The sequence below is a fragment of the Hypanus sabinus genome (assembly GCF_030144855.1).
Source record: "Hypanus sabinus isolate sHypSab1 chromosome 24 unlocalized genomic scaffold, sHypSab1.hap1 SUPER_24_unloc_2, whole genome shotgun sequence".
Taxonomy (NCBI): Eukaryota; Metazoa; Chordata; class Chondrichthyes; order Myliobatiformes; family Dasyatidae; genus Hypanus; species Hypanus sabinus.
In genome coordinates this window covers 1,037,653-1,281,445 of record NW_026778933.1, presented here as the reverse complement: position 1 = coordinate 1,281,445, position 243,793 = coordinate 1,037,653, and the positions used below count along the sequence as shown (strand labels likewise).

The 243,793-nt window shown below is 45.8% G+C and overlaps 5 protein-coding genes across 6 annotated transcripts; 3 read left to right on the top strand and 2 right to left on the bottom strand.

Annotated features, from left to right (window-relative positions):
* Window positions 1-2,172: 2,172 nt before the first annotated feature.
* Window positions 2,173-9,348, bottom strand: rps9 (ribosomal protein S9). The gene is made up of 5 exons (XM_059957571.1): window positions 9,306-9,348; window positions 5,628-5,737; window positions 5,265-5,387; window positions 4,307-4,493; window positions 2,173-2,410 (listed from the first exon to the last, which is right to left on the bottom strand). The coding sequence occupies exons 2-5, from the start codon at window positions 5,722-5,724 to the stop codon at window positions 2,233-2,235; spliced, it is 585 nt and encodes a 194-aa protein (XP_059813554.1). The 5' UTR covers window positions 5,725-5,737; window positions 9,306-9,348; the 3' UTR covers window positions 2,173-2,232.
* A 14,347-nt stretch (window positions 9,349-23,695) lies between these two features.
* mboat7 (membrane bound O-acyltransferase domain containing 7) lies at window positions 23,696-81,661 on the top strand. The gene is made up of 8 exons (XM_059957569.1): window positions 23,696-23,763; window positions 46,142-46,231; window positions 59,961-60,090; window positions 69,448-69,574; window positions 70,462-70,612; window positions 71,598-71,955; window positions 76,289-76,453; window positions 79,234-81,661. The coding sequence occupies exons 2-8, from the start codon at window positions 46,156-46,158 to the stop codon at window positions 79,694-79,696; spliced, it is 1,470 nt and encodes a 489-aa protein (XP_059813552.1). The 5' UTR covers window positions 23,696-23,763; window positions 46,142-46,155; the 3' UTR covers window positions 79,697-81,661.
* An 8,026-nt stretch (window positions 81,662-89,687) lies between these two features.
* tmc4 (transmembrane channel-like 4) lies at window positions 89,688-122,265 on the top strand. Its single transcript, XM_059957565.1, has 16 exons — window positions 89,688-89,882; window positions 93,168-93,369; window positions 93,498-93,646; window positions 99,818-99,961; window positions 103,020-103,117; window positions 104,569-104,714; window positions 105,118-105,265; window positions 107,373-107,540; window positions 108,082-108,227; window positions 108,432-108,561; window positions 114,814-114,911; window positions 115,935-116,118; window positions 116,699-116,829; window positions 117,809-117,964; window positions 118,935-119,013; window positions 119,596-122,265. Exons 1-16 carry the CDS (start codon window positions 89,840-89,842, stop codon window positions 119,656-119,658), a joined length of 2,085 nt encoding a protein of 694 aa, XP_059813548.1. The 5' UTR covers window positions 89,688-89,839; the 3' UTR covers window positions 119,659-122,265.
* A 1,357-nt stretch (window positions 122,266-123,622) lies between these two features.
* leng1 (leukocyte receptor cluster (LRC) member 1) lies at window positions 123,623-126,711 on the top strand. Its single transcript, XM_059957570.1, has 3 exons — window positions 123,623-123,895; window positions 125,291-125,458; window positions 126,209-126,711. The coding sequence occupies exons 1-3, from the start codon at window positions 123,764-123,766 to the stop codon at window positions 126,623-126,625; spliced, it is 717 nt and encodes a 238-aa protein (XP_059813553.1). The 5' UTR covers window positions 123,623-123,763; the 3' UTR covers window positions 126,626-126,711.
* Window positions 126,656-153,807, bottom strand: prpf31 (PRP31 pre-mRNA processing factor 31 homolog (yeast)). Of its 2 annotated transcripts, none has more exons than XM_059957566.1 (14): window positions 153,648-153,807; window positions 152,874-153,057; window positions 143,912-143,969; window positions 142,352-142,435; window positions 141,459-141,556; window positions 139,744-139,850; window positions 138,796-138,965; window positions 137,236-137,393; window positions 136,315-136,404; window positions 129,793-129,920; window positions 129,263-129,335; window positions 128,110-128,238; window positions 127,892-127,990; window positions 126,656-127,145 (listed from the first exon to the last, which is right to left on the bottom strand). In XM_059957566.1, exons 2-14 carry the CDS (start codon window positions 153,048-153,050, stop codon window positions 127,002-127,004), a joined length of 1,515 nt encoding a protein of 504 aa, XP_059813549.1. In that variant the 5' UTR covers window positions 153,051-153,057; window positions 153,648-153,807; the 3' UTR covers window positions 126,656-127,001. The 2 variants fall into 2 exon arrangements, with proteins under 2 accessions (XP_059813549.1, XP_059813550.1); XM_059957567.1 differs by having other exon boundaries at window positions 153,609-153,724.
* Between the last annotated feature and the right edge of the window lie 89,986 nt (window positions 153,808-243,793).

Genomic DNA, 243,793 nt, shown 5'->3' with positions numbered 1-243,793 from the left:
TCAACATCTGCCCTGCTCTGCTGGGTGAGAAGCTGACAGTGATGCAGGTGGATGTCATGAATTATTGATTACCTGACCAGCAGACACAGTACGTGCACTTGCAACACTGTGTGTCAGAGTGGTCAGCAGCACTGGGGCTCCACAGGGGACTGTCCTGTCTCCCTTTCTCTTCACCATCTACACCTCAAACTTCAACTACAGCAGAGTCTTGCCATCTTAAGTTTTCTGATGACTCTGCCAATAATTGGATGCATCAGCAAGGGAGATGAGGCGGAGTACAGGGCTACAGGAAACTTTGTCATATGGTGCAAGCAGAATCATCTACAGCTTAATGTGAAAAAGACTAAGGAGCTGGTGGTGGACCTGAGGGCTAAGGCACCGGTGACCAGTTTCCATCCAAGGGGGTCAGTGTGGACATGGTGAAGGTTTACAAATACCTGGTGATGCAAATTGACAATAAACTGGACTGGTCAAAGAGCACGGAGGCTGTCTACAAGGGTCAGAGCCATCTCTACATCTGCCAGACGATGCTGAGGATATTCTACAAGTCTGTGGTGGCCAGTGCTACCATGTTTGCTGTTGTGTGCTGGGACAGCAGGCTGAGGGTAGCAGACACCAGCAGAATCAACAAACTCATTTGTCAGGCCAGTGATGTTGTGGGGGTGGAACTAGACTCTCTGGAGGTGGTGTCTGAAAAGAGGATGCTGTCCAAGTTGCATGCCATCTTGGACAATGTCTCCAATCCACTCCATAATGTACTGGTTAGGCACAGGAGTACATTCAGCCAGAGACTCATTCCACCTAGATGCACCACTGAGCATCATAGTCTGTAGCCATCAAACTTTACAACTCCTCCCTCAGAGTGTCACACCGAGCCAATAGGCTGGTCCTGCACTTATTTCCACTGGGCACTTTCCCTAGTTATTTATGGTTTAATATTGCTATATTTCTACACTATTCTTGGTTGGTGCAAGTGTATCAAAACTCAATTTCCCTTGGGATCAATAAAGTATGTCTGACCCCCGGAGCATGTGATAGAATAGTGTGGACGGAACTTCACTGTGTCTGACATTGGACTGTGTGATGTAAGTGTGGAGGGAGATTAACACTTACTCTGGGAGCGTGTAGGAAGTTTCACTGTTTTATGTAATGCAAAGGCTCAGGAATGTTTCATAGAACACAACCCCAGGAGTGAGTCACTGACCAGGACCCAAACTAGGGGGTCAGATGGTTTATAGAAAGAGTAACAGCTCCCCAGAGTGTCACAGTTTGGAAATGAATCCAGGAGCTGAGTCCCTGAACTGGAGAGCTATGTTGGCTGGAGTCAGGTCACCTATGCCAAACACATCAAAGTGGTTGACTGGTCCTCCAGGTTCAAGGCTGACAACCCTGCCTAGTCAAACAAAATTGTTACAAATTGTTCTGCATCCGAGTGCAACAGTATTCCTGAATCTCCACCCTGAGATGTGCTGAGCTGTGTCCACAACTCTGCAGTTTCCAGCAGTCCCAGGTGGAGCAGTTGTCATATCGAACTGTGATGCATTCAGATCAGATGGTTTCTGTGGTGCAATGGTAAAAATCAGTGTGGACATGCCGAATCTATTTACCTTCCTCAGAGACTGGTGCTCAGCAAATATTGGCACACAATTGTTAACCCCACCCATGCCAGTCCAGTCCCCATCAATTAAACTATAGGTCCCTTGAAAATTCACAAGTTAGACAGTACTTCACTACGACAGAAACCATGCAACCTTCTACCAGTATGGATCTGACATGGAAACCTAGACAGGAACTGCCTGTGGCTTTCCCGGTGTGGTTCAATACAGGGGGTACAGCTTTCCTGCTGTGGGTCTGATACAGGGGAAACGGATATGGGAAATTTGCATTTCTCACAATGGGTTAAAACGGGATGGGAGTATGAAGACAGGAACCGTGCACAGTACTCCCAGGTGTGGGTCTGACCAGAGGGAATTCAATTGATGAACTGTAACATTACCACTGTGAGTCTGGCCCAGGGATATAAAAATGGGAGATGTGCAGTGCCCACCACTTGTATTATCTCAACTCACCCCACCATTCACCGCCTGCATGGGTACCCTGCTCCTCGACACTCCCAACTGTCCAGTGTGTTCTGCCCTTGTAAACCAGTTGAGTGGAGGGACCAGACATTGGTGATAATTAACAGACTTTTATTGGTGCCACTGGAAGTTTGGGGAACAGAGAGTGAGATGCTCAATCCTCCTCCTCGTCATCCGCGGCTCCACCACCTCCTTGCGCCTTCTTGGCATTCTTGCGCTTCACACGGCCGGGTCTGCCCCCTCCGTAGGGCGAGCGTAGGGAGAAGTCGATGTGCTTCTGGGAGTCCAGACGGACAATGTAGGAGGGGATGTTCACCACCTGCTTACGGACCCTGGTGGAAGGATTAGAGAAGGGATGAGCACTTCCCCAATACTCCAAACACAAGACACAAACCCCCCCTTCCCATTACCTCTGCCCACCACTGGCTCCTGACTTTCCCCAGCATAACCTCCTGCCCATTGCCAGCTCCTGGCTTCCCCCACAGCGTAAACTCCTGCTCGCTGCCAGCTCCTGACTTTCCCCACAGCGTCACACCTGCCTGCTGCCAGCTCCCGACTTTCCCCCACAGCGTCACACCTGCCTGCTGCCAGCTCCCAACTTTCCCCCACAGCGTCACACCTGCCTGCTGCCAGCTCCCAACTTTCCCCCACAGCGTCACACCTGCCTGCTGCCAGCTCCCAACTTTCCCCAGTATAAACTCCTGCCCGCTCCAGCCTTTCCCCACAGCATTACCTCTGCCCGCTGCTGGCTCCTGACTTTCCCCACAGTATAAACTCCTGCCTGCTCCAGCCTTTCCACACAGCATTACTTCTGCCTGCTGCCAGCTCCCGACTTTCAACAGTATTACCTCTGCCTGCTGCTGGCTCCTGCCTTTTCCTACAATATAAACTCCAGCCTTTCCCCACAGCATTACCTCTGCCCACTGCTGGCTCCTGGCTTTCCCCACAGTATAAACTCCTGCCCGCTCCAGCCTTTCCACACAGCATTACTTCTGCCTGCTGCCAGCTCCCGACTTTCAACAGTATTACCTCTGCCTGCTGCTGGCTCCTGCCTTTTCCTACAGTATAAACTCCTGCCTTTCCACACAGGATTACCTCTGCCCGCTGCCAGCTCCTGCCTCTTTCCCCGAGGCGAGGTATACGGCCACAGCCGAATTGACCTCGCTGAATTAAGCCACCCCAGTTGTAAGGGGGCTCGTTTTTACCTCACTGGGCTGAGGTTCTGTACAGACAGAAAAAGAGGGGCGTATGAATACAAAATAGTGCGGAGGGAACTTAAATATCAGAGAGCACACAATCAGAGTGGACAGCTAATACCAGAGGGAATGAGCTATGGTAGGACAGGGTGAACAAATGCTGCGGCAGTGGAGGCTGAGGGGAGATGTATGGGGCAATTTTTCTTCTGGGACCTGGAATGTGCAGGGAGGAATGGCCACTGCACAGGGAGACTGCCACTGTGAAGACAGAAAGAACTAGTTATTTAATGACTAGATCTAGGCACACTGGGATCAAAGACTTGTTATATGAATTGCTGGCCACTTTGTTGTAAGAAAGCCGCAGCCATTGTAGAGAGGATGCTGTCACGACCACAGTGCACACCTTACAGGGAGAAGTTGGGGGGGGGGGGGGGGGGGGGTGATCTGTATTCCTTGGAAAGTAGGAGAACGAAGGGCGATCTTACAGAACTGTTTAAATTGAGAGGAACAAGACGAGCAATGACAAGTCTTTTACCAGGGAGGGGAAATCAGAACAAGGCAGCAGAAATTGAGGTTCAGAGAGGAAAGATTTAAGAGACACAAGTGGTACTCCCCCCCCCCCCCCCCGACTGGTTTGTATAAGAGCTTCCAGTGGACATAGTTGAGGCAAGTACAATATTTAAGAGGCAGTGGAATAGTAAACAGGAGTAGGTTTTAACGTAGGAAACTGGGGCTGCATGGGGTCAGCAAGAATGGGGTGGGTGAAGGGCCCCTGTCCCCTATCTGCTCTGCATCATCCTAACCAGCAGCTTTTTGTGGAATGTTCATTGCTTCCTATTAATAAAACTACAAGCCATTACCATTGAAAAGTACTTTCTTAGCAAACCTGAGCTTTTAGAATGACAGCTTAAAGCCAGGTACTGGTGGGGGATGAGACTGGGTGTCCGTGGGGGCTGGAAGGGGGACAGATACAGTCAGCCATCCTGACATGTCACTGGTAGATCAGCACCCACGGGGATGGGGGGGACCTACCTGATGTGCCGCTGACGGATCAGCACCCGTGCGTGATGGATGGACTTGGCCAGACCCAGTTTGAAGACCTGAGTTTGCAGCCGACGCTCCAAAAAATCCTCGATCTTCAGGCCGAGAATATAATCCAGCTTCATCTTGCTCTCATCCAGGACCCCGATTCGCACTAGCCGGCGCAGGAGGGCATTACCTGGGTGTATGAGGGGAGGCATTAAGAGCTGTGAGACAACGATAAAACGAACAGCAGAGGTCTCAGCAATAAGGAGGGGTTAAAGTCAATAGATTCCCAAAGTTGTCACAGCAGTTTGATAGGGTTAAGGTGCATGGTGTGTTGGCCTTCTTTAGTTGGGGCTGGGGGTCTATCTGCAGCCAGCTCTATATAACCCTGGTTCAACCATGTAATGGCAATATTGTGTGCACTACATGGGATACCAAGTCCAGTTCGAAAATAAGTGGAGGCTCTAGAGGGTGCAGAGGTTCACCAGGATGCTGAGAGAGCTGGGGCTTTCTTCTTGCGGTGAAGGAGCGGTGATATGTGACTTGATATAAAGGCAGAGATTGAGCAGGCAGCCAGAGACACGTGGACATAATTTTAAGGTGATTGGAGGGAAGTCTGGGAGAGTGGGTGACAGAGGCAGACGTTTTGAGAGTGGAGGATGCGTGGAACACCGATACACATTTAGGTATGGACATTTAGAGAGGCACATGAATGATAGAAATAAATGGACAGCTATGTGGGAGGGAAGGGTTAAATTGATGCTGAATTTAAAAGGTCAGTCTCTTCTATATTCACACTGCCCACGCAAGGACACGCTGGCAACTGGAAACTCACCAAAGTGCGCACACAAGTCTCAGGATGTAAAGTGCTTCACCACACCAGTGTCTGACAGGGATAACAGGGTCATCATCGACTTGATGCAGGCCTGAACAAACGGGGTCAAAGAGAGGGAGCCACACTCACCCTCGAACAGGCGCTTAGGATCCTTCTCGTCAAGGGTCAGCAGTTCACGGGCAGCTTTGCGGATCTTGGCAAGGGTAAACTTCACCCTCCACACCTCCCGCTTGTTCCGAAGACCATATTCACCTGGGAGTTGGAAGACCAAACTGTCAGCACAAGATAAAATGCCACACACCTCCCACACCAACTCCCCCAACCCAAACCAACCTCCCAAAAAACTGAACATCACCTCATCTGCCTCCCAACCCCACCAAAGGTGGTTGGGGACCTGTGACCTTGTTTCCCAGCGGGACAGCCCCCGGGCTTTAGAAATTTTTTCCCCTCAAGTTGCTAAGACACCTTCCCCCATTGCCAGGCACCACTCACCAATTAGCTTGAGCTCCTGGTCAAGGCGGGACTTCTCAAAGGGACGCCGCGGAGCAACGTAGGTCTTGCTGCACACCCACGACCGAGCGACGGGCATGGCTGCTCACTGCCTGGGGGGGGGGGGGGGGGGGGGGAGAGAGAAGAAACAGATCAGACACGGACCAAACAAGAGACAAGAGGGAAGAATTGAGGGCAAACAGGGACAGGCTAGCAAGCAAATAGAGTGGGGAATAGATCAGCGATTTATTGAGCAGGGTCCAACATCCCCTCGCTGCAGTAGAGAGCAAACAAATAAGTGACGGACCAGAAGTTAGCCCAGTGGAGAGATCAGCCTGTGCGAGGTCCTGGAGGCCAGCCAGCGACAGGACACAGCTGACTGGTACTATGGACTCAACTGTTACTCTGCGCCCTGGATTTGGTGTGTTGGAGGCCCTGCGGGTGCCGCACTGGACTGTAGAACACAGACCCTGTGCCGCACAGGACGTGGATGGTGAACCACGTGCATGCCCCCGCCCAAGGCCACACTCCACAAAAATTGCACAGGACATGGGAGCAGAATAAGGCCATTCAGCCCAAAGTTCACATCCCCACTCTCACCCATTCTCCCTATAACCCCCTTGCTGTTTTAAATACACCCAACTCCCTCTTCCCTCTCACCCCCATACTCCCTATAACCCTCAAACTCTTCTTTTAATACACCTGACTACCTTCACAGTCATCACCACCCACCCTCAGGCTAAAGAAATTGCTCATTTGCTCTTTATACCACTCAGATTGTTACATGGTGCACAAAGGTAGAACAAAAAATGTAGAATAAAGAATCACATTAGAGACAGGTGCAAAGCCTTGATAGATTTGAGGTCAGGTGTGTTGTGATCCATGGAGGGGAGACGTGTCAACGAGCAAAGCTGTTGCTGTCCTTCGTTCTGATCCCCACCATGTTTCAATGAGATCTCCCGCCCTAACCCCATCCTCCCAAACTGCATCATGCAGCATGACTTGGCACAGCAACTGTGACTGCAGGTAGCTCAGCACATGACACCCTCCCCTCCATGGACCAGATCTGTCTATACTTCCCACTGACTCAGTAAAGCAGCCAGCATAAATCAAAGGCACCACATTCTCTCTTCTCCCCTCTCCCATCAGGCAGAAGAGACGGAAAAATACAGGACACACACAAAATGCTGGTGGAACGCAGGTCAGGCAGCATCTAGTCATGGTCACCAACCTTTTTAAGCCCAAGATCCCCTACCTCGCTCGGCCTTAGTGAAAGGCAAGATCGACCAACAAAATCCGTTAGTCACACACATGCGCACCAGGCAGAAAAGACAAAGTAAAACCCCACAAACCGGAAGTAGAAATAATGTATGTATGTACACCAGGGGTCACCACCCTTGCACCATGGCTTACATTTTTTACACTGAAAAAAACTCAACGCGTTTGTTTTTAAGTGCAGGGTGCTTGGACTCAGGGTACCGAAGTAGTTTTGAGGGCTTCATCGCCTCATTATACAGCCTCCCGTCCGTCTACCGCCAGATGCCTTGGCCAGGTGCGGCTGGTCGTGGATGGGGTGAGAGAACAAGGTAAGGGCCGGAGGTCCACGGCTGGGGCTACAGCGGTGTCAGTCCAGAGAGCGACCAACTGAGCGAGGAGTGCGACAGGGCGCGTGCCCACCCCCTTGTAGGATCTATTGGCTGACAAAAGTTTGGCTCAAGAGATGAATTTCAGTAGATCGCAGCGAGGTAGCTGCTCAGCTACTTATGAAACCCTGAGCCCAAATTAGGTTGTCTGCGAACATTTTAGCCTGGGTTTCACACAAATTCGGCGTGCTAAACAGGTTTAGAGGCAGCACCCATCTGTCCACACTCCAGGCCAGTAGCAATGGCACTTTTCACCAGCCACATGAAGACAGCCGGTTACCCGAGGACAACCAGTAATCCCTGGCACGAGGGTATCACTGCGTTTAGGCGACTGATGACCTCGCATGGGTTCAACAGTGGGCATGACAGGGAATGAGGAAAAGTGCAGCTGACTCATATCACTTCTGGTGGTTGGGGACCACTTAAGTACACTGTGTAGTGCACAGTGGAACTAGACACATGCACACTGGGCAGAAAGAAAGGAACTAAAACCCCGCAACCCAGAAACAATCTCAACAGTATTTGTGTATTTACCTTTTCATTTTTTTTTCAGGATCTACTGGGAAAGTCTTGCAAATCGACTAGTCGATCACAATCGACGGGTTGTCGACGACGTTTTGGGCCGAGACCCTTCGTTTGTCCTGACTAAGGGTCTCGGCCCGAAACGTCCACTGTACTTCTTCCTATAGATGCTGCCTGGCCTGCTGCGTTCCACCAGCATTTTGTGTGTGTTGCTTGACTTCCCAGCATCTGCAGATTTCCTCATGTTTTAAAGATACAAGAGCTGAATTAGACTATTTAACTTAAGTCTGCTCTGTAATTTAATAATAGCTGATCCACTTTCCCTCTCAGCCCCAATTTCCTGCCTTCTCCCTGTATCCCTTCATGCCCTAGAGATTATCTATCAACTTCAGTTTTAAATAAGAAGGTTTGCCCTCCACAGCCTCCTGTGGCAACAAATTCCAATATTCATCACCCTTTGATTAAAGAAGATCTCCATTCGGAATAGATGTCATTCTATTCTGAGACAGTGTCCTCTGAAGAGAAGCCTGAAAGCACATACCACCAGGACATGCTTAAGTTTCTATCCCAATCTCATCAGACTACTGAATGATTTCGTAGTATACAAGACAGACTACCTGGTCATAGGCCTTGCACCTTATTGACTGCCTGCATTGTGCTTTCTCTGTAACTGTCACACTTTATTCCACGTTAAGTTTTCCCTTGTTCTACCTTGATGCACCACGTAATAATCTGATCTGAATGAACAGTGGATGCGAAACAATGGAAAACCGATCAATAATGAAGGGTCCTGTCCTTAGAAAGCCTGCCGGGTGTCTGGAACAGGAATCCCAGTTTAATAACATACTAGAGATTTAGCAGAAGGTCTGAGCCAGGGACCCAATCTGAAAGCGAGTGCAGGCACACGGAAGGAGACTGGATTCCTGTTACACGCTTTCAGCACCTGTTTCTCAAGCCTTCCACGTTTGCTTCCCCCCTTCCCCCAGGACTGAGGGACACTGATCATCCATCCCTCCACGCGCACATCCCTCCCGCCCAACACACAAGCTCTCCTTCCGCCATCGCAGTTGAACCCCCTTCATTCCTCCCTTGAGTTAACGCACCACCCAGAAGCAGCCTTAAAGATTGAGCAAATATTTAAGTACATAATATACAACTCTCTGATATATTACTGGCATTAGCAGCAAATACAGAAGAAACAAAGATGTCAGGGGTGCGTGGAATGGGCTGCCGGCGACGGTGGTGGAGGTTGAGGGTCTTTTCAGAGACTCCTGGATGGGTACACGGAGCTTAGAGAGCTACGGGAAACTCAGAGCAATTTCTAAATTAATTCGTGGGCCGAAGGGCCTGTATGGTGCTGTAGGGGCTCGCCGCCACTCCTTTTCCCCTCGGACTCCGAAACCCCACGTGTTCCCCCACACCGTTGGCCCGGGCCACTCCGAGCTCCAGAGGCCTCTCTACACCGCCTCCCCGTAGCCCCAAGCCAACCAAACACGCGAGATAGAAAACTCCTCACCTGCGGCAACTTCCTCCTCAAGAAAGAGAGAACTTCCGGCCGCGCCGCCTTATATAGAGCGCTCGCGCCTCACTTCCGGCCGGCGCGACGAGCCACGTGTGTCGGTCACGTGCCCCTCGCCCATTCGCCGGACTCGCTCCGCCCTACGTCACTGGTGCGCACAGGACAAGTTCTGGAGTTTGTCAGTTCGTTGTGAGACCGTGAGATACAGGCCCCATCGTGGCTGATCTAATCCTCCTCCTTACCCTGACCAGTCAAGAATCTATCAACTTCTGACTTAAATATACTTTGGCTTCCACGGCCACCTGTGGCAAAAATTCTACAGATTCACCACTAAAATTCCTCATCTCCATTCTAAAAGGACGGCCCTCTTTTCTGCGTCCTCTGGTCTTAGACTCACCATATCCACTCTATTGAGGCCTTTAAACATTTAATGGATTTCAATTAGTTACCCCTCATTCTTCTGAATACAGCCCCGGAGTCATAAAGCGCTCTTTAATCCGGGATGGTTTCTGTGAACCTCCTTTGAACTCTCAAGTTTCAGCATATCCTTTCTAAGATATGGGGCCCAACACTGCTTACAATACTCCCAGGTGAGGCCTCACTAATGCCTTATAAAGACTCAACATTATAACACTATCACATGGCATTTGGCTTCTTCAACACACTCAACTTACAAATGAACTTTTAAGGAATCCTGCACAAGGACTCGCAAGACCCTTTGCATATCAGTTTTTTGTATTTTCACTCCATTTAGAAAATAGTCAACCCTTTTATTTCTTCTACCAAAGTATATGACCGTACACTTCCCAACACTCTATTTCATCTGCCACTTCTTTGCCCAATCTCCAAATTTATAAACTCACTCAATGTTCCACATTGACAAGTACAGTACTGTGTAAAAGTCTTAGGCACCCTAGCTCTATATATGCACCTAAGACTTTTGCACAGTACCATAGCTTCACCTCTCACCTCCCAGCTATCCTTCTTCCCCTACCCTCACCTTTTCTTTTCTGGCATCTTCCCCCTTCCTTTCCAGTCCTGAAGAAGGGTGTTGGCCTGAAACATCACTTCCATAGATGCTGCCTAACCTGCTGAGTTCCCCAGCATTTTGTGTGTGTTCCTCAAAATGCAAAGTTCAAAGTAAATTTATTATCAAAGTACATATATATCACCATACAACCCTGAGATTCATTTTCTTGTGGCATACTCAATAAATCCATGGAATAATAACCATAACAGAATCAATGGAAGACAACACCAACCTGAGCCTTCAACCATTGTGCAAAAGACAACAAATTGCAAATACAAAAAGTAATAAGTAATAATAATAAGTGAATAAGCAATAAATATGGAAAATATGTGATGAAGAGTCCATAGGTTGTGCAAACATTTCAGTGATGGGGCAAGTGAATTTGACTGGTTAACCCCTTTGGTTCAAAAGCCTGATTGTTGAGGGGTAATAACTGTTCGTGGAGCTGGTGGTGTGAGTCCTGAGGCTCCTGTACATTCTTCCTGATGGCTGCAGCAAGAAGAGAGCATGTTCTGGGAGGTGGGGGTCCCTGACAATGGATGCTGCTTTCCTGCGACAATGTTTCATGTGCAGTAGATGTGTTCACGTGATGGAGTGGGCCAAGTCCATCACTTTTTTAAGGAAGTCAAAGCTCGGCTGCATGTTCTTCATAATTGCACTTACATGTTGGGTCCAGAACAGATCCTCCAAAACAATAATACTGAGGGTTTTCAACTTGTTGACCCTCTCCGCCTCTGATTCTCTGACAAGAACTGGTTCATGGACCTCTGGTTTCCTTCTGGAGTCAATAATAAGCTCCTTGGTTTTGCTGACATTGAGTAAGAGATTGTTGTTATAGCACCACTCAGCCAGATTTTCAATCTCTCTCCTGTTTTCTGATTGGCCACCACCTTTGATTCGGCCTACGATGATGGTGTCATCAGCAAACTCGGACATGTAGCCTCACAGTCACAAGTGTAAAGTGTAAAATGTAAATGCACGCTTTGAAAGGGAGAACACAACTACAGCTGTGAAGATCCCTGCTAGACCTGATAACCCTGTGATCTCTGCCTCAGAGGCCGATGAATTCAGAAAGAATTCATAAAAATTGCACTGGCAGTAGCCAAAAAGGCTATTGCAGTTACTTGGAAATCGGATACATACTTAAGTATAGAATGTTGGAAGAAGGAAATTTATGGCTGTATTCCACTTGAAAAAATTACTTAAAATTTAAGAGATAAATATGAAACATTTTTGAAAATTTGGCACCCTTATTTACAAAAGACAGGATTAAATACATAGGTGCTCCGAAGATGAAATAATTGGTTATTTGGGGAAATAAATAAATATATATACTTAAGTTGTTATGAACTCCATGGAGCATGTGGGGATCTTCTGATATCCAGGCACTCTTTCTTTTTTTTTCCTTTCTTTCTTTTTTTTTATATAGGGATGTTGGGGGGGAGGGGTATATATATTTTTTCATATATTTTCTTTTATTTCTGTAATTACTTGAAAACTCAATAAAAAAAGTTTATAAAAAAAAAGAGGCCGATGTTAGACTGTCTTTAAAGAGAGTGAACTCTCGCAAGGCAGAAGGTCCCGATTGAGTACCTGGTAAGGCTCTGAAAACCTGTGCCAACCAACTAGCGGGACTATTCAAGGACATTTTCAACCTCTCACTGTAACGAGCAGAAGTTCCTACTTGTCTTAAAAGCAACAATGAAACCAGTGCCTAAGAAGAATAATATAGGCTGCCTTCATGACTATTACCTGGTAGCACTCACATCAACAGTGATGAAATGCTTTGAGATGTTAGTTATGACTAGACTGAACTCCTGCCTCAGCAAGGACCTGGACCCATTGCAAATTGCCTTTCGCCACTATAGCAGATGCAGTGGCAATGGCTCTCCACCTGGACAACACAAGCACCTACGTCAGGATGCTGTTCATCGACTATAGCTCAGCATTTAGTACCATCATTCCCATACTCCTGACTGAGAAGTTGCAGAACCTGGGCCTTTGTACCTCCCTCTGTAATTGGATCCTCAACTTCCTAACCTAACCGGAAGACTACAGTCTGTGCGGATTGGTGATAACCTATCCTCCTCGCTGATGATCAACACCGGTACACCTCAGGGGTGTGTGCTTAGTCCACTGCTCTACTCTCTGTATACACGTGACTGTGGCTAGGCATAGCTCAAATGCCATCTATAAATTTGCTGACAATACAACCATTATTGGTAGAATCTCAGATGGTGACAAGAGGGTGTACAGGAGTGAGATATGCCAACTAGTGGAATGGTGCCACATCAACAACCTGGCACTCAACGTCAGTAAGACGAAAGAGCTGATTGTGGACTTCAGGAAGGACAAGACAAAGGAACACGTACTAATCCTCATAGAGGGATCAGAAGTGGAGAGAGTGAGCAGCTTCAGGTTCCTGGGTGTCAAGATCTCTGACGATCTAACCTGGTCCCAACATATTGGTGTAGTCATGAAGAAGGCAAGACAGTGGCTATACTTTATTAGGAGTTTGAAGAGATTTGGCATGTCAACAAATACACACAAAAACCTCTATAGTTGGACCGTGGAGAGCATTCTGACAGGCTGCATCACTGCCTGGTATGGAGGGGCTACTGCACAGGACCAAAAAAGCTGCAGTGGGTTGTAAATCTAGTCAGCTCCATCTTGGGCACTAGCCTACAAAGTACCCAGGACATCTTTAGGGAGCAGTATCTCAGAAAGGCAGCGTCCATTATTAAGCACATCCAGCACCCAGCACATGCCCTTTTCTCACTGTTACCATCAGGTAGGAGATTCAGAAGCTTGAAGGCACACACTCAGCAATTCAGGAACAGCTTCTTCTCTTCTGCCATCCAATTCCTAAATGCACATTGAAGCTTTGGACACTACTGTGGTGAACTACATATACCTGTCTGGACTCGCCCCCAGCTGACTGCTCCTGTGGCTCCTCCCATAGACCCCTGTATAAAGGCGATCAAGGCCTGAGCCCGGCCTTTCAGTCTCCAGGATGTAGTATGGTGGTCACTCACTGCTTGTTCCTTCTTCCAGCCAATAAAAGCCGATATCTCGCCTTACATCTCAGAGTGAGTTATTGATGGTGCATCAACTACCTCACAGTATTTATGTTTTTGCACATTTTTAAAAATCTATTCAATACATGTAGTTGATTTACTTGTTTATTTATTATTATTATTTTCTCTCTCTCTCTCTGTGCCAGATTATCTATTGCCTTGAACTGCTATTGCCTTGCTGCTAAGTTAACAGATTTCACGTCACATGCCGGTGATAATAAACCTGATTCTGATTCTGAGTAGAGCAGAGGAGTCAGATGTACCTTGTGGTACATCTCTGCCGATGGAGATCGTGGAGGAGATATTGTTGCCAAATCTGAACTAACCGGCATCCGCAAGTGAAGAAATTGAGGATCCAATTGCACAAGGCCAAGGTCTTAAAGCTTATTGATTAGTTTTGAGGGGATGATGGTACTGAATGCTGAGTTGCAGTTGATAAAGAGCATCCTGATGTTTGCATTTTTGCTGACTAGATGTTCCAAGATTGAGTGAAGAGGCAGCGAAATGGCATCTGCTGTGGACCCGTTGCTCTGCTAGGCAAAGTGGAGCAAGGCAAGTTGCTTCTCAGGCAGGAATTGATAAGTTTCATGGAAACATATAGAAAGCCTACAGCACAATACAGGCCCTTCGGCCCACAAAGTTGTGCCGAACATGTCCCTGCCATAGAAATTACTAGGGTTATCCATAGCCCTCTATTTTTCTAAGCTCTATGTACCTAGGTAAAAGTCTCTTAAAAGACCCTATCATATCCGGCTCCACCACCACTGCCGGCAGGCCATTCTACGCACTCACCACTCTCTGAGTAAAAAACTTACCCCTGACATCTCCTCTGTACCTACTCCCAAGCACCTTAAACCTGTGCCCTCTCGTGCTATTTCAGCCCTGGGAAAAAGCCTCTGACTATCCACACGATCAATGCCTCTCATCATCTTATACACCTCTATCAGGTCACCTCTCATCGTCCAAGGAGAAAAGGCGGAGTTCACTCAACCTGTCTTCATAAGGTATGCTCCCAATCCAGGCAACATCCTTGTAAATCTCCTCTGCACCCCTTCTATGGTTTCCACATCCTTCCTGTAGTGAGGCGACCAGAACTGAGCACAGTACTCCAAGTGGGGTCTGACCAGGGTCCTACATAGCTGAAACTTTACCTCTCAGCTCCTAAACTCAATCCCATGATTCATGAAGGCCAATACACCGTATGCCTTCTTAACCACAGTCAACTTGTGCAGCTGCTTTGAGTGTCCTATGGACTCAGACCCCATGATCCCTCTGATCCTCCACACTGCCAAGAATCTTACCATTAATACTATATTCTGCCATCATATTTGACTTACCAAAATGAACCACTTCACACATAACATAGAACACAGAATTGTACAGCACAGTACAGGCCCTTTGGCCCACAATGTTGTGTCGATCCTTAAATCGTATCCCCCCACCTTAAACTCCTCCATATACCTGTCTACTAGTCTCTTAAATTTCACTAGTGTATCTGCCTCCACCACTGACTCAGGCAGTGCATTCCTTGCACCAACCACTCTCTGAGTAAAAACACTTCCTCTAATATCCCCCTTGAACTTCCCACCCCTTACCTTAAAGCCATGTCCTCTTGTATTGAGCAGTGGTGCCCTGGGGAAGAGGTGCTGGCTGTCCACTCTATCTATTCCTCTTAACATCTTGTATACCTCTATCATGTCTCCTCTCATTCTCCTTCTCTCCAGAGAGTAAACCCCTAGCTCCCTTAATCTCTGATCATAATCTATACTCTCTAAACCAGGCAGCATCCTGGTAAATCTCCTCTGTACCCTTTCCAATGCTTCCACATCCTTCCTATAGTGAGGCAACCAGAACTGGACGCAGTACTCCAAGTGTGGCCTAACCAGAGTTTTATAGAGCTGCATCATTACCTCGTGACTCTTAAACTCTATCCCTCAACTTATGAAAGCTAACATCCCATAAACTTTCTTAACTACCCTATCTACCTGTGAGGCAACTTTCAGAGATCTGTGGACATGTACCCCCAGATCCCTCTGCTCCTCCACACTACCAAGTATCCTACCATTTACTTTGTATTCTGCCTTGGAGTTTGTCCTTCCAAAGTGTACCACCTCACACTTCTCCGGGTTGAACGCCATCTGCCAATTCTCAGCCCACTCCTGCATCCTATCTATGTCTCTCTGCAATCTTTGACAATCCTCTACACTATCTACAACTCTACCAACCTTTATGACGTCTGCAAATTTGCCAACATTTCTACCCCCACGTCCAGGTCGTTAATAAAAATCACAAAAAGTAAAAGTCCAAGAACCAATCCTTGTGGGACACCACTAGTCACAACCCTCCAATCGGAATGTACTCCCTCCACCACGACCCTCTGCTTTCTGCAGGCAAGCCAATTCTGAATCAACCTGGCCAAACTTCCCTGGATCCCATGCCTTCTGACTTTCGGAATAAGCCTATTGGAACCTTAGGTGTTGAACCTTATTAAATGCCTTACTAAAATCCATATAGATCACATCCACTGCACTACCCTCATTTATATGCCTGGTCACCTCCTCAAAGAACTCTAACAGGCTTGTTAGACACGATCTTCCCTTCACAAAGCCATGCTGACTGTCCCTGATCAGACCATGATTCTCTAAATGCCCATAGATCCTATCTCTAAGAATCTTTTCCAACAGCTTTCCCACCACAGACGTAAGGCTCACTGGTCTATAATTACCTGGACTATCCCTACTACCTTTTTTGAACAAGGGAACAATATTCGCCTCCCTCCAATCCACTGGTACCATTCCCGTGGACAACAAGGACATAAAGATCCTAGCCAGAGGCTCAGTAATCTCTTCCCTCGCCTCGTGGAGCAGCCTGGGGAATATTCCGTCAGGCCCCGGGGACTTTTCCATCCTAATGTATTTTAACAACTCCAACACCTCTTCTCCCTTAATATCAACATGCTCCAGAACTTCAACCTCACTCATATTGTCCTCACCGTCATCAACTTCCCTGACTAGATTTTCTACTTCACTTGTTCCTTCACCCTACCATTCTTTATCTTCCTCACTGGGACAAATATATCCCTAACATCCCGCAAGAGATCCCTAAACATTGACCACATGTCCATACGACATTTCCTTGCAAAAGCATCATCCCGATTCACACTCGCAAGTTCTAGCCTTATAGCCTCATTAATTTGCCCTTCCCCAATTAAAAGTTTTCCTAAGGCCTGGGAGCGGTGGTCACTGTCCCCCAGATACTCACCCACTGAGAGATCTGTGACCTGACCTAGTTTGTTACCTAATACTAGATCCGGTAGTATTACCCATCTAAACCATTGGAACTAATCAGGTGCTAATCAATATTAGGGAAGTTAAAGTCATCCATGATAACAACCCTGTTATTTTTGCACCTTTCCAAAATCTGCTTCCCAATCTGCTCCTCGATATCTCTGCTGCTACCAGGAGGTCTATCGAATACTCCCAATAGAGAAAACTGCTCCCTTCCTGTTCCTGACTTCTACCCATATTGACTCAAAAGAGTCCTGCTGCATTACCCACCCTTTCTGCAGCTGTAATAGTATCCCTGACCAGTAATGCCACCCTTTCCCCCCCTCTATCCCTTTTAAAGCACTGAAATCCAGGAATATTGAGAAACCATTCCTGCCCTGGTGCCAGCCAAGTCTCTGTAATGACCACTACATCACAATTCCATGTACGTATCCAAGCTCTCAGTTCATCATCCTTGTTCCTGATGCTTCTTGTATTGAAGTACACGCACTTTAGCCCTTCTACCTTACTACTTTTACACCCTTTATTCTGCTTCTCTTTCCCCAAAGACTCTTTATATGTTAGATCTAGCTTTATTCCATGCTCTATACTTGCAGCTCTTGCATGTCCTTTATCCTCCTCCACCTCACTATCTGCTCTAACACTCTGGTTCCCCTCCCCCTGCAAATCTTGTTTAAACCCGCCCCCCCCCCACCACCACCCGGAGCAGCACTAGCAAACCTTCCCACAAGGATATTAATCCCCCTGCAGTTCAGGTGCAACCTGTCCTGTCGGAACAGGTCCCACCTTCCCTGGAACAAGGCCCAATTGTCCAGAAACATGAAGCCCTCCCTTCTGCACCAACTCCTTAGCCACATATTTAGCTGCATTATCTTCCTATTTCTAGCCTCACTAGCACGTGGCACAGGTAGCAATCCTGAGATTGCAACCCTGGAGGTCCTATCCATCAACTTTGCACCTAAAACCCTAAATTCTCTTTGCAGGACCTCCTCCTTCTTCCTATCCACGTCACTAGTCCCTACATGGACCCCGACATCTGGCTGCTCACCCTCCCTTTTGAGAATACTGAGAACTCGATCCGAGATATTGCAGACCCTGGCACCAGGGAGGCAACAGACCATTCGGGATTCTTGATCTGTCCCTCAGAACCTATCCCCCTAACTATCAAATCCCCTATCACTACTGCTCTCCTCTTTTCCCTCCTTCCCTTCTGAGCTGAGGGTCCAGTCTTGGTGTCAGAGATGTGAGCACTGAATCTTGTCCCTGGTAGTTCGTCCCCACCAATAGTATCCAAAACGGTACACTTATTTTTGATAGGATTGGCCACAGGGATGCTCCGCTCTTCCTGTCTATTCCCCTTCCCTATCCTGACAGTCACCCAGCATCCTGTCTCCTGACTTTTAGGGGTGACTATCTCCCTGAAACTCCTGCCTATTTCTGCCTTTGCCTCATAAATGATCCGAAGTTCATCCAGCTCTGGCTCCAGTTCCCTAACACGTTTTGTCAGGAGCTGCAGCTGGATGCACCTTTTGCAGGTGTAGTCATCAGGGACAATTGTGCTCACCCTGACTTCCCACATACTGCAAACGGAGCACTCAACTGCCCTAACTGCTACCTCCATTACCTACTCCTAAGCTAATTAGATTAATTAAAGGAGCTTACCCGGCCTTACCTGACTGGGAGCAAGCTTGTCCTCAGCCTCTGCTCACCAAAGCCTCTTGAGCCAAATCCTTCCTACTCTGACTCCCACTACTCTGTCGCCTGCTCCGTTAACCTGCTCACTTTTTAAGCTCTCCTGCTGTCTCACAGGCTGACCTTCACGTGCTTGTGCTGTCATACCCCGTTCAAACTGCCGAAGAAATGATCTTATCTGGGTTGACATTTATCTGGGTTGAACTCCATCTGCCACTTCTCAGCCCAGTTTTGCTCCTATCAATGTCCCGTTGTCACCTCTGACAGCCCTCCACATGATCCACAACACTCCCAACCTTTGTGTCCTCAGCAAATTTACTAACCAATCCGTCCACTTCCTCATCCAAGTCATTTATAAAAATCATGAAGAGTAAGGATCCCAGAACAGATCCCTGAGGCACACCACTGGTCACCGACCTCCATTCAGAATATGATCCATCTACAACCACTCTTTGCCTTCTGTGGGCAAGCCAGTTCTGGATCCACAGAGCATTGTCCCCTTGGATCCCATGCCTCCTTACTTTCTCAATAAGCCTTGCATGGGGTACCTTGTCAAATGCCTTGCTGAAATCCATATACACTACATCCACTGCTCTTCCTTCATCAATGTGTTTAGTCACATCCTCAAAAAATTCAATCAGGCTCGCAAGGAACGACCTGCCCTTGACAAAGCCATGCTGACTATTCCTAATCATATTATACCTCTCCAAATGTTCATAAATCCTGCTTCTCAGGATCTTCTCCATCAATTTACCAACCACTGAAGTAAGACTAACTGGTCTATAACTATCTCTACTCCCTTTATTGAATAATGGAACAACATCTGCAACCCTCCAATCCTCTGGAACCTCTCCCATCCCCATTGGTGATGCAAAGATCATCGCCAGAGGCTCAGCAATCACCTCCCTCACCTCCCATAGTAGCCTGGGGTACATCTCATCCAGTCCTGGCAACTGATTCAACTTGATGCTTTCCAAAAGCTCCAGCACATACTCTTTCTTAATATCTACATGCTCAAGCTTTTCAGTCTGCTACAAGTCATCACTACAATCACCAAGATCCTTTTGCACAGTGAACACTGAAGTAAAGTATTCATTAAGTACTTCTGCTATTTCCTCTGGCTCCATACACACTTTCCCACTGCCACACTTGATAGTTCCTATTCTTTCATGTCTCATCCTCTTGCTCGTCACATAGTTTTAGAATGCCTTGGGGTTTTCTTTAATCCTGCCTGCTAAAGCCTTCTCATGGCCCTTCTGGCTCTCCTAATTTCCTTTTTAAGCTCCTTCCTGTTAGCCATAAAATCTTCTAGATCTCTAACATTACCTAGCTCTGAACATTTTGTATGTTTTTCTTTTCTTCTTGACTAGATTTATACACCTTTGTACACCACGGTTCCTGTACCCTATCATCCTTTCCCTGTCTCATTGGAAAGTACCTGCGCAGAACTCCACACAAATATCCCCTGAACATTTGCCACGTTTCTTCTGTGCCTTTCCCTGATAACATCTGTTCTCAATTTAAGCTTCCAAGTTCCTCACTGACCTCTCAAAGCACTTCATCAGAGGGGAGGGAATATTCATTATTCATTGAAGCAGATCTCTGCATTCTTCTTAGGCACCCGTACAGTTGAAACCTGCATGAAGCAGGTGGGTACCTCAGATTGCCAAAGCGAGATGTTAAAGACCTCAGTGAACACTCCAGCCAGTTGCTGAGCTCAGCCCAGTCCACCGTCTGGGCCAGGTGCTTCCCTTGGGTTCACCCTTCCAAGAGCAGCTTCAGAGACTGAAATCATAGGATCATGGGAGTTTGTCATGGCTCCTCCATGTTTTGATGATCAAGGCGAACATAGAAGCCATTGAGCTCCTCTGGAAGTGAACCTATGTTGCTTGATTTAATGTTATAAGAACTGATCACATTCAAGCCCTGCCACAGCTGTCCAGCATCCTTCATTGAATCAAGTTTAGTCTGGAATTGCCACCACGCCCATGAGATAGCTTTCCGGAGGTCGTACTCGGTCCTCTTGTAACTTTCTTGGTCACCAGACTTGAACGACTCTCATCCGGCAGATCATCTAGGGTTGGTTGGGAAAGTCTCTGGTTGACTTTGAGGGGACCGTCAGTGACAACCAAGGTGTATTAATTCAGATCCACAGAACATTGCCCAGTATATCGACTTGATTCACAGCTGCTCCTCTGCCTCCTGTGAGGTATTGTGTTTCAGGAAGACAAACCTGAGTCAGATTTTCACAGGGAACAACAGGGACCCTGGGGAGTGTTGTAGACTCTGGGGTACGGGGGGCATGGTTCCCTGAAAGTGGAGTCACAGGTAGACAGGGACCCTAGGGAGTGTCATAGAACAGTGTGACCCAGGGGTACAGGGATATGGTTCCCTGAAAGTGGAGTTACAGATAGACAGGGCAGTGAAAAAGGCATTTGCCACGCTGACCTTCATCAGTCAGGGCAATGAGTACAGGAGTTGGGACGTCATGTTGCAGTTGTACAAGACGTTGGAGGCCGCAGTTGGAGCATTGTGTTCAGTTCTGATCGCCCCGCTGTCGGAAAGATGCCATTGAGCAGTGTTGGGCACAAAGAAGATTTATGAGGATGTTACTGGGACTTGAGGGATTGAGTTATGGAGAGGTTGGACAGGTTGGGACTCTATTCCTTGGGGCGTAGGAGACTGAGGGGTGACCTTACAGAGGCGTATAAAACCACGAGGGGCACAGGTAGGGTGACTGAGTGGTCTTTTCCCGCATGGCTGAATAATCAAGAACCAGAGATCATGGGTCTAAGGTGAGAAGGGAGGGAGATTTAATAGGGACCCGAGCGGCAACTTTTTCACCCAGTGGTCCATCTATAGAAGGAGTTGGCAGAGTAAGTGGTTGAGGCAGGAACATTAACAACATTTAAAAGGTCCTTGAACAGATACATGGATTGGAAAGGTTTAGAGTGACACGTGCAGTACCTTCGATGAGAATCTATAGCAGGATAGTCCAGTTGGACTGAAGGGACTGTTTCATTGCTGTGAGATTCTGGGTCCAATTCTTGCTTAATTAGATGTAAGTATTATGTTTCCCAGAGAGCTGGAGAAGGGAAGCAGAGGGCAACTTAAAGAGCTTTTTGGCATGTTGAAAATTGCTTCCTGTACCATCCCCTTATCTGCATCTTTGTACATTGTTTCTCTCTCACAGTGGTATACTCTGCGTGGCAGATTCTGATCAAATTTAACAGGTGTTGAGCCACAGAGAAAATTTACAAGACTTGCCAAGACTTGAGGACCTGAGTTACAGGGAAAGGTTAACTTTATTCCCTGGAGAATGAAGGGAGATCTTATAGAATTGTATGAAATGATGAGGGTGAATGCATGCAGGCTTTTTCCTCTCACATAGGATGAGAATACAGCCAGAGGGCAAAGCTCATTGTCAGCAAAACCAAGGAAATGATTGTGAAATTTAGGGAAGGGAACACAACACAAAAGATTCTGCAAATACTGAAAATCCAGAACAATACACAGAAAATGCTGGAGGAACTCAGTAGGTCAGGAAGATGTATGGAAATGAATAAACAGCTATGGACTGAATGCTGAGAATTGAATACACATCCACCACTATCTCTGGCAGTTCATCAATAAGGGCTCATCCAGTATTTGAACCTGGGACCTCTCACACTTGAAGCAAGAATCATACCCCTTGACCAACAAGCCAATTTAGGATTAATTAAGGATCTTGACCTGGAACATCAACTACTTATCAATTTCTCTGATGCTGCTTGACTTGCTGAGTTCCTCCAACATTTTGTGAGTGTTACTTCAGAAAGGAGAAGTCAGGAATGCACACACCAGTCCTCATTGAGCTACCAGTGGTGCAAAGAGTGACCAGTTTCATGTTCACCATCTCCTGGGCCCAACTCTCTGTGGTTTCCTGCGGTCCCGGGCGGAGCAGTTGCCGTACCGAGCTGTGATGCATCCGGATCAAATGCTTTCTGTTGGGCATCGGTGAGGGTCGATGGGGATATGCTGAATTTCTTTCGCCTCCTGAGGAAGTTGAGGCATTAGTGAGGTTTTTGGACATGGCATTTACATGGTTTGCCCGTTGGTGATGTTAATACCTGGAGGTCAAGGCTCTCATCTTGCTGTTTGGAAGCAAGAATGAGGCCATTCTTCAGGAACTAGGGTAAGCTCCTTGACGCTCATATCAGATGTACAAAACAGCACCGGTTTATCTTTGCAAAATGCGTCATTCACACTTATCAGTTTTGAAGTGCTTGCCACTCCTCAGCCCACTTCCCGAACTGATCAATGATAAACTTTTTCATCATTAACAGCACTTCAGCTCATCTCATCTGCAGAATCACTGAGCAAGCCTTGTACATTCATATTTAAATCTTTCTGCAGTGTCCTGTCACAGACTCCTGAGGTAAATTCACATCGAAATCCTCCTGCAGCATCCTGTCACAGACTCCTGGGGTCAGACAGAGTGAATCTCCCTCCACACCATCCCATCACACACTCCTGGGGTCAGACACAGAATTAAACTCTACTCAGGGATGCCAGTAGGCAGCCATTTTGTCATTAACCTCTGCGACAAAGGAGGACAAACACCATCTCATTGGTGCCAACCGTTGGCATAGCTAGACTCAAGACCGTCTGGTACACTGTGGTGAACTACATATACCTGTCTGGACTCGCCCCCTGCCGACTGCTCCTGTGGCTCGTCCCACAGACCCCTGTGTAAAGGCGATCAAGGCCTGAGCCCGGCCTCTCAGTCTCCAGGATGTAGTATGGTGGTCACTCACTGCTTGTACCTTCTTCCAGTCAATAAAAGCTGATATCTCGCCTTACATCTCAGTGTGAGTTATTGATGGTGCATCATACACAATTCTGGCTGTGACTCGTATCTTGAGACAGTGATCAAATTGGCAGGGGGCAAAGGTCAACACAAAATTTGCTCCCTTAGCCCTGCTACTGTGGCAAATCATCACCCCAGTACATTAAATCCCAACAATATGAAGGATTTGACCCCTTCCAGGGCCCAGAAGGGGAAAGCACGTTGTTACCTGCTTCGTCCTCTCCACCACCAACCCCACAACACCCCCTTCCTCCATTTTCAAATCTAACCGTCACCATTTTTCCTCCCGCTCCCGCCCACTCCCCCTCCCACTCCCGCTGCTTAACGGAAGGCGCCGACTGGCCAATAGACGAGGATGAAGGCGCTGACCGACGTTGAGCGCAGGACCAATAGATGGCCTACTGGGGTCGGGAGGCGGACCTTCCGGGAGAGGGCTGATAAGGGTTTGGGATAGGGGCCACTTCCTGTGCGGCTCGGGCTGCCGCCGAGAACGGAGCTCCGCTTTGGTTATTACGTTCCGGTAAGCTCTCCATCCAGCCGGTCAGGGCGCGGGGGGAAACGGGGCTGACGTGAAAGAATTCATGGCGAAATCGTTTGGGGAAGTTGGATTAACATAGCCAGGATCTGCGATTCAATGGGAGGTTAACGTTACTACTTCCTGGTTACAGAAACATATATAATGTAGAGGGAGTGTCACCCCGGGAGTGAATGGGACAGTGTGAGGGGAGTCTCTCCCCGGGAGTGAATGGGACAGTGTGAGGGGAGTGTCACCCCGGGAGTGAATGGGACAGTGTGAGGGGAGTCTCTCCCCGGGAGTGAATGGGACAGTGTGTGGGGACTCTCTCCCCGGGAGTGAATGGGACAGTGTGAGGGGAGTGTCACCCCGGGAGTGAATGGGACATTGTGTGGGGAGTGTCACCCCGGGAGTGAATGGGACATTGTGTGGGGAGTGTCACCCCGGGAGTGAATGGGACATTGTGTGGGGAGTGTCACCCCGGGAGTGAATGGGACAGTGTGAGGGGAGTCTCTCCCCGGGAGTGAATGGGACATTGTGTGGGGAGTGTCACCCCGGGAGTGAATGGGACAGTGTGAGGGGAGTCTCTCCCCGGGAGTGAATGGGACAGTGTGAGGGGAGTCTCTCCCCGGGAGTGAATGGGACATTGTGTGGGGAGTGTCACCCCGGGAGTGAATGAGACAGTGTGTGGGGAGTCTCTCCCCGGGAGTGAATGGTACAGTGTGAGGGGACTGTCACCCCGGGAGTGAATGGGACAGTGTGAGGGGAGACTCTCCCCGGGAGTGAATGGGACAGTGTGTGGGGAGTCTCTCCCCGAGAGTGAATGGGACAGTGTGAGGGGAGACTCTCCCCGGGAGTGAATGGGACAGTGTGAGGGGAGTGTCACCCCGGGAGTGAATGGGACAGTGTGCGGGGAGTCTCTCCCCGGGAGTGAATGGGACAGTGTGTGGGGAGTGTCACCCCGGGAGTGAATGGGACTGTGTGAGGGTAGTGTCACCCCGGGAGTGAATGGGACTGTGTGAGGGGAGTGTCACCCCGGGAGTGAATGGGACAGTGTGTGGGGAGTCTCTCCCCGGGAGTGAATGGGACAGTGTGAGGGGTGTGTCACCCCGGGAGTGAATGGGACAGTGTGAGTGGAGTCTCTCCCCGGGAGTGAATTGGACAGTGTGAGGGGAGTGTCACCCCGGGAGTGAATGGGACAGTGTGTGGGGGGTGTCACCCCGGGAGTGAATGGGACATTGTGTGGGGAGTATCTCTCCGGGAGTGAATGGGACAGTGTGAGGGGAGTGTCACCCCGGGAGTGAATGGGACTGTGTGAGGGGAGTGTCACCCCGGGAGTGAATGGGACAGTGTGTGGGGAGTCTCTCCCCGGGAGTGAATGGGACAGTGTGTGCGGTGTGTGACCCCGGGAGTGAATGGGACAGTGTGAGGGGAGTCTCTCCCCGGGAGTGAATGGGACAGTGTGTGGGGGAGTGTCACCCCGGGAGTGAATGGGACAGTGTGTGGGGAGTCTGTCCCCGGGAGTGAATGGGAAAGTGTGTGGGGAGTCTCTCCCCGGGAGTGAATGGGACAGTGTGCGGGGAGTCTCTCCCCGGGAGTGAATGGGACAGTGTGTGGGGAGTCTCTACCCGTGAGTGAATGGGACAGATAGTGGGGAGTCTCTCCCCGGGAGTCAATGGGACAGTGTGAGGGGTGTGTCACCCCGGGAGTGAACGGGACAGTGTGAGGGGAGTGTCACCCCGGGAGTGAATGGGACAGTGTGAGGGGAGTCTCTCCCCGGGAGTGAATGGGACAGTGTGAGGGGTGTGTCACCCCGGGAGTGAATGGGACAGTGTGAGGGGAGTCTCGCCCCGGGAGTGAATGGGACAGTGTGAGGGGACTGTCACCCCGGGAGTGAATGGGACAGTGTGAGGGGAGTCTCTCCCCGGGAGTGAATGGGACAGTGTGTGGGGACTCTCTCCCCGGGAGTGAATGGGACAGTGTGAGGGGAGTGTCACCCCGGGAGTGAATGGGACAGTGTGTGGGGAGACTCTCCCCGGGAGTGAATGGGACAGTGTGAGGGGAGTGTCACCCCGGGAGTGAATGGGACATTGTGTGGGGAGTGTCACCCCGGGAGTGAATGGGACAGTGTGTGGGGAGTCTCTCCCCGGGAGTGAATTGGACAGCGTCGGGGAGTCTCTCCCCGGGAGTGAATGGGACAGTGTGAGGGGAGTCTCTCCCCGGGAGTGAATGGGACATTGTGTGGGGAGTCTCTCCCCGGGAGGGAATGGGACAGTGTGTGGGGAGTCTCTCCCTGGGTGTGAATCTGTCAGCGTCGGGGAGTCTCTCCCCGGGAGTGAATGGGACAGTGTGAGGGGGGTGTCACCCCAGGAGTGAATGGGACATTGTGTGGGGAGTATCTCTCCGGGAGTGAATGGGACAGTGTGAGGGGAGTGTCACCCCGGGAGTGAATGGGACTGTGTGAGGGGAGTGTCACCCCGGGAGTGAATGGGACAGTGTGTGGGGAGTCTCTCCCCGGGAGTAAATGGGACAGTGTGTGCGGTGTGTGACCCCGGGAGTGAATGGGACAGTGTGAGGGGTGTGTCACCCCGAGAGTGAATGGGACAGTGTGTGGGGAGTCTGTCCCCGGGAGTGAATGGGAAAGTGTGTGGGGAGTCTCTCCCCGGGAGTGAATGGGACAGTGTGCGGGGAGTCTCTCCCCGGGAGTGAATGGGACAGTGTGTGGGGAGTCTCTACCCGTGAGTGAATGGGACAGATAGTGGGGAGTCTCTCCCCGGGAGTCAATGGGACAGTGTGAGGGGTGTGTCACCCCGGGAGTGAACGGGACAGTGTGAGGGGAGTGTCACCCCGGGAGTGAATGGGACAGTGTGAGGGGAGTCTCTCCCCGGGAGTGAATGGGACAGTGTGAGGGGTGTGTCACCCCGGGAGTGAATGGGACAGTGTGAGGGGAGTCTCGCCCCGGGAGTGAATGGGACAGTGTGAGGGGACTGTCACCCCGGGAGTGAATGGGACAGTGTGAGGGGAGTCTCTCCCCGGGAGTGAATGGGACAGTGTGTGGGGACTCTCTCCCCGGGAGTGAATGGGACTGTGTGAGGGGAGTGTCACCCCGGGAGTGAATGGGACAGTGTGAGGGGAGTGTCACCCCGGGAGTGAATGGGACAGTGTGAGGGGAGTGTCACCCCGGGAGTGAATGGGACATTGTGTGGGGAGAGTCACCCCGGGAGTGAATGGGACAGTGTGTGGGGAGTCTCTCCCCGGGAGTGAATGGGACAGTGTGAGGGCAGTGTCACCCCAGGAGTGAATGGGACAGTGTGTGGGGAGTCTCTCCCCGGGAGTGAATGGTACAGTGTGAGGGGACTGTCACCCCGGGAGTGAATGGGACAGTGTGAGGGGAGTCTCTCCCCGGGAGTGAATGGGACAGTGTGAGGGGAGTCTCTCCCCGGGAGTGAATGGGACAGTGTGTGGGGACTCTCTCCCCGGGAGTGAATGGGACAGTGTGAGGGGAGTGTCACCCCGGGAGTGAATGGGACAGTGTGTGGAGAGACTCTCCCCGGGAGTGAATGGGACAGTGTGAGGGGAGTGTCACCCCGGGAGAGAATGGGACATTGTGTGGGGAGTGTCACCCCGGGAGTGAATGGGACAGTGTGTGGGGAGTCTCTCCCCGGGAGTGAATGGGACAGTGTGAGGGGAGTGTCACCCCGGGAGGGAATGGGACAGTGTGAGGGGTGTGTCACCCCGGGAGGGAATGGGACAGTGTGTGGGGATTCTCTCCCCGGGAGTGAATCGGACAGCGTCGGGGAGTCTCTCCCCGGGAGTGAATTGGACAGCGTCGGGGAGTCTCTCCCCGGGAGTGAATGGGACAGTGTGAGGGGAGTATCTCTCCGGGAGTGAATGGGACATTGTGTGGGGAGTCTCTCCCCGGGAGGGAATGGGACAGTGTGTGGGGAGTCTCTCCCTGGGTGTGAATCTGTCAGCGTCGGGGAGTCTCTCCCCGGGAGTGAATGGGACAGTGTGAGGGGGGTGTCACCCCGGGAGTGAATGGGACAGTGTGAGGGGTGTGTCACCCTGGGAGTGAATGGGACAGTGTGAGTGGAGTCTCTCCCCGGGAGTGAATTGGACAGTGTGAGGGGAGTGTCACCCCGGGAGTGAATGGGACAGTGTGTGGGGAGTGTCACCCCGGGAGTGAATGGGACAGTGTGTGGGGAGTCTCTCCCCGGGAGTGATTCGGACAGTGTGAGGGGAGTGTCACCCCGGGAATGAATGGGACAGTGTGAGGGCAGTCTCTCCCCGGGAGTGAATGGGACAGTGTGTGGGGAGTCTCTCCCCGGGAGTGAATGGGACAGTGTGTGCGGTGTGTGACCCCGGGAGTGAATGGGACAGTGTGAGGGGTGTGTCACCCCGGGAGTGAATGGGACAGTGTGTGGGGAGACTCTCCCCGGGAGTGAATGGGACAGTGTGCGGGGAGTCTCTCCCCGGGAGTGAATGGGACAGTGTGTGGGGAGTCTCTACCCGTGAGTGAATGGGACAGATAGTGGGGAGTCTCTCCCCGGGAGTCAATGGGACAGTGTGAGGGGTGTGTCACCCCGGGAGTGAACGGGACAGTGTGAGGGGAGTGTCACCCCGGGAGTGAATGGGACAGTGTGAGGGGAGTCTCTCCCCGGGAGTGAATGGGACAGTGTGAGGGGAGTCTCTCCCCGGGAGTGAATGGGACAGTGTGAGGGGAGTCTCGCCCCGGGAGTGAATGGGACAGTGTGAGGGGACTGTCACCCCGGGAGTGAATGGGACAGTGTGAGGGGAGTCTCTCCCCGGGAGTGAATGGGACAGTGTGTGGGGACTCTCTCCCCGGGAGTGAATGGGACAGTGTGAGGGGAGTGTCACCCCGGGAGTGAATGGGACAGTGTGTGGGGAGACTCTCCCCGGGAGTGAATGGGACAGTGTGAGGGGAGTGTCACCCCGGGAGTGAATGGGACATTGTGTGGGGAGTGTCACCCCGGGAGTGAATGGGACAGTGTGTGGGGAGTCTCTCCCCGGGAGTGATTGGGACAGTGTGAGGGCAGTGTCACCCCAGGAGTGAATGGGACAGTGTGTGGGGAGTCTCTCCCCGGGAGTGAATGGTACAGTGTGAGGGGACTGTCACCCCGGGAGTGAATGGGACAGTGTGAGGGGACTGTCACCCCGGGTGTGAATGGGACAGTGTGAGGGGAGTCTCTCCCCGTGAGTGAATGGGACAGTGTGTGGGGACTCTCTCCCCGAGAGTGAATGGGACAGTGTGAGGGGAGTGTCACCCCGGGAGTGAATGGGACAGTGTGTGGGGAGACTCTCCCCGGGAGTGAATGGGACAGTGTGAGGGGAGTGTCACCCCGGGAGTGAATGGGACATTGTGTGGGGACTGTCACCCCGGGAGTGAATGGGACAGTGTGTGGGGAGTCTCTCCCCGGGAGTGAATGGGACAGTGTGAGGGGAGTGTCACCCCGGGAGTGAATGGGACAGTGTGAGGGGAGTGTCACCCCGGGAGTGAATGGGACTGTGTGAGGGGAGTGTCACCCCGGGAGTGAATGGGACTGTGTGAGGGGAGTGTCACCCCGGGAGTGAATGGGACAGTGTGTGGGGAGTCTCTCCCCGGGAGTGAATGGGACAGTGTGAGGGGTGTGTCACCCCGGGAGTGAATGGGACAGTGTGAGTGGAGTCTCTCCCCGGGAGTGAATTGGACAGTGTGAGGGGAGTGTCACCCCGGGAGTGAATGGGACAGTGTGTGGGGAGTGTCACCCCGGGAGTGAATGGGACAGTGTGTGGGGAGTCTCTCCCCGGGAGTGAATCGGACAGTCTGAGGGGAGTGTCACCCCGGGAATGAATGGGACAGTGTGAGGGCAGTCTCTCCCCGGGAGTGAATGGGACAGTGTGTGCGGTGTGTGACCCCGGGAGTGAATGGAACAGTGTGAGGGGTGTGTCACCCCGGGAGTGAATGGGACAGTGTGTGGTGAGTCTGGGACAGTGTGAGGGCACTGTCACCGCGGGAGTGAATGGGACAGTGTGTGGGGAGTCTGGGACAGTGTGAGGGGAGTCTCTCCCCGGGAGTGAATGGGACAGTCTGAGGGGAGTGTCACCCCGGGAGTGAATGGGACAGTGTGTGGGGAGTCTCTCCCCGGGAGTGAATGGGACAGTGTGTGCGGTGTGTGACCCCGGGAGTGAATGGGACAGTGTGAGGGGTGTGTCACCCCGGGAGTGAATGGGACAGTGTGTGGGGAGTCTGTCCCCGGGAGTGAATGGGAAAGTGTGTGGGGAGTCTCTCCCCGGGAGTGAATGGGACAGTGTGCGGGGAGTCTCTCCCCGGGAGTGAATGGGACAGTGTATGGGGAGTCTCTACCCGTGAGTGAATGGGACAGTTTGTGGGGAGTCTCTCCCCGGGATTCAATGGGACAGTGTGAGGGGACTGTCACCCCGGGAGTGAATGGGACAGTGTGAGGGGAGTCTCTCCCCGGGAGTGAATGGGACAGTGTGTGGGGAGTGTCACCCCGGGAGTGAATGGGACAGTGTGTGGGGAGTGTCACCCCGGGAGTGAATGGGACAGTGTGTGGGGAGTCTCTCCCCGGGAGTGAATCGGACAGTGTGAGGGGAGTGTCACCCCGGGAATGAATGGGACAGTGTGAGGGCAGTCTCTCCCCGGGAGTGAATGGGACAGTGTGTGGGGAGTCTCTCCCCGGGAGTGAATGGGACAGTGTGTGCGGTGTGTGACCCCGGGAGTGAATGGGACAGTGTGAGGGGAGTATCTCTCCGGGAGTGAATGGGACATTGTGTGGGGAGTCTCTCCCCGGGAGGGAATGGGACAGTGTGTGGGGAGTCTCTCCCTGGGTGTGAATCTGTCAGCGTCGGAGAGTCTCTCCCCGGGAGTGAATGGGACAGTGTGAGGGGGGTGTCACCCTGGGAGTGAATGGGACATTGTGTGGGGAGTATCTGTCCGGGAGTGAATGGGACAGTGTGAGGGGAGTGTCACCCCGGGAGTGAATGGGACTGTGTGAGGGGAGTGTCACCCCGGGAGTGAATGGGACAGTGTGTGGGGAGTCTCTCCCCGGGTGTGAATGGGACAGTGTGTGCGGTGTGTGACCCCGGGAGTGAATGGGACAGTGTGTGCGGTGTGTGACCCCGGGAGTGAATGGGACAGTGTGAGGGGTGTGTCACCCCGGGAGTGAATGGGACAGTGTGTGGGGAGTCTGTCCCCAGGAGTGAATGGGAAAGTGTGTGGGGAGTCTCTCCCCGGGAGTGAATGGGACAGTGTGCGGGGAGTCTCTCCCCGGGAGTGAATGGGACAGTGTGTGGGGAGTCTCTACCCGTGAGTGAATGGGACAGATAGTGGGCAGTCTCTCCCCGGGAGTCAATGGGACAGTGTGAGGGGTGTGTCACCCCGGGAGTGAACGGGACAGTGTGAGGAGAGTGTCACCCCGGGAGTGAATGGGACAGTGTGAGGGGAGTCTCTCCCCGGGAGTGAATGGGACAGTGTGAGGGGTGTGTCACCCCGGGAGTGAATGGGACAGTGTGAGGGGACTCTCTACCCGTGAGTGAATGGGACTGTGTGAGGGGAGTCTCGCCCCGGGAGTGAATGGGACAGTGTGAGGGGACTGTCACCCCGGGAGTGAATGGGACAGTGTGAGGGGAGTCTCTCCCCGGGAGTGAATGGGACAGTGTGAGGGGAGTCTCTCCCCGGGAGCGAATGGGACAGTGTGAGGGGAGTCTCTCCCCGGGAGTGAATGGGACAGTGTGTGGGGACTCTCTCCCCGGGAGTGAATGGGACAGTGTGTGCGGTGTGTGACCCCGGGAGTGAATGGGAAAGTGTGTGGGGAGTCTCTCCCCGGGAGTGAATGGGACAGTGTGCGGGGAGTCTCTCCCCGGGAGTGAATGGGACAGTGTGTGGGGAGTCTCTACCCGTGAGTGAATGGGACAGATAGTGGGGAGTCTCTCCCCGGGAGTCAATGGGACAGTGTGAGGGGTGTGTCACCCCGGGAGTGAACGGGACAGTGTGAGGGGAGTGTCACCCCGGGAGTGAATGGGACAGTGTGAGGGGAGTCTCTCCCCGGGAGTGAATGGGACAGTGTGAGGGGTGTGTCACCCCGGGAGTGAATGGGACAGTGTGAGGGGAGTCTCGCCCCGGGAGTGAATGGGACAGTGTGAGGGGACTGTCACCCCGGGAGTGAATGGGACAGTGTGAGGGGAGTCTCTCCCCGGGAGTGAATGGGACAGTGTGTGGGGACTCTCTCCCCGGGAGTGAATGGGACAGTGTGAGGGGAGTGTCACCCCGGGAGTGAATGGGACAGTGTGTGGGGAGACTCTCCCCGGGAGTGAATGGGACAGTGTGAGGGGAGTGTCACCCCGGGAGTGAATGGGACATTGTGTGGGGAGTGTCACCCCGGGAGTGAATGGGACAGTGTGTGGGGAGTCTCTCCCCGGGAGTGAATTGGACAGCGTCGGGGAGTCTCTCCCCGGGAGTGAATGGGACAGTGTGAGGGGAGTCTCTCCCCGGGAGTGAATGGGACATTGTGTGGGGAGTCTCTCCCCGGGAGGGAATGGGACAGTGTGTGGGGAGTCTCTCCCTGGGTGTGAATCTGTCAGCGTCGGGGAGTCTCTCCCCGGGAGTGAATGGGACAGTGTGAGGGGGGTGTCACCCCAGGAGTGAATGGGACATTGTGTGGGGAGTATCTCTCCGGGAGTGAATGGGACAGTGTGAGGGGAGTGTCACCCCGGGAGTGAATGGGACTGTGTGAGGGGAGTGTCACCCCGGGAGTGAATGGGACAGTGTGTGGGGAGTCTCTCCCCGGGAGTAAATGGGACAGTGTGTGCGGTGTGTGACCCCGGGAGTGAATGGGACAGTGTGAGGGGTGTGTCACCCCGAGAGTGAATGGGACAGTGTGTGGGGAGTCTGTCCCCGGGAGTGAATGGGAAAGTGTGTGGGGAGTCTCTCCCCGGGAGTGAATGGGACAGTGTGCGGGGAGTCTCTCCCCGGGAGTGAATGGGACAGTGTGTGGGGAGTCTCTACCCGTGAGTGAATGGGACAGATAGTGGGGAGTCTCTCCCCGGGAGTCAATGGGACAGTGTGAGGGGTGTGTCACCCCGGGAGTGAACGGGACAGTGTGAGGGGAGTGTCACCCCGGGAGTGAATGGGACAGTGTGAGGGGAGTCTCTCCCCGGGAGTGAATGGGACAGTGTGAGGGGTGTGTCACCCCGGGAGTGAATGGGACAGTGTGTGGGGAGACTCTCCCCGGGAGTGAATGGGACAGTGTGAGGGGAGTGTCACCCCGGGAGTGAATGGGACATTGTGTGGGGAGTGTCACCCCGGGAGTGAATGGGACAGTGTGTGGGGAGTCTCTCCCCGGGAGTGAATTGGACAGCGTCGGGGAGTCTCTCCCCGGGAGTGAATGGGACAGTGTGAGGGGAGTATCTCTCCGGGAGTGAATGGGACATTGTGTGGGGAGTCTCTCCCCGGGAGGGAATGGGACAGTGTGTGGGGAGTCTCTCCCTGGCTGTGAATCTGTCAGCGTCGGGGAGTCTCTCCCCGGGAGTGAATGGGACAGTGTGAGGGGGGTGTCACCCCGGGAGTGAATGGGACATTGTGTGGGGAGTATCTGTCCGGGAGTGAATGGGACAGTGTGAGGGGAGTGTCACCCCGGGAGTGAATGGGACTGTGTGAGGGGAGTGTCACCCCGGGAGTGAATGGGACAGTGTGTGGGGAGTCTCTCCCCGGGTGTGAATGGGACAGTGTGTGCGGTGTGTGACCCCGGGAGTGAATGGGACAGTGTGAGGGGTGTGTCACCCCGGGAGTGAATGGGACAGTGTGTGGGGAGTCTGTCCCCGGTAGTGAATGGGAAAGTGTGTGGGGAGTCTCTCCCCGGGAGTGAATGGGACAGTGTGCGGGGAGTCTCTCCCCGGGAGTGAATGGGACAGTGTGTGGGGAGTCTCTACCCGTGAGTGAATGGGACAGATAGTGGGGAGTCTCTCCCCGGGAGTCAATGGGACAGTGTGAGGGGTGTGTCACCCCGGGAGTGAACGGGACAGTGTGAGGGGAGTGTCACCCCGGGAGTGAATGGGACAGTGTGAGGGGAGTCTCTCCCCGGGAGTGAATGGGACAGTGTGAGGGGTGTGTCACCCCGGGAGTGAATGGGACAGTGTGAGGGGAGTCTCGCCCCGGGAGTGAATGGGACAGTGTGAGGGGACTGTCACCCCGGGAGTGAATGGGACAGTGTGAGGGGAGTCTCTCCCCGGGAGTGAATGGGACAGTGTGTGGGGACTCTCTCCCCGGGAGTGAATGGGACAGTGTGAGGGGAGTGTCACCCCGGGAGTGAATGGGACAGTGTGTGGGGAGACTCTCCCCGGGAGTGAATGGAACAGTGTGAGGGGAGTGTCACCCCGGGAGTGAATGGGACATTGTGTGGGGAGTGTCACCCCGGGAGTGAATGGGACAGTGTGTGGGGAGTCTCTCCCCGGGAGTGAATGGGACAGTGTGAGGGCAGTGTCACCCCAGGAGTGAATGGGACAGTGTGTGGGGAGTCTCTCCCCGGGAGTGAATGGTACAGTGTGAGGGGACTGTCACCCCGGGAGTGAATGGGACAGTGTGAGGGGAGTCTCTCCCCGGGAGTGAATGGGACAGTGTGAGGGGAGTCTCTCCCCGGGAGTGAATGGGACAGTGTGTGGGGACTCTCTCCCCGGGAGTGAATGGGACAGTGTGAGGGGAGTGTCACCCCGGGAGTGAATGGGACAGTGTGTGGAGAGACTCTCCCCGGGAGTGAATGGGACAGTGTGAGGGGAGTGTCACCCCGGGAGAGAATGGGACATTGTGTGGGGAGTGTCACCCCGGGAGTGAATGGGACAGTGTGTGGGGAGTCTCTCCCCGGGAGTGAATGGGACAGTGTGAGGGGAGTGTCACCCCGGGAGGGAATGGGACAGTGTGAGGGGTGTGTCACCCCGGGAGGGAATGGGACAGTGTGTGGGGATTCTCTCCCCGGGAGTGAATCGGACAGCGTCGGGGAGTCTCTCCCCGGGAGTGAATTGGACAGCGTCGGGGAGTCTCTCCCCGGGAGTGAATGGGACAGTGTGAGGGGAGTATCTCTCCGGGAGTGAATGGGACATTGTGTGGGGAGTCTCTCCCCGGGAGGGAATGGGACAGTGTGTGGGGAGTCTCTCCCTGGGTGTGAATCTGTCAGCGTCGGGGAGTCTCTCCCCGGGAGTGAATGGGACAGTGTGAGGGGGGTGTCACCCCGGGAGTGAATGGGACAGTGTGAGGGGTGTGTCACCCTGGGAGTGAATGGGACAGTGTGAGTGGAGTCTCTCCCCGGGAGTGAATTGGACAGTGTGAGGGGAGTGTCACCCCGGGAGTGAATGGGACAGTGTGTGGGGAGTGTCACCCCGGGAGTGAATGGGACAGTGTGTGGGGAGTCTCTCCCCGGGAGTGATTCGGACAGTGTGAGGGGAGTGTCACCCCGGGAATGAATGGGACAGTGTGAGGGCAGTCTCTCCCCGGGAGTGAATGGGACAGTGTGTGGGGAGTCTCTCCCCGGGAGTGAATGGGACAGTGTGTGCGGTGTGTGACCCCGGGAGTGAATGGGACAGTGTGAGGGGTGTGTCACCCCGGGAGTGAATGGGACAGTGTGTGGGGAGACTCTCCCCGGGAGTGAATGGGACAGTGTGAGGGGAGTGTCACCCCGGGAGTGAATGGGACATTGTGTGGGGAGTGTCACCCCGGGAGTGAATGGGACAGTGTGTGGGGAGTCTCTCCCCGGGAGTGAATGGGACAGTGTGCGGGGAGTCTCTCCCCGGGAGTGAATGGGACAGTGTGTGGGGAGTCTCTACCCGTGAGTGAATGGGACAGATAGTGGGGAGTCTCTCCCCGGGAGTCAATGGGACAGTGTGAGGGGTGTGTCACCCCGGGAGTGAACGGGACAGTGTGAGGGGAGTGTCACCCCGGGAGTGAATGGGACAGTGTGAGGGGAGTCTCTCCCCGGGAGTGAATGGGACAGTGTGAGGGGAGTCTCTCCCCGGGAGTGAATGGGACAGTGTGAGGGGAGTCTCGCCCCGGGAGTGAATGGGACAGTGTGAGGGGACTGTCACCCCGGGAGTGAATGGGACAGTGTGAGGGGAGTCTCTCCCCGGGAGTGAATGGGACAGTGTGTGGGGACTCTCTCCCCGGGAGTGAATGGGACAGTGTGAGGGGAGTGTCACCCCGGGAGTGAATGGGACAGTGTGTGGGGAGACTCTCCCCGGGAGTGAATGGGACAGTGTGAGGGGAGTGTCACCCCGGGAGTGAATGGGACATTGTGTGGGGAGTGTCACCCCGGGAGTGAATGGGACAGTGTGTGGGGAGTCTCTCCCCGGGAGTGAATGGGACAGTGTGAGGGCAGTGTCACCCCAGGAGTGAATGGGACAGTGTGTGGGGAGTCTCTCCCCGGGAGTGAATGGTACAGTGTGAGGGGACTGTCACCCCGGGAGTGAATGGGACAGTGTGAGGGGACTGTCACCCCGGGTGTGAATGGGACAGTGTGAGGGGAGTCTCTCCCCGTGAGTGAATGGGACAGTGTGTGGGGACTCTCTCCCCGAGAGTGAATGGGACAGTGTGAGGGGAGTGTCACCCCGGGAGTGAATGGGACAGTGTGTGGGGAGACTCTCCCCGGGAGTGAATGGGACAGTGTGAGGGGAGTGTCACCCCGGGAGTGAATGGGACATTGTGTGGGGACTGTCACCCCGGGAGTGAATGGGACAGTGTGTGGGGAGTCTCTCCCCGGGAGTGAATGGGACAGTGTGAGGGGAGTGTCACCCCGGGAGTGAATGGGACAGTGTGAGGGGAGTGTCACCCCGGGAGTGAATGGGACTGTGTGAGGGGAGTGTCACCCCGGGAGTGAATGGGACTGTGTGAGGGGAGTGTCACCCCGGGAGTGAATGGGACAGTGTGTGGGGAGTCTCTCCCCGGGAGTGAATGGGACAGTGTGAGGGGTGTGTCACCCCGGGAGTGAATGGGACAGTGTGAGTGGAGTCTCTCCCCGGGAGTGAATTGGACAGTGTGAGGGGAGTGTCACCCCGGGAGTGAATGGGACAGTGTGAGTGGTGTGTCACCCCGGGAGTGAATGGGACAGTGTGTGGTGAGTCTGGGACAGTGTGAGGGCACTGTCACCGCGGGAGTGAATGGGACAGTGTGTGGGGAGTCTGGGACAGTGTGAGGGGAGTCTCTCCCCGGGAGTGAATGGGACAGTCTGAGGGGAGTGTCACCCCGGGAGTGAATGGGACAGTGTGTGGGGAGTCTCTCCCCGGGAGTGAATGGGACAGTGTGTGCGGTGTGTGACCCCGGGAGTGAATGGGACAGTGTGAGGGGTGTGTCACCCCGGGAGTGAATGGGACAGTGTGTGGGGAGTCTGTCCCCGGGAGTGAATGGGAAAGTGTGTGGGGAGTCTCTCCCCGGGAGTGAATGGGACAGTGTGCGGGGAGTCTCTCCCCGGGAGTGAATGGGACAGTGTATGGGGAGTCTCTACCCGTGAGTGAATGGGACAGTTTGTGGGGAGTCTCTCCCCGGGATTCAATGGGACAGTGTGAGGGGACTGTCACCCCGGGAGTGAATGGGACAGTGTGAGGGGAGTCTCTCCCCGGGAGTGAATGGGACAGTGTGTGGGGAGTGTCACCCCGGGAGTGAATGGGACAGTGTGTGGGGAGTGTCACCCCGGGAGTGAATGGGACAGTGTGTGGGGAGTCTCTCCCCGGGAGTGAATCGGACAGTGTGAGGGGAGTGTCACCCCGGGAATGAATGGGACAGTGTGAGGGCAGTCTCTCCCCGGGAGTGAATGGGACAGTGTGTGGGGAGTCTCTCCCCGGGAGTGAATGGGACAGTGTGTGCGGTGTGTGACCCCGGGAGTGAATGGGACAGTGTGAGGGGAGTATCTCTCCGGGAGTGAATGGGACATTGTGTGGGGAGTCTCTCCCCGGGAGGGAATGGGACAGTGTGTGGGGAGTCTCTCCCTGGGTGTGAATCTGTCAGCGTCGGAGAGTCTCTCCCCGGGAGTGAATGGGACAGTGTGAGGGGGGTGTCACCCTGGGAGTGAATGGGACATTGTGTGGGGAGTATCTGTCCGGGAGTGAATGGGACAGTGTGAGGGGAGTGTCACCCCGGGAGTGAATGGGACTGTGTGAGGGGAGTGTCACCCCGGGAGTGAATGGGACAGTGTGTGGGGAGTCTCTCCCCGGGTGTGAATGGGACAGTGTGTGCGGTGTGTGACCCCGGGAGTGAATGGGACAGTGTGTGCGGTGTGTGACCCCGGGAGTGAATGGGACAGTGTGAGGGGTGTGTCACCCCGGGAGTGAATGGGACAGTGTGTGGGGAGTCTGTCCCCAGGAGTGAATGGGAAAGTGTGTGGGGAGTCTCTCCCCGGGAGTGAATGGGACAGTGTGCGGGGAGTCTCTCCCCGGGAGTGAATGGGACAGTGTGTGGGGAGTCTCTACCCGTGAGTGAATGGGACAGATAGTGGGCAGTCTCTCCCCGGGAGTCAATGGGACAGTGTGAGGGGTGTGTCACCCCGGGAGTGAACGGGACAGTGTGAGGAGAGTGTCACCCCGGGAGTGAATGGGACAGTGTGAGGGGAGTCTCTCCCCGGGAGTGAATGGGACAGTGTGAGGGGTGTGTCACCCCGGGAGTGAATGGGACAGTGTGAGGGGACTCTCTACCCGTGAGTGAATGGGACTGTGTGAGGGGAGTCTCGCCCCGGGAGTGAATGGGACAGTGTGAGGGGACTGTCACCCCGGGAGTGAATGGGACAGTGTGAGGGGAGTCTCTCCCCGGGAGTGAATGGGACAGTGTGAGGGGAGTCTCTCCCCGGGAGCGAATGGGACAGTGTGAGGGGAGTCTCTCCCCGGGAGTGAATGGGACAGTGTGTGGGGACTCTCTCCCCGGGAGTGAATGGGACAGTGTGAGGGGAGTGTCACCCCGGGAGTGAATGGGACAGTGTGTGGGGAGACTCTCCCCGGGAGTGAATGGGACAGTGTGAGGGGTGTGTCACCCCGGGAGTGAATGGGACAGTGTGTGGGGAGTCTGTCCCCGGGAGTGAATGGGAAAGTGTGTGGGGAGTCTCTCCCCGGGAGTGAATGGGACAGTGTGCGGGGAGTCTCTCCCCGGGAGTGAATGGGACAGTGTGTGGGGAGTCTCTACCCGTGAGTGAATGGGACAGATAGTGGGGAGTCTCTCCCCGGGAGTCAATGGGACAGTGTGAGGGGTGTGTCACCCCGGGAGTGAACGGGACAGTGTGAGGGGAGTGTCACCCCGGGAGTGAATGGGACAGTGTGAGGGGAGTCTCTCCCCGGGAGTGAATGGGACAGTGTGAGGTGTGTGTCACCCCGGGAGTGAATGGGACATTGTGTGGGGAGTGTCACCCCAGGAGTGAATGGGACAGTGTGTGGGGAGTCTCTCCCCGGCAGTGAATGGTACAGTGTGAGGGCAGTGTCACCCCAGGAGTGAATGGGACAGTGTGTGGGGAGACTCTCCCCGGGAGTGAATGGTACAGTGTGAGGGGACTGTCACCCCGGGAGTGAATGGGACAGTGTGAGGGAATCTCTCCCCGTGAGTGAATGGGACAGTGTGTGGGGACTCTCTCCCCGAGAGTGAATGGGAAAGTGTGAGGGGAGTGTCACCCCGGGAGTGAATGGGACAGTGTGTGGGGAGACTCTCCCCGGGAGTGAATGGGACAGTGTGAGGGGAGTGTCACCGCGGGAGTGAATGGGACATTGTGTGGGGAGTGTCACCCCGGGAGTGAATGGGACAGTGTGTGGGGAGTCTCTCCCCGGGAGTGAATGGGACAGTGTGAGGGGAGTGTCACCCCGGGAGTGAATGGGACAGTGTGAGGGGAGTGTCACCCCGGGAGTGAATGGGACTGTGTGAGGGGAGTGTCACCCTGGGAGTGAATGGGACTGTGTGAGGGGAGTGTCACCCCGGGAGTGAATGGGACAGTGTGTGGGGAGTCTCTCCCCGGGAGTGAATGGGACAGTGTGAGGGGGGTGTCACCCCGGGAGTGAATGGGACAGTGTGAGTGGAGTCTCTCCCCGGGAGTGAATTGGACAGTGTGAGGGGAGTGTCACCCCGGGAGTGAATGGGACAGTGTGTGGGGAGTGTCACCCCGGGAGTGAATGGGACAGTGTGTGGGGAGTCTCTCCCCGGGAGTGATTCGGACAGTGTGAGGGGAGTGTCACCCCGGGAATGAATGGGACAGTGTGAGGGCAGTCTCTCCCCGGGAGTGAATGGGACAGTGTGTGGGGAGTCTCTCCCCGGGAATGAATGGGACAGTGTGTGCGGTGTGTGACCCCGGGAGTGAATGGGACAGTGTGAGGGGTGTGTCACCCCGGGAGTGAATGGGACAGTGTGTGGGGAGACTCTCCCCGGGAGTGAATGGGACAGTGTGAGGGGAGTGTCACCCCGGGAGTGAATGGGACATTGTGTGGGGAGTGTCACCCCGGGAGTGAATGGGACAGTGTGTGGGGAGTCTCTCCCCGGGAGTGAATTGGACAGCGTCGGGGAGTCTCTCCCCGGGAGTGAATGGGACAGTGTGAGGGGAGTATCTCTCCGGGAGTGAATGGGACATTGTGTGGGGAGTCTCTCCCCGGGAGGGAATGGGACAGTGTGTGGGGAGTCTCTCCCTGGCTGTGAATCTGTCAGCGTCGGGGAGTCTCTCCCCGGGAGTGAATGGGACAGTGTGAGGGGGGTGTCACCCCGGGAGTGAATGGGACATTGTGTGGGGAGTATCTGTCCGGGAGTGAATGGGACAGTGTGAGGGGAGTGTCACCCCGGGAGTGAATGGGACTGTGTGAGGGGAGTGTCACCCCGGGAGTGAATGGGACAGTGTGTGGGGAGTCTCTCCCCGGGTGTGAATGGGACAGTGTGTGCGGTGTGTGACCCCGGGAGTGAATGGGACAGTGTGAGGGGTGTGTCACCCCGGGAGTGAATGGGACAGTGTGTGGGGAGTCTGTCCCCGGTAGTGAATGGGAAAGTGTGTGGGGAGTCTCTCCCCGGGAGTGAATGGGACAGTGTGCGGGGAGTCTCTCCCCGGGAGTGAATGGGACAGTGTGTGGGGAGTCTCTACCCGTGAGTGAATGGGACAGATAGTGGGGAGTCTCTCCCCGGGAGTCAATGGGACAGTGTGAGGGGTGTGTCACCCCGGGAGTGAACGGGACAGTGTGAGGGGAGTGTCACCCCGGGAGTGAATGGGACAGTGTGAGGGGAGTCTCTCCCCGGGAGTGAATGGGACAGTGTGAGGGGTGTGTCACCCCGGGAGTGAATGGGACAGTGTGAGGGGAGTCTCGCCCCGGGAGTGAATGGGACAGTGTGAGGGGACTGTCACCCCGGGAGTGAATGGGACAGTGTGAGGGGAGTCTCTCCCCGGGAGTGAATGGGACAGTGTGTGGGGACTCTCTCCCCGGGAGTGAATGGGACAGTGTGAGGGGAGTGTCACCCCGGGAGTGAATGGGACAGTGTGTGGGGAGACTCTCCCCGGGAGTGAATGGGACAGTGTGAGGGGAGTCTCTCCCCGGGAGTGAATGGGACAGTGTGAGGGGAGTCTCTCCCCGGGAGTGAATGGGACAGTGTGTGGGGACTCTCTCCCCGGGAGTGAATGGGACAGTGTGAGGGGAGTGTCACCCCGGGAGTGAATGGGACAGTGTGTGGAGAGACTCTCCCCGGGAGTGAATGGGACAGTGTGAGGGGAGTGTCACCCCGGGAGAGAATGGGACATTGTGTGGGGAGTGTCACCCCGGGAGTGAATGGGACAGTGTGTGGGGAGTCTCTCCCCGGGAGTGAATGGGACAGTGTGAGGGGAGTGTCACCCCGGGAGGGAATGGGACAGTGTGAGGGGTGTGTCACCCCGGGAGGGAATGGGACAGTGTGTGGGGATTCTCTCCCCGGGAGTGAATCGGACAGCGTCGGGGAGTCTCTCCCCGGGAGTGAATTGGACAGCGTCGGGGAGTCTCTCCCCGGGAGTGAATGGGACAGTGTGAGGGGAGTATCTCTCCGGGAGTGAATGGGACATTGTGTGGGGAGTCTCTCCCCGGGAGGGAATGGGACAGTGTGTGGGGAGTCTCTCCCTGGGTGTGAATCTGTCAGCGTCGGGGAGTCTCTCCCCGGGAGTGAATGGGACAGTGTGAGGGGGGTGTCACCCCGGGAGTGAATGGGACAGTGTGAGGGGTGTGTCACCCTGGGAGTGAATGGGACAGTGTGAGTGGAGTCTCTCCCCGGGAGTGAATTGGACAGTGTGAGGGGAGTGTCACCCCGGGAGTGAATGGGACAGTGTGTGGGGAGTGTCACCCCGGGAGTGAATGGGACAGTGTGTGGGGAGTCTCTCCCCGGGAGTGATTCGGACAGTGTGAGGGGAGTGTCACCCCGGGAATGAATGGGACAGTGTGAGGGCAGTCTCTCCCCGGGAGTGAATGGGACAGTGTGTGGGGAGTCTCTCCCCGGGAGTGAATGGGACAGTGTGTGCGGTGTGTGACCCCGGGAGTGAATGGGACAGTGTGAGGGGTGTGTCACCCCGGGAGTGAATGGGACAGTGTGTGGGGAGACTCTCCCCGGGAGTGAATGGGACAGTGTGAGGGGAGTGTCACCCCGGGAGTGAATGGGACATTGTGTGGGGAGTGTCACCCCGGGAGTGAATGGGACAGTGTGTGGGGAGTCTCTCCCCGGGAGTGAATTGGACAGCGTCGGGGAGTCTCTCCCCGGGAGTGAATGGGACAGTGTGAGGGGAGTATCTCTCCGGGAGTGAATGGGACATTGTGTGGGGAGTCTCTCCCCGGGAGGGAATGGGACAGTGTGTGGGGAGTCTCTCCCTGGCTGTGAATCTGTCAGCGTCGGGGAGTCTCTCCCCGGGAGTGAATGGGACAGTGTGAGGGGGGTGTCACCCCGGGAGTGAATGGGACATTGTGTGGGGAGTATCTGTCCGGGAGTGAATGGGACAGTGTGAGGGGAGTGTCACCCCGGGAGTGAATGGGACTGTGTGAGGGGAGTGTCACCCCGGGAGTGAATGGGACAGTGTGTGGGGAGTCTCTCCCCGGGTGTGAATGGGACAGTGTGTGCGGTGTGTGACCCCGGGAGTGAATGGGACAGTGTGAGGGGTGTGTCACCCCGGGAGTGAATGGGACAGTGTGTGGGGAGTCTGTCCCCGGTAGTGAATGGGAAAGTGTGTGGGGAGTCTCTCCCCGGGAGTGAATGGGACAGTGTGCGGGGAGTCTCTCCCCGGGAGTGAATGGGACAGTGTGTGGGGAGTCTCTACCCGTGAGTGAATGGGACAGATAGTGGGGAGTCTCTCCCCGGGAGTCAATGGGACAGTGTGAGGGGTGTGTCACCCCGGGAGTGAACGGGACAGTGTGAGGGGAGTGTCACCCCGGGAGTGAATGGGACAGTGTGAGGGGAGTCTCTCCCCGGGAGTGAATGGGACAGTGTGAGGGGTGTGTCACCCCGGGAGTGAATGGGACAGTGTGAGGGGAGTCTCGCCCCGGGAGTGAATGGGACAGTGTGAGGGGACTGTCACCCCGGGAGTGAATGGGACAGTGTGAGGGGAGTCTCTCCCCGGGAGTGAATGGGACAGTGTGTGGGGACTCTCTCCCCGGGAGTGAATGGGACAGTGTGAGGGGAGTGTCACCCCGGGAGTGAATGGGACAGTGTGTGGGGAGACTCTCCCCGGGAGTGAATGGGACAGTGTGAGGGGAGTGTCACCCCGGGAGTGAATGGGACATTGTGTGGGGAGTGTCACCCCGGGAGTGAATGGGACAGTGTGTGGGGAGTCTCTCCCCGGGAGTGAATGGGACAGTGTGAGGGCAGTGTCACCCCAGGAGTGAATGGGACAGTGTGTGGGGAGTCTCTCCCCGGGAGTGAATGGTACAGTGTGAGGGGACTGTCACCCCGGGAGTGAATGGGACAGTGTGAGGGGAGTCTCTCCCCGGGAGTGAATGGGACAGTGTGAGGGGAGTCTCTCCCCGGGAGTGAATGGGACAGTGTGTGGGGACTCTCTCCCCGGGAGTGAATGGGACAGTGTGAGGGGAGTGTCACCCCGGGAGTGAATGGGACAGTGTGTGGAGAGACTCTCCCCGGGAGTGAATGGGACAGTGTGAGGGGAGTGTCACCCCGGGAGAGAATGGGACATTGTGTGGGGAGTGTCACCCCGGGAGTGAATGGGACAGTGTGTGGGGAGTCTCTCCCCGGGAGTGAATGGGACAGTGTGAGGGGAGTGTCACCCCGGGAGGGAATGGGACAGTGTGAGGGGTGTGTCACCCCGGGAGGGAATGGGACAGTGTGTGGGGATTCTCTCCCCGGGAGTGAATCGGACAGCGTCGGGGAGTCTCTCCCCGGGAGTGAATTGGACAGCGTCGGGGAGTCTCTCCCCGGGAGTGAATGGGACAGTGTGAGGGGAGTATCTCTCCGGGAGTGAATGGGACATTGTGTGGGGAGTCTCTCCCCGGGAGGGAATGGGACAGTGTGTGGGGAGTCTCTCCCTGGGTGTGAATCTGTCAGCGTCGGGGAGTCTCTCCCCGGGAGTGAATGGGACAGTGTGAGGGGGGTGTCACCCCGGGAGTGAATGGGACATTGTGTGGGGAGTATCTCTCCGGGAGTGAATGGGACAGTGTGAGGGTAGTGTCACCCCGGTAGTGAATGGGACAGTGTGTGGGGAGTCTCTCCCCGGGAGTGAATGGGACAGTGTGTGCGGTGTGTGACCCCGGGATTGAATGGGACAGTGTGAGGGGTGTGTCACCCCGGGAGTGAATGGGACAGTTTGTGGTGAGTCTCTCCCCGGGATTCAATGGGACAGTGTGAGGGGACTGTCACCCCGGGAGTGAATGGGACAGTGTGAGGGGAGTCTCTCCCCGGGAGTGAATGGGACAGTGTGTGGGGACTCTCTCCCCGGGAGCGAATGGGACAGTGTGAGGGGAGTGTCACCCCGGGAGTGAATGGGACAGTGTGTGGGGAGACTCTCCCCGGGAGTGAATGGGACTGTGTGAGGGGAGTGTCACCCCGGGAGTGAATGGGACATTGTGTGGGGAGTGTCACCCCGGGAGTGAATGGGACAGTGTGTGGGGAGTCTCTCCCCGGGAGTGAATGGGACAGTGTGAGGGCAGTGTCACCCCAGGAGTGAATGGGACAGTGTGTGGGGAGTCTCTCCCCGGGAGTGAATGGTACAGTGTGAGGGGACTGTCACCCCGGGAGTGAATGGGACAGTGTGAGGGGAGTCTCTCCCCGGGAGTGAATGGGACAGTGTGTGGGGACTCTCTCCCCGGGAGTGAATGGGACAGTGTGAGGGGAGTGTCACCCCGGGAGTGAATGGGACATTGTGTGGGGAGTGTCACCCCGGGAGTGAATGGGACAGTGTGTGGGGAGTCTCTCCCCGGGAGGGAATGGGACAGTGTGAGGGGTGTGTCACCCCAGGAGGGAATGGGACAGTGTGTGGGGAGTCTCTCCCCGGGAGTGAATCGGACAGCGTCGGGGAGTCTCTCCCCGGGAGTGAATGGGACAGTGTGAGGGGAGTGTCACCCCGGGAGTGAATGGGACATTGTGTGGGGAGTATCTCTCCGGGAGTGAATGGGACAGTGTGAGGGGAGTGTCACCCTGGGAGTGAATGGGACAGTGTGAGGGGAGTGTCACCCCGGGAGTGAATGCGACAGTGTGTGGGGAGTCTCTGTCCGGGAGTGAATGGGACAGTGTGAGGGCAGTGTCACCCGGGAGTGAATGCGACAGTGTGTGGGGAGTCTCTGTCCGGGAGTGAATGGGACATTGTGTGGGGAGTATCTCTCCGGGAGTGAATGGGACAGTGTGAGGGGAGTGTCACCCCGGGAGTGAATGGGACTGTGTGTGGGGAGACTCTCCCCGGGAGTGAATGGGACAGTGTGAGGGGAGTGTCACCCCGGGAGTGAATGGGACAGTGTGAGGGGAGTCTCTGTCCGGGAGTGAATGGGACAGTGTGAGGGGAGTGTCACCCCGGGAGTGAATGGGACAGTGTGAGGGCAGTGTCACCCCGGGAGTGAATGGGACAGTGTGAGGGGAGTATCTCCCTGGGAATGAATGGGACAGTGTGAGGGGAGTGTCACCTTGGGAGTGAGTGGGACAGTGTGAGGGGAGTCTCTGTCCGGGAGTGAATGGGACAGTGTGAGGGGAGTGTCACCCCGGGAGTGAATGGGACAGTGTGAAGGGGAGTCTCTCCCCGGGTGTGAATGGGACAGTGTGAGGGGAGTGTCACCCCGGGAGTGTGTGATAGGACGGTATGGATGGAGTTTCACATTGAGTGTGTGACTCTGTGTTGTGGAAGGAGCTTCACTCACTGACTGAAGAGTGTGTAATGGATTGGTGGGGAGGATATTGCATAATTTTCGACATGTTACAATAACTTCTGTGTTTGTGCAGGTCTAAGGCCCAACATGTCTCTGGAGGAGCTGAAGTATGTTGCCATCCTCACTGGCTCAATCCCTGTTGGATTCTGCTTGAAGCAGACTGGTATGGTCCACACTCTTGCCTGCTGCTACTGGGGGAAAGCTGTATTGGTTTGCAGACATAATTTTCGGGGTTACCAGAGGGATCTCGACCAGCTGGGAAAATGGGCCGCGGAGTGAAGAATGCAATTTAATGCATCAGTGTGAGGTTTTGTCTCCTGGAAAGACAAACTAGGCTACGAGTGGCAGGGACCCCTGGGAGTCTTTAGAACTGAGGTATCCATGGGTGGACCATAAGTCAAAGTGTAGAATAGGGCCATTCAGCCCATCAGGTCTGATCCTGGATCCCACTCAACTCCGTACACCTGCCTTCTCACCATATCCTTTGAGGCCCTGACTGGTCAGGAAACTTAACTTCTGCCTTAAAAGTACTCATGGACTTGGCCTCCACCACAGTCTGTAGCAGTGCATTCCACAGATTCACTATTCTCTGACTAAAAAAATTCCTCTTTACCTCTGTTCTAAGGGTCACCCTTGAATTTTGAGACTGTACCTTCTAGTTCTGGATACCCCCGCCTTTGGAAGTATCTTCTCCACATCCACTCTATCTGGTCCTTTCAACATTCAGTAGGTTTCAATGTTCACATTCTTCTAAAGTCCAGTGAGTACGCATCCAGCAGGCGGTGAGTGATAGGGCTTTGGATCAACGGCCTTAGGCGGTAATGAAGTGAGGTAGGTCTACCTGTGTTAATTGTGGAAAGGAAGTATTGTGTGTGAGGCTGGTTTTCCATGCTCAGTGTCAGATGTGGGAGGTCCTGGAGTCTCCCAGCCTCTCGGACGGTCATATCTGCATCTGGTGTGTCGAGCTGCAGCTCCTTAAGGGATCAAGTTGGGCTTCGTCTGGTTAGGGAGAGCGAGGAGGTGATAGAAAAGAGTCACACCGGGGCCACAGGAGATAGTCAAGTGGGTCACAGTCAGAAGAGGGAAGGGGAAGAGTCAGGTACTAGAGAGTACCCCTGTGGCTGTACCCTTTGACAATAAAGTACTCCTGTTTTAGTACTGTTGAGGAGGGATAGCCTACCTGGGGGAAGCAACAGTGGCCGTGCCTGTGGCATAGAGTCCGGCCCTGTGGCTCAGAAAGGTAGGGAAAGGAAGAGGAAGGCAGTAGTGATAGGGGACTCTATAGTCAGGGGTGTCAGACTGGCGATTCTGTGGACGCAGGAAAGAAACTCGGATGGTAGTTTGCCTCCCACGTGCCAGGGTCCGGGATGGTTCAGATTGCGACCTGCATTGGGAGGAAGAACAGCCAGAGGTCGTGGTACATATTGGTACCAATGACATAGGTAGGAAAAGGGAAGAGGTCCTTAAAAAAAACTACAGGGAGTTAGGAAGGAAGTTGAGAAGTAGGACCGCAAAATTAGTAATCTCGGGATTACTGCCTGTGCCACGCAACAGTGAGAATAGGAATAGAATGAGGTGGAAGGTAAATGCGTCGCTGAGGGATTGGAGCAGGGGGCAGGGATTCAGATTTCTGGATCATTGGGACCTGTTTTGGGGCAGGTGTGACCTGTACAAAAATAACGAGTTGCACTTGAATCCCAGGGGAACCAATATCCATGCAGGGCGGTTTGCTAAGGCTACGGGGAAGAGTTTAAACTAGAATTGTTGGGGGGTGGCAACCGGACTGAAGAGACAGGAAGAGGCAGGTGATGGAGAAGGGACGTGCTCAGATGGACGGGTTAAGATGAGTCTATTTTAATGCAAGGAGTATTGTGAACAAAGCGTGGAGCAGTACTTGGAGCTATGATGTAGTGGCCATTACAGAGACTTGGATGGCTCAGGGACAGGAGTGGTTACTTCAAGTGCTGCGTTTTAGATGTTTCAGGAAGGACAGGGAGGGAGGCAAAAGAGGTGGGGCGTGGCACTGTTGATCAGAGATAGTGTCACAGCTGCAGAACAGGTGGGCGTCATGGAGCAATTGTCTACGGAGTCTCTGTGGGTGGAGATTAGGAACAGGAAGGGGTCAATAACTTTACCGGGTGATTTTTTATAGGCCACCTAGTAGTAACAGGGATATTGAGGAGCAGATAGGGAAACAGATCTTGGAAAGGTGTAATAATAACAGAGTTGTCGTGATGGGAGATTTTAATTTCCCAGGTATCGATTGGCATCTCCCGAGAGCAAGGGTTTAGATGGGGTGGAGTTTGTTAGGTGTATTCAGGAAGGTTTCTTGACACAATAGGTAGATAAGCCTACAAGAGAGGAGACTGTACTTGATTTGGTTTTGGAAAATGAACCTGGTCAGGTGTCAGATCTCTCACTGGGAGAATGTTTTGGAGATAGTGATCATAATTCTATCTCCTTTACCATAGCATTGGAGAGAGATAGGAACAGACAAGTTAGAAAAGTGTTTAATTGGAGTAAGGGGAATTATGAGGCTATCAGGCAGGAGATTGGAAGCTTAAATTGGGAACAGATGTTCTCAGGGAAAAGTATGGAAGAAATGTGGCAAATGTTCAGGGCATATTTGTTTGGAGTTATGCACAGTTCCAATGAGACAGGGAAGTTATGGTAGGGTATAGGAACTGTGGTGTACAAAGGCTGCAATAAATCTAGTCAAGAAGAAAAGAAAAGCTTACAAAAGGTTCAAAGAGTTAGGTAATGTTACGGATCTGGAAGATTATAACGCTAACAGGAAGGAGCTTAAAAAGGAAATTAGGAGAGCCAGAAGGGGCCATGACAAGGCCTTGGAAGGTAGGATTAAAGAAAACTCCAAGGCACTCTGCAAGTATGTAAAGAGCAAGAGGACAGGTCGTGAAAGAATAGGACCTATCAACTGTGGAAATAACAGGGGTACTGAATGAATACTTTAGTATTCACTATGGAAAAGGATCTTGGTGATTGTAGTGCTGACTTGCAGCAGACTGAAAAGCTTGAGCATGTAGATATTAAGAAAGAGGAAGTGCTGGAGCTTTTGGAAAGCATCAAGTTGGATAAGTCGCCGGGGCCAGATGAAATGTACCCCAGGCTACTATTCCTTTATTCAAGAAAGGGAGTAGAGATAGCCCGGGAAATTATAGACCAGTGAGTCTTACTTCAATGGTTGGTAAGCTGATGAAAAAGATCCTGAGAGGCAGGATTTGTGAACATTTGGAGAGGCATAATATGATTAGGAGTAGTCAACATGGCTTTGTCAAAGGCAGATTGTGCCTTACAAGCCTGATTGAATTTTTTGAGGATGTGTCTAAACACATTGATGAAGGAAGAGCAGTAGATGTAGTGTATATGGATTTTAGCAAGGCATTTGATAAGGTACCCCATGCAAGGCTTATTGAGAAAGTAAGGAGGCGTGGGATCCAAGGGGACATTGCTTTGTGGATCCAGAACTGGCAAAGAGTGGTTGTAGAGGGGTCATATTCTGCACAGAAGTTGGTCACCAGTGGAGTGCCTCAGGGATCTGTTCTGGGACCCTTACTCTTCGTGATTTTTATAAATGACTTGAATGAGGAAGTGGGGGGATGTGTTAGTAAGTTTGCTGATGACACAAATGTTGGAAGTGTTGTGGATTTTGTGGAGGGCTGTCAGAGGTTACAGGGGGACATTGATAGGATGCAAAACTGGGCTGAGAAGTGGCAGATGGAGTTCAACCCAGATAAGTGTGAAGTGGTTCATCTTGGTAGATTAAATATGATGGCATAGTATAGTATTAGTGGTAAGACTCCTGGCAGTGTGGAGGATCAGAGGGATCTTGGGGTCATAGTCCATAGGATGCTCAAAGCATCTGTGCAGGTTGATGCTGTGGTTAGAAAGGCATAGGGTGTATTGGCCTTCATTAATCATGGAATTGAATTTAGGAGCCGAGAGGTAATGTTGCAGCTCTATAGGACCATGGTCAGACCCCACTTGGAGTACTGTGCTCAGTTCTGGTCGTCTCACTACAGGAATGATGAGGAAGCCATAGAAAGGGTGCAGAGGAGTGCTCCCCGATCCAGGTCCAAGGATGTTGCCTGGATTGGGGAGCATGCCTCATGAAACAGGTTGAGTGAACTCAGTCTTTTCTCCTTGGAGCAACGGAGGATGAGAGGTGACCTGATAAAGGTGTAGAAGATGATGAGGGACAATGATTGTGTGGATAGTCGGAGGCTTTTTCCCAGGGCTGAAATGGTTGCCACAAGTGGATACGGGTTTAAGGTGTTGGGAAGTAGGTACAGAGGAGATGTCAGGGATAAGTTTTTTACTCAGAGAGTGATGAGTGAGGGCTGCTGGCAACAGTGGTGGAGGCGGATACGATAGGGTCTTTTGAGAGACTTTTAGAATGGAGCTTAGAATGGTACATGGAGCTTGGAAAAATAGAGGGCTATGGGGATGTCTAGTAATTTCTAAGGTAGGGATATGTTCTGCACAACTTTGTGGGCCGAAGGGCCTGTATTGTGCTGTAGGTTTTTTATGTGTCTATGTTTCTACGTACAGGCCCAAAGCTGCCAAATACTCCTGATATGTTAACCTCTTCATTCCCAGAATCATCATCATGAACCTCCTTTGGGCTCTCCAATGACAACACAGCCTTTCTGAGATATGGGGCCCAAAACTGATGACAATACTCCAACTGCAGCCTGACTAGTGTCTTATAAAGCCTCAGCATTATCTCTTTGTTTTTATATTCTATTCCCCTTTGAAATAAATGCCAACATTGCATTTGCCTTCTTTACCACAGACTTGTAAATTAAACTTCGGGGAGTCTAGCACAAGGACTCCTGAGTCCCTCTGCACCCCTAATGTTTTAACCTTCTCCCCCATTTAGATAATAGTCTGTGCTATTGTTCTTTACCAAAATGCATTATCATACATTTTCCAATACTGTATTCCATCTGCCACTTTTTGCCCTTTCTTCCAATTTGTCGAAGTCCTGCTGTAATCGCAATGCTTCTTCAGCACTACCTTCCCCTCCACCTATCTTCGTATCATCTGCAAACTTTGCCACACAAGCATTAATTTCATTACCCTAACATTGACAAACAAATGAAAAGCATCGGGCCCAATACTGACCCCTGATGAACACCACTAGTCACAGAGAGCCAAACAAAAAAGCCCCTTTTTATTCCATTGAGCAGGTTGAAGATGTCACACAGATAAGTGAGTTTTGCTAACCACTCTTCGTCACTGAAGTGTGCTGCCAGTGGTGACTTTTTTCCTGAAAGAAATCTCTGTAGCGGCTCTCTTAACTCAAAAATCCTGGCCAGGGCTCTCCCCCTTGATAGCCACCTGACTTCAGTGTGTAAGAGAAGGCGTTTGTGCTCTGCATCCTCGCAAAGCTGCTCAAACAGACGTGAGACGTGACTCCAACAACGTCACTCAATACACTGTTAAGATCAGGTGACATTTTTCGGCCAGCCAGCATTTCCCTGTCTATGACACAGTGTATAGACTGGCATTCAGGAGCAACCTCTGACTTGGGTAGTGAAACCAGACAGCCGTCCAGTAATAGCTGCAGCCCCATCTATGCATATTCCAACACAGAATGACCAGTCCAGTTTGCCTGACATGTAGACATTCAAAGACTTGAATAGTTCTGCCCTAGTTGTGTTAGTTGGCAGCAGCAGTGCACACAACATATCTCCTCGTGCACATCGTCTTGAAATATATATCCCACATAAACCAGCAGTATTGCCTTGTTGTTGACATCAGTAAAGTCGTTGACCTGGATAGCATACCATGGTGACTTGTTAACCCGTTCCAACAGCTGTGCTTCGATGTCCTCCGCTATGTCATCGATTCTCCTTGAAACTGTGTCAATCTTGTTAGCTGCAGCTTCTCCCAACAGTTCACAGCACATGTCCTTGGCAGCAGGCAGAATCAATTCTTCACCAACAGTGAAAAAGGCTTCTTCGCCTTAGCAACACGGCCAGCCACTAAGTACGATGCTCTCGGAGCAGCAGCATTTGTGGAGGTGGTGGCTCTCAGCACTTGCTTCTGTCCCGCTTGCTCACGTTTTTTCCACTCAAAAAACTTAACGGGTTTGTCTTTAAGTGCAGGGTGCTTGGACTCAAGGTGCTGAAGCAATTTTGAGGGCTTCATTGCCTCATTAGACAGCTTGTCTCCACATATCACACACAGGCGGTTTGGAGCGTGCGAGTCACTGGTCGCATTAAAGCCATATTTTAAGTACGACTCGTATTTTCTGTTGAAGCTTTTTTTTTGCAGTCTCGGCCTCAGCTGTCTCTGCGTTATCATCATCGTTAGACCTTTTATGTCCTCTACCACCTCTTCCAAAGAAACTCTCAAGTGACTTTTTAACCGACTGATGACCTCGTATGTGTTCAAGTTCAAAAGTGACAGGAAATGAGGAAAGGTGGAGCTGACTCATATCGTTTCATACCGCCTAATCATATCATTTCCTCTTGACCGGTAGCATATACTTTGCGGCCTGGTTGGGGACCACTGTCGTAGGCATTCAACAAACTCCCCCTCTTGTGACCTGACGCCAACCTGATTTCCCCTTGCATGTTGAAGACTCCTATTACAATTGTGACATTACTCTTATTACACGCCTTTTCCATCTCCCTTTGCAGCATCAACTCTATATCTTGGCAAGTGTTTGGAGGCCTATATTGTTGAGATGTTATGTTGCTGTTGTACAAGATGTGAGATTTACAAGGATGTTGCCTGGACTTGAGGGACTTAGTTATGGAGAGAGGTTGAGACCTTATTCCTGAAGTCACAGAAAGATACAGCTCAGAAACAAGCCTTTTGGCCCATCTAGTCCACACTGAGCAGTTTAAACTGCCTGCTCTCATCGACCTGCACCAGGCCCTTAACCCTCCATATCCCTCCCATCCATGTATCTATCCAAACTTCGACATGTTGAAATTGAGCATGCACCATGTGCTGGAAGTTCATTCTGCACTCTCACAACCCTCTGACTGAAGAAGTTTTTCTTCATGTTTCCCTCAAACTTCTCACCTTTCACCCTCAACCCATAACCTCTAGTTGTAGTCCCACCCAACCTCAGTGGAAAAAGCTTGCTTGCATTTACCCTATTTGTACTCCTCATAATTTTTATACTTCTATCAAATCTCCTCAATCTTCTCTGTTCCAAGGAATACAAATTCAGAATCAGGTTTCTTACCAGTGGCATGTGACATGAAATTTCTTAACTTAGCAGCAGCAATTCAATACAATACATAATCTAGCAGAAAGAGAAAAATAATAATACATAAAATAAAACATAATAAGTAAACAAGTAAATTAATTATGTATATTGAGAAGATTTTTTAAAATGTGCAAAAAAAAGTAATGCTGTGTATTAAAAAAAGTGAGGTAGCTTTTATTAAAAAAAGCTTCAACGTCCATTCAGGAATCAGTTGGCAGAGGGGAAGAAGCTGTTCCTGAATCGCTGAGTGTGTGCCTTCAGGCTTCTGTACCTTCTACCTGATGGTAAATGTGATAAAGTCCTAACTTATTCAATCTTTCCTTATAACCTGGGTTCTCCAGACCTGGCAACATCTTAGTAAATTTTCTCTGTGCTCTTTCAACCTTATTTGCATCTTTCTTGTGGGTAGGTGACCAAAACTGCACACAATACTCAAATTAGGCCTCACCAACATCTTATACAACTTCAATGTAACATCCCATCTCCTATGCTCTCTACTTTGATTTATGAAGGACAATGTGCCAAAAGCTTTTTTAATGACCCTATGTTACACCACTTTCAATGAATTATGGGCCTGCATTCCCAGATCCCTTTGTTCTACTGCACGGCTCAGTGCCCTGCCGTTTACTGTGTAAGACCTACCCTGGTTGGTCCTACTGAAGCACCCTACTGTTCGCTGTGTAAGACCTGCCCTGGTTGGTCCTATTGAAGCACCCTACCATTCGCTGTGTAAGACCTGTCCTGGTTGGTCCTATTGAAGCACTCTACTGTTCACTGTGTAAGACCTGCCCTGGTTGGTCCTATTGAAGCACACTACTGTTCACTGTGTAAGACCTGCCCTGGTTGGTCCTGTTGAAGCATCCTACCATTCACTGTGTAAGACCTGCCCTGGTTGGTCCTGTTGAAGCACCATGCCGTTCGCTGTGTAAGACCTGCCCTGGTTGGTTCCTACCGAAGTGCAACACCGCACACTTGCCCCTATGTTGAGTGACTGAACCTTCTTGACCAACCTCCCATGTGGGACCTCGTCAGATGCCTTGTAGATAATATCCACTGTCTTGTCTTCGTCAACTTTTGTTAACTGCCTTGAAAAGTCTAATTGGTTAGATATGATCTACCACACGCAAAGCCATGCTGACTATCCTTAATCAATCCATGCCTATCCATTTACTCATATTTCCAGTCCCTTAGAATACCTTCCAAAAGTATTCTCACTATTGATGTCAGGCTCACTGGCCTATAACTTCATGGTTAATTTTTAGAGCCTTTCTTTAACAACAGAACAACATTGGCTATCCTCCAAACCTTTGGTACCTCTCCGGTCGCAAAGGATGATTTAAATATGTCTGCCAGTGATTATGCAGGAAGTTTGAATTTAGTAACTCGTTTCCTTCTATCTTAGACCACATACTTATCAATCACCCCGATGAGTTACTCAGAGTTGAACTGCATGTGCACTTAATGAGAGCTGTACAACTCATCTCCTTCTACCGTAGGCCATGAACTTATCAATCACTCCTGCTGTGGACACTTTCTGGAGGTCCAAGATCTGTATGCTCCACGATTGCTGGACTAAGTGTGTAAATGTACAAGGGGGCTATGTTGAAAAATAAATGTGCTAGATTTCCCTTTAGATTCTCCTTCACCTTGTCTGTTAGGGCAACTTCATGCCTTCTTTTAACCCTCCTGATTTCTTTCATAACTGTTCTCTTACATTTCTGAGTACTTGATTTATTCCTATCTGCCTATATCTGCTATGCACCTCCTTTTAACCAGAGCCTCAATATCTCTGAAAAACCAAGGTTGACAGACACATATAAGCTTTGTACTCTCAACATCTCACTTTTGAAGGCCTCCCACTTACCAAGTACAACTTTGCCAGAGAACAGTCTGTCCCAATCCACACTTGTCAGATCCTTTCTGATGCCACCAAAACTGGTCTTCCTCTAATTTAGAATCTCAACCCGAGGACCAGATTTTCTTTTCCATATTTACTTTGAAACTAATGGGATTGGGTCACTGGATGCAAAGTGTTTCCCTACACAAACTTCTGTCATCTGCCCTGTCTCATTCCTTAATAGATAAAGTATTGCACTCTCTAGTTGGGAGTTCTATATATTGATTTAAGAAACTTTCCCAAACACATTTGATAAACTCTATTCTATCTAGCGCTTTTACAATATGGGAGTCCCAGTCAAAGTGTGGAAAGTTAAAATTACCTACTATCATAACCTTATGTTTCTTGTAACAGCCTGCGATCTCTTTACAAATTTGTTCCTCTAGATCCCAAGGACTGTTGGGTGGTCTGTAATATAGCCCCATTAACATGGTCATACCTTTCTTATTTCTCAGTTCCACTTGTTCGCTAGACAAGTTCTCCAGTCTGTCCTGATGGAGCACCGTCATGATTTTTTCCCTGACTAGTATCGCCACCCTTCCTTTAATCTCTCCTGGTCTGTCGGGACCCCAGAATATTGAGTCTTGCCCCCCTCCAACCTAATCTCACTCATTGCTACAACATCATAATTCCAGGTGTTGATCCATGCCCTGACCCCATCCGCCTTTCCACGATACGTCTTGCATTGAAATATACGCAGCTCAGGACACTAGTCACTCCATGCTCAACCTTTCATTCCTGACTTTGTCTGTGGTCTTAACAAAATCTGTCTGTATTATCCACTAACTGTTCTGGCAGTTTGGTTCCTAATCCCCTTGACTTCTAGTTTAAACCCTGCCCACCCCATGCAGCATGAACAACTTTCTTGCTCGGATATTAGTCCCTTTCCAGTTCAGGTGCAAACTGTCCCTTCTGTACAGGTTTCACCTTTCCTGGAAGAGATGCCAGTTGTCCAAAAATCATATGCCCTCCCTCCTATACCGATTCCTTAGCCACGTATTCATCTGTAATCTTCCTATTTCTGGCTTCACTAGCATGTGGCAAAGGTAGCAATTCTGAGATCACAACCCTGAAGGTCCTGCCCTTTAACTTAGCAGCGAACTTCCTGAACTCATTCTTCCTACCCATGTCATTGGTACCTACATGGACCACAACTTCTGGCTGTTCACCCTCCTACTTAAGAATGCTGAGGACTTAGTATGAGATATCCCGGACCGCAGCACCAGAGCTGTGTCAGACATGGCTATAAGTAGCACTGGGGCCTCACTGGGGACTATATTGTCTTCTTTCCTGTTTACCCTGTGTACTTCAGACTTTAGATACAACACTGATTCTTGTCATTTGCAGAAATTCTCTGATGACTCAGCAATAGTTGGGTGTATTAAGGGAGGGCAGGAGGACGAATGCAGGGTCTTGGTAGACCTTGTCAAACAGTGCAAGCTGAATCATCTGCAGATCAGCATCAGTAGGACAAAGGAGATGGTGGTGGACTTTAGGAAGATTAAGTCTGCACTGCTCCCTGTTACTACTGATGGTGAGGACGTGGGTGTGTTGAAGACCTACCAGCACCTGGATGACAGACCTGAGTGCAGCACCAATACAGAGGCTGTGTACAAGAAGGGCCAGAGTTGCCTCTACTTCCTGAGGAGACGGAAGTCCCTTGGAGTATGCAGGCCTCTCCTTCACATATTTGACCAGTTTTTTGTTACCAGAAAGATCTTCTACGAGCTGGGGCAATGGCATCAACAAGGGAGCCATCAGGCTCAATAAACTGATTAGAAAGACTGGCTCTGTTATAGGAGTCAAACTGGACACACTGGAGGCTGTGCTAGAACAAGGGACCTTATAGAAAACCCTGGCAGGTCTGGACAATGTTTCTGACCCTCTGCATGCCACCTTGGCTGAACAGAGGAGCATATTTTAGTAATAGACTGAGACAACTATGCTGTACTATACGAAGTCATTCTTATCTTTGGCCATTAGAATCTATAATGAGTCAACCTATAATGGGCAAGGAGTGATTGTGAGAGGGACAGAAAGAGAGAAAAAAGGGGGAATAATAAATAAGGATGGGGTAAGAAGGGGAGGAGGGGCATTAATGGAAGTTAGAGAAACCAAAGGTGTAGCCAAGGGGACCCATATGGGTCCCAGCTATGCCTGCCTTTTTGTTGGCTTTGTGTAACAGTCCATGTTCCAAGCCTATACAGGTATCCGTCCCCCACTTTTCCTTAGCTACATCGATGACTGCATTGGCGCTGCCTCCTGCATGCATACTGAGCTCGTTGACTTCATTAACTTTGCTTTCAACTTTCACCTTGCCCTCAAATTGACCTGGTCCATTAACGACACTTCCCTCCCCTTTCTTGATCTTTCCGTCTCCATCTCTGGAGACAACTTATCTACTGATATCTACTATAAGCCTACGAACTCTCACAGCTACCTGGACTATTCCTCTTCCTACCCTGTCTCTTGCAAAAATGCCATCCCCTTCTCACAATTCCTCCATCTCTGCTGCATCTGCTCTCAGGATGAGGCTTTTCATTCCAGGATGTCTTCCTTTTTTAAAGAAAGGGGCTTCCCTTCCTCCACCATCAACTGCTCTCAAATGCATCTCTCCCATTTCCGGCACATCTGCCCTCACCCCATCCGCCCGCCACCCCACTTGGGATAGGGTTCCCCTTTTCCTCACCTACCACCCCACCAGCCTCTGGGTCCAACATATAATTCTCCATAACTTCTGCCACCTCCAGTGGGATCCCACTACCAAGCACGTTTCCCACTCCCCCCCCCCCCCCTTTCTGCTTTCCACAGGGATCGCTCCCTAAGCAACTCCCTTGTTCATTCATCCTCCCCGTCCCTTCCCTCCGATCTCCCTCCTGGCACTTATCCTTGTAAGTGGAACAAGAGCTACACCTGCCCTTACACTTCCTCCCTCACCACCATTCAGGGCCCCAGACAGTCCTTTCAGGTGAGGCGACACTTCACCTGCGAGTCGGCCAGTGTGGTATACTGTGTCTGGTGCTCCCGGTGTGGTCTTGTATATATTGGTGAGACCTGACGCAGACTGGGAGACCATTTCACTGAACGCCTATGCTCTGTCTGCCAGAGAAAGCAGGATCTCCCAGTGGCCACACATTTTAATTCTGCGTCCCATTCTGATATGTCTATCCATGGCCGCCTCTACTGTCAAGATGAAGCCACACTCAGGTTGGAGGAACAACACCTTATGAGTAGCCTCCAACCTGATGGCATGAACATCATAAGGGATTTCTCTAACTTCCGTTAATGCTCCTCCTCCCCTTCTAACCCCATCCCTTGTTTATTTATCCATCAATTAATTAATTAATTAATTATTCTTTTCTCTCTCTCCCCCCCCCCCCGCCCTTTTTCTCTCTCCGCCCATCACTCCTTGCCTGTTCTCCATCTCCCTCTGGTGCTCCCTAGGCCTCCTGTTCCATGATCCTTTCCCTTCTCCAACTCTTTTTGCCTTTTGCCAATCACCTTTCCAGCTCTTATCTTTATCCCTGCCCCTCCTGTCTTCTATCTCCCCCACTTTCAGATCTCTTACTATCTTTTCTTTCAGTTTGTCCTGACGAAGGGTCTTGGCCCGATGTGCTTCCACCAGCATTTTGTGTGTGTTGCTTGAATTTCCAGCATCTGCAGATTTCCTCGTGTTTGCGTTTATATTTGTGCACTTGGGATACTACCATGACACTATGATTTCCATTGGGATCAATAAAGTATCATCATCAAACCATTCTCATCCACAGTTCCCCTAACCCTGTCACCACAGTTTGCTTCTTCTCCTCCTCCCCTTCCCTTTTGAGTCAGTTCCAGAGATCTGACCTCTGTGACTTTCCTCTGCTAGGTCATCCCCCCACAAGAATCCAAATTAGTATACCTGTTGTTGAGGGTGATGGCCACAGGGGTACTCTGTACTGACTGTTTAATCCCTTTCCCCTTGCCCCTTCCTGACTGTCATCCCATGTCCTGCATCTTTCTTTATGTCCTATCTCCCCCTCAGCCTCCCAATTGGTCCAGATTTCATCCAGTTCCAGATCCAACTCCTTAATGCAGAGCGCTAGAAGCTGCAGCAGGATACGCTTCTCACAAATGTAGTTGTCAAGGAGACGGGGGTCTCCCTTCCTTTCCGCATCCTGCAAGAGAAACACGCCACTATCCTGCCAGGTATCTCTACTATCCTAACTGAGCAGATAGAAAGAAGGAAAAACGAGGAACTGTAGGGGAGAAAGAATAGTCAACCTTCATATTTTTCTTTTGCTTTCTCTTACTTAAGCCTTGAAGAGCTGAAGGCTCAAAATCTTCACTCTAATTCTTGCCTCTCCAACGATGGGAACTTCAAAAATGGCCCAGGGAGTGTAGGAGACTGAGAGGTGTGTAAAACCACGAGGGTGAATGAGCACTGTCTTTTTCCCAGGGTTGGGCAATCAAGTACCAGAGGGCACAGGTTCAAGGTGAGAGGGGAAAGAGATTTAATAGGGACCCAAGGGGCAGCTTTTTCCACCCAGAGGGTGGTCTGTCTATGGAACAAGCTTCCAGAAGAAGTAATTGAGGCAGGAACTTTAACAACATTTAAAAAGGCAGGTGCATGGATAGGAAAGGTATAGAAGGACAACTGGACCTGGCTTAGATGAGAATCTGGTTTGGCATTGATGAATGGTCTGTCTCCAGGCTGGATGTGGTGGGGATCCTACCAGTGACCCTCTCTCTCTCGCCACCCCACAGGGAAGCTGGGGAGACAGTACGGCGCCACACTGATTGGGTTCACTATTGTTGCGGCAACCTGTGGCATTCACACCTTCCATTCGCTCTTGTGTATCTTCATCACCTGGGCAATCATCAGGTTCTGCAGCAGGTATGTGTCCATTATGTCCCTTGACCCCTCACCCCTCACTGAGACCTACTGCTTTATTCTCTACACCCACAACTGTGTGGCTAGGCACAGCATAAATGCCATTAATAAATTTGCCAGCAACACAACCGTTGGCAGAGTTTCAAGTGGTGACAAGGAGGAGCACAGGAGCAAGATAGATCGGCTGGTTGAGTGGTGTTGCAACGACAGCCTTGCACTCAACATCATTAAAACAAAGGAATTGATTGTGGATTCAGGAAGGGGAAGCCAAGGGAACATACACCAGTCCTCATCAAGGGATCAGCAGTGGAAAGGGTGATTAACAGAACATAGAACAGAACAGGAACAGACCTTTTGGCCCACAGTGCTGTGGCAAAAAGTGAATCAAAAAACCCTCAAACTAATCTCTCCTACCTCTACAATATCCACAACCCTCCATCTTCCTCACATCCATCTGCCTATCCAAACGTCTTTTAAAAGCCTCAAATGGATTTGCCAGTACCACCATATCAGGCAGAACATTCCAGGCATCCACCTCTGAGTGAAAAAAAAACTTAACCCTCACATCCCCTCTCACCTTCAATGCGTGTCCTCTGATATTCGACATTTCACTGTGGAAGGCAATAGCAGTTCCAGGTGTCAGGGGTATGAAACGTATGAAGCTACCAGAACTAGATAAAAGGTTCTTGGGAAGCTGAAAAGTCTGAAGGTAGATAAGTCACCTGCACAAGATTGTATATACCCCAGAGTTTTGATTCCGACTCTTTGTCCTGTTGGCATTGAGGAAGAGGTTACTTGTCTGGACCAGGCCCTGACTCTTCTACCTCCTCTCTAAAGGCCATCTCATCATTGTTAGTGATGAATCAAGAAGAACGAGCCCATGTGAACAAGAGTGCAATGAAAAACTTTCTTGCAGCAACATCAAAAGCACACAGCATCACTCGCAAAGAAACACAGAAATTAAAGATAAATCAGACACAATTTTCCACAGAAGGAACACGATTAAACTAAGTGGTCATGGTGTTACTGTGATTAGGGGTGTGCTAATTGGTTGAAGGGAAGAAGTCGATCCTGAACCTGGTGAAGTGGGGCTTCAGGCTTCTGTACCTCCTGCCCAATGGGAGACACGAGAAGATGACACGGCCCGGATGATGGCGATCTTTGATGGTGACCTTGCCTTCTCGAGGCAGCACTTTGTGTAGCTACTCCTGACGGTGGGGAGGGATGTGCCCGTGTACTGGGCTGAGTGCAATGCTTCCTACCTTCCTGAGCAAACCAGGAATTGCCGTACCAGACCGTGATGTAATTAGTCAGCATTTTCCCATCTTCAATCGTTTAATTGGAGAAGGGCAAATGACACAAACCAAAAGGAGTTGGTGGGGGGTGTGGGCAGCCCGTTGTCTGTGTCTGACCTGTGTAAGCGCCAAGATCTGATGTGGACCAGTGCATGCCTACCCCCCCCCCCCCCCCCCCACAAAGTCAATTAGTTGCTTTACCGAGGCAGTGGGAAGTGTAGACAAACTTAGCTGTAGGCAAAAGAACTGGGGGTAGAGTTTTTTTTCTCTCCCACAATTTATTGTTTTTCCTCCTTTATATCTGCTCAGTTAAAACAGTAGGGATGCCAGGCAGGATAGTGGAATGCTCCTCTTGTAGGATGTGGGGAGGCAGGCAGACCTCCAGTATCCACTACACCTGCTAGAAGTGCAACCATTTGCAGCTTCTAACACTCTGCATTAAGGAACTGGATGAAATCTGGATCAATTGGGAGGCTGAGGGGGTGATAGTGCAGGACTCAGGAAACCAGGTGACAGTCAGAAGGGAGAAAGGGGTTATACAGTGTAGAGTACCCCAGTGGCCATCCCCCTCAACAACAGGTATAAAACTGCTGAGTGGGAAATGATCCAGCAGAGGAAAGTCACAGCGGTTTCTGGCTCTGTGACTCAGAAGGGAAGTGGAGGGAGAAGAGTTGAGCTGTGGTGAAACTTTTTGGCAGGAGGGGCAGGACTGGCAGCTCAGTAACCCAGGGTTACGTTGTGTTAGACACGACAGAGTGGGAGAGATTAAAGGAGAAGGCGTGGCGTTACTAGTCAAGGAAAATGTCACGGCAATGCTCAGTCAGGACAGATTGGAGAACTTGCCTAGTGAGGCATTTTTGGGTAGAACTGATAAATAAGAAATGTGTGACCTTGTTGATAGGTCTGTATTACAGACCACTCACCCAAATTCAGGGAAGACGTTTGTAGAGAGATTACAGAATGTTACAAGAAACATAAGGTTGGTATAGCAGGTGGTTTTAACTTTCCACATATTGACTGGGACTCCATACTGTAAAAGGACTCGATAGTATTTGTCAATTATGTTCAGGAACATTTTCTTGATCAGTATGTAGAAGTCCCGACGAGAGAGAGTGTGAAACTTTATCTACTATTAGGGAATGAGACAGGGCAGGTGACAGAAGTTTGTGTAGGAAACATTTTGCATCTCGTGATCACAATGTCATTTGTTTCAAAGTAAATAGGGAAAAAGGGAGGTCTGGTGTGCGGACAGATTCTAAATTGAAGAAAGGATGATTTTGGTATCAAAAAGGATTTGGCAAGTGTGGATTGGGACAGGCTGTTTTCTGACAGAGGTGTACTTGGTAAGTGGAAGGCCTCAAATGTGAGATTTTGAGAGAGCAAAGCTGGTATGTGCCTGTCAGAATAAAAGGTAAAATAAACCAGGAGATAATAGGCCAGTGAGTGTGTCACCAGTTGTGGGAAAATTATTAGAAGGGATTCTAAGGGATTCTGGATATACAAGTATTTGGTTAGATGTGTATTGATTAAGGATAGTCAGCATGGCTGGTCATGCCTAACCAATCTTACAGTTTTAAAAGGAAGTTTCCAGTTAAAGTTGATGAAGGCAAGGCAGAGCATCTTGTCGACATGGACTTTCAGTAAGGCATTTGACTAAGTTCCACATGGGAAGCTGGTCAAGAAGGTTCAGTCACTTGGCATTCAGAATGAGCCAGTAAATTGAATTAAAAATTGGCTTTGTGGGAAAAGCCAGAGAATTGTAGTAGATGGTTGCCTCCCTGACTGAAGGCCTGTGACGAGCAGCTGCATGGTCCTTTGCTGTTTGTCATCTATCTCAACAGTCTGGATGATAATGTGGTTAAACAGAACAGCAAATGACAAGAAGATTAGGGGTGCAGTTGTCAGTGAGGAAGGCTATCATGGCTTGCAGAGGTATCTGGACCAGCTGTAAAATGGAATTTAATGCAGATAAGTGCAAGACGTTGCATTTTAGTGTGGTAGGTCTGACAGTGAATGGTAGGGCATTGCGTGTGGTACAACAGGGGGATAGGGGTGTGGCAATACAGGTCCATCACTCATTGAGTGCGGTACACGGGGATAGGGGTCTGGCAATACAGGTCCATCACTCAGTGAGTGCGGTACAACACGGGGATAGGGGTCAAAGTATGTAGTTTGACTACCAGGAACATATTGGAGTTGACAATGCCATTTTTTATCTGCTGAACAGAGCCTACTCCCATTTGGATAAGCAGGGCAGCACGGTGAGGATCCTGTTCTTTGATTTCTCAGTGCATTCAATATCATACAGCTCTCATTGCTGGGGGAAAAGCTCTGTTCAATGCAGTTTGGCACCACCTTTGTATCCTGGATAATGGACAGGTCTATCACTCATTGAGTGCGGTACAACAGGGGGATAGGGGTCTGGCAATACAGGTCCATCACTCATTGAGTGCGGTACAACAGGGGGATAGGGGTGTGGCAATACAGGTCCAATACTCATTGAGTGCGGTACAACAGGGGGATAGGGGTCTGGCAATACAGGTCCAATACTCATTGAGTGCGGTACAACACGGGGATAGGGGTCTGGCAATACAGCTCCATCACTCATTGAATGTGGTACAACAGGGGGGATAGGGGTCTGGCAATACAGCTCCATCACTCATTGAGTGCGGTACAACACGGGGATAGGGGTCTGGCAATACAGCTCCATCACTCATTGAATGCGGTACAACAGGGGGATAGGGGTCTGGCAATACAGGTCCATCACTCATTGAGTGCGGTACAACACGGGGATAGGGGTCTGGCAATACAGCTCCATCACTCATTGAATGCGGTACAACAGGGGGATAGGGGTCTGGCAATACAGGTCCATCACTCATTGAGTGCGGTACAACAGGGGGATAGGGGTCTGGCAATACAGGTCCATCACTCAGTGAGTGCGGTACAACACGGGGATAGGGGTCTGGCAATACAGGTCCATCACTCAGTGAGTGCGGTTCAACACGGTGGATAGGGGTCTGGCAATACAGGTCCATCACTCAGTGAGTGCGGTACAACACGGGGATAGGGGTCTGTCAATACAGGTCCATCACTCATTGAGTGCGGTACAACAGGGGGATAGGGGTCTGGCAATACAGGTCCATCACTCATTGAATGTGGTACAACAGGGGGGATAGGGGTCTGGCAATACAGCTCCATCACTCATTGAGTGCGGTACAACACGGGGATAGGGGTCTGGCAATACAGCTCCATCACTCATTGAATGCGGTACAACAGGGGGATAGGGGTCTGGCAATACAGGTCCATCACTCAGTGAGTGCGGTACAACACGGGGATAGGGGTCTGTCAATACAGGTCCATCACTCATTGAGTGCGGTACAACACAGGGATAAGGGTCTGGCAATACAGGTCCATCACTCAGTGAGTGCGGTACAACACGGGGATAGGGGTCTGTCAATACAGGTCCATCACTCATTGAATGTGGTACAACATGGGGATAGGGGTCTGGCAATACAGGTCCATCACTCATTGAGTGCGGTACAATAAAGCTTTCTTAGCTATGTGAAGAGAAAGAAGATAGTTAAGAACAATGTTGGCCCCTTGAAGAATGAATTGGGAGAAGTTGTTATGGGAAACAGGGAAATGGCAACAGAATTTAATGCGTACTTTAGATCTGTCTTCACCAGGGAGGACACAAGCAATCTCCCAGATGTATGGATGGGCCAGGGTCATAAGATATCAGAGGAATTGAGACAGATTGACATTAGGAAAGAATCTGTGATGAGTAGACTGGTAGGACTGAAGGCTAATAAATCCCCGGGTCCAGATGGTCTGCATCCGAGGGTTCTAAAAGAGGTGGCTCAGGAAATTGCGGATGCATTGGTACTCATTTTCCAATGTTCCTTAGATTCAAGATCAGTTCCTGAAGATTGGAGAGTGGCTAATGTTATCCCACTTTTCAAGAAGGGAGGGAAGGAGAAAACGGAGAACTATTAGCCTAACGTCAGTCGTGGGGAAGATGCTTGAGTCCATTATTAAGGACGAAATAGTGGCACATCTTGATGGCAATAATAGGATTAGGCCGAGCCAGCATGGTTTTACCAAGGGCAAATCATGCTTGACTAATCTGTTGGAGTTTTTTGAGGGTGTAACAAGGATGTTAGACGAGGGTAAGCCAGTGGATGTTGTATACCTAGATTTTCAGAAAGCATTCGATAAGGTGCCACATAGGAGATTGGTGAGTAAAATCAGAGCTCATGGCATTGGGGGCAGGGTTTCAACATGGATAGAAAACTGGTTGGCAGATAGAAAGCAAAGGGTAGCAGTGAATGGGTGTTTCTTGGGCTGGCTGGAGGTGACTAGTGGGGTACCACAGGGCTCTGTATTGGGACCACTGCTCTTTACGATTTATGTCAACGATTTAGATGAGGGCATTGAAAACTATATCAGCAAGTTTGCTGACGATACTAAACTGGGTGGCAGTGTGACATGCGAAGAGGACGTTAGGAGAATACAGGGAGACTTGGATAGGCTGGGTGGGTGGGCAGATACTTGGCAGATGTCATTCAATGTAAATAAATGTGAAGTTATCCACTTTGGAAGCAGGAACAAGAGGGCAGGGTATTGTCTGAACGGTGTAGAGTTAGGTAAGGGAGAAATGCAAAGAGACCTAGGAGTCCTAGTTCATCAGTCAATGAAGGTGAATGAGCAAGTGCAACAGGCAGTGAAGAGGGCAAATGGAATGTTGACCTTTATTACAAGGGGAATTGAATACAAGAGCAAGGATGTCCTTTTGCATTTGTACAGGGCCCTGGTGAGACCACACCTGGAATATTGTGTACAGTTTTGGTCTCCAGGTTTAAGGAAGGACATTCTGGCAATTGAGGAAGTGCAGCGTAGATGCACTAGGTTGATTCCTGGGATGGCAGGGCTGTCTTACGCAGAGAGATTGGAGAGATTGGGCTTGTACACGCTGGAATTGAGAAGATTGAGAGGGGATCTGATTGAAACGTTTAAGATAATTAAAGGATTTGATAGGATTGAGACAGGAAATATGTTCCAGATGTTGGGAGAATCCAGTACCAGAGGGCATGGATTGAGAATAAGAGGTCAATTATTTAAAACAGAGTTGAGGAAGAGCCTCTTCTCCCAGAGAGTTGTGGAGGTGTGGAATGCACTGCCTCGGAAGACGGTGGAGGCCAATTCTCTGGATGCTTTCAAGAAGGAGTTAGATAGATATTTGATGGATAGGGGAATCAAGGGATATGGGGACAAGGCAGGGTCTGGGTATTGATAGTGAATGATCAGCCATGATCTCAGAATGGCGGTGCAGACTCGAGGGGCCGAATGGTCTACTTCTGCACCTATTGTCTATTGTCTATAACACGGGGATAGGGGTCTGGCAATACAGGTCCATCACTCATTGAATGCGGTACAACAGGGGGATAGGGGTCTGGCAATACAGGTCCATCACTCATTGAATGCGGTACAACAGGGGGATAGGGGTCTGGCAATACAGGTCCATCACTCATTGAATGCGGTACAACACGGGGATAGGGGTCTGGCAATACAGGTCCATCACTCATTGAGTGCGGTACAACAGGGGGATAGGGGTCTGGCAATACAGGTCCATCACTCATTGAATGCGGTACAACAGGGGGATAGGGGTCTGGCAATACAGGTCCATCACTCATTGAATGCGGTACAACACGGGGATAGGGGTCTGGCAATACAGGTCCATCACTCATTGAGTGCGGTTCAACAGGGGGATAGGGGTCTGGCAATACAGGTCCATCACTCATTGAGTGCGGTACAACACGGGGATAGGGGTCTGGCAATACAGGTCCATCACTCATTGAGTGCGGTACAACACGGGGATAGGGGTCTGGCAATATAGGTCCATCACTCATTGAGTGCGGTACAACACGGTGGATAGGGGTCTGGCAATACAGGTCCATCACTCATTGAATGCGGTACAACACGGTGGATAGGGGTCTGGCAATACAGGTCCATCACTCATTGAGTGCGGTACAACAGGGGGATAGGGGTCTGGCAATACAGGTCCATCACTCATTGAGTGCGGTACAACACGGTGGATAGGGGTCTGGCAATACAGGTCCATCACTCATTGAGTGCGGTACAACACGGTGGATAGGGGTCTGGCAATACATGTCCATCACTCATTGAGTGCGGTTCAACAGGGGGATAGGGGTCTGGCAATACAGGTCCATCACTCATTGAGTGCGGTTCAACAGGGGGATAGGGGTCTGGCAATACAGGTCCAATACTCATTGAGTGAGGTACAACACGGGGATAGGGGTCTGGCAATACAGGTCCATCACTCATTGAATGTGGTACAACACGGGGATAGGGGTCTGGCAATACAGGTCCATCACTCATTGAATGCGGTACAACACGGGGATAGGGTTCTGGCAATACAGGTCCATCACTCATTGAATGCGGTACAACACGGGGATAGGGGTCTGGCAATACAGGTCCATCACTCATTGAGTGCGGTACAACACAGGGATAAGGGTCTGGCAATACAGGTCCATCACTCATTGAATGCTGTACAACAGGGGGATAGGGGTCTGGCAATACAGGTTCATCACTCATTGAGTGCGGTACAACACTTGGATAGAGGTTGTGGCAATACAGAACCATCAGTCATTGAAAGTGGTGTTACAGGTAGATAAGGTTATAAAGAAAGGTTTTGGCACATTGATTTCCAGCATTCAATGCATTGAGTACAGGAAATGGGATATTATGTTAACGGTTGTATGAGATGTTGGTGAGGCCTAATTTGGAGTGTTGCATGCAGTTTTGGTCACCTACCTACAGGAAAGATGTAAATAGTTAGAAAGAGTACAGAGGGCCTGAGTTATAAAGAAAGGTTGAATAGGTTAGGACTATATTCCTTTGCATGTAGGAAACTTGATAGAGGAATACAAAACCTGGGCTGTATTTTTTTTAAGACTATGATTAAATGACTCTAGCTCTTTATTTTTTTACTGACGTTGAGTGCAAGGTTGTTGTTCGGTCTCCACTTCACCAAGATGTCCAATCTCACTCCAGTGTGGAATTTGGAGTATTGTGTTCAGTTCTGGAAAGAGTGCAGAGGAGATTTCTGAGGATGTTGCCAGGACTCGAGCGACTTGAGTTATATTGAGAAGTCAGTCAGGTTAGGAGGTGTGTCAGAGATCGAAGGGCACAGGCTTGGGCAATCCATCTCCACAGCGCTGGGCGATCAAGAACCAGAGGGCACAGGTTTAAGGTGAGGGGAGGGAGATTTAATAGGGACCTGAGGGGCAACTTTTTCACTCAGAGGGTGGTCTGTCTGGAACGAGCTGCCAGAGGAAGTGGTTGAGGCTGGAGCTTTGACAACATTAAAAAGAGATTTGGACAGGTATATGGATAGGAACGGTTACGGTGAAGGGCAGGCAGATGGAGTTTAGTCAGCAGGAGCTGCTTGGGGGAAGGGAGGGAGTTAATGTCATCAATGTGTCAAAGGTATTGGGACAACTATATTGATTGGAAAGGCTGAGAGTAGGGGTTCCCAGCCTGGGGTCCACAGACCCCTCAGTTAATGACATTAAAAAAGTTCGGTACCTGTGGTTTACATGGATGAGATCCGAACACAGGTAGAAGAGAGTATATCAGCATGGACCATTTGCGCCGAAGGACATATTTCTATCCCTTCAGTCAATAACTAGTTGTTTATTTGGAGAAACGGCACCATAACAGGCTGATGCCTCTCTGCCACCCAATTACACCCATGTGACACCAATTCAACTACCAACCGGTACGGCTTTGGACTGTGGGAGGACTGACAGAGGAAACCCACGCAGTCGCCGTGAGGACCTACAAATGCCCTACAGGCAGCAGTGGGTATTGAACCCGGAATGCTGGCGCTGTACCCTGCCGCACACTGTAGTCACTCCAGCTTTTTGCGCAATTGTTCGAGATACTGGTGACCTTCCTGAGCCAGTCACAGTGGGAGAGCCATTCATCTGCAATTGTTGTGGGGCAATTGGACAAAACCAAGAGCTTTCACTCTCTCCCGCAGATACTGCTACCAGCTGACACTGGCTTGGATGTTCTCGTATCTTCTCCTCTTCCGCATGCTAGGCTACCTGAGGCTGCCAGCTCCCAATCCCTTTGCCAATGCCGTCCAGCTCCTGCTGACGCTCAAGGTGAGTGCAAACCAGGCGGTGGGGGTTGACCAGGGGCGGGAGGGCCAGTTGCTGACCACGCACTCTCCCTCTAACACACACCCTCTGTCCCCCACCTGTTCTCCCCACTCTGCCCCTCATTACCCTCCACTCCCCCTCCCTAGCCCCTTTCCCACTCCCTCCCCAGCCCTTTTTCCTATCCCTTCCCCTTTCCCCACCCCACCCACTCTTCCTATTCCCCCACCCTCACCCTCTTCTCAGGTTCACCCCTGCTCTACACCCTCTTCCCTTTCCCTTCTCATTCCCTAGACCCTCTTACACCCTCCCACCTCTGCCCCATCTCCACACCCAACCCTCCCCACTCTATCCGCACCCCTCCCCACTCTATCCCCACCCCTCCCCTCTTTCCCCACCCCTTCCCTCTCTTTCCACTCTTACCCCACCCACTGTCCCTGCCCCTCACCCTCTCCACTCCCACTCTCTACCCTCTTCCCTTTCCCCTCTCATATCTTACACCCTCTTATACCCTCCCATCTCCTCCCACACCCTCCCACCCCCATCTCTACACTCACCCCTCCCCACTCTACTCCCCCCTACGTCTCCTTGCTCCCCTACCTCTCAACCCCTCTCTCTCCCTTTCTCCCACTCTTCTGCACCCTCTCCCCTCTCCCCTTCTCTCTCCCTCTTCCCTCCCTTCCCTCCTCTCTCCCTCTTCCCCTCTCTTCCTCTCTTCCCCTCCCTCTCTTCCCCCCTCCCTCTCTTCCCCCTCCCTCTTCCCCTCCCTCTCTTCCCCCCTCCCTCTCTTCCTCCCTCCCTCTCTTCCTCCCTCTCTTCCCCCTCCCTCCTCTCCCCGCCTCCTCTTCTATCACCCTCACAGTCTCTTGTTCTCTGTCTCTCTCACTCACCAGATGGTGAGCCTGGCGGCAGAGTTGAACCCGGTGTACCTGGAGGCGTTGAGCCGGGGACGGACTGTCCCTGGTCGTCATCCGCTGGACGGGGTGATGCCTGGACTACGGGAGGTTCTGTGTTACAGCTACTGTTACCTGGGCATTCTGACCGGTGAGAGATCCCTTCGTCCAAACCCTGGCACCTACTCCCTACCTCAACGCCATCTTCTTTCTCCATTGCCACCCAACCACTCATCCCCCTCCTCACTCCCACCCATCCTCTCATCTGTCCCCATCACATCCCCTCACCCCCATCCACTCTCTCATCCCCCCTCAACTCCCCTCCACCCAAAACCACCCTCTCATCCCATCACACCCCCTCACCTGCTCTCCACTCCCACCCACCCTCTCATCACCCATCAAACCCCCTTCTCCACTATCACGCACACCCTCATCCCCCATCACACCCCTCACCACCCCTACCCACCCTCTCATCCCCTATCACAACCCTTTTCACACCACCTCACCCATTCTCCACACCCACCTACCCTATCCACCCCCATGCACCCCCCAACAACCCCATGCACTCTCTCATCCTTACACCCACCCTCATGCACCCTCTCCACCCCCAACCACCCTCTCATTCCCCTCACACCCTTCGCTCCTTCACCTTCATCAGCCCTCTACACGCCCATCCAAACCACCCTCCTACATCACCCCTCACCCTGCTCTCCTCCCCTCTGTCTCCCCTCAGTCCCCTTATAACCATATAACAATTACAGCACGGAAACAGGTCATCTCGGCCCTGTAGTCCATGCCGACGCTTACACTCACCTAGTCCCACTGGCCCACACTCAGCACATAACCGTCCATTCCTTTCCTGTCCATAATAGTATCCAATTTTACTTTAAATGACAATACCAAACCTGCCTCTACACTTCTACTGGAAGCTCATTCCACACAGCTACCACTCTCTGAGTAAAGAAATTCCCCCTTGTGTTACCCTTAAACTTTTGCCCCCTAATTCTCACCTTCCCTCCTTTTCCCTCTCCCCCTTTCTCTTTCCCCTCTTTTCTGCACTCCCCCTCCTTTCTGTCTCCTCCCCTTTCTCATTCTCTCCCCCCCCCAGCTAACGGTCTTCCTTTCCCCCCCCACAGGGCCGTTCTACCGCTATCGGACATACCGTGACTGGGTGCAGAATTCCCGCCTGCCCCAAGTGCCGAGCTGGGATCCTCTGCTCCGTCGCCTGTCACTGGCACCACTCTATGGGCTGGCATTCCTGCTTTTCTCCCACCTTTTCCCATTGGACTTCGTACGCACGGCCGACTTTGCCCGCCACGGCTTCGCCTACACTCTGCTCTACACGGCCGCCCTCTTCCTGACGTTCCGTCTACGCTTCTATGTGGCCTGGACCTTCGCCGAGGGAGCGTGTATTGCCTCTGGGCTTGGGGCGTACCCGGTGTCTGCCCGCTCCCGTCCGGGGAACGGTCCCACCAATCCCAGCTACACTGACAGGTCAGGATGTGCTGTCAGGGTCAGGGGTCAGTGGTCTCACCCCATTTGAGTCGCACACCGTTGGGGTCTGGCGCCTTGCTTCATTGAAAGCATGATTCTCACCCTGTTGGGGAGGTGATTCTCGCCCCGTTAGGCTGGTAATGATTCTCGCCTCGTTGGGTTTGGATTCGTGATTTGCATTCCGTTGCGCAAGAGTGTTGCGCTCTGTTTGGTTTGGGCATCACACTCCCTCCATTCCCCGTACACAATGTCCATCTCCCTCCATTCCCCGTACACAATGTCCATCTCCCACCATTTCCCCGTACACAATGCCCATCTCCCTCCGTTCCCCGTACACAGTCTATCTCCCTCCGTTCCCTGCACACAATGTCCATATCCCTCTGTTTCCCCGTACACAATGTCCATCTCCCTCCGTTCCCCATACACAATGTCCATATCCCTCCGTTTCCCCGTACACAATGTCCATCTCCCTCCGTTCCCCATACACAATGTCCATATCCCTCCGTTTCCCCGTACACAATGCCCATCTCTCTCCGTTCTCCGTACACAATGCCCATCTCTCTCCGTTCTCCGTACACAATGCCCATCTCCCTCCGTTCCCCGTACACAATGTCCATCTCCCTCCGTTCACCGTACACAATGTCCATCTCCCCCCGTTCCCCGTACACAATGTCCATCTCCCTCTGCTCCCCATACACAATGTCCATCTCCCTCCGTTCCTTGTACACAATGCCCATCCCTGTATGGAGTGACCATCTCCCTCCATTCTTTGCACGTCCATGTGAGTGCCTCAGAGCCTCTTATAACACCCCTATTGTATCTGCCTTTCCCACCAACCTGGGCGTCGCATTCCAGACCCCCACTCATCTCTGTGTAAGAAAAAACATGCCCCTCACATGTCCTTTGAACTTTTCCCTTCTCACCTGAAATGTCTGCCCTCTGGTATCAGACATTTCCATTCTGGGGATCAGATACTGTCTGTCTACTCTATAATCTCATAATCTTATAAACCTCTATCACGTTTCCCTTCAGCCACTGTCACTCCAGAGAAAACAACCCAAGTTTATCCAGCCTCTCCTTGTAGCTCAGGTCTTGTAATCCAGGCAGCATCCTGGTGAACCTCTTCAAAGACTCCATATCCTTCTTGTGAGTCCAGCAGCCCAGATGTGGCCTATATCCCTCAAAACCTTTACTATTCATGTACCTGTCCTTGTCTTTTAAATGTCATTGATGTTCCTGCCTCAACCACTTCCTCTGGCAGCTCGTTCCATAGACGGACCATCCTCTGGGTGAGAAAATTGCCCCTCGGGTCCCTACTACATCTCCCTCCCCTCTCACCTTAAACCTGTGCCCTCGGGTTCTTGATTGCCCAACCCTGGTGAAAAAGACTGCACATTCACCCTACCCGTGCCCCTCGTGGTTTTATACGCCTCTGTAAGGTCACCCCTCAGTCTCCTACACTCCAAGGAATAAAGTCCCATCCTCTCTCCATAACTCAATCCCCAAGCCCCAGTAACATCCTCATAAATCTCCTCTGCACTCTTTCAGCTCAATGGCATCTTACCTACAGCAGGGTGACCAGAACTGAACACAATACTCCAAGTGTGGCCTCACCAACGTCTTGTACAACTGCAACATAACGTCCCAACTCCTGTACCCAGTGCCCCGACTGATGAAGGCATGCCATGTCCCTATACCCCTGGGTCCCTCTGATCTATAACACTACCCAGTGTCATTGTCAACCTGTGACTCCACTTTCAGGAAACCATGTCCCAGTAGCCCTGGGTCCCTCTGTTCTATAGCACTCCCCAAGGTCCCTGTCTACCTGTGAATCAGGGAAACATGTCCCCGCACCTCTGGATCACATTGCTCTACAACACTCCCCAGGGTCCCTGTCTACCTGTGACTCCATTTTCATATAACCATATAACAATCACAGCACGGAAACAGGCCATCTCGGCCCTCCTAGCCCGTGCCGAACTCTTAATCTCACCTAGTCCCACCTACCCGCACTCAGCCCATAACCCTCCACTCCTTTCCTGTCCATATACCTATCCAATTTTACCTTAAATGACACAACTGAACTGGCCTCTACTACTTCTACAGGAAGCTCATTCCACACAGCTATCACTCTCTGAGTAAAGAAATACCCCCTCATGTTTCCCTTAAACTTCTGCCCCCAACTCTCAAATCATGTCCTCTCGTTTGAATCTCCCCTACTCTCAATGGAAACAGCCTATTCACGTCAACTCTATCTATCCCTCTCAAAATTTTAAATACCTCGATCAAATCCCCCCTCAACCTTCTACGCTCCAATGTATAGAGACCTAACTTGTTCAACCTTTCTCTGTAACGTAAGTGCTGAAACCCAGGTAACATCCTAGTAAATCGTCTCTGCACTCTCTCTAATTTATTGATATCTTTCCTATAATTCGGTGACCAGAACTGTACACAATATTCCAAATTTGGCCTTACCAATGCCTTGTACAATTTTAACATTACATCCCAACAATTTTAACATTACATCCCAATGCTTTGATTTATAAAGGCCAGCGTTCCAAAAGCCTTCTTCACCACCCTATCTACATGTGACTCTACCTTCAGGGAACTATGCACTGTTATTCCTAGGTCTCTCTGTTCCTCTGCATTCCTCAATGCCCTACCATTTACCCTGTATGTTCTATTTGGATTATTCCTGCCAAAATGTAGAACCTCACACTTCTCAGCATTAAACTCCTTCTGCCAACATTCAGCCCATTCTTCTAACCGGCATAAATCTCCCTGCAAGCTTTGAAAACCCACCTCATTATCCAAAACACCTACCTTAGTATCATCAGCATACTTACTAATCCAATTTACCACCCCATCATCCAGATCATTTATGTATATTACAAACAGCATTGGGCCCAAAACAGATCCCTGAGGCACCCCGCTAGTCACCGGCCTCCATCCCGATAAACAGTTATCCACCACTAATCTCTGGCATCTCCCATCTAGCCACTGTTGAATCCATTTTATTACTCCAGCATTAATACCTAACGACTGAACCTTCTTAACTAACCTTCCATGTGGAACTTTGTCAAAGGCTTTGCTGAAGTCCATATAGACTACATCCACTGCCTTACCCTCGTCAACATTCCTCGTAACTTCTTCAAAAAATTCAGTAAGGTTTGACAAACATGACCTTCCACGCACAAATCCATGCTGGCTACTCCTAATCAGATCCTGTCTATCTAGATAATTATTAATACTATCTCTAAGAATACTTTCCATTAATTTACCCACCACTGATGTCAAACTGACAGGTCTATAATTGCTAGGCTTACTTCTAGAAACCTTTTTAAACAATGGAACCACATGAGCAATACGCCAATCCTCCGGTACAATCCCCGTTTCTAATGACATCCGTCAGAGCTCCTGCTATTTCTACACAAACTTCCCTCAAGGTCCTGGGGAATATCCTGTCAGGATCTGGAGATTTATCCACTTTTAAATTTCTTAAAAGCGCCAGTACTTCCACCTCTTTAATTGTCATAGGTTCCATAACTTCCTTACTTGTTTCCCACACCTTACACAATTCAATATCCTTCTCCTTAGTGAATACCGAAGAGAAGAAATATAGAATGGTCAGCATGTTGAAGAGCCAAGAGGACCCCGGTCAGACCCCACTTGGAGTACTGTGCACTTTTCTGATCACCTCACTACAGGAAGGATTTGGAAACTATAGAAAGGGTGCAGAGGAGATTTACAAGGATATTGCCTGGATTGGGGAGTATGCCTTATGAGAATAGTTTGAGTGAACCCAGCCTTTTCTCCTTGGAGTGACGGAGGATGAAAGGTGATTGAGAGATTGCGGTGTATAAGAGGATGAGAGGCATTGATCATGTGGATAGTCAGAGGCTTTTTCCCGGGGCTGAAATAACATAAGAGGGCACAGTTTTAAGGAGCTTGGAACAGGTACAGAGGAGATGTCAGGGGCAAGTTTTTTACACAGAGTGGTGAGTGTGTAGAATGAGCTGCTGCCAATGGTGGTGGAGGTGGATACGATAGGGTCTTTTAAGAGACTCCTAGATAGGTACATGGAGCTTAGAAAAATAGAGGGCTATAGGTAAACCTAGGTTATTTCTAAAGTAAGTACATGTTCAGCACAGCTTTGTGGGCCGAAGGGCCTGTATTGTGCTGTAGATTTTCTATGTTTCTGTGTTTCAGGGAACTACTGGGTCCTTCTGTTCCACAAGACTCCCCAGGTCCTTATCTGATGGAATAGTGTCAAACAAACACCCCCCACCCACTGCTTGCTCACGCCCTGTCTGGCCTCTCTCCCTCCGTGTAGCGAACCACAGGATTACGACTACGAGACAATCCGTAACATCGACCCATACAACACGGACTTCTGCAGCAGCGTCAAGGATGGGATGAAATACTGGAACATGACGGTACAGTGGTGGTTGGCCACATACATCTATCACCGTGCTCCCGTCAAGGCCAAGCTACTGAGGTGAGTGTCCACTGCCCAATTGACAATGGTGCTGGCTGGAGATCTCTCTCCCTCTCCCTCCCTCTCCCCCTCCTTCTGACCTTCAACTCTCTGAGGCAGAGCGCTCTGTCCTCAGTAAGGGCCTCAGCTTTGTCCCCCTTCGCCCACACAGCGAGTTCCACGTACGCCATGACACTGAACTCTTCTTCCGTCGTCTCCGAGCTCACTTCTTTGACAAGGACTCTCCTACTCCCACCGATGACCCCTTCTCCCGTCTTCAACCCCCCCTCCTCTTCAAGGACACCCCGCTCTGGTCTTCTGTCTGCTCTGGATCTCTTTATTGCTAATTGCTGACGGGACATCAACCGTCTCGACATCACCACACCCTGTTCCAATTCCAACCTCACTCCTTCCGTACGCTCTGCTCTTCACTCCCTCCACACCAATCCCACCCTCACTATAAAACCTGCTGATAAGGGGGGAGCTGTTGTTGTCTGGCGTACTGACCTCTACCTGGCCAAGGCACAGCGACAATTCTGATACCTCCTCTTATTTACCCCTTGATCATGACCCCACTAAGGAGCACCAGGCCATTGTCTCCTATACCATCACCAATCTTATCAGCTCTGGGGATCTCCCATCCACTGCCACCAACCTCATAGTTACCGCACCCCACACTTCCCGTTTCTACCTCCTACCCAAGATCCACAAACCTGCCTGTCCAGGTAGACCTATTGTCTCAGCTTGCTCCTGCCCCACTGAACTCATTTCTGCATACCTTGACACTGTCTTATCCCCCCTTGTTCAATCTCTTCCCACCTATGTTCATGACACTTCTCATGCTTTGAATTTTTTCAATGATTTTAAGTTCCCTGGCCCCCACCATCTTTATTTTCACCAAGGACGTCCAGTCCCTATATACCTCCATCCCCCACTGAGATGGTCTCGAAGCTCTTCGCTTTTTTTTGGATTCCAGACCTAACCAATTCCCCTCTACCACCACTCTCCTCCGTCTAGCGGAATTAGTTCTTACTCTCAATAATTTCTCCTTTGGCTCCTCCCACTTCCTCCAAACCAAGGGTGTAGCCATGGGCACCCGCATGGGTCGCAGTTATGCCTGCCATTCTGTTGGCTTTGTGGAACAGTCCATGTTCCAAGTCTATATGGGTATCCATCCCCCTCTTTTCCTTCGCTACATCGACAACTGCATTGGCGCTGCCTCCTGCACGCGTGCTGAGCTCGTCGACTTCATTAACTTTGCCTCCAACTTTCACCCTGCCCTCAAATTTACCTGGTCCATTTCTGACACCTCCCTTCCCTTTCTTGATCTTTCTGTCTCCATCTCTGGAGATGGCTTATCTACTGATATCTACTATAAGCCTACAGACTCTCACAGCTACCAGGACTATTCCTCTTCCCACCCTGTCTCTTGCAAAAATGCTATCCCCTTCTCACAATTCCTCCGTCTCCGCCGCATCTGCTCTCAGGATGAGGCTTTTCATTCCAGGACGAAGGAGATGTCTTCCTTTTTTAAACAAAGGGGCTTCCCTTTGTCCACCATCAACTCTGCTCTCAAACGCATCTCTCCCATTTCCCGCACATCTGCCCTCACCCCATCCACCTGCCACCCCAGTCGGGATAGGGTTCCCCTTGTCCTTACCTACCACCCCACCAGCCTCCAGGTCCAACGTACAACTCTCCGTATCTTCCGCCACCTCCAACGGGATCCCACTACCAAGCACAAGCTTTTTGCAGGGATCCTACGCGATTCCCTTGTCCACTTGTTCCCCCCCCCCCCATTCCTTCCCACCGATCTCCCTCCTGGCACTTATCCTTGTAAGCGGACCAAGTACTACACCTGCCCTTACACTTCCTCCCTCACGACCATTCAGGGCCCCGGACAGTCCTTCCAGGTGAGGTGACACTCCACCTGTGAGTCGGCTGGTGTGGTATACTGCGTCCGGTGCTCCTGGTGTGGCCTTTTATATATTGGTGAGACCCGACGCAGACTGGGAGACCGTTTTGCTGAACACCTACGCTCGGTCCACCAGAAAAAGCAGGATCTCCCAGTGGCCACACATTTTAATTCCACGTCCCATTCCCATTCTGATATGTCTATCCATGGCCTCCACTACTGTCAAAATGAATCCAAACTCAGGTTGGAGGAACAACACCTTATATACCGGCTGGGTAGCCTCTAACCTGATGGCATGAACATTGATTTCTCTAACTTCAGATAATGCCCCTCCTCCCCTTCTTACCCCATCCCTGACATATTTAGTTGTTTGCTTGTTTGCTTGTTCTCCATCTCCCTCTGGTGCTTCCCCCCCCCCTCTTTCTTTCTCCTGAGGCCTCCCGTCCCATGATCCTTTCCCTTCTCCAGCTCTGTATCCTTTTTGCCAATCACCTTTCCAGCTCTTAGCTTCATCCCACCCCCTCCGGGCTTCTCCTATCATTTCGCATTTCCCCCTCCCCCCACTACTTTCAAATCTCTTACTATCTTTCCTTTCAGTTAGTCCTGACGAAGGGTCTCAGCCCGAAACGTCGACAGTGCTTCTCCCTATAGATGCTGCCTGGCCTGCTGTGTTCCACCAGCATTTTGTGTGTGTTGTTTGAATTTCCAGCATCTGCAGATTTCCTCGTGTCTGCACTCTAAATGTTCATCGTTTTAAAACTTTGTTTTTACCTCCCATACCTACTCTTCCCCCACACACTTACCCTCTCCCCTGCATCCTACTCTCTTTCCTCTCACCTCTGCCCCCACTATCTCTCCCTTTTCTCTGCCCTCCCCACCCCCCCAGGATTGGTTGGACGATGCTTGTCAGTGCTTTCTGGCACGGCCTCCACCCTGGATACTACCTGAGTTTCCTGACCATCCCGGTGTGCCTGGCAGCGGAGGGGGCGATGGAGCGAGGAGTGCAAGCACGTCTGGGGGCTGGTTACCCCCTCCGTGTCTACAGCTGGCTGCAGTGGTTCTGGAAGATGCGTGCCTACGACTACATGGCGGCTGGCTTCGTCCTGCTGACACTGCACGACACGCTGGCTCACTGGCACCTGCTCTACTTCTACCAGCATCTCCTCTCCCTGGCTTTCTTCACGGTGGGCTACGCCCTCACACCCCGGTCCAGGTCCGGGGGAATCCGACCCCCGCCAGCCCTGTCTGCTACCCCCGTCCCCTTCACCTCTCCACCTTCCGCCTCTTCCAGACCTGAAGCTCAAGAGCAAGGTGGGGTTCGCCGGCGGGGGTCCCAGAGAGATGAGTGAGAACAATTTATGTGGTCAGTGGGGTGGGGAACTAAAATTCAGGGCAGTGGTTCTCTTGGGAAGGGCAAATGGTGACGGGGTCCACACTGTTGTGCCCCCCAACCCCACCCTACGTCCTGTTGGTGAGGCTCTATCCATTCAGTACAGGCTCTGCCGTAAAACTAAAGCCTCTATTGCCAGTAACTCTGCCCCTCCATCCCTGTCCCACCCCTCTATCTAGCCCCTCTTTCCCAGAGAAACACCACCCCCCGACACCTAGCTCCACTCCCCCAGAATCAAAGCCCTTTACCACCAGCCCCTCCTCTCTCCTCAAAACCTTGCCCACTTATCCCTGGTGTTTTCTGTACCCCAACCTCCATTTCATGGTAAATCTGCCCCTTGTTCTTATAATCCCACCCCTTTAGCTTTACCACACCCACTTCAATTCAATGAAACCCCTCCTGCCCACCAACTGAAACCCCACCCCTGTAGACCATGTCTCCACCCACTGTCCCAGAGAAACCCTACTCTTTCCCCTATCTCCACCCATCATCCCCTTTTACCTGTAAACACCCGTCCCCTCCACCATCCGCTCTGGGTCCTGCAGGTTGGCCATCCGTTCTCACCCCACCACCCACCTGACCACCGAACGCTCCCGACATCTTGTTTCTGCTTTCACCATCCTCAAGCTCCACCCTCCCTTCCATACCCACATTTCACTCCCTCGTTTCTGTACTCCTAGCGTGTGCCTGCTTAAAGTGGGCCCATCCTCCAGATCAGTCTGTGGGACCCACCTGCTTAAAATAGTCAACAACTCCTCTGTCCTGAAAGTCCCATTACAATTACCAGTAATCAACATCCCCGTGACCCCAGGGTTAGAGGGGGGGGGGAGAAATTCCCCATCACTGCCCAGTGACCCTGGGGTTGGGGGGGGCGGTATCTGCCAGGGTTCCCCCTGGATACAGGAGTGACATATATCACTGTGTATTGTTCTATATATTTGTGTGTGTGAGTTACATTTTTCATCTGAAGCCAGTGCCCTGGTAACTATGACTGGTCAGGTGCTGCCCACTGCCTCACTCTGCACCCAGATGCCTGTATCCCCAACTCATCGACACACCAGGCTCCCACTTCTGAGCTGCCCTTGTGTGTGTGTAAAACACAATCTGCACTAGCATTCTCTCTGCCTGTATTTCCCTATGCCTGTAACATTGTATCAGCACAGCTGTCTCCACCAATGTGTGTGAGGCGTACCACATCAGTACAAGCGAACCTTGTGACTGTTTTCTTGTAGAGTCTGTGTGTGTGTGAGAGAGAGAGACTGTCTGCAAGGTGGTGCCATGTGGGGTCTCTCTGCCTGTGTGTGTGTGAGAGAGAGACTGTCTGCAAGGTGGTGCCATGTGGGGTCTCTGCCTGTGTGTGTGTGTGTGTGTGTGTGAGAGACTGTCTGCAAGGTGGTGCCATGTGGGGTCTCTCTGCCTGTGTGTGTGTGAGAGACTGTCTGCAAAGTGGTGCCATGTGGGGTCTCTCTGCCTGTGTGTGTGTGAGAGACTGTCTGCAAGGTGGTGCCATGTGGGGTCTCTCTGCCTGTGGTGTGTGAGAGACTGTCTGCAAGGTGGTGCCATGTGGGGTCTCTCTGCCTGTGTGTGTGTGAGAGACTGTCTGCAAGGTGGTGCCATGTGGGGTCTCTCTGCCTGTGTGCGTGTGAGAGACTGTCTGCAAGGTGGTGCCATGTGGGGTCTCTCTGCCTGTGTGTGTGTGAGAGACTGTCTGCAAGGTGGTGCCATGTGGGGTCTCTCTGCCTGTGTGTGTGCTGCCACCTGTGTACCCACGATGGGTCTCTGCCTGTGTGTGTGTGAGAGAGAGAGAGAGACAGTTGCTGAATATTGCCAAATCTGAGTCATTTACAATTTTGTATGTTTTTTTTATATAAAACACTGCTGTCAAGAGCTGAATAAAGAAGATTGTGACTTTTGTGTTGCTATAGCTCAGGGTCCTCTGTTCCTTCTCAGGTGGGGCAAATGTGTGTACTCTGGTACTGTCTCATATTCACCAGAGGTCAGAGGGGGGCGGTATATGCCAGTTTGCAGATGACATCAAAATCAGTAGTGTTGTTGATACTGAAAGCAGTTTTCAGGCTTTACAGAGTTGGGAGGTGGGCCAAGGGATGGCAAATGCAGTTTAATTTGGATCAATGCACGGTCTTGTGAAGATATGTCAGCTCAATATTCTGGGGTTCTGATTTAGACATGACAGTGGGAGGGATTAAAGGAGGAGAGGTTGTGTTACTATTCAAGGAATATGACACCGAAGTGCTCAGTCAGGACAGACTAGAGAGTTTTTGTGAGAGGTGGAACTGATATGACCACATTAATGGGGCTATATTACAGATCACCCAACAGTCTATAGGATTTAGAGAAATCTAGAGAGAGAGAGCAGACTGCTGTAAGAAACAGGTAGTTATAGTAAGTGATTTTAACTTTCCACATACTGGCTGTGACTGTGAAAGGACTACATGGGATAGAACTTTCAAATGTGTTCAGAAAAGTTTTCTTGATCAATAAGTAGAAGTCCCAACATGAGAGTGTGCGATACTTGATCTGCAGACAGGGCAGTTGACAGAAGTTTGTGTAGTGAACACTAGTCACAATGCCATTCGTTTCAAAGTAAATATGGAGTTCTGATCTGCGGGTGAGATTCTAAATTGGAGAGAGATCAATCTTGATGGTATCAGAAAGGATCTGGCAAGTGTGGACTGGGACAGGCTGTTTCCTGGCAAATGTGTACTTGGAAAGTGGGAGGCCTCAAAAGTCCTAATTTAGGAGTGCAAAGCTTGTTTGTGCCTGTCAGAATAAAAAGTAAGGATATCAAGTGCAGGAACCTTGGTTTTCAAGAGCTATTGAAGTCCTGGATAGGCAAAAAAGGAGGTGCATAGCGGTGTAGACAGGCAGGAACAAATGAAGTACAAGAAATGGAAGAGAGCACTTAAATCAGGAGGGCTAAAAGAAGGCATTAAGTTGACCTAGCAGACAAGGTGAAGGAGAATCCACAGGAATTCTACAGAGATGTGCAGAGCAAGAGGATTGCAAGGGACAAAATTGGTCCTCTGGAAGATCAGAATGGTAATCTATATGGGGAGCTGGACACAAAGTCTATAGACATGAGGCAAAGCACTATCAAATTCATGAACTCTGTACAGATTACAGAGCAGGGGTGTTTGCTGTTTTGAGGCAAATTAAGGTGGATAAATCTACATGGCCTGATGAGGTGTTCCCTCAGACGCTCTAGGAGGGATGCAGAAATTTCTGGGGCTCTAGCGGAGATATTTAAATCGTCCTTAGCAACAAGAAGGGTATTGGAGTATTTACGGGTAGCCAGTGTTGTTTTACTGTTTAAGAAAGGTTCTATACTTAAACTGGGAAATTATAGGCCAGTGAGACTGACATTGGATGTGGGAAAAGTTATTGGAAGGTACCCTAAGGGATCAGATATGAGTATTTTGATAGATGTGGATGTATGGAAGATAGTCAGCATAGCTTCCTGTATAGTAGGTTGTGTCTAGCCAATCTTACAGTTTTTCCAAGGCAGTTTCTAGGAAAGTTGATGAAGGCAAGGCAGTGAATGTTGTCTACTTGGACTCTAGCAAGGTATTTGCCAAGGTCCCACATGGGAGGTTCAATTGCTTAGCATTCAGGATGAGGTAGTAAAATTGGATTAGATATTGGCTCTGTGGGAGAAGCCAGAGAGTGGTATAAATGGTTGCCTCTCTGACTGGTGGCCTGTGACTAGTGGAGTGCCACAGGGATTAGTGCTGGGTCTGTTGTTTTCATCTAATGAGATTAACTAGATCAACAAATTTGAGGATGGCATTAAGTTTGAGGGTGTATGGGCTGTAGGGAAATCTATCAGAGGTCACAGCTGGAAAAATGGCAGATGGAATTTAATGCAGACAAGTGTGAGGAATGGCACTTTGGTAGGACCAACCAGGGTAGGTCATGGTCGGGCACCGAGGAGTGGTCTGGAATACAGGTCCATAATTCATTGAAAATGGTGTCATAAAGAAAGCTCTTGGCCCATTGGCCTTCATGAGTACAGGAGACGGGATGTTACGTTGAAGTTGAAAACATGTTGGTGAGGCCTACTTTGGAGTACTGTGTGCAGTTTTGGTCACCTACCTACAGGGAAGATAAAATAAGGTTGAAAGGGAACAGAGAAAATTTACAAGGATGTTGCCAGGTTTGGAGGACTTGGATTATATGGATGGATTGAATAGATTAGCATTTTCTCCTTGTACTGCATACCCCTCTATTTCCCACATTAGGGGAAGAGAGAGAGGGAGAGCCAGTGGTATGTTTATGACCGGGTGTGAACGAGTAGTCTTTGAGGGTTCTGCAAGTCTGTGTCTTTATTGATGCTAGAGTGCTTGGTGGGGGGTGTTGATGCTTTTTTTTCTGGTGGGGAGGGGGATCATTGCTTTGCTGCTGCTTGTGCATGGGGGAAGCTTTGGGGGTCTAACATTTAACTGTCATTCATTCTTTGGGGCACTCCTCAGTTTTCATGGATGGTTGTGAAGAAAAAGAATTTTTCAGGGTGTATATTACATTTCTCTGACATTAGATGTATCGATTGAAACCTAATGTCAGCTGACTAATCATCAAAGGTGACAAGTCTAAATACTCTATCACCAGGAAGCAAACAGGTTAGTGTCCTGGTACGAAGCCAGCAACTTGAGACTAAATGCCCTCAAAACTAAGCAGATACATATTGACTTCTGGAGAAAATTGTCCCCTTTCCATCCATTCAAAATCTACAGAGCCACAGTTAAACACCAAGAACATTCAGATTTCTGCAGGAATGTGTGGAAGAATCATAAATCTTTATGATTAAAAACCTTGGCAGAACAGTAACTTCTTGTGGTAATTGGTAACATTGCATCTTCCCCAGAACGTCCCGATGTAATTCTACACAGTGACCACCCTCACATTAGCCGTTACTGTGAATCAGGTTTAATAACACTGGCATACGTCAGGAAGTTTAGTGACTTTGCAGCAGCAGTACACGATAATATACAAAAATAAAATAGGACAATTGTAGTAAGTATAGATATTAAATAGTTACATTTAAACTAATGAAAAAACAAATAATATTTAATAAGTAATGAGAATCCAAGGGTTCAATGTCCATTTAGGAATCAGATGACAGGGGAAGAAGCTGTTCCTGAATCGCTGAGTGTGTACCTTTAGGCTTCTGTACCTCCTACCTGACAGTATCAATAAGCAGAGAGCATAACCTGGGTGTTGGGGGTCTTTAATAATAATCTCAGGATTATTACTGGTGCCATGTGCTAGCTAGAGTTGGAATAGCAAGATAGCTATGTGGCTTGACTAGTGGTGCAGGAGGGAGGGTTTCAGATTCTTGGGGCATTGGAACTGCTTCTGGGGGAGGAGGGACCAGTACCATCCGGACAGTCTACGTCTGGAGGGGATGTCCTAGGGAGATTGTTTGCTAGTGATGTTGGGGAGGTTTTAAACTAATATGGCAGGGGGATGGGAACCCACACAGAAAAGAAGAGGGAAGTGACACAGAGACCAAAGCTAGAGTTAGTGAAGAAAAATGTAAGAGTAGAGTTTATAAAAGTAAATAGCAAAAATCGCACAGGTCACTAGATTCTAAAAGGACAATGAGTATAAGGGCACTTTATCTAAATGCCCGTAGTATTAGAAACAAGGTTAGTGAACTTGTGGCACAGATCAATACCAAGGCTTATGATTCAGTGGCCATTACAGAAACTTGGTTGCAAGGTGGAGATGACTGGGAATTAAATATCCAAGGGTATCAGGTAATATGGAAAGATAGGCAGGAAGACAGAGGAGGTGGGGTGGCGCTCTTGATTAGGGATGAGATCAGGGCAATTGTGAGAGATGATATAAGATCTATGGAGCAGAATGTTGAGTGCATCTGGGTAGAGATTAGAATAGTAAATGGAAAAAAAATCACTGGTGGGTGTTGTCTATAGGGCACCTGATAGAAATATTGAAGTGGCAGAGGCGATTAACCAAGAAATAACCAGGCTTGTAAGAATGGAACAGCAGTTGTCATGGATTGGGTGAATCAGGTTGGTCAAGGAAGTCTTGAGGAGGACTTCATAGAATGCATCTGTGATGGCTTTCTTGAACAGCACGTTAGTGAACCTACAAGGGAAAATTCTATCTTAGGTCTAGTCCTGTGCAAGGATACAGATAAAATTAACAATCTCGTAGTCAGGGATCCTCTTGGAAAGAGTGATCATAGTATGATTGAATTTTGCATTCAGATGGAGGATGAAATAGTTAGATCTAAAACCAGTGTATTATGCTTGAACAAGGGAGACTACAATGGGATGAGGGAGGAGTTGGCTAATGTGGATTGGTAGAACAGTTGAGGAACAGTGGAATACTTTCAAAGAGATTTTTTACAGTATTCAACAAAAGTATATTCCAGTCAAAAGTAAGGTCAGGAAGTGTGGGGAAAGCCAGTCTTGGATAACTAAGGAAATAAAAGACAGTATCAAATTAAAAGCTCATGTGTACAAAGTCGCAAAGAGTAGTGGGAGACTGGAGGATTGGGAAAACTGTAAAAAGCAACAAAGAACAACTAAACAAGAAATAAAGAAAGAGAAGTTAGAGTATGAAGGTAAATTAGCACAAAATATAAAAACAGCATTTGTACAGAGCCCTGGTGAGACCACACCTGGAGTATTGTGTACAGTTTTGGTCTCCAGGGCTAAGGAAGGACATCCTGGCTGTAGAGGAAGTGAAGCGTAGATTCACGAGGTTAATTCATGGGATGTCTGGACTGTCTTACGCAGAGAGGTTAGAGAGACTGGGCTTGTACACGCTGGAATTAAGGAGATTGAGAGGGGATCTGATTGAAACATATAAGATTATTAAAGGATTGGACAAGATAGAGGCAGGAAATATGTTCCAGATGCTGGGAGAGTCCAGTACCAGAGGGCATGGTTTGAGCATAAGGGGTAGGTCATTTAGGACAGAGTTAAGGAAAAACTTCTCCCAGAAAGTTGTGGGGGTCTGGAATGCACTGCCTCGGAAGGCAGTGCAGGCCAATTCTCTGAATGCTTTCAAGAAGGAACTAGATAGGTATCTTATGGATAGGGGAATCAAGGGATATGGGGACAAGGCAGGAACTGGGTATTGATAGTAGTTGATCAGCCATGATCTCAAAATGGCAGTGCAGGCTTGAATAGGTACTTCTGCACCTATTGTCTGTTGTCTATTGTCAAAAGTTTTTATAAATATATTACGTGGAAGAAGGTGGCTAAAGTCAACGTAGGTCCCTTGGAAGTCAAGAAGGGGAAAGTTTGATTAATAGGACTGGATGTTACAATCCCTAAAGTTTCTGCACTGCTCTCGACTTGAGTGGAAGTAGTTCTTAAAGATTACCACTAGATGGTGTTACTACCATTACGACACATGTGTACCTCGACATCACTGCGTGTTTCAGCCTTTTATCACAAGATGCCCTCAGCCGGGGCAAGCCCACCACAGGCTGACCAGACCTGGGCGTGTGTCACATGGTTAGTCTCTGGTTGGTCATTTGGCAGCCCAGACAACATCACTTCTTTTCAGCCACAACCAGTGACTGCTCATTTTGGCGGCATTAGCAAGTGCTTTGATTGGCGTCCTATGGGCCTGCCCTCTGACTCCTACTTCCTTCAGCAGCCTTATGGTGGAACTGGCTACAAAGCCCCTGCACCCCACCTCAACTGGGCGCACTTTTACGTGCCAGCCTCGCTCCTCTGCTTCAACTGCAAGGTTGGCATATCGCAGCCTTTTCCGTTCCTAAGCCTCCTCCACAGTGTCCACCCAAGACACTGATAAATGACACTGACACTGATGTCAGTTCAATGATAAAGACAGGACTTGGACCAAAGGACCAGGTCAAGTCGCAGGTTGGTTGTTGCAATTTCAGATGGGAATGGTGATAAAGAAATGGCTGAGGCATTGAACAACTATTTTGTGTCAATCTTCATGGTGGAGGACACGTCTAATATGTAAAAGAAGGATATCTGGTTGAAATGGGAGGTGAGGACCTCGATAAAATTGCTGTCACTAAAGAGATAGTGATGAGCAAACTAGAGGGCCTGAAGGTAGATAAGTCCCCTGGTCCTGATGGGATGCATCCCAGAGTGCTGAAGGAATTGGTGGAGTTTATAGTAGACACATTGGTAATCATTTATCAAAACTCTCTAGACTCTGGGCAGGTCCCAGCAGATTGGTAAACAGCAAATGTCATGCCACTTTTAAAAAAAGGATGTACGCAAAAGACAGGCAACTATAGGCCAGTTAGCTTAACATCTGTAGTCTGGAAAATGCTTGGAGTTGTCATTAAGAAAGAAATAGCAAAATTTAGGAAGGGCAGGTCCTGTTTGACAAACGTATTGGAGTTCTTTGAGTACATAATGAGTGCAGTGGACAGAGGGGAACAGGTGGATGTCGTACACTTGGATTTCCAGAAGGTGTTCGATAAGGTGCCGCCAAGAGACTTACAAATAAGATACAGATGCAGAGAGTCAGAGGAAGTGTATTGGCATGGATAGTGGATTGGTTAACCAATAGAAGGCAGAGAGTCGGTAATAAATGGGTGTTTCTCTGGTTGTAGTGAGTGGGGTGCCGCAGGGGTCAGTGCTGGGCCTGCAGCTGTTTATCATTTACGTTGATGATTTGGAAGAGGGGACTGAGTGTAGCATAGCAAAATTTGCTGAGGACACTAAACTGAGTGGAAAAGCAAATTGTACAGAGGATGTGGAGAATCTGCAGAGGGATATAGATATAGGTTAAGTGAGTGGGCAGATGGAATACAATATTGCTAAAAGTAAGATCATCTATTTTGGAAGGAATAATAGAAGAGCAGATTATTATTAAAATAGTGGAAGATTGCAGCATGCTGTTGTGCAGAGGGGCTTGGGAGTGCTAGTTCATGAATTGCAAAAAGTTAGCTTGCAGGTGCAACAGATGAAGCTGAGTAATTTTAGAATTTTCTGTAGCTTCATTCTAGCCTGTGCATTAGCTACACCCCCCCCCCCCCCCACCATACCAGGCAGCGAAGCAGCCTGTCAGAATGTTCTCCACGGTTTGTGCATCTATAGAGGTTTTCAGGTGCTTTAGGTGACAAACCAATTCTCAAAGTCCTCATGAAATGTAGCTGCATCAATATGCCCTTGTGCTCCTGAGAGCTCTGGGAAGACCCTGGTGCCCTGGGTGTTCACGGAGGGATGTGAGGGAAATCTAACCTGGGTCAGATTTTCACAGGGAGCCACAGAGACCCTGAGGAGTGTCGTAGAACAGAGGGACCCAGGGGTACGGGGACATGGTTCCCTGAAAGTGGAGTCACAGGTAGACAGGGCAGTGAAGAAGGAGTTTGGCACGCTGGCCTTCATCAGTCGGGGCACTAAGTACAGGAGTTGGGACGTCATGTTGCCGTTGTACAAGACGTTTGTGTTCAGTTCTGGTCGCCCTGCTGCAGGAAAGACGCCATTGAGCTGGAAAGAGTGCAGAGGAGATTTACGAGGATGTTACTGGGGCTCGGGAATTGAGTTATGGAGAGAGATTGGACGGGTTGGGACTTTATTCCTTGGAGTGTAGGAGACTGAGGGGTGACCTTACAGAGGCGTATAAAACCACGAGGGGCACAGGTAGGGTGAATGTGCAGTCTTTTTCCCCAGGGTTGGGCAATCAAGAACCCGAGGGCACAGGTTTAAGGTGAGGGGGAGGGAGATTTAATAGGGACCCGAGGGGCAATTTTCTCACCCAGAGGATGGTCCGTCTATGGAACGAGCTGCCAGAGGAAGTGGTTGAGGCAGGAACATTAACAACATCTAAAAGACACTTGGACAGGTACACAGGTTACGGGGGCAAACGCGGGCACGTAGGATTTCGGTCTAAGGATTTGTTCGCGACGTGTGTGTACACAGTCCGGGAGAGACGAGAGAAACCTTTGCCCTCTTCACCTGGACACGCCCCGGTTGATCATTCCCCAGCCGGAAGTTGGCGGGCTGTTGTCGCAGGTCTCTCCGGCTCCCGGTAACCGTGTCCAGCGGGGCGTTCGGGTGTGTCCGTCCGGCGGGGGAGAGAGACCCGAGGCCTCTGTGCCTGTTCAGGCCGGACGATGCAGCGGGGAGCAGGAAATTATCCCGAGACAGAGCGAGCAGGTAGGTGGGAGCGCCGGCGAAGAGTAGATCCGCACCGCCCTAGTGGATCCACTGTGCGCGGAGCTCCCTCACCGCCCTCCCGCTGTGCGCTGAGCTCCCTCACCGCCCGCTCCCAGTGTGCGCGGATCTCCCTCACCGCCCGCTCCCAGTGTGCGCGGATCTCCCTCACCGCCCCCTCCCACTGTGCGCGGATCTCCCTCACCGCCCCCTCCCAGTGTGCGCGGATCTCCCTCACCGCCCCCTCCCAGTGTGCGCGGATCTCCCACACCGCCCCCTCCCGCTGTGAGAGGATCTCCCTCACCACCCCCTCCCAGTGTGCACGGAGCTCCCACACCGCCCCCTCCCGCTGTGAGAGGATCTCCCTCACCACCCCCTCCCAGTGTGCGCGGATCTCCCACACCGCCCCCTCCCAGTGTGCGCGGATCTCCCTCACCGCCCCCTCCCAGTGTGCGCGGATCTCCCACACCGCCCCCTCCCGCTGTGAGAGGATCTCCCTCACCACCCCCTCCCAGTGTGCACGGAGCTCCCTCACCGCCCTCCCGCTGTGTGCGGATCTCCCTCACCGCCCTCTCCCAGTGTGCGCGGATCTCCCTCACCGCCCCCTCCCGCTGTGCGCGGATTCCCTCACCGCCCCCTCCCACTGTGCGAGGATCTCCCTCACCGCCCCTCCCACTGTGCGCGGATTCCCTCACCGCCCCCTCCCAGTGTGCGCGGATCTCCCTCACCGCCCCCTCCCAGTGTGCGCGGATCTCCCTCACCGCCCCTCCCACTGTGCGAGGATCTCCCTCACCGCCCCTCCCACTGTGCGCGGATCTCCCACACCGCCCCCTCCCGCTGTGCGTGGATCTCCCTCACCGCCCCTCCCAGTGTGCGCGGATCTCCCTCACCGCCCCCTCCCAGTGTGCGCGGATCTCCCTCACCGCCCTCACGCTGTGCGCGGATCTCCCTCACCGCCCCCTCCCGCTGTGCGCGGATCTCCCTCACCGCCCCTCCCACTGTGCGCGGATCTCCCACACCGCCCCCTCCCGCTGTGCGTGGATCTCCCTCACCGCCCCTCCCAGTGTGCGCGGATCTCCCTCACCGCCCCCTCCCAGTGTGCGCGGATCTCCCTCACCGCCCTCACGCTGTGCGCGGATCTCCCTCACCGCCCCCTCCCGCTGTGCGCGGATCTCCCTCACCGCCCCCTCCCACTGTGCGCGGATCTCCCTCACCACCCCCTCCCAGTGTGCACGGATTCCCTCACCGCCCCCTCCCACTGTGCGCGGATCTCCCTCACCACCCCCTCCCAGTGTGCACGGATTCCCTCACCGCGCCCTGCCAGTGTGCGCGGATCTCCCTCACCGCCCCCTCCCACTGTGCGCGGATTCCCTCACCGCCCCCTCCCAGTGTGCACGGATCTCCCTCACCGCCTCCTGCCAGTGTGCGCAGATCTCCCTCACCACTCCCTCCCAGTGTGCGCGGATCTCCCTCACCGCCCCCTCCCACTGTGCGCGGATTCCCTCACCGCGCCCTCCCAGTGTGTGCGGATCTCCCTCACCGCCCCCTGCCAGTGTGCGCGGATCTCCCTCACCAACCCCTCCCAGTGTGCGCGGATCTCCCTCACTGCCCCCTCCCACTGTGCGCGGATCTCCCTCACCGCCCCCTCCCAGTGTGCGCGGATCTCCCTCACCGCCCCCTCCCAGTGTGCGCGGATCTCCCTCACTGCCCCCTCCCGCTGTGCGCGGATCTCCCTCACCGCCCCCTCCCAGTGTGCGCGGATCTCCCTCACTGCCCCCTCCCGCTGTGCGCGGATCTCCCTCACCGCCCCCTCCCAGTGTGCGCGGATCTCCCTCACTGCCCCCTCCCGCTGTGCGCGGATCTCCCTCACCGCCCCTCCCGCTGTGCGCGGAGCTCCCTCACCGCCCCCTCCCACTGTGCGCGGATTCCCTCACCGCCCCCTCCCAGTGTGCGCGGATCTCCCTCACCGCCCCCTGCCAGTGTGCGCGGATCTCCCTCACCGCCCCCTGCCAGTGTGCGCGGATCTCCCTCACCACCCCCTCCCAGTGTGCGCGGATCTCCCTCACCGCCCCCTCCCAGTGTGCGCGGATTCCCTCACCGCCCCCTCCCAGTGTGTGCGGATCTCCCTCACCGCCCCCTCCCGCTGTGCGCGGAGCTCCCTCACCGTCCTCCCGCTGTGCGCGAATCTCCCTCACCGCCCCCTCCCAGTGTGCACGGATCTCCCTCACCGCCCCCTCCCGCTGTGCGCGGATCTCCCTCACCGCCCCCTCCCAGTGTGCGCGGATCTCCCTCACCGCCCCCTCCCAGTGTGCGCGGATCTCCCTCACCGCCCCCTCCCGCTGTGCGCGGATCTCCCTCACCGCCCCCTCCCGCTGTGCGCGGATCTCCCTCACCGCCCCTCCCGCTGTGCGCGGAGCTCCCTCACCGCCCCCTCCCACTGTGCGCGGATTCCCTCACCGCCCCCTGCCAGTGTGCGCGGATCTCCCTCACCGCCCCCTCCCAGTGTACGCGCATCTCCCTCACCGCCCCCTCCCAGTGTGCGCGCATCTCCCTCACCGCCCCCTCCCAGTGTGCACGGATCTCCCTCACCGCCCCCTCCCAGTGCGCGCGGATCTCCCTCACCGCCCCCTCCCAGTGTGCGCGGATTCCCCCACCGCCCCCTCCCAGTGTGCGCGGATCTCCCTCACCGCCCCCTCCCGCTGTGCGCGGAGCTCCCTCACCGTCCTCCCGCTGTGCGCGGATCTCCCTCACCGCCCCCTCCCGCTGTGCGCGGATCTCCCTCACCGCCCCCCTCCCGCTGTGCGCGGATCTCCCTCACCGCCCCCTCCCGCTGTGCGCGGATCTCCCTCACCGCCCCCTGCCAGTGTGCGCGGATCTCCCTCACCGCCCCCTCCCAGTGTACGCGCATCTCCCTCACCGCCCCCTCCCAGTGTGCGCGCATCTCCCTCACCGCCCCCTCCCAGTGTGCACGGATCTCCCTCACCGCCCCCTCCCAGTGCGCGCGGATCTCCCTCACGGCCTCACCCTACAGCGCACAACTCCACTACAACAGCCTGGAGTACTCTCTGCCCCTCCTGGGATTGGAGTTCTGTCACCAACCCTCGCACAGGGCAGAGATACTTCACCCCCCTTTTCCTGTAGCGTGGGGGCCCATTTGCTTCCCCGCATATAGTAGGGTTTGCTCATCACCTCCCTTCCCACTCTGTGTGCGGAGCTCCCTCAACCCCTATCCTTTCCTCTCTCTGTCTCTCACCTCTTCCCCCTCCCCCTCTCCTCCCCTCTCCCCAGGCTCCCCATGGGTCGTGCCTCTCCGTGGAAGCACAGTTCACTCTGATGGAAGGGGATCCCTCAGACACCGGAGGGAGCTCCCTCTCCCCGGATCTAACTCCCTGGCACGTGCAGCCCAGAGGGCCGAGGATCAGCAGATGATGTGGGCAGATGCAAACCCAAAAGTGGTTCCACTTGGCATGGCACAGAGACGCCGCATCAGGTCAGTGATCCTCTGCTCTTTGCATGACCTTCTCCCCCCTCCCCCTCCTCCCTCCCCATTACTATAGCCTCATCCTCCTGTTGAAACCATGCCCCCCCAACACTCTCCCTGCCCCTGTCCTGTTCTAGGGAGATGAGTAAAGCCACTACTGCCTCGGACGGAAGCTGGAAGCAGTGGGAGGAGACACCCCGCAGATACTTGCAGCATTTCCAGAGGGATGTGCGGAATGCCCTCAGCTACATTGAGCCCTGGAGGAATTCTCTCCGTGAGATCGAGGGTACGTGAGTGTGGCTTTGTCCAACTCTCAACACAGTCCACTTGGGGAGGGAGAAAGGAAGATGGTGAAAGATTGCAGCATGCTGCTGTGCAGAGGGAGTTGGAAGTGCTTGTGCATGAATCACAAAGGGCTGGTTTGGAGGTGCAGCGGACTACCAAGAAGGCAAAAGGGATGTTGGCCTTCATTGCCAGAGGGATTGAATTTAAGAACAGGGTACTGGTGAGTACTGCATGCAGTTCTGGTCTCCTTACTTGAGGAAGGCTTTGGAGGTGGTGCATGGAGGTTCACCAGGTTGATTCCAGAGATGAGGGTTTTAGACTATGAGGAGAGATTGAGTTGCCTGGGACTGTACTCCATGGAATTCAGAAAAATGAGAGGAAATCTTACAGAAACATAAAAATTATGAAAGATAAGATAGAAGCAGGAAAGTTGTTCCCACTGATTACAGATCTGGGTGGAGATGTGGATGGTGTAGAAGATTGCCCAAGGAATCGGCAGGACAAAGATCTGTGGAAATGAATGTAGTATTAATTAATATTTAAGTGGTTTTGGCTAGAAACATTACCCTTCACTGCTTCTGCCACCTGACCTTTGAGAGGTTCACCAGGATTCCACCTGGATCAGAGGCCATGAGCTACAAGGAGAGGTTGGACAAACTTGGGTTGTTTTCTCTGGAGTGATAGAGGCTGAGGGGAGGTCTGAGAGATGTTTATAAGATTATGAGAGGCACAGATAGAGTAGACAGACAGTATGTTTCCCCCAGGTGGGAATGTCTTAATACCAGGGTTGCAGGCATTTAAGCTGAGAGGGGTTTGGTTCAAAGGAGATGTGATGGGCCAGTTTTGTTATACAGAGAGTGGTGGGTGTCTGAGACGGTGGTGGAGGTAGAAATGATAGACACGTTGAAGAGGTTGTTAGACACATGGATGAGCGGGCAGCGCAGGGTGACGGACGTTGTGTATGGGGAATGGGGGGAGATGGGCGTTGTGTATGGGGAATGGGGTGAGATGGACATTGTGTATGGGGAATGGGGGGAGACGGACATTGTGTATGGGGAATGGGGGGAGATGGGCATTGAGTACGGGGAACGGAGGGAGATGGACATTGTGTATGGGGAATGGGGGGAGACGGACATTGTGTATGGGGAATGGGGGGAGATGGGCATTGTGTATGGGGAATGGGGGGAGACGGACATTGTGTATGGGGAATGGGGGGAGATGGGCATTGAGTACAGGGAACGGAGGGAGATGGACATTGTGTATGGGGAATGGGGGGAGACGGACATTGTGTATGGGGAATGGGGGGAGATGGGCATTGAGTACGGGGAACGGAGGGAGATGGACATTGTGTACGGGGAATGGGGGGAGATGGACGTTGTGTATGGGGAATGGGGGGAGATGGTACAGGGAACGGAGGGAGACAGACATTGTGGAGGGGAATGGAGGGAGACGGACATTGTGGAGGGGAACAGAGGGAGATGGATATTGTGGAGGGGAACAGAGGGAGATGGACAATGTGGAGGGGAACGGAGAGAGATAGACATCGTGGAGGGGTACTGAGGGAGGTGGACATCGTGGAGGGGAACGGAGGAAGGTGGACATCGTGGAGGGGAACGGAGAGAGGTGGACATCGTGGAGGGGAATGGAGGGAGGTGGACATCGTGGAGGGGAACGGAGGAAGGTGGACATCGTGGAGGGGAACGGAGGGAGATGGACATTGTGGAGGGGTACTGAGGGAGATGGATATTGTGGAGGGAAACGGAGGGGGATGGTGCAGGGAACGGAGGGAGATAGACATCGTGGAGGGGTACTGAGGGAGACGGATATTGTGGAGGGAGACAAACATTGTCGAGGGGATTGCAAGGAGATGGACATTGTCTATGGGGAACGGAGGGAGGTGGACATTGTGGAGGGGAACGGAGAGAGGTGGACATTGTGGAGGGGAACAGAGAGAGGTGGACATCGTGGAGGGGAACAGAGGAAGGTGGACATCGTGGAGGGGAATGGAGGCAGATGGACATTGTGTATGGGGAACGGAGGGAGATGGACATTGTGGAGGGTAACAGAGGGAGGTGGATATCGTGGAAGTGTACTTCGGGAGATGGACATTGTGGAGGGGTACTGAGGGGGATGGATATTGTGGAGGGGAACGGAGGGGGATGGTGCAGGGAACGGAGGGAGATAGACATCATGGAGGGGTACTGAGGGAGACGGATATTGTGGACAGAGATGAACATTGTCGAGGGGATCGCAAGGAGATGGACATTGTCTATGGGGAACGGAGGGAGATGGACATTGTGGAGGGGGAACAGAGTGAGATGGATATTGTGGAGGGGGAACAGAGTGAGATGGACATTGTGGAGGGGGAACGGAGGGAGATGGTCATTGTGGAGGGGGAACGGAGGGAGATGGTCATTGTGGAGGGGAACAGAGGGAGATGGACATTGTGGAGGGGAACAGAGGGAGGTGGATATCGTGGAAGTGTACTGCGGGAGATGGACATTGTGGAGGGGTACTGAGGGGGATGGATATTGTGGAGGGGAACGGAGGGGGATGGTGCAGGGAACGGAGGGAGATAGACATCATGGAGGGGTACTGAGGGAGACGGATATTGTGGACAGAGATGAACATTGTCGAGGGGATCGCAAGGAGATGGACATTGTCTATGGGGAACGGAGGGAGATGGACATTGTGGAGAGGGAACAGAGTGAGATGGACATTGTGGAGGGGGAACGGAGGGAGATGGTCATTGTGGAGGGGGAACGGAGGGAGATGGTCATTGTGGAGGCTACTGAGGGAGATGGACATTGTGGAGGCTACTGAGGGAGATGGACATTGTGTATGGGGAATAGAGGCAGATGGACATTGTGGAGGGGAACGGAGGGGGATGGTGCAGGGAACGGAGGGAGATAGACATCGTGGAGGGGTACTGAGGGAGACGGATATTGTGGACAGAGATGAACATTGACGAGGGGATCGCAAGGAGATGGACATTGTCTATGGGGAACGGAGGGAGATGGACATTGTGGAGGGGGAACAGAGTGAGATGGACATTGTGGAGGGGGAACAGAGTGAGATGGACATTGTGGAGGGGTACTGAGGGAGATGGATATTGTGGAGGGAAACGGAGGGGGATGGTGCAGGGAACTGAGGGAGATAGACATGGTGGAGGGGTACTGAGGGAGACGGATATTGTGGAGGGAGACAAACATTGTCGAGGGGATTGCAAGGAGATGGACATTGTCTATGGGGAACGGAGGGAGGTGGACATTCTGGAGGGGAATGGAGAGAGGTGGACATTGTGGAGGGGGAACAGAGTGAGATGGACATTGTGGAGGGGTACTGAGGGAGATGGATATTGTGGAGGGAAACGGAGGGGGATGGTGCAGGGAACTGAGGGAGATAGACATGGTGGAGGGGTACTGAGGGAGACGGATATTGTGGAGGGAGACAAACATTGTCGAGGGGATTGCAAGGAGATGGACATTGTCTATGGGGAACGGAGGGAGGTGGACATTCTGGAGGGGAATGGAGAGAGGTGGACATTGTGGAGGGGAACGGAGAGAGGTGGACATCGTGGAGGGGAACAGAGGAAGGTGGACATCGTGGAGGGGAACGAAGGCAGATGGACATTGTGTATGGGGAACGGAGGGAGATGGACATTGTGGAGGGGAACAGAGGGAGGTGGATATCGTGGAAGTGTACTGCGGGAGATGGACATTGTGGAGGGGTACTGAGGGGGATGGATATTGTGGAGGGGAACGGAGGGGGATGGTGCAGGGAACGTAGGGAGATAGACATCGTGGAGGGGTACTGAGGGAGACGGATATTGTGGACAGAGATGAACATTGTCGAGGGGATCGCAAGGAGATGGACATTGTCTATGGGGAACGGAGGGAGATGGACATTGTGGAGGGGGAAAAGAGTGAGATGGACATTGTGGAGGGGGAACAGAGTGAGATGGACATTGTGGAGGGGGAACGGAGGGAGATGGTCATTGTGGAGGGGGAACGGAGGGAGATGGTCATTGTGGAGGGGAACAGAGGGAGATGGACATTGTGGAGGGGAACAGAGGGAGGTGGATATCGTGGAAGTGTACTGCGGGAGATGGACATTGTGGAGGGGTACTGAGGGGGATGGATATTGTGGAGGGGAACGGAGGGGGATGGTGCAGGGAACGGAGGGAGATAGACATCATGGAGGGGTACTGAGGGAGACGGATATTGTGGACAGAGATGAACATTGTCGAGGGGATCGCAAGGAGATGGACATTGTCTATGGGGAACGGAGGGAGATGGACATTGTGGAGAGGGAACAGAGTGAGATGGACATTGTGGAGGGGGAACGGAGGGAGATGGTCATTGTGGAGGGGGAACGGAGGGAGATGGTCATTGTGGAGGCTACTGAGGGAGATGGACATTGTGGAGGCTACTGAGGGAGATGGACATTGTGTATGGGGAATAGAGGCAGATGGACATTGTGGAGGGGAACGGAGGGGGATGGTGCAGGGAACGGAGGGAGATAGACATCGTGGAGGGGTACTGAGGGAGACGGATATTGTGGACAGAGATGAACATTGACGAGGGGATCGCAAGGAGATGGACATTGTCTATGGGGAACGGAGGGAGATGGACATTGTGGAGGGGGAACAGAGTGAGATGGACATTGTGGAGGGGGAACAGAGTGAGATGGACATTGTGGAGGGGGAACGGAGGGAGATGGTCATTGTGGAGGGGGAACGGAGGGAGATGGTCATTGTGGAGGGGAACAGAGGGAGATGGACATTGTGGTGGGGTACTGAGGGAGATGGATATTGTGGAGGGAAACGGAGGGGGATGGTGCAGGGAACTGAGGGAGATAGACATGGTGGAGGGGTACTGAGGGAGACGGATATTGTGGAGGGAGACAAACATTGTCGAGGGGATTGCAAGGAGATGGACATTGTCTATGGGGAACGGAGGGAGGTGGACATTCTGGAGGGGAATGGAGAGAGGTGGACATTGTGGAGGGGAACGGAGAGAGGTGGACATCGTGGAGGGGAACAGAGGAAGGTGGACATCGTGGAGGGGAACGAAGGCAGATGGACATTGTGTATGGGGAACGGAGGGAGATGGACATTGTGGAGGGGAACAGAGGGAGGTGGATATCGTGGAAGTGTACTGCGGGAGATGGACATTGTGGAGGGGTACTGAGGGGGATGGATATTGTGGAGGGGAACGGAGGGGGATGGTGCAGGGAACGTAGGGAGATAGACATCGTGGAGGGGTACTGAGGGAGACGGATATTGTGGACAGAGATGAACATTGTCGAGGGGATCGCAAGGAGATGGACATTGTCTATGGGGAACGGAGGGAGATGGACATTGTGGAGGGGGAAAAGAGTGAGATGGACATTGTGGAGGGGGAACAGAGTGAGATGGACATTGTGGAGGGGGAACGGAGGGAGATGGTCATTGTGGAGGGGGAACGGAGGGAGATGGTCATTGTGGAGGGGAACAGAGGGAGATGGACATTGTGGAGGGGAACAGAGGGAGGTGGATATCGTGGAAGTGTACTGCGGGAGATGGACATTGTGGAGGGGTACTGAGGGGGATGGATATTGTGGAGGGGAACGGAGGGGGATGGTGCAGGGAACGGAGGGAGATAGACATCATGGAGGGGTACTGAGGGAGACGGATATTGTGGACGGAGATGAACATTGTCGAGGGGATCGCAAGGAGATGGACATTGTCTATGGGGAACGGAGGGAGATGGACATTGTGGAGGGGGAACAGAGTGAGATGGACATTGTGGAGGGGGAACGGAGGGAGATGGTCATTGTGGAGGGGAACAGAGGGAGATGGACATTGTGGAGGCTACTGAGGGAGATGGACATTGTGTATGGGGAATAGAGGCAGATGGACATTGTGGAGGGGAACGGAGGGAGATGGACAATGTGTATGGGGAATAGAGGGAGATGGACATTGTGGAGGGGAACGGAGGGAGATGGACATTGTGTAGGGGCAACGGAGGGAGATGGACATTGTGGAGGGGAACAGAGGAAGATGGACATTGTTCTGGCCATACATGATTAATTGGGGTCTAGGATAGAGCAGTTGAGCCCGTTTCTCTGCTGTATGGTGTTGTGACCAGTCACCTTGATGGTAAACCCCACTCTAACTCCCTGTCCACAGGCCATTTTGGAACAGGCATCCGTTCCTACTTCAGTGTCCACCGCTTTCTGATTGCCCTGAACTTCTGCTCCTCTCTGCTGCTCTTCGCCCTGGTGGTCACCCCCGTCATCATCAAGCAGTCTTCTCACACTGCGAACTCGCCAGGTATGTCCTGTCTCCGAGGGGGAGGTGTGAGAGAGTGTGTTGAGTTTCAATAGGGTGGGATGTTGCCTCGTCCACGATCAATCTAACCTTTCCATCTTTCCGTCTGACTCCATGTTCTATCATCCTTATTAAATGTCCTTAATGTACCTCTACCACCACCCTGGCAGAGCCTTCCACACACCCAGCATCCTCTGACATCACCCACCCCTTATATTTTCCTCCAATCACCTTAAAGTTTAACCCCCTCATATTAGCCTTTTCCACCCTGGGAAAATGTCTCTGCCTGTCCATTTGATCTATGCCTCTTATCATCCTGTACACCTCTATCAAGTCATTTCTCATCCTCCTCCGCTCCAAAGAGAAGCCCAGCTCCTTCATCCTTTCCGTGCAGATGTTGCTGAATCTCCTTTGTACCCTCTCTAAAGCTTCCACGTCCTTCCGATATCGAGGCAACTAGAACTGAACACAATATTCCAAGAGTGATCTAACCAGTGTTTTACCTCATGGCTCTTGAACTCAATCTCTAACGAATGAAGGACAACTCGTCATACTCCTTAACTGCCCCATCAACTTGCCTGGTAGCTTTGGGGATGTGGACCCCAAGATCTCTCTGTTCCTCCAGACTGCTGAGAATCCTGCCATTAACCTTGTATTCTGTCTTCAGATTCCACCTTCCAAAGTGAATCACTTCCCACTTTTCCATCTGTCACTTCTCAGCCCAACTCTACTTTTTAATTATTTAGAGATATGGCAGATATGGTAGCGTAACCAGCCCCTCCTTTATTTAGAGATATGGCAGGGTTACCAGCCTTTCCGATCCAATGAACCCAGAATTACTCCCATGTGACCAATTAATGTACTGACATGACAGTGAGAGGAAACCCACACACTCTCAATCTCCTTGTATACAGCGACGGGAATTGAACCTGCGTCACAGGCGCTGTAAAGCGTTATGTTAATCATGAAGGATTCAGAATCAGGTTTAATATCACTGACATAACATGACATTTAATGAGTTTTGGCAGCAGTATATTAGCATATGCAAATTACTGCATGCACATCATATGTAAATTACTACACGCATATTATCATATTTACATAACCATATATTACCATATGTAAATTGCTGTACATATATTACCATACACTCATTTGTTACATATTCCGGCAACAATAAATATATGAGTTAGGCAAGGGTTTTTATAACAAACAACACGTTTATTAAACACTGAAAACAAACCCCCCCAAAAGTAAACAAACACCAACGTAACCGGAAAACAGCTGCTGTGTGGCAGCGTAAACAGTTCTTAAAGCGATGTTGCAAAAACAGTTCTTTAAAGTAGTATTGCCACAAGTTCAAAATGCTCACAGTTCATTTAAAAGGAGAGACTTTATAAGACGATTTAAATTCTCTTTCACGTCGTTTTGTTTCGATCCCCGGCGTCGAATTTTTCCCACAAAGAATTTACGAAACGAAACGGCTTAAAGGCACTGACCTTTCCTTTATCACACTGTCCTCAATCTTCTGCTATCCCGCAGAGATTAACAATGAGACCAGTCCACGAATTCCTTTCGAATAAGGAATAAATAAGGTCGAACCAGTTTCACCGTCGTAAATCGATTCTCCTCGATCTTTAACTCCCGAACTCCGATCTTCACTCTCCACTGATTTCTCAAGCTAGCAGTATTGTAAAGAACCTGCTGGCAATGACCTTTTAAACTTTAGGCATTAGATAAAAACTTCATCCTTCAACTAAACTGCGTCATCACATTAAATCACGCAGTGGCATGAAGTCAACTTGGCAAATCCAGCCACGAACTGCCCCCCTCACAGGGTGGGGTCTTCCTTTTATAACCTGTAAAAAAAAACTGTCACATGATCTCTACTGGCGGGGAAAATGACATCACTCCACCATCACAAGACCATTACCTCAAGTCCAGTATAGCTTCAACCCCAGTCACGTGACAAGGGTACCACTGTCATGTGACACGAGTACGTAACACATTACCATATATTATGGTATATAAATTACTGTATATACATTACCATACATAAAACACTATACAATAAGAAGTATTTGTAGTTATGTAGATAAATTAATTAAATAAGTAGTGCAGAAAGAGACTGAAAAAAAGAAATAAATAGTGAGGTATTGTTCATGGGTTCAATATCCATTTAGAAATAAGATGGCAGAGGGGAAGAAACTGTTCCTGAATCGTTGAGTTTTCAGGCTCCTGTACTTCCTCCATGGTGGTAACAATGAGAAGAGGGCACGTCCTGAGTGCTGGGGGTCCTTAATGAAGGATATTGCCTTCTGAAGATGTCCTCAAAGTCGATGCTGAGGAGGCGAGTGTCCATGAGTTTACAACTTTCCAATCCTGGGCCCTCCATCCCGGACGGTGAAGCAGCCAGTCAGAATGTTCTCCACCGTACATCTGTAGAAATTTGTGAGGGTCTTTGGTGACACACCAAGTATCCTTAAACACTTCCCAAACTCCAAATGAGATATAGCCACTGGCTTGCCACCCTTGTAGTTGCATGAATATGTTGGGATGTTGACACCAGGAACTAGAAACTGCTCAACCTATCCACTTCTGATCCCTCGATGAGGACTGGTGTGTGTTCCCTCAAGTTCCCCTGCCTGCAGTCCACAATCGATTCCTTGCTCTTACTGGCGTTAAGTGTGAGGTTGTTATGTCACCCCTCAACCATCTTGTTCCTGTAAGCCTTCTCAACTGAAAATCAGTTAACAGCAAATTCAGCAGCAAATTTATAGATGCCATTTGAACTGTGCCTAGCCACACAGTCATGGATATAGAGAGTAGAATAATGGGATACACTGCCCTGCATCCTGTCAATGTCCCATTGTAACTCACGACAACCTTGTACACAATCAACTACTCCACAACCCTTTGTGTTACGCTCTCACCTCTCTCCAAGCAGTGTCTTGAGTTTCAGAGGGGTTCTTGGGGTGGGAGGGAAGGAAGGAGTGCTGAGTTTTGGAGGGGTGGGACTCTCCCTCTCTGCAACTGGTCAGTCCGTCTGCTCCCGTTTCAGACACTCCATTCCCTCCGGGAAACTGCAGCCGATATGATTACACAGACCCTGGGCTTGTCAGCTTCTACGAGATGATCTTGCACCTTCTTTCTGGGACGGTATGTCACTGCGAAGACTCCGGTTTCCTGGATGCGCTCACACTGATTCCTTACGACCTCTGGGAAAACGGCCTGCAGGAGATTGTCACAGAGTGTCCCAGACAGATACTGGGCGGAAGTGAAGGTGTACGGTTGGGACATGGACCCCAAGAGTTGGGAAGCTGTGTAAAAGTTTCGGGTCACCCCATTTCAGGAAAGGTGGGGGGACTTTGGAGAGGGTGCAGAGGAGGTTCACCAGGATGCTGCCTGGATTAGAGGGCAGGAGCTACAAGGAGAGGTTGGACAAACTTGGGTTGTTTTCTGTGGAGCGGCAGAGGATGAGGGGAGATCTGATAGAGGTTTATAAAATTAAGAGAAGCACAGATAGAGGAGATGGGGGTGAGGGAGGGGTTTGAAAGGACAACGGGGAGTGTAGGGGTTACAATGATAGGGAGGGGGTGGGGGATGGGTTTGAACAGGAGGACGGGGAGTGTAGGGGTTACAGAGATAGGGAGGGTTTGAACAGGAGGCTGGGGAGTATAGAGGTTACAGAGATAGGGAGGGGTTTGAACAGGAGGACGGGGAGTATAGGGGTTACAGAGATAGGGAGGGGGTGAGGGAGGGGTTTGAACAGTGGACAGTGAGTGTAGGGTTACAGAGATAGGGAGGGGTTTGAACAGTGGACAGTGAGTGTAGGGTTACAGAGATTGGGAGGGGTTTGAACAGGAGGACGGGGAGTGTAGGGTTTCAGAGATAGTGAGGGGGTGAGGGAGGGATTTGAACAGGAGGACGGGGAGCGTAGGGGTTACAGAGATAGGGAGGGGGCCAAGGAGGGGTTTGAACAGGAGGACGGGGAGTGTAGGGTTACAGAGATAGGGAGGGGTTTGAACAGGAGGACGGGGAGTGTAGGGTTACAGAGATAGTGAGGGGGTGAGGGAGGGGTTTGAACAGTGGACAGTGAGTGTAGTGTTACAGAGATTGGGAGGGGTTTGAACAGGAGGTCGGGGAGTGTAGGGTTTCAGAGATAGTGAGGGGGTGAGGGAGGGGTTTGAACAGGAGGACGGGGAGTGTAGGGGTTACAGAGAGGGAGGGGGTGAGGGAAGGGTTTGAACAGGAGGACAGGGAGTTTAGAGTTACAGAGATAGTGAGGGGGTGAGGGAGGGGTTTGAACAGGAGGACGGGGAGTGTAGGGGTTACAGAGATAGGGAGGGGGTCACGGAGGGGTTTGAACAGTAGGACGGGGAGTGTAGGGTTACAGAGATAGGGAGGGGTTTGAACAGGAGGACCGGGAGTGTAGGGGTTACAGAGATAGGGAGAAGGGGAGAGGGGTTTGAACAGGAGGAAGGGGAGTGTAGGGTTACAGAGATAGGGAGGGGTTTGAACAGGAGGACGGGGAGTGTAGGGGTTACAGAGATAGGGAGGGGGTGAAGGACAGGTTGGTTCTGAACCAGATCTCTCTTCCTCCCGGACAGGGGTTCCTGGAATTCTCACTGTTGTTTTATGGGTTTTACCCTGCAGAAGGGCAGGACGAGGGGGGTGTTTGGTACCAGACGCCCCTCGCCTACATCCTCACTGTTGCTGCCTCTTTCCTCCTGATGTTCACCTGCATCGTGCACAGGTATGTCCTTACCTCAACCCAGTGGTGTGTACCTTATCTTTCCCTCCACCCTCAATCCCTCCCCATCTCTCCCTCCAGTTCCTCCCTCAACTCTTACTCCACCCTCAGTCCCTCCCCCTCTCTCTCCACCCTCAGTCCCTCCCCGACTCTCCCTCCATCCTGTCCACAACACAAGCCCTCCTTCCCTCAACCCTCCCCTCTATCAGCTCAGCCCCACCACCTCTCCATGTGACTTCACCTTCCACCTCCTCTCCCAAACCCCTACCTTACCCTCCTCTTCCCTCACACTCCCTACCATTCGCTCCTCTCCCCGTCCTCTCTCATACATCCTCTTTTCTCCGTCACATTGGCCCTGCCAGCCCCTTGCTCCAGTTTAAGGTGTGTTCTGTCTCTGCCCGCCTAGGGCGTCACTGGGTTACAAGCAGAGCTACCTGTTATCTGGCGATTCGCTGAGTGACTACAGCCGGATGGTGTTTTGTGGTTGGGATTTCTGCATCTCACAGCCGGGAGCGGTGTTCCTCCGTCACCGCAGCCTCGCGCAGGAGCTGAGGGTGAGCCAGGGAGTGGGAAACCAGTGGAGGAAGGTTAGAGATTCCTTGGCAATGTTTCGACTAGACTCTGGTACTCTACTCAAGATTAGTCAGGGCACCAAAGATTACTGGGAGAAGGCAGGAGAATGGGGATGAGAGGGATAATAAATCAGCCATGATGGAATGGTGGAGCAGACTCGATGGGCAGAATGAGGCCCATCTTTCATCTTCTGGTCTTACAGAGGAAGAGAGGACAGGGTGGAGTAGCAGGTGGGATAGCTGGGTGAGGGGGAGAGGGACGGTCTGGGGGAGAGTGAGGTGGGGGAGGGATGGCCAGAGAGGGAGGGACTGCTGGGGGAGCGTGAGGGAGGGAGAGACAGCAGTGGGGCAATGGAGTGGTAAGTGGGACAGCCGGGAAGGGGAGGGATGGCCGGGGGGGAGTGAAGTCGCGGGAGTGATGGCAAGGGAGAGTGGGGTGATGGGGGAGAGTGAGGTAGGGGAGGCACAGTGGAGCGGCACGAGGGACAGTTGGGGGAGTGTGAGGGCTAGAGGGGCAGCCAGGAGGGAGTGGAGTGGCAGGAGGGAGTGAGGGGCGAGGGATGGCTGCAGGGCAGTTTACTGGTGGGATGGACTGCAGGGGGAGAGTGGGGGGTGAGGGACCACCGGGAGAGAGTGAGGGGCGAGGGATGGCTGCAGGGCAGTTTACTGGTGGGATGGACTGCAGGGAGAGAGTGGGGGGGTGAGGGACTGCCGGGGGAGAGTGGGGGGTGAGGGACTGCCGGGGGAGAGAGTGGGGGGTGAGGGACTGCCGGGGGAGAGAGTGGGGGGTGAGGGACTGCCGGGGGAGAGTAGGGGGTGAGGGACTGCCGGGGGAGAGAGTCGGGGGTGAGGGTCTGCTGGGGGAGAAGGGGGGGTGAGGGACTGCCGGGGGAGAGAGTGGGGGGTGAGGGACTGCCGGGGGAGAGAGTCGGGGGTGAGGGTCTGCTGGGGGAGAAGGGGGGGTGAGGGTCTGCTGGGGGAGAAGGGGGGGGTGAGGGTCTGCTGGGGGAGAAGGGGGGGTGAGGGTCTGCTGGGGGAGAAGGGGGGGGTGAGGGACTGCCGGGGGAGAGAGTGGGGGGTGAGGGACTGCCGGGGGAGAGAGTCGGGGGTGAGGGTCTGCTGGGGGAGAAGGGGGGGTGAGGGTCTGCTGGGGGAGAAGGGGGGGGTGAGGGACTGCCGGGGGAGAGAGTGGGGGGTGAGGGACTGCCGGGGGAGAGAGTCGGGGGTGAGGGTCTGCTGGGGGAGAAGGGGGGGTGAGGGTCTGCTGGGGGAGAAGGGGGGGGTGAGGGACTGCCGGGGGAGAGAGTGGGGGGTGAGGGACTGCCGGGGGAGAGAGTGGGGGGTGAGGGACTGCCGGGGGAGAGAGTCGGGGGTGAGGGTCTGCTGGGGGAGAAGGGGGGGGTGAGGGACCACCGGGAGAGAGTGGGGGGTGAGGGACCACCGGGAGAGAGTGGGGGGGGGGGGGATGAGGGTCGGCCAGGGGAGAGTGAGGCTGGGCTGGAATGAGTGAGGATGGCTGGGGTGGTGGAGTAGAGTGGCAGGAGGGTCAGTCAGGGTGAAGTGAGGTGGGGAGGGTTGGCCGGGTGAGAGTGGAATGGGGGGGGCGGTGGGACTGCCGGGGGGGGGAGTAGAATGATGGGAGAAAGTGAGTTGGGGAATGGAAAGGAATGCAGTGTTGGAGTGTGAGGAGTGCAAAGGAGGGTAAGTGTGATCAACTCAAGTTCTGGGATAACAGTTCAAACATTTATTTCTCTCTTCCTTCACCCTTTCTCCCCAATCCAACATTCACTCTTCTCGCTCCCTCTCATTTGCTTTCCCTCCCTCCTCATCACTCTGTCATCCCCTTTCTCTCCCTCACACTCCTTCACTTTCACTCTCTGTCTCCCTTGCCCTCTCCCTCCGTCTCTTGCCCTGTATCTCTCCCTTGCTCATTCCCTCTCCACCTCACCATTTCTCTCCCTTTCTCTCCAGCTCCCTCCTCCCCCACTCTCCCTGCCCTCTCTCGCCCCCTCACTTCCCCTTTCTTTCACTCCTCCCCTCCCCTTCTCCCTCACCCTCTCCTACCTCTTTCCTCCACTCTCGCTGGTAGATGTCGTTGGAAGAGGAACAAATGCGGAAAGTTCAGGCAGAGCGATCGGGGCTGCAGCTCTGTCAGTTGGTATTCTGCCGCATCCTACTGACCACCCTCACCCTGCTGATCATCGGCGGAGCGTTCTACGCCATATTCCTGGCCACTGAGTTCTCCCAGACACAATCGGTAGGGACAGTGGCCCTCGCACAACTGCGGGAGAGGTGCCCCTGGAGAGAGGGAACAGAGGGAAAGGGCCCTCAGAAGGAGAATGGAGGGAGAGTAAGGCCATTGGAGGTAGAACAGAGGGAATGAGACTCTCCTCAGGATATAGAGTGAGGAGAACCTTCTACAGGGAATGGAGGTAGGGTGATCTTGGAGAAGGGACTCTCAGTGAGGGACAAGGATGGAGATGGACATTCAGTGAGGGGACAGGAGGGAAAGGGATCCTCAATGAGGGACAAGGAGGGAGTGAGACCCTCAGTGAGGGGACAGGAGGGAGGGACACGGGACAGCAGGGAGAGGTACACAGTGAGGGGCAGGGGGAGTGGGACCCTCAGTGAGGGACAGGAGGGAGAGGGACGCTCAGGGAGGGGACAGGAAGGTGTGGGTCCTTTGGTGTGGTCACTGGGGGGGGATGGGCATGGGGGGTTGCCAGGTAGGTAAAAAGGAGGGAATGGGGTTGGAGGTGTAACTAACACAGCCATTCTCTCTGTCCCTCTCTCTACAGCGGGACGGGTTCCAGGGTCTACTGATTGAATATCTGCCATCCATCGTCATCACAACTGTCAACCTGTTCACCCCTCCCCTGTTCCAGCTGCTTGTCACCTGGGAAAGGTACAGCACCGCCACTGAAATCAAGCTCACCCTTCTCAGGTAAGGGGGAATCAGCCCACAGCCCCGCCAGTTCCTCTCTGAGCCCATCCCCTGTCCAGCCGTGCTAGGCCTCGTTCGCCAGTAGCATAACCCATCCAGCCAAAGTAAAGCCTGAACACCTGCCTGCTCAGAACTTGCCTGAAACTGAGCCTGTCTGCCTAATTCTTGCACCAGACTCCTGACCCTGACCCCTCTCCTCCCCAGGTGTGTGTTTCTGAAGCTGGCTAGCCTCGGTGTCCTCCTGTACTCCCTGTGGAACCAGATCACCTGTCAAGGATACCCTGAGACCGACCCGCGATGCAAGCACTGTGGGTACAACTACCAACAGTACCAGGTACAGCCGCTTTGGCTCCCTCACCTCACCTCCCTCCCATCCATCTCCTCAACACAGTGATGTCACTCTACAGGACGTGCCCGGAGTACTGAGTATAGTAACCGGCAGGGGCCCCAGCGAGAGCTGTAGGACCCAGGGAAACGGGCATGGTTGTCTAAACCTGGAGTCACAGGTTAACAGGGTGGTGAAGAAAGCATTTGGCATGGTGGCCTTCATCAGTCAGAGCACTGAGTACATATCGGGAAGGAGAGAGCTGGATATTGTGTACGGGGAACAGAGGGAGATAGAAACAAAGAAAACCTACAACACAATACAGGCCCTTTGGCCCACAATGCTGTGCCGAACATGTACTTACTTTTAAAATTACCTAGGCTTACCCATAGCCCCCTACTTTTCTGAGCTCCATGTACCTGTCCAGGAGTCTCTTAAAAGACCCTTTTGTATCCACCTCCACCACCGTCGCCGGCAGCCCATTCCACGCACTCACTGGCTGTGTTAGTTACACCTCCAACCCCATTCCCTGTGTAAAAAAACTTACCCCTGGCGTCCTCTCTGTTGTACTTCCAAGCACCTTAAAACTGTGCCCTCTCATGTTAGCCATTTCAGCCCCGGGAAAAAACCTCTGACTATCCACAAAATCAATGCCTCAATCAATATCATCATCTTATACACCTATCAGGTCAACTCTGATACTCTTGCTCAAAGGAGAAAAGACCAAGTGCACTCAACCAATTCTCATAAGGCATGCTCCCCAATCCAGGCAACATCCTTGTAAATCTCCTCTGCTCCCTTTCTACAGTTTCCACATCCTTCCTGTAGTGAGGTGACCAGAACTGAGCACAGTACTCCAAGTGGGGTCTGACCAGGGTCCTATACAGCTGCAACGTTACCTCTTGGCCCTTTAGCATGTCCTCATTGTGTATGAGGAAAGGAGGGAGACGGACGTTGTGTACGGGGAATGGAGGGAGACAGACGTTGTGTACAGGGAATGGAGGGAGATGGACATTGTGTACGGGGAACGGAGGGAGATGGACATTGTGTATGGGGAACGGAGGGAGATTGACATTGTGTACGGGGAATGGAGGGAGATTGACATTGTGTACGGGGAATGGAGGGAGATGGATATTGTGTACAGGGAATGGAGGGAGACGGACATTGTGTACGGGGAATGGAGGGAGATGGACATTGTGTACGGGGAATGGAGGGAGATGGGCCGAAGTGCCTGTTCCTTTGCTGTACTGTTCTGTGTTCTAGAGAGGAGAGAATGTGAAATTGCTGTTGTTGCCGTTTGACTAGCCTTTGACAACTGGCTGCTGTTGCTCAATGCAACATTTTTTTTAGTTGGGAAGGAGAACAGCCCAGCTTCTCTTGTCAAATTGCTCCAAATTTGAACAAAACCTTTTAGAACATTGTCATCCCTCAAGGGTTAAAATCGATACCTGTACCCACCTGGAAGCCTGAGAAAAGTTTATTCAGTTCTTTTATGTTGTGTAAATCCAAACAAAAGCCTATTTGTAAAAAGAACTCTGAGCTCGGTTACTCGTGTGCTCATATGACATGATTATGTGATGACCTAAGCCATTCATGCACTTTTGCATCATGCCCCAAATGAATGATTTAAACAAATAATGCTTAATCAAATTTACAATGTTACTGAAATATTCAATAAACAACTCTCCTCCCTGCTTTGCTATAGATTGAATAGAGTCATATAAAAGAACAGCACAGAACAGGCCCTTCAGCCCATCTAGTCAGTGCCAAACCATTCAAACTGCATCCCCCATTGCCTGCACCAGGCCCGTTGCCCTCCATACCCCTACCATCCACATGCCTATCCAAACTTTTCTTAAACATTGAGGTTGCACTCACATGCACCACTTGTGCTGGCAAATCATTCAAGTCAAGTCAAGTCAAGTCACTTTTATTGTCACTTCGACCATAACTGCTGGTACAGTGCATAGTAAAAATGAGACAATGTTTTTCAGGACCATGGTGTTACATGACACAGTACAAAAAACTAGACTGAACTACGTAATAAAAAAAAACAACACAGAGAAAGCTACACTGGACTACAGACCTACACAGCACTGCATAAAGTGCACAAAGACAGTGCAGCCATTACAATAAATAATAAACAGGACAGTAGGGCAAGGTGTCAGTCCAGGCTTCGGGTATTGAGGAGTCTGATGGCTTGGGGGAAGAAACTGTTACATAGTCTGGTCGTGAGAGCCCGAATGCTTCGGTGCCTTTTCCCAGACGGCAGGAGGGAGAAGAGATTGCATGAGGGGTGCGTGGGGTCCTTCATAATGCTGTTTCCTTTGCGGATGCAGCGCGTAGTGTAAATGTCCGTGATGACAGGAAGAGAGACCCCGATGATCTTCTCAGCTGACCTCACAATCCGCTGCAGGGTCTTGCGATCCGAGATGGTGCAATTTCTGAGCCAGGCAGTGATGCAGCTGCTCAGGATGCTCTCGGTACAACGCCTGTGGAATGTGATGAGGGTGGGAGATGGACTTTCCTCAGCCTTTGCAAAAAAGTAGACGCTGCTGGGTTTTCTTTGCTATGGAGCTGGTATTGAGGGACCAGGTGAGATTCTCCGTCAGGTGAACACCAAGAAATTTGGTGCTCTTTATGATCTCTATCGAGGAGCCGTCGATTTTCAGTGGGGAGTGGTCACTCCGTGCCCTCCTGAAGTCAACAACCATCTCTTTTGTTCACATTAAGAGACGGGTTGTTGGCTCTGCACCAGTCCGTTAGCCGCTGCACCTCCTCTCTGTAAGCTGACTCATCATTCTCGCTGATGAGACCCACCACGGTCCTGTCATCGGCGAACTTGATGATGTGGTTCGAGCTGTGTGTTGCAGCACAGTCGTGGGCCAGCAGAGTGAACAGCAGTGGACTGAGCATGCAACCCTGGGGAGCCCCCACGCTCAGTGTGTTGGTGTTGGAAATCCTGATCCGGACTGAGGTCTCCCAGTCAGGAAGTCTAGGATCCAATTGCAGAGGGAGGTGTTCAAGGCCCAGTAGGCTCAGCTTTCCAATCAGTTTCTGAGGAATGATTGTGTTGAATGCTGAACTGAAGTCTATGAACAGCATCCGAATGTATGTGTCTTTTTTGTTCAGGTGGGTGAGGGCCAGGTGGAGGGTGGTGACAATGGTGTCATCTGTTGAGTGGTTGGGATGGTATGCAAACTGCAGGGGGTCCAGTGAGGGGGGCAGCAGGGTCTTGATATGCCTCATGACCAGCCTCTCGAAACACTTCATGATGATGGATGTGAGTGTAATGGGATGGTAGTCATTTAGGCAGGACACTGAAGACTTCTTCGGCACGGGGACGATGGTGGTGGCCTTGAAGCACGTTGGAATGGTGGTGCTGCTCAGGGACTCTTCAACACTGTTACGACCCTTTGAGTGAAGAAGTTCCCCCTCATGTTCCAGTTAAATTTCTCACCCTTAACTCGTGACCTTTGGAAGCACCCAACCTCAGTGGAAAAAGCCTGCTTGCATTTACTCTTATCTGTACCCCTCATCATTTTGTGTACCTCTGCCTCCTCTCAATCTTCTACTTTCCTATCCTAACCTTTTCAATCTTTCCTTCTAACTCAGGTCCTCCAGACCCAGCAACATCCTTGTAAATTTTCTCTGTACTCTTTCAGCTTTGTTTACACATTTCTTTTAGGTAGGTGACCAGAATATTCCAATAGGCCTCACCAACATCTTGTACAACTTCAACATACATATGCATTGCCAATAAAATGTATTCACCCCCTCCCCCCCCAGAAGTTTTCATGTTTTATTGTTTTACAACACTGAATCACAGTGGATGTAATCTGGGTTTTTTTGACACCTATTGTGTCAAAGTGAAAAGTGATCTCTACAAAGTGATCTAAGTTAATTACAATTACAAAACACAAAATAATTGATTGTTCACCCCAAGTCAGTATTTAGTAGATGCACCTTTGGCAGCAATTACAGCCCTGAGTCTGTGTAGATAGGTCTCGATCAGCTTTGCACATCTGGACACTGCAATTTTTCCCCATTCTTCTTTACAAAACTGCTCAAGCTCTCTGATTACATGGGGATCGTGCATGAAACGTTTTTTTTCAGGTCCAACTTCAAATTCTCAATTGGATTGAGGACTGGACTCTGACTTGGCCACTCCAGGACATTAACTTTGTTGTCTCTGAGGTATTCCTGTGTAGTTTTGGCTTTATGCTTGGGGTCTTTGTCTGGAAAATAAATCTTCTCCCAAGTCGTAGTTCTTTTGCAAGCTGCATCAGGTTTTCCTCCAGGAAATCCTCCTGTATATTTCGACCTTCACAAGCCTTCCAGGGCCTGCTGCATCACGGTAGGGATGGTGAGTTTATTCTGTTGGCCAAAAAGTTCAGTCTTCATTTCATCAGACCATAGAACATTCTTCCAGCTGACTTCAGAGTCTCCCACATGCCTTCTGGCAAACTCTAGCTGAGATTTCATAAGAATTTTTTTCAACAGTGTCTTTCTCTTTGCCACTCTCCCATAAAGCCGTGACTGGTGAAGCACCCGGGCAACAATTGTTGTTTGCTTATCTCTCCCATCTTAGCCACTGAAGTTTGTAACTCCTCCAGAGTTGTCATAGGCCTCTTGGTGGCCTCCCTCACTGGTCCCCTTCCTGCACGGTCACTTTTTGAGGACGACCTGCTCTGGGCAGATTTACAGCTGTGCCTTTTTCTTTCCATTCCTTGACTTAACTGTACTCCGACGGATATTCATTGACTTGGAATATCTATCTCCTGACTTGTGCTTTTCACAGAGTTGCTTGGAGTGTTCTTTTGACTTCATGGTGTAGTTTTTGCAAGGATACTGACTCACCAGCAGTTGGACCTCCCAGATTCCACACAATCATTTGGGTCTCTTATCTAAGAAAAGGTGTATTGACATTGGAGAGGGTCCAGACAACATTCATGAGAATGATCCCAGGAATGAAAGGGTTAACATATGAGGAACACTTGATGGCTCTGAGAGCTTAGAAGAATGAGGGGGGGATCTCATTGAAAATTATCAAATGTTGAAAGGCCTTGATAGAGTGGATGGGGAGACAGTGTTTCCTGTGATGGGAAGAGAGTCCAGGACCAGAAGGCACATAGAGGGACGTCCATTTAGAACAGAGATGGAGAAGAATTTCTTTAGCCAGAGGGCGGTGAATCTGTGGAATTCATTGCCACTGACGGCTGTGGAGGCCGAGTCATTGGGTATATTTAGGAGAGGTTGCCAGGTTCTGATTTGTCCGTTTCTGGGGAGAAGGCTGGAGAATGGTGTTGAGAGGGATAATAAATCTGGTGGAACAGATTCGATGGCCTGAATGGCCCAATTCTGTCCTATGGTCTCATAGTGACCTTGGGGTCCCAGGCTTGATCAGTCTGAGTGATGGCACAATGCTGACACACACCAGACTGACCTCCCACACTCGTACTCGCTGCCACTGCCACAGGGTTGCCGCTCTGCTCAGTGGCCCAACCACCAGACCAGGAGGATGCCAAAACCTGAGATTTCACCCCCATTTGATGAGTAACTCTCAGAATTAGGTTCAGTGTGCATTTTGAAATTTGTTGATTTTCAGTACAATACTTAATTAAAAAATAACCGTAAATTACAATTAAAAATATACAAAAAATTCCAAGCAACATACTCAAAATGCTGGAGGAATGCCAGACAGCAGCTATCAACGGTTTCGGCCTGAAACGACGACTGTACCCATTTCCATAGATGCTGTCTGTCCTGCTGAGTTTCTCCAGCATTTTGTGTGTGTTGTTTGGATTTCCAGCATCTGCAGATTTTCTCTTGTCAAAATTTTAAATTTAACTAAGTCATCCATTCTGATGGTGGAGAGGATGAAGCTGTTCCTACAATGTTGAGTGTGTATCTTCAGGCTCCTCCCTAATGGCTGCAGTGAGAAGGATGGGTGATGGGGGTCCTTAATGACAGATGCTGCCTCTTTAAGGCGTCACCTTTAGAAGATGTCCGTGATGCTGGGAGGTGAGTGCCCATCATGGAGCTGGCTGAGTTTACAACTTTCTGCAGCTGTTGCTGATCTTGTGCCGTGCTCTCTCCCCTCCCCCCCCCAATGCCGGACGTTGATGCAGCCAGTTAGAATGCTCTCCATGGTACGTCTGTAGAAATTTGCAAGTATCTTTGCTGACATACCAAGTGTCCTCAAACTCTGAATGAAACTCTCCTCTCTGTCTCTCTTCTCATTCCCTGTCGCCCCATCAGTGCTGGGAGACAAAGGTGGGACAGGAGATGTACAAGTTGGTGATTTTTGACTTCCTCATCGCCCTGTCTGTCATCATCTTTGTGGATTTCCCTCGCAAGTAAGTACCGCACACCATGAATAGCATGAAGACACTGCTCTGTGGAGCCAAGGACCCTGGGGATGGGGGAGGGAGCTCTGATCCCAACTCAGTGAGGGTGTATGGCATTCCTGGATGGGTGGGCAAGAATCTGGGTGAAATGGGGTTTGGACCCCTGAATGATGGATTTCAATCCTGGAAGGAGGGAGGAAGACTGCTTAGGGTATCGGTGAAAGCATTTGATGTTTCTGGGTGGGCGTGCGAGAGTCCTGGTGGTCCAGCTGAGTGGTTGGACTTGATGAGAGGATGAATGGGTGAGAATCTGATTCAGTTCTGTGTCTTGGTGGTAGAGTATATTGTTCCCAGATGGGCAAGTTTCCCAGTGAGACAAATCAGTGTCTTGATGAGGGCATTTGGCATTCCTGGATGGGCAGGCAAGAGTTAGAGCGGGGCAGATTTGAGTCTTGGTGGGAGGGATTGGGGGTCCCAGTGAGACTGGTCAGGTGTGGCATTCCTGTGTGGACAGGTAAGAGTCTCAGATAATTCAGTGGGAGGGGTTGTGCACTGCTGGAAGAGTGCCCTGATGAGACTGACCTTAGTGAGATTGTTGAATGTCTTGGTGAGGTTGTGTGGTGTCCAGGTGACAGTCCCAGTGGGATGGTTCAGAGTCTGGCGAAAGTGGTTGGAGGTCTCGATATGGAGAGGGGAGCATCCCAGTGGGACTAAACAATGCTTTAGGAGGGGGATGGCATTCCTGGAAGTGCAGAGTGTTGATGAGGTTTTGCAAGCTTGGACAGACATGAGAGTGCCCTGGTAGGCAGTTTAGTGGAGCCCCAGTGAGACAGACAATGCCTCGATGAGAGGATATGTGATGGCTAACGGGCAGTGAGTACTGGTGAGTGTCTCAGCGAGGGGGTATGGCTAACAGTATGGACGAGAGTTGGTTGCTGAGCTTCTTTCTTGATTGATCAGTGTCAGTCTCAGTGGGGTGTTTTGAGAGTTCTGTGACCCCGCCCAGCCTCATACCTTCCCTTTGCCCAGCAGGATGCTAGTGGAGTTCTCGGGTCTGGGGCTGATACGGCGCTGGGGTGCACAGGAATTCACGGTACCACAGAACGTACTGGATCTGGTGTACGGACAGGCACTCTGCTGGTCTGGGACCATATACTCCCCCCTCCTGCCCCTCCTGCACACCTGCAAACTGATCATCCTCTTTCAGCTGAAGAAGGTGAGTGTGCCCCTGCATTCAGAGGGGGGGGTGGGAGGGTGGTGAGGGGATACAGACTGGGGGGGGGCGAGGGGATACAGACTGAGGGGGGCGAGGGGATACAGACTGAGGGGGGCGAGGGGATACAGACTGGGGGGGGGGCGAGGGGATACAGACTGAGGGGGGCGAGGGGATACAGACTGAGGGGGGCGAGGGGATACAGACTGGGGGGGGCGAGGGGATACAGACTGAGGGGGGCGAGGGGATACAGACTGAGGGGGCTGAGGGGATACAGATGGGGAGGGGGCTGAGGGGATACAGACGGGGAGGGGGCTGAGGAGGGGTGAGGGAATACAGACAGGGGGTTGAGGGGATACGGGATAGTGAGGGGATACAGTCTGAGGGGGGTGAGGGATACAGACAGAGGGGGTTGAGGGGATACAGTCTGAGGGTACAGACTACAAGGGGTTGAGACGGGGATACAGAGAGACTGAGGGAGGGTGAGACAGGGATACAGATGGGTTTGGACAGTGATAAGAGTCCATGGGGAGTGGTGCTGAGATCTCTGTCCCCACCCCTGACGATATCTGCTCTTTCACAGCTCACCCTGTTCACGAATTGTCAGCCCGACAAACGCATTTTCCGATCGAGCAGTGCCGTCGCCTTCTTCCTCTTCGTGCTGGCAATGGGCTTCCTGATCTCGCTTGTACCTCTGATCTACACGCTCACCTCGTGAGTCCCCTCTACAGAGGGAGGGTGAGGGAACTGAGCTGGGTGGAGGAAAGTGCAGGGAGGGAGACCATAAAATATAGGAGCAGAATTAGTTGCTTTTTTCATCATGGCTAGTTTATCATCCCTCCTCTATCTTGACTAATCCTGAACCTGTCAATATCCCTTTTAAGTATCCCCAATGGCCTGGCCTCCATAGGCCTCTGTGCCAATGAATTCTACCTTCGGTCTGAAGAAACCCTCCTCATCTTCATTCTAAACTGACGTATTGAAGTTCCAAAGTAAATTTCAACATACATTGAATGTTAGAGAATGTATAATTATACAGCCTGAGATCTGTCTGCTTTTCGGCAGCCACAAAGCAAGAAAGCTGAAAGAATCCAATTTACGAAAATAAAATAGAGACCAACCCGCAATTTGGAGATAAAGGGGAAGAAAACATGTGGACAGTGGAAGCAAATAACAACAGTCCGAAAAAACACCCCTTTGATCCGATCCTTTGGAATTTTCTTTCCATTTAGAAAATAGTCAACTCTTTCATTTCTTCTACCAAAGCGGATGACCATACACTTCCCGATTCTGTATTCCATCTGCCGCTTTTTGCCCATTCTAACTTCTTCTGTAGTCTCTCTCCACGTCCTCAAAAGCACCTGCACCTCCACCTATCTTCTCTGCAAACTTTACAACAAAGCTATCCAAAACATTGACATATAAAATATAAACACTGCCCCCTGTGGAACACCACTAGTCACCGGCAGCCAGCGAGAAAAGGCCATCGAAGAAAGGGAGTAGTGGCCACTGGGGTTCTTGTTCTCTCCTTGCCTGCCTCCTCTCTCACCCTGTTGATGGAGAAGAAGCAGATGGAAGGAGGAAGAGGAAAAAGAAGAGGGAGGTGAGGATGGCAAAGGAGTGGAAACTCAAGGTGATCAGGTCAGTTAAGTGTTACTGATTGCTTTGTAATTTTCTCTCTCCCCCACCCCAGGATATCTCCCTCAAGAGCCTGTGGCCCATTCCGCCACCTTCTCACCATCTGGGATGTGGTTCCGGGGGCGGTGAATCACCTTCCTGACGTCCCTCGCTCCTTCCTGCACTTCCTGGGATCCCTCGCTTTCCTCATTCCCCTCTTCGCCCTGTCCAGGTGAGTGGGCAGAGGAGAGAGGTTCCCTTGCCCAGTGAGTGAGGGATCACAGACTCTTAATTAGGGTGAGGGTGTACAAGGCAGCGTCAGCAGTGATGGTATCATCAACAGTGAAGATACTTATCAGAATTTACAGGGGGATCGATCAGCTGGGGAAGTGGGCCAAGGAATAGCAAATGCAGATTAATTTGGATCAGCGCGAGTGGTTGTGTTTCGGGAAGCCAAACAAGGACACGAGTTTCAGAGGTAGACAGGGACCCTGGTGAGTGTTGGGGGTTGGGGTACAAGGACATGGTTCCCTGAAAGTGGAGTCTCAGGTAGACAGGGCAGTGAAGAAGGTGTTTACCACTCTGACCTTCATCAATAAGGGCACAGAGTACAGGAGTTGGGACATTATGTGCCGTTGTACAAGACGTTGGTGAGACCACACTCGAGTATTGTGTTCAGTTCTGATCGCCCTGCTGCAGGAAAGATGCCATTGAGCTGGGAAGAGTGCAGAGGAGATTTACGAGGATGTTACCGGGATTCAAGGGACTGAGTTATGGAGAGAGATTGGACGGGTTGGGACTTTATTCCTTGGAGTGTAGGAGATTGAGGGGTGACCTTACAGAGGTGTATAAAACCACGAGGGGCACTGGTAGGGTGAATGTGCATAGACATTTTCCCCAGGGCTGGGCAATCAAGAGTGGGAGGGAGATTTAATAGGGACCCGAGGGGCAACTTTTTCACCCAGAGGGTGGTCCGTCTATGGAACGAGCTGCCAGAGGAATTGGTTGAGGCAGGAACACTAACGACGTTTAAAAGGTACATGGATAGGAAAGGTTTAGAACGGGTTCCCAATCTGGGGTCCACAGCACCCCCCCCCACCCCAGTTAATAGCATTGGGATGGCTCAGATGGGGAAGTGGGTCTGCAGATACTGGATGGGCCAAGGTCATGTTCCTGACGGACTCTTTGTCCCTCTCCCTCAGCATTGTCCTGCTTTTTCTGGTGGTCCGAGATGTAGGCTACAAGCGCACCATCGCCCAGCTGAAAGTCCAACTTCGACAGGTGAGGGTGCAGTGGGGTGGGGGGGGGGGTTTCTGATCAGGGGATGGAGGTGGGGATTTTTGTGTGTGGCTCCTGGGGGTGGGGTGCAGAACAGGAGTGGGAGGTGGGGATTTGTGTGTGGCTCCTGGGGGTGGGGTGCAGAACAGGAGTGGGAGGTGGGGATTTGTGTGTGGCTCCTGGGGGTGGGGTGCAGAACAGGAGTGGGAGGTGGGGATTTGTGTGTGGGTCCTGGGGGTGGGGTGCAGAACAGGAGTGGGAGGTGGGGATTTGTGTGTGGCTCCTAGGGGTGGGGTGCAGAACAGGAGTGGGAGGTGGGGATTTGTGTGTGGCTCCTGGGGGTGGGGGGAAGTGGATCGGGATTGACGGGTGGGTGGATAGGGAGTGTGGATTGGGTACTTGTGTGTGGGCCCTGGGGTGGGGTTTATGTGTGGATCCTTGGGGGGGGGGGCAGATTGGGAGTGGGTCTGGTGGGGGTGGTGGATTTTTTGATCCTGGGGTAGGGGTGCAGATCGGGAGTGGGTCCTAGGGGTGGGAAGATGGATGGCAGATCTGAAACTGACAGACTCCCCGTCTCGCCCACAGGGGGGGCGCGACAAGCAATTCCTGCTGCAGAAAATTGCTGCCCTCAGCCATCCTCACTCATGATTCCGTGGAAGAGGACTGTTAAGGATTGGCGTGATTTCTCCAGTTGGGAGTAGCACTGTACTTTGAGCAATCAAACCCTTCCCTCCATTGTTATGTCATCCGTATGCTTATCTAAATGTATCCTACCCTTGGGAAGGACGTCCCACACCCACCACTTCTCTGTGTATAAAACCTATCTTTGACATTCCCCTGCCCCCTATACCTTCCTCCAATCATCTTAAAATTTTACCCCCTTGAATTTGCAATTTCCACTCTGGGGAAAAGTCTCTGGACTGTCCACTCAACCTGAGCCTCTTATCATCTTGTACACTTCTATCTCATGGTCCTTCACTCCAGAGAAAAGCCTTAGCTCACTATCCGCATAAAGCAATACTCTAATCCGGGCAGCATTCTGGTAAATCTCCTCTGCACCCTCTCTGAAATTCCCACATCCTATAATCTGGCCTGAAGGTGTCTAACCAGGGTTTTATAGAACTGCAATGTTATCTCACAGTTCTTGAACTCAATCCTTGACTAACGAAGGCCAACACCCTATTTGCCTTCTTGACCACTCTATGCCAAAAATGCTGCCACTAACCTTGTACTCTGCAAATTTGACCTTCCGAAGTGAATCATTTCACTCTTGCAGGTTGAACTCCATCTGCACTACATCTTGTCGATGTCCTGTTGTAATCCTGAGCACCAACTGTTGCAACCGTCCGTATTAACCACAAGATCACCACCCTGACACAGCCACATTGCCCTGATTTTAAACACTATCTGATCGCTCCTAACCTGAGATTACATGATTACATAATGTAGGTGAGACAGCCACAGAATCTATGGTCACCTGAAGTTGATGAAGTTAAGAATGCACAGTATGATAAATACTGCAATCAGATAGAACACTGCAAAGTGTTTCTGGGCACAAAGAATAGAAAAGGGACATAAATATTTTTGACACTGCCTATGTGGGCAGCTCCCTTTCCCACTTGCAGAGTGCAGAGCCCCTGGACCTGGTGTGTATGGATTTCCTGTCCATAGAACCCGATGCCAGCAACACGGCAAATGTCATGGACCACTACACCAGGCACTTTCTACCAAGGACCAGAGGGCTTCCACAGTGGCCAAAGTGTTATGGGAGAAGTGTGTAGTTAATTATGGGCTTCCCAGGTGGATAGTGATCAGGGACAGGATTTCGAGAGCAGGCTCATCCTGCATGATTGGAGTGAAGAAGTTGAGGACCAACCCCTATCATCTGCAGGGTGATCCCCAGCCCGAGAGGTTTAATCAGACCTTGCTAGACATGCTCGGGACCCTGGAGAAGGTGGAGTCCACATATTGGACATCTGGTTCATTGTTTCAACTGTACCCAAAATGAAGATACTGGCCATATTATCTGATGTTTGAGCATGAGGCAAGGTTGCCCATTGACCTTTGTTTTGGAACTGACAAGGGTGACTTACCATCAAAGACATCTGAAGTAAGCGTCTGATATGAGAAGGGAGCTGATAAAAGCTTATGAATTAGCTGAGGTTGCAGCTGCCAAGCAGAATCAAGGAAATAAGAGGTATGATGAAAAAGTGAGGTTCTCCCAACTCCTGCTGGGAGACTGAGTCCTCATAGAGAATTTGGGGCTCCCTGGGAAGCATAAGTTGGTTGACTGCTGGGCAGCTACGCCCTATGTAGTGAAGAGTCAGGTGCCCAACGTACCAGTTTTCCGGGTGAAACCAGAGGATGGGAATGAGCCTGGCAAGATTCTCTGCCTCTGCGACAAGAGGTACAGGTTGACCCAGAGCCAGACCTGGACTCTGCGGTGACATGGGACGACTGCAGGGTCCACAGCAGGAGAGATCAGGTCGGCCCCCGCTCCTGAGAGGGATACTGATTTGGAGAATGAGGTCCTAGATGTGTGGTATACGCCACCTTTCGCTAACTCCCCATTGATTGAGGAAGAGACTCCCGGCCCTTCTCCCATTGGGACAGGTGAGGTGTGTGGGCAGCCTGGGTTGCAGCGGGACCTTGCAAGGGGTGAAGTGGGGATTGGCCATGGGACAGAGGGGTCTAATTTGCAGGTGGGCACGAGTGATAGGCTGGGGGAGGCCTTACCAGGTAAACCAGAAGTATCCCCAGTAGTGTTGGAACATGAAGAGGTAGCTGTGGGGGAACGGAGGTCTCAGAGAATTAGGAGACCACCAGATAGGCACTGAGGGAACATGTTTTGCAGGAAGTGTTGGCGTGAGGACATGACTAAATTTGGTGGGGAGAGAGTGTTATGCCTTGGGAAAGGTTTCACTGCTAATGTAATGGTTTCTCTGTAGCAGCAGTGTTTGGGTTAATACTAGAGATAACAGAGGCTTTGGAATATGCGCAGTCCAATGAGGGGAGTGTGTCCGAGAGTGAGGGATTCGTGGGTTTTTGTTTGGTGGAAGATGGAGAGAGAAGGCGGCAGGACAGAGAGGTCGTAACCTGCAGGACGGAGAGGACTTGGAATGTGGTTGGGAGACACCGATGCCCGGGGGAAATAACGAACCATGAGCTCCAACGTGTGTATTAGACTATTTCATTAAAATGTTTACTATCCCTTTAGTCAAATTAGGAAATATAAAGCTCAATCATTTAAATGCATATGATGTTCTGTTTGTTGTTTCCTTGTACTGATTTGTAACAGATGAAAACATCATGCAGCATCCACACAAACGAGATTTCACAAGTTTGGTGGGCCAGAGAGTGTCTTTCCCTAGACTAACACTGCTGGCCAAACCTGGGGGTTACAGAGTAATCAGTTTGGAAGACTGTAATGTCTAATACCAGTGGGTATGCATTTAAGATGAGGGAGAGAGTTGAAAGATAATGTGTGGGATTTTCCAGAGCTTTTTTACACAGAAGGGTGGGTGTCTGGAATGTGATATCGGGTGGTGGTGGAGGCTGACAATAGTGTTTCAGAGGCGCTGAAGACAGACACATGGAAATGCACGAAGATGGACATTGTGCACGGGGAACGGAGGGGGATGGACATTGTGTACAGGGAATGGAGGGAGATGGACATTGTGTACGGAGAAACGGAGGGGGATGGACATTGTGTACGGGGAACGGAGGGAGATGGACATTGTGTACGGGGAACGGAGGGAGACGGACATTGTGTACGGGGAATGGAGGGAGATGGACATTGTATATGAGGGAACGGAGGGAGATGGACATTGTGAACGGGAAACGGAGGGAGATGGACATTGTGAACGGGAAACGGAGGGAGACGGACATTGTGTACGGGGAATGGAGGGAGACGGACATTGTGTACGGGGATCGGAGGGAGATGGACATTGTGTACGGGGAACGGAGAGAGATGGACGTTGTGTACGGGGAACGGAGAGAGATGGACGTTGTGTACGGGGAACGGAGGGAGATGGACATTGTGTACGGGGAACGGAGGGAGATGGACATTGTGTACGGGGAATGGGGGGAGATGGACATTGTGTACGGGGAACGGAGAGAGATGGACGTTGTGTACGGGGAATGGAGGGAGATGGACATTGTGTACGGGGAATGGAGGGAGATGGACATTGTGTACTGGGAATGGAGGGGGATGGACATTGTGTACGGGGAACGGAGAGAGATGGACGTTGTGTACGGGGAATGGAGGGAGATGGACATTGTGTACGGGGAATGGAGGGAGATGGACATTGTGTACAGGGAATGGAGGGGGATGGACATTGTGTACGGGGAAAGGAGGGAGATGGACATTGTGTACGGGGAATGGAGGGAGGCTATTTGAGGGCTCCAATTAAAGGTCCTATGCTGGCAGTATCCTGCTGGACACCTTCTGCACCCTAGAGTTGTCAATGCCCTGGTTCCGACTGCAGTAGATCCTACCGGGCATGCGGAGTGACAACCCTGGTTCCGACAGCACAAGGTCCTCCAAACCCGACGGGCCTACTGCACATCCGGGCCGAGGTCCTGCCAAGCAGGAGCAGGGGGCTGTGTGAGGACCTCCGAGACACGGGAGGCGCTGCTTGAACTCCCAGCGCCGGATTCCAGAACGGAATTGAATGCGCATGCGCACCTCATACAGAGCGGGTCGAGCGGTGGATCACGCTGTGGCCGGAAGCAGCCAATCGGCGGCCCGGAGATGAACATCCTCCCGAAAAAGAGCTGGCATGTCCGTTCCCGGGACAATGTGGAGCGGGTCCGCCGCGATGAGGAAAGGGCGGCAGCTGAGGAGCGAGAGAGCAAGCGGCGGGCGGCGCTGGCCGACCAGGAGGTACTGCCAAAAGGAAACTGGGAGGAGCGGGCAGCGCCACTGCTCGCTGGGAGGATAGGAGGCGTTACGACACCGCCTGGGGAGACTCACCAAATTATAGTCAACATTGGTGTCTGATGTGAGAGTTTGGGGGGAGTTGTTCTCGGTGTCTGACCCTGGTTGTATCTGATGTTACAGTGTAGAGGGAGTTGTCATTCCTACCTGTGGCCATCAACTCCTCCCTCGGAGTGTCAGACACCCTGAGCCAATAGGCTGATCCTGGACTTACTTCCACTTGGCATGATTAACTTATTATTTAATTATTTATGGTTTATATTGCTATATTTCTTCACCATTCTTGGTTGGTGCGGCTGTAACGAAACCCAATTTCCCTCGGGATCAATAAAGTATGTCTGTCTGTCTGTTTCACTCTGTGACTGACCCTGGATGTATCTGATATGACAGTCTGGAAGGAGATTCCCTCTATCTGTCCCTGGTGTATCTGATGTGATGTGTGGAGAGAAATTCTCTCTCTCTCTCTGACCCCGGGTGTATCTGATGAGACGGTGTGGAAGCAGATTCTGTGTCTCACCCCTGCTGGGCTGTATCTGATGTAGTGGTGTAGAGGGAGATTCACTCTGTGTCTGATGTGAGGGTGAGGAGGGAGATTCTGCGTCTAACATGAGGGTGTGGATGGAGATTCTCTCTGTGTCTGAACCCGGCTGTATCTAATGTGATGGTGTGGAAGGAGATTCTCTCTGCCTGACCCCGGGTGTATCTGATGTGACGGTGTGGAGGGAGATTCTCTCTGTGTCTCACCCCGGCTGTATCTGATGTTGCGGTGTGGAGGGAGATTCTGTCTGTGTCTGTCCCCGGTTGTATCCGATGTGACAGTCTGTTTCTGACCCCCTATGTACCTGATGTGACAGTGTGGAAGGAGATTCTCTCTGAGTCTGACCCCGGCTGGGCTGTATCTGACGTGACGGAGTGGTGGGAGATTCTGTTTCTGACTTCGGCTGTATCTAATGTAGTGGTGTGGAGGGAGATTATCTCTGCATCTGACATGAGGGTGTGGATGGAGATTCTCTCTGATTCAGAACTCGGGTGTATCTGATGTGACGGCGTGGAGGGAATTTCTCTCTGTCTGACCCCAGGTGTATCTGATTTGACGGTGTGGAGGGAATTTCTCTCTGTATCTGACCCCCCGGTGTACCTGATGTGACAGTGTGGAAGAAGATTCTCTCTGTCTGACCCTGGCTGTATCTGCTGTGATGGTGTGGGGGGAGGTTCTCTCTATGTCTGACCCTGGGTGTATCCTATGTGCTGGTGTGCTCTGTCTGACTCTGGGTGTGTCTGATGTGACAGAACTAAAAAGAGATGGAGAGAGCTGGTGTGACCCACCATTTTGTTTTCCAGGCGAGGACGGAGTTTCTGAGGAAGAGGGCGCGTCTCTCCCTCCCTGACGTCCCAACGCATGAGGTTGTGCCCGTCCATCAGAAGCTTAATCTGTTCAGCGATTTAGAGGGGGGCAAAATGGAGAAGGTGGGGAGCAAGGAATACGAGGCTGAGCGAAGGCAGGAGAAGGTGAGTAGACAGGTAGTGAGGGAGCTCAAGGGGCTTCGGGAGACTGTGAGGGAGCTCCCCACTGCGCTGGGCATAGTGAGGGAGCCTCAAGCTCAAGAAGGGTTGTTGAAAGAACTTTGAACTGAGGGATAGTGTGGTGAGGGGGAAAGGCGGAGAATGAGCTTGCACCGGAGATTCACTTTGTAAGGTCTAATTTGAAGATAGGATACACGGTGAACGGCAGGATTCTTAGCATTGGGGAGGATTTGAGGGATCTTGGGATCCACATCCATAGAGGGAAGAGACACAGGTGATGGGAGGTGGATTACTCATGGTGTAGGGGACAGTAAAATGGGAAGGGTGCAGAGTGGCCTCTTCTATTTGTGATTTCATTTTGTCTCTGTCTCCCCCACTTTCCCTATCTCTTTGATCCCTTATTCCTCCCCTACCCTTTCACTTTCTTTTACATTGACACCTGTTCCCTCCACCTACGTCCATCTCCCTCATCCTGTACCCACTCTCCTATCTCCTTCTCCCCTCCATCTGTTCCCCCACTTCCCTCCACTCCACTCTTTTCTCCTCCACCCCTTCATCTGTTTCCACGTCATAACATCCTACCTCCCTGCTCCCTCCGTTTCTCAACCCTTTCCTCCCTGTTTCACCACCTTTTCCACCCTCTACACCTTCCTTTATTTCTTTCACGTTCCCCCTCTTCCCTTTGTCTCACACCGATCTCTCCCTTTCTCCTCCCACTTCATTCCCCTCTCCCAGGAGAGACGGGAGCGTGCTCTGGGCCTGCTGACGTACTTAGGCCAGAGTGCATCAGAGTCACAGACGGCACCACCCTGGTACACACAGCCCCCCAGTCTGCAGGAGGTGACAGACACTGATGTCCGGCTCAAGAGGCGCATGGACCCCCTGCGGGGAATGAAAGAGGGGCTGCGGGGAGGGGCGTCCCGGGAAGTGGGAGGTAGGACGGGGAGGGTGGGGCCAGCCACTGGGCAATCAGGCCTCCGTGCCGAGCGTCTGCGGAGAGAGGAGGCAGAGCGAGCCCGTGCCGAGGCACTGCTGAGAGGCCTGGAGGGAAGGGGGAGGACAGAGGAGCAGGGGGATGAGGGAAGGGCCTTTGCCTACAATTCGCAATTTCATCCTGAGCTCACCCGACAGCACAGGAAGAGACGACGATGAGGGGAAGCAAGAAGAGGAGGCAGATCCCTCTTGAGTAAAACCAGCTCTTTATTCACACCAAACAATAAATCTAACTTTGTTTCAGACTTCAGCATCTTTGTCCCTCATGCTCTCTCCCCACCCTCATACCCCCCCCTTGGGAACAAAATGACCACAAGAATGGGCTCACCTCAATGCTTCCCACAGTAATCTGAGCGAGGAATGGAGGAGTGGTGAAGAGCGGGGGGGGGGGGGGAGTGGGGGATAGAGCAGGTCATAGGGTGCTTTGGGAGAGTAATAATTTTCCATCCCCACTACAGGTTTCAGCTCCAGTAACATCCCCTCCCAATTTGCCCTCAGGGACCAGTTCGCCCTTGCCACTGGGCAGTGGGCACCCTCACCGGGCAGCAGCAGCCCCATTCTGCGGAACCTCGTCCTTCTCCCTCTTCACCTTGAGGAACTCGGCGAGGTTGGAGAAATATTTCTGATTGGCCTCGGCCACTTTCTTCTCAGCTGCCTGTGGGTTCACGATCTCCAGGCCCTGCCGGGGTGGGGGTGGGGGGTCAACCAGTTAGAGGGGAGACACAGTTCGAACACCCTCCCCATACCTGGCCTCACTCTCTCAGTAACACGAGTCCCAGAATATACAGGGAGCCTTCTTCACTTCCCTCAATACTGGGGGTCCCAGGATGTAGGGGACACTCACCTCTCCCCCAGTACTGTTGAGGAGACTCCTCACTCAGACAGGAGTCCCAGAATGTATGGCGATTCTCCTTCACACTCTTCTCCCCAATTGTGGGGGTTAGTTGTATGAAAGCAACTGCCTTCAAATTAGGGATCTCAGGATATCCAGACAGACTCTTCATTCTTCTTCCCAATCTTGCAGGTCCCAGCATGTAGGGGACACTCCCCGATACTGGGGGTCTTGGGACTTACTGGGAGACACATTCGCTCTCACCGCGAATCCTGTGCGTACCAGGATGTATAGAGAAACGATCACCCCTCTCCCTTCACACTAGGGGGTCACATGATACATGGAAAACCCCCATTACCGCAGTAATTTCTAAGGTAGGGACGTGTTTGGCACAACCTTGTGGGCTGAAAGGCCTGTATAATGCTGTAGGTTTTCTAGGTTTCTATTTCTCGCCCTCAACACTGGTGGTCGGGATTTTTAAGAAGACTGCTCAACTTTATTCTACTCTTGGAGCGGATCCCAACATGCACAAGAGACCCCATGCTCTCCTGCACTCCCCAACCCCCAATGGCAGGGGTCAGATTTGAGCATACCTGTAATGGAGTGAAGGCAACGCTGGATGCAGTCCCTGAGGAGCGGTCGCGAATGGTGGACTTCCCTCCGTATACCACACTCTGCTTCTGAAGTGTCCGCTGTGGAATCAGGCAAAGTGAGAATGTATCCCACCCTCCAGACTTACGGATATACGAAGGGATGATAGCAGAGGAGAGAGGAGTAGAGGGAATGAGGGAGATAGAGAAGCCTCCCCTACCTGTAGTGACTTGGAGATCCGCGCTTTGGTTGCCTCATTGACCTGTGCGGCCCGCACCCGGCCACTTCCAGATTTCCCCAGTGTTCCCAGGCTAAATCCCAGATCCTCTTGGTAGGCATCCTCCTCGATCTGTGTCAGGCAGAAGTGGGGTTGTCACAGATGCGGCTTTCTCCCTCCACCATCCACCTCAAATCCACAAACTCTCACCCAAATGGAGTCAACAGGAGAGAAACACACCCTTCTCCCAACTACCTGCACCCGAGCCTCACTTTCAACCTCTAAACCTTTCCTATTTATGTATCTGTCCAAGTCTCTTTTAAATGTTCTTAATGTTCCTGCCTCAACTACTTCCTCTAGTAGCTTGTTCCATAGACAGACCATCCTCTGGGTGAAAAAGTTGTCCATTGGATCCCTTTTAAATCTTTTCCCCTCTCACCTTAAACCTGTGCCCTCTGGTTCTTGATTGCCCAACTCTGGGGAAAAGACTGTCACATTCACCCTATCTATGCCCCTCATGGTTTTATACTCCTCTGTAAGGTCACTCCTCAGTTTCCTATGTTCCAAGGAATAAAGACCCAACCTCTCTGCATAACTCAGTCTTTTGAGCCCCAGTAACATCCTTGTAAATCTCCTCTGCACTCTTCCCAGCTCAATGGCAGCTTTCCTACAGCAGGGCAATCAGAACAACACAATACTCCAAGTGTGTCCTCACCAACATCTTGTACAATTGCAACTTAACGCCCCAACTCCCGTACTCAGTGCCTTGACTGATGAAGACCAGCGTGCTAAACTCCTTCACTTGCTCTGTCTACCTGTGATTCCACTTTCAAGGGAACCATGTCCCTGTACCCCGGGGTCCCTCTGATCTACAACACTCCCTAGGGACTCTGCCATTCACTGTGAAAGTCCTATTCTGGTTTGTCTTCCCAAAACACAACACCTCACACAGATCCTGAATTAAACTGCATCTGCCATTCATCAGTCCACCTTCCTCCACAGTGGATTGCAATTTCCCCCTGTAATATTGTTTGTCTTCATCCTCGACAATACCGACTATTTTTCCACATTCCCAAGGCTGACTAACTGTAGGAAGCTGACCACATCCCAGAAGCAGTCACACTCCATCTGTAGCAAATCTGTGTGCAAGTCTCACCTCGCCAAAACACATGCGGTTTGCCTGCTTTCGGATTTCAGTCAGACCCAAGCGCTCCTTCATCTTACGATACCTGAGAGGTGATTGGGGGCAAGAATGAGGTGAGTTACTGATGGTCAAATCCCAAAAAGCAACTAAATGATGTATGGTGTTCCCAGTGTTGGTCTGCCCCAGGGATACGGAGATGGGAACTATGCACGGTGTTCCCAGTGTTGGTCTGCCCCAGGGATACGGAGATGGGAACTACGCACGGTGTTCCCAGTGTTGGTCTGCCCCAGGGATACGGAGATGGGAACTATGCACGGTGTTCCCAGTGTTGGTCTGCCCCAGGGATATGGAGATGGGAACTGCATGGTGCTCCTGGTGTGGGTCTGACCCAGGGATATGGAGATGGGAATTGTGTTCAGTGTTCCTGGTGTGAGAGACGGGAACCCGTGCATGGTCGGGCCCAGAGATATAGAGACAGGAACTACTCATGGTCATTCCCAAGGAGATCACACATACACACAGTGGGACAGGGCTACTCTCACCTGCGCCCTCCCCTCTTCTTCCGTTGACCATCAAGAGGGGCGGGAAGTGGTTTAACTTGCTTCACTGGAGGGGGTTCTTGCCACTTGTCGAATTTCCTCTCAATCTCCTCCTTCAGGTCATAGCCCACCTGCAGGAGGAATGGGTGGGAAGGTCAGACAGGGAAAGATATACCATTGATCCTTAAAGTGGCCGCACAGGTAGACAGGGCAGGAAGGAATATGACATGGAGGGATTGTCTACGGAGTCTCTGTGGGTAGAGGTTAGGAACAGGAAGGGGTCAACAACTTTACTGGATGTTTTTTTTATAGGCTGCCCAATAGTATCAGAGATATCGAGGAGCAGATAGGGAAACAGATCCTGGAAAGGTGTAATAATAACAAAAGTTGTCATGATGGGAGATTTTAATTTCCCAAATGTTGATTAGCATCTCCCTAGAGCAAGGGGTTTAGATGGGGTGGCGTTCGTTAGGTGTGTTTAGGAAGGTTTCTTGACAGAATATGTAGATAAGCCTACAAGAAGAGAGGCTGTACTTGATCTGGTATTGGGAAATTAACTTGGTCAGGTGTCAGATCTCTCAGTGGGAGAGCATTTTGGAGAGAATGATCATAATTCTATCACCTTTACAACAGCATTGGAGCGGGATAGGAACAGACCAGTTAGAAAAGCATTTAATTGAAGTAAGGGGAAATTAGAAGCTTAAATTGGGAACAGATGTTCTCAGAGAAAAGTACGGAAGAAATGTGGCAAATGTTCAGGGGGTATTTGTGTGGATTTCTGCATAGGTATGTTCCAATGAGACAGGGAAGTTATGGTAGGGTACATGAAGAGTAGTGTACAAAGCTTGTAATAAATTTAGTCAAGAAAAGCTTACAAAAGGTTCGGAGAGCTAGGTAATGTTAGAGATCTAGAAGATAATAAGGCTAACAGGAAGAAGCTTAAGGAGGAAATTAGAGAGCCAGAAGGGGCCATGAAAAGTCTTTGGCGGGCAGGATTAAGAAAAACCCCAAGGCATTCTACAAGTATGCAAAGAGCAAGAGGATAAGACATCAAAGAATAGGACCTATCAAGTGTGAGAGTGGGAAAGTGTATATGGAACTGGAGGAAATAGCAGAGGTACTCTAAGAATACACGAATGAATCTGCAGATGATGGAAGTAAATAAAAACACAAAATGCTGGCAGAACTCAGCAGGCCAGACAGCATCTATGGGAGGATGTAGTAACATCGTTTCAGGCCAAAACCCTTCATCAGGAGTGAAGTAACATGGGATGGTCGAGGGAGGATAAGAAGTGGGGGGAGGGATGAAGTAGAGAGCTGGGAAGTGATAGGCTGGAGGGAAATGGGCTAGGAGGGAGGTGCAGAATTATGGGAAATAAGAGAAAGAAAGGTAGGGCTAGGGGGAGATCAAAGTGAGGGGGGAAAAGAGAAAGAGAACCAGACTAAAATTATAGATAGGGATGGGCTAAGGGGGGGGGGGGGGGCAGGGGTATCAATGGAGGTCTGTGAGTCAAATGTTCATGCCGGCAGGTAGAATCTACCGTCAAGATGATGCCACACGCAGGGTGATGGAGCAATACCTTATCTCCCACCTAGGTAGCCTCCTACCTGCTGGCATGAACATTTAACTCACAGATCTCCGTTGCTACCCTTACCCCATCCCTATCTGTAATTTTAATCTGGTTCTCTTTCTCTCTTTTCCCCCCCTCACTATAATCTCCCCCCAGCCCTACCTTTCTCTCTTTTATTTCCCATAATTCTAGCCCATTTCCCTCCAGCCTAACACTTCCCAGCTCTCTACTTCATCTCCCCTCGACCATCCCATGTTACTTCAGTCCTGATGAAGGGTTTCAGCCAGGAACGTCGTCACTACCTCCTCCCATAGATGTTGTCTGGCCTGCTGATATTCTGCCAGCATTTTGTGTTTTTACTTAAAGAATACTTCAGTACAGTATTCGCTATGGAAAAGGATCTTGGTGATTGTAGTGGTGACTTCAGTGGACTGAAAAGCTTGAGCATGTAGATATTAAGAAAGAGGAAGTGCTGGAGCTTTTGGAAAGCATCAAGTTGGATAAGTCTCCGGGACCAGATGAGATGTACCTCAGGCTACTGTGGGAGGCGAGGGAGGAGATTGCTGAGCCTCTGGCAATGATCTTTGCATCATCAGTGGGGATGGGAGAGGTTCCGGAGGATTGGAGGGTTGCGGATGTTGTTCCTTTGTACCAGAAAGGGAGTAAAGATGGCCCAGGAAATTGTAGACCAGTGAGTCTTAATTCAGTGGTTGGTAAGCTGATGGAGAAGATCCTGAGAGGCAGGATTTATGAACCTTTGGAGAGGTATAATATGATTAGGAGTAGTCAGCATGGCTTTGTCAAGGGCAGGTCATGCCTTACGAGCCTGATTGAATTTTTTTGAGGAAGTGATTAAACACATTGATGAAGGAAGAGCAGTAGATGTAGTGTATACAGATTTCAGCAAGGTATTTGATAAGCAAGGCTTACTGAGAAAGTAAGGAGGCATGGGATCCAAGGGGACATTGCTTTGTGGATCCAGAACTGGCTTGCCCACAGAAGGCAAAGAGTGGTTGTAGATGGGTCATATTCTGCATGGAGGTGTGCCTCGGGGATCAGTTCTGGGACCCTTACTCTTCGTGATTTTTATAAATCACCTGGATGAGGAAGTAGAGGCATGGGTTAGTAAGTTTGCTGATGGCACAAAAGTTGGAGGTGTTGTGGACGGTGTGGAGGGCTGTCAGAGGTTATAGAGGGACATTGATACAATGCAAAACGGGGCTGGGAAGTGGCAGATGGAGTTCAACCCAGACAAGTGTGAAGTGCAAACACGAGGAAATCTGCAGATGCTGGAAATTCAAACAACAACACACCCAAAATGCTGGTGGAACACAACAGGCCAGGCAGATCTATAGGAGAAGCACTGTCGACTTAAAGTTCAATGGGGCAGGAGCAAGCTGAGACAATAGGTCTACCTGGACAGGCAGGTTTATGGATCTTGGGTAGGACAGTGCTTCTCCTATAGATGCTGCCTGGCCTGCTGTGTTCCACCAGCATTTTGTGCAAGTGTGAAGTGGTTCATTTTGGTAGGTCAAATATGATGGTAGAATATAGTATTAGAATCTTGGCAGTGTGGCGGATCAGAGGGATCTTGAGGTCTGAGTCCATAGGACACTCAAAGCAGCTATGCAGGTTGACTGGTTAAGAAGGCATATGGTGTATTGGCCTTCATCAATCGTGGAATTGAATTTAGGAGCTGAGAGGTAATGTTGCAGCCATATAGGACCCTGGTCAGACCCCACTTGGAGTACTGTGCTCATTTCTGGTCGCCTCACTACAGGAAGGATGTGGAAGCCATAGAAAGGGTGCAGAGGAGATTTACAAGGATGTTGCCTTGATTGGGGAGCATGCCTTATGACAACAGGTTGAGTGAACTCAGTCTTTTCTCCTTGGAGCGACGGAGGATGAGAGGTGACCTGATATAGGTGTACAAGATGATGAGAGGCACTGATCGTGTTGATAGTCAGAGGCTTTTTCTGAGGGCTGAAATGGCTGCCTCAAGAGGACACATGTTTAAGGTGCTGGGGAGTAGGTACAGAGGAGATATCGGGTAAGTTACGCAGAGAGTGGCGAGTGTGTGGAATGGGCTGCTGGCAACGGTGGTGGAGGCGGATACGATAGGGTCTTTTAAGAGACTTTTGGATAGGCACATTGAGCTTAGAAAAATGGAGGGCTATGCGTAAACCTACTAATTTCTAAGGTAGGGACATGTTTGGCACAACTTTGTGGGCCGAAGGGCCTGTATTGTGCTGACACCTTGCCTTCATCAGTCAAGTGTTGAGTACAAGAGTCGGAAAGTCATGTTGCAGCCATATAAAATTCTGGTCTGTCCGCTCTCGGAGTACTGCGTGCAGTTCTGGTCTCCTCATTACAGGACGGGTGGGGGGGGGGGGGGCTCTGGGGATGGGCAGAAGGGGTTCACCAGGATGCTGCCTGGGTTAGAGGTTATAATGAGAGTTGGACAAACTCTCATTAGAGGCTGAGGGGAGGTCTGAGAGATGTTTATAAGATTATGAGAGGCACAGATAGAGTAGACAAGACAGTATATTTCCCCCAGGTGGGAATGTCTTAATACCAGGGTTGCAGGCATCTAAGCTGAGAGGGGTTTGGTTCAAAGGAGATGTGACGGGCCAGTTTTGTTATACAGAGAGTGGTGGGTGTCTGGAGTGTGCTGCCTGAGGCGGTGGTGGAGGCAGAAATGATAGATGCGTTTAAGAGGCTGTTAGACAGACACATGGATGTGCGGGGAGCGGAGAGAGGCGGACATTGTTTAGGCAGAAGGAATTAGTTACAATCAGCTTAGAACCGTAGAACCATAGAACACTACAGCACAGTACAGGCCCTTCAGCCTTCCATGTAGTGCAAACCCATATAATCCTTAAAAAAAAGTACTAAACCCACAGTACCCCACAACCCTCCATTTTTCTTTCATCCATGTGCCTGTCCAAGAAACTCTTAAATACCCCTAATGTTTTAGCTTCCAACACCATCCCTGGTAAGTCATTCCAGGCACTCACAACCCTGTGTAAAACACTTACCCCTGATGTCTCCCCTAAACTTCCCTCCCTTAATTTTGTACATATGCCCTCTGGTGTTTGCTATTGGTGCCCTGGGAAACAGGTACTGACCCTATCTATGCCTCTCAATCTTTTGTAGAGTATCAAGTCCCCTCTCATTCTTCTACGCTCCAAAGAGAAAAGTCCCAGCTCTGCTAACCTTGCTTCATATGACTTGTTCTCCAAACCAGGCAACGTCCTGGTAAATCTCCTCTGCACCCTCTCCATAGTTTCCACATTCTTCCTATAATGAGGTGACCAGAATTGAAAACAATTCTAAGTGCGGTCTCACCAGAGATTTGTAGAGTTGCAACATGACCTCTCTACTCTTGAACTCAATCCCCCTTTTGATGAAGCCAAGCATCCCATAGGCCTTCCTAACTACCCTATGAACTTGTACAGCGACCTTGAGGGATGTATGGATTTGAACCCCAAGGTCCCTTTGTTCATCCACACTCTTAAGTAACTGACCATTAATCCTGTACTCAGTCTTCTGGTTTGTCCTTCCAAAATGCATCTCCTCACACTTGTCCGGATTGAACTCCATCTGCCATTTTTCTGCCCAACTCTGTAGCCTGTCTATATCCTCTTGTAACCTTCGACAACCTACAGCTCCATCCACAACTCCTCCAATCTTCGTGTCATCCACAAACTTACTCACCCATCCTTCCGCCTCTACATCCAGGTCATTTATAAAAATCACAAACAGCAGGGGTCCCAGGACAGATCCCTGCGGCACTCCACTAGTCACCGACCTCCAGGCAGAATACTTTCCTTCCACAACTTCCCTCTGCTTTCTTCCTTTAAGCCAATTTTTTATCCAAACAGCCAAGGTTCCGCATCCCATGCCTCATGACTTTCTGATGAATCTCTCATGAGGGACCTTGTCAAATGCTTTGCTAAAGTCCATGTAGACCACATCCACTGCCCTACCCTCATCAATTTCTTTTGTTACCTCTTCAAAAAACTCAATCAGATCGTGAGGCACAATCTTCCCTTCACAAAGCCGTGAGTAGACGGTACTTCTCCAAATGCTCATAGATCCTATCCTTTCCAGTAGTTTGCATACCACCGACGTGAAACTTACCGGGCTATAGTTCCCAGGTTTCTCCCTATTACCTTTTTTAAACAAAGGAACTACATTTGCCATTCTCCAGTCCTCCGGCACTTCCCCTGCAGCCAAGGAGGATTCAAAGATCATAGCTAATGCCCCTACGATCTCTTCTCTCAATTCCCACAACAACCTGGTATGTATCAAATCCGGCCCTGAGGATTTATCAATCTTAATGTTTTTGAGAAGATCCAGCACTACTTCTTCCATAATCTCCACATTGTCCAGCACACAGGCTCCAGGACCTCCCACATCTGACACCGACCACAGAAAACCGGCCTCACACACATACTACCTCCTTTAGCAGTCTACAACTGCCTTACCTCGTCCTGTTACCGCCGAAGCCCTTTCATTCTGCTGCCTCTCACTCCACTGCCTGCTCCCAATGCTGCCTGCAGTCTGGCCTCTCTCTTCCCCCCGAGAACTCAAAGTGTCTTCCCGCTGGAAATCCTTTGGTGCTCTCCTACTGCCTTCTTGTTCCGAATCAAAAACTTATGCAGATTCCTTGCCCTTTTTAAACTGTTTGCACTCAACTGGCTGACATCACGCATCTGCACAGTCTGGCCTCTCTCTTCCCCCGAGAACTCAAAATGTCTTCCCACTGGAAATCCTGCTGAATTACTAGTTTAATAAGGACCTGTTCCTGTGCAGTATTCCTGTTCGAAAGCAGGTGTCATGCAAAGAGGATGGAGGGAGAGTGGGTGGGAGACTTGGAGGAGGAATGGAGGGAGGGAGGGAGGGAGGGAGGGGAAGAGAGATTGGATAGGGATTTGCTCCTACCCCTCACCTTCGCCTCAGAGCTCTCATGGAAACTGTCCACCCGTGCAGCCAGGGTACACTTTCCTGCGACCAGTCGGGCAGCCTTCCTCCGCAGGTCCTGTGGAGATTCACTGTCACAGAGAGGAGCAAAGGAGCACCTCCGGGGAAGGAGGTGTGAGGGAATGCACCGGAAGGAGGGGCTACTCCAGCAGCCGATTGCTCACCTGGGGTAGGGACTGATGATGTTGTGGTAGATGTGTCCAGTGTAGTGCAGGAGGGAGTGAGGGAGTACCCCAGCAGCCAATTGCTCACCTGGGGTAGGGATTGGATGATGTTGTGGTAGATGTGTCCAGTGTAGTGCAGGAGGGAGTGAGGGAGTACCCCAGCAGCCAATTGCTCACCTGGGGTAGGGATTGGATGATGTTGTGGTAGATGTGTCCAGTGTCGTGCAGGAGGGAGTGAGGGAGTACCCCAGCAGCCAATTGCTCACCTGGGGTAGGGATTGGATGATGTTGTGGTAGATGTGTCCAGTGTCGTGCAGGAGGGAGTGAGGGAGTACCCCAGCAGCCGATTGCTCACCTGAGGTAGGGATTGGATGATGTGTTAGATGTGTCCAGTGTGGGGTAGGATGGAGTGAGGGAGTACCCCAGCAGTCAGTCACTCACCTTGGGTAGGGATTGGACGATGTCACTATGGTAGATGTGTCCGGTGTGGGGTAGGACAGAGTGAAGGAGCGAGGGAGCACCCCAGCAGTCACTCACCTGGGGTAGGGATTGGACGATGTCACTATGGTAGATGTGTCCGGTGTGGGGTAGGACAGAGTGAAGGAGCGAAGGAGCACCCCAGCAGTCACTCACCTGGGGTAGGGATTGGACGATGTCACTATGGTAGATATGTCCGGTGTGGGGTAGGACGGAGTGAGGGAGCACCCCAGCAGATAGTCACTCACCTGGGGTAGGGATTGGACGATGTCACTATGGTAGATGTGTCCGGTGTGGGGTAGGACGGAGGTGCTGGAGAAACCAGAGAGACTCCGACGCTGGGAGCCCAGTAACATGATGTTACAGGCTGGCATCTTGGACAGGTTAGTGAGGCCGCCTGCCATCCCTGGGGTGAAATGAGGGGAGAGGTCAGTGAGGGAGGGTACCTACCTAGTCACTGTACTTCTTCCATGACCCTCACACTCCCTCCCCATCCCCTCTCACAGTCTGGGAACTTTAACTCTTGCTCCCTGTACCAATTTGGGATTTTTTTCTCCCCCTCCCTCTCTTCATTACTTTCAAGAATTCCTCATCTCACATACCCAATAATTATTGCTTATTTATTTATTTTTTTTTCTTTTTGTATGTTCCCAAGTTGTGGTCTTTTGCACACTGGTTGTTTGTCCATCCTGTTGAGTGTGGTCTTTCACTGATTCTACTCTGTATTTACTCTGAACATGCAGAAGGAAGTGAATCTGAGGCTGGTATGTGGCGCCATACTGTGGTTTCTGCTTAACTGGGACACATCAGGACCAGTACATTATGGCCCAACATTTCATGGATATAGTTATTAAAAGACAAACTACCAGTTAACTGAGTAACAAATGAAATACAGGCAGCACGGTGCCAGTGCCAGAGCTATTCCCACTGCTGACTTTAAGGAGTTTGCATGTCCTCCTGTGACCAGGTTGGTTTCCAAAGATTGGTTAACTGGTCAATGTAAACTGTCCAGTGATAAGGGTAATATTAAATTGGGGGATAGCTGAGTGACACAGCTTGAAGGGCCAGAAGGGTTTGCTCCATGCTGAATCTCAATAAATAAAGCAAATTTGAACACTACCAATACTACTTCAATAGTATAAAAGTGTGTATTACTTCTTAACAGTTATCAACAGAGGAATTCATCCAGTGTGCTCTGCCGTGCTTTTGATTTACTGTAAATGAACAAGTTCTGTACAGAGACCTAGTGTAGATAATGGACTGCCTTCATACAATGATACTGACGACTGCATCCTCCAAATCTTCATCTTCATTGTAACATTCAATATGATTGTTGATACCTTCAAATTCTTTGTAGTTCCTTAATTGCTGAAGTAGTGAAATTGTTTCATTTTCTCCTCCAGCTGTCTCAGGCAATTCGAAGCCTGAATCCTTGAAACCGCAGTGAGCAAAACATTTCTGAATTGTCTTGCAGCTTATTTTTCACGAACTATCACTGCTTTTTGAACAAAAACACATGCAACGTATGCTATTTCAGAACTATTCACTCTTAGCACCATAACTGGCTATGCAAGTATTACATGACTGACGCTAGTTGGAAACTTCAGCAAGTCTCCAGTCCCAATTAAGCGTCAGTACCCCAAATATTCTGAGGGACACCTGGCTATTTCCTCAATTAGTTTTTGTTCTTGAAGAGCTGCCCCAAATGATTGGCTGCCCCAATTAACCGATGCCCAATTAACCCAATTTATGACTACTCTGCTAATAAATTTACTTTGAACTTTTAACACTTTCCCTCGCCCACTCACCCATTATCCTGGCAGCGGTGGAGGCCCCCACGATGACAGAGAGATTGGGGGCGATGAGGGACATGCGTGACTCCACGTACTCGTAGATCTGGTGTTTGTACTGGTTCAACTCCAGACCCATGCGGCAGGCCTCCAGCACAGTGGAGAGTTCTCCGTCTGTCAACAGCTGTCTGCAGGGGAGAGGGGGAGGGTGACTCGCTGTCTGTGGGGGAGAGGTGGGAGGGAGAGGGGGCTCAGCGTACGTGGAGGAGGAGGGTGATGCGCCGTCTGTGGGAGAAAGGGGGGAAGGGGACACACCATACATAGTGGGGAGGGGGGGGTCATACCATATGTGGGGGGGGGTCACATCATACAAGGGAGGGAGAGGGGAACACACTGTACATGGGAGGGGGAAGGGGGACACACCATACACGGGGGGGGGGAGGGGTCACACTGTACGAGAGGGGAGATTACACACCATTCATCAACAGCTGTCTGAAGGGGAGGGGGAATAATATCATGCTGTGGGTGAGACTAACAGACATCTGGGACAGCAAGCTTCCCCTTTTCCCTCCCTGCCAACACCGAGACTTCCCCATCCATCCACAGACTCACAGTATCCAGGACCCCAACATCCCCAGCATCGTAGAGAGCTGCCTGTCAGCCGCTGTGTGTAAGGGAGAGGCCGAGACTCACATGTCGGCTGGAACCCCCAACTTCCCTGCACTGCAACACCCATGGGAGCTCCCTATCCAGCAGTAGCTGTCTGGGAAGGAAAGTGGGGATTTTCGTCACACAGGATACACCCTCCCAATGCCTCGAACACAGCCCTCCCTCCCTCTTCACTCTCCACCCCCTACCATCCGCTCTTTATACCCCCTCACCTAAATCTCCACACCCCTCCCCATCCAAACTCTCTGCCTCCTTGCCCATCTCCCTCCTCCCCATCTCTTTGCCCCTCTCTCTTACCCCTGCGTGGTGGAGGCTGTCACACTGACCACCATGATGGTGGCGTTGGTCAGGATCTGCTGCAAGTTCTCGTTGTTCTTGCACCGGTCCAGATTATTCCCCAATTCCTAGAAGGAGAGGAAGAATCACACAACAGGAGGTAGGATGTGAGCAGGATGCAGGACAGCCTGTACAGACTGACTGGTCACCAGTGGGGCATTGACGAGTCCCTGTACAACACAACCAATGCTCAGCTCACCCAATAAAGAGCCGAATTCCATCCAGAATCCTAGCAACATCCATAGAACATTACAGCACAGAAAAAGGCTGTGCCGAACCAATTTTCTGCCTCGTCCCACTGACCTGCACCTGGACCATATCCCTCCATACCCCTCTCATCCATGTACCTGTCCAAGTTTTTCTTAAATGTTAAAAGTGAGCCCGCATTTATCACTTCATCTGGCAGCTCATTCCACACTCCCACCACTCTGTGTGAAGAAGCTCCCCCCAATGTTCCCTTTAAACTTTTCCCCCTTCACCCATGTCCTCCGGTTTTTTTCTCCCCTAGCCTCAGTGGAAAAAGTCTCCTTGCATTCACTCTATCTATGCCCATCATAATTTTATATACCTCTATCAAATCTCCCCTCATTCTTCTACGCTCCAGGGAATAAAGTCCTAACCTATTCAACCTTGCTCTGTAATTCAGTTTCTCAAGTCCCGGTAACATCCTTGTAAACCTTCTCTGCACTCTTTCAACCTTATTAATATCCTTCCTGTAATTAGGTGACCAAAACTGTGCACAATACTCCAAATTCGGTCTCACCAATGTCTTATATAACCTCACCGTAACATTCCAACTCTTACACTCAATACTTAGATTTATAAAGGCCAATGTACGAGAAGCTCTCTTTATGACCCTATCTACCTATGATGCCACTTTTAAGGAATTATGTATCTGTATTTCCAGATCCCTCTGTTCTACTGCACTCCTCAGTGTCCTACCATTTACCTTGTATGTTCTACCTTGGTTTGACCTTCCAAAGTGCAGTACCTCACACTTGTTCCAAAGTGTAATCCCTCACAGTGGATCCGTCCAGGATCTCAGCAATATCCATCCAGGATACTAGCAACACACCAATAATCTGCTATCCTGATATGCCTATAATCACTTACTCATTGGGACTCAGTCTCCCTCTGTTCCCCACAGATCATGTGTCTGTCTAAAGACCTTTTCAACACCTCTATTAGGTCTCCCATCAGCCCCCGTTCCTCCGAGAAAACAACCTGAGTTCGTCCAACCTCTCCTTGTAGTTCAAGCTCTCTAATCCAGGCAGCATCCTGGTGAATCTCTTCTGCACCCTTTCCAAAGACACCCCCACCCTTCCTGTAACAGGGAAACCAGAACTGCACACAATACTCCGAGAGCAGACAGATCAGAGTACATGGTTTCCTGACTGGTCCTCAACACCTGACCGATGAAGGCAAATGTCTCGTACGCCTTCTTTACTGCCCTGTCTACTTATGAAGCCTCCTTCATGGAACTGTATACAACTTAAATGAAATTCCCATTGAAATTGGGAAGGATGGACAAGGGGTTCTGCTAAACTCATGGGTGTTTTGGAAGACGAGAGGTGTCTCATCGAACCTGTGGACATTCAGAGGGCAGCAGACAGGGTGAAAGGTTAAAGATTTACAGAATTAAGAGCCCGCGCATCAGCAAGACTCTGCAGTCATACCTTGACTGTCCGGATGTAGTCCAGTGCACTGGGAACAAGGGACTCCAGCTCAGGGAAGCGTTTGGAATATTTATCCCGGACAAACTTGTGGATTATATCTAAGTGAGAAAACAAGTTATTGGTTACTACACTGGAAACTACAGAATCTCTATTTCCCCCTCTGTCAGACCCACAGTGGGAACACTGAACAGTTCTCATCTCTGTATCCCTGGGTCAGACCCACACCTGGAGTACTGTGTACAGTTCCCATCTCCATATCCCCCTGGGTCAGACCCACACCGGGAACACCGTATATAGTTGCCATCCGTACCCCTGGGTCAGGCCCACACCGGGAGTACCATGTAAGGTTCGCGTTTCTGTACCCCTGGGTCAGACCCACACCGGGAGCACAGTGTACAGTTCCCACCTCTGTATCACTGAGTCAGACCTACACCGGAACACCATGCACAGTTCCCATTTCCATATCCCCCGGGTCAGACGCACACTGGGAAAACAATACATATCAGACTCAAACTGGGAATACCGTGCCCATCTCCATACCCCACTGGGTAAGACACACACCGAGAGTACCGTGCACAGATCCCAGCTCTGTATCCCCTGGGTCAGACCCGCACCAGGAACACCGTGCACAGTTCCCATTTCCATATCCCCTGGGTCAGACCCACACTGGGACCAACAGTATGGTTCCTGTCTCCTTATCCCCCTGGGTCAGGCTCACATCAGAAGCACCATGCATAGTTCCTGTCTCCCTATCGCCCTAGGTCAGATCCACACTGGGACCAAGTGCACAGTTCCCATCTTTGTATCCTCTGGTCACTCACACCAGAATAACTGTGTATAGTTTCTGACTCTGTACAACAATATAGCAAAGGGCTGCAGAAGAGATGTCGTACTTATCTCATTATCGATCTCCACGGTCAGATTATTAGCATCCACAATTAGCTTATACTCTGGATCTGATTCCACGGGGCCTGTCACTGATTGGGGTGAAAAGAGATCAAAATAAAAACTGTAACATACATCTCCCCAGACAGTGTGACACTCCCTCAGTACCGGGGAGTGTGTGTCTGTGGTTTAATACTCCATTCCCCGAATACATACACCTCCCTAGACAGTGTGACACTCCCTCAGTACCGGGGAGTCTGTGTCGGTGGTTTAGTACTCCATTCCCCGAGTATATACATCTCCCCAAACAGTGTGACACTCCCTCAGTACCGGGGAGTGTGTGACGGTGGCTTAATACACCATTCCTCCATTCCCCTGTTACGAATGATGAGCAACTCTGATGGGCAGAAGGGTACAGAATCGCCAATGCCCCCCCCCCCCCCTTTTGGAGAATCGCAAATTGCTACTATTCTGTTGCTGTTATCAAGGGAGATGAGAGAGACACAGGTTAACAGCAATGGCAGTTATTATTGACAACACTGATGAAAAATTAATGAGAGAGGCCCACAGGTTGGAATGTCTCCTATGACAAAAAGAGAGATTACTGCTATTGTCTCGTGGAGAAGGATTGTTTATTGAGTACTGTTTTATTCATTGAAACCCCTCAGGGGGCAGCCAGAGAGGGCTGGTTGATGTGTTGCATCATTCCAACCTGATTGACACCTGAGACCCCGTCTCAGTAGGGTCTGGGGAAACACCCCTCAGACGCACCAGGAGAGACGCTACGAGACCGGTGGGGGCTTGTGTGTGTGTCCACCCTTGCCTGGGTGACAAGTCCTCCACGGAACGATCTAGCTAATGGATGGAGGGGTCATACGTGAATGGCCACAGCAACGACGCATTGACGGATCAAGATCGAAAAGGAAAGTCGGCAAGTCAATAGCTGTTTCTCTCTCTCTCTCTCTCTCTCCAACAATTGCAGCACCGCGAACAACAACTACTGCAGCCTGCATGAACTGAACTGAACTTTATATTTCCATCGGACAATTCATTATCCCCTAGACAACGATAGAGCTTATTTCTTATCGATTAAACTACTGCAGCCTGCATGAACTGAACTGAACTTTATATTTCCATCGGACAATTCATTATCCCCTAGACAACGATAGAGCTTATTTCTTATCGATTAAACCTGTACTTTTAGGTTTAGTATTGATGACGTATGTTATCTGTATATTTGCATTGATATTATTTTTGTGTATCTTTACTAATAAATACTGTTAAGAATAGTATCATCAGACTTCAACGGATACTCCTACCTTTGCTGGTAAGATACCCAGTTACGGGGTTCGTAACACCCCGAATACATACATCTCCCTAGACAGTGTGACACTCCCTCAGTACCGGGGAGTGTGTTTACATTTAACACTCCACTCCCCAAGTTTATACATCTCCTGGGTGTCACATGGGACGGGGTCTGTGGGAATTCTTTGCACCAACTATCGCAGAGCTTAGTCACATCACATCCCACCCTCTTCTGTTCCTCCCAAGCTTGAATGCATACCCACCTTCCGTTTTACGCTGCTTGCCAATGTATTCGCCCACTTTGGAAATGATGTCTGCAAACTGCAAAGTGGAAAGTAAATTATGAGCATCCGGAAGACATCCATGTGGTGACTGGGAGAATGTGAAAACTCCTTACGGACAGTGGCACAGAATCGCTGGCCTATCTTGTGAAATTGGTTGTTAAGTGGCAGCAGGACAGGGCAGAAAATCTTTTTTTTAAAATCATAAAAAATCTTATCAGCTACATTAAGAAGGGTATGTGAAAAAATTAAATAGTGTAAAAAGAGAGCAAAACAAGAGGCATTCTTGGGTTCATTGTCTGATGGCAGAGGGGAAGAGGCTGTTCTGAATCATTAAAATTGTCTTCAGGTTCCTGTACCTGTTCCTTGATGAGAAGAGGGTGATGGAGGTCCTTAATGATGGATGACACCATTTGAAGATGTGAAGAGGTAAGAGGCCACAGCACAGAATAGAATGGTAGGATGGGTTTGTTTACCAGAATATGAAATCAAAATTCATGCCATCAAGTTTGAGGCTATCTAGATGTTACTCCTTTGCCCTGAAGATGACCTCATCGTGGCACAAAAGGATGCCATGGGCGAGTGTTACACTTGGGGTCCTTGACAAGTTCTGGGAGGGATGAATGGACAAGGGAATGGCGGAGGGAACAATCCCTGCAGAGGGACAAGGGAATGGCGAAGGGAGCGATCCCTGCAGAGGGGACAAGCGAATCGCGGAGTGAACAATCCCTGCAGAGGGGACAAGCGAATCGTGGAGTGAACAATCCCTGCAGAGGGGACAAGGGAATCGCAGAGGGAACAATCCCTGCAGAGGGGACAAGCGAATGGCAGAGGGAACAATCCCTGCAGAGAGACAAGGGAATGGCGGAGGGAACAATCCCTGCAGAGAGTCAAGGGAATGGCGGAGGGAACAATCCCTGCAGAGAGACAAGGGAATGGCAGAGGGAACAATCCCTGCAGAGGGGACAAGCGAATGGCAGAGGGAACAAACCCTGCAGAGGGGACAAGCGAATGGCGGAGGGAACAATCCCTGCAGAGAGACAAGGGAATGGCGGAGGGAACAATCCCTGCAGAGAGACAAGGGAATGGCGGAGGGAACAATCCCTGCAGAGAGACAAGGGAATGGTTGAGGGAACAATCCCTGCAGAGAGACAAGGGAATCGCGGAGGGAACAATCCCTGCAGAGGGACAAGAGAATGGCGGAGGGAACAATCCCTGCAGAGGGACAAGGGAATCGTGGAGGGAACAATCCCTGCAGAGGGACAAGAGAATGGCGGAGGGAACAATCCCTGCAGAGGGGACAAGGGAATGGAACAATCCCTGCAGAGGGACAAGGGAAGGGAACAATCCCTGCAGAGAGACAAGGGAATCGCGGAGGGAACAATCCCTGCAGAGGGACAAGAGAATGGCGGAGGGAACAATCCCTGCAGAGAGACAAGGGAATCGCGGAGGGAACAATCCCTGCAGAGGGACAAGAGAATGGTGGAGGGAACAATCCCTGCAGAGGGGACAAGGGAATGGAACAATCCCTGCAGAGGGACAAGGGAAGGGAACAATCCCTGCAGAGAGACAAGGGAATCGCAGAGGGAACAATCCCTGCAGAGGGACAAGGGAATCGCGGATGGAACAATCCCTGCAGACGGGACAAGGGAATGGCGGACGGAACAATCCCTGCAGAGGGACAAGGGAATGGCGGAGGGAACAATCCCTGCAGAGGGACAAGGGAATGGCGGAGGGAACAATCCCTGCAGAGGGACAAGGGAATGGCGGAGGGAACAATCCCTGCAGAGGGGACAAGGGAATGGAAAGATCCCTGCAGAGGGGCAAGGGAATTGCGGAGGGAACAATCCCTGCAGAGGGGCAAGGGAATCGCGGAGGGAACAATCCCTGCAGAGGGGCAAGGGAATCGTGGAGGGAACAATCCCTGCAGATAGTGTTGGGGGGGGGGGGGGGGAAGGGGAATCAAGACATCTGTCGGTGATAATAAAGATGATTCAGAGATTGTTAGTTTCAGAGAAACTGCAGTGGAGCAAGGGCCATGACGAGGGAGATTGGGAGATTGTTTAGTGTACATTGATTCACAGGGTCTTTGGCCCACATTGTCTGTATCAAACACAATACCGAATTTCGATCAATCTCTACTGCCAGCAAATGATCCATAGCTCTGCCCACCATACACACTGCAGTGGGCAGACATCACAAGAGCCTTAAAGCACACAAACCTGGCCAGAAATTTGGCATGAGGGCTGAGAGAAGAGGGGAATGGGGAGAATGAGGGAGGAAGGGGGAGAGGGAATAAAGGGGTTATAGGGAGAAGGCAAGAGAATGGTATTGAGAGAGAAAGGAAATCAGCTATGTCAAATTGCAGAGAAGATATAGGAGCAGATTTAGGCCATTTGGCCCATCGAGTCTACTCTGCCATTTACTATGGCTGATCCATTTCCCTCTCAGTCTGGATCTCCTGCCTTCTTCCATATCCCTTTGTTCCTGACTAATCCGTCAACTTCTGCCTTAGCCAATGACTTAGCCTTTGCAGTCACCTATGGCACACAATTCCACAGATTCACCACTCTCTGGCTGAAGAAATTCCTCCCATCTAAAAGGACACCTCTCTAATCTGGGGCTGTGCCCTCTAGTCTTAAGACTCCCCCACTCCTCTCCACATCCACTCGAGGCCTTTCAACATTTGACAGGTTTCAATGAGATCACCCTTGATTCTTCTAAACTCCAGTGAGTACAGACCTAGAGCTATCAAATGCTCCTCATATGATAAGCCTTTCAATCCTGGAATTATTTTTGTGACCCTCCTTTGAACCTTCTCCAGTGTCAGCACATCCTTTCTTAGATTAGAGGTCCAAAAATGCTCACAATATTCCAAGGGAGTCCTCACCAGTGCTTTAAAGCCTCAACATTACATCCTTGCTTTTATATTCTAGTCCTCTCAAAATGAATGCTAACGTTGTATTTGCCTTCCTCAACGTGCAAATTAATATTTAGGGAATCCTGTACTCCCAAGTCCCTTTGCACCTCAGATATTTTAATTTTCTCTTCACTTAGAAAATCAGTTTTTTTATTTCTTTACCATACACTTCCCAACACTGTATTCCATCTTATGTTTCTTTGCATGGTCTCCTACTATGTCTCAATGTTTCTGCAGCCTCTCTTCTTCCTCAATACTACTTGCCCCTCCAGTTATCTTCATATCGTCCACAAATTTGGCCACAAAGCCACCAATTCTTCATCCAAATCACTGATACATAATGTAAAAAGAAACGGTCCCAGTACAGACCCGTGTGCAATACCACTAGTCACCAGCAGCTAGCCAGAAATGTCTCCCTTTATTCCTAGTCTTCTGCCCATCAGCCACTGCTTCATCCATGCTAGAATCTTTTGTGTAGCTTGTTAAGAAGCCTCATGTGTGGAACTTTGTCAAAGGCCTTCTGAAAATCCAAGTACACAACATCAACCAATTCTCCTTTGTTTCTCCTGCTTATTATTTCTTCAAAAAGTTCCAACAGATTTGTTAGGTAAGATTTTTTTCTTTAAGGAAACCATGCTGACTCCATTCTATTTTACCATGTACCCCCAGTTACCCTGAAACCTCATCCTTATCATTTGACTCCAATGTTTTCCCAACCAGAGGTCAGACTAGCTGTCTTACCAAGACTTGATGGACTGAATGGCCTAACTCTGCTCCTATGTCTTAAGAATGGGTGGCCGACTGCAGATACTTTTCTACTGAGGCGGATGCAAGTTGCTCCTTCCCTCTGCTAGCCTGCACGTCACCCTTGGGCAAGATGTACGTAGCACCTGCTTAGCCACACTGATCAGGGTCACGTGAAGCCATGGTGGATGGCTTTTGTATGAGCAGTTGGTGCATATCACAAGTTCTGGTTATGCGACCCCTGACGCCAGGCAGACAATCTCTGAAGAGTATTTACAATAGCTGGAGTCACCAACTTGTAAATACACGGCCCAGAAGGCTACTTCTGTAGAAAATTTTGCCAAGAATATTCATGGTAATGGAAAGGGCATGATCAGAAAGATTATTCAACATGGCCATAATGAACAAATGATAGACATCCACAGTGTTGGAAATTTTATATCGTCTCATTCAGGCTTGAAGATTTAAACGCTGTGGAGGACTTATTACGGGGGGGGGGTGGTGGTCACTCAGCTTGGCAGATGAGACTCATGGCTGTGAAACAATTTCAGATTCTGGAACCTTCTCTGTGGAGGTTGTAGGAGTTGACTCTGGGACTACAGGAAGTTGTTCTGACAGCTCTGGTTACCTTTCTTCTCCAACAATTGACTCTGCACTCCTCAGCTAATCAATGTGTCATCTCCAGATGACATCAGGTGCAAACGCCAAAACAGCACGTGACATAATGAACAAGCGATGTCTTATGGAAAGGGAACAACACCCACAAATGCTGGAGGAGCTCAGCAGGCCAGGCAGCATCTATGCAAGAGTGAACAGTCGACATCTTTCCAGTTGGGAATCTTCATCAAGAATGGCCCGAAACGTCGACTGTACTCTTTTCCACAGATGCTACCTGACCTGCCGAGTTCCTCCAGCATCTTGTGTGTGTTGCTCTGGATTTCCAGCACCTGCAGAATCTCTCATATTATGGAATGGGGGGAGGGAGGCTTTGGGAAGAGCTAACAGAGGTTTATACCATTACAAGAGGCAGACAATAACTGTTGCCCCAAGGTGAGAATATCCAACACCAGAAGGCATGCATTTAAGGTGAGGGGGAGCATTCTAAGGAGATGTGAAACGCAAGTTTTTTTAAATTACAGACAGAGGTGGGTGCCTGGACAGCAGTGGTGCTGGAGGTGTTAGTGAGATAGGAGCTGGAAGGTACTACCAGCGGTGGTGATGGAGGTGTTAGTGAGATAGGGGCTGGAAGGTACTGCTAGCAGTGGTGCTGGAGGTGTTAGTGAGATAGGGGCTGGAAGGTACTGCTAGCAGTGGTGCTGGAGGTGTTAGTGAGATAGGGGCTGGAAGGTACTACCAGCGGTGGTGATGGAGGTGTTAGTGAGATAGGGGCTGGAATGTACTACCAGCGGTGGTGATGGAGGTGTTAGTGAGATAGGGGCTGGAATGTACTACCAGCGGTGGTGATGGAGGTGTTAGTGAGATAGGGGCTGGAATGTACTACCAGCGGTGGTGCTGGAGGTGTTAGTGAGATAGGGGCTGGAAGGTACAACCAGCGGTGGTGCTGGAGGTGTTAGTGAGATAGGGGCTGGAAGGTGCTGCCAGCGGTGGTGATGGAGGTGTTAGTGAGATAGGGGCTGGAAGGTGCTGCTAGCAGTGGTGATGGAGGTGTTAGTGAGATAGGGGCTGGAAGGTACTACCAGCGGTGGTGATGGAGGTGTTAGTGAGATAGGGGCTGGAATGTACAACCAGCGGTGGTGATGGAGGTGTTAGTGAGATAGGGGCTGGAAGGTGCTACCAGCGGTGGTGATGGAGGTGTTAGTGAGATAGGGGCTGGAAGGTGCTGTCAGCGGTGGTGCTGGAGGTGTTAGTGAGATAGGGGCTGGAAGGTGCTGTCAGCGGTGGTGCTGGAGGTGTTAGTGAGATAGGGGCTGGAAGGTACTACCAGCAGTGGTGCTGGAGGTGTTAGTGAGATAGGGGCTGGAAGGTACTACCAGCGGTGGTGATGGAGGTGTTAGTGAGATAGGGGCTGGAAGGTGCTGCCAGCGGTGGTGATGGAGGTGTTAGTGAGATAGGGGCTGGAAGGTGCTGCCAGCAGTGGTGATGGAGGTGTTAGTGAGATAGGGGCTGGAAGGTACTACCAGCGGTGGTGATGGAGGTGTTAGTGAGATAGGGGCTGGAAGGTACTACCAGCAGTGGTGATGGAGGTGTTAGTGAGATAGGGGCTGGAAGGTGCTGTCAGCGGTGGTGATGGAGGTGTTAGTGAGATAGGGGCTGGAAGGTACTACCAGCAGTGGTGATGGAGGTGTTAGTGAGATAGGGGCTGGAAGGTGCTGTCAGCGGTGGTGATGGAGGTGTTAGTGAGATAGGGGCTGGAAGGTGCTGCCAGCAGTGGTGATGGAGGTGTTAGTGAGATAGGGGCTGGAAGGTGCTGCCAGCAGTGGTGATGGAGGTGTTAGTGAGATAGGGGCTGGAAGGTGCTGCTAGCGGTGGTGATGGAGGTGTTAGTGAGATAGGGGCTGGAAGGTGCTGTCAGCGGTGGTGATGGAGGTGTTAGTGAGATAGGGGCTGGAAGGTACAACCAGCGGTGGTGATGGAGGTGTTAGTGAGATAGGGGCTGGAAGGTGCTGCTAGCGGTGGTGATGGAGGTGTTAGTGAGATAGGGGCTGGAAGGTGCTGCTAGCAGTGGTGATGGAGGTGTTAGTGAGATAGGGGCTGGAAGGTGCTGCCAGCAGTGGTGATGGAGGTGTTAGTGAGATAGGGGCTGGAAGGTACAACCAGCGGTGGTGCTGGAGGTGTTAGTGAGATAGGGGCTGGAAGGTGCTGCCAGCAGTGGTGCTGGAGGTGTTAGTGAGATAGGGGCTGGAAGGTGCTGCCAGCAGTGGTGATGGAGGTGTTAGTGAGATAGGGGCTGGAAGGTACAACCAGCGGTGGTGCTGGAGGTGTTAGTGAGATAGGGGCTGGAAGGTGCTGCCAGCAGTGGTGCTGGAGGTGTTAGTGAGATAGGGGCTGGAAGGTACAACCAGCGGTGGTGATGGAGGTGTTAGTGAGATAGGGGCTGGAAGGTACAACCAGCGGTGGTGCTGGAGGTGTTAGTGAGATAGGGGCTGGAAGGTGCTGCCAGCGGTGGTGCTGGAGGTGTTAGTGAGATAGGGGCTGGAAGGTGCTGCCAGCAGTGGTGATGGAGGTGTTAGTGAGATAGGGGCTGGAAGGTACAACCAGCGGTGGTGCTGGAGGTGTTAGTGAGATAGGGGCTGGAAGGTACAACCAGCGGTGGTGCTGGAGGTGTTAGTGAGATAGGAGCTGGAAGGTACAACCAGCGGTGGTGATGGAGGTGTTAGTGAGATAGGAGCTGGAAGGTACTACCAGCGGTGGTGATGGAGGTGTTAGTGAGATAGGAGCTGGAAGGTACAACCAGCGGTGGTGATGGAGGTGTTAGTGAGATAGGGGCTGGAAGGTACTACCAGCAGTGGTGATGGAGGTGTTAGTGAGATAGGGGCTGGAAGGTGCTGCCAGCGGTGGTGATGGAGGTGTTAGTGAGATAGGGGCTGGAAGGTGCTGCTAGCAGTGGTGATGGAGGTGTTAGTGAGATAGGGGCTGGAAGGTGCTGCCAGCGGTGGTGATGGAGGTGTTAGTGAGATAGGGGCTGGAAGGTGCTGCCAGCGGTGGTGCTGGAGGTGTTAGTGAGATAGGGGCTGGAAGGTACTACCAGCAGTGGTGATGGAGGTGTTAGTGAGATAGGGGCTGGAAGGTGCTGCCAGCGGTGGTAGTAGACAATAGGTGCAGAAGACCATTTGGCCCTTCGAGCCTACACCGCCATTTTGAGATCATGGCTGATCAACTACTATCAATACCCAGTTCCTGCCTTGTCCCCATATCCCTTGATTCCCCTATCCATAAGATACCTATCTAGCTCCTTCTTGAAAGCATCCAGAATGCTTTCAAGGCAGTGCATTCCAGAACCCCACAACTCTCTGGGAGAAGAAGTTTTTCCTTAACTCTGTCCTAAATGACCTACCCCTTATTCTCAAACCATGCCCTCTGGTACTGGACTCTCCCAGCATCTGGAACATACTTCCTGCCTCTATCTTGTCCAATCCCTTAATAATCTTATAGGTTTCAATCAGATCCCCTCTCAATCTCCTTAATTTCAGCTTGTACAAGCCCAGTCTCCCTAACCTCTCTGCGTAAGACAGTCCAGACATCCCAGGAATTAACCTCGTGAATCTATGCTGCACTTCCTCTACAGCCAGGATGTCCTTCCTTAACCCTGGAGACCAAAACTGTATCACCAGGGCTCTGTACAAATGCAAGAGGATTTCCTTGCTCTTTTACTCAATTCCCTTTGTAATAAAGGCCAACATTTCATTAGCCTTCTTCACTGCCCGCTGCACTTGCTCATTCACCTTCAGTGACTGATGAACAAGGGCCCCTAGATCTCTTTGTATTTCTCCCTTACCTAACTCTACACCATTCAGATAATAATCTGCCTTCCTGTTCTTACTCCCAAAGTGGATAACCTCACACTTATTCACATTAAACGTCATCTGCCAAGTATCTGCCCACTCACCCAGCCTATCCAAGTCACCCTGAATTCTCCTAACATCCTCATCACATGTCACACTGCCACCAGCTTAGCATCATCAGCAAATTTGCTGATGTTATTCTCAATGCCTTCATCTAAATCGTTGACGTAAATTGTAAACAGCTGTGGTCCCAATACCAAACCCTGTGGCACCCCACTAGTCCCCACCTGCCATTCCGAGAAACACCCATTCACCGCTACCCTTTGCTTTCTATCTGCCAACCAGTTTTCTATCCATGTCAATGTCTTCCCCCCGATGCCCTGAGCTTTGATTTTACCCACCAATCTCCTATGTGGGACCTTATCAAATGCCTTCTGAAAGTCGAGGTACACTACATCCACTGGATCTCCCTTGTCTAACTTCCTGGTTACATCCTCGAAAAACTTCAATAGATTAGTCAATCCATGCTGGCTCGGCCCAATCTTAACACTGCTATCTAGATATGCCACTATTTCATCCTTATTAATGGACTCTAACATCTTCCCCACCACCGATGTCAGGCTGACAGGTCGATAGTTCTCTGTTTTCTCCCTCCCTCCTTTCTTAAAAAGTGGTGATGGAGGTGTTAGTGAGATAGGGACTGGAATTTGCTGCCAGTGGTGGTGATGTAGGTGTTAGTGAGATAGAGAAAGTTCAGTTTCATTAGGTGCAGTGTCAGTGCGCCAAAGGTCCTCTCGCAGACCGGGGTGCCACCCACCAGCTTGCTGTCCCGCAGCTTAGCAATGCTCTTGATGGAGTCAGCATCTGCCTCGGGCATCTCCTCCTCCAGCACTTCAATGGCCACGCCATCCTCCTCCTCGTCGACATATGTCTCCTCTGCATCCTCAGCCGCTGCTTCCTCCAAGTCTGCCAGCAGCTCGTCCGCTAGCGACATCACGCCTCTGTTGCCAGAAACAGGGATACGGAGAACATCCGGTCACTGTCAAAAAACTGAAAAGGTGTTTGGCGTTCCCAGCAGCCAGGCAAGAGTGGTAATCTACACACCAGACCCAACCCCTCCTCCGCCAGGTATACAGCCATTTTCCCCGTTCATCCTATGGGAGGAAGAGGGGGTTAACAGGGCCAACCAACAGGGGGAAGAGGGGTTAATGGGGCCAACCAATGGTAGGGGAAGAGGGGTTAACGGGGCAAACCAATGGGAGGGGAAGAGGGGTTAACGGGGCAAACCAATGGGAGGGGAAGAGGGGTTAACGGGGCAAACCAATGGGAGGGGAAGAGGGGGTTAACGGGGCAAATCAATGGGAAGGGAAGAGGGGGTTAACGGGGCAAACCAATGTGAGGAAGAGGGGACCGGGGGAGGCAACCAACTGGGGGGGGAAGAGGGGGCAATGGTGGGAGAGGGGGCCTCAAGGGGACACCAATGAGGGACCAAGAGCAATGTGGGGAAAAGGGGTAAGAAGATGGGAGAATGATGCGAGAGAAGCCAACCAACCAATGGGGAGCACCGGGACCTCTCCTCACGCCCACTCACCAACGATCCGCACCGAACCGCCTCTCCGGTCCCTCGCCGCTTTTCCGCGCGCGCTGATGACGTCACCGTTCGCCTCGCTCATCTACTCGCGCCGCTTCACCCCACCCGGACCGACAGCCATGTCTGTGTCATTGTGTGACTCATGTCGAGCGTAACCCATTCCAGCTTCTTATTGGTTCGCTCTGTATTACCAGCCTACTGCAATTGGCACAAACTCAAAGTCAATTGGAAGTTCGACTGTCGATCAGACGTTGGGCGGCGGTAATATGGGCTGTCATCCAATGGCAGACCGAGCCATCCAATGAGGAGGGAGAGGGAAAGAAGGGATAGGGACGGAGATGGGAGAGGGAGAATGGGATAGAGGGGACGAGTGGGGGGGGGAGGGGGAGGAGAGGGGGGAGGGGGGAGGGGAGAGGGGGGAGGGGGAGGGGAGAGGGGGGAGGGGGAGGGGAGAGGGGGGAGGGGGAGGGGAGAGGGGGGAGGGGGGAGGGGGGAGGGGGGAGGGGGGAGGGGGGAGGGGAGGGGGGAGGGGAGAGGGGGGAGGGGGGAGGGGGGAGGGGAGGGGGAGGGGGGGAGGGGGAGGGGAGGGGGGAGGGGGGAGGGGGGAGGGGGGAGGGGAGAGGGGGGAGGGGGGAGGGGAGGGGGGAGGGGGGAGGGGAGGGGGGAGGGGAGAGGGGGGAGGGGGGAGGGGGGAGGGGAGGGGGAGGGGGGGAGGGGGAGGGGAGGGGGGAGGGGGAGGGGAGGGGGGGAGGGGGGAGGGGAGGGGGGGAGGGGGGAGGGGGGAGGGGAGGGGGGGAGGGGGGGAGGAGGGGGTGAGGAGGGGAATGCAGAAGGGGTGTGGAGGGGAGGGGTAGAAAGGGGATGGAGAAGGGAGTTGGGTAGAGGGGAAGGATTGTAGGATTAGAGAGGGGAGGAGGATGGGACGAATGAGTGAGGGAGAGGAGGAGGAGGAAAATGGAGGGGAAATGAGTGGGGGAGGGGAGGGGGGGAGGGGAGGGGGGTGAGGGGGGGAGGGGGAGAGGGGGGGAGGGGAGGGGAGGAAGGGAGGGGGAGGGGAGGAAGGGAGGGGGAGGGGGAGGAGGGGAGGAGGGGAGGGGGAGGAGGGGAGGGGGAGGAGGGGAGGGGGAGGAGGGGAGGAGAGGGGAGGGGGGAGGGGAGGGGAGGAGGGGGAGGGGGAGGAGGGGAGGGGGAAGGGACAGGTGGGGAGGAGGGGGAAGGGGGAGTGGCAGGGGAGGGGGAGGGAAGTGGAGGGGAGAGAGGGTGGGAAGAGGGGTGAGGAGGGGAAGGGGATGGAGAGGGGGTGAGGAGGGAAGAGGGATGGGGAGGGAGCGGAGGAGGGAAAGGGAGAAAGAGGAATAGTGTGGGAGGGAGAAGGGGTGAGGAGGGGGAGAGGATGGAGAAGGGGAGAGGAGGGGAAGAGAACTGGTGAGGAGGGGAGGGGTGGTGATGGAGAAGGGGTGGGGATGGAGGGGTGAGGAGGGGAATGCAGAAGGGGTGTGGAGGGGAGGGGTAGAAAGGGGATGGAGAAGGGAGTTGGGTAGAGGGGAAGGATTGTAGGATTAGAGAGGGGAGGAGGATGGGACGAATGAGTGAGGGAGAGGAGGAGGCGGAAAATGGAGGGGAGGGGAGGGGGGGAGGGGAGGGGGGGAGGGGGGAGAGGGGGGAGGGGGGGAGGGGGAGGGGGGGAGGGGAGGAAGGGAGGGGGAGGAAGGGAGGGGGAGGAGGGGAGGGGGAGGAGGGGAGGAGGGGAGGGGGAGGAGGGGAGGGGGAGGAGGGGAGGAGGGGAGGGGGAGGAGGGGAGGGGGAGGAGGGGAGGAGAGGGGAGGGGGAGGAGGGGAGGAGAGGGGAGGGGGGAGGGGAGGGGAGGAGGGGGAGGGGGAGGAGGGGAGGGGGAAGGGACAGGTGGGGAGGAGGGGGAAGGGGGAGTGGCAGGGGAGGGGGAGGGAAGTGGAGGGGAGAGAGGGTGGGAAGAGGGGTGAGGAGGGGAAGGGGATGGAGAGGGGGTGAGGAGGGAAGAGGGATGGGGAGGGAGCGGAGGAGGGAAAGGGAGAAAGAGGAATAGTGTGGGAGGGAGAAGGGGTGAGGAGGGGGAGGGGATGGAGAAGGGGAGAGGAGGGGAAGAGAACTGGTGAGGAGGGGAGGGGTGGTGATGGAGAAGGGGTGGGGATGGAGGGGTGAGGAGGGGAATGCAGAAGGGGTGTGGAGGGGAGGGGTAGAAAGGGGATGGAGAAGGGAGTTGGGTAGAGGGGAAGGATTGTAGGATTAGAGAGGGGAGGAGGATGGGACGAATGAGTGAGGGAGAGGAGGAGGAGGAAAATGGAGGGGAAATGAGTGGATGGAGATGATGGAGTGAGGGGGAGGAGGTAGGGATTAGATGCAGGGGGTGGGGGAGAGGGAGTAGACCATCCCACTCTCCCCCTCCCCAAATTGAAGAGGAGATTTTTAAACCCTCCTTGGATGTCTACATAAATACCTCAGGTGAGCTGGAACTGTATAGATATACAATGTATAATACTCGGAGCCATTGAATACTCAAATGCAAGGTGCATTCAGGAACCTGCCCCATAACATTCAAAGTGGAACATCCAATTTCTTGATTTAGTACTTTGTATTCTAATGTATCATTGTGTACAAAAGGTGCTAGAACTGAAAGTACCTTCTCAATCATTGGTAGGACACTAATGAAATTGGTTGTAGACTACTTTAAATCATATGTTAAGGAAAATAATAAGGTTCCCATCAAGCTAGCACCTGGTTGTTTTCAGCAACTTTCAACTCTACACTCTATTGAGATGAATGCATTACTCTCTATTCTATACATTTTGAGTTAGTGTACATAACTATTCAGGGTGAAGTGGAACTGTATAGATATTGCATGTGCACTACTCAAAGCCATGGAATACTCAAGTGCAAGATGAATTCAGGAACTTAAAACATAACATTCAGAGTGGAACTTCTAATATTTTTGTTTCCTTCTGTAATCGCTAATGGTTCACTGTGTACAAAAGGTGCTGTTCCTGAATGTAAATTCTTGAACATTGGTAGCACACTCCTAAAATTGCTTCCACTGTGCTCAAAATCATATGGTAACTAAAATGATATGGTTTACAATCAGTTAGCATATAGTAGTATTCAGCAAAATTGAACTCTACTCTCTATTGAGCTGAATGCTTTACTTTCTATTCTATGCACTTTGAGTTAAGGATGTGGACAGAAATACCTAAGGTGAGCTGGATATGCAATGTACAATACTCAGAGCAATGGAATACTCAAATGCAAGGTGCATTCAGGAACCTGCCTCATAACATTCACAGTGGAACATCCAAGATGTTAAATTAATTGTGTGAACTCTAATGTTCCATTGTGTACAAAAGGTGCTATAACTGAAAGTAACTTCTTGAACATTGGGAGCACACTCATAAAGTTGGTTCCGTTGTGCTCTAAAACATATGGTAACTAAAATAATATGGTTTACAGCCAGTTAGCATATAGTAGTTTTAGGCAAAATTGAACTGTATACACTATTGAGCTGAATGCATTACTTTCTATTGTATGCATTTTGAGTTAAGGATGTCTACATAAATACCTAAGGTGAGCAGGAACTGTATAGATATACAATGTATAATGCTCGGAGCCATTGAATACTCATATGCAAGGTGCATTCAGGAACCTGCCCCATAACATTCACAGTGGAACATCCAATATCTTGATTTAGTACTTTGAATTCTAATGTTTCATGGTGCACAAAAGGTGCTAGAACTGAAAGTAACTTCTCAATCATTGGTAGGACACTAATGAAATTGGTTGTAGACTACTCTAAATCATACGTTAAGTAAAATAATAAGGTTTACATCAAGCTAGCACCTAGTCGTTTTCAGCAGCTTTCAACTCTACACTCTATTGAGATGAATGCATTACTTTCTATTCTATGCATGTTGAGTTAAAGTAGTGTACATAACTATTCAGGGTGAAGTGGAACTGTATAGAGATTGCATGTGCACTACTCAAACCCATGGAATACTCAAATGTGATTAATTCTGGAACTTACAACATAACATTCAGAGTGGAACTTCTAATATTTTTGTTTCCTTCTGTAATCGCTAATGGTTCACTGTGTACAAAAGGGTGATGTTCCTGAACGTAACTTCTCGAAGATTGGTAGCACACTCATAAAATTGGTTCCATTGTGCTCTAAATCATATGGTTACTAAAATGATATGGTTTACATCCAGTTAGCATATAGTAGAATTCAGCAAAATTGAACTCTACACTCTATTGAGCTGAATGCTTCACCTTCTATACTATGAACTTTGAGTTAAGCATGTGTACATGAATACCTAAGGTGAGCTGGATATTCAATGTATAATGCTCAGAGCCAAGGAACACTCAAATGCAAGGTGCATTCAGGAACCTGCCTCATAACATTCAAAGTGGAACATCCAAGATGTTGATTTAATTGTGTGAAAACTAATGTTCCATTGTGTACAAAAGGTGCTATAACTGAAAGTAACTTCTTGAACATTGGTAGCACACCAGAAATTTGGTTGTAGACTACTTTAAATCATATGTTAAGGAAAATAATAAGGTTTGCATCAAGCTAGCACCTAGTTGTTTTCAGCAACTTTCTACTCTACACTCTATTGAGATGAATGCATTACTCTCTATTCTATACATTTTGAGTTAGTGTACATAACTATTCAGGGTGAAGTGGAACTGTATAGATATTGCATGTGCACTACTCAAAGCCATGGAATACTCAAGTGCAAGATGAATTCAGGAACTTAAAACATAACATTCAGAGTGGAACTTCTAATATTTTTGTTTCCTTCTGTAATCGCTAATGGTCCACTGTGTACAAAAGGTGCTGTTCCTGAATGTAAATTCTTGGAGATTGGTAGCACACTCATAAAATTGCTTCCACTGTGCTCAAAATCATATGGTAACTAAAATGATATGGTTTACAATCAGTTAGCATATAGTAGTATTCAGCAAAATTGAACTCTACTCTCTATTGAGCTGAATGCTTTACTTTCTATTCTATGCACTTTGAGTTAAGGATGTGGACAGAAATACCTAAGGTGAGCTGGATATGCAATGTACAATGCTCAGAGCAATGGAATACTCAAATGCAAGGTGCATTCAGGAACCTGCCTCATAACATTCACAGTGGAACATCCAAGATGTTAAATTAATTGTGTGAACTCTAATGTTCCATTGTGTACAAAAGGTGCTATAACTGAAAGTAACTTCTTGAACATTGGGAGCACACTCATAAAGTTGGTTCCGTTGTGCTCTAAAACATATGGTAACTAAAATAATATGGTTTACAGCCAGTTAGCATATAGTAGTTTTAGGCAAAATTGAACTGTATACACTATTGAGCTGAATACATTACTTTCTATTGTATGCATTTTGAGTTAAGGATGTCTACATAAATACCTAAGGTGAGCAGGAACTGTATAGATATACAATGTATAATGCTCGGAGCCATTGAATACTCATATGCAAGGTGCATTCAGGAACCTGCCCCATAACATTCACAGTGGAACATCCAATATCTTGATTTAGTACTTTGAATTCTAATGTTTCATGGTGCACAAAAGGTGCTAGAACTAAAAGTAACTTCTCAATCATTGGTAGGACACTAATGAAATTGGTTGTAGACTACTCTAAATCATACGTTAAGTAAAATAATAAGGTTTACATCAAGCTAGCACCTAGTCGTTTTCAGCAGCTTTCAACTCTACACTCTATTGAGATGAATGCATTACTTTCTATTCTATGCATGTTGAGTTAAAGTAGTGAACATAACTATTCAGGGTGAAGTGGAACTGTATAGAGATTGCATGTGCACTACTCAAACCCATGGAATACTCAAATGCGATTAATTCTGGAACTTACAACATAACATTCAGAGTGGAACTTCTAATATTTTTGTTTCCTTCTGTAATCGCTAATCCAGTGTAATCCACTGTGTACAAAAGGTGATGTTCCTGAACGTAACTTCTCGAAGATTGGTAGCACACTCATAAAATTGGTTCCATTGTGTTCTAAATCATATGGTTACTAAAATGATATGGTTTACATCCAGTTAGCATATAGTAGTATTCAGCAAAATCGAACTCTACACTCGATTGAGCTGAATGCTTCACCTTCTATTCTATGAACTTTGAGTTAAGAATGTGTACATGAATACCTAAGGTGAGCTGGATATTCAATGTATAATGCTCAGAGCCAAGGAACACTCAAATGCAAGGTGAATGTTATGAGGGAGGTTCCTGAATGCACCTTGCATCCAAGATGTTAAATTAATTGTGTGAACTGTATGTTGATTTAATTGTGTGAAAACTAATGTTCCATTGTGTACAAAAGGTGCTAGAACTGAAAGTAACTTCTCAATCATTGGTAGCACACTAATCAAATTGGTTGTAGACTAATCTAAATCATACGTTAAGTAAAATAATAAAGTTTTCATCAAGCTAGCACCTAGTAGTTTTCAGCAACTTTCAACTCTACACTCTTTTGAGATGAATGCATTACTTTCTATTCTATGCGTTTTGAGTTAAAGTAGTGAACATAACTATTCAGGGGGAAGTGGAAGTGTATAGACATTACATGTGCACTACTCAAAGCCATGGAATACTCAAATGCAAGGTGCATTCAGGAACCTGCCTCATTACATTCACAGTGGAATATCAAATATATTAATTTAATTGTGTGAACTCTAATGTTCCATTGTGTAGAAAAGGTGCTATAACTGAAAGTAACTTCTTGAACATTGGTAGTACACTCATAAAATTGGTTGCATTGTGCTCTAAAACATATGGTAACTAAAATAATGTGGTTTACATCCAGTTAGCACCTAGTAGCTTTCGGCAAAATTGAACTGTACACTCTATTGAGCTGAATGCATTACTTTCTATTGTATGCATTTTGAGTTAAGGATGTCTAAATAAATACCTAAGGTGAGCTGGAACTGTATAGATATACAATGTATAATGCTCAGAGCCATGGAATACCAAAATGCAAGGTGCATTCAGGAACCTGCCTCATAACATTCACAGTGGAACATCCAAGATGTTAATTTAATTGTGTGAACTCCTATGTTCCATTGTGTACAAAAGGTGCTATAGCTGAAAGTAACTTCATGAACATTGGTAGCACACTCATAAAATTGGTTGCATTTTGCTCTAAAACATATGGTAACTAAAATAATATGGTTTACATCCAGTTAGCATAAAGTAGTTTTCAGCAAAATTGAACTGTACACACTATTGAGTTGAATGCATTACTTTCTATTCTATGCATTTTGAGTTAAGGATGTCTACATAAATACCTAAGGTGAGCTGGAACTGTATAGATATACAATGTATAATGCTCGGAGCCATTGAATAATCAAATGCAAGGGGCATTCGGTAACATGCCCCATAACAATCACAGTGGAACATCCAATATCTTGATTTTGTACTTTGAATTCTAATGATTCATTGTGTACAAAAGGTGCTAGAACTGAAAGTAACTTCTCAATGATTGATAGGACAATAACGGAATTGTTTGTAGACTACTCTAAATCATACGTTAAAAATAATGTTTAGATCAAGCTGGCAGCTAGTAGTTTTCAGCAACTTTCAACCCTACACTCTGTTGAGATGAATGCATTAATTTCTATTCTATGCATGTTGAGTTAAAGTAGTGAACATCACTATTCAGGGTGAAGTGGAAGTGTATAGATATTGCATATGCACTACTCAATGCCATGGAATACTCAAATGCAAGATGAATTCAGGAACTTACAACATAATATTCAGAGTGCAACTAATATTATTCTTTCCTTCACTAATCACTAATGGTCCACTGTGTACAAAAGGTGATGTTCCTGAACTTAACTTTTTGAACATTTGTAGCACACTCATAAAATTGGTTCCATTCTGCTCTAAATCATATGGTAACTAAAATGATATGGTTTACATCCAGTTAGCATAAAGTAGTTTTCAGCAAAATTGAACTTTACACTGTATTGAGCTGAATGCTTTACTTTCTATTCTATGCACTGAGTTAAGAATGAGTTCATAAATACCTAAGGTGAGCTGGATATTCAATGTAAAATGCTCAGAGCCATGGAATACTGAAATGCAAGGTGCATTCAGGAACCTGCCTCATAACATACACAGTGGAGCATCCAATATGTTGATTTAATTGTGTGAACTCCAATGTTCTATTGTGTACAAAAGGTGCTATAACTGAAAGTATCTTCTTGAACATTGGTAGCAAATTCATAAAATTGGTTGTAGACTACATTAAATCATATGTTAAGGAAAATGATAAGGCTTACATCAAGCTAGCACCTAGTTGTTTTCAGCAACTTTCTACTCTACACTCTATTGAGATGAATGTATTACTTTTTATTCTATGCATTTTGAGTTAAAATAGTGAACATAACTATTCAGTGTGAAGTGGAAGTGTATAGATATTCCATGTGCACTGCTCAAAACCATGGAAAACTCAAATGCAAGGTGAATTCAGGAACTTACAACATAACATTCAGATTGGAACTTCCAATCTTTTTGTTTCCTTCTGTAATCGCTAATGGTCCGCTGTGTACAAAAGGTGATGTTCCTGAACGTAACTTCTTGAAGATTGGTAGCACACTCCTAAAATTGGTTCCATTGTGCTCTAAATCATATGGTAACTAAAATGATATGGTTTACATCCAGTTAGCATAAAGTAGTTCTCAGCAAAATTGAACACTACACTCTATTGAGCTGAATGCTTTACTTTCCATTCTATGCACTTTGAGTTAAGGATGTGCACATAAATACCTAAGGTGAGCTGGATATGCAATGTATAATGCTCAGAGCCATGGAATACTTAAATGCAAGGTGCATTCAGGAACCTGCCTCATAACATTCACCGTGGAACATCCAAGATGTTAATTTAATTGTGTGAACTCCCATGTTCCTTTGTGTACAAAAGGTGCTATAGCTGAAAGTAACTTCATGAACATTGGTAGCACACTCATAAAATTGGTTGCATTGTGCTCTAAAACATATGGTAACTAAAATAATATGGTTTACATCCAGTTAGCATAAAGTAGTTTTCAGCAAAATTGAACTGTACACTCTATTGAGCTGAATGCATTACTTTCTATTCTATGCATTTTGAGTTAAGGATGTCTACATAAATACCTAAGGTGAGCTGGAACTGTATAGATATACAATGTATAATGCTCGGAGCCATTGAATAATCAAATGCAAGGGGCATTCGGTAACATGCCCCATAACAATCACAGTGGAACATCCAATATCTTGATTTTGTACTTTGAATTCTAATGATTCATTGTCTACAAAAGGTGCTAGAACTGAAAGTAACTTCTCAATGATTGATAGGACAATAACGAAATTGTTTGTAGACTACTCTAAATCATACGTTAAGTAAAATATTAAGGTTTACCTCAAACTAGCACTTACTAGTGTTACGTGTTCAGGCAACAATAAATATATGAGATCGGCAAGGGTTTCTTATAACAAACAACACGTTTATTAAACACAGAAAACAAACCCCCCAAAAGTAAACAAACACTACCGTAACCGGAAACAGCTGCTGAGCGGCAGCCCAAACAGTTCGTAAAGTGATATTCCAAAACAGTTCTTTAAAGTGGTATTGCCAAAAGTTTGATATGCTCACAGTCCATTTAAAAGGAGAGACTTTACAGGACGATTTAGGTTCTCTTTCACGTCGCTTGCTTCAATCCCCGACAGCGAACTTCCCACGAAGAATTCACGAAACAGAACGGCTTAAAGGCACTGACCTTTCCTTCTCCACTACCTTCAATCCTTTCTAGGTAAACCTAGGGATTAACACGAAGATAGTCAACGAAATCCTTCCAAATAAGGATCAAACAAAGGTCGCCCCCGTTACACCGTAGAAAGCGATTCTCCTCGATCTTTAACTTCCAACTTCGAATCTTCACTCTCCCCTAATTTCCTCGAACTAACAGAATCATAAAGAACCTGCTGGCAATAACCTTTTAAACTTTAGGCATTAAATAAAAACTTCATCCTTCAACTAAACTGCGTCATCTCTTAAAACACGCAGTGGCATGAGGTCAACCTGGCAAATCCAGCCCCGAACTGCCCCTCCTCACAGGGTGGGGTCTGCCTTTTATAACCTGTAAAAATAACTCGTCACATGATCTCTACTGGTGGGAAAATGACGTCACCACCATCACAAGACCATCACCTCAAGTCCAGTACAGCTTCAACCCCAGTCACATGACAAGGGCTCCACTGTCATGTGTCACGAGTACGTAACACCTCCCTCCCAAAAAAAACATTTTTGGTCTGACAAGAACAAAAATTTTTAACAATTGCTTACAAGAAAAACAAAGGTATAAATTTTATAACATATACAATACACGACACCAGCATATAACAGCTTATAAATCACAATACAGTAGGAGTGTTACAATTGAAAAAAAACACTGCATAAAAAAAAATTACAGTGTACATTCAACATCGAGATAGATTCAGCAACCACATTATCTTTACCTTTAATATGAGTCATCACAATATTGTACTCTTGTAACATCAAACTCCAATTTAATAATCTCCTGTTTTTGTTTTTCATCTTACTCAGAAAAACTAACGGATTATGATCAGTGTAAACAATAAGTGGTTTCTGAGTTGTACTAACATATACCTCAAAATATTCCAAAGCTAAAACAAGAGATAACAATTCTTTCTCTATTGTCGAATAATTTCTTTGATGCTTATTAAGTTTCTTAGAAAAGTAAGCTACTGGATGATCAACCTCATCACCCTCATTCCTTTGCATTAATACTGCTCCTGCAGCCTCATCACTAGCATCCACAGCCAATGAAAAAGGTTTTCCAAAGTCAGGTGCCTTAAGCACAGGTTGTTGACATAGCATTGTTTTCAATTTTTCAAATGCTTCTTGACAAGGCACCGTCCATACAAACTTCTCATTCTTCCGCAGAAGGTTAGTTAATGGAAGGGCAACATTAGCAAAATTCTTACAAAATTTCCAATAATATCCTACCATTCCCAAAAACCTTCTGAGAGTTTTTTTCCCCGTTGGAGTGGGAATCTCTAAAATTGCCTGATCTTTTGCCTGAACAGGAGCTACCTTACCTTGACCCACAACATAACCAAGGTAAGTCACAGTGGCATGTCCAAATTCACTCTTAGCTAAATTAATAGTTAAGTTAGCTTTTGAAAGCCTTTCAAACAATTTCTCCATCGCAATACTGTGTGCTCCCCAAGTATCATTTCCTGTCACTAAATCATCAATATAAGCATCAGTATCTTTCAATCCCTGAATCACAAAATTAATCATCCTCTGGAAAGTACCTGGGGCATTCTTCATCCCAAATGGAAGAACATTATACTCATATAACCCAGATGGAGTTACAAATGCAGAAATCTCTCTACCTCTGTCTGTTAATGGAACACACCAATACCCTTTCAATAAATCAATCTTTGTAAGGAACTTTGCCTTTCCAACTTTATCTACACAATCATCTACTCTAGGAATTGGATATGCATCTGTTTTCGTTACAGCATTCACCTTCCTATAATCCATACAAAACCTAATACTACCATCTGGCTTTGGCACCATAACACATGGCGAACTCCAATTTGAGTTAGAATGTCTAATGATATTATTCTCTAACATATATTCAATTTCTTTCTCAGCAAGTTCACATTTTTCCTTGTTCATCCTATATGGATGTTGTTTAATAGGTTTGGCATCCCCAACATCTACATCATGTGAAGCTATAGTAGTCCTTCTTGGAACATCTGGGAACAACTCCCTATATTTAAAAATCAACTCCTTCATCTGTTGTCTCTGCTCTAACTGTAAATGTGCTAATTTTTCATCAATATTTTCCAGAATGGTTGAATTTGGTAACCTAACAGAAACAATGTTGGATTTAGAATGAAAGTCAGATGAATCATCTATCATGTTCCTAGTTAAATCAAACTCATTCTCACTAACCAGAACAGTTACAGTATCAGATTGTTTCTCAAAATATGGTTTCAACATATTTATATGGCAAAGTTGTGTTGACCTTCTACGATCTGGAGTTTTTACCACGTAATCCACATCATTGATTTTAGACACAATTTCATAAGGACCATGAAATCTAGCTTGTAAAGGATTTGTCTGCACTGGGAAAAGAACCAACACCTTATCTCCAAGCTTAAACATCCACATCCTAGCTTCTTTATCATTCCAAGTCTTCATTTTCTCCTGAGCCAACTTTAAATTTTCCTTAGTACGTAACCTGTCCTTAAATTTCAACACATAGTCCAACAAATTAGTGTGTACTTCCTTATTAATCCACTGTTCTTTCAACAAAGCTAAAGGTCCTCTAACTCTATGCCCAAACACAAGTTCAAATGGACTAAAACCTAAAGATTCCTGTACCGATTCCCTTACTGCAAATAAAAGTAAGTTTATACCCTCATTCCAGTCACTTTCATTTTCCACACAAAATGTCCTAATCATATTCTTGAGGGTAGAATGAAACCTCTCCAAGGCACCCTGCGATTCTGGATGGTATGCAGACGAAGTGATTTGCTTAGCTCCCAATTTATAAACTATCTGTTGAAACAATCCAGACACAAAATTACTGCCTTGATCAGTTTGCATCTCCTTAGGTAATCCAAAATAAGTAAAAAAATTTATAAGGGCCTTTGTCACAGTCTTAGCTTTTATATTCCTAAGTGGTACTGCCTCTGGAAACCTAGAAGAAGTACACATGATAGTCAACAAATACTGATAACCAGTTTTTGTCTTTGGTAATGGACCAACACAATCTACAATAACTTTAGAAAATGGTTCACCAAATGCTGGGATAGGTTGTAATGGAGCTACTGGTGTAACCTGATTTGGTTTACCCACAATTTGACAAGTATGGCACGTTTTACAAAACATCGCCACATCTTTTCTTGGACCAGGCCAGTAAAAATGTTTTAAAATCTTGTCCATAGTTTTCCTTACCCCTTGATGTCCACCTAAAGGCACACTATGAGCTAAAGTCAAAATCTCATTTCAATAAGCTTTTGGAACAACTACCTGGTAAACAACATTCCAATCCTCACTTGCAGGAATTGTAGGCGATCTCCACTTCCTCATCAACACTCCTTTTTCCAAGTAATATCCTACTGGCACCTTATCAATTTCACTATCTAGTAAAACCTGCTCTCTTAATTTTATAATCTCAGAGTCTCTATTCTGCTCTGCTATCATCTCCTTCCGAGACAAAGATAAATCTTTATAGTCAGACTTACTCCCAGAATCTTGTTCAAACAACGAAGATAAGAAAGTCTCTGACACATCCTCAAAACTCGAATCCTGAGTTGAACAGTCCTGAATAACAACCTCATTCTGCGCATCAATCTTTTTAGCCATAGCTCTAGTCACAACACAGGAAGAATCTGTGTTAGAATTCAACTCTGGTTCCTCTGACTCCATTGTCAAATCCACTTCAGGAAAAACTTGTCCACCTGCCAAGTCATTACCTAACAATAAAGAAATACCCTTCACAGGTAAGCTATGCTGTAATCCTACTTAAACAAATCCAGTAACTAACCCCGACTTTAAATTTACTTTATGTAAATATACAGGCATAAAATCACCTCCAACACCTCTTATGTAATTTACCTCACCAGTATCAGACTCTTCATTAAACTTCAACACACTGTCTAACATCAATGATTGAGAAGCACCAGTATCCCTAAGGATTTTTATTGGCACCAGAGTAGATCCTTCCTTCAAGGATACAAACCCTTCAGTTATAAAATGATCATATCCCTTTCTAACTTGGTCAGACTCTAACAAAGCCTCATTTGTGTTTATCAAACCCTGTAATTTTACAGGTGCTTCAGTATGTGGCACACAAGCATCTGGAACTGCTTCCTTCTCTTTCTTTTTCAATTTGAAACAGTTAGCTATTACATGGCCAGGCTTCCTACAATAGTTACAAGTAAGACCAAACTGTCTTTCCTTCACAGGCTTTCCTTTCTCATCAACTTTCTCATTAACCTCCGATTTAATTTCAAATTTACCTGGAGTCTCTGTGTTATTTTTCCTCTTAAAAATTCTGCCCTGAGGAAATTTGTTCTTATGGATCAAAACATACTCATCAGCTAATCTAGCACAGTCCTGCAATTTATCAGTATCCTTCTCATTTAAGTAGGTCCTTACTTCAACAGGAATGCTTCTTTTAAATTCCTCCATTAAAATCAGCTCTCTCAATGTATCATAGTCCCCATTTACATTTTTAGAAGAAACCCATCTCTCAAAACACATAGCTTTATCATAGGCAAATTCCACATAAGTTTTTTCCACAGACTTTTTCAAACTTCTGAATCTTTCCCTATATGCTTCTGGGACTAACTCATATGCGTTTAAGATATGCCTCTTTACAATATCATAATCAAGAGCTTGCGCAGCTGTTAAAGCTGTGTAAACTTGTTGTGCTTTGCCTTTAATTACACTCTGTAACAACACTGACCATTTATCTTTCGGCCACTCTGACATCCGAGCAATAGTTTCAAAATGTTGAAAATACCTTTCCACTTCTGTTTCACTAAATGGAGGGACCAATTTAATTTCTTGACTAGCAACAAACGTTTTTTTTAGAACCAGAAGACTGATTTCCAGTCCTTAATTCCTCCATTGCATATGCAAATTCTCTCTGCTTTTGTTCCATCTCCAATTTACACCTCTCCAATTTCATTTGTTCGATTTGCAACTGCATCTCCAGATTACTTATTGGAAATGACTCTAAAATCAATTCATCAAAAACACCCGAGACCACATAGTGTGACGCGATTTTTCTCTGTATCACAGCCTTAGAAGTAGTCTGCAAAATACCTTTAAGTCGCAATCTACCAGCTATCTCAAACACCTCAGTTTTTTTCGCCTTCGCCAACACCTCCGCAGCTGGCGAAGCCAGAAACTCATCAATATTCATTGCTGCCGAATACCACAAGCCAAACAAAAGAACCGAGTAATCCCCGTTTCCAAAACACCGATTTAAAAGTCAGCAAGCATTCAAACTCAAAAGGTTCAATCCAGACGCAGCCCCCATATTTAATGTTACGTATTCAGGCAACAATAAATATATGAGTTAGGCAAGGGTTTCTTATAACAAACAACACGTTTATTAAACACAGAAAACAAACCCCCCAAAAGTAAACAAACACTACCGTAACCGGAAACAGCTGCTGAGCGGCAGCCCAAACAGTTCGTAAGGTGATATTCCAAAACAGTTCTTTAAAGTGGTATTGCCAAAAGTTCGATATGCTCACAGTCCATTTAAAAGGAGAGACTTTACAGGACGATTTAGGTTCTCTTTCACGTCGCTTGCTTCGATCCCCGACATCGAACTTCCCACGAAGAATTCACGAAACAGAACGGCTTAAAGGCACTGACCTTTCCTTCTCCACTACCTTCAATCCTTTCTAGGTAAACCTAGGGATTAACACGAGGATAGTCAACGAAATCCTTCCAAATAAGGTTCAAACACAGGTCGCCCCCGTTTCACCGTAGAAAGCGATTCTCCTCGATCTTTAACTTCCAATCTCGAATCTTCACTCTCCTCTAATTTCGAACTAACAGAATCATAAAGAAACTGCTGGCAATAACCTTTTAAACTTTAGGCATTAAATAAAAACTTCATCCTTCAACTAAACTGCGTCATCTCTTAAAACACGCAGTGGCATGAAGTCAACCTGGCAAATCCAGCCCCGAACTGCCCCTCCTCACAGGGTGGGGTCTACCTTTTATAACCTGTAAAAAAAACCCGTCACATGAACTCTACTGGTGGGAAAATGACGTCACCACCATCACAAGACCATCACCTAAAGTCCAGTACAGTTTAAACCCCAGTCACATGACAAGGGCTCCGCTGTCATGTGTCACGAGTACGTAACGCTAGTTTTCAGCAACTTTCAACTCCACAGTCTATTGAGATAAATGCATTACTTCCTATTCTATGCATTTTGAGTTAAAGCAGTGAACATAACTATTCAGGGTGAAGTGGATATTGCATGTGCACTACTCAAAGCCATGGAATACTCAAATGCAAGATGAATTCAGGAACTTACACCATAATATTCAGAGTGCAACTAATATTATTCTTTCCTTCTGTAATCACTAATGGTCCACTGTGTACAAAAGGTGATGTTCCTGAACTTAACTTCTTGAACATTGGTAGCACAATCATAAAATTGGTTCCATTGTGCTCTAAATCATATGGCAACTAAAATGATATAGTTTACATCCAGTTACTATAAAGTAGTTTTCAGCAAAATTGAACTTTACAGTCTATTGAGCTGAATGCTTTACTTTCTATTCTATGCACTGAGTTAAGGATGAGTTCATAAATACCTAAGGTGAGCTGGATATTCAATGTATAATGCTCAGAGCCATGGAATACTGAAATGCAAGATGCATTCATGAACCTGCCTCATAACATACACAGTGGAGCATCCAATATGTTGATTTAATTGTGTGAACTCCAATGTTCCATTGTGTACAAAACGTGCTATAACTGAATGTAACTTCTTGAACATTGGTAGAAAACTTATAAAATTGGTTGTAGACTACTTTAAATCATATGTTAAGGAAAATAATAAGGTTTACATCAAGCTAGCACCTAGTTGTTTTCAGCAACTTTCTACTCTACACTCTATTGAGATGAATGTATTACTTTTTATTCTCTGCATTTTGAGTTAAAGTAGTGAACATAACTATTCAGTGTGAAGTGGAAGTGTATAGATATTGCATGTGCACTGCTCAAAGCCATGGAATACTCAAATGCAAGGTGAATTCAGGAACTTCCAACATAACATTCAGAGTGGAACTTCTAATCTTTTTGTTTCCTTCTGTAATCGCTAATGGTCCACTGTGAACAAAAGGTGATATTCCTGAACTTAACTTCTTGAACATTGGTAGCACACTCATAAAATTGGTTCCATTGTGCTCTAAATCATAAGGTAACTAAAATAATATGGTTTACATCCTGTTAGCATAAAGTAGTTTTCAGCAAAATTGAACACTACACTCTATTGAGCTGAATGCTTTACATTCTATTCTATGCACTTTGAGTTAAGGATGTTTGCATAAATAACTAAGGTGAGCTGGATATGCAATGTATAATGCTCAGAGCCATGGAATACCAAAATGCAAGGTGCATTCAGGAACCTGACTCATAACATTCACAGTGGAACATCCAAGATGTTAATTTAATTGTGTGAACTCCTATGTTCCATTGTGTACAAAAGGTGCTATAGCTGAAAGTAACTTCATGAACATTGGTAGCACACTCATAAAATTGGTTGCATTGTGCTCTAAAACATATGGTAACTAAAATAATATGGTTTACATCCAGTTAGCATAAAGTAGTTTTCAGCAAAATTGAACTGTACACTCTATTCAGTTGAATGCATTACTTTCTATTGTATGCATTTTGAGTTAAGGATGTCTACATAAATACCTAAGGTGAGCTGGAACTGTATAGATATACAATGTATAATGCACGGAGCCATTGAATAGTCAAATGCAAGGGGCATTCAGTAACATGCCCCATAACAATCACAGTGGAACATCCAATATCTTGATTTTGTACTTTGAATTCTAATGATTCTTTGTGTAAAAAAGGTGCTAGAACTGAAAGTAACTTCTCAATCATTGGTAGGACACTAATGAAATTGGTTGCAGACTACTCTAAATCATACGTTAAGTAAAATATTAAGGTTTACCTCAAGCTAGCACTTACTAGTTTTCAGCAACTTTGAACTCTACAGTCTATTGAGATGAATGCATTACTTTCTATTCTATGCATTTTCAGTTAAAGCAGTGAACATAACTATTCAGGGTGAAGTGGAAGTGTTTAGATATTGCATATGCACAACTCAATGCCATGGAATACTCAAATGTAAGATGAATTCAGGAACTTACAACATAACATTCAGAGTGGAACTTCTAATATTTTTGTTTCCTTCTGTAATTGCTAATGGTTCACTGTGTACAAAAGGTGATGTTCCTGAACGTAACTTCTTTAACATTGGTAGCACACATAAAATTGCTTCCATTGTGCTCTAAATCATATGGTGACTAAAATGATATGGTTTACATCCAGTTAGCATATAGTAGTTTTCAGCAAAATTGAACACTATACTCTATTGAGCTGAATGCCTTACTTTCTATTCTATGCACTTTGAGTTAAGGATGTTTACATAAAAACCGAAGGTGAGGTGGATATGCAATGTATAATGCTCAGAGACATGGAATACTCAAATGCAAGGTGCTTTCAGGAAGCTGCCTCATGACATTCACAGTGGAACATCCAAGATGTTAATTTAATTGTGTGAACTCCTTTGTGTACAAAAGGTGCTATAGTTGAAAGTAACTTCATGAACATTGGTAGCACACTCATAAAATTGGTTCCATTGTGCTCTAAAACATATGGTAACTAATTTAATATGTTTTACATCCAGTTAGCATAAAGTAGTTTTCAGCAAAATTGAACTTTAAACTCTATTGAGCTGAATGCTTTACTTTATATTCTATGCACTGAGTTAAGGATGAGTTCATAAATACCTAAGGTGAGCTGGATCATTCAGTTTAAAATGCACAGAGCCATGGAATACTGAAATGCAAGGTGCATTCAGGAACCTGTCTCATGACATACACAGTGGAGCATCCAATATGTTGATTTAATTGTGTGAACTCCAATGTTCCATTGTGTACAAAAGGTGCTATAACTGAAAGTAACTTCTTGAACATTGGTAGCAAACTCATAAAATTGGTTGTAGACTACTTTAAATCCTATGTTAAGGAAAATAATAAGGTTTACATCAAGCTAGCACCTAGTTGTTTTCAGCAACTTTCTACTCTACACTCTATTGAGATGAATGTATTACTTTTTATTCTCAGCATTTTCAGTTAAAGTAGTGAACATAACTATTCAGTGTGAAGTGGAAGTGTATAGATATTGCATGTGCACTGCTCAAAGCCATGGAATACTCAAATGCAAGGTGAATTCAGGAACTTACAACATACATTCAGAGTGGAACTTCTAATCTTTTTGTTTCCTTCTGTAATAGCTAATGGTCCACTTTGTACAAAAGGTGATGTTCCTGAACGTAACTTCTTTAAGATTGGTAGCACACTCCTAAAATTGGTTCCATTGTGCTCTAAATCATATGGGAACTAAAATGATATGGTTTGCATCCAGTTAGCATAAAGTAGTTTTTAACAAAATTGAACACTACACTCTATTGAGCTCAATGCTTTACTTTCCATTCTATGCACTTTGAGTTAAGGATGTGTACATAAATACCTAAGGTGAGCTGGATATGCAATGTATAATGCTCAGAGCCCTGGAATACTCAAATGCAAGGTGCATTCAGGAACCTGCCTCGTAACATTTTCAGTGGAACATCCAAGATGTTAATTTAATTGTGTGAACTCCTATGTTCCTTTGTTTGCAAAAGGTGCTATAGCTGAAAGTAACTTCATGAACATTGGTAGCACACTCATAAAATTGGTTGCATTGTGCTCTAAAACATATGGTCAATAAAATAATATAGTTTACATCCAGTTAGCATAAAGTAGTTTTCAGCAAAATTGAACTGTACACTCTATTGAGTTGAATGCATTACTTTCTATTGTATGCATTTTGAGTTAAGGATGTCTACATAAATAGCTAAGGTGAGCTGGAACTGTATAGATATAGAATGTATAATGCACGGAGCCATTGAATAGTCAAATGCAAGGGGCATTCAGTAGCATGCCCCATAACAATCACAGTGGAACATCCAATATCTTGATTTTGTACTTTGAATTCTAATGATTCATTGTGTACAAAAGGTGCTAGAACTGAAAGTAACTTCTCAATGATTGGTAGGACAATAACAAAATTGTTTGTAGACTACTCTAAATCATTCGTTAAAAAAATAATGTTTAGATGAAGCTAGCAGCTAGTAGTTTTCAGCAACTTTCAACTCTACACTCTGTTGAGATGAATGCATTACTTTCTATTCTATGCATGTTGAGTTAAAGTAGTGAACATAACTATTCAGGGTGAAGTGGAAGTGTATAGTTATTGCCTGTGCGCTACTCAAAGCCATGGAATACTCAAAGCAAGATGAATTCAGGAACTTACAACAGAATGTTCAGAGTGCAACTAATATTATTCTTTCCTTCTGTAATCACTAATCGTCCACTGTGTACAAAATGTGATGTTCCTGAACTTAACTTCTTGAACATTGGTAGCACACTCATAAAATTGGTTCCATTGTGCTCTAAATCATATGGTAACTAAAATGATATGGTTTACATCCAGTTAGCACATAGTAGTATTCAGCAAAATTTAACTCTACACTCTGTTGAGCTGAATGCTTTACTTCCTATTCTATGCACTTTGAGTTAAGGATGTGTACATAAATACCTGAGGTGAGCTGGATATGCAATGTATAATTTTCAGAGCCATGGAATACTCAAATGCAAGGTGCATTCAGGAACCTGCCTCATAACATTCACAGTGGAACATCCAAGATGTTAACTTAATTGTGTGAACTCCTACGTTCCATTGTGTACAAAAGGTGCTATAACTGAAAGTAACTTCTTGAACATTGGTAGCAAACTCATAAAATTGGTTGTAGACTACTTTAAATCCTATGTTAAGGAAAATAATAAGGTTTACATCAAGCTAGCACCTAGTTGTTTTCAGCAACTTTCTACTCTACACTCTATTGAGATGAATGTATTACTTTTTATTCTCAGCATTTTCAGTTAAAGTAGTGAACATAACTATTCAGTGTGAAGTGGAAGTGTATAGATATTGCATGTGCACTGCTCAAAGCCATGGAATACTCAAATGCAAGGTGAATTCAGGAACTTACAACATACATTCAGAGTGGAACTTCTAATCTTTTTGTTTCCTTCTGTAATAGCTAATGGTCCACTTTGTACAAAAGGTGATGTTCCTGAACGTAACTTCTTTAAGATTGGTAGCACACTCCTAAAATTGGTTCCATTGTGCTCTAAATCATATGGGAACTAAAATGATATGGTTTGCATCCAGTTAGCATAAAGTAGTTTTTAACAAAATTGAACACTACACTCTATTGAGCTCAATGCTTTACTTTCCATTCTATGCACTTTGAGTTAAGGATGTGTACATAAATACCTAAGGTGAGCTGGATATGCAATGTATAATGCTCAGAGCCCTGGAATACTCAAATGCAAGGTGCATTCAGGAACCTGCCTCGTAACATTTTCAGTGGAACATCCAAGATGTTAATTTAATTGTGTGAACTCCTATGTTCCTTTGTTTGCAAAAGGTGCTATAGCTGAAAGTAACTTCATGAACATTGGTAGCACACTCATAAAATTGGTTGCATTGTGCTCTAAAACATATGGTCAATAAAATAATATAGTTTACATCCAGTTAGCATAAAGTAGTTTTCAGCAAAATTGAACTGTACACTCTATTGAGTTGAATGCATTACTTTCTATTGTATGCATTTTGAGTTAAGGATGTCTACATAAATAGCTAAGGTGAGCTGGAACTGTATAGATATAGAATGTATAATGCACGGAGCCATTGAATAGTCAAATGCAAGGGGCATTCAGTAGCATGCCCCATAACAATCACAGTGGAACATCCAATATCTTGATTTTGTACTTTGAATTCTAATGATTCATTGTGTACAAAAGGTGCTAGAACTGAAAGTAACTTCTCAATGATTGGTAGGACAATAACAAAATTGTTTGTAGACTACTCTAAATCATTCGTTAAAAAAATAATGTTTAGATGAAGCTAGCAGCTAGTAGTTTTCAGCAACTTTCAACTCTACACTCTGTTGAGATGAATGCATTAATTTCTATTCTATGCATGTTGAGTTAAAGTAGTGAACATAACTATTCAGGGTGAAGTGGAAGTGTTTAGATATTGCATATGCACAACTCAATGCCATGGAATACTCAAATATAAGATGAATTCAGGAACTTACAACATAACATTCAGAGTGGAACTTCTAATATTTTTGTTTCCTTCTGTAATTGCTAATGGTTCACTGTGTACAAAAGGTGATGTTCCTGAACGTAACTTCTTTAACATTGGTAGCACACATAAAATTGCTTCCATTGTGCTCTAAATCATATGGTGACTAAAATGATATGGTTTACATCCAGTTAGCATATAGTAGTTTTCAGCAAAATTGAACACTATACTCTATTGAGCTGAATGCCTTACTTTCTATTCTATGCACTTTGAGTTAAGGATGTTTACATAAAAACCGAAGGTGAGGTGGATATGCAATGTATAATGCTCAGAGACATGGAATACTCAAATGCAAGGTGCTTTCAGGAAGCTGCCTCATGACATTCACAGTGGAACATCCAAGATGTTAATTTAATTGTGTGAACTCCTTTGTGTACAAAAGGTGCTATAGTTGAAAGTAACTTCATGAACATTGGTAGCACACTCATAAAATTGGTTCCATTGTGCTCTAAAACATATGGTAACTAATTTAATATGTTTTACATCCAGTTAGCATAAAGTAGTTTTCAGCAAAATTGAACTTTAAACTCTATTGAGCTGAATGCTTTACTTTATATTCTATGCACTGAGTTAAGGATGAGTTCATAAATACCTAAGGTGAGCTGGATCATTCAGTTTAAAATGCACAGAGCCATGGAATACTGAAATGCAAGGTGCATTCAGGAACCTGTCTCATGACATACACAGTGGAGCATCCAATATGTTGATTTAATTGTGTGAACTCCAATGTTCCATTGTGTACAAAAGGTGCTATAACTGAAAGTAACTTCTTGAACATTGGTAGCAAACTCATAAAATTGGTTGTAGACTACTTTAAATCCTATGTTAAGGAAAATAATAAGGTTTACATCAAGCTAGCACCTAGTTGTTTTCAGCAACTTTCTACTCTACACTCTATTGAGATGAATGTATTACTTTTTATTCTCAGCATTTTCAGTTAAAGTAGTGAACATAACTATTCAGTGTGAAGTGGAAGTGTATAGATATTGCATGTGCACTGCTCAAAGCCATGGAATACTCAAATGCAAGGTGAATTCAGGAACTTACAACATACATTCAGAGTGGAACTTCTAATCTTTTTGTTTCCTTCTGTAATAGCTAATGGTCCACTTTGTACAAAAGGTGATGTTCCTGAACGTAACTTCTTTAAGATTGGTAGCACACTCCTAAAATTGGTTCCATTGTGCTCTAAATCATATGGGAACTAAAATGATATGGTTTGCATCCAGTTAGCATAAAGTAGTTTTTAACAAAATTGAACACTACACTCTATTGAGCTCAATGCTTTACTTTCCATTCTATGCACTTTGAGTTAAGGATGTGTACATAAATACCTAAGGTGAGCTGGATATGCAATGTATAATGCTCAGAGCCCTGGAATACTCAAATGCAAGGTGCATTCAGGAACCTGCCTCGTAACATTTTCAGTGGAACATCCAAGATGTTAATTTAATTGTGTGAACTCCTATGTTCCTTTGTTTGCAAAAGGTGCTATAGCTGAAAGTAACTTCATGAACATTGGTAGCACACTCATAAAATTGGTTGCATTGTGCTCTAAAACATATGGTCAATAAAATAATATAGTTTACATCCAGTTAGCATAAAGTAGTTTTCAGCAAAATTGAACTGTACACTCTATTGAGTTGAATGCATTACTTTCTATTGTATGCATTTTGAGTTAAGGATGTCTACATAAATAGCTAAGGTGAGCTGGAACTGTATAGATATAGAATGTATAATGCACGGAGCCATTGAATAGTCAAATGCAAGGGGCATTCAGTAGCATGCCCCATAACAATCACAGTGGAACATCCAATATCTTGATTTTGTACTTTGAATTCTAATGATTCATTGTGTACAAAAGGTGCTAGAACTGAAAGTAACTTCTCAATGATTGGTAGGACAATAACAAAATTGTTTGTAGACTACTCTAAATCATTCGTTAAAAAAATAATGTTTAGATGAAGCTAGCAGCTAGTAGTTTTCAGCAACTTTCAACTCTACACTCTGTTGAGATGAATGCATTAATTTCTATTCTATGCATGTTGAGTTAAAGTAGTGAACATAACTATTCAGGGTGAAGTGGAAGTGTTTAGATATTGCATATGCACAACTCAATGCCATGGAATACTCAAATATAAGATGAATTCAGGAACTTACAACATAACATTCAGAGTGGAACTTCTAATATTTTTGTTTCCTTCTGTAATTGCTAATGGTTCACTGTGTACAAAAGGTGATGTTCCTGAACGTAACTTCTCGAAGATTGGTAGCACACACATAAAATTGCTTCCATTGTGCTCTAAATCATATGGTGACTAAAATGATATGGTTTACATCCAGTTAGCATATAGTAGTTTTCAGCAAAATTGAACACGACACTCTATTGAGCTGAATGCTTTACTTTCTATTCTATGCACTTTGAGTTAAGGATGTTTACATAAAAACCGAAGGTGAGGTGGATATGCAATGTATAATGCTCAGAGCCAAGGAATACTCAAATGCAAGGTGCATTCAGGAACCTGCCTCACGACATTCAGAGTGGAGCATCCAATATGTTGATTTAATTGTGTGAACTCCAATGTTCCATTGTGTACAAAAGGTACTATAACTGAAAGTAACTTCTTAAACATTGGTAGCAATCTCATAAAATTGGTTGTAGACTACTTTAAATCATATGTTAAGGAAAATAATAAGGTTTACATCAAGCTAGCACCTAGTTGTTTTCAGCAACTTTCTACTCTACACTCTATTGAGATGAATGTATTACTTTTTATTCTATGCATTTTGAGTTAAAGTAGTGAACATAACTATTCAGTGTGAAGTGGAAGTGTATAGATATTGCATATGCACTACTCACAGCCATGGAATACTGAAATGCAAGGTGAATTCAGGAACTTACAACATAACATTCAGAGTGGAACTTCTAATCTTTTTGTTTCCTTCTGTAATCGCTAATGGTCCACTGTGTACAAAAGGTGATGTTCCTGAACGTAACTTCTTGAAGATTGGTAGCACACTCCTAAAATTGGTTCCATTGTGCTCTAAATCATATGGGAACTAAAATGATATGGTTCACATCCATTTAGCATAAAGTAGTGTTCAGCAAAATTGAACTCTGCACTATTGAGCTGAATGTTTTACTTCCTATTCTATGCACTGTTAAGGAGGAGTTCATAAATACCTAAGGTGCGCTGGATATTCAATGTATAATGCTCAGAGCCATGGAATACTGAAATGCAAGGTGCATTCAGGAACCTGCCTCATAACATACACAGTGGAACATCCAATATGTTGATTTAATTGTGTGAACTCCAATGTTCCATTGTGTACAAAAGATGCTAGAGCTGAAAGTAACCATGAACATTGGTAGCACACTCATAAAATTGGTTGCATTATGCTCTAAAACATACGGTAACTAAAATAATATGGTTTACATCCAGTTAGCATAAAGTAGTTTTCAGCAAAATTGAACTGTACACTCTCATGAGCTGAATGCATTACTTTCTATTGTATGCATTTTGAGCTGAGGATGTCTACACAAATACCTAAGGTGAGCTGGAACTGTATAGATATACAATCTATAATGCACGGAGCCATTGAATAGTCAAATGCAAGGTGCATTCAGGAACGTGCCCCATAACAATCACAGTGGAACATCCAATATCTTGATTTAGTACTTTGAATTCTAATGTTTCATTGTGTACAAAAGGTGCTAGAACTGAAAATAACTTCTCAATGATTGGTAGGACAATAACGAAATTGTTTGTAGAATACACTAAATCATACGTTAAGTAAAATAATAAGGTTTACATCAAGCTAGCACCTAGTAGTATTCAGCAACTTTCAACTCTACACTCTGTTGAGATGAATGCATTACTTTCTATTCTATGCATGTTGAGTTAAAGTAGTGAACATAACTATTCAGGGTTAAGTGGAAGTGTATAGTTATTGCCTGTGCGCTACTCAAAGCCATGGAATACTCAAAGCAAGATGAATTCAGGAACTTACAACAGAATGTTCAGAGTGCAACTAATATTATTCTTTCCTTCTGTAATCACTAATCGTCCACTGTGTACAAAATGTGATGTTCCTGAACTTAACTTCTTGAACATTGGTAGCACACTCATAAAATTGGTTCCATTGTGCTCTAAATCATATGGTAACTAAAATGATATGGTTTACATCCAGTTAGCACATAGTAGTATTCAGCAAAATTTAACTCTACACTCTGTTGAGCTGAATGCTTTACTTCCTATTCTATGCACTTTGAGTTAAGGATGTGTACATAAATACCTGAGGTGAGCTGGATATGCAATGTATAATTTTCAGAGCCATGGAATACTCAAATGCAAGGTGCATTCAGGAACCTGCCTCATAACATTCACAGTGGAACATCCAAGATGTTAACTTAATTGTGTGAACTCCTACGTTCCATTGTGTACAAAAGGTGCTATCGCTGAAAGTAACTTCTTGAACATTGGTAGCACACTCATAAAATTGGTTGTAGACTACTTTAAATCATATGTTAAGGGGAATAATAAGGTTTACATCAAGCTAGCACCTAGTTGTTTTCAGCAACTTTCAACTCTACACTCTGTTGAGATGAATGCATTACTTTCTATTCTATGCATGTTGAGTTAAAGTAGTGAACATAACTATTCAGTGTGAAGTGGAAGTGTATAGATATTGCATGTGCACTGCTCAAAGCCATGGAATACTTAATTGCAAGGTGCATTCAGGAACCTGCCTCATAACATTCACAGTGGAACATCCAGGATGTTAATTTAATTGTGTGTATTTAATTTAATTTAATTTAATTGGTTGTAGACTACTTTAAAACATATGGTAACTAAAATGATATGGTTTACATCCAGTTAGCATAAAGTAGTTTTCAGCAAAATTGAACTGTACACTCTATTGTGCTCAATGCATTACTTTCTATTGCATGCATTTTGAATTAAGGATGTCTACATAAATACCTAAGGTGAGCTGGAACTGTATAGATGTACAACGCATAAAGCTCAGAGCCATTGAATACTCAAATTCAAGGAGCATTCAGGAACCTGCCCCATAACATTCACAGTGGAACATCCAATATCTTGATTTAGAACTTTGAATTCTAATGTTTCATTGTGTACAAAAGGTGCTAGAACTGAAAGTAACTTCTCAATCATTGGTAGGACACTAATGAAATTGTTTGCAGACTACTCTAAATCATACGTTAAGTAAAATATTAAGGTTTATGTCAAGCCAGCACTTACTAGTTTTCAGCAACTTTCAACTCTACACTCTATTGAGATGAATGCATTACTTCCTATTCTATGCATTTTGAGTTAAAGTAGTGAACATAACTATTCAGGGTGAAGTGGAAATTTACAGATATTGCTTGTGCACTACTCAAAGCCATGGAATACTCAAATGCAAGATGAATTCAGGAACTTAAAACATAATATTCAGAGTGCAACTAATTTTATTCTTTCCTTCTGTAATCACTAATGGTCCACTGTGTAGAAAAGGTGATGTTCCTGAACTTAACTTCTTGACATTGGTAGCATACTCATAAAATTGGTTCCATTGTGCTCTAAATCATATGGTAACTAAAATGATATGGTTTACATCCATTTAGCATATAGTGGTATTCAGCAAAGTTGAACTCTACACTCTGTTGAGCTGAATGCTTTACTTCCTATTCTATGCACTTTGAGTTAAGGATGTGTACATAAATACCTAAGGTGAGCTGGATATGCAATGTACAATGCTCAGAGCCTTGGAATACTCAAATGCAAGGTGCATTCAGGAACCTGCCTCATAACATACACAGTGGAACATCCAATATGTTGATTTAATTGTGTGAACTCCAATGTTCCATTGCGTACAAAAGGTGCTATAGCTGAAAGTAACCATGAACATTGGTAGCACACTCATAAAATTGGTTCCATTGTGCTCTAAAACATATGGTAACTAAAATAATATGGTTTACGTCCAGTTAGCATAAAGTAGTTTTCAGCAAAATTGAACTGTACACTCTATTCAGCTGAATGCTTTACTTTACATTCTATGCACTTTCAGTTAAGGATGTGTACATAAATACCTAAGGTGAGGTGGCTATGTAAAGTATAATGCTCAGAGCGATGGAATACTCAAATGCAAGGTGCATTCAGGAACCTGTATTATAACATTCACATTGGAACATCCAAGATGTTAATTTAATTCTGTGAACTCCCATGTTCCTTTGTGTACAAAAGGTGCTATAGCTGAAAGTAACTTCATGAACATTGGTAGAACACTCATAAAATTGGTTGCATTGTGCTCTAAAACATATGGTAACTAAAATGATATGGTTTACATCCAGTTAGCATAAAGTAGTTTTCAGCAAAATTGAACTGTACACTCTATTGTGCTCAATGCATTACTTTCCATTGTATGCATTTTGAGTTAAGGATGTCTACATATATACCTAAGGTGAGCTGGAACTGTATAGATGTACAACGTATAAAGCTCAGAGCCATTGAATACTCAAATTCAAGGAGCAATCAGGAACCTGCCCCATAACATTCACAGCGGAACATCCAATATCTTGATTTGGAACTTTGAATTCTAATGTTTCATTGTGTACAAAAGGTGCTAGAACTGAAAGTAACTTGTCAATCATTGGTAGGACACTAATGAAATTGGCTGCAGACTACTCTAAATCATACGTTAAGTAAAATATTAAAGTTTACGTCAAGCCAGCACTTACTAGTTTTCAGCAACTTTCAACTCTACACTCTATTGAGATGAATGCATTACTTCCTATTCTATGCATTTTGAGTTAAAGTAGTGAACATAACTATTCAGGGTGAAGTGGAAATGTATAGATATTGCTTGTACACTACTCAAAGCCATGGAATACTCAAATGCAAGCTGAATTCAGGAACTTACAACATAATATTCAGAGTGGAACGAATTTTTTTTTCCTTCTGTAATCACTAATGGTCCACTGTGTACAAAAGGTGATATTCCAGAACTTAACTTCTTGAACATTCGTAGCACACTCATAAAATTGGTTCCATTGTGCTCCAAATCATATGGTAACTAAAATGATATGGTTTATATCCAGTTAGCATATAGTAGTATTCAGCAAAGTTGAACTCTACACTATTGAGCTGTATGCTTTACTTCCTATTCTATGCACTGTTAAGGAGGAGTTCATAAATACCTAAGGTGAGCTGGATATGCAAAGTATAATGCTCAGAGCCATGGAATACTCAAATGCAAGGTGCATTCAGGAACCTGTTTCATAACATTCACAGTGGAACATCCAAGATGTTAATTTAATTCTGTGCACTCCCATGTTCCTTTGTGTACAAAAGGTGCTATAGCTGAAAGTAACTTCATGAACATTGGTAGCACACTCATAAAATTGGTTGCATTGTGCTCTAAATCATCTGGTAACTAAAATGATATGGTTTACATCCAGTTAGCATATAGTAGTATTCAGCAAAGTTGAACTCTACACTATTGAGCTGCATACTTTACTTCCTATTCTATGCACTGTTAAGGAGGAGTTCATCGATACCTAAGGTGAGCTGGATATTCAATGTACAATGCTCAGAGCCATGGAATACTCAAATGCAAGGTGAATTCAGGAACTTACAACATAACATTCAGAGTGGAACTTCTAACCTTTTTGTTTCCTTCTGTAATCGCTGATGGTCCACTGTGAACAAAAGGTGATGTTCCTGAACGTAACTTCTTGAAGATTGGTAGCACACTCCTAAAATTGGTTCCATTGTGCTCTAAATCATATGGGAACTAAAATGATATGGTTTACATCCAGTTAGCATATAGTAGTATTCAGCAAAATTGAACATTACACTCCATTGAGCTGAATGCTTTGCTTTCCATTCTATGCACTTTCAGTTAAGGATGTGTACATAAATACCTAAGGTGAGCTGGATATGCAAAGTATTATGCTCAGAGCGATGGAATACTCAAATGCAAGGTGCATTCAGGAACCTGCCTCATAACATTCACAGTGGAACATCCAAGATGTTAATTTAATTCTGTGAACTCCTATGTTCCTTTGTGCACAAAAGGTGCTATAGCTGAAAGTAACTTCATGAACATTGGTAGCACACACATAAAATTGGTTGCATTGTGCTCTAAAACATATGGTAAGTAAAATAATATGGTTTACATCCAGTTAGCATAAAGTAGTTTTCAGCAAAATTGAACTGTACACTCTATTTAGCTGAATGCATTACTTTCTATTGTTTGCATTTTGAGCTAAGGATGTCTACACAAATACCTAAGGTGAGCTGGAACTGTATAGATATACAATGTATAATGCTCGGAGCCTTTGAATAATCAAATGCAAGGGGCTTTCAGGAACATGCCCCATAACAATCACAGTGAAAATTCCAAAATCTGGATTTAGTACCTTGAATTCTAAAGTTTCATGGTGTACAAAAGGTGCTGGAACGGAAAGTAAATTCTCAATGATTGGTAGGACAATAACGAAAGTTTTTGTAGAATGCACTAAATCATACGTTAAGTAAAATAATAAGGTTTACATCAAGCTAGCACCTAGTAGTTTTCAGAAACTTTCAACTCTACACTCTATTGAGATGAATGCATTACTTTCTATTCTATGCATGTTGAGTTAAAGTAGTGAACATAACTATTCAGGGTTAAGTGGAAGTGTATAGATATTGCTTGTTCACTGCTCAAAGCAACGGAATACTCAAATGCAAGATGAATTCAGGAACTTACAAGATAATATTCAGAGTGCAACTAATATTATTCTTTCCTTCTGTAATCACTAATGGTCCACTGTGTACAAAATGTGATGTTCCGGAACTTAACCTCTTGAACATTGGTAGCACACTCATAAAATTGGTTCCATTGTGCTCTAAATCATATGGTAACTATAATGATATGGTTTACATCCAGTTAGCAGATAGAAGTATTCAGCAAAATTCAACTCTACACTCTATTGAGCTGAATGCTTTACTTGCTATTCTATGCAATGAGTTAAGGAGCAGTTCATAAATACCTAAGGTGAGCTGGATATTCAATGTACAATGCTCAGAGCCATGGAATACTCAATTGCAAGGTGCATTCAGGAAGCTGCCTCATAATATACACAGTGGAACATCCAATATGTTGATTCAATTGTGTGAACTCCAATGTTCCATTGTGTACAAAAGGCGTTATAGCTGAAAGTAACTTCTTGAACATTGGTAGCACACTCATAAAATTGGTTGTAGACTACTTTAAATCATATGTTAAGGATAATAATAAGGTTTACATCAAGCTAGCACCTAGTTGTTTTCAGCAACTTTCTACTCTACACTCTGAGATGAATGTATTACTTTTTATTCTATGCATTTTGAGTTAAAGTAGTGAACATTACTATTCAGTGTGAAGTGGAAGTGTATAAATATTGCAAATGCAGTGCTCAAAGCAATGGAATACTTAAATGCAAGGTGCATTCAGGAACCTGCCTCATAACATTCACAGTGGAACATCCAAGATGTTAATTTAATTGTGTGAACTCCTATGTTCCTTTGTGTTCAAAAGGTGCTATAGCTGAAAGTAACTTCATGAACATTGGTAGCACACTCTTATAATTGGTTCCATTGTGCTCCTAATCATATCGTAACTAAAATGATATGGTTTACATCCAGTTAGCATATAGTTTTCAGCAAAATTGAACACTGCACTCTATTGAGCTGAATGCTTTACTTTCTATTCTATGTACTTTGAGTTAAGGATGTGTACATAAATACATAGGGAAAGCTAGATATGTAATGTACAATGCTCAGAGCCACGGAATACTCAAATGCAATGTGCATTCAGCAACCTGCCTCATAACATATACAGTGGAACATCCAATATGTTGATTCAATTGTGTGAACTCCTATGTTCCTTTGTGTACAAAAGGTGCTATAGCTGAAAGTAACTTCATGAACATTGGTAGCACACACATAAAATTGGTTGCGTTGTGCTCTAAAACATATGGTAAGTAAAATAATATGGTTTACATCCAGTTAGCATAAAGTAGTTTTCAGCAAAATTGAACTGTATACTCTATTGAGATGAATGCATTACTTTCTATTCTATGCATGTTGAGTTAAAGTAGTGAACATAACTATTCAGGGTTAAGTGGAAGTGTATAGAAATTGCATGTGCACTACTCAAAGCCATGGAATACTAAAATGCACGATAAATTCAGGAATTACAACATAATATTCAGAGTGCAAATAATATTATTCTTTCCTTCTGTAATCACTAATGGTCCACTGTGTACAAAATGTGATGTTCCTGAATTCAACTTCTTGAACATTGGTAGCACACTCATAAAATTGGTTCCATTGTGCTCTAAATCATATGGTAACTAAAATGATATGGTTTACATCCAGTCAGCATATAGTAGTATTCAGCAAAATTTAACTCTACACTCTATTGAGCTGAATGCTTTACTTCCTATTCTATGCACTGAGTTAAGGAGGAGTTCATAAATACCTAAAGTGAGCTGGATATTCAATGTACAATGCTCAGAGCAATGGAATACTCAATTGCAAGGTGCATTCAGGAACCTGCCTCATAACATACACAGTGGAACATCCAATATATTGATTCAATTGTGTGAACTCCAATGTTCCATTGTGTACAAAAGGCGTTATAGCTGAAAGTAACTTCTTGAACTTTGGTAGCACACTCATAAAATTGGTTCCATTGTGCTCTAAATCATATGGTAACTAACATGATATGGTTTACATCCAGTTAGCATATAGTAGTATTCAGCAAAATTTAACTCTGCACTCTATTGAGCTGAATGCTTTACTTCCTATTCTATGCAATGAGTTAAGGAGGAGTTCATAAATACCTAAGGTGAGCTGGATATTCAATGTACAATGCTCAGGGCCATGGAATACTCAAATGCCAGGTGCATTCAGGAACCTGCCTCATAACATACACAATGGAACATCCAATATGTTGATTCAATTGTGTGAACTCCAATGTTCCATTGTGTACAAAAGGCGTTATAGCTGAAAGTAACTTCTTGAACATTGGTAGCACACTCATAAAATTGGTTGCAGACTACTTTAAATCATATGTTAAGGATAATAATAAGGTTTACATCAAGCTAGCACCTAGTTGTTTTCATCAACTTTCTACTCTACACTCTGAGATGAATGTATTACTTTTTATTCTATGCATTTTGAGTTAAAGTAGTGAACATAACTATTCAGTGTGAAGTGGAAGTGTATAGATATTGCAAGTGCACTGCTCAAAGCCATGGAATACTTAAATGCAAGGTGCATTCAGGAACCTGCCTCATAACATACACAGTGGAACATCCAATATGTTGATTCAATTGTGTGAACTCCTATGTTCCATTGAGTGCAAAAGGCGTTATAGCTGAAAGTAACTTCTTGAACATTGGTAGCACACTCATAAAATTGGTTGTAGACTACGTTAAATCATATGTTAAGGAGAATAATAAGGTTTACATCAAGCTAGCACCTAGTAGTTTTCAGCAACTTTCAACTCTACACTTTATTGAGCTGAATGCTTTACTTCCTATTCTATGTTCTGAGTTAAGGAGGAGTTCATAAATACCTAAGGTTAGCAATATATTCAATGTACAATGCTCAGAGCAATGGAATACTAAATTGCAAGGTGCATTCAGGAACCTGTCTCATAACATACACAGTGGAACATCCAATATGTTGATTCAATTGTGTGAACTCCAATGTTCCATTGTGTACAAAAGGCGTTATAGCTGAAAGTAACTTCTTGAACATTGGTAGCACACTCATAAAATTGGTTCCATTGTGCTCTAAATCATATGGTAACTAACATGATATGGTTTACATCCAGTTAGCATACAGTAGTATTCAGCAAAATTTAACTCTGCACTCTATTGAGCTGAATGCTTTACTTCCTATTCTATGCAATGAGTTAAGGAGGAGTTCATAAATACCTAAGGTGAGCTGGATATTCAATGTACAATGCTCAGGGCCATGGAATACTCAAATGCCAGGTGCATTCAGGAACCTGCCTCATAACATAAACAATGGAACATCCAATATGTTGATTCAATTGTGTGAACTCCAATGTTCCATTGTGTACAAAAGGCGTTATAGCTGAAAGTAACTTCTTGAACATTGGTTGCACACTCAAAATATTGGTTGTAGACTACTTTAAATCATATGTTAAGGATAATAATAAGGTTTACATCAAGCTAGCACCTAGTTGTTTTCAGCAACTTTCTACTCTACACTCTGAGATGAATGTATTACTTTTTATTCTATGCATTTTGAGTTAAAGTAGTGAACATAACTATTCAGTGTGAAGTGGAAGTATATAGATATTGCAAGTGCACTGCTCAAAGCCATGGAATACTTAAATGCAAGGTGCATTCAGGAACCTGCCTCATAACATACACAGTGGAACATCCAATATGTTGATTCAATTGTGTGAACTCCTATGTTCCATTGAGTACAAAAGGCGTTATAGCTGAAAGTAACTTCTTGAACATTGGTAGCACACTCATAAAATTGGTTGTAGACTACGTTAAATCATATGTTAAGGAAAATAATAAGGTTTACATCAAGCTAGCACCTAGTAGTTTTCAGCAACTTTCAACTCTACACTTTATTGAGCTGAATGCTTTACTTCCTATTCTATGCAATGAGTTAAGGAGGCGTACATAAATACCTAAGGTTAGCAATATATTCAATGTACAATGCTCAGAGCAATGGAATACTCAAATGCAAGGTGCATTCAGGAACCTGCCTCATAACATACACAGTGGAACATCCAATATGTTGATTCAATTGTGTGAACTCCAATGTTCCATTGTGTACAAAAGGCGTTATAGCTGAAAGTAACTTCTTGAACATTGGTAGCACACTCATAAAATTGGTTCCATTGTGCTCTAAATCATATGGTAACTAACATGATATGGTTTACATCCAGTTAGCATACAGTAGTATTCAGCAAAATTTAACTCTGCACTCTATTGAGCTGAATGCTTTACTTCCTATTCTATGCAATGAGTTAAGGAGGAGTTCATAAATACCTAAGGTGAGCTGGATATTCAATGTACAATGCTCAGGGCCATGGAATACTCAAATGCCAGGTGCATTCAAGAACCTGCCTCATAACATACACAATGGAACATCCAATATGTTGATTCAATTGTGTGAACTCCAATGTTCCATTGTGTACAAAAGGCGTTATAGCTGAAAGTAACTTCTTGAACATTGGTTGCACACTCATAAAATTGGTTGTAGACTACTTTAAATCATATGTTAAGGATAATAATAAGGTTTACATCAAGCTAGCACCTAGTTGTTTTCAGCAACTTTCTACTCTACACTCTGAGATGAATGTATTACTTTTTATTCTATGCATTTTGAGTTAAAGTAGTGAACATAACTATTCAGTGTGAAGTGGAAGTGTATAGATATTGCAAGTGCACTGCTCAAAGCCATGGAATACTTAAATGCAAGGTGCATTCAGGAACCTGCCTCATAACATACACAGTGGAACATCCAATATGTTGATTCAATTGTGTGAACTCCTATGTTCCATTGAGTACAAAAGGCGTTATAGCTGAAAGTAACTTCTTGAACATTGGTAGCACACTCATAAAATTGGTTGTAGACTACGTTAAATCATATGTTAAGGAAAATAATAAGGTTTACATCAAGCTAGCACCTAGTAGTTTTCAGCAACTTTCAACTCTACACTTTATTGAGCTGAATGCTTTACTTCCTATTCTATGTTCTGAGTTAAGGAGGAGTACATAAATACCTAAGGTTAGCAATATATTCAATGTACAATGCTCAGAGCAATGGAATACTCAAATGCAAGGTGCATTCAGGAACCTGCCTCATAACATACACAGTGGAACATCCAATATGTTGATTCAATTGTGTGAACTCCTATGTTCCATTGAGTACAAAAGGCGTTATAGCTGAAAGTAACTTCTTGAACATTGGTAGCACACTCATAAAATTGGTTGTAGACTACGTTAAATCATATGTTAAGGAAAATAATAAGGTTTACATCAAGCTAGCACCTAGTAGTTTTCAGCAACTTTCAACTCTACACTTTATTGAGCTGAATGCTTTACTTCCTATTCTATGCAATGAGTTAAGGAGGCGTACATAAATACCTAAGGTTAGCAATATATTCAATGTACAATGCTCAGAGCAATGGAATACTCAAATGCAAGGTGCATTCAGGAACCTGCCTCATAACATACACAGTGGAACATCCAATATGTTGATTCAATTGTGTGAACTCCAATGTTCCATTGTGTACAAAAGGCGTTATAGCTGAAAGTAACTTCTTGAACATTGGTAGCACACTCATAAAATTGGTTCCATTGTGCTCTAAATCATATGGTAACTAACATGATATGGTTTACATCCAGTTAGCATACAGTAGTATTCAGCAAAATTTAACTCTGCACTCTATTGAGCTGAATGCTTTACTTCCTATTCTATGCAACGAGTTAAGGAGGAGTTCATAAATACCTAAGGTGAGCTGGATATTCAATGTACAATGCTCAGGGCCATGGAATACTCAAATGCCAGGTGCATTCAAGAACCTGCCTCATAACATACACAATGGAACATCCAATATGTTGATTCAATTGTGTGAACTCCAATGTTCCATTGTGTACAAAAGGCGTTATAGCTGAAAGTAACTTCTTGAACATTGGTTGCACACTCATAAAATTGGTTGTAGACTACTTTAAATCATATGTTAAGGATAATAATAAGGTTTACATCAAGCTAGCACCTAGTTGTTTTCAGCAACTTTCTACTCTACACTCTGAGATGAATGTATTACTTTTTATTCTATGCATTTTGAGTTAAAGTAGTGAACATAACTATTCAGTGTGAAGTGGAAGTGTATAGATATTGCAAGTGCACTGCTCAAAGCCATGGAATACTTAAATGCAAGGTGCATTCAGGAACCTGCCTCATAACATACACAGTGGAACATCCAATATGTTGATTCAATTGTGTGAACTCCTATGTTCCATTGAGTACAAAAGGCGTTATAGCTGAAAGTAACTTCTTGAACATTGGTAGCACACTCATAAAATTGGTTGTAGACTACGTTAAATCATATGTTAAGGAAAATAATAAGGTTTACATCAAGCTAGCACCTAGTAGTTTTCAGCAACTTTCAACTCTACACTTTATTGAGCTGAATGCTTTACTTCCTATTCTATGTTCTGAGTTAAGGAGGAGTACATAAATACCTAAGGTTAGCAATATATTCAATGTACAATGCTCAGAGCAATGGAATACTCAAATGCAAGGTGCATTCAGGAACCTGCCTCATAACATACACAGTGGAACATCCAATATGTTGATTCAATTGTGTGAACTCCTATGTTCCATTGAGTACAAAAGGCGTTATAGCTGAAAGTAACTTCTTGAACATTGGTAGCACACTCATAAAATTGGTTGTAGACTACGTTAAATCATATGTTAAGGAAAATAATAAGGTTTACATCAAGCTAGCACCTAGTAGTTTTCAGCAACTTTCAACTCTACACTTTATTGAGCTGAATGCTTTACTTCCTATTCTATGCAATGAGTTAAGGAGGCGTACATAAATACCTAAGGTTAGCAATATATTCAATGTACAATGCTCAGAGCAATGGAATACTCAAATGCAAGGTGCATTCAGGAACCTGCCTCATAACATACACAGTGGAACATCCAATATGTTGATTCAATTGTGTGAACTCCAATGTTCCATTGTGTACAAAAGGTGTTATAGCTGAAAGTAACTTCTTGAACATTGGTAGCACACTCATAAAATTGGTTGTAGGCTACTTTCAATCATATTTTAAGGAAAATAATATGGTTTACATCAAGCTAGCACCTAGTTCTTTTCAGCAACTTTCTACTCTACACTATATTGAGATGAATGTATTACTTTTTATTCTATGCATTTTAAGATAAAGTAGTGAACATAACTATTCAGTGTGAAGTGGAAGTGTATAGATATTGCAGGTGCACTGCTCAAAGGCATGGAATACTCAAATGCAAGGTGAATTCAGGAACTTACAACATAACATTCAGAGTGGAACTTCTAATCTTTTTGTTTCCTTCTGTAATCGCTGAAGGTCCACTGTGTACAAAAGGTGATGTTCCTGAACGTAACTTCTTGAAGATTGGTAGCACACTCCTAAAATTGGCTCCATTGTGCTCTAAATCATATGGTAACTAAAACGTTATGGTTTACATCCAGTTAGCATAAAGTAGTTTTCAGCAAAATTGAACATTACACTCTATTGAGCTGAATGCTTTACTTTCCATTCTATGCACTTTCAGTTAAGGATGTGTAGATAAATACCTAAGGTGAGCTGGATATGCAAAGTATTATGCTCCGAGCCATGGAATACTCAAATGCAAGGTGCATTCAGGATCCTGCCTCATAACATTGACAGTGGAACATCCAAGATGTTAATTTAATTGTGTGAACTCCTATGTTCCTTTGTGTACAAAAGGTGCTATAGCTGAAAGTAACTTCATGAACATTGGTAGCACACACATAAAATTGGTTGTGTTGTGCTCTAAAACATATGGTAAGTAAAATAATATGGTTTACATCCAGTTAGCATAAAGTAGTTTTCAGCAAAATTGAACTGTACACTCTATTGAGCTGAATGCATTACTTTCTATTGTATGCATTTTGAGCTAAGGATGTCTACACAAATACCTAAGGTGAGCTGGAACTGTATAGATATACAATGTATAATGCTCGGAGCCTTTGAATAATCAAATGCAAGGGGCATTCAGGAACATGCCCCAAAACAATCACAGTGGAACATCCAAAATCTGGATTTAGTACTTTGAATTCTAATGTTTCATTGTGTACAAAAGGTGCTGGACCGGAAAGTAACTTCTCAATGATTGGTAGGACAATAACGAAATTTTTTGTAGAATGCACTAAATCATACGTTAAGTAAAATAATGTTTACATCAAGCTAGCACCTAGTAGTATTCAGCAAAATTTAACTCTACGCTCTATTGAGCTGAATGCTTTACTTCCTATTCTATGCACTGAGCTAAGGAGGAGTTCATAAATACCTAAGGTGAGCTGGATATTCAATGTACAATGCTCAGAGCAATGGAATACACAAATACAAGGTGCATTCAGGAACCTGCCTCATGACATACACAGTGGAACATCCAATATGTTGATACAATTGTGTGAACTCCAATGTTCCATTGTGTACAAAAGGCGTTATAGCTGAAAGTAACTTCTTGAACATTGGTAGCACACTCATAAAATTGGTTGTAGACTACTTTAAATCATATGTTAAGGGAAATAATAAGGTTTGCATCAAGCTAGCACCTACTTGTTTTCAGCAACTTTCAACTCTACACTCTGTTGAGATGAATGCATTACTTTCTATTCTATGCATGTTGAGTTAAAGTAGTGAACATAACTATTCAGGGTTAAGTGGAAGTGTATAGATATTGCATGTGCACTACTCAAAGCCATGGAATACTTAAATACAAGGTGCATTCAGGAACCTGCCTCATAACATTCACAGTGGAACATCCAAGATGTTCATTTAATTGTGTGAACTCCTATGTTCCTCTGTGTAAAAAAGGTGTTATAGCTGAAAGTAACTTCATGGACACTGGTAGCACACACATCAATTTGGTTGCATTGTGCTCTAAAACATATGGTAAGTAAAATAATATGGTTTACATCCAGTTAGCATAAAGTAGTTTTCAGCAAAATTGAACACTGAACTCTATTGAGCTGAATGCTTTACTTTCTATTCTATGCACTTTGACTTAAGGATGTGTACATAAATACCTAAGGTGACCTGGATATGCAATGTACAATACTCAGAGCCATGGAATACTCAAATGCAATGTGCATTCAGGAACCTGCCTCATAACATACACAGTGGAACATCCAATATGTTGATTCAATTGTGTGAACTCCAATGTTCCTTTGTGTACAAAAGGCGTTATAGCTGAAAGTAACTTCTTGAACATTGGTAGCACACTCATAAAATTGGTTGTAGACTACTTTAAATCATATGTTAAGGGAAATAATAAGGTTTACATCAAGCTAGCACCTAGTTGTTTTCAGCAACTTTCAACTCTACACACTGTTGAGATGAATGCATTACTTTCTATTCTATGCATGTTGAGTTAAAGTAGTGAACATAACTATTCAGGGTTAAGTGGAAGTGTATAGATATTGCATGTGCACTACTCAAAGCCATGGAATACTTAAATGCAAGGTGCATTCAGGAACCTGCCTCATAACATTCACAGTGGAACATCCAAGATGTTCATTTAATTGTGTGAACTCCTATGTTCCTCTGTGTACAAAAGGTGTTATAGCTGAAAGTAACTTCATGGACATTGCTAGCACACACATAAATTTGGTTGCATTGTGCTCTAAAACATATGGTAAGTAAAGTAATATGGTTTAAATCCAGTTAGCATAAAGTTGTTTTCAGCAAAATTGAACACTGAACTCTATTGAGCTGAATGCTTTACTTTCTATTCTATGCACTTTGAGTTAAGGATGTGTACATAAATACCTAAGGTGACCTGGATATGCAATGTACAATACTCAGAGCCATGGAATACTCAAATGCAATGTGCATTCAGGAACCTGCCTCATAACATACACAGTGGAACATCCAATATGTTGATTCAATTGTGTGAACTCCAATGTTCCATTGTGTACAAAAGGCGTTATAGCTGAAAGTAACTTCTTGAACATTGGTAGCACACTCATAAAATTGGTTGTAGACTACTTTAAATCATATGTTAAGGGAAATAATAAGGTTTACATCAAGCTAGCACCTAGTTGTTTTCAGCAACTTTCAACTCTACACACTGTTGAGATGAATGCATTACTTTCTATTCTATGCATGTTGAGTTAAAGTAGTAAACATAACTATTCAGGGTTAAGTGGAAGTGTATAGATATTGCATGTGCACTACTCAAAGCCATGGAATACTTAAATACAAGGTGCATTCAGGAACCTGCCTCATAACATTCACAGTGGGACATCCAAGATGTTCATTTAATTGTGTGAACTCCTATGTTCCTCTGTGTAAAAAAGGTGTTATAGCTGAAAGTAACTTCATGGACACTGGTGGCACACACATCAATTTGGTTGCATTGTGCTCTAAAACATATGGTAAGTAAAATAATATGGTTTACATCCAGTTAGCATAAAGTAGTTTTCAGCAAAATTGAACACTGAACTCTATTGAGCTGAATGCTTTACTTTCTATTCTATGCACTTTGACTTAAGGATGTGTACATAAATACCTAAGGTGAGCTGGATATGCAATGTACAATACTCAGAGCCATGGAATACTCAAATGCAATGTGCATTCAGGAACCTGCCTCATAACATACACAGTGGAACATCCAATATGTTGATTCAATTGTGTGAACTCCAATGTTCCTTTGTGTACAAAAGGCGTTATAGCTGAAAGTAACTTCTTGAACATTGGTAGCACACTCATAAAATTGGTTGTAGACTACTTTAAATCATAAGTTAAGGGAAATAATAAGGTTTACATCAAGCTAGCACCTAGTTGTTTTCAGCAACTTTCAACTCTACACACTGTTGAGATGAATGCATTACTTTCTATTCTATGCATGTTGAGTTAAAGTAGTGAACATAACTATTCGGGGTTAAGTGGAAGTGTATAGATATTGCATGTGCACTACTCAAAGCCATGGAATACTTAAATACAAGGTGAATTCAGGAACCTGCCTCAGAACATTCACAGTGCAACATCCAAGATGTTAATTTAATTGTGTGAACTCCTATGTTCCTCTGTGTAAAAAAGGCGTTATAGCAGAAAGTAACTTCTTGAACATTGGTAGCACACTCATAAAATTGGTTGTAGACTACTTTAAATCATATGTTAAGGGAAATAATAAGGTTTACGTCAAGCTAGCACCTAGTTGTTTTCAGCAACTTTCAACTCTACACTCTGTTGAGATGAATGCATTACTTTCTATTCTATGCATGTTGAGTTAAAGTAGTGAACATAACTATTCAGGGTTAAGTGGAAGTGTATAGATATTGCATGTGCACTACTCAAAGCCATGGAATACTTAAATGCAAGGTGCATTCAGGAACCTGCCTCATAACATTCACAGTGGAACATCCAAGATGTTCATTTAATTGTGTGAACTCCTATGTTCCTCTGTGAAAAAAAGGTGTTATAGCTGAAAGTAACTTCATGGACATTGGTAGCACACACATAAATTTGGTTGCACTGTGCTCTAAAACATATGGTAAGTAAAATAATATGGTTTACATCCGGTTAGCATAAAGTAGTTTTCAGCAAAATTGAACACTGAACTCTATTGAGCTGAATGCTTTACTTTCTATTCTATGCACTTTGAGTTAAGGATGTGTACATAAATATCTAAGGTGACCTGGATATGCAATGTACAATACTCAGAGCCATGGAATACTCAAATGCAATGTGCATTCAGGAACCTGCCTCATAACATACACAGTGGAACATCCAATATGTTGATTCAATTGCGTGAACTCCAATGTTCCTTTGTGTACAAAAGGCGTTATAGCTGAAAGTAACTTCTTGAACATTGGTAGCACACTCATAAAATTGGTTGTAGACTACTTTAAATCATATGTTAAGGGAAATAATAAGGTTTACATCAAGCTAGCACCTAGTTGTTTTCAGCAACTTTCAACTCTACACACTGTTGAGATGAATGCATTACTTTCTATTCTATGCATGTTGAGTTAAAGTAGTGAACATAACTATTCGGGGTTAAGTGGAAGTGTATATATATTGCATGTGCACTACTCAAAGCCATGGAATACTTAAATGCAAGGTGAATTCAGGAACCTGCCTCATAACATTCACAGTGCAACATCCAAGATGTTAATTTAATTGTGTGAACTCCTATGTTCCTCTGTGTAAAAAAGGCGTTATAGCAGAAAGTAACTTCTTGAACATTGGTAGCACACTCATAAAATTGGTTGTAGACTACTTTAAATCATATGTTAAGGGAAATAATAAGGTTTACGTCAAGCTAGCACCTAGTTGTTTTCAGCAACTTTCAACTCTACACTCTGTTGAGATGAATGCATTACTTTCTATTCTATGCATGTTGAGTTAAAGTAGTGAACATAACTATTCAGGGTTAAGTGGAAGTGTATAGATATTGCATGTGCACTACTCAAAGCCATGGAATACTTAAATGCAAGGTGCATTCAGGAACCTGCCTCATAACATTCACAGTGGAACATCCAAGATGTTCATTTAATTGTGTGAACTCCTATGTTCCTCTGTGTAAAAAAGGTGTTATAGCTGAAAGTAACTTCATGGACATTGGTAGCACACACATAAATTTGGTTGCATTGTGCTCTAAAACATATGGTAAGTAAAGTAATATGGTTTAAATCCAGTTAGCATAAAGTTGTTTTCAGCAAAATTGAACACTGAACTCTATTGAGCTGAATGCTTTACTTTCTATTCTATGCACTTTGAGTTAAGGATGTGTACATAAATACCTAAGGTGACCTGGATATGCAATGTACAATACTCAGAGCCATGGAATACTCAAATGCAATGTGCATTCAGGAACCTGCCTCATAACATACACAGTGGAACATCCAATATGTTGATTCAATTGTGTGAACTCCAATGTTCCTTTGTGTACAAAAGGCGTTATAGCTGAAAGTAACTTCTTGAACATTGGTAGCACACTCATAAAATTGGTTCTAGACTACTTTAAATCATATGTTAAGGGAAATAATAAGGTTTACATCAAGCTAGCACCTAATTGTTTTCAGCAACTTTCAACTCTACACACTGTTGAGATGAATGCATTACTTTCTATTCTATGCATGTTGAGTTAAAGTAGTGAACATAACTATTCAGGGTTAAGTGGAAGTGTATAGATATTGCATGTGCACTACTCAAAGCCATGGAATACTTAAATGCAACGTGCATTCAGGAACCTGCCTCATAACATTCACAGTGGAACATCCAAGATGTTCATTTAATTGTGTGAACTCCTATGTTCCTCTGTGTAAAAAAGGTGTTATAGCTGAAAGTAACTTCATGGACATTGGTAGCACACACATAAATTTGGTTGCATTGAGCTCTAAAACATATGGTAAGTAAAGTAATATGGTTTACATCCAGTTAGCATAAAGTAGTTTTCAGCAAAATTGAACACTGAAATCTATTGAGCTGAATGCTTTACTTTCTATTCTATGCACTTTGAGTTAAGGATGTGTACATAAATACCTAAGGTGACCTGGATATGCAATGTACAATACTCAGAGCCATGGAATACTCAAATGCAATGTGCATTCAGGAACCTGTCTCATAACAAACACGGTGGAACATCCAATATGTTGATTCAATTGTGTGAACTCCAATGTTCCTTTGTGTACAAAAGGCGTTATAGCTGAAAGTAACTTCTTGAACATTGGTAGCACACTCATAAAATTGGTTGTAGACTACATTAAATCATATGTTAAGGGAAATAATAAGGTTTACGTCAAGCTAGCACCTAGTTGTTTTCAGCAACTTTCAACTCTACACTCTGTTGAGATGAATGCATTACTTTCTATTCTATGCATGTTGAGTTAAAGTAGTGAACATAACTATTCAGGGTTAAGTGGAAGTGTATAGATATTGCATGTGCACTACTCAAAGCCATGGAATACTTAAATGCAAGGTGCATTCAGGAACCTGCCTCATAACATTCACAGTGGAACATCCAAGATGTTCATTTAATTGTGTGAACTCCTATGTTCCTCTGTGTAAAAAAGGTGTTATAGCTGAAAGTAACTTCATGGACATTGGTAGCACACACATAAATTTGGTTGCATTGTGCTCTAAAACATATGGTAAGTAAAGTAATATGGTTTAAATCCAGTTAGCATAAAGTTGTTTTCAGCAAAATTGAACACTGAACTCTATTGAGCTGAATGCTTTACTTTCTATTCTATGCACTTTGAGTTAAGGATGTGTACATAAATACCTAAGGTGACCTGGATATGCAATGTACAATACTCAGAGCCATGGAATACTCAAATGCAATGTGCATTCAGGAACCTGCCTCATAACATACACAGTGGAACATCCAATATGTTGATTCAATTGTGTGAACTCCAATGTTCCATTGTGTACAAAAGGCGTTATAGCTGAAAGTAACTTCTTGAACATTGGTAGCACACTCATAAAATTGGTTGTAGACTACTTTAAATCATATGTTAAGGGAAATAATAAGGTTTACATCAAGCTAGCACCTACTTGTTTTCAGCAACTTTCAACTCTACACTCTGTTGAGATGAATGCATTACTTTCTATTCTATGCATGTTGAGTTAAAGTAGTGAACATAACTATTCAGGGTTAAGTGGAAGTGTATAGATATTGCATGTGCACTACTCAAAGCCATGGAATACTTAAATACAAGGTGCATTCAGGAACCTGCCTCATAACATTCACAGTGGAACATCCAAGATGTTCATTTAATTGTGTGAACTCCTATGTTCCTCTGTGTAAAAAAGGTGTTATAGCTGAAAGTAACTTCATGGACACTGGTGGCACACACATCAATTTGGTTGCATTGTGCTCTAAAACATATGGTAAGTAAAATAAAATGGTTTACATCCAGTTAGCATAAAGTAGTTTTCAGCAAAATTGAACTCTGAACTCTATTGAGCTGAATGCTTTACTTTCTATTCTATGCACTTTGACTTAAGGATGTGTACATAAATACCTAAGGTGACCTGGATATGCAATGTACAATACTCAGAGCCATGGAATACTCAAATGCAATGTGCATTCAGGAACCTGCCTCATAACATACACAGTGGAACATCCAATATGTTGATTCAATTGTGTGAACTCCAATGTTCCATTGTGTACAAAAGGCGTTATAGCTGAAAGTAACTTCTTGAACATTGGTAGCACACTCATAAAATTGGTTGTAGACTACTTTAAATCATATGTTAAGGGAAATAATAAGGTTTACATCAAGCTAGCACCTACTTGTTTTCAGCAACTTTCAACTCTACACTCTGTTGAGATGAATGCATTACTTTCTATTCTATGCATGTTGAGTTAAAGTAGTGAACATAACTATTCAGGGTTAAGTGGAAGTGTATAGATATTGCATGTGCACTACTCAAAGCCATGGAATACTTAAATACAAGGTGCATTCAGGAACCTGCCTCATAACATTCACAGTGGAACATCCAAGATGTTCATTTAATTGTGTGAACTCCTATGTTCCTCTGTGTAAAAAAGGTGTTATAGCTGAAAGTAACTTCATGGACACTGGTGGCACACACATCAATTTGGTTGCATTGTGCTCTAAAACATATGGTAAGTAAAATAAAATGGTTTACATCCAGTTAGCATAAAGTAGTTTTCAGCAAAATTGAACTCTGAACTCTATTGAGCTGAATGCTTTACTTTCTATTCTATTCACTTTGACTTAAGGATGTGTACATAAATACCTAAGGTGACCTGGATATGCAATGTACAATACTCAGAGCCATGGAATACTCAAATGCAATGTGCATTCAGGAACCTGCCTCATAACATACACAGTGGAACATCCAATATGTTGATTCAATTGTGTGAACTCCAATTGTGTGTACAAAAGGCGTTATAGCTGAAAGTAACTTCTTGAACATTGGTAGCACACTCATAAAATTGGTTGTAGACTACTTTAAATCATATGTTAAGGGAAATAATAAGGTTTACATCAAGCTAGCACCTAGTTGTTTTCAGCAACTTTCAACTCTACACACTGTTGAGAAGAATGCATTACTTTCTATTCTATGCATGTTGAGTTAAAGTAGTGAACATAACTATTCAGGGTTAAGTGGAAGTGTATAGATATTGCATGTACACTACTCAAAGCCATGGAATACTTAAATGCAACGTGCATTCAGGAACCTGCCTCATAACATTCACAGTGGAACATCCAAGATGTTCATTTAATTGTGTGAACTCCTATGTTCCTCTGTGTAAAAAAGGTGTTATAGCTGAAAGTAACTTCATGGACATTGGTAAAACACACATAAATTTGGTTGCATTGTGCTCTAAAATATATGGTAAGTAAAGTAATATGGTTTACATCCAGTTAGCATAAAGTAGTTTTCAGCAAAATTGAACACTGAACTCTATTGAGCTGAATGCTTTACTTTCTATTCTATGCACTTTGAGTTAAGGATGTGTACATAAATACCTAAGGTGACCTGGATATGCAATGTACAATACTCAGAGCCATGGAATACTCAAATGCAATGTGCATTCAGGAACCTGCCTCATAACATACACAGTGGAACATCCAATATGTTGATTCAATTGTGTGAACTCCAATGTTCCTTTGTGTACAAAAGGCGTTATAGCTGAAAGTAACTTCTTGAACATTGGTAGCACACTCATAAAATTAGTTGTAGACTACTTTAAATCATAAGTTAAGGGAAATAATAAGGTTTACATCAAGCTAGCACCTAGTTGTTTTCAGCAACTTTCAACTCTACACACTGTTGAGATGAATGCATTACTTTCTATTCTATGCATGTTGAGTTAAAGTAGTGAACATAACTATTCAGGGTTAAGTGGAAGTGTATAGATATTGCATGTGCACTACTCAAAGCCATGGAATACCTAAATGCAAGGTGCATTCAGGAACCTGCCTCATAACATTCACAGTGGCACATCCAAGATGTTAATTTAATTGTGTGAACTCCTATGTTCCTCTGTGTAAAAAAGGTGTTATAGCTGAAAGTAACTTCATGGACACTGGTGGCACACACATCAATTTGGTTGCATTGTGCTCTAAAACATATGGTAAGTAAAATAAAATGGTTTACATCCAGTTAGCATAAAGTAGTTTTCAGCAAAATTGAACTCTGAACTCTATTGAGCTGAATGCTTTACTTTCTATTCTATGCACTTTGACTTAAGGATGTGTACATAAATACCTAAGGTGACCTGGATATGCAATGTACAATACTCAGAGCCATGGAATACTCAAATGCAATGTGCATTCAGGAACCTGCCTCATAACATACACAGTGGAACATCCAATATGTTGATTCAATTGTGTGAACTCCAATGTTCCTTTGTGTACAAAAGGCGTTATAGCTGAAAGTAACTTCTTGAACATTGGTAGCACACTCATAAAATTGGTTGTAGACTACTTTAAATCATATGTTAAGGGAAATAATAAGGTTTACATCAAGCTAGCACCTAGTTGTTTTCAGCAACTTTCAACTCTACACACTGTTGAGAAGAATGCATTACTTTCTATTCTATGCATGTTGAGTTAAAGTAGTGAACATAACTATTCAGGGTTAAGTGGAAGTGTATAGATATTGCATGTACACTACTCAAAGCCATGGAATACTTAAATGCAAGGTGCATTCAGGAACCTGCCTCATAACATTCACAGTGGAACATCCAAGATGTTCATTTAATTGTGTGAACTCCTATGTTCCTCTGTGTAAAAAAGGTGTTATAGCTTCATGGACATTGGTAGCACACACATAAAATTGGTTGCATTCTGCTCTAAAACATATGGTAAGTAAAGTAATATGGTTTACATCCAGTTAGCATAAAGTAGTTTTCAGCAAAATTGAACACTGAACTCTATTGAGCTGAATGCTTTACTTTCTATTCTATGCACTTTGAGTTAAGGATGTGTACATAAATACCTAAGGTGACCTGGATATGCAATGTACAATACTCAGAGCCATGGAATACTCAAATGCAATGTGCATTCAGGAACCTGCCTCATAACATACACAGTGGAACATCCAATATGTTGATTCAATTGTGTGAACTCCAATGATCCTTTGTGTACAAAAGGCGTTATAGCTGAAAGTAACTTCTTGAACATTGGTAGCACACTCATAAAATTAGCTGTAGACTACTTTAAATCATAAGTTAAGGGAAATAATAAGGTTTACATCAAGCTAGCACCTAGTTGTTTTCAGCAACTTTCAACTCTACACACTGTTGAGATGAATGCATTACTTTCTATTCTATGCATGTTGAGTTAAAGTAGTGAACATAACTATTCAGGGTTAAGTGGAAGTGTATAGATATTGCATGTGCACTACTCAAAGCCATGGAATACTTAAATGCAAGGTGCATTCAGGAACCTGCCTCATAACATTCACAGTGCAACATCCAAGATGTTAATTTAATTGTGTGAACTCCTATGTTCCTCTGTGTAAAAAAGGCGTTATAGCAGAAAGTAACTTCTTGAACATTGGTAGCACACTCATAAAATTGGTTGTAGACTACTTTAAATCATATGTTAAGGGAAATAATAAGGTTTACGTCAAGCTAGCACCTAGTTGTTTTCAGCAACTTTCAACTCTACACTCTGTTGAGATGAATGCATTACTTTCTATTCTATGCATGTTGAGTTAAAGTAGTGAACATAACTATTCAGGGTTAAGTGGAAGTGTATAGATATTGCATGTGCACTACTCAAAGCCATGGAATACTTAAATGCAAGGTGCATTCAGGAACCTGCCTCATAACATTCACAGTGGAACATCCAAGATGTTCATTTAATTGTGTGAACTCCTATGTTCCTCTGTGTAAAAAAGGTGTTATAGCTTCATGGACATTGGTAGCACACACATAAATTTGGTTGCATTGTGCTCTAAAACATATGGTAAGTAAAGTAATATGGTTTAAATCCAGTTAGCATAAAGTTGTTTTCAGCAAAATTGAACACTGAACTCTATTGAGCTGAATGCTTTACTTTCTATTCTATGCACTTTGAGTTAAGGATGTGTACATAAATACCTAAGGTGACCTGGATATGCAATGTACAATACTCAAAGCCATGGAATACTTAAATGCAACGTGTATTCAGGAACCTGCCTCATAACATTCACAGTGGAACATCCAAGATGTTCATTTAATTGTGTGAACTCCTATGTTCCTCTGTGTAAAAAAGGTGTTATAGCTGAAAGTAACTTCATGGACATTGGTAGCACACACATAAATTTGGTTGCATTGTGCTCTAAAACATATGGTAAGTAAAGTAATATGGTTTACATCCAGTTAGCATAAAGTAGTTTTCAGCAAAATTGAACACTGAACTCTATTGAGCTGAATGCTTTACTTTCTATTCTATGCACTTTGAGTTAAGGATGTGTACATAAATACCTAAGGTGACCTGGATATGCAATGTACAATACTCAGAGCCATGGAATACTCAAATGCAATGTGCATTCAGGAACCTGCCTCATAACATACACAGTGAAAATCCAATATGTTGATTCAATTGTGTGAACTCCAATGTTCCTTTGTGTACAAAAGGCGTTATAGCTGAAAGTAACTTCTTGAACATTGGTAGCACACTCATAAAACTGGTTGTAGACTACTTTAAATCATATGTTAAGGGAAATAAGAAGGTTTACATCAAGCTAGCACCTAGTTGTTTTCAGCAACTTTCAACTCTACACACTGTTGAGATGAATGCATTACTTTCTATTCTATGCATGTTGAGTTAAAGTAGTGAACATAACTATTCAGGGTTAAGTGGAAGTGTATAGATATTGCATGTGCACTACTCAAAGCCATGGAATACCTAAATGCAAGGTGCATTCAGGAACCTGCCTCATAACATTCACAGTGGCACATCCAAGATGTTAATTTAATTGTGTGAACTCCTATGTTCCTCTGTGTAAAAAAGGTGTTATAGCTGAAAGTAACTTCATGGACACTGGTGGCACACACATCAATTTGGTTGCATTGTGCTCTAAAACATATGGTAAGTAAAATAAAATGGTTTACATCCAGTTAGCATAAAGTAGTTTTCAGCAAAATTGAACTCTGAACTCTATTGAGCTGAATGCTTTACTTTCTATTCTATGCACTTTGACTTAAGGATGTGTACATAAATACCTAAGGTGACCTGGATATGCAATGTACAATACTCAGAGCCATGGAATACTCAAATGCAATGTGCATTCAGGAACCTGCCTCATAACATACACAGTGGAACATCCAATATGTTGATTCAATTGTGTGAACTCCAATGTTCCTTTGTGTACAAAAGGCGTTATAGCTGAAAGTAACTTCTTGAACATTGGTAGCACACTCATAAAATTGGTTGTAGACTACTTTAAATCATATGTTAAGGGAAATAATAAGGTTTACATCAAGCTAGCACCTAGTTGTTTTCAGCAACTTTCAACTCTACACACTGTTGAGAAGAATGCATTACTTTCTATTCTATGCATGTTGAGTTAAAGTAGTGAACATAACTATTCAGGGTTAAGTGGAAGTGTATAGATATTGCATGTACACTACTCAAAGCCATGGAATACTTAAATGCAAGGTGCATTCAGGAACCTGCCTCATAACATTCACAGTGGAACATCCAAGATGTTCATTTAATTGTGTGAACTCCTATGTTCCTCTGTGTAAAAAAGGTGTTATAGCTTCATGGACATTGGTAGCACACACATAAAATTGGTTGCATTCTGCTCTAAAACATATGGTAAGTAAAGTAATATGGTTTACATCCAGTTAGCATAAAGTAGTTTTCAGCAAAATTGAACACTGAACTCTATTGAGCTGAATGCTTTACTTTCTATTCTATGCACTTTGAGTTAAGGATGTGTACATAAATACCTAAGGTGACCTGGATATGCAATGTACAATACTCAGAGCCATGGAATACTCAAATGCAATGTGCATTCAGGAACCTGCCTCATAACATACACAGTGGAACATCCAATATGTTGATTCAATTGTGTGAACTCCAATGATCCTTTGTGTACAAAAGGCGTTATAGCTGAAAGTAACTTCTTGAACATTGGTAGCACACTCATAAAATTAGCTGTAGACTACTTTAAATCATAAGTTAAGGGAAATAATAAGGTTTACATCAAGCTAGCACCTAGTTGTTTTCAGCAACTTTCAACTCTACACACTGTTGAGATGAATGCATTACTTTCTATTCTATGCATGTTGAGTTAAAGTAGTGAACATAACTATTCAGGGTTAAGTGGAAGTGTATAGATATTGCATGTGCACTACTCAAAGCCATGGAATACTTAAATGCAAGGTGCATTCAGGAACCTGCCTCATAACATTCACAGTGCAACATCCAAGATGTTAATTTAATTGTGTGAACTCCTATGTTCCTCTGTGTAAAAAAGGCGTTATAGCAGAAAGTAACTTCTTGAACATTGGTAGCACACTCATAAAATTGGTTGTAGACTACTTTAAATCATATGTTAAGGGAAATAATAAGGTTTACGTCAAGCTAGCACCTAGTTGTTTTCAGCAACTTTCAACTCTACACTCTGTTGAGATGAATGCATTACTTTCTATTCTATGCATGTTGAGTTAAAGTAGTGAACATAACTATTCAGGGTTAAGTGGAAGTGTATAGATATTGCATGTGCACTACTCAAAGCCATGGAATACTTAAATGCAAGGTGCATTCAGGAACCTGCCTCATAACATTCACAGTGGAACATCCAAGATGTTCATTTAATTGTGTGAACTCCTATGTTCCTCTGTGTAAAAAAGGTGTTATAGCTTCATGGACATTGGTAGCACACACATAAATTTGGTTGCATTGTGCTCTAAAACATATGGTAAGTAAAGTAATATGGTTTAAATCCAGTTAGCATAAAGTTGTTTTCAGCAAAATTGAACACTGAACTCTATTGAGCTGAATGCTTTACTTTCTATTCTATGCACTTTGAGTTAAGGATGTGTACATAAATACCTAAGGTGACCTGGATATGCAATGTACAATACTCAAAGCCATGGAATACTTAAATGCAACGTGTATTCAGGAACCTGCCTCATAACATTCACAGTGGAACATCCAAGATGTTCATTTAATTGTGTGAACTCCTATGTTCCTCTGTGTAAAAAAGGTGTTATAGCTGAAAGTAACTTCATGGACATTGGTAGCACACACATAAATTTGGTTGCATTGTGCTCTAAAACATATGGTAAGTAAAGTAATATGGTTTACATCCAGTTAGCATAAAGTAGTTTTCAGCAAAATTGAACACTGAACTCTATTGAGCTGAATGCTTTACTTTCTATTCTATGCACTTTGAGTTAAGGATGTGTACATAAATACCTAAGGTGACCTGGATATGCAATGTACAATACTCAGAGCCATGGAATACTCAAATGCAATGTGCATTCAGGAACCTGCCTCATAACATACACAGTGAAAATCCAATATGTTGATTCAATTGTGTGAACTCCAATGTTCCTTTGTGTACAAAAGGCGTTATAGCTGAAAGTAACTTCTTGAACATTGGTAGCACACTCATAAAACTGGTTGTAGACTACTTTAAATCATATGTTAAGGGAAATAAGAAGGTTTACATCAAGCTAGCACCTAGTTGTTTTCAGCAACTTTCAACTCTACACTCTGTTGAGATGAATGCATTACTTTCTATTCTATGCATGTTGAGTTAAAGTAGTGAACATAACTATTCAGGGTTAAGTGGAAGTGTATAGATATTGCATGTGCACTACTCAAAGCCATGGAATACTTAAATGCAAGGTGCATTCAGGAACCTGCCTCATAACATTCACAGTGGCACATCCAAGATGTTAATTTAATTGTGTGAACTCCTATGTTCCTCTGTGTAAAAAAGGTGTTATAGCTGAAAGTAACTTCATGGACATTGGTAGCACACACATAAATTTGGTTGCATTGTGCTCTAAAACATATGGTAAGTAAAATAATATGGTTTACATCCAGTTAGCATAAAGTAGTTTTCAGCAAAATTGAACACTGAACTCCATTGAGCTGAATGCTTTCCTTTCTATTCTATGCACTTTGAGTTAAGGATGTGTACATAAATACCTAAGGTGACCTGGATATGCAATGTACAATACTCAGTGCCATGGAATACTCAAATGCAATGTGCATTCAGGAACCTGCCTCATAACATACACAGTGGAACATCCAATATGTTGATTCAATTGTGTGAACTCCAATGTTCCTTTGTGTACAAAAGGCGTTATAGCTGAAAGTAACTTCTTGAACATTGGTAGCACACTCATAAAATTGGTTGTAGACTACTTTAAATCATATGTTAAGGGAAATAATAAGGTTTACATCAAGCTAGCACCTAGTCGTTTTCAGCAACTTTCAACTCTACACTCTGTTGAGATGAATGCATTACTTTCTATTCTATGCATGTTGAGTTAAAGTAGTGAACATAACTATTCAGGGTTAAGTGGAAGTGTATAGATATTGCATGTGCACTACTCAAAGCCATGGAATACTTAAATGCAAGGTGCATTCAGGAACCTGCCTCATAACATTCACAGTGGAACATCCAAGATGTTAATTTAATTGTGTGAACTCCTATGTTACTCTGTGTAAAAAAGGTGTTATAGCTGAAAGTAACTTCATGGACATTGGTAGCACACACATAAATTTGGTTGCATTGTGCTCTAAAACATATGGTAAGTAAAATAATATGGTTTACATCCAGTTAGCATAAAGTAGTTTTCAGCAAAATTGAACACTGAACTCTATTGAGCTGAATGCTTTACTTTCTATTCTATGCACTTTGAGTTAAGGATGTGTACATAAATACCTAAGGTGACCTGGATATGCAATGTACAATACTCAGAGCCATGGAATACTCAAATGCAATGTGCATTCAGGAACCTGCCTCATAACATACACAGTGGAACATCCAATATGTTGATTCAATTGTGTGAACTCCAATGTTCCTTTGTGTACAAAAGGCGTTATAGCTGAAAGTAACTTCTTGAACATTGGTAGCACACTCATAAAACTGGTTGTAGACTACTTTAAATCATATGTTAAGGGAAATAGTAAGGTTTACATCAAGCTAGCACCTAGTTGTTTTCAGCAACTTTCAACTCTACACACTGTTGAGATGAATGCATTACTTTCTATTCTATGCATGTTGAGTTAAAGTAGTGAACATAACTATTCAGGGTTAAGTGGAAGTGTATAGATATTGCATGTGCACTACTCAAAGCCATGGAATACCTAAATGCAAGGTGCATTCAGGAACCTGCCTCATAACATTCACAGTGGCACATCCAAGATGTTAATTTAATTGTGTGAACTCCTATGTTCCTCTGTGTAAAAAAGGTGTTATAGCTGAAAGTAACTTCATGGACATTGGTAGCACACACATAAATTTGGTTGCATTGTGCTCTAAAACATATGGTAAGTAAAATAATATGGTTTACATCCAGTTAGCATAAAGTAGTTTTCAGCAAAATTGAACACTGAACTCCATTGAGCTGAATGCTTTACTTTCTATTCTATGCACTTTGAGTTAAGGATGTGTACATAAATACCTAAGGTGACCTGGATATGCAATGTACAATACTCAGAGCCATGGAATACTCAAATGCAATGTGCATTCAGGAACCTGCCTCATAACATACACAGTGGAACATCCAATATGTTGATTCAATTGTGTGAACTCCAATGTTCCTTTGTGTACAAAAGGCGTTATAGCTGAAAGTAACTTCTTGAACATTGGTAGCACACTCATAAAATTGGTTGTAGACTACTTTAAATCATATGTTAAGGGAAATAATAAGGTTTACATCAAGCTAGCGCCTAGTCGTTTTCAGCAACTTTCAACTCTACACTCTGTTGAGATGAATGCATTACTTTCTATTCTATGCATGTTGAGTTAAAGTAGTGAACATAACTATTCAGGGTTAAGTGGAAGTGTATAGATATTGCATGTGCACTACTCAAAGCCATGGAATACTTAAATGCAAGGTGCATTCAGGAACCTGCCTCATAACATTCACAGTGGAACATCCAAGATGTTAATTTAATTGTGTGAACTCCTATGTTCCTCTGTGTAAAAAAGGTGTTATAGCTGAAAGTAACTTCATGGACATTGGTAGCACACACATAAATTTGGTTGCATTGTGCTCTAAAACATATGGTAAGTAAAATAATATGGTTTACATCCAGTTGGCATAAAGTAGTTTTCAGCAAAATTGAACACTGAACTCCTTTGAGCTGAATGCTTTACTTTCTATTCTATGCACTTTGAGTTAAGGATGTGTACATAAATACCTAAGGTGACCTGGATATGCAATGTACAATACTCAGAGCCATGGAATACTCAAATGCAATGTGCATTCAGGAACCTGCCTCATAACATACACAGTGGAACATCCAATATGTTGATTCAATTGTGTGAACTCCAATGTTCCTTTGTGTACAAAAGGCGTTATAGCTGAAAGTAACTTCTTGAACATTGGTAGCACACTCATAAAATTGGTTGTAGACTACTTTAAATCATATGTTAAGGGAAATAATAAGGTTTACATCAAGCTAGCACCTAGTCGTTTTCAGCAACTTTCAACTCTACACTCTGTTGAGATGAATGCATTACTTTCTATTCTATGCATGTTGAGTTAAAGTAGTGAACATAACTATTCAGGGTTAAGTGGAAGTGTATAGATATTGCATGTGCACTACTCAAAGCCATGGAATACTTAAATGCAAGGTGCATTCAGGAACCTGCCTCATAACATTCACAGTGGAACATCCAAGATGTTAATTTAATTGTGTGAACTCCTATGTTCCTCTGTGTAAAAAAGGTGTTATAGCTGAAAGTAACTTCATGGACATTGGTAGCACACACATAAATTTGGTTGCATTGTGCTCTAAAACATATGGTAAGTAAAATAATATGGTTTACATCCAGTTAGCATAAAGTAGTTTTCAGCAAAATTGAACACTGAACTCTATTCAGCTGAATGCTTTACTTTCTATTCTATGCACTTTGAGTTAAGGATGTGTACATGAATACCTAAGGTGACCTGGATATGCAATGTACAATACTCAGAGCCATGGAATACTCAAATGCAATGTGCATTCAGGAACCTGCCTCATAACATACACAGTGGAACATCCAATATGTTGATTCAATTGTGTGAACTCCAATGTTCCTTTGTGTACAAAAGGCGTTATAGCTGAAAGTAACTTCTTGAACATTGGTAGCACACTCATAAAATTGGTTGTAGACTACTTTAAATCATATGTTAAGGGAAATAATAAGGTTTACATCAAGCTAGCACCTAGTTGTTTTCAGCAACTTTCAACTCTACCCTCTGTTGAGATGAATGCATTACTTTCTATTCTATGCATGTTGAGTTAAAGTAGTGAACATAACTATTCAGGGTTAAGTGGAAGTGTATAGATATTGCATGTGCTCTACTCAAAGCCATGGAATACTTAAATGCAAGGTGCATTCAGGAACCTGCCTCATAACATTCACAGTGGAACATCCAAGATGTTAATTTAATTGTGTGAACTCCTATGTTCCTCTGTGTAAAAAAGGTGTTATAGCTGAAAGTAACTTCATGGACATTGGTAGCACACACATAAATTTGGTTGCATTGTGCTCTAAAACATATGGTAAGTAAAATAATATGGTTTACATCCAGTTAGCATAAAGTAGTTTTCAGCAAAATTGAACACTGAACTCTATTGAGCTGAATGCTTTACTTTCTATTCTATGCACTTTGAGTTAAGGATGTGTACATAAATACCTAAGGTGACCTGGATATGCAATGTACAATACTCAGAGCCATGGAATACTCAAATGCAATGTGCGTTCAGGAACCTGCCTCATAACATACACAGTGGAACATCCAATATGTTGATTCAATTGTGTGAACTCCAATGTTCCTTTGTGTACAAAAGGCGTTATAGCTGAAAGTAACTTCTTGAACATTGGTAGCACACTCATAAAACTGGTTGTAGACTACTTTAAATCATATGTTAAGGGAAATAGTAAGGTTTACATCAAGCTAGCACCTAGTTGTTTTCAGCAACTTTCAACTCTACACACTGTTGAGATGAATGCATTACTTTCTATTCTATGCATGTTGAGTTAAAGTAGTGAACATAACTATTCAGGGTTAAGTGGAAGTGTATAGATATTGCATGTGCACTACTCAAAGCCATGGAATACTTAAATGCAAGGTGCATTCAGGAACCTGCCTCATAACATTCACAGTGGCACATCCAAGATGTTAATTTAATTGTGTGAACTCCTATGTTCCTCTGTGTAAAAAAGGTGTTATAGCTGAAAGTAACTTCATGGACATTGGTAGCACACACATAAATTTGGTTGCATTGTGCTCTAAAACATATGGTAAGTAAAATAATATGGTTTACATCCAGTTAGCATAAAGTAGTTTTCAGCAAAATTGAACACTGAACTCTATTGAGCTGAATGCTTTACTTTCTATTCTATGCACTTTGAGTTAAGGATGTGTACATAAATACCTAAGGTGACCTGGATATGCAATGTACAATACTCAGAGCCATGGAATACTCAAATGCAATGTGTGTTCAGGAACCTGCCTCATAACATACACAGTGGAACATCCAATATGTTGATTCAATTGTGTGAACTCCAATGTTCCTTTGTGTACAAAAGGCGTTATAGCTGAAAGTAACTTCTTGAACATTGGTAGCACACTCATAAAACTGGTTGTAGACTACTTTAAATCATATGTTAAGGGAAATAGTAAGGTTTACATCAAGCTAGCACCTAGTTGTTTTCAGCAACTTTCAACTCTACACACTGTTGAGATGAATGCATTACTTTCTATTCTATGCATGTTGAGTTAAAGTAGTGAACATAACTATTCAGGGTTAAGTGGAAGTGTATAGATATTGCATGTGCACTACTCAAAGCCATGGAATACTTAAAAGCAAGGTGCATTCAGGAACCTGCCTCATAACATTCACAGTGGCACATCCAAGATGTTAATTTAATTGTGTGAACTCCTATGTTCCTCTGTGTAAAAAAGGTGTTATAGCTGAAAGTAACTTCATGGACATTGGTAGCACACACATAAATTTGGTTGCATTGTGCTCTAAAACATATGGTAAGTAAACTAATATGGTTTACATCCAGTTAGCATAAAGTAGTTTTCAGCAAAATTGAACACTGAACTCCATTGAGCTGAATGCTTTACTTTCTATTCTATGCACTTTGAGTTAAGGATGTGTACATAAATACCTAAGGTGACCTGGATATGCAATGTACAATACTCAGTGCCATGGAATACTCAAATGCAATGTGCATTCAGGAACCTGCCTCATAACATACACAGTGGAACATCCAATATGTTGATTCAATTGTGTGAACTCCAATGTTCCTTTGTGTACAAAAGGCGTTATAGCTGAAAGTAACTTCTTGAACATTGGTAGCACACTCATAAAATTGGTTGTAGACTACTTTAAATCATATGTTAAGGGAAATAATAAGGTTTACATCAAGCTAGCACCTAGTCGTTTTCAGCAACGTTCAACTCTACACTCTGTTGAGATGAATGCATTACTTTCTATTCTATGCATGTTGAGTTAAAGTAGTGAACATAACTATTCAGGGTTAAGTGGAAGTGTATAGATATTGCATGTGCACTACTCAAAGCCATGGAATACTTAAATGCAAGGTGCATTTTGGAACCTGCCTCATAACATTCACAGTGGAACATCCAAGATGTTAATTTAATTGTGTGAACTCCTATGTTCCTCTGTGTAAAAAAGGTGTTATAGCTGAAAGTAACTTCATGGACATTGGTAGCACACACATAAATTTGGTTGCATTGTGCTCTAAAACATATGGTAAGTAAAATAATATGGTTTACATCCAGTTAGCATAAAGTAGTTTTCAGCAAAATTGAACACTGAACTCTATTCAGCTGAATGCTTTACTTTCTATTCTATGCACTTTGAGTTAAGGATGTGTACATAAATACCTAAGGTGACCTGGATATGCAATGTACAATACTCAGAGCCATGGAATACTCAAATGCAATGTGCATTCAGGAACCTGCCTCATAACATACACAGTGGAACATCCAATATGTTGATTCAATTGTGTGAACTCCAATGTTCCTTTGTGTACAAAAGGCGTTATAGCTGAAAGTAACTTCTTGAACATTGGTAGCACACTCATAAAATTGGTTGTAGACTACTTTAAATCATATGTTAAGGGAAATAATAAGGTTTACATCAAGCTAGCACCTAGTTGTTTTCAGCAACTTTCAACTCTACCCTCTGTTGAGATGAATGCATTACTTTCTATTCTATGCATGTTGAGTTAAAGTAGTGAACATAACTATTCAGGGTTAAGTGGAAGTGTATAGATATTGCATGTGCTCTACTCAAAGCCATGGAATACTTAAATGCAAGGTGCATTCAGGAACCTGCCTCATAACATTCACAGTGGAACATCCAAGATGTTAATTTAATTGTGTGAACTCCTATGTTCCTCTGTGTAAAAAAGGTGTTATAGCTGAAAGTAACTTCATGGACATTGGTAGCACACACATAAATTTGGTTGCATTGTGCTCTAAAACATATGGTAAGTAAAATAATATGGTTTACATCCAGTTAGCATAAAGTAGTTTTCAGCAAAATTGAACACTGAACTCTATTGAGCTGAATGCTTTACTTTCTATTCTATGCACTTTGAGTTAAGGATGTGTACATAAATACCTAAGGTGACCTGGATATGCAATCTACAATACTCAGAGCCATGGAATACTCAAATGCAATGTGCATTCAGGAACCTGCCTCATAACATTCACAGTGGAACATCCAAGATGTTAATTTAATTGTGTGAACTCCTGTGTTCCTCTGTGTAAAAAAGGTGTTATAGCTGAAAGTAACTTCATGGACATTGGTAGCACACTCATAAAATTGGTTGTAGACTACTTTAAATCATATGTTAAGGGAAATAATAAGGTTTACATCCAGCTAGCACCTAGTTGTTTTCAGCAACTTTCAACTCTACACTCTGTTGAGATGAATGCATTACTTTCTATTCTATGCATGTTGAGTTAAAGTAGTGAACATAACTATTCAGGGTTAAGTGGAAGTGTATAGATATTGCATGTGCACTACTCAAAGCCATGGAATACTTAAATGCAAGGTGCATTCAGGAACCTGCCTCATAACATTCACAGTGGAACATCCAAGATGTTAATTTAATTGTCTGAACTCCTATGTTCCTCTGTGTAAAAAAGGTGTTATAGCTGAAAGTAACTTCATGGACATTGGTAGCACCCACATAAATTTGGTTGCATTGTGCTCTAAAACATATGGTAAGTAAAATAATATGGTTTACATCCAGTTAGCATAAAGTAGTTTTCAGCAAAATTGAACACTGAACTCTATTGAGCTGAATGCTTTACTTTCTATTCTATGCACTTTGAGTTAAGGATGTGTACATAAATACCTAAGGTGACCTGGATATGCAATGTACAATACTCAGAGCCATGGAATACTCAAATGCAATGTGCATTCAGGAACCTGCCTCATAACATTCACAGTGGAACATCCAAGATGTTAATTTAATTGTGTGAACTCCTATGTTCCTCTGTGTAAAAAAGGTGTTCTTGCTGAAAGTAACTTCATGGACATTGGTAGCACACACATAAATTTGGTTGCATTGTGCTCTAAAACATATGGTAAGTAAAGTAATATGGTTTACATCCAGTTAGCATAAAGTAGATTTCAGCAAAATTGAACACTGAACTCTATTGAGCTGAATGCTTTACTTTCTATTCTATGCACTTTGAGTTAAGGATGTGTACATAAATACCTAAGGTGACCTGGATATGCAATGTACAATACTCAGAGCCATGGAATACTCAAATGCAATGTGCATTCAGGAACCTGCCTCATAACATTCACAGTGGAACATCCAATATGTTGATTCAATTGTGTGAACTCCAATGTTCCTTTGTGTACAAAAGGCGTTATAGCTGAAAGTAACTTCTTGAACATTGGTAGCACACTCATAAAACTGGTTGTAGACTACTTTAAATCATATGTCAAGGGAAATAGTAAGGTTTACATCAAGCTAGCACCTAGTTGTTTTCAGCAACTTTCAACTCTACACACTGTTGAGATGAATGCATTACTTTCTATTCTATGCATGTTGAGTTAAAGTAGTGAACATAACTATTCAGGGTTAAGTGGAAGTGTATAGATATTGCATGTGCACTACTCAAAGCCATGGAATACTTAAATGCAAGGTGCATTCAGGAACCTGCCTCATAACATTCACAGTGGCACATCCAAGATGTTAATTTAATTGTGTGAACTCCTATGTTCCTCTGTGTAAAAAAGGTGTTATAGCTGAAAGTAACTTCATGGACATTGGTAGCACACACATAAATTTGGTTGCATTGTGCTCTAAAACATATGGTAAGTAAGCTAATATGGTTTACATCCAGTTAGCATAAAGTAGTTTTCAGCAAAATTGAACACTGAACTCCATTGAGCTGAATGCTTTACTTTCTATTCTATGCACTTTGAGTTAAGGATGTGTACATAAATACCTAAGGTGACCTGGATATGCAATGTACAATACTCAGTGCCATGGAATACTCAAATGCAATGTGCATTCAGGAACCTGCCTCATAACATACACAGTGGAACATCCAATATGTTGATTCAATTGTGTGAACTCCAATGTTCCTTTGTGTACAAAAGGCGTTATAGCTGAAAGTAACTTCTTGAACATTGGTAGCACACTCATAAAATTGGTTGTAGACTACTTTAAATCATATGTTAAGGGAAATAATAAGGTTTACATCAAGCTAGCACCTAGTCGTTTTCAGCAACGTTCAACTCTACACTCTGTTGAGATGAATGCATTACTTTCTATTCTATGCATGTTGAGTTAAAGTAGTGAACATAACTATTCAGGGTTAAGTGGAAGTGTATAGATATTGCATGTGCACTACTCAAAGCCATGGAATACTTAAATGCAAGGTGCATTCAGGAACCTGCCTCATAACATTCACAGTGGAACATCCAAGATGTTAATTTAATTGTGTGAACTCCTATGTTCCTCTGTGTAAAAAAGATGTTATAGCTGAAAGTAACTTCATGGACATTGGTAGCACACACATAAATTTGGTTGCATTGTGCTCTAAAACATATGGTAAGTAAAATAATATGGTTTACATCCAGTTAGCATAAAGTAGTTTTCAGCAAAATTGAACACTGAACTCTATTCAGCTGAATGCTTTACTTTCTATTCTATGCACTTTGAGTTAAGGATGTGTACATAAATACCTAAGGTGACCTGGATATGCAATGTACAATACTCAGAGCCATGGAATACTCAAATGCAATGTGCATTCAGGAACCTGCCTCATAACATACACAGTGGAACATCCAATATGTTGATTCAATTGTGTGAACTCCAATGTTCCTTTGTGTACAAAAGGTGTTATAGCTGAAAGTAACTTCTTGAACATTGGTAGCACACTCATAAAATTGGTTGTAGACTACTTTAAATCATATGTTAAGGGAAATAATAAGGTTTACATCAAGCTAGCACCTAGTTGTTTTCAGCAACTTTCAACTCTACCCTCTGTTGAGATGAATGCATTACTTTCTATTCTATGCATGTTGAGTTAAAGTAGTGAACATAACTATTCAGGGTTAAGTGGAAGTGTATAGATATTGCATGTGCTCTACTCAAAGCCATGGAATACTTAAATGCAAGGTGCATTCAGGAACCTGCCTCATAACATTCACAGTGGAACATCCAAGATGTTAATTTAATTGTGTGAACTCCTATGTTCCTCTGTGTAAAAAAGGTGTTATAGCTGAAAGTAACTTCATGGACATTGGTAGCACACACATAAATTTGGTTGCATTGTGCTCTAAAACATATGGTAAGTAAAATAATATGGTTTACATCCAGTTAGCATAAAGTAGTTTTCAGCAAAATTGAACACTGAACTCTATTGAGCTGAATGCTTTACTTTCTATTCTATGCACTTTGAGTTAAGGATGTGTACATAAATACCTAAGGTGACCTGGATATGCAATCTACAATACTCAGAGCCATGGAATACTCAAATGCAATGTGCATTCAGGAACCTGCCTCATAACATTCACAGTGGAACATCCAAGATGTTAATTTAATTGTGTGAACTCCTGTGTTCCTCTGTGTAAAAAAGGTGTTATAGCTGAAAGTAACTTCATGGACAATGGTAGCACACTCATAAAATTGGTTGTAGACTACTTTAAATCATATGTTAAGGGAAATAATAAGGTTTACATCCAGCTAGCACCTAGTTGTTTTCAGCAACTTTCAACTCTACACTCTGTTGAGATGAATGCATTACTTTCTATTCTATGCATGTTGAGTTAAAGTAGTGAACATAACTATTCAGGGTTAAGTGGAAGTGTATAGATATTGCATGTGCACTACTCAAAGCCATGGAATACTTAAATGCAAGGTGCATTCAGGAACCTGCCTCATAACATTCACAGTGGAACATCCAAGATGTTAATTTAATTGTGTGAACTCCTATGTTCCTCTGTGTAAAAAAGGTGTTATAGCTGAAAGTAACTTCATGGACATTGGTAGCACACACATAAATTTGGTTGCATTGTGCTCTAAAACATATGGTAAGTAAAATAATATGGTTTACATCCAGTTAGCATAAAGTAGTTTTCAGCAAAATTGAACACTGAACTCTATTGAGCTGAATGCTTTACTTTCTATTCTATGCACTTTGACTTAAGGATGTGTACATAAATACCTAAGGTGACCTGGATATGCAATGTACAATACTCAGAGCCATGGAATACTCAAATGCAATGTGCATTCAGGAACCTGCCTCATAACATTCACAGTGGAACATCCAAGATGTTAATTTAATTGTGTGAACTCCTATGTTCCTCTGTGTAAAAAAGGTGTTCTTGCTGAAAGTAACTTCATGGACATTGGTAGCACACACATAAATTTGGTTGCATTGTGCTCTAAAACATATGGTAAGTAAAGTAATATGGTTTACATCCAGTTAGAATAAAGTAGATTTCAGCAAAATTGAACACTGAACTCTATTGAGCTGAATGCTTTACTTTCTATTCTATGCACTTTGAGTTAAGGATGTGTACATAAATACCTAAGGTGACCTGGATATGCAATGTACAATACTCAGAGCCATGGAATACTCAAATGCAATGTGCATTCAGGAACCTGCCTCATAACATTCACAGTGGAACATCGAAGATGTTGATTTAATTGTGTGAACTCCAATGTTCCTTTGTGTACAAAAGGCGTTATAGCTGAAAGTAACTACTTGAACATTGGTAGCACACTCATAAAATTGGTTGTAGACTACTTTAAATGATATGTTAAGGGAAATAATAAGGTTTACATCAAGCTAGCACCTAGTTGTTTTCAGCAACTTTCATCTCTACACTCTGTTGAGATGAATGCATTACTTTGTATTCTTTGCATGTTGAGTTAAAGTAGTGAACATAACTATTCAGGGTTAAGTGGAAGTGTATAGATATTGCATGTGCACTACTCAGAGCCATGGAATACTTAAATGCAAGGTGCATTCAGGAACCTGCCTCATAACATTCACAGTGGAACATCCAAGATGTTAATTTAATTGTGTGAACTCCTATGTTCCTCTGTGTAAAAAAGGTGTTATAGCTGAAAGTAACTTCATGGACATTGGTAGCACACACATAAATTTGGTTGCATTGTGCTCTAAAACATATGGTAAGTAAAGTAACATGGTTTACATCCAGTTAGCAAAAAGAGGTTTTCAGCAAAATTGAACACTGAACTCTATTGAGCTGAATGCTTTACGTTCTATTCTATGCACTTTGAGTTAAGGATGTGTACATAAATACCTAAGGTGACCTGGATATGCAATCTACAATACTCAGAGCCATGGAATACTCAAATGCAATGTGCATTCAGGAACCTGCCTCATAACATACACAGTGGAACATCCAATGTGTTGATTCAATTGTGTGAACTCCAATGTTCCTTTGTGTACAAAAGGCGTTATAGCTGAAAGTAACTTCTTGAACATTGGTAGCACACTCATAAAATTGCTTGTAGACTACTTTAAATCATATGTTAAGGGAAATAATAAGGTTTACATCAAGCTAGCACCTAGTTGTTTTCAGCAACTTTCAACTCTACACTCTGTTGAGATGAATGCATTACTTTCCATTCTATGCATGTTGAGTTAAGGTAGTGAACATAACTATTCAGGGTTAAGTGGAAGTGTATAGATATTGCATGTGCACTACTCAAAGCCATGGAATACTTAAATGCAAGGTGCATTCAGGAACCTGCCTCATAACATTCACAGTGGAACATCCAAGATGTTCATTTAATTGTGTGAACTCCTATGTTCCTCTGTGTAAAAAAGGTGTTATAGCTGAAAGTAACTTCATGGACATTGGTAGCACACACATAAATTTGGTTGCATTGTGCTCTAAAACATATGGTAAGTAAAATAATATGGTTTACATCCAGTTAGCATAAAGTAGTTTTCAGCAAAATTGAACACTGAACTCTATTGAGCTGAATGCTTTACTTTCTATTCTATGCACTTTGAGGTAAGGATGTGTACATAAATACCTAAGGTGACCTGGATATGCAATGTACAATACTCAGAGCCATGGAATACTCAAATGCAATGTGCATTCAGGAACCTGCCTCATAACATACACAGTGGAACATCCAATATGTTGATTCAATTGTGTGAACTCCAATGTTCCTTTGTGTACAAAAGGCGTTATAGCTGAAAGTAACTTCTTGAACTTTGGTAGCACACTCATAAAATTAGTTGTAGTCTACTTTAAATCATATGTTAAGGGAAATAATAAGGTTTACATCAAGCTAGCACCTAGCTGTTTTCAGCAACTTTCAACTCTACACTCTGTTGAGATGAATGCATTACTTTCTATTCTATGCATGTTGAGTTAAAGTAGTGAACATAACTATTCAGGGTTAAGTGGAAGTGTATAGATATTGCATGTGCACTACTCAAAGCCATGGAATACTTAAATGCAAGGTGCATTCAGGAAACTGCCTCATAACATTCACAGTGGAACATCCAAGATGTTCATTTAATTGTGTGAACTCCTATGTTCCTTTGTGTAAAAAAGGTGTTATAGCTGAATGTAACTTCATGGACATTGGTAGCAGACACATTAAGTTGGTTGCTTTGTGCTCTAAAACATATTGTAAGTAAAATAATATGGTTTATATCCAGTTAGCATAAAGTAGTTTTCAGCAAAATTGAACACTGAACTCTATTGAGCTGAATGCTTTACTTTGTATTCTATGCACTTTGAGTTAAGGATGTGTACATAAAAACCTAAGGTGACCTGGATATGCAATGTACAATACTCAGAGCCATGGAATACTCAAATGCAATGTGCATTCAGGAACCTGCCTCATAACATACACAGTGAAACATCCAATATGTTGATTCAATTGTGTGAACTCCAATGTTCCTTTGTGTACAAAAGGCGTTATAGCTGAAAGTAACTTCTTGATCATTGGTAGCACACTCATAAAATTGGTTGTAGACTACTTTAAATCATATGTTAAGGGAAATAATAAGGTTTACATCAAGCTAGCACCTAGTTGTTTTTAGCAACTTTCAACTCTACACTCTGTTGAGATGAATGCATTACTTTCTATTCTATGCATGTTGAGTTAAAGTAGTGAACATAACTATTCAGGGTTAAGTGGAAGTGTATAGATATTGCATGTTCACTACTCAAAGCCATGGAATATTTAAATGCAAGGTGCATTCAGGAACCTGCCTCATAACATTCACAGTGGAACATCCAAGATGTTCATTTAATTGTGTGAACTCCTATGTTCCTCTGTGTAAAAAAGGTGTTATAGCTGAAAGTAACTTCATGGACATTGGTAGAACAAACATAAATTTGGTTGCATTGTGCTCTAAAACATATGGTAAGTAAAGTAATATGGTTTACATCCAGTTAGCATAAAGTAGTTTTCAGCAAAATTGAACACTGAACTCTATTGAGCTGAATGCTTTACTTTCTATTCTATGCACTTTGAGGTAAGGATGTGTACATAAATACCTAAGGTGACCTGGATATGCAATGTACAATACTCAGAGCCATGGAATACTCAAATGCAATGTGCATTCAGGAACCTGCCTCATAACATACACAGTGGAACATCCAATATGTTGATTCAATTGTGTGAACTCCAATGTTCCTTTGTGTACAAAACGCGTTATAGCTGAAAGTAACTTCTTGAACTTTGGTAGCACACTCATAAAATTGGTTGTAGACTACTTTAAATCATATGTTAAGGGAAATAATAAGGTTTACATCAAGCTAGCACCTAGTTGTTTTCAGCATCTTTCAACTCTACACTCTGTTGAGATGAATGCATTACTTTCTAGTCTATGCATGTTGAGTTAAAGTAGTGAACATAACTAATCAGGGTTAAGTGGAAGTGTATAGATATTGCATGTGCACTACTCAGAGCCATGGAATACTTAAATGCAAGGTGCATTCAGGAACCAGCCTCATAACATTCACAGTGGAACATCCAAGATGTTCATTTAATTGTGTGAACTCCTATGTTCCTCTGTGTAAAAAAGGTGTTATAGCTGAAAGTAACTTCATGGACATTGGTAGCACACACATAAATTTGGTTGCATTGTGCTCTAAAACATATGGTAAGTAAAGTAATATGGTTTACATCCAGTTAGCATAAAGTAGTTTTTAGCAAAATTGAACACTGAACTCTATTGAGCTGAATGCTTTACTTTCTATTCTATGCACTTTGAGGTAAGGATGTGTACATAAATACCTAAGGTGACCTGGATATGCAATGTACAATACTCAGAGCCATGGAATACTCAAATGCAATGTGCATTCAGGAACCTGCCTCATAACATACACAGTGGAACATCCAATATGTTGATTCAATTGTGTGAACTCCAATGTTCCTTTGTGTACAAAAGGCGTTATAGCTGAAAGTAACTTCTTGAACTTTGGTAGCACACTCATAAAATTGGTTGTAGACTACTTTAAATCATATGTTAAGGGAAATAATAAGGTTTACATCAAGCTAGCACCTAGTTGCTTTTAGCAACTTTCAACTCTACACTCTGTTGAGATGAATGCATTACTTTCTATTCTATGCATGTTGAGTTAAAGTAGTGAACATAACTATTCAGGGTTAAGTGGAAGTGTACAGATATTGCATGTGCACTACTCAAAGCCATGGAATACTTAAATGCAAGGTGCATTCAGGAACCTGCCTCATAACATTCACAGTGGAACATCCAAGATGTGAATTTAATTGTGTGAACTCCTATGTTCCTCTGTGTAAAAAAGGTGTTATAGCTGAAAGTAACTTCATGGACATTGGTAGCACACACATAAATTTGGTTGCATTGTGCTCTAAAACATATGGTAAGTAAAGTAATATGGTTTACATCCAGTTAGCATAAAGTAGTTTTCAGCAAAATTGAACACTGAACTCTATTGAGCTGAATGCTTTACTTTCTATTCTATGTACTTTGAGGTAAGGATGTGTACATAAATACCTAAGGTGACCTGGATATGCAATGTACAATACTCAGAGCCATGGAATACTCAAATGCAATGTGCATTCAGGAACCTGCCTCATAACATACACAGTGGAACATCCAATATGTTGATTCAATTGTGTGAACTCCAATGTTCCTTTGTGTACAAAAGGCGTTATAGCTGAAAGTAACTTCTTGAACGTTGGTAGCACACTCATAAAATTGGTTGTAGACTACTTTAAATCATATGTTAAGGGAAATAATAAGGTTTACATCAAGCTAGCACCTAGTTGTTTTTAGCAACTTTCAACTCTACACTCTGTTGAGATGAATGCATTACTTTCTATTCTATGCATGTTGAGTTAAAGTAGTGAACATAACTATTCAGGGTTAAGTGGAAGTGTATAGATATTGCATGTGCACTACTCAAAGCCATGGAATACTTAAATGCAAGGTGCATTCAGGAACCTGCCTCATAACATTCACAGTGGAACATCCAAGATGTTCATTTAATTGTGTGAACTCCTATGTGTAAAAAAGGTGTTATAGCTGAAAGTAACTTCATGGACATTGGTAGCACACACATAAATTTGGTTGCATTGTGCTCTAAAACATATGGTAAGTAAAATAATATGGTTTACATCCAGTTAGCATAAAGTAGTTTTCAGCAAAATTGAACACTGAACTCTATTGAGCTGAATGCTTTACTTTGTATTCTATGCACTTTGAGTTAAGGATGTGTACATAAATACCTAAGGTGACCTGGATATGCAATGTACAATACTCAGAGTCATGGAATACTCAAATGCAATGTGCATTCAGGAACCTGCCTCATAACATACACAGTGGAACATCCAATATGTTGATTCAATTGTGTGAACTCCAATGTTCCTTTGTGTACAAAAGGCGTTATAGCTGAAAGTAACTTCTTGAACATTGGGAGCACACTCATGAAATTGGTTGTAGACTACTTGAAATCATATGTTAAGGGAAATAATAAGGTTTACATCAAGCTAGCACCTAGTTGTTTTCAGCAACTTTCAACTCTACACTCTGTTGAGATGAATGCATTACTTTGTATTCTTTGCATGTTGTGTTAAAGTAGTGAACATAATTATTCAGGGTTAAGTGGAAGTGTATAGATATTGCATGTGCACTACTCAGAGCCATGGAATACTTAAATGCAAGGTGCATTCAGGAACCTGCCTCATAACATTCACAGTGGAACATCCAAGATGTTAATTTAATTGTGTGAACTCCTATGTTGCTCTGTGTAAAAAAGGTGTTATAGCTGAAAGTAACTTCATGGACATTGGTAGCACACACATAAATTTGGTTGCATTGTGCTCTAAAACATATGGTAAGTAAAGTAATATGGTTTACATCCAGTTAGCATAAAGTAGTTTTCAGCAAAATTGAACACTGAACTCTATTGAGCTGAATGCTTTACTTTCTATTCTATGCACTTTGAGGTAAGGATGTGTACATAAATACCTAAGGTGACCTGGATATGCAATGTACAATACTCAGAGTCATGGAATACTCAAATGCAATGTGCATTCAGGAACCTGCCTCATAACATACACAGTGGAACATCCAATATGTTGATTCAATTGTGTGAACTCCAATGTTCCTTTGTGTACAAAAGGCGTTATAGCTGAAAGTAACTTCTTGAACTTTGGTAGCACACTCATAAAATTGGTTGTAGACTACTTTAAATCATCTGTTAAGGGAAATAATAAGGTTTACATCAAGCTAGCACCTAGTTGTTTTTAGCAACTTTCAACTCTACACTCTGTTGAGATGAATGCATTACTTTCTATTCTATGCATGTTGAGTTAAAGTAGTGAACATAACTATTCAGGGTTAAGTGGAAGTGTATAGATATTGCATGTGCACTACTCAGAGCCATGGAATACTTAAATGCAAGGTGCATTCAGGAACCTGCCTCATAACATTCACAGTGGAACATCCAAGATGTTCATTTAATTGTGTGAACTCCTATGTTCCTCTGTGTAAAAAAGGGGTTATAGCTGAAAGTAACTTCATGGACATTGGTAGCACACACATAAATTTGGTTGCATTGTGCTCTAAAACATATGGTAAGTAAAGTAATATGGTTTACATCCAGTTAGCATAAAGTAGTTTTCAGCAAAATTGAACACTGAACTCTATTGAGCTGAATGCTTTACTTTCTATTCTATGCACTTTGAGGTAAGGATGTGTACATAAATACCTAAGGTGACCTGGATATGCAATGTACAATACTCAGAGCCATGGAATACTCAAATGCAATGTGCATTCAGGAACCTGCCTCATAACATACACAGTGGAACATCCAATATGTTGATTCAATTGTGTGAACTCCAATGTTCCTTTGTGTACAAAAGGCGTTATAGCTGAAAGTAACTTCTTGAACTTTGGTAGCACACTCATAAAATTGGTTGTAGACTACTTTAAATCATCTGTTAAGGGAAATAATAAGGTTTACATCAAGCTAGCACCTAGTTGTTTTTAGCAACTTTCAACTCTACACTCTGTTGAGATGAATTCATTACTTTCTATTCTATGCATGTTGAGTTAAAGTAGTGAACATAACTATTCAGGGTTAAGTGGAAGTGTATAGATATTGCATGTGCACTACTCAAAGCCATGGAATACTTAAATGCAAGGTGCATTCAGGAACCTGCCTCATAACATTCACAGTGGAACATCCAAGATGTTCATTTAATTGTGTGAACTCCTATGTGTAAAAAAGGTGTTATAGCTGAAAGTAACTTCATGGACATTGGTAGCACACACATAAATTTGGTTGCATTGTGCTCTAAAACATATGGTAAGTAAAATAATATGGTTTACATCCAGTTAGCATAAAGTAGTTTTCAGCAAAATTGAACACTGAACTCTATTGAGCTGAATGCTTTACTTTGTATTCTATGCACTTTGAGTTAAGGATGTGTACATAAATACCTAAGGTGACCTGGATATGCAATGTACAATACTCAGAGTCATGGAATACTCAAATGCAATGTGCATTCAGGAACCTGCCTCATAACATACACAGTGGAACATCCAATATGTTGATTCAATTGTGTGAACTCCAATGTTCCTTTGTGTACAAAAGGCGTTATAGCTGAAAGTAACTTCTTGAACATTGGGATCACACTCATGAAATTGGTTGTAGACTACTTTAAATCATATGTTAAGGGGAATAATAAGGTTTACATCAAGCTAGCACCTAGTTGTTTTCAGCAACTTTCAACTCTACACTCTGTTGAGATGAATGCATTACTTTGTATTCTTTGCATGTTGAGTTAAAGTAGTGAACATAATTATTCAGGGTTAAGTGGAAGTGTATAGATATTGCATGTGCACTACTCAGAGCCATGGAATACTTAAATGCAAGGTGCATTCAGGAACCTGCCTCATAACATTCACAGTGGAACATCCAAGATGTTAATTTAATTGTGTGAACTCCTATGTTCCTCTGTGTAAAAAAGGGGTTATAGCTGAAAGTAACTTCATGGACATTGGTAGCACACACATAAATTTGGTTGCATTGTGCTCTAAAACATATGGTAAGTAAAGTAATATGGTTTACATCCAGTTAGCATAAAGTAGTTTTCAGCAAAATTGAACACTGAACTCTATTGAGCTGAATGCTTTACTTTCTATTCTATGCACTTTGAGGTAAGGATGTGTACATAAATACCTAAGGTGACCTGGATATGCAATGTACAATACTCAGAGCCATGGAATACTCAAATGCAATGTGCATTCAGGAACCTGCCTCATAACATACACAGTGGAACATCCAATATGTTGATTCAATTGTGTGAACTCCAATGTTCCTTTGTGTACAAAAGGCGTTATAGCTGAAAGTAACTTCTTGAACTTTGGTAGCACACTCATAAAATTGGTTGTAGACTACTTTAAATCATATGTTAAGGGAAATAATAAGGTTTACATCAAGCTAGCACCTAGTTGTTTTCAGCAACTTTCAACTCTACACTCTGTTGAGATGAATGCATTACTTTGTATTCTTTGCATGTTGAGTTAAAGTAGTGAACATAACTATTCAGGGTGAAGTGGAAGTGTATAGATATTGCATGTGCACTACTCAGAGCCATGGAATACTTAAATGCAAGGTGCATTCAGGAACCTGCCTCATAACATTCACAGTGGAACATCCAAGATGTTAATTTAATTGTGTGAACTCCTATGTTCCTCTGTGTAAAAAAGGTGTTATAGCTGAAAGTAACTTCATGGACATTGGTAGCACACACATAAATTTGGTTGCATTGTGCTCTAAAACATATGGTAAGTAAAGTAATATGGTTTACATCCAGTTAGCATAAAGTAGTTTTCAGCAAAATTGAACACTGAACTCTATTGAGCTGAATGCTTTACTTTCTATTCTATGCACTTTGAGGTAAGGATGTGTACATAAATACCTAAGGTGACCTGGATATGCAATGTACAATACTCAGAGCCATGGAATACTCAAATGCAATGTGCATTCAGGAACCTGCCTCATAACATACACAGTGGAACATCCAATATGTTGATTCAATTGTGTGAACTCCAATGTTCCTTTGTGTACAAAAGGCGTTATAGCTGAAAGTAACTTCTTGAACATTGGTAGCTCACTCATAAAATTGGTTGTAGACTACTTTAAATCATATGTTAAGGGAAATAATAAGGTTTACATCAAGCTAGCACCTAGTTGTTTTCAGCAACTTTCAACTCTACACTCTGTTGAGATGAATGCATTACTTTGTATTCTTTGCATGTTGAGTTAAAGTAGTGAACACAATTATTCAGGGTTAAGTGGAAGTGTATAGATATTGCATGTGCACTACTCAGAGCCATGGAATACTTAAATGCAAGGTGCATTCAGGAACCTGCCTCAGAACATTCACAGTGGAACATCCAAGATGTTAATTTAATTGTGTGAACTCCTATGTTCCTCTGTGTAAAAAAGGTGTTATAGCTAAAAGTAACTTCATGGACATTGGTAGCACACACATAAATTTGGTTGCATTGTGCTCTAAAACATATGGTAAGTAAAATAATATGGTTTACATCCAGTTAGCACAAAGAAGTTTTCAGCAAAATTGAACACTGAACTCTATTGAGCTGAATGCTTTACTTTGTATTCTACGCACTTTGAGTTAAGGATGTGTACATAAATACCTAAGGTGACCTGGATATGCAAAGTACAATACTCAGAGCCATGGAATACTCAAATGCAATGTGCATTCAGGAACCAGCCTCATAACATACACAGTGGAACATCCAATATGTTGATTCAATTGTGTGAACTCCAATGTTCCTTTGTGTACAAAAGGCGTTATAGCTGAAAGTAACTTCTTGAACATTGGTAGCACACTCATAAAATTAGTTGTAGTCTACTTTAAATCATATGTTAAGGGAAATAATAAGGTTTACATCAAGCTAGCACCTAGTTGTTTTCAGCAACTTTCAACTCTACACTCTGTTGAGATGAATGCATTACTTTCTATTCTATGCATGTTGAGTTAAAGTAGTGAACATAACTATTCAGGGTTAAGTGGAAGTGTATAGATATTGCATGTGCACTACTCAAAGCCATGGAATAATTAAATGCAAGGTGCATTCAGGAACCTGCCTCATAACATTCACAGTGGAACATCCAAGATGTTCATTTAATTGTGTGAACTCCTATGTTCCTCTGTGTAAAAAAGGTGTTATAGCTGAAAGTAACTTCATGGACATTGGTAGCACACACATAAATTTGGTTGCATTGTGCTCTAAAACATATGGTAAGTAAAATAATATGGTTTACATCCAGTTAGCATAAAGTAGTTTTCAGCAAAATTGAACACTGAACTCTATTGAGCTGAATGCTTTACTTTGTATTCTACGCACTTTGAGTTAAGGATGTGTACATAAATACCTAAGGTGACCTGGATATGCAATGTACAATACTCAGAGCCATGGAATACTCAAATGCAATGTGCATTCAGGAACCTGCCTCATAACATACACAGTGGAACATCCAATATGTTGATTCAATTGTGTGAACTCCAATGTTCCTTTGTGTACAAAAGGCGTTATATCTGAAAGTAACTTCTTGAACATTAGTAGCACACTCATAAAATTGGTTGTAGACTACTTTAAATCATATGTTAAGGAAAATAATAAGGTTTACATCAAGCTAGCACCTAGTTGTTTTCAGCAACTTTCAACTCTACACTCTGTTGAGATGAATGCATTACTTTGTATTCTTTGCATGTTGAGTTAAAGTAGTGAACATAACTATTCAGGGTTAAGTGGAAGTGTATAGATATTGCATGTGCACTACTCAGAGCCATGGAATACTTAAATGCAAGGTGCATTCAGGAACCTGCCTCATAACATTCACAGTGGAACATCCAGGATGTTCATTTAATTGTGTGAACTCCTATGTTCCTCTGTGTAAAAAAGGTGTTATAGCTGAAAGTAACTTCATGGACATTGGTAGCACACACATAAATGTGGTTGCATTGTGCTCTAAAACATATGGTAAGTAAAGTAATATGCTTTACATCCAGTTAGCATAAAGTAGTTTTCAGCAAAATTGAACACTGAACTCTATTGAGCTGAATGCTTTACTTTCTATTCTATGCACTTTGAGTTAAGGATGTGTACATAAATACCTAAGGTGACCTGGATATGCAATGTACAATACTCAGAGCCATGGAATACTCAAATGCAATGTGCATTCAGGAACCTGCCTCATAACATACACAGTGGAACATCCAATATGTTGATTCAATTGTGTGAACTCCAATGTTCCTTTGTGTACAAAAGGCGTTATAGCTGAAAGTAACTACTTGAACATTGGTAGCACTCTCATAAAATTAGTTGTAGTCTACTTTAAATCATATGTTAAGGGAAATAATAAGGTTTACATCAAGCTAGCACCTAGTTGTTTTCAGCAACTTTCAACTCTACACTCTGTTGAGATGAATGCATTACTTTCTATTATATGCATGTTGAGTTAAAGTAGTGAACATAACTATTCAGGGTTAAGTGGAAGTGTATAGATATTGCATGTGCACTACTCAAAGCCATGGAATACTTAAATGCAAGGTGCATTCAGGAACCTGCCTCATAACATTCACAGTGGAACATCCAAGATGTTCATTTAATTGTGTGAACTCCTATATTCCTCTGTGTAAAAAAGGTGTTATAGCTGAAAGTAACTTCATGGACATTGGTAGCACACACATAAATTTGGTTGCATTGTGCTCTAAAACATATGGTAAGTAAAATAATATGGTTTACATCCAGTTAGCATAAAGTAGTTTTCAGCAAAATTGAACACTGAACTCTATTGAGCTGAATGCTTTACTTTCTATTCTACGCACTTTGAGTTAAGGATGTGTACATAAATACGTAAGGTGACCTGGATATGCACTGTACAATACTCAGAGCCATGGAATACTCAAATGCAATGTGCATTCAGGACCCTGCCTGATAACATACACAGTGGAAGATCCAATATGTTGATTCAATTGTGTGAACTCCAATGTTCCTTTGTGTAAAAAAGGCGTTATAGCTGAAAGTAACTTCTTGAACATTGGTAGCACACTCATAAAACTGGTTGTAGACTACTTTAAATCATATGTTAAGGGAAATAATAAGGTTTACATCAAGCTAGCACCTAGTTGTTTTTAGCAACTTTCAACTCTGCACTCTGTTGAGATGAATGCATTACTTTCTATTCTATGCATGTTGAGTGAAAGTAGTGAACGTAACTATTCAGGGTTAAGTGGAAGTGTATAGATATTGCATGTGCACTACTCAGAGCCATGGAATACTTAAATGCAAGGTGCATTCAGGAACCTGCCTCATAACATTCACAGTGGAACATCCAGGATGTTAATTTAATTGTGTGAACTCCTATGTTCCTCTGTGTAAAAAAGGTGTTATAGCTAAAAGTAACTTCATGGACATTGGTAGCACACACATAAATTTGGTTGCATTGTGCTCTAAAACATATGGTAAGTAAAGTAATATGCTTTACATCCAGTTAGCATAAAGTAGTTTTCAGCAAAATTGAACACTGAACTCTATTGAGCTGAATGCTTTACTTTCTATTCTATGCACTTTGAGTTAAGGATGTGTACATAAATACCTAAGGTGACCTGGATATGCAATGTACAATACTCAGAGCCATGGAACACTCAAATGCAATGTGCATTCAGGAACCTGCCTCATAACATACACAGTGGAACATCCAATATGTTGAATCAATTATGTGAACTCCAATGTTCCTTTGTGTACAAAAGGCGTTATAGCTGAAAGTAACTTCTTGAACATTGGTAGCACACTCATAAAATTGGTTGTAGACTACTTTAAATCATATGTTAAGGGAAATAATAAGGTTTACATCAAGCTAGCACCTAGTTGTTTTCAGCAACTTTCAACTCTACACTCTGTTGAGATGAATGCATTACTTTGTATTCTTTGCATGTTGAGTTAAAGTAGTGAACATAACTATTCAGGGTGAAGTGGAAGTGTATAGATATTGCATGTGCACTACTCAGAGCCATGGAATACTTAAATGCAAGGTGCATTCAGGAACCTGCCTCATAACATTCACAGTGGAACATCCAAGATGTTCATTTAATTGTGTGAACTCCTATATTCCTCTGTGTAAAAAAGTTGTTATAGCTGAAAGTAACTTCATGGACATTGGTAGCACACACATAAATTTGGTTGCATTGTGCTCTAAAACATATGGTAAGTAAAATAATATGGTTTACATCCAGTTAGCATAAAGTAGTTTTCAGCAAAATTGAACACTGAACTCTATTGAGCTGAATGCTTTACTTTGTATTCTACGCACTTTGAGTTAAGGATGTGTACATAAATACCTAAGGTGACCTGGATATGCAATGTACAATACTCAGAGCCATGGAATACTCAAATGCAATGTGCATTCAGGAACCTGCCTCATAACATACACAGTGGAACATCCAATATGTTGATTCAATTGTGTGAACTCCAATGTTCCTTTGTGTACAAAAGGCGTTATAGTTGAAAGTAATTTCTTGAACATTGGTAGCACACTCATAAAATTGGTTGTAGACTACTTTAAATCATATGTTAAGGGAAATAATAAGGTTTACATCAAGCTAGCACCTAGTTGTTTTCAGCAACTTTCAACTCTACACTCTGTTGAGATGAATGCATTACTTTGTATTCTTTGCATGTTGAGTTAAAGTAGTGAACATAATTATTCAGGGTTAAGTGGAAGTGTATAGATATTGCATGTGCACTACTCAGAGCCATGGAATACTTAAATGCAAGGTGCATTCAGGAACCTGCCTCATAACATTCACAGTGGAACATCCAAGATGTTCATTTAATTGTGTGAACTCCTATGTGTAAAAAAGGTGTTATAGCTAAAAGTAACTTCATGGACATTGGTAGCACACACATAAATTTGGTTGCATTGTGCTCTAAAACATATGGTAAGTAAATTAGTATGGTTTACATCCAGTTAGCATGAAGTAGTTTTCAGCAAAATTGAACACTGAACTCTATTGAGCTGAATGCTTTACTTTGTATTCTATGCACTTTGAGTTAAGGATGTGTACATAAATACCTAAGGTGACCTGGATATGCAATGTACAATACTCAGAGTCATGGAATACTCAAATGCAATGTGCATTCAGGAACCTGCCTCATAACATACACAGTGGAACATCCAATATGTTGATTCAATTGTGTGAACTCCAATGTTCCTTTGTGTACAAAAGGCGTTATAGCTGAAAGTAACTTCTTGAACATTGGTAGCACACTCATAAAGTTGGTTGTAGACTACTTTAAATCATATGTTAAGGGAAATAATAAGGTTTACATCAAGCTAGCACCTAGTTGTTTTCAGCAACTTTCAACTCTACACTCTGTTGAGATGAATGCATTACTTTGTATTCTTTGCATGTTGAGTTAAAGTAGTGAACATAATTATTCAGGGTTAAGTGGAAGTGTATAGATATTGCATGTGCACTACTCAGAGCCATGGAATACTTAAATGCAAGGTGCATTCAGGAACCTGCCTCATAACATTCACAGTGGAACATCCAAGATGTTAATTTAATTGTGTGAACTCCTATGTTCCTCTGTGTAAAAAAGGTGTTATAGCTGAAAGTAACTTCATGGACATTGGTAGCACACACATAAATTTGGTTGCATTGTGCTCTAAAACATATGGTAAGTAAAGAAATATGGTTTACATCCAGTTAGCATAAAGTAGTTTTCAGCAAAATTGAACACTGAACTCTATTGAGCTGAATGCTTTACTTTCTATTCTATGCACTTTGAGGTAAGGATGTGTACATAAATACCTAAGGTGACCTGGATATGCAATGTACAATACTCAGAGCCATGGAATACTCAAATTCAATGTGCATTCTGGAACCTGCTTCATAACATACACAGTGGAACATCCAATATGTTGATTCAATTGTGTGAACTCCAATGTTCCTTTGTGTACAAAAGGCGTTATAGCTGAAAGTAACATCTTGAACTTTGGTAGCACACTCATAAAATTGGCTGTAGACTACTTTAAATCATATGTTAAGGGAAATAATAAGGCTTACTTCAAGCTAGCACCTAGTTGTTTTTAGCAACTTTCAACTCTACACTCTGTTGAGATGAATGCATTACTTTCTATTATATGCATGTTGAGTTAAAGTAGTGAACATAACTATTCAGGGTTAAGTGGAAGTGTATAGATATTGCATGTGCACTACTCAAAGCCATGGAATACTTAAATGCAAGGTGCATTCAGGAACCTGCCTCATAACATTCACAGTGGAACATCCAAGATGTTCATTTAATTGTGTGAACTCCTATATTCCTCTGTGTAAAAAAGGTGTTATAGCTGAAAGTAACTTCATGGACATTGGTAGCACACACATAAATTTGGTTGCATTGTGCTCTAAAACATATGGTAAGTAAAATAATATGGTTTACATCCAGTTAGCATAAAGTAGTTTTCAGCAAAATTGAACACTGAACTCTATTGAGCTGAATGCTTTACTTTCTATTCTACGCACTTTGAGTTAAGGATGTGTACATAAATACGTAAGGTGACCTGGATATGCACTGTACAATACTCAGAGCCATGGAATACTCAAATGCAATGTGCATTCAGGACCCTGCCTGATAACATACACAGTGGAAGATCCAATATGTTGATTCAATTGTGTGAACTCCAATGTTCCTTTGTGTAAAAAAGGCGTTATAGCTGAAAGTAACTTCTTGAACATTGGTAGCACACTCATAAAACTGGTTGTAGACTACTTTAAAAGATATGTTAAGGGAAATAATAAGGTTTACATCAAGCTAGCACCTAGTTGTTTTTAGCAACTTTCAACTCTGCACTCTGTTGAGATGAATGCATTACTTTCTATTCTATGCATGTTGAGTTAAAGTAGTGAACGTAACTATTCAGGGTTAAGTGGAAGTGTATAGATATTGCATGTGCACTACTCAGAGCCATGGAATACTTAAATGCAAGGTGCATTCAGGAACCTGCCTCATAACATTCACAGTGGAACATCCAGGATGTTAATTTAATTGTGTGAACTCCTATGTTCTTCTGTGTAAAAAAGGTGTTATAGCTAAAAATAACTTCATGGACATTGGTAGCACACACATAAATTTGGTTGCATTGTGCTCCAAAACATATGGTAAGTAAAGTAATATACTTTACATCCAGTTAGCATAAAGTAGTTTTCAGCAAAATTGAACACTGAACTCTATTGAGCTGAATGCTTTACTTTCTATTCTATGCACTTTGAGTTAAGGATGTGTACATAAATACCTAAGGTGACCTGGATATGCAATGTACAATACTCAGAGCCATGGAACACTCAAATGCAATGTGCATTCAGGAACCTGCCTCATAACATACACAGTGGAACATCCAATATGTTGAATCAATTATGTGAACTCCAATGTTCCTTTGTGTACAAAAGGCGTTATAGCTGAAAGTAACTTCTTGAACATTGGTAGCACACTCATAAAATTGGTTGTAGACTACTTTAAATCATATGTTAAGGGAAATAATAAGGTTTACATCAAGCTAGCACCTAGTTGTTTTCAGCAACTTTCAACTCTACACTCTGTTGAGATGAATGCATTACTTTGTATTCTTTGCATGTTGAGTTAAAGTAGTGAACATAACTATTCAGGGTGAAGTGGAAGTGTATAGATATTGCATGTGCACTACTCAGAGCCATGGAATACTTAAATGCAAGGTGCATTCAGGAACCTGCCTCATAACATTCACAGTGGAACATCCAAGATGTTCATTTAATTGTGTGAACTCCTATATTCCTCTGTGTAAAAATGGTGTTATAGCTGAAAGTAACTTCATGGACATTGGTAGCACACACATAAATTTGGTTGCATTGTGCTCTAAAACATATGGTAAGTAAAATAATATGGTTTACATCCAGTTAGCATAAAGTAGTTTTCAGCAAAATTGAACACTGAACTCTATTGAGCTGAATGCTTTACTTTGTATTCTACGCACTTTGAGTTAAGGATGTGTACATAAATACCTAAGGTGACCTGGATATGCAATGTACAATACTCAGAGCCATGGAATACTCAAATGCAATGTGCATTCAGGAACCTGCCTCATAACATACACAGTGGAACATCCAATATGTTGATTCAATTGTGTGAACTCCAATGTTCCTTTGTGTACAAAAGGCGTTATAGCTGAAAGTAATTTCTTGAACATTGGTAGCACACTCATAAAATTGGTTGTAGACTACTTTAAATCATATGTTAAGGGAAATAATAAGGTTTACATCAAGCTAGCACCTAGTTGTTTTCAGCAACTTTCAACTCTACACTCTGTTGAGATGAATGCATTACTTTGTATTCTTTGCATGTTGAGTTAAAGTAGTGAACATAATTATTCAGGGTTAAGTGGAAGTGTATAGATATTGCATGTGCACTACTCAGAGCCATGGAATACTTAAATGCAAGGTGCATTCAGGAACCTGCCTCATAACATTCACAGTGGAACATCCAAGATGTTCATTTAATTGTGTGAACTCCTATGTGTAAAAAAGGTGTTATAGCTGAAAGTAACTTCATGGACATTGGTAGCACACACATAAATTTGGTTGCATTGTGCTCTAAAACATATGGTAAGTAAATTAGTATGGTTTACATCCAGTTAGCATAAAGTAGTTTTCAGCAAAATTGAACACTGAACTCTATTGAGCTGAATGCTTTACTTTGTATTCTATGCACTTTGAGTTAAGGATGTGTACATAAATACCTAAGGTGACCTGGATATGCAATGTACAATACTCAGAGTCATGGAATACTCAAATGCAATGTGCATTCAGGAACCTGCCTCATAACATACACAGTGGAACATCCAATATGTTGATTCAATTGTGTGAACTCCAATGTTCCTTTGTGTACAAAAGGCGTTATAGCTGAAAGTAACTTCTTGAACATTGGTAGCACACTCATAAAGTTGGTTGTAGACTACTTTAAATCATATGTTAAGGGAAATAATAAGGTTTACATCAAGCTAGCACCTAGTTGTTTTCAGCAACTTTCAACTCTACACTCTGTTGAGATGAATGCATTACTTTGTATTCTTTGCATGTTGAGTTAAAGTAGTGAACATAATTATTCAGGGTTAAGTGGAAGTGTATAGATATTGCATGTGCACTACTCAGAGCCATGGAATACTTAAATGCAAGGTGCATTCAGGAACCTGCCTCATAACATTCACAGTGGAACATCCAAGATGTTAATTTAATTGTGTGAACTCCTATGTTCCTCTGTGTAAAAAAGGTGTTATAGCTGAAAGTAACTTCATGGACATTGGTAGCACACACATAAATTTGGTTGCATTGTGCTCTAAAACATATGGTAAGTAAAGAAATATGGTTTACATCCAGTTAGCATAAAGTAGTTTTCAGCAAAATTGAACACTGAACTCTATTGAGCTGAATGCTTTACTTTCTATTCTATGCACTTTGAGGTAAGGATGTGTACATAAATACCTCAGGTGACCTGGATATGCAATGTACAATACTCAGAGCCATGGAATACTCAAATTCAATGTGCATTCTGGAACCTGCTTCATAACATACACAGTGGAACATCCAATATGTTGATTCAATTGTGTGAACTCCAATGTTCCTTTGTGTACAAAAGGCGTTATAGCTGAAAGTAACATCTTGAACTTTGGTAGCACACTCATAAAATTGGCTGTAGACTACTTTAAATCATATGTTAAGGGAAATAATAAGGCTTACATCAAGCTAGCACCTAGTTGTTTTTAGCAACTTTCAACTCTACACTCTGTTGAGATGAATGCATTACTTTCTATTATATGCATGTTGAGTTAAAGTAGTGAACATAACTATTCAGGGTTAAGTGGAAGTGTATAGATATTGCATGTGCACTACTCAAAGCCATGGAATACTTAAATGCAAGGTGCATTCAGGAACCTGCCTCATAACATTCACAGTGGAACATCCAAGATGTTCATTTAATTGTGTGAACTCCTATATTCCTCTGTGTAAAAAAGGTGTTATAGCTGAAAGTAACTTCATGGACATTGGTAGCACACACATAAATTTGGTTGCATTGTGCTCTAAAACATATGGTAAGTAAAATAATATGGTTTACATCCAGTTAGCATAAAGTAGTTTTCAGCAAAATTGAACACTGAACTCTATTGAGCTGAATGCTTTACTTTCTATTCTACGCACTTTGAGTTAAGGATGTGTACATAAATACGTAAGGTGACCTGGATATGCACTGTACAATACTCAGAGCCATGGAATACTCAAATGCAATGTGCATTCAGGACCCTGCCTGATAACATACACAGTGGAAGATCCAATATGTTGATTCAATTGTGTGAACTCCAATGTTCCTTTGTGTAAAAAAGGCGTTATAGCTGAAAGTAACTTCTTGAACATTGGTAGCACACTCATAAAACTGGTTGTAGACTACTTTAAATCATATGTTAAGGGAAATAATAAGGTTTACATCAAGCTAGCACCTAGTTGTTTTTAGCAACTTTCAACTCTGCACTCTGTTGAGATGAATGCATTACTTTCTATTCTATGCATGTTGAGTTAAAGTAGTGAACGTAACTATTCAGGGTTAAGTGGAAGTGTATAGATATTGCATGTGCACTACTCAGAGCCATGGAATACTTAAATGCAAGGTGCATTCAGGAACCTGCCTCATAACATTCACAGTGGAACATCCAGGATGTTAATTTAATTGTGTGAACTCCTATGTTCCTCTGTGTAAAAAAGGTGTTATAGCTAAAAATAACTTCATGGACATTGGTAGCACACACATAAATTTGGTTGCATTGTGCTCTAAAACATATGGTAAGTAAAGTAATATGCTTTACATCCAGTTAGCATAAAGTAGTTTTCAGCAAAATTGAACACTGAACTCTATTGAGCTGAATGCTTTACTTTCTATTCTATGCACTTTGAGTTAAGGATGTGTACATAAATACCTAAGGTGACCTGGATATGCAATGTACAATACTCAGAGCCATGGAACACTCAAATGCAATGTGCATTCAGGAACCTGCCTCATAACATACACAGTGGAACATCCAATATGTTGAATCAATTATGTGAACTCCAATGTTCCTTTGTGTACAAAAGCCGTTATAGCTGAAAGTAACTTCTTGAACATTGGTAGCACACTCATAAAATTGGTTGTAGACTACTTTAAATCATATGTTAAGGGAAATAATAAGGTTTACATCAAGCTAGCACCTAGTTGTTTTCAGCAACTTTCAACTCTACACTCTGTTGAGATGAATGCATTACTTTGTATTCTTTGCATGTTGAGTTAAAGTAGTGAACATAACTATTCAGGGTGAAGTGGAAGTGTATAGATATTGCATGTGCACTACTCAGAGCCATGGAATACTTAAATGCAAGGTGGATTCAGGAACCTGCCTCATAACATTCACAGTGGAACATCCAAGATGTTCATTTAATTGTGTGAACTCCTATATTCCTCTGTGTAAAAAAGGTGTTATAGCTGAAAGTAACTTCATGGACATTGGTAGCACACACATAAATTTGGTTGCATTCTGCTCTAAAACATATGGTAAGTAAAATAATATGGTTTACATCCAGTTAGCATAAAGTAGTTTTCAGCAAAATTGAACACTGAACTCTATTGAGCTGAATGCTTTACTTTGTATTCTACGCACTTTGAGTTAAGGATGTGTACATAAATACCTAAGGTGACCTGGATATGCAATGTACAATACTCAGAGCCATGGAATACTCAAATGCAATGTGCATTCAGGAACCTGCCTCATAACATACACAGTGGAACATCCAATTTGTTGATTCAATTGTGTGAACTCCAATGTTCCTTTGTGTACAAAAGGCGTTATAGCTGAAAGTAACTTCTTGAACATTGGAAGCACACTCATAAAATTGGTTGTAGACTACTTTAAATCATATGTTAAGGGAAATAATAAGGTTTACATCAAGCTAGCACCTAGTTGTTTTTAGCAACTTTCAACTCTGCACTCTGTTGAGATGAATGCATTACTTTCTATTCTATGCATGTTGAGTTAAAGTAGTGAACGTAACTATTCAGGGTTAAGTGGAAGTGTATAGATATTGCATGTGCACTACTCAAAGCCATGGAATACTTAAATGCAAGGTGCATTCAGGAACCTGCCTCATAACATTCACAGTGGAACATCCAAGATGTTCATTTAATTGTGTGAACTCCTATGTGTAAAGAAGGTGTTATAGCTGAAAGTAACTTCATGGACATTGGTAGCACACACATAAATTTGGTTGCATTGTGCTCTAAAACATATGGTAAGTAAATTAGTATGGTTTACATCCAGTTAGCATAAAGTAGTTTTCAGCAAAATTGAACACTGAACTCTATTGAGCTGAATGCTTTACTTTGTATTCTATGCACTTTGAGTTAAGGATGTGTACATAAATACCTAAGGTGACCTGGATATGCAATGTACAATACTCAGAGTCATGGAATACTCAAATGCAATGTGCATTCAGGAACCTGCCTCATAACATACACAGTGGAACATCCAATATGTTGATTCAATTGTGTGAACTCCAATGTTCCTTTGTGTACAAAAGGCGTTATAGCTGAAAGTAACTTCTTGAACATTGGTAGCACACTCATAAAGTTGGTTGTAGACTACTTTAAATCATATGTTAAGGGAAATAATAAGGTTTACATCAAGCTAGCACCTAGTTGTTTTCAGCAACTTTCAACTCTACACTCTGTTGAGATGAATGCATTACTTTGTATTCTTTGCATGTTGAGTTAAAGTAGTGAACATAATTATTCAGGGTTAAGTGGAAGTGTATAGATATTGCATGTGCACTACTCAGAGCCATGGAATACTTAAATGCAAGGTGCATTCAGGAACCTGCCTCATAACATTCACAGTGGAACATCCAAGATGTTAATTTAATTGTGTGAACTCCTATGTTCCTCTGTGTAAAAAAGGTGTTATAGCTGAAAGTAACTTCATGGACATTGGTAGCACACACATAAATTTGGTTGCATTGTGCTCTAAAACATATGGTAAGTAAAGAAATATGGTTTACATCCAGTTAGCATAAAGTAGTTTTCAGCAAAATTGAACACTGAACTCTATTGAGCTGAATGCTTTACTTTCTATTCTATGCACTTTGAGGTAAGGATGTGTACATAAATAACTAAGGTGACCTGGATATGCAATGTACAATACTCAGAGCCATGGAATACTCAAATTCAATGTGCATTCTGGAACCTGCTTCATAACATACACAGTGGAACATCCAATATGTTGATTCAATTGTGTGAACTCCAATGTTCCTTTGTGTACAAAAGGCGTTATAGCTGAAAGTAACATCTTGAACTTTGGTAGCACACTCATAAAATTGGCTGTAGACTACTTTAAATCATATGTTAAGGGAAATAATAAGGCTTACATCAAGCTAGCACCTAGTTGTTTTTAGCAACTTTCAACTCTACACTCTGTTGAGATGAATGCATTACTTTCTATTCTATGCATGTTGAGTTAAAGTAGTGAACATAACTAATCAGGGTTAAGTGGAAGTGTATAGATATTGCAAGTGCACTACTCAAAGCCATGGAATACTTAAATGCAAGGTGCATTCAGGAACCTGCCTCATAACATTCACAGTGGAACATCCAAGATGTTCATTTAATTGTGTGATCTCCTATGTTCCTCTGTGTAAAAAAGGTGTTATAGCTAAAAGTAACTTCATGGACATTGGTAGCACACACATAAATTTGGTTGCATTGTGCTCTAAAACATATGGTAAGTAAAATAATATTGTTTACATCCAGTTAGCATAAAGTAGTTTTCAGCAAAATTGAACACTGAACTCTATTGAGCTGAATGCTTTACTTTCTATTCTATGCACTTTGAGTTAAGGATGTGTACATAAATACCTAAGGTGACCTGGATATGCAATGTACAATACTCAGAGCCATGGAATACTCAAATGCAATGTGCATTCAGGAACCTGCCTCATAACATACACTGTGGAACATCCAATATGTTGATTCAATTATGTGAACTCCAATGTTCCTTTGTGTACAAAAGGCGTTATAGCTGAAAGTAACTTCTTGAACATTGGTAGCACACTCATAAAATTGGTTGTAGACTACTTTAAATCATATGTTAAGGGAAATAATAAGGTTTACATCAAGCTAGCACCTAGTTGTTTTCAGCAACTTTCAACTCTACACTCTTTTGAGATGAATGCATTACTTTGTATTCTTTGCATGTTGTGTTAAAGTAGTGAATATAACTATTCAGGGTTAAGTGGAAGTGTATAGATATTGCATGTGCACTACTCAGAGCCATGGAATACTTAAATGCAAGGTGCATTCAGGAACCTGCCTCATAACATTCACAGTGGAACATCCAAGATGTTAATTTAATTGTGTGAACTCCTATGTTCCTCTGTGTAAAAAAGGTGTTATAGCTGAAAGTAACTTCATGGACATTGGTAGCACACACATAAATTTGGTTGCATTGTGCTCTAAAACATATGGTATGTAAAGTAATATGGTTTACATCCAGTTAGCATAAAGTAGTTTTCAGCAAAATTGAACACTGAACTCTATTGAGCTGAATGCTTTACTTTCTATTCTATGCACTTTGAGGTAAGGATGTGTACATAAATACCTAAGGTGACCTGGATATGCAATGTACAATACTCAGAGCCATGGAATACTCAAATGCAATGTGCATTCAGGAACCTGCCTCATAACATACACAGTGGAACATCCAATATGTTGATTCAATTGTGTGAACTCCAATGTTCCTTTGTGTACAAAAGGCGTTATAGCTGAAAGTAACTTCTTGAACTTTGGTAGCACCCTCATAAAATTGGTTGTAGACTACTTTAAATCATATGTTAAGGGAAATAATAAGGTTTACATCAAGCTAGCACCTAGTTGTTTTTAGCAACATTCAACTCTACACTCTGTTGAGATGAATGCATTACTTTCTATTCTATGCATGTTGAGTTAAAGTAGTGAACATAACTATTCAGGGTTAAGTGCAAGTGTATAGATATTGCATGTGCACTACTCAAAGCCATGGAATACTTAAATGCAAGGTGCATTCAGGAACCTGCCTCATAACATTCACAGTGGAACATCCAAGATGTTCATTTAATTGTGTGAACTCCTATGTTCCTCTGTGTAAAAAAGGTGTTATAGCTGAAAGTAACTTCATGGACATTGGTAGCACACACATAAATTTGGTTGCCTTGTGCTCTAAAACATATGGTAAGTAAAGTAATATGGTTTACATCCAGTTAGCATAAAGTAGTTTTCAGCAAAATTGAACACTGAACTCTATTGAGCTGAATGCTTTACTTTCTATTCTATGCACTTTGAGGTAAGGATGTGTACATAAATACCTAAGGTGACCTGGATATGCAATGTACAATACTCAGAGCCATGGAATACTCAAATGCAATGTGCATTCAGGAACCTGCCTCATAACATACACAGTGGAACATCCAATATGTTGATTCAATTGTGTGAACTCCAATGTTCCTTTGTGTACAAAAGGCGTTATAGCTGAAAGTAACTTCTTGAACTTTGGTAGCACACTCATAAAATTGGTTGTAGACTACTTTAAATCATATGTTAAGGGAAATAATAAGGTTTACATCAAGCTAGCACCTAGTTGTTTTTAGCAACTTTCAACTCTACACTCTGTTGAGATGAATGCATTACTTTCTATTCTATGCATGTTGAGTTAAAGTAGTGAACATAACTATTCAGGGTTAAGTGGAAGTGTATAGATATTGCATGTGCACTTCTCAAAGCCATGGAATACTTAAATGCAAGGTGCATTCAGGAACCTGCCTCATAACATTCACAGTGGAACATCCAAGATGTTCATTTAATTGTGTGAACTCCTATGTGTAAAAAAGGTGTTATAGCTGAAAGTAACTTCATGG

What these genes read in the sequence shown, in the direction of transcription:
- leng1 (XM_059957570.1), top strand. Translation starts at nt 123,764, where the DNA reads ATGAACATCCTCCCGAAAAAGAGCTGGCATGTCCGTTCCCGGGACAAT. An exon ending in CGGCGCTGGCCGACCAGGAG is followed by an intron (nt 123,896 to 125,290) that starts GTACTGCCAAAA and finishes TTTGTTTTCCAG; the next exon opens with GCGAGGACGGAGTTTCTGAG. An exon ending in CTGAGCGAAGGCAGGAGAAG is followed by an intron (nt 125,459 to 126,208) that starts GTGAGTAGACAG and finishes CCCCTCTCCCAG; the next exon opens with GAGAGACGGGAGCGTGCTCT.
- mboat7 (XM_059957569.1), top strand. Translation starts at nt 46,156, where the DNA reads ATGTCTCTGGAGGAGCTGAAGTATGTTGCCATCCTCACTGGCTCAATC. An exon ending in ATTCTGCTTGAAGCAGACTG is followed by an intron (nt 46,232 to 59,960) that starts GTATGGTCCACA and finishes GCCACCCCACAG; the next exon opens with GGAAGCTGGGGAGACAGTAC. An exon ending in AATCCCAGCTACACTGACAG is followed by an intron (nt 71,956 to 76,288) that starts GTCAGGATGTGC and finishes CCCTCCGTGTAG; the next exon opens with CGAACCACAGGATTACGACT.
- prpf31 (XM_059957566.1), bottom strand. Translation starts at nt 153,050, where the DNA reads ATGTCGCTAGCGGACGAGCTGCTGGCAGACTTGGAGGAAGCAGCGGCT. An exon ending in AGCTGCGGGACAGCAAGCTG is followed by an intron (nt 143,970 to 152,873) that starts GTGGGTGGCACC and finishes TCCACTTTGCAG; the next exon opens with TTTGCAGACATCATTTCCAA. An exon ending in CACCGCTGCCAGGATAATGG is followed by an intron (nt 137,394 to 138,795) that starts GTGAGTGGGCGA and finishes ATTTCACCCCAG; the next exon opens with GGATGGCAGGCGGCCTCACT.
- rps9 (XM_059957571.1), bottom strand. Translation starts at nt 5,724, where the DNA reads ATGCCCGTCGCTCGGTCGTGGGTGTGCAGCAAGACCTACGTTGCTCCG. An exon ending in TCCTAAGCGCCTGTTCGAGG is followed by an intron (nt 4,494 to 5,264) that starts GTGAGTGTGGCT and finishes TCATACACCCAG; the next exon opens with GTAATGCCCTCCTGCGCCGG. An exon ending in ATCCGTCAGCGGCACATCAG is followed by an intron (nt 2,411 to 4,306) that starts GTAGGTCCCCCC and finishes TCCTTCCACCAG; the next exon opens with GGTCCGTAAGCAGGTGGTGA.
- tmc4 (XM_059957565.1), top strand. Translation starts at nt 89,840, where the DNA reads ATGCAGCGGGGAGCAGGAAATTATCCCGAGACAGAGCGAGCAG. An exon ending in AGTTCTCCCAGACACAATCG is followed by an intron (nt 107,541 to 108,081) that starts GTAGGGACAGTG and finishes CTCTCTCTACAG; the next exon opens with CGGGACGGGTTCCAGGGTCT. An exon ending in TTTGTGGATTTCCCTCGCAA is followed by an intron (nt 114,912 to 115,934) that starts GTAAGTACCGCA and finishes TTTGCCCAGCAG; the next exon opens with GATGCTAGTGGAGTTCTCGG.